The sequence below is a fragment of the Erythrolamprus reginae genome, chromosome 4 (assembly GCF_031021105.1).
Source record: "Erythrolamprus reginae isolate rEryReg1 chromosome 4, rEryReg1.hap1, whole genome shotgun sequence".
NCBI lineage: Eukaryota > Metazoa > Chordata > Lepidosauria > Squamata > Dipsadidae > Erythrolamprus > Erythrolamprus reginae.
In genome coordinates, this window is record NC_091953.1 from 137,367,856 (window position 1) to 137,599,031 (window position 231,176).

Below are 231,176 nucleotides of genomic sequence, written 5' to 3' on the forward strand. Positions count from 1 at the left end.
CGGCCAGGAACTCTGGGAGTTGAAGTCCACAAGTCTTAAAGTGGCCAAGGTTGGAAACCCCTGACCTAGAGGTAGTCCTTAACTTACTAAACCCTTCGTTTAGTTTCAAACTTCATTTGAAGTTACAACGGCACTGAAAAAAGTGACTTATGACCATTTTTTCACACTAACAACTGCTGTAAGTGATCAAAATTCAGCCCCCCAATCTAAAATAGCAATAGTAATAGCATTTACACTAATATACAGCTCCATAGTGCTTTTATAGCCCTCTCTAAACAGTTTACAGAATCAGTCTCTTGCTCCCCCAACAATCTGGGTCCTCATTTGACTCATGGAAGGCTGAGTCAACCTTGAGCCAGTGGTGAGATTTGAACTGCTGAACTACAGCTAACAGGTAGCTGAAGTAGCCTGCAGTGCTGCACTCTAACCACTGAGCCAAACCGGCTCTTAAATGATAAAGACTTCACGAAATGTCAAAAAAATATTTCAACCTTATATATTGGCTTTCCAGATGCCATTAAAAAAAAACCAAGTCAATTTGACAACAGTTTGGTCCAGCAAGAGAGACAAGAGATATGATTTATTTATTTATTTATTTATTTATTTATTTATTTATTATTATTATTATTATTATTATTATTATTATTATTATTATTATTATTATGAAAATGCATATACTGTACCATGGGCAAATACTCCAACAATAAGTGGATTTTAATTTTCACCACAGACATTTTAAAAAATTATTTGCAAATAATGTATGCCGCCCCGAGTTTTCGGAGAGGGGCGGCATACAAATCCAAATAATAATAATAATAATAATAATAATAATAATAATAATAATAATAATAATAATAATATATGAGAGAAAACGTAGCTCTGGGGTGATTGATCTCTCCAGGTTCATCTTGAAAACAAATTGGACAGGCAAGTTTTAAGAGGTATACCTTTAGGTATATAAATTATTTAAGAGGTATACCTTTAGGTATATAAATTATTTTATTGCATATTGTGTTTTATTCAGCGCAATATATCCAGAAAGCCTTCCCTCTAATGAGGCACTGAAAAAGCAAGCTGAAGTATATCTAATCTCTAAAAGCAACTGCAAAAATATAACATTCAAGCCACTCCATAATTACCTCTTAAGGTGTTGCTCCAGATCCCAAAACATTTCTCATGTTGGTCTTGCAAAAAGCTTCTTCCCAGAGGCCTTCTGGTCGCATTTAAATGCCATGTTTCTTCTGACACAAGGCAGAAGGCACCAGGATTAGCAGGGATGCTACTAATTTGCTTTTGCTAAGTATAAACCAACATTTCCAGGGATCTTAGATGGAGGAATAGATCCAAGCAGCATAACCTGGGGCTGGTTATGCTCAACAGAGGAATATTTTTAAAAAAAGAAAAAGCAAGAGGCAACGTCACAGATCACACGTTGTTCTATTATGTAAAGCACTAAAAAGAGATTATAATCTCCCTGGTTGGGATTTCTGAGTTATCGTTCTGAATTACTCATTTGTTTCTCCGAAGCTTAACCGAGGAGTCGGTCTCTGCTTTCCTCAGCTTCCCCTAAAACCTCGGCCAGGAGGACCCAGTGATCCAACCTGTGGAACAGCTACAGACATAAATTGGAGGGTGTTTGCCCAGGTTCGCCTGGTGCACCAGTTGCGGCCCTATTTGGACCGGGAGTCATTGCTCATAGTCGCTCATGCCCTCATCACCTCGAGGTTCGACTACTGCAACGCTCTCTACATGGGGCTACCTTTGAAAAGTGTTCGGAAACTTCAGATTGTGCAGAATGCGGCCGTAAAACTATTGTGGGACTTCCTAGATTTGCCCACGTCTCGTCAACATTTTGCGCCCTGCATTGGTTGCCGATTAGTTTCCGGTCAACAACCGTGTTACTCCCTTAACAACTGCAGCAAGAATGGCCATAAAAAGGGGGCAAAGCTCACTTAACAGCCGTTTTGCTTAGCAGCCAAACTTTGGCCTGAGTTGAGGGATCCCTATGCACTCAAATTGGAGAAATCTGCAGGCTGTCAAGCTTGCCACACTATCTGTAGAAGGCCTGATGCTGATGGGAACTTGGGAGGGGGGATTTTCATGATGCAGGCACAAAGCATCCTTTCGAAGGGTTCAAGGCCATCCTATGCCCACCCACCTGGGCGGAAGCAGAAGGAGGACTGGCCACGCTGGCACAATCTGAGTGGGAAGCATGACAGGTTTGTGGTTGGAGAGACAAGGGATGTGAACTTTCAACTGGGTGGGAAACTCAAGATTCGAGTTTCCCACCGTAGGTGCCAGGATGGCTCTGGAAATAAATTGGGATTTTGAGGAGTACTTTCACTTTCACTTTAAATTTGGATGTGGAACCTGGACAATTAACCTGAATCTGTGCTTCCCACCCAGTTGAAAGTTCCATGAGCCTGGACTCAGCCTTGCTTTGTTGCAAATGTTCAATAAACAAAAAGATTCATTCCAAACCTAAATTTTTATGTCAGCTCAGAAAAAGGAAAAAACGAGGGGAAAGTCCTATTTGAAAGGATGTACAGTAATACCTCGTCTTACGAACTTAATTGGTTCCGGAAGTAGGTTCATAAGGCGAAAAGTTTGTAAGACGAAACATTGTTTCCCATAGGAAACAATGTAAAAGTGATTAATGCGCGCAAAGGGGAAGAAAATTGCAAAATGGTGCTCTGCTGAGCGCCGCCGCCCGGCTGTCACCTTCTGAAACAGCCAGGGGGCTTCTCGACGTTTCGGCTTCCAGGAAGGACGTCTTCGTGACATCAAAGCTCCGCCCATGGAATTCCCTATTGGGATTCCCCACCTCCTTTCCAGCCTCCAGATCGGCCGAAAACGCAGCCGATTGGAAAAACGGCGCTCCGACGGGTGCCGCCGCCCGGCTATAACCTTCTCAAACAGCTGGCCGCTTCTCGGCGGCCTCCAAAACCCAAACCCGAACCCGAAGTTCCGGGTTCGGCGTTTGGGAGAACGCCGAGAAGCCCCCCGGCTGTTTCAGAAGATGACAGCCGGGCGGCGGTGCCCAGTGGAGCACCATTTTGCAATCTCCGGTGGGTTCGTAAGCCGAAAAAAGTTCATAAGAAGAGGCAAAAAATTTCCGAACCCCGGGTTCATAACATGAGGGGTTCGTATCACGAGGTACCACTGTATAGAAACTATAAAGGAATTTTTAATGTTAGCTGTATAAGTATGAATAAGTATTAATGAATATCATGTGAAATGTAAACTGCCTTGCCACGTAATGTCCACTATTTTATTGTTGGATTTTTTTTATTGTTGGATTTGTACCATATTTTGTCTCCGGAGAAGGGCAGCATACAAATTGAATGAATGAATGAATGAATGAATGAATGAATGAATGAATGAATGAATGAATGAATGATTTTTCAATGTTCCTTTGTTTGTCATATGTATTTGTACTTTCCCCCCAAAAATGGCAAAAAGGTTCTAATTAATTAAATGACAGGCTTAAGTCAAAAGGCCAGTAAAGAACCTTTGCAAGATCTCTCTTCACTAAGAGATTGGGCCACACAAAATCTTAATTCTCACTCGCTGCCTGTGCTCGGGAAATGCGGGTAGAGGGCTAAGCAGCTTAAAACGATAATTAAAAGGTCCTATGCGGAAAGACACAGCAGCAGCGGAATTAATAAACGGCAGGAGCGCCTGCTTTGCATGGGGCTTAGAGGTTTTCTGCAAGCTAACACTGAAGATTATAGATTGCAACTACGTCGCCTCCGATCTGACCCAAATGTAGTTCATAAAACCGTATACAAATTGTCCTTCCTGTTAATGACAACTTCACCTTCAACCGCAGCAATACACAAGCACGTAATAGATTCAAACTCAATGTAAACTGCTGCAAACTCGACTGCGGAAAATACGACTTCAGCAACAGAGGGATCAATACCTGGAATGCACTACCGGACTCTGTGGTTTTCTTCGCCAAACCCCAAAAACTTTAACCTTAGACTGTCTCTCGCGGCCGCGTTCTGCAGGATCTGAAGTTTCCGGACACTCTTCAAAGGTTGCCCCATGTACAGAGCATTGCAGTAATCAAACCTCGAGGTGATGAGGGCATGAGTGACTGTGAGCAGTGAAAATAGAGCTGTATGAGATCCTAGCAGAATATTGCAAGCAGAAGACAGTGATGCAAGAAGGGGAAACTCACAAAACAAAACAATGGTGTGTCTGTGTGTCACAGGTCTGGAGTTAGTCAACGCAACTGTGGGAAAGGGGAAGCGCTCCCGGGCAGCTGTTTTCATCATGCTGCTGTCAAACAAAATCCCAAGCACCACACCCATTTGAGAAGCTCGGCACAAAGTCCAACCTTCCTTTGTATGGCAAATAGCTGTCGCGTTATCTGCTCATCATTAGCTGTCAATCAAATACCAACAATACCCCGATTCAAGGAACTACCAAACCCAGACAAACAATCACAAACACACAACTCCCTACGCAAGTGTTCTATCCCGGGCCTACGCAGCTCGAAAACAAAGGAGGAATCCACGCGCTGATATTTCAAATCAACCTTTTTATATAGAAAGCATATACAAGCCATAGTCATGCATGTGAGGCCATCTTGGCAGCTTCTCAGTGAGAGGAATTAAAAGATAACAGTCTAGCGGCTAAGCTGCTGCTGAGGATCGAAGCTAGTTACGAATTCCTTCATGAGAAGTCTCCAGTTTCACAAACTTACTTTTACAACTTCCCATCATCTCCACAGACACGGCACTTTTTCTCCAAGTATTTTAGCAGGGAAATAACAGTTGGCTAACATAACCTGGCTAAAACCTCAAACCAAAACCTCAAACATCAGACCAGGATACCTACGGGACTGCCTTCTGCCGCACGAGTCCCAGCAGCCGATTAGGTCCCACAGAGTTGGCCTTCTCCGGGTCCTGTCGATTAAACAATGCTGTCTGGCGGGACCCAGGGGAAAAGCCTTCTCTGTGGCGGCCCCGGCCCTCTGGAATCAACTCCCCCCAGAGATTCGAATTGCCCCCCACCCTCCCCATCTTCTGCAAGATGTTAAAGACCCACTTATGTCGCCAGGCATGGGGGGACTGATTTCCCCCCCCCATTGCTGATTATAGCACTTGAGAATGGTATGATTGTGTAGTATTGTGGGTTTTTTTAATATTAAGGGATTTTAACTTCAGTTTTACTAATATTAGATTTGTACCACTGTTGTATTTTATTATTGTTGTGAGCCGCTCCGAGTCCTTGGAGAGGGGCGGCATACAAATCTAATAAATTATTATTATTTATTGTAATCCGACTCCACTGCAAAACGTTGAAACTCCACCCCGAATTACCCATACGGCATCCTTAAACACCTATGGGGAGGGGTCAACAATTACCCAGAGTTACCAAACTACAGACTGCTTCCTTTTCCCATACAAGTGTCCTTGTCTTTGTCTTAGTCTTCTAAAGTGGACATCTAGCAAAGTCTCCTGGTCTTCCTCCTCCTCGTCTAAGTCAGAATCTACTGTCATTGGCTTGCTTGCTTGCTTGCTTGCTTGCTTGCTTGCTTGTTTGTTTATTTATTTATTTATTTATTTATTTATTTATTTATTTAATTAATTAGACTTCTATGCCACCCAATCCCGAAGGACTCAGGGGCAGCTTACAGCCATAAAAAGATTACAAAACAGTAAAAAATACTATCTAAACTCTAAAACCCTAATAAGACTTGCATAAAATAGACATGGCAACATGCATACACACCAATTCTTCGCATGTATATATGTGGCTAAGCTCGTTGTTAATATCAGGGCCCCCAGGCCTGCCTGCATAGCCAGGTCTTCGTGGCTTTACAAAGAGCCAGCAGGGTGGGGGCGGTGCGGATGTCGGGGTGGTAGTTGGTCCCATAGAGCCAGGGCAGCCACAGAGAAGGCCCTCCCCCATGGTCCCGCCAACCTGCATTGCTTGGCTGACGGAACCTGGAGGAGGCCGACTCTGTGTGCTCTTATTGGTCTCTGGGAGGGGAGTGGCAGGAGACGGTCCCGTAGATAGTCTGGCCCTGAGCAATGTAGGGCTTTACAGTGTTCCCTCAATTTTCGCGGGTTCGAACTTCGCGAATAGCCTATACCACGGTTTTTTAAAAAATATTAATTAAAAAATACTTCACGGTTTTTTTCCTATACCACGGTTTTTCCCATCCGATGACATCATACATCATTGCCAAACTAATAATTTTTGCAAATAAATAACAAAAAAAATTATTATTGTTAATAAATAATTATGTTTATAAATATCAGGATCACCAAGTGCCTTATTCAGTGGTGAGTACCAGTAATAATGGTGAGTAAATGGTTGCTAAGGGAATGGGAAATGGTAATTTAGAGGTTTAAAGTGTTAATGGAAGGCTTGTGATACTGTTCATAGCCAAAAATGGTGTATTTACTTCCGCATCTCTACTTCGCGGAAATTCAACTTTCGTGGACGGTCTCGGAACGCATCCCCCGCGGAAATCGAGGGAACCCTGTATAGGTGATAACCAACTCCTTGAGTTGTGCCTGGAGACTAATAGGAAGCCAGTGCAGCTTGTGAAGTATAGGTTTTATATGGGTGTTCACAGGTACATCCATAACAGCTCTTGTGGCTGCATTCTGGACTATTTGGAGTCTCCGCACACTCTTCAAGGGTAGCCCCATGTATAGCGTGTTGCAATAATCAAGACGGGAGGTGATGGGAGCCTGAGTGACTCTGCGCAGAGCCTCCTGGTCCAAATAGGGTGGAAGCTTAATGAAGTCCATCTGTCTAGTCTGGAGGACAGAAGGAAAAGGGGGGACATGATCGAAACACTTAAATATGTGAAAGGGTTAAATAAGGTTCAGGAGGGAAGTGTTTTTAATAGGAAAGTGAACACAAGAACAAAGGGACACAATCTGAAGTTAGTTGGGGGAAAGTTCAAAAGCAACATGAGAAAATATTATTTGACTGAAAGAGTAGTAGATCCTTGGAACAAACTTCCAGCAGACGTGGTTGGTAAATCCACAGGAACTGAATTTAAACATGCCTGGGATAAACATAGATCCATCCTAAGATAAAATACAGGAAATAGCATAAGGGCAGACTAGATGGACCATGAGGTCTTTTTCTGCCGTCAGTCTTCTGTGTTTCTATGTTTCTAAACTGGTACACCAGATGAACCTGGGCAAAGGTCCCCCTGGCCACAGTCGAGAGATGGTGGTCAAACCTCAGCTGTGGATCCAGGAGGACACACAAGTTGCGGACCCTTATCTGAGGGGGTTAGAGTCAAGAGGTCCCTTCCAGCTCTATTCTAATTCTAATAATTTGCTCTTCTGTGAATGCACCCAAGATTCTTCCTCCATTGATTACCACACAGGCTTTAATAACTCACTCATCATTGGTATGGAGATACACTGTTGGGAAACATCTGCAAAAGACAAGTAATCTTGTAAGAGCAAAATACAAATTTATTCCTTCCTTCGTTCTGTTTGGAGGTCACTCCACTCTGGGGCAGCTCACCACAATAAATAACATAAAGGCAGCAGAATGCAAAAACAAAAGGCCAAGACAAGGACAAAAATAGCCACCAATTGTGGGAACACCCATAGTTTTGATTTTCCACACCAGAGTACGAGACACTCTGGCTATTAATATATATATATATATAAAGCTGGGTCACTTGAAATAAAAGACCACACAGGAATTCCTTCTCTACAAACTACACCAGGAAGTCCAAAAAATAATAATAATAATTCTAAAAAGAATTGGAAGATCAAACTGTTGCCAAATAGCTGCCAAAAACACTCACTTAGTTGTTAATCAAATTTGTAAGGCCGCCCATCTAGAGCAAAAAAAACATGCCAAAAAAGTCACAGTAATGATTTCAGAGTCTTTTTTCCTTCTTCTTTTTTCCTAGCAAAGCATGCAAGTTAGAGCTACAAAACTTTGGAGCAAAATATTATTGGACGTACTATATTCTTGCAAATAATGTCATTCTAGTGGTGGACGTGGGAAAGGGTGTGGCAAAGTGGATTTCAGTGGCCAAAAAGGAATTGTTTTGTTTTTAATTGACTTGGATTTGAAGGAGGTCATCCCGACATTGAAAATGTGAACAGGCTTCTGCAGCAAAAATGTTTTGCATGCAAGAAATGGGTGCTTTTAATTCCCACAATGGATTGAATGGCTGCAAAAATGAAGAGTTTGCAAAGATGGCTAAATTGACTGATTTAATTAAAGAAAAGACATTAAAGAATGAAAGAAAACTACTTGGTTTTCCTTGATACGACTTACCATCGTTTGTTTCCACTTGGAAACTGCATCAGAATATTGTGTTTGAGGGGGGTCGGAAATAAAATGTTGGGTTTTGCTGATTAGATAGGCTTGTTGTTATAGAAATGGCTAGTATATATTATTATGTAAAAGCAAAAAGTTGAGGTTGTGTGTTATTACCCTATTCTATTGGGCTAGAAAGTGTTAAGTCAATGCCTTTCTTTCTTTTCTTCTTTCCTTTTTTCTTTCTTTCCTTCTCTTTCTTTCCTTCCTTTTCCTTCCTTCCTTCCTTCCATTTTCTTTCTTTCTTTTCTTCTTTCCTTTTCTTCCTTTCCTTCTCTTTCTTTCCTTGCTTTTTTCTTCCTTCCTTCCTTCCATTTTCTTTCTTTCTTTCTTCTTTCCTTTTCTTTCTTCCTTCCTTCCATTTTCTTTCTTTCTTTCTTTTCTTCTTTCCTTCTCTTTCGTTCCTTTCGTTCCTTTTTATTTTTTCCTTGCTTTTTCCTTTTCTTTCTTTCTTCCTTCCTTCCATCCATTTTCTTTCTTTCTCTCCTTTCTTCCCTTTTACTCTACACTTTTTCCCCTCCCATTATTTTCCTCCTTTACGTCCCCTTTATTTTAATTATTTCTTTGCACTTTGTATTTTGATAAAACTAGTACAAAAATTGAATGGAAATTATGAAAAAGTTACCCATGCAAAAGACTAACCAGCCAAGCTAATTGAAACAAAGTGAAGATTTATATTTCTAGGAACCGAAAATTTGTGTTGTTGTGGACTCGCAACAGAGCCTCTACATTCTCTGTGCTTTCCCTTTCACCAAAGGCAAAATTAGGTGTCATTCTACAAACACACCCTGAGTAAAGTTAGGCTGTAAGAAAGAGAAATTTACAGCAATAACAGGTGTGTGTTCTGATAATGGCAAGAGAATCTGGTTTTATCTTCTGGTGTTTCACTTGGGCCAAACCCCAGTTTTCCCAGACAAACTCAGATACTGGAATGAAAAGGGTGGGGGGCAGTGGGGGGTTTTTAAGCAACACAACACAACACAGCACGATAAGAGAGGCAACAGCCTTCAAACAACTCCTTCTCTTTTGCTGCCCAAATTAGACCCGTTCTGCACATCCAAAAGACTAAGAGGTGAAGAAAATGTTTGTCTTTCGTATTTATGTTTGTCTTCTGCTCTTGCAAAACATAACTATATGCCTAGTAATAACAGGAATTGCAGAATGTCTCAATTTTGGAAGCCGTGTGGACTTCAAATCCTGGAATCCCCTTTATTTTTACAAGGTTGCTCTTCAAAATTCTTCAAAATATATCTATTCAGGTGAATAGATATATAGATATATTTGAAAGGCAACTTTGATTTTGGGTTTTATTAATTCGATTGACTTGTTATAGAAATAGCTAATTTGTATTTTTTTTTTTTTTTGGAAAAGCAAAAAATTGAGGTTCAATGTTAATGCTTTATTCTACTACAACAGAGAAAGTCTGGCGGGCCCCAGGGGAAGAGCCTTCTCTGTGGCGGCCCCGGCCCTCTGGAATCAACTCCCCCCAGAGATTAGAACAGCCCCCACCCTCCTTGTCTTTCGCAAATTACTCAAGACCCACCTTTGTCGCCAGGCATGGGGGAGTTGAGATATTCCTTCCCCTAGGCCATTACAAGTGATGCATGGTATGTTTGTGTGTATGTTTGGTTTTTTATAATAAGGGGTTTTAGTTGTTTTATTAAATTGGATTGTTACATGTTGTTTTACCATTGTTGTTAGCCACCCCGAGTCTACGGAGAGAGGCGGCATACAAATCCAATAAATAAATAAATAAATAAATAAATAAAGTCAGAAGTCGATTTCTCTTTCCCTTCCTCGTTTTTTTTTCCCCTTTCTCCTCTCCCCTATTATTTGCTTTTGTATTTTGTATTTTATTCTACAATATAATAATCTTTATTAGTTTAATACATTAAGGAAAAACAAACAAACATCAAAAACAAACAATAGTAAGAAACTAACAAAACATTACACACACATAAACAAAATGGATTGTCAACTGTGCCGTTTAAAATATTATTATTTTTTTAAAAGACTCCTTAAAAAACCTCTGAAATGATAACCTGAAAGTACAATACAGTAGTTGCAATTTTTCAAAAGGCAACTAGACTTTCTGGTGGGGGAAACTACTGGCGAAGTCGGTTTATGAAAACGAAACCGATTCAGGAGAATAGATTCCCACCCTAAAGCAGCTCTCGCATTACAACACGCTACAAAGGGGGAAGAAATAATTGTTCCCATTCAACGCGTTTAGTTTCGTAAAAAAAACAGGCCAAGTATTGCAAAATGAAATCTGACCATAGAAAAACTTAAAGCATGTCAAGTCACTCCACCCTTGCTCCACAGTTTGTGCCAAGCCACATTAGTTTAAACTAGCCGTGGCTCAGTCTGTTTCGTGTAGTTTGCCGACTCTAGAGCGTGCAACATACAATTGTCCATGTGAGAAGCAATCCATGTATCGATCTAAACCACATGCTAGTATTCAAATATAACAACGTGTCAAAATTTCAAATCAATCTGTTTTAGCACTTCCATGTTTTTACCTGTCAAAGGTGTGATATCTATATAATATAATAGTAGGTATATAAAGATTTGTATGCCGCCCCTCTCTTTAGACTCTGTAGAATGCAACGTTGTCTCAACATTTCAAAGCAATCAGTGAAGGTCCTGTGTTTAAGCACCTGTATGTTTTTACCTGTCACAGGAGTGACCACTGACCTCTATATAATATCAGTATATAAAAACACGCGCATATTTGAATGCAATATTGTGACAAAATTTCAAAGCAATCGGTGAAGAATTTTTGGAGATTTAAGATTTTGAACAAACAAACATTTACATTTTTATTTATATAGATTTTGAAAATGAATGGATTTTGGATTTTTAAAATCATCCCAAAAGGCAATTGCATCAAGAGAAGAAAATCACCTTTTAAAAATTAAGGTGTGTCCAACTCTAACAGCTACCTGTATACTTCACAACTCCCAGAATTCCCCAGCAATCTGAATGCACAAGTGTGAAAAACGGTTATAAATCAATTTTTCAGTGCCGTTGCACCTTCAAATGGTCACTAAACAAACTGTTGTAAATCAAGGACTGCCTATTCTGTACGAATATTTTCTTTAAGTGCAGCATTATTATTTTTTCTTTCTGAAAACTATGTGAATTGGATTGCCTTATTTCAAAGAAAATATTCGTACACAGTGGTTAGAGTGCAGCACTGCAGGCTACTTCAGCTAACTGCTAGCTGTAGTTCAGCGGTTACCCACCATCCTTCTATGGTGGGTAAAATGAGGACCCAGATCGTTGGGGGCAAAAGACCGATTCTGTAAACCGCTTAGAGGTGGCTTCCTTCCTTCCTTCCTTCCTTCCTTCCTTCCTTCCTTCCTTCCTTCCTTCCTTCCTTCCTATGTAGGTAAAATGAGGACCCCGATTGTTGGGGGCAAATATGCTGATTCTGTAAACCGCTTACAGAGGGCTGTAAAAAAGCACTAGGAAGCGGTAGATAAGTCTAAATGCAATTAATATTCCTTCCTTCCTTCCTTCCTTCCTTCCTTCCTTCCTAGGTAGGTAAAATGAGGACCCAGATTTGTTGGGGGCAAATGTGCTGATTCTGTAAACCGCTTAGAGATGGCTGTAAAAGCACTAGGAAGCGGTATATAAGTCTAAATACTATTGCTCTGCTATTATTGCCATTTGGTATTTAGTGTTATTAAGAAGCAGCCACATTCTTATGGAATGCAATTTTTAAAAAACCCTGTATCATTCATCTGACAAAACCTTTTGAATCTAAGGAAGCATAGCAGCAGAATTGGAAGCTGCCTTCTGTGTTTAAAAGTCCTGCAAAATTTATCTCCCAAAAGAAAAACATGGAAATATGAGATGTAGCCGAGTGCTGCAGAGTGCTGTGTGGTTATGCTGCCCCCGTGTGGGAGGAAATGAAACTCTCGTATTTCTCCTTCTGCACAGAAAGTTTTTAAGTCCACAATTTCACAACATTCAGGGGATGATTCTTAATAGGTTAATACAGGAAGTCCTTGAGTTGCTACGGATTATTTAGTGGCCACAAAAGTTACAACAGCACCAAAAAAATGTGACTTATGATCTCTTTTTCAGCCGGCTGTTGGTTGGTCATGTGGTCAAAATTCGGACACTTGGCAACTGGATTCTTATTTATTTATTTATTTATTTATTTGTTTGTTTGTTTGTTTGTTTGTTTGTTTGTTTGTTTGTTTATTTATTTATTTATTTATTTATTTATTTATCCCCTTTTGTGACCAGATCACTTAACAACCAGGTTTCTTACTTAACAACTGCAATGCTTCGTTTAACAACTGTGGCAAGAATGGTCGTTAAATGGGACAAAACTCCCTGAACTTTAACAACAGAAATTTTGGGTTCAATTTTGGTCATAAATTGAAAACTACCTGCACAGTTTTCCTGTAAGTCGAGGGTTTGCGTTTTTTTCCTTTGCTAACAGAAGAGAAACCAATAGAGAAATATTGCGATATTATTTTAGAATGCAGTTTCATATCATAAAAGGTTTTTTTTAATATATAGAGGGAGAGAAAAACTATGTAGAGTTAGGCACCTTCTTTCATCCATGGTGGGCCTTTCCCAAAGCGAAGGTTTCCTGGCAGTGAAGGGCTGGAAAAAATTTACTATCACACTGTAGGTGTGGCTTATTTTGTGGGTGTGGCTTGTCGACCATGTGACCAGGCAGGAGTAGCTTGATGATCATGTGACCCAAGGGTGGCTTAAAGGTCATGTGACTGGCTTAAAGGTGGCCAGCTTGATGTCACTCACATCAAGGGTTAGGTTGCCTGGCCTCTCCTCACCACAAAGAGGGACAATTTCTTCATCTATTTACTATTACTGAACATCCAAAATACACTCTTTAATTCTATGTATATATGCCATATCTGTACATACATACTACACACAGGCACACAAAAATATCTACTCTATAAATTGTATGTGTATGTACACACATACACATATATACACACAGCTCTTCTAAAATTATACACATCCAACCTCATTTACTGCGATAGAAGGGGAAAAAAGAAACAAAATAAACATTTTTCTACTGGCACTGCCTACCTGACTGTACCTGTAGGAGCCCATCACTATATCTAGAAAATTATACAAAGATGGATACAAGAAAAATAGGCATGGGACTAGAATTCACTCCTGAATACTTCTTATTAGCAATTGGAAAAAATAATAATCCAAAAGAATCCATTATTTAATAACCCTTATAATATTACTGTACACACAACATTGGAAAAATAATGTAGTACCATCAGAAAACACAGTCATAGATAAAGTCTATGGAGGCTGACCATGGAGATCAAGGGGCTAAACAACTCAGAATATTACGAAACTTGGAATAAATTGTATAATTGGATGGAAAATGAAACAATGTGATATAATGTGAAGGAATGTTTAAAAATTGGAAACATGTAAATATAAATAATATATGTAAATAGAGTGTAAATATGATGAATAGGTATGTGTTATATGAATAGCAACACTAGATTATAGAAATGACATAAGAGATCAGTATTGATCTGTGTAAAATTACTGACATTTTTAAAGAATGAAAAATGCATAAAGCTTTAAAAAAAGAAGAGAAACCAATAGAGAAATTTTGCAATATTATTTTAGAACGCAGTATCATATCATAAAAGTTTTTTTAATATATACAGGGGTAGAAAAACTTTTGACAACGGCTCCAACTTTAGCAAGTATCAAAGTGAGTAGCAGGTTGTGCTAATTCCCATCACCGTGACCTTCCATATGGGTAGCAATTCTGAAATAATAAATTGATTTGAATTTATTATTTGAATGAAAGGAGGTGTAAATATTATGTATGAAGTATTTTAAAATTTGAATGCAATGATATATAAAGAGCAGACGTGTAAATAATAGGTAAACGAGCACAGTTATGTATAAAGTATGGAAACTTGTTAAATGGAAAAAACAATAAAAACCTTGTGTGTAGATAGATAGATAGATAAATAGATAGATAGATAGGTGGGTGGGTGGGTGGGTGGATGGATGGATGGAGAGAGTGTGTGAGGGAGAGAGAGAGAAAGAGAAAGAGAGATGGATATATGGACATAAAGTGAAATAAAGTAAGAAAAACCATCATTCAGTAACTTTAAATTTCTGACCACAATGCTTCACCAAATACACAACAATTAATTTTCCTTTTCTGGATTATACCAGGAAAACTAAAGAAAATTCGGAGGACGATTTCAATTCCTAGATATTTCTTTTGCAAATTAGCTAAAAATATTGCAGGCTACGATTTTTTTTCTTGTAGGCACTGAAAGAGCGGAGAAGGGAACTGTTTTGGAGGGGGGAAATGTGGTCTTAAAAACAAGCAAGATTTAACTTATCCTCTAGGTGGCACTGCTTGATCAATTTATCTAGTGTAGGACATGTGTACGGTGGGGGGGGGAAACCGCACTGGACAGCAGAAATTATCATTATTGTTTCTTCAACAAAGAAACAGTATTTATTGTGTCTTTAAGAGGTTTGGGTCAATGAGAGAAAGAGAGAGAGAGAGTACTTGATAGATAGTAGACAGACAGAGGATAGATAGATAGATAGATAGATAGATAGATAGGTAGGTAGGTAGGTAGGTAGGTAGATAGATAGATAGACAGACAGACAGATAGACAGAGAGATAATAGACAGACAGACAGACAGATGATAGATAGATAGATAGATAGATAGATAGATAGATAGATAGATAGATAGATGATAGATAGACAGACAGACAGACAGATAGATAATAAACAGACAGACAGGCAGACAGATGATAAATGGATAGACAGATAAATAGATGAATAGACGGATGGGTGATGGATAAAAGGTAGGTAGGTAGGTAGATAGACACAGACAGACAGACAGACATAGACAGAGAGAGGGGGGAGATGATAGATGGGTAGATGGACAGACAGATAAATAGATGGATAGATGGATGGGTGACGGATAAAAGGTAGGTAGATGATAGATAGACAGACAGACAGACAGACAGACAGACAGATAAAGATAGAAAGAGATAGAAAGACAGATAGATTGACAGACAGATAAAGATAGAAAGACAGATTGATAGACAAACAGACAGACAAGATAGAAAGACAGACGGACAGATAAAGATAGAAAGACAAGATAGAAAGACAGGCAGACAGATCGGTCGATCAGTGGTTCTCAGTCTAGATAAGATATGATAAGATAAGAATGTGGCTACAAAGCAGTACTGCAGGTTAACTCTGCATTCCCACTGCCAGCAGTTCGATCCTGGCCAAGATGGACTCAGCCTTCCATCCTTCTGAGGTTGGTAAAATGAAGATCCAGATGGTTTTGCGGGGCAAGATGCTGACACTGTAAACCTCCTCTTAAGAGAGGGTTGTGAAGCAACGTGAAGCTGCATATATGTGTTGTTGCAATTTCCCTGTGTTTATTTTCATAGGAGTTTAACCTCTATTGTTTTAGGTGCTTTATCGCTTTAAAAAATCCATGCAGCGCGCCACCGTCTCAGACACCATCTGGATCCCTTTGTCAAGTTGCAAAGACACGGCTGCCACATCACCAAGGACACTACAATCTCTGAGCAGAGAGGGACTGATTTAAATGCATCCGATTAGGTGGATGTGCACTTGGCTCAAAAACAAGGCATGCTTGTCAACCATTCCTTATTGGAGTGGAGTGACATATCAAGCAGGTGCCTCAAGGTTTAGTTATGGACCATCTAACTCAGTGGTTCTCAACCTTTCTAATGCAGCGACACCTTAATATAGTTCCTCCTGTTGTGGTGACCCCCAACCATAAGTCTAGCACCGATGCTCCCAACAGAACTTTAAACTGATTGGCAGGAAGGTCAGAGGGACACCTGCACCAGAATAGGAGCTTTAGTTCCTAACACCCTTTGCCTTTTCCCAGGGTCTTAAGCGACCCCTGTGAAATGGTCCTTTGACCCCCAAAGGGGTCCCGACCCCCCAGGTTGAGAACCACAGATTTAACTCATCAGCATCTGAATTAATGACTTCAACGAAATGGCGGAGGAAACATTGATCAAATCAGGAGAGGACACAAAAGTTGGGCGCAAAAGCTAACACAGCAACTGGGACGAAGTGAGGATGTTAAAACCCGTCTTAGCGGGTTAGAGCAACTGGTGAAGAAAATGGAATAGATTTAAACAGAGAAGAAAGCCAAATTGTTAATATGTCTTATTTATTTATTTTTTTGAACCCTAAAATAAGCCCTTGGCCTTATGGCCATGCACTCAAAAGTCTGATTGGGCTTATTATCAGAGGACGTCTTATTTAGGGGGGAAAGAGGATGGATGGATGGATGGATGGATGGATGGATGGATGGATGGATGGATACATAGATAGATAGATAGATAGATAGATAGATAGATAGATAGATAGATAGATAGATAGATAGATAGATAGATAGATAGATAGTGTTCTGCCTGAGTGCCCCCAGACTTCAACACCAACTGGAAAAAGCAGCCAGACACGCTGGTAAAAGCAAAAGCACTTTATAGTTTGAAAAATAAACACAGAGAAAAACCTGTTCTTCCCAACAGGCAGGTTATGAGACTTCACAGCAGAGTCCTGATGGCCAGACAATACAGCAGACTTCTTGCTGGCACACCCACCACTGTAGAGAATAAGACCAACACCTTTTTCCCCCAAGGTTTCAGTATTCAAAGTCACAAACCAGAATTCCAAGACGCCAAAGATCACAGCCACGTCCCAGGACTCCCAAAGATAATACTCCACAAGCCAGGAAGAGTGGGTCTGCCTTTTCAGCCTTTCCAGAGAGCACCACACCCAAACCCAGCTGTTGCCTCTTTAGTGCTGAAAGTACCTGGCTAATTGTCCCCTTCATTGTGTTGCTCTTCTCTGCCGGAGATCGATTATTGCTTGTGCATTTTCATCTAAGGAATCCAGGCTGCTTGCTGGGGAGAGCTCCCCCTCAGGGGACTCTGGCTGTCCTCCCTCTCCCTCAGCCTGAGATTCCTCCTCCCCGTCTGCCTGAACCTCCTGTTCCTCATCCTCCCCCTCTGAGCAGGAAGCCGGCAGAGGATCAGCCGTTCCCTGAGGGGCCTCAGACGGAATCACAACAGATAGATAGATAGATAGATAGATAGATAGATAGATAGATAGATAGATAGATAGATAGATAGATAGATAGACAGACAGAGACAGACAGACAGACAGACAGACAGATAGACAGACAGACAGACAGACAGACAGAGAGAGAGAGATAGACAGATATAGATAGATAGACAGACAGACGATAGATAGACAGACAGACAGACAGACAGACAGACAGAGATAGATAGATAGATAATAGACAGACAGACAGACAGACAGATAGATAGACAGATATAGATAGACAGACAGATAGATAGATAGATAGATAGATAGATAGATAGATAGATAGATAGATAATAGACAGACAGACAGACAGACAGATAGATAGATAGATAGACAGATATAGATAGACAGACAGATAGATACATAGATAGATAGATAATAGACAGACAGACAGACAGACAGACAGACAGATAGATAGATAGATAGATAGATAGATAGACAGATATAGATAGATAGACAGACAGACAGACAGACAGACAGATAATAGACAGACAGACAGACAGATAGATAGATAGACAGATATAGATAGACAGATAGATAGATAGATAGATAGATAGATAGATAATAGACAGACAGACAGACAGACAGACAGACAGACAGACAGATAGATAGATAGATAGATAGATAGATAGATAGACAGATATAGATAGACAGACAGACAGACAGACAGACAGACAGATAGATAGATAATAGACAGACAGACAGACAGACAGACAGATAGATAGATAGATAGATAGAGATATAGATAGACAGACAGACAGACAGACAGACAGATAGACAGATATAGATAGATAGATAGATAGATAGATAGATAGATAGATAGATAATAGACAGACAGACAGATGATAGACAGATAAATGGATGGATGGATGGATGGATGGATGGATGGATGGATGGAGAGAGAGAAATTTCTGATGTCAATGTGGCATCTCAGCTAAACTATTATTTACAAAACTGCACACAATGGACAATGATTTCCCTTTTTTAATGGCAGGCACCAGTTCTTTGAAGTCGATTAAAATTTGTTTTTCACGCGATGGGCCCTGTGTTTTATGTGTATCTAATTGTTGCCAGAGTGCCTTTAGTTTTCCAAAACGGCTCTAATTTTGACAAAGAGCTGCATTATTTCTGCTCTGGAGAGAAAGACAACAAGAAGCTTGTTGTGTTCTTAAAATGAAAAGAAGTATTATTATTATTTTTTATAGTGACACTCAACTGCAGTCTCCTCCGCCCACTCCCCATTGTTATCGGCGGGTCCTTCCTCCTTGCCTAATCTGAATTCTTTCCCTTCCTTTTTTGTCAAGGCTGCAGTGATATATGGCACCAAACCTGCCTGTGTGAAGCCAAGAGCATTGTTAATATATTTTTTTTTAAAAAGGTGAACGAAGCAAATTTGCAGCCCATCTGCAGAGATGCCACAAATTTCTACAAGCTTCAACCATTAATGAGGCTGTGTTTGAGTTGCTATTTGACAAAAACGAGGGAGAAAAATCTTTCTATACCCACTCAACCAGACGCCAACTGCTTACTCTGGGCCCTACAATTATAGGATTGCTTTCAAAGCTGTGTTGATTCCTGGCAAACATTTTGAAGCATAGGTCAACAATTTTCAAGTATATATGTATTAATCATAAGACTGCAAACATATATATTAACCTCGAGTAAATAAATCCACTCTGAATTCATCCTGTTTATTTTTTTCCCAAGCTTTAGTTGTTTTTGTTTCTAGTTTCAATCAATTCACTGGAGAACAATTTGTAACGCAATTTCTGTTGAGCTTGATTTTGGAGCTTTTTTATAGTTAATTAGGCATGCTAGTTTCAAAACTGTAGTTAGTTTTCTTCTACCACATCATGTTTTTTCCTCTAAACCTTATGAAAAAAACACGATCTAAGTATTGCCCACAAGGTCATGTGCTGCAACGTCCTGCGTGTCAACGACTACTTCAGCTTCAACCGCAACAACACAAGAGCATGCAACAGATTCAAACTTAATATTAACCGCTCCAAACTTGACTGTAAAAAATATGACTTTAGCAATTGAGTTGTCGAAGCGTGGAACTCATTACTGGACTCTGCAGTGTCGACCCCTAACCCCCAACATTTCTCCTTTAGACTATCCACGATTGACCTCTCCAGGTTCCTAAGAGGTCAGTAAGGGGCGTACATAAGTGCACCAGTGTGCCTTCAATCCCCTGTCCAATTGTCTCTCCTTTATCTCATATATCTTTTCTTCCTTTCATATATCTTCTCCTCTATTTTTATATCTTTTCTTCTATCCTTTTCTTTATATATATTACTACTTGTCTATTCTCTTCAATGTGTATTGGACAAAATAAATAAATAAATAAATAAATAAAGAAAGAAAGAAAGAAAGAAAGAAAGAAAGAAAGAAAGAAAGAAAGAGGATATGAATGTGAATAGGGATACCGCCAGGGTCACAAGTTTTTTAAAATTGCCATAAATCACTTTTGAATTTTGATTTTATGGCCATGGGGTCATAAGTTGTTTAAAATGGCCATGTCATTTTTTCCCCAGTGCTGTTATAACTTTGACCAGTCAGTAAGCGAACTGTTGTAAGTCAAGGACTTCTATATGCACAATTTGGATGACTTTTGAGGGTATCCTATAGCTTAAAGTGTTGACGTGATAGACAAAAACTGTGGTTATTTTTGGATCCTGAGGTCAAAAGTTAGTCACAGATTTAACACAACGAAATTGCGGTTCCCCAGTGTTATTAGTTCTGCACTAGTACACTGGGATAACTCTGCTTGTCAGAAGGTCTCAAACTGATTCATGTGACATTATAATTGTCATAAATATGAGTCACTTCCCAGGCTTTTGAATTTTAATCAGAGGCCTGTAGGGATGCTGCAACAGTCATAAATGTGAAAAATTGTCATAAGTTGAAGATTAGTTGTATAGGACCAAAATAAAACTGATGGATTTAAAAACCAAAGAAATGTAACTCAAGTAACAGTTGTTAGCTAAACACCAAGTAGTTGGTAAGGCCTTCTTAAACCATTTGTCAGACGGATGTATTTTCTCTGTACAAATTCCAACATTTTCTCAATCACTAAAAATTCAGGATTATTTTTATTATTACTCCAGCATTATTAGCACTCTGCACATCAAAAGATTTCCTATATTTCTCTCTCTTAATTTACATTCTTCCTCCTAATATTTAGACCAGCCGGTCTGTCTACTATCAATTCTTGGTAATGTCTTAAATTACTAGCAAGGTAAACGAAAGGATGGCAGAAGCCTAAACCTTTTAAAGTGTTTAGACAACAAAGAAATAAAATTCCTTGGGTGTCTTTTCCACGGTTTGGTGTGGCATGCCAAGTACACAACGCACCAGGGCAACAATACACAACAGCATAAGCCACCATCTGTAAAATAAACCCAATTCAGACCGTTTCCTGAATTTTGGTCCCGATTTCAACTAGCAATTTCAACTGGAAAGAACATCTTTTGAAATAAATGGCAATTTTCTTCCCATGGAAGAGGCCACATTAGGGAAGTATATGAACTTTAAAAGCACGTGAAGAAATTCACAGTCTATTTGGCATTAGAGTGGAGACATTCTGTCAGAACACGTTATGTTGTGGTCTCTAAAGCTACTCTTAAGCTGATTAAAATACTACTTCTTTTGGGGATTTTGATTTTAGGTGGACTTAAAAAAACAGTCACATCTATAAGTATGTATTAAATCTATAAGTATGCAGGGAAAATATTGACTGACCCCTCGCATCCTGGACATAAACTGTTTCAACGCCTACCCTCAAAATGTCGCTACAGAGCCCTGCACACCAAGACAACTAGACACAAAAGGAGTTTTTTCCCAAATGCCATCACTCTGCTAAACAAATAATTCCCTCCACACTGTCAAATTATTTACTAAGTCTGCACTACTATTATTAATCATTTATTCTCATCTTTCCTATCACCCATTTCCTCCCACTTAGGACTGTATGATTGTAACTTGTTGCTTATACCCTTAAGATTTTTATTAATATTGCTTCCTCGTTGCTTATTTGAACCCTATGACAATCATTCAGTGTTGTACCTCCTGATTCTTAACAAATGTCTCTTTTCTATGTACAGTACACTGAAAGCTTATGCACCAGGTAGCTGAGGAAGCAAGTTGTTGCCACAGTTATGCTCATTTTTGCTTGACTCTGCCAGGCAACGCGATCTGTTTGTGCGGGGGGGTTTACATTTTTCCCCCCTGACTTTTAAACATTTTAATGCAGTTTGGGATTTTTCCCTGATTTATTCCGTTTTTTTCATGAAATCCCTAATATTTCCCAAAGTGCTGCTTCCCCTGATAATTCCGTTTTCCAGGTTTGCTGGACACCCTGACCATTGCATGCCTTCGAATGGCTAGGTTGATGGCAGGAGCTGTGTTAAAGAATGGGAGCTCACCCCATCACGCAGTGCTGGGGTCTTGAACCCGGGCTGTCAGCTTCCCAGCATCTTCAAAGGCTGAGCCATCCAAAACTCCCGTGAGAACGTAACATGTTCAGAGAACCCCAGATATCTTACCAGCTCTTGTTCTGGTCAGACCGCACCTGGAGTATTGCATCCAGTTCTGGTCACCACACTTCAAAAAAGATATAGAGACTCTAGAGAGGGTGCAGAAAAGAGCAACTAAAATGATAAAGGGACTAGAGACCAGGTCATACGAGGAAAGGTTGCTGGAACTGGGCATGGATAGTCTAGTAAAAAGAAGGGCTAGGGGGGACATGATAGCTGTATACAGGTACTTGAGGGGTTGCCACAGAGAGGAGGGGGACACACTGTTTTCCAGGGCACCAGAGGGCCGGACGAGGAACAACAGTTGGAAACTGACCAAGGAAAGATTCTACCTGGAGATAAGGAAGAATTTCCTGACAGTGAGAGCGATCAACCAGCGGAGGTTGTGGACTCACCAACTTTGGACTCTTTCAAGAGGAGATTGGACTGCCATTTGGCTGAGGTGATGTAGGATTTCCTGCTCAGGCAGGGGGTTGAACTTGATGACCTGTAAGGTCCCTTTCAAGTCTAATAATAAATAAATAAATAAATAAAAATAAAAAATAAATTCAAGCGAATGCTGGCTGGGGAATTCTGGGAGTTGAAGTCCAGATATCTTCAAGTTGCCAAGGTTGGGAAACACTGTCCTAGACAGTTTCTAATTCTTATAAATTGCCAGATTGCTGGCCTTTCAAACAGCACTTAACCCACATCGTTCTACCCAAATTTTCACACAACTGCTGCTACTCGTGTCATTTGAGGCTAAGGGACTGGTAAGCAGAAGACAAATTTCTTTATTATGAAACTTGATCTCTCTAGAGAGCTTCATCACGTGGTAGCTAGTAATTTTTTAAAAAATTGCCTAGATTGTTTATAACCATCTGTTGACTTTGGGGTTTTATTTATGGCTACCGCTCCTGCCTTAATACAGTTTAATTCAGGAGCAGGTCTTAAAAGACTGGGCTTATGCTAACAAGCTGACTTAACAATCAGATACAACAGATTAGATTAGATTTATTGGATTTATATGCCGCCCTCTCCGCAAACTCGGGGCGGCTCACAACAATAATAAAAACAGTGCATAGTAACAAATCCAATTCCCACCAATCTAATTACAATTTTAATTTTAAAAATTCATAAAACAATCCCAATATATATTAAAAACAGGCACACAGTCAATCAATCAAACAGCAAAACAACATGGGCAAGGGGGAGATGTTTTAATTCCCCCATGCTTGACGACAGAGGTGGGTTTTAAGGAGTTTACGAAAGGCAGGGAGGGTGGGGGCAATCCTAATCTCAGGGGGGAGCTGGTTCCAGAGGGTCGGAGCCCCCACAGAGAAGGCTCTTCCCCTGGGTCCCGCCAGACGACATTGTTTAGTCGATGGGACCCGAAGAAGGCCGACTCTGTGGGACCTAACCGGTCGCTGGGATTCGTGTGGCAGAAGGCGGTCCCGAAGATATTCTGGTCCGGTGCCATGAAGGGCTTTATAGGTCATAACCAACACTTTGAATTGTGACCGGAAACTGATCGGCAACCAATGCAGACTGCGGAGTGTTGGAGTAATATGGGCATACCTGGGAAAGCCCATGATTGCTCTAGCAGCTGCATTCTGCACGATCTGAAGTTTCCGAACACTTTCAAAGGTCGCCCCATGTAGAGAGCGTTACAGTAGTCGAGCCTCGAGATGATGAGGGCATGAGTGACTGTGAGTAATGACTCCCGGTCCAAATAGGGCCGCAACTGGCGCACCAGGCGGACCTGGGCAAACACCCACAAAACATGGAAACACTTGACTTCTTGGCATCATAATGTTTGAACACGTTCAAATCAATCAAAACTATTATTATTATATTGGCTGCAGTTGTTGCAGACTGCCACAAGAGGGTGTTATTTCTCTGAGTCACACTCTCTGTTTCTCTTTGGCTACTCAATGGCTACTCTGCAATCTCTCTGTATTGTAGTCGTGTATTACAGCTAAAATGCATTTGGGCTTGATATCTTTGTTTGCTGATTATGACAAAGACAACTGGCAAGAAAGATTTTGTATTTAATAATATTCGGATTGTTATTCTGACTTGTTATGTGCATGACTTTAGACTGTTTATATGTTATTTCTCAAAGTAAACTTTAATTCAAGTTAGTATATCTGTGTGTGGCTGAGTAGTTATTCACAACTAATCTCAATCTAAATGTTTCTGTGTGTGCACAACTTTGGTAAGCAAGGATTACTCTGCTCATAGATTAACACACTTCAACCACAACAGATTATTGAGGGCCTTCGTCTGACTATGGACTTTATTCCTTCACCATTTCTTGACAAGCACTGACCTTGCACTGAATTTTTACAACTGCAACTGTTGCAACCTGGCAGATTGTGTGTGTCATAGCCCAGATCAAAAAGAGATATTTGCAATGTCTGGACAAGATCCAGCAACGTTTTAAAATGTTTTAAAAATGTTTTTAAATTATTAGATTATTTTTTTTGTATTACTAATAATCTCTCCCTTTTCCTTTTGTATAAGTATAGAATATTTTAAAATATAAAGAAATTTAATTGATAAGTTTAATATTATAAATATAGAGTTGAATTCAACAAGAATGTAACTTACATGTGTGGCATTTCTGCTTTGATCTGACTACAGTTAGGTTTTTTATATTTCTGCATTAGTTAGACTTCTACAGCAAGCGGAGCAATGGTAGCTCCTTACATTTTTAGTGTTGTATGTCTTTGTCTGTCTTTTTGAAAATCAATAAAAATATTTTAAATTATTAGATTTGTTGTGAATTGTTCTATTGCGGTTGTGAGCCGCCCTGAGTCTACGGAGATGGGCGGCATACAAATCTAATAAATAAATAAATAAATAAACTACAGTTAACCAGTTAAAACTGGACCCCCATCAAGGGTGACTTAAACGTACTGTATTTGCAATTGTTGTATTCCTCGTGGAGATCTGATGAATTCTGCATCTTGAAGAAGAAGAGGAGAATCCTCCCATGGTATTTACTACAGCTGTCAGCATTCATCCGAAGTAAGTAAAGCTGCCCAAACCTGCCAACCAGGTTTACTGATAAGCGGGCCTTGCTTTCATTTCCCCTCCCCCTCCTTGTTTGTATTATCAAGTTAATCGGTGTTTGATCTTGTGAGCCAGCACAAGCTCAACTGGACTCTTGTGCAAAAAAAGAAAAAAATCTGTTTAGACAAGCAACGATTCCCAAAATATTTCATCTGCACCTATTGGAAAAGATACTACCAGATTTCTGGTTTTTGCCAGCATAAACTAGAAATAGCACTTAGACTTATGTACCGCTTCACAGTGCTTCACAGCCCTCTCTAAGCGGTTTACAGAATCAGCCTCTTGCCCCCAACAATCTGGGTCCTCATTTGACCCATCTCGGAAGGATGGAAGGCTGAGTCCACCTGGAGCCTGGTAAGATTTGAACTGGTGAACTACAGCCAGCAGACAGCAGAAGCAGCTTGCAGTACTGCCCTCTAACCACCCCACGACCAAGGCTCAACTAACAGGTCTCTCCTCTTACAGTGTCCCAACAAAGGAATGGTTCATTTAACTCTGAAATAAGAGATGCCTCTACTATATTTCTACTTCGTTACTCATGGAAATGTCAGAAGAGAAGATATCCTAAGACTGATACATAGAGCATAGAATAAGATAGTTGGAAAGGACCTTGGAGGTCTTCTAGTCCAGTGTTTCCCAACCTTGGCAACTTGGAAGATATTTGGACTTCAACTCTCAGAATTCCCCAGCCAGCAAATGCTGGCTGGGGAATTCTGGGAGTTGAAGTCCAGATATCTTCAAGTTACCAAGGTTGAGAAACACTGTTCTAGTCCAACCCCCTGCTTAGGCAAGAAACCTTACACCACTTCAGATAAATGGTTATCCAACATCTTCTTAAAAACGTCCAGTGTTGGAGCATTCACAACTTGAATGAACATTCAACAACCATGACTTGGATGACTGAGAATCTCCACAACAACCAAAAAAAGACACAAGTTATAATGGCTAAAAATCCTTAGCTAAAAATGCAAACCAGCTAAAGCAGACACGATGGCTAGAAGGGGCAATTTGGTTGTATCTTGCATCAGATGTTTGGCAAAGCTAACCAGAATGAGTTGGATGCTGACAAATCTCCCTGGCACGCTCCAGCTAAAACTCCTAACCCAGAACTTTTTGACTGCCCAACCTTCATTATATTGAATGCCAGTGGTATCGTATTTATATACAACCCGCGAGTCCAAGAGTCAAAGCAAAGTTTAAACAGCTAGAGATCACGTTGACTGAAGAGAGCAATAGATTATCGGTCCAACCTCTGGAAGGGTCAACATATCCTAGTTCTACGAGCCAAGAAAGCAAAATTTAACCTGATATTGTTAATTATTTCTGTGGTTACTAATTCAATTCAATTTATTAGATTTGTATGCCGCCCCTCTCCAAAGACTCGGGGCGGCTCACAACAGTAATAAAAAACAGTATAACAATGGAACAAATCTAATAATAAAAATTATATTAAAAAACCCAACAATTAAAAACCATACAACACATACATACCAAACATAAAATATAAGAAAGCCTGGGGGAGATGTCTTAGTTCCCCCATGCCTTGCGATATAGGTAGGTCTTGAGTAACATGTGAAAGACAAGGAGGGTGGGGGCTGTTCTAATCTCCGGGGGGGAGCTGGTTCCAGAGGGCCGGGGCCGCCACAGAGAAGGCTCTTCCCCTGGGGCCCGCCAAATGACATTGTTTGGTCGACGGGACCCGGAGAAGGCCAACTCTGTGCGACCTTATCGGCCGCTGGGATTCATGCGGTAGAAGGAGGTTCCGGAGGTATTCTGGTCCAACGCCATGAAGGGCTTTAAAGGTCATTACCAACACTTTGAATTGTGACCGGAAACTGATCGGCACCCAGTCCAGGCCACGGAGTGTTGTAGAAACGTGGGCGAATCTAGGAAGCCCCACGATAGCTCTCGCAGCCGCATTCTGCACAATCTGAAGTTTCCGAACACTTTTCAAAGGTAGCCCCATGTAGAGAGCGTTGCAGTAATCGAACCTCGAGGTGATGAGGGAATGAGCGACTGTGAGCAATGACTCCCTGTCCAAATAACCTGGAAACGAGAGTGACCTATTGAATTGTTGGCATAATATCATAGGCAAACTCACTTTGTTTACAAAAAGACTAATCTGACAATGCTGTCATTTCCGCTCCTCTCTGATGGTACTTCTGCCCTGGGTAATTTCCAAAAGTTTCCTTCACTCTTTGCTACTGATGAGATAAATCAGCCAATTTCTATCAGATGATGCTAAAAAATTAACATTATCCAAAGGAAACTCGAGGAAGAAAGATTAACCAATGAAATATCTCTACTCCTTTGTGCTCTCCCCAAAATTTGCAACAGACATGGGCAGAGCTTCCCACCCAAATCCTAATATAGACCCACATACACACACACAAACATACATTACAAATGTACTCATACAATTTATGTAGGAGGTGGAAAATACGAGAACTGGCAATTCTGAGATTCTTTCGTTACTGATTTTGGAGCATTGAGCCCATATTGCAGATTCCTTTTTTTCCTCAGGTATGACCATTTCCAGAAAAAATATAGAAGCCAGCTGCCAGTAACTACAGATAGTCCTCAAATTGTGACATTGGTCTACTAAGTGAACTGTTGTAATTCGAGGACTGCCTGTACTCAAAGTTAGGGTGAGCCCAGTATTCTGCAATATGTGATCCTCCTGTGCAGGGGATAAAATAAAAGATAGCCCTACCTTACTCAAATCTTTAAAAGTCTGAATTGCGAGAGTGAAGAGATCTGTTCTGGTTTAAAATGGAAATGTATGTAATTCTGTGATTTGGTTTCTGAGAGTTTTACAGGACATTTTGACGCTACCCTGTTTCCCCTCAAAATAAGACATCTCCTGATAATAAGCCCAATTGGGCTTTTGAGTGCATGGCAATAAGACCAAGCGCTTATTTCTGGGTTCAAAAAAGTATAAGACAGGGTCTTATTTTTGGAGAAACATGGTATCTATCTATCTATCTATCTATCTATCTATCTATCTATCTATCTATCTATCATCAGCCTATAGCTGTCTGCCTTTATCTATCCCTTCATCTATTTCTCTATCCTTTTATCACCTATTCTATCTCTATCATCAATCCACCCATCCCTATCTTTCATCTATCTATCTATCCATCCATCCATCCATCCTGTTTTCCTCAAAATAAGACATCCCCTGATAATAAACCCAATTGGACTTTTGAGTGCATGGCAATAAGGCCAAATGCTTATTTTTGGGTTCAAAAAAATATATGACAGGGTTTCTGTCTGTCTGTCTGTCTATCACCAACCTATAGCTATCTTTATCTATCCCTCTCATATATTTCTCTATCCCTTTATCACCTATTCTATTTCTATCATCAATCCATCCATCCCTATTTTTCATCTATCTATCTATCTATCTATCTATCTATCTATCTATCTATCTATCTATCTATCTATCTATCTATCTATCTATCCATCTAATCTATCATCTATGGCGTTTCCCCCAAAATAAGACATCCTCTGATAATAAACCCAATTGGGCTTTTGAGTGCATAAGTGCATAAGGTCAACCGCTTATTTCAGGGTTCAAAAAAAATATAAGGCCGGTCTTAATTTCAAGGAAACACAGCCTATGTGGAACAGAACTTAATTGGCTGTAAGTTAAGAATTTCCTGTATGCTTTTATCTCAGAGATTGTTTCAAAGTCTGGGGGAAAGAAACTTGAACTGCTCTATGATCCTTTTTAGAAGGAACGGACGGGGTTTACATTTGCAGATGAATTATTCAACGGCATTAACACCTTAGAAGCAAATGTTTCTCATGCTATTTAAATCATTTCACAGACACATCAGGGGGGAAAAAACTCTATGCTGCATATAGATTCAATCCAAAATTGACAAATCAGTTATTTTTTATTTCTCTAAAATAATGTCAAACCTCTAACTCCCATTTACGTTAAAATAACTGCAGAACCTCCCTTCTGAGGCAAAGCAAACCAAGTGTATTTTAAGTAGTATTTAATTACATTCTCTGAAAAGAAAACTAATTATCTTCCATGGTTAATTTGCAAAATGCAAATGAAGTTCCACAGTTCCACAAGCCAGTCAAAAAGGCGTATTTAGTTTAGCTTCATCAGCTGCACTGCAATTACTTGGTTGAAGGCCTATAGACATTTGCAATGATGACAATATATTAAAGCACTTTCAACATATTCTCAGATCTTATAAAAATGACTTTCATCCACAAAACCAGAAGAATCAATAATTCAAGAAACAAATATAGCCTTCGTTATTGGCAGCCAGCATACGGATATGATTGGAATGACTAAATGACTTTACCTTGCCCATCACAACGGCTCCTTTGGAGATTAAAAACCATGTAATTTATTTTGTGTTCTTAAAAGATTATTTGGTTCTTCAGTTGTGCTTGATATTCTCGCTCTTCTAGCATCCAATGATTCAAGCCCTCCAGGAGATAGCTATTCTTTATTTTTATTTTGAGATAAATAAAGAGAGAAGAGACCACCCTATTCTCCAAAGGCAGAACAAGAAGCAATTCATGGAAAGTAATCAAGGAGAGAAGAAATGTAGAAGAATATCTGTACAGTTAAAACAATTAATCAGGAGATCCGTTTGATTCCAGAAGTTGTTGGTGTTCCAACACTGGATGTTTTTAAGAAGAGACTGGACAGCTACTTTTTAAGTTGGTTAAAAACTTGGTTATGTTGGTTATGACCTATAAAGCCCTTCATGGCACCGGACCAGACTATCGCAGGGACCGCCTTCTGCTGCACGAATCCCAGCAACCACTTAGGTCCCACAGAGTGGGTCTTCTCTGGGTCCCGTCAACCAAACAATGTCGCTTGGCAAGACCCAGGGGAAGAGCCTTCTCTGTGGCAGCCCCAGCCCTCTGGAACCAACTCCCCCCAGAGATTAGAATTGCCCCCACCCTCCTTGCCTTTCGCAAGCTGCTTAAAACCCACCTCTGCCCCCAGGCATGGGGGAACTGAGATACACTTTCCCCCTAGGTCTTTACAATTTTATGCATGGTATGTTTGTATGTATGATTGGTTTTTATATACAATGGGTTTTAACTGTTTTTAGTATTGGATTATACTGTTTTGTTACTGTTGTTAGCCGCCCCGAGTCCGCGGAGAGGGGCGGCATACAAATCCAATAAATAAATAAATACTTGTCAGAAATGGTATAAGGTTCTCCTGCTTGAGTTATTCTATGTTCCATTAGATGTCGAAAATGAGCTTTGTCTCATAGTTCCACTGAAGGCCAAAATATAAGCAAAATTCTATCCAATTATTTTATCTGTGTTCTTCAAATTGAATTCTGCTAATCCTTTTTTAATTTAATTTAATTTAATTTAATAGATTTATAAGCCACCGTTCTCCAAAACTGACTTAGGGCAGTGTGCAATAAAAACAATGTACGATTAGTAAAACCCCAAAATTTAGACATATTCATCCACCAAACCAATCAAGCTTGTCTTTCAATAGAATAACAAATGGTTCCTTGCACAGTAAGCAGCTGTAAAAACACCCATGAACATTTCCCACCATTGCAATTATTCCTCCAGTCTGTAGATGGCACTCACGCTTCCACTTCTACTTTTTATTCTCTATTTTTCCTCAATACTTAAATCAGTTTTGACCCCACCAAAAATATTGTCATAATCGTCTTTACCAGATTCTTTAAAAGTACTTTACAGCCGAAATCCAGGTTCTTAAAGAATGGGTATCAATTATAATTCCATCTCTTTTTTTCCCTTTGTAAAAACTCCATGGTTCCCCGTGGTTCTCGATGCTAGCTAGCTACTTCCTGTAATTTCAATCTTTTCGTTCTCTTTTTAAGTTTTTTTTTTTTAAAAGTATTTCAGGCTTCTATCAACATTCACACATACCAGCGCTAAATTCAACTTCTCCTTCGCTCTGCAGCACTCGATCTTGTATCTTTTTTCCCAGGTGACTTCTCTCTTCAAAAAGAAGCAATCCAGTAGTTTGTATCCGCCGCAGCTAGGTTGACATTTGTCGTCTTCCATCACTACTGGCCGAGAGGACTTTATCGGTTCCCTAGTGTGTTGGCATTGTCCCAGCTTGCCAGCAGATGCCTTACTTTGTCCCCACCTCTACAAGGCGGTTCTGGTCTGGTTCTAATTCAGCTGGACCTCCCAACGGCGAGGATATCAGGATTCCCCAGCGGAGTGCAGGAGAATACCCATCACGCCACAGCATTTGGCCATGCCCCCCTCCTGAATTCTGCCAATTTTTTCTATCTCTACTTCTTTGGATGTTTTCCGAGGTTACTATTCTATGAAGAACTCAAAACAGACCAAGAGAGAGAAGTGCTTCTTCCTTTAACCGTAAGAATTTTTAAAAATGGTATGCAGGGTTGAATAAGAAAAATAAAACAAATTACTATTACCGAAGTATAGAGGTGATACAAATGTGAATTCTTAGAACTGTACAATAGAGATAAGTGCGAATTACATATTGATGTGATTAACATTGTAAGCATTAACGTGCTAAATTTGACCGACGATTTTTAGGATGGATAAGTAATAAGACATAGTACAAGGATAGATTAAATAACAATACATAAAACTACATAAGATTATCAAGAATTTATGCAAAAGATTTGGAAGTTTGGAGAGAAACTGATTATTTCTCGCATTTTTAACCATTTTTAATTTTAAAAAAGCAACTTCAAATATTCATCAAGGCCCCATTAATTTTAGCCAGATGGCACACAACCATGTAAAAGAGAATAATTATCTTAATTAACACCTTAGCAGCCAAGGCACGAAATAAGATTCTTGTGCCGAGTGCAGATTACGTTTTAAAAATGGCACGGTGACACTTCATAAAAGCAAAGCGGAGGTATAATTTGCGAGCAGCAAAAGACTTAATTGGGACATCAGAATCTTCTAAAACTATCCGCACCGGCTTCGTACCATGAGCAAATTAAGCCATGGCTAGACACATCATTCTGAAACAATTAAACGTGGTGTCTCCATGGATATATTAATCCCTCCAAACCACTCAGCTAAAATGATTCTAGCGATCAGACTGCAAGATAAGGAATGTTCTTCTTAAATTGAAAGATTAATCTTTGTAGGCCTTGAAAATTATTTAGAAGTACAGTGGCAACCTCTGCTTACAAACTTAATTCGTTCCATGACCAGGTTCTTCAGTAGAAACGTTTGTAAGAAGAAGCAATTTTTCCCATAGGAATCAATGTAAAATCAAATAATGCCCGCGATTGGGGAAACCACATGGAGGGTGGAGGCCCTGTTTCCTCCCAGGAGATGCCTAGAGAGGCCCCACGGAGGCTTCTCCCTGCCTTTTCCAGACCTGTTTCCTCCCAGGAGATTCCTAGAAAGGCCCCACGGAGGCTTCTCCCCACCTTTTCCATCTGTTTCCTCCCAGAAGATTGCTAGAGAGGTTCCACGGAGGCTTCTCCCCGCCTTTTCCGGCCCTGTTTCCTCCCAGGAGATTGCTAGAGAGGCCCCACAGAGGCTTCTCCCCACTTTTTCTGGTCCTGTTTCCTCCCAGGAAATTCCTAAAGAGGCCCCACAGAGGCTTCTCCCTGCCTTCCTCCCAGGAGATTCCTAGAGTGGCCCCATGGAGGCTTCTCCCTGCCTTACAGTTTCGGAGGCTCAGGTTTGTAAGTGGAAAATGCTTCTTGAGAAGAGGCAAACAAAATCTTGAACACCCGGTTCTTATCTAGAAAAGTTCGTAAGTAGAGGGGTTCTTAGGTAGAGGTACCACTGTACGTCAAGCACTATCTACAGACTTCGCTGGTCAGTAGCTGGGTTGGGAACACAGCAAGAGGCAATCACTCACACACACACACACACACGCAAGCTGCAACCAGTGGCTTTTTGCCAAGTGCCCACATTTTGATCAAAGGACCATAGGAGAATGCTGTGAATGTCGTAAGTGCGGGGAGCGGTTGCAAACCACTTTTTTCAGCGCTGTCGTAACCTGAGCCAATGCTTATAATTCGAGGACTGCCTGTCCACTAGTTCGTATTAAACTTAATACCACCCTCTGCCTTGTGTGCAAAATATTTCAGGAAGCAATTGTGGTGTCCCAAAAAAACGAGAGGTGTGATGGCAGCTTAACAGTTATTCCAACAGATACATTCTAAGTGTTGAGAAATCTTCTGCCTGGTGATCACCTTAATAGTTTATGAGGTCGGAGGTTTCTTTTCTCCCTTCTCCCTGGCAGTCTTAAAGTTGCATCACCTCTCAGAGAATCCTAGGGCTTCAAGAGAACCCCAGAAATTGTGGCTGCTTCACCACTGCAGGGTTCGAATATTAAAAATTAAATCTTTATTACATGTTTTATATTAACCTTAGTTGTAAGCAGCCCTGTGTATAAGGAGAAGGGCGGCATAGAAATCTAATTACCTCGAGGTTCGATTACTGCAACGCTCTCTACGTGGGGCTACCTTTGAAAAGTGTTCGGAAACTTCAGATCGTGCAGAATGCAGCTGCGAGAGCCATCGTGGGGCTTCCAAGATTCGCCCACGTTTCTTCAACACTCCGTGGCTTGCATTGGCTGATCAGTTTCCGGTCACAATTCAAAGTGTTGGTCATGACCTTTAAAGCCCTACATGGCATTGGACCACATTACCTCCGGAACCGCCTGCTACCGCACAAATCCCAGCGACCGTTAAGGTCCCACAGAGTGGGCCTTCTCCGGGTCCCGTCAACTAAACAATGTCGGTTGGCGGGGCCCAGGGGAAGAGCCTTCTCTGTGGCGGCCCCAGCCCTCTGGAACCAATTCCCCCCAGAGATTGCCTTTCGTAAGCTCCTCAAAACCCACCTCTGCCGTCAGGCATGGGGGAACTGAGATATTCTTTCCCCCTAGGCTTCTACAATTTATGCATGGTATGTTTGTATGTATGATTGGTTTTATAACAAGGGTTTTTAGCTGTTTTAATATTGGATTGTTATATGCTGTTTTTATTGCTGTTGTTAGCCGCCCCGAGTCCACGGAGAGGGGCAGCATACAAATCCAATAAATAAATAAATAAATAAATTATTAAAAAAAAAGAAAACTGAGGGATCAAATAAGATCAACGGATCACATTCCACTGTTCAATTGATTCAGACTGACTGAGATCATAACTGTGCTTGAATACTGTTGGAAACAGGTTCAAATTACAAGTTATCATACGGGGTGCGTTCCAAAAAGTAATGCAATAATTTTTTTAAAAGTAATTTATTGAACAGATTTGCACAAACACTTAAAATTCTTCCAAGTACTGTCCTCGGGCCTCTCGCGGACTTGTAACGTGTTGTGGCAAGGTGCGTCTTTATGCATAGGAGAGATCCAATCAGCCGTGACGAAGACTTTGCGAGAGGTCGGCGAAGATGCTTTCCAGGGCACGTACCGGTCATGGCAGAGTCACTGTGAAAAATGTGTAGAGGCCCAAGGACAGTACTTTGAAGAATTTTGTGTTTGTGCAAATCTGTCAAATAAATTTTTAAAAAATAATTGCACTACTTTTGGAACGCACCCTGTAATTTGGTAGCTATATTTTTGACTCCCTTATGCCAAGTATTATCTCCCAAAGGTGCTTTTTCAAGAGGCAACTGCAGTTTCCTTGAAGATGTTTCAATTCTCATCCAAGAAGCCTGAGGAGAAGTGAAACATCAGCAAGAAAACCCAAGAAAGTCCAGTTGTCTCTTGAAAAAGCACCTTTGGGTTAACCATAGCCTTGTATTTTTGCCATTTTCCTGGCATAGATTTCAAAACTGGTTTGCCGTTGCCTCCTTCCTAGGGTTGAGAGTTGAGTGAATGGCTCAAAGTCAGCTGACTTTGTGCGTAAGGTAGGATTAGAACTCAGGATCTCATATATACGTTTTTATTCCGGTACCTTAACCACTACACCAAACCATCTCTCTCTCTCTCTCTCCCTCTCTCTCTCACACATTATTATTATTATTATTATTATTATTATTATTATTATTATTATTATTGTTTATTAGACTCTGTAGACTCGGGGCGGCTCACAACAATAACAAGAACAATGTAAGAACAAATCTAATAATTTAAAAAATGCTAAAACCCCCATTATTAAAAGCAAGACATACACACAAACATACCATGTATAACTGTATAGGCCCGGGGGAGATGTCTCAGTTCCCCCATGCCTGATGGCAGAGATGGGTCTTAAGAACTTTACGAAAGGCAAGGAGGGTGGGGGTATTCTGGTCCAATGCCATGAAGGGCTTTATAGGTCATAACCAACACTTTGAATTGTGACCGGAAATTGATCGGCAACCAATGCAGACTGCGGAGTGTTGGAGTAACATGGGCATATTTAGGGAAGCCCATGACTGCTCTCGCAGCTGCATTCTGCACAATCTGAAGTTTCTGAACATGTAGAAATACTGAAACATTCTATTGTATTAGCTATTTAAAAAGTAACAGAATTCAAACATAGCTGTAGAATTTCTCTCTGAAGATTTATGCTCCAAAGCTTTGCTAAAAAAGAAAGAAAGTACTGTATTAAGAGTTGTAAACTTAATTTTGCAAAGCTTTTTTTCTGGAAACATTGTATTGCTAATTAAAGCTTATAAAACTTACGCTAGATCAGTATTGTTCAGCTATTTGGAATCCCCACTGTATATTTGACATCAGTACAATTGAGCGAATTCAGAAGTATTTCACAAGAAAAGTTTTGCACTCTTCTGCCCCCAATAGAATTCCTCATGCTATTAGGTTTGAAATTCTCAGATTGGATAACTTATAACTGCGTTGCTTGCTCTCAGACCTAGGTATCACATACAAAATTATACACAGTAATGTTTTACCTGCAAATGACTTTTTCTGCTTTAATCATAATAATACGCACACAAATAAACTCAATGTATACTGTTCTAAACTTGACTGTAAAAAATATGAGTTCTGTAAAGCTGCCCCAAGTCCACGGGGAGGGGTGGCATACAAATCCAATTAATAAATAAAATAAATAATGGAGTTGTCACAATCTGGAGTGCCCTTCAGTTGTCTCAGCTACAAATTTTCAGTTTCAGTTACAAATTGGCTTCTAGGGACCTTACTTCATACTTAAGTGGTGAGTAGAGGGGGCGTGCATAAGTGCATGAATGCCCATGTATTTTTATTTTCTTAATTCTTGTGCTTGTTTTTTATTTGACAAGTTCCAATGAACAAATAAAAAATAAACATGGAATAATAAAAAAGAATTTATTATACAAAGCCACTTAAAACCTAGGAAGCCCTTCAATAGAATAGGATTTTTTATGGGCCCAGTGTGATTGGACACACAAGGAATTTGTCTTTGGTGCAGATGCTCTCAGTGAACATAAAAGAAAAGACGCATTTGTCAAGAATCATGAGGTGCAACACTTAATGATTGTCATAGGGGTCAAATAAGCACTCAGGAAATAATCAATATTAATATAAATCTTAAGGATACAAGCAACAGGTTGTAATCAGTCATAAATGGAAGGAAATGGGTGATAGGAAGGATGGGAAAAAACTAGTAGTGATAGTAGTGCAGACTTAGTAAATAGTTTGACAGTGTTGAGGGGATTATTTGTTTAGCAGAGTGATGGCGGTCGGGAAAAAACTGTTCTTGTGTCTAGTTGTCTTGGTGTCAATTGCTCTGCAGTGACGTTTTGAGGGTAGGAGTTGAAACAGTTTATGTCCAGGATGCGAGGGGTCAGCATGGATTACCATGAAATGCTTCATTATAGTTTAGTGGGATAGCTGAATAAATAACTGATTAGTTCCAACCAATGACGGAACTGAAAATTTCAGCAATTATTCCACCTCCATTGCTGAACTTTCAAATGTTGAATGCCTAAAAGTAAACAATTATGCTATAAAACTTTATTTTGTTTACGGTCACACAGCTGATATAATTATCAGTCTTCGGAGAGGGGCGGCATACAAATCTAATCTAATAAATAAATAAATAAATAGTTTCAATTCCATTAGATCCAGCTGTTGTACTTGCTCAGGAACAAGATAACTTAATAGTTTTATTATTTGAATTGTACTAAGATAACTTTGCTCCTGTAATACGCATTAATTATTAAACCTGGATCACAAGCAAGGGAAAAAAATATCATTCTTTGATCTTCAGGGATCTCAATGATTTTTTGACACAAAAAAGGTAGAAAGATAAAACTGAATAAAAAGAGAGATTAAAAGACTATTCAGATGGAGTTAGCCAATGCTCTTTTTAAACATTGTATTAAATGCACGGAGGCCAAGAAAATCCTACAGTGGTTTTGAGCAAAGCCATAGAGGTATATTTCTAAGGTTATGAATGAGTAACTAACCATAACTTGGGAGTTAAAAGCTAAAATATGCATATAAGAAACTGGAAAATCCAGTTTACAACTGCTCCATTCATTACTTCAAGGATGTATAAGTTAATAATTGCTAATAATAATTGTAGTGCACAAAAACACTCAGGCTGTATGTTAAATTGCTTGAAGGACATTTTGGGGAACCAATAAAAACATGACTGCAGCATATTCCATGTTAGGAGTGTACAGAGTAATCTCTGAGTAGTCATATACACAGTCAATAGTTCTCAATACATACACAAGTCTATAAGCCTTTACTTACATAAACCATACATAAGCCATCATTTGAACCCACAGTTCTTACAACAGCAGTCACTGAGACAAAACAGATAGCAGAGAGTAGCTGAGAGAGTGAATTACGCTTTTGGCTGCCCCTTATGGCAGTCTGTAACACTAACTCTTAAAGCAATAGTGTTCTAATACATTTAAGCATACACTGTTGGTTTATTTTATATATTGCCAAACCCAATTAGTTATGTACATAGTACTAACATGTCATCATTAACATGAATTGAGTATTAGGAATTACAACAAAAAGGGATGGGGAAAAGCTTTCTTTCTTTCTTTCTTTCTTTCTTTCTTTCTCTCTCTCTCTCTTTTTCTTTCTTTCTTTGATTTCTATGCCGCACTTCTACTGAGACTCAGGGTGGCTTACAGCAAATTTATGCAAAACACATTAGAAATCTACAATATAATCTACATTAAAATAGAATAGAATAGAATTCTTTATCGGCCCAATGTGATTGGACACACACCATCATAAAACAGGGAGCGTGACCACAAGGCACTACAAAGGTGACCAGGCTGCAGAATGACTGAAGGATGGTCATGTGACTGGGCGGGGAGAGTGTCCCCCAACTGACAGAACTTTGACCATAAATAGCCCCCAGTCTCATTCAATAGGTCAATGGGAACTTTGAATGGGTGTTAAGTGCAGATCAAGGATTGTCTGTATCTCAAAAAAGAGAGTTGGAAAGTGGCAAGAAAAAGGAACAAATACCATATTTTTCGGAGTATAAGATGCACCTTTTCCTCCCTAAAAGAGGCTGATAATTTGGGTGTGTCTTATTCTCAATGCAGCTTTTTTCCGCCAGCCCTAACTAGCTGCTAATTATCTTCCCAGCTCTTTCATTGTTTCTCTCTGTGTAGAATATTTTCCAAGCTCTAAATCTTTGCAAGGTTTTTTCATTGTTCTACTTGCTCCAAATAAGTTTCTTTCCAGCCCTAACCAGAGGCTAGTGATGTTCCCAGGTCTTACCCTCTTGCAAGATCTTTCATTGTTACCCTCTGCAATGAATGTTTTCCAAGCCCTAAATCTTTGCAGGGTTTTTTTCATTGCTCTAACTTGCTCTGAATAGCTTTCTTTCCAGCCCTAACCAGATGCTAACCATATTCCCAGCTCTTACTGGCTTGCAAGCTCTTTCACTGTTACTCTCTCTGAATAAAGTTTTTTAAAAGCCCTAACCAGGGAATAAAATAATGTGCTGAAACTGACCAGACTAAAGACGCTAGCCAGATGAATGCCTGGTGTTGTGGTTAGCTCTGGCCCAGCTCCTGCCCCAAGGACTGTGGATGTGGGGGAGACATCCACGTGCTGCAGGCCTGTTTCCCCCCCCCCCCCCGTGGAATCTGCTGATGAAGGCTCTTCTGACCAAGAAGACATGAGTGACAGGGAGGAGGAGAGTGGGGCAGACAGCTCAGAAGGAGATCAATTATCTGTCTCCTCCTTGGATTCAGAACAAGAGTTAATGATACAGCCACGCATGCGGAGAGCGATGCATAGGCAGCAACAACTGAGAGATTATTGTCAAAGAAAATGAGGCCACCTGTGGTTGGGGGGGCTGTGGTCATTAGTGAGGCTGCTATAAAGAGCAGCCTGTGGGTTTGGCCATTGTGGAGGATTATCTGATCATTGTGTTTCGTGACTGCTTTACTGACTTTGACCTTTTGTGTGCTGATTTTTCCCCGCTTTGAAACTAACCCAGAGCAAAGTGTGTTTCACTTTGTGACAGAAGGACTGTGAATTGCCTCACAGCTGCAAGCTAAGTATCTCAGAACTGATAAGGGACCTGTACAAATTACCAGTTTGTTTGGAGACCAGTGCTCTTTGCTATACCAAAAGAGGACTTGGTTTAAGTGAATTTTCATTATAAAGAACATTGTTTTGAATTTTCAAATGTGTGTGTGTGTCTGAAATTTGTACCTGTGAATTTTTGGGAGAAATCTACCAGAGAGCCCGACAGAACACCTGGGAAGCGAATTCTTTTCCCTATTTTGCTCCCCCAAAACTAAGGTGCGTCTTATACTCTGGAAAATACGGTAATCCAGAAAGCATGAATATTCTTTCCTTCCCCCACCCACTACCGTACCTTCCTCTGCACCTGCTGACTTAATGCTGCCGCATCTTTTACAAAAGGCTCCATTTGCCGGTGAGACATTTCTGAATAATTCAGAAAGAGCACAGATCTCTCTCGCCTACTGTGGCCGCCCTCAGTAACATAAGGCGAACCACCTCTGATAGGGAACTGCCATCTGGCTGATAAGGCACAAGAGTATGAATTTGTATCAAAAGCCAAATAAAAACATTTGCAGAGCTTGGCACTCCAGGACTTTCACATCCGTTTGTCTATTTAAAGCAAGGTCACATCCACTGCTGACACATGTCCTCAGTCGCAGAGGCTTCTGTCCCGCGAATTTGAGCCACCATTTAATTATTCATACCCCAAAGAACCGGCTTGCTCGTATAATCCTTGGGGTATATAGTAAAGAATATGCTGTTGACATTTGTAAAAATTCTTACATTTGGGAAGCCTGGCTGTCTCCCTCAATTCATTGCTTTTCCCCCCAGCGTAAACAATTTTATATGTTACATAGAAACATAGAAGATTGACAGCAAAAAAAGACCTCCTGGTCCATCTAGTCTGCCCTTCTACTCTCCAGAGAGGGGCGGCATACAAATCCAATAAATAAATAAAATAAATAAATTTCCTGTATTTTATCTTAGGATGGATCTATGTTTATCCCAGGCATGTTTCAATTCAATTCCTGGAAGTTTATTCCAAGCATCTACTACTCTTTCAGTAAAATAATATTTTCTCACCTTGCTTCTGATTTCCCCCCCAACTAACCTCAGATTGGGCCCCCTTGTTCTTGTGTTCACTTTCCTATTAAAAACACTTCCCTTCTGAACCTTATTTAACCCTTTAACATATTTCAATGTTTCAATCATGTCCCCCCCTTTTCCTTCTGTCCTCCAGACTCTACAGATTGAGTTCATGAAGTCTTTCCTGATACGTTTGATGCTTAAGACCTTCCACCATTCTTGTAGCCCGTCTTTGGACCCGTTCAATTTGATCCATCTCTTTGTGTAGGTGAGGTCTCCAGAACTGGACACAGTATTATTCCGAATGTGGTCTCACCAGCGCTCTATATAAGGGGATCACAATCTCCCTCTTCCTGCTTGTTATACCTCTAGCTATGCAGCCAAGCATCCTACTCGCTTTTCCTACCACCCGACCGCACTGTTCACCCATTTTGAGACTGTCAGAAATCACGACCCCTAAATCCTTCTCGTCTGAAGTTTTTGCTAACACAGAACTGCCAATACAATATGTTTTTTAAAGCTGCTTGTGGTGAATTCAGTTTCAGGATTCAGCTACTGTTCATTTGGTCACTAAAATGAAAAACAGAAATCTGGAAATGTATCTGAAAATTCTAAGTTTGTAAAAGAGATAAGCAGTGTTCTGGATTCTGTAACTGAAAGGGAACTAAAATCTTTCACATCCATCCTCATTGTATCAAATAAGGAATTTGTTTCAAAATTTGTGTGGAAATCTATGTTACAGAAGTTTGCAGTTTGTCTGAAACAGAGTTACACAGTTTGATACTTGATAACTGTTTGCAAAGACTGGATACACATATTTTTTGTATCATTGACCTGAAGTAACCAAAACTTTCAGGTTATTATTTTTTCCCTTCTTTTTATTCAATTCAAATTAGTTACCTTAATCTACTTGGAAAAGAATCTAATCAACAAACACAAACCACTACAAAACATTATTGTCACGGGATGCATTTTTAATTAAGTCCAATTATTCTCCAAGCATATTTAAGGTGAATTTAGTCATGTGCCAATACTCCTAAATATAATTCAGTTTCTTTTTCCCTTCCCCCTCCAAAGTGGAATTGCCAACTAACACTACAGAAGTAGAAAATCACAAGTAATTAAAAAAATCAAGCCGTATGATGCATGACTATTTTTTTATAATAAGGGTTTTAAACTGTCCTTTTTTAACCGTTAGATTTGTACTATATATAGTTGTTGTAAGCCGCTCTGAGTCTCCGGAGAGGGGTGACATACAAATCTAAATAATAATAATAATAATAATAATAATAATAATAATAATAATAATAATAATAATAATTCATTAGATTTGTATGCCGCCCCTCTCCGAAGAGTTAAAGCAGGAGAATAGTAAAGTTGGAAAAGACCTCAATAGATGCCCATTTGACCTTTTGCAACGTGAAGAACAACCTTGACCCACCCAGCTTCTAAAAGCTTCCAGAGATAAGAGAATCTCAGAATGTCAGGGGGAAAAAATCCAGTTAAAATCGCCAGAGAGCTACGGTAGATTATCTTGCACAAAATGTGCTCCAATTTACAGTTGCTTAAACGGCCCAGTAATTCTAATTTTTTGGGGGAAACCAAATTGGTCAGCAAAACACCTAGAAAAGCAATCAATGTTGTTTGGCGGGACACAGGAGAAGAGCCTTCTCTGTGGCTTCCCCGACCCTCTGGAACCAGCTCCCCCCGGAGATTAGAACTGCCCCCACCCTCCTTGCCTTTCGTAAAGTTCTTAAGACCCATCTCTGCTGTCAGGCATGGGGGAACTGACACATCTCCCCCGGGCCTATACAGTTTATATATGGAATGTTTGTGTGTTTGTTTGCTTTTAATAATGGGGTTTTTAGTGTTTTGAAATTATTAGATTTGTTCTTACATTGTTCTTGTTATTGTTGTGAGCCGCCCCGAGTCAACGGAGAGGGGCAGCATACAAATCTAATAAATAAATAAATAATAAATAAATAAATCCACCTGATAATACCACCGAGGGCTCTTAGTCCACAATCTTTTTAGCATTATCACAGAGAATCAAGTTACGAGCAGCTTGAAAAAAGGTCAAAACATTCGTCCAAATAGCAATAGCATTTGGACTTATATGCCGCTTCATGCTACTTTTACAGCCATCTCCAAGCGGTTTAAGGAATCAGCCTCTTGCCCCCAACATTCTGGATCCTCATTTGACCCACCTCGGAAGGATGGAAGGTTGAGTCAACCTTGAGCCAGTGGTGAGATTTGAACTGCTGAACTACAGCTGGCAGTTAGTTGAAGTAGCTTGCAGTGCTGTGCTCTAACCACTGCACAACCCCGGCTCTTCCCTCCTTCCTTCCTTCCTTCCTTCCTTCCTGCCCTCCCTCCCTCCCCTTCTCTGTCTCTTCTTTCTTTCTTTCCTTCTTTTCTTTTTCTTTCTCTTACCAGCAATAGCATTTAGACTTATATACTGCATCACAGTGCTTTTACAACCCTCTCTAAGCAGTTTACAGACTCAGCCTCTGGCCCCAACAATCAGAGTCCTCATTTGACCCACCTGGGAAGGATGGAAGGCTGAGTCCAGCTTCAGCCGATGGTGAGATTTGAACTGCTGAACTACAGCTAACAGCTGAAGTAGCCTGCAGGGCTGCACTCTAACCATTGTGCCACAATTAATCTTATGAAGCTGTTTTAAAATCTGGGGTTAAGCTGTCTCAAAGGTGATGAAGATAGTAGACCTAGACCAAGAAACATACAGGTTCTGAAGGTTTCTACAGGTAATCCTTGACTTATAACCATTTATTTAGTGACGGTTCAAAATGACGATGCCACTGCAAATCCTGAGCCATGAATATTCTCCTATATTAGTAACACAGAAAATAGTCACTTACGATCGAGCTTCACACTTACGACCGTTAGAGCAGTGTTTCCCAACCTTGGCAACTTGAAGATATTTGGACTTCAACTCCCAGAATTCCCCAGCCAGCATTGAAGTCCAAATATCTTCAAGTTGCCAAGGTTGGGAAACACTGCGTTAGAGGCCATGAGATCCAAATTCAAATACCGTATTTTCTGGAGTATAAGGTGCACTCTAGTTTTGGGGGAAGGAAATAGAGAAAGAATCCGTTTACCAGGTATTCGTCTGGCTAGCATCCTTAGTCTGGTCAGCTTCAGCACATTATTTTATCCCCTGGTTAGGGCTTTGAAAAAACCTTATTCAGAGAGAGTAACAATGAAAGAGCTTGCAAGCCAGTAAGAGCTTGATAGCACCTGGAAAGAAACATTTGGAGCAAGTAAAGCAAAACCTGTAAAGACTTAGGGCTTGGAAAACATTCTTTGCAAAGGGTGACAATGAAACAGTTCGCAAGTCGGTAACAGCTGGGAACATGGTTAGGGCTGGAAAGACAGAGTTTGGAAAACATTCTTGACAGAGAGTAACAATGAGAGAGCTTGTAAGTGGGGAAGAGCTGGGAACACTGTTAGCTGGTTAGGGCTGGAAAGAAACATTTGAAGCAAGTTAGAGCAATGAAAAAACCCTGCAAAAAACCTAGGGCTTGGAAAACATTCTTCGCAAAGAGTAACATAAATAAATATCAATAGAAACAGAATTATAAAGTATTGAGCTAATTCATTTTCTGTTTTTTTTTATATATATCTGAAAGTTTGTCTGCATGTTTGGTTTTGTTTGTTCATTATTAAAATAAAAATAATAAATAAATAAATAAATAAATAAATAAATAAATAAATGCAAATAGCATTTCAGCCACTGTAGTGAAGTCTCGTCTTTTTGATCTACTACCCTTAATCCAAAGCCTTGGATATCACCCACGCAAATTTGCAAACATAGCTTTATCTCATGAAGTACCTTCAAACTTAAGAACCCCAAATTCTGCCTGTGCATCTATCTCAAAAGTACAGATCAAAATCAACCCTGCCCCAAAGCTGGTGGCTTCCCAGAGCCCGTGAGATGGCTCTCCTTAGCCTGAGACGCATAGACAATGCAGGAAACACACCCATGGCCACGTTTCTCGAGCACTTTTTCTGCTTCAAATAGGAAGAGCTGTGCATCTTCCTTTCACATCAAGCTAAGCCCAGAGATTCAATATCATAGCACCATTTAAGATGCTGGATTGGGGAGACTGGGGTTTCTGGGAGCAAACTGGGGTCTCACATTTCTATCAGAGTTTCTTTTTTGGGGTGCAGCCTTAAATTGTCACATACCAACTTACTACATGCCCTTCCGTAGACTCCCACTGGGTATTAGAGAGAGAGATCCTCTCTTGGCCCAGTTAATTACAATTAGGGTGGTTGTTTTAAGAATAAAAGCAAGATTTTTCAGTTAAAAACTCCATTGCGCTCGGAGGAAAAAAGTGGGCGTGTGATACAAATCATAATACGGTAAAGAGGCTTCAGGTCTCCTGGGACGTTGGCTTCTGAGCAGGAGGAAGAGAGTAAGCAAAAACTCAGACACAAATCAACTTTCTAATGTTACAGAATAAGAAGGATCCACCAATGAATGGACCCACCCATTTTGAATGGGTCTGCCACAAGGAAAATGCTGAAATTATCATTAGCTAGGTAGTGAGTGTGTGTTTAAAGTTAGAGATGATAGACGGATGGATGGATGAATGGATGGGAGGGAGGGAAGGAGGGAGGGAGGGAGAGAGGAGTTAGATCTCTCTCTCTCAATATATATATATTGAGAGAGAGAGAGAAAGACAGACAGACAGATAGAAGGAGGAGGAGGAGAATTAAGGATAGAGAGATGTGTGTGTGTGAGAGAGAGAGAAAAGCGAGGCAGGTAGGTAGAGAGGAGAGAGAGAGGAGAAAGGAAGGAGATATTTGTGTGTGAAAGAGGTGATAGATGAGAAAGTAGACTAGACAGATAACGATAATAGATAGGCAAGCAGAAAGATGAGAAGGGAGGAGAGAATGAGAGAGAGAGATGGAGAGAGAGAGAGAGAGAGGAGGAGGAAGAAGGAGGAGGAGGAAGGAGAAGAATTAATGATGGAGAGAGATGTGTGTGAGAGAGAGGGAGAGTAGGCAGGCAGGTAGATAGAGAAAAGAGAGAGATGAGAAGGGTAGGATATGTGTGTGTGAAAGAGATGATAGATGAGAGGAAGTAGGCTAGATAGATAAAGATAATAGATAGGCAAGTAGAGAGAAGGATGAGGGGGAGGAGAGAGAGAATGAAAGAGAGATGGAGAGAAGAAGAAGAAGAAGAAGAAGAAGAAGAAGAAGAAGAAGAAGAAGAAGAAGAAGAATAATGACGGAGAAAGGTGTGTGTGAGAGAGAATGAGTAGGTAGGCAGGTAGGTAGGTAGAGGGAAGAGAGAGAGAGATGAAAAAGGAAGGAGATAGGTCTGTGCGAAAGAGATGATAGATGATAGAGAAAGTCGGCTAGATAGATAAAGACAGCAGATAGGCAAGTAGAAAGAAAGATGAGGAGGGAGAGGATGAAAGAGATGGGGAAACCCCCCTCCCCAGCATCCCCCACCAATCACCACGCGCTTACTAACACCACTGGAAATTGTCTGCATAAAATCAATCCAAAGGTCGCAAAGAACAAGCCCAGCCATTAATTCTCCTGGACTTCTTGCTGACCTGCGTGTTCGATCTCCAAGGACAGAAGTAACCTCCAGGTCCCCCCCATTTATGCCTTGGTTTCTTTGGGGTGTGACCTTAAAATCAGCAACACACAACAATTTCAACTTCAGGCCCCCAAAGCTCCTCTCCCGTCCTTGGGTGTGGAGGGGATTCTGATCCTGAAGGCTTCCCTCCTCCCTCATCTAAATTTCTGCTCTGTAAAAGAATCTCAAGATCCTGGAAATACATGTTGGCTTACGGATACAGGGTTAGTTTATGGATGTAAGGTCGGTCTAACAGTGAGGCTGAATCCAGTTGGAAGCAGAGGGAGGAAATTCCGAATTAAAGAGGGTTGAAGTCTCAGTGCTCCCCCAATTCAATCCCATTCTGCCTTCCACCTCAAATTGGGGGGGAGAATCTCTATAGGAGTGAATACTACTGATGGTTTGTTACCTGGGTCCTAAAAGTGGCATTTACCTGGATCATAAATGTGGCATTTACCTGAATAATAAATGTGGCATTTACCTGGATAATAAATATGGCATTTACCCGGGTCCCAAATATAGCATTAAATTGGACCAACCTGTTCCCAACCATGCACTCCTTAAGCCCCCTGAGCACAAAGAAAAGACCCTCCCAGCCCTCAATTTAAGCGTCTGCAGCTCTTTCCCATAGTCAACCCATTGACACACACACAAACACCCCAGGACCCCCCAACCATGATTTGAAGCCCCCCAAAAGAACCACCCTGCATTTTGGCAGAGGTTCCCTCCGATTCCTCCTTCTTGTGAGTGGGCAAGACGTTCATTAGACAGCTGACCAGGCCTGAGCCAGTCCCTTAAGAGCCCAGCTTACCTTACCTGCCCAATCCAAAGGATCTTACCTGTCTTCCTCGCCATCCAACACGGCCAAGGGAAGTCCCTTCAGGGGGAAGAGAGATGCCACCATGCTTCCATCTGCCAGGGCCGAGGATGTGTTTTCGCCGCCGCCAGAAGGCTGGGTTAAGCCAACCAGGATGGACTCCGCCATAGGGCGCTTGGCCTCTTCAATCCGGCTGGCGATCGACTGAGCCAGGGACTGAGAGGAAGAGGAGGAGAACAATTGGGAAGAGTTGGGGGCTGCCAACGAGACGCCCGTGGAAAGCAAGAGAGGCGGCTGAGAGACGGTTTGCGCCAGGCTCCCGTTCTGCACACTCGACGGCTGGCCGAGGGTCTTGGAAGGAGCCAGGTTGACGGGCGCAGGGGGCATACTGGAAGCCGAGTGGCCCGGCCCTGGAGCGGCACCAACAGACGGGACTGGGCTAACAGGAGGCAACTGGGCCATTCCTTGAACCAGAGGCTCGCCGGCTTGCATGGGCATTAGGTTGCCCGCTTGCGGGATGCCCAAAGTCTGCGGAGCACTTTGGGGGTGGACGACCCCTGTAGGAATTGGCGGGGCAGTTTGGGAGGGCGCAGGAACAGCAGCGCCGGGGGCCAACACAGAAGGAGCCATCTGGTTGGTAACCGAAGGCCGCTGGGCCACGGGAGCAACGCTTCCTGGCTGTCCGACGTTCATCAGGGCCGCTGGAGCACCCACGGGTGGCATGGTGGGCTGGGCCTGAGGAGGTACCATTGGGATGTGCGTCTGGACAGGGAGCTGCATCTTGGGAGGCTGAGCGCTGGGCACAGCCGAGCCACCTCCAATGATCCCCGCCGTCCCAGGCTGCAGCGAAGGAGGCGGGAGCATCTGTGGCGGCTGGATGTACTCGGGCAACGACGTTTGGGCGACGGGCTTGACGTGCTGCCCCTGGGCCATCTGCATAGGCATGGGGGGCAGGGTGGTGGGGTGTGGAGCCTGGCCCTGCCCAAAAGGTAACGGCTGGGGCTGCGGAGCGACTGGGCCGGCCGGGACCAGCGGTGGAGTGAACGGCAGCGTCGGCTGATGGCCGCCAACGACAGTCAACGGAGGAACAGCTGAGGCGGGAGGGGGCGCCCCTGGCTTCTGCAGAGGGTAGCCGACTTCTTGAGGGTGTGGCTGGACTTGGCAGAGCTGGGATTGAGATATACTCTGATGGAGCCCCGTTGCCGACACCACGGGCACTCCGGCGCTGCTGAACTCCATCTGCTGAGGCACCCCTTGGAAGCCTTGCGGCTGTGTCCCAACATGCGCCCCCATCTCCCCACTGCCCACGCTCTCGGTGTAGTGGCTCAGGGTGCTGCTGACCGAGCTCCCGCTGGTGCTTTCTCTTTCGGAGGCCACGTCCAGGAGAGCGTCCACGGTTCTAGCCACGGGGGTGCTGCTTTCAGTCGCTGCTGCCCCAGGGTTCTCCTTGTCGTAGAACTCAGTACAAGTCCACCGGCCTTTCTTAAAGGGCTCCGAACTCGAATCCAACTTGACCACGCGGAAACGGGAGGTAGTGGCACTGCCGGATGGGTGCGGGTGACTCGTCGACGTGGCCCCTGCGGCAGCTGGTTGACTAGCACTCCCAAAGGAGGCATTCAAGGAGGCCCCGGCACCGTTGCCCATCCCAATGGGAAGTGCCACATTCCCTCCAGGCAAGGCCACACCGTTGCCGGCGGTGGCAAGGTTTGGGAGGGTCTTGCCTATCTGACAGGCCCTGCCACTTGCCGTTCCGGTAGCCAGGGCTCCCCCTGTGTGGAAGTGAGCCACGGTGGCACCCGCCAGAGCCACCACGGACGAGGCTCCCGCAAGAGGACCGGGCCTGGCGCCCTCCAAACTCCTTCGGAAAGACGGGCTGGAGGGCGATGGCTGGGGGACGTAGTGTGCGAGGTGGGCGCTGCCATTGGCCAGGCCCCGTCCCTGCTGCTGCTGCTGCTGGTGTTGGTGGGGGGCCGGGCGGGGCTGGTTGGGTGAGACGGCGCCGGGGCTGTCGGCCTCGTGGAAGTTGTTGAGGGTCTCCTCGGAGGAGCTGCGCTCGGGCTGGCCCTCGCCCAAGTCGGCGGCCCGCGAGAGGGAGACGTCCAGGATCTCAGAGGAGGAGAAGTCCTCGGTGTGCGACTCGTCCAGGTCGTCGTAACTCTCGGTGTCCTCGGCGATGCTGTTGTTGTTGGAGCTGAGGCTGGCCGAGAGCTGGGCCGCCGGGGTCACGCTGGTGATCTGGAAGCCGCTCTTCTTCTTCAGCTGGGCGCCCGCCGGACCCACCCCACCTCCCCCGAGCGGCAGGGTCTGCGGAGGGGCGGCCCCCGAGGCCGGGCAGGAGGAAAGCGGCCCCGCGGAGGCTGCTGCGGGGGAAGGCGTCGGAGGAGGCGGCGTCGGCTGGACCAGAAGGCCGGTCGGGTAGTCCTCCAAGCCGGCGCCGCTGCCGCCGCCCCTCCGAGGCAGCATCGCGGGCTGCGCCATCTTCTTCCTCTCGCGCGCTGCCTCCGCCGCTGAGTCAGGCTGCTGCATTGAGGCCGGCGGGGAGGAAGGCGGGCAGGCGGGCGGGCAGGCCCCACGCCGCTGCTGCCGCTGCCGACGACGACGCCTCCCTCAGGCGCCGCCCCGACCGGGCTGCCGGAGGAGGAGGAGGAGGACCAGGCGGCGGAGGAGGAGGAGGTGGCCGCCGCCCCCCGGAGCCTTCTGCCCTCCCGGCCGCCCGCTTTTTCCCCTCAGGAGGGGGAGGCGGAGGGGGAGGAGGGAGCCCCCCTCCACAGACGCCGCCTCAGACGCCCGAGCGCCTTCCCCGCTTCGCCTCAGCCGGACCGCCGCCCCGTCGGAGCCGCCTTGGCGAGGCCCGCGCTCGCTCTGAGAGGAGGGAGGGAGGGAGCGCCGGCAGGGGGGGGGGAGGAGGGAGGCCGGCTTAAAGGCGGCGGGAAGGCGGCCCCCGACGACGGCGCAGGCGCCGCCCCGCCGCAGACAGCAGAGGGCCCAGCGGGACCAGAGGGAGGGGGTTGCGCGTGGCCGAAGGGGCTTGGCGGAAAGTGCCGACGCTAGTCGGAGGGAGGGGGGGAGGTTTCCGAACGCAGTTAAGCCGCAGACATCAAAGGCCCGGCGGAAAGGGACGAAGCTAGTCGGAGGAAGGATGAGGGCGGGGGAAGGTATCCCATCCTCAGACAGTGTATGGCCGAAGGGGTTCGGGAAAGGGACGAAGCGACTGGGAGGAGATAGCAGAGGGCCTGTGGGGGCCAGAGGGGAGGGGGCTTTGTGTGTGGGTGTGTGAGGGGAGGAAGGGGTGTCGGCTATTCTGGCGGAAAGGGACGAAGGTAGCCGGAAGATTGAGGGTCTCCCTCCGAGCGCAAACACAGTACTAAGGCCAGTCAGGACGAGCGGAGATGGAGTGGCCCGAAGGACCTCGGCTCCCGCTGGCGGAAATGGCCGAAGTTAGTCGGGGGAGGGAAGGACAAGCCCCGCCGCAGACATCAAAGGCCCGGCGGGACCAGAGGGTCTGTGTGGAGGGAAGGGAGGGGGGAAGGTATCCGAGCGCAGACACGCTACGAGGGCCTGTCAGGACCAGCGCAGCTGGAAGGGGCCCGAAGGGCTTCGGGTCCCCTTGGCGGAAATGGCCGGAGTTAATCGGAGGTGGGATAGTGTGTGTATAGGGGGGGGGGGAATATCTCCCCGCCTCAGATATCAAAGGCCCGTGGGAAACCTGAGGGGAAGGTCTTTGTGTGTAGGTGTCAGAGAGAGAGGGAGAGAGTGGCCGAAGGGCTTCGGCTACTGTGACGGAAAGGGACGAAGCTAGTCGGAGGAGGGAGGGGGGAAAGGTCTCCGAGCGCAGCCGCCACGCCGCAGACACGCTCGGAGGGCCAGTCAGGTCGAGCTGAGCTGGACGGGCCCGAAGGGCTTCGGCTCCCGTTGGCGGAAATGGCCGAAGCTATTCGGAGGAAGGAGGGGCGGAGCCGCCCCACAGCAGACACTGGGGGCCAGTCAGGACCAGCGGAGCCGGACAGGCTCGAAGGGTTTCAGCCACTGTTGGCGGAGGGACAATAAAAAAAACTATTAAGTATTCAATAAACAGTGCATAAACCTCCTGCCCCCACCGCGTCCCCCCCCCGTGGGAGCAGCAGCCCATTTACTCTGCCTACCTACCTACCGTCTCTTGTCTATCCTCTGTCTATCATCTATCTAATCATCTATGTCATCTATCTACCATCTGTCTATTATTTCTTCTTTATCATCTATTATCTGTGTATCATCTATCTTCTATATCTATGCATCTATGTATCTATCAATCATCTGTCATCTATCAGTGTTGGCAAATACTTCAAAAGAAAAGGATTTAGGGGTAGTGATTTCTGACAGTCTCAAAATGGGTGAACAGTGCAGTCAGGCGGTAGGGAAAGCAAGTAGGATGCTTGGCTGCATAGCTAGAGGTATAACAAGCAGGAAGAGGGAGATTATGATCCCACTACTGTATATAGAATGCTGGTGAGACCACATTTGGAATACTGTGTTCAGTTCTGGAGACCTCACCTACAAAAAGATATTGACAAAATTGAACGGGTCCAAAGACGGGCTACAAGAATGGTGGAAGGTCTTAAGCATAAAACTTATCAGGAAAGACTTAATGAACTCAATCTGTCTAGTCTGGAGGACAGAAGGAAAAGGGGGGACATGATCGAAACATTTAAATATATTAAAGGGTTAAATAAGGTCCAGAAGGGAAGTGTTTTTAATAGGAAAGTGAACACAAGAACAAGGGGACACAATCTGAAGTTAGTTGGGGGAAAGATCAAAAGCAACATGAGAAAATATTATTTTACTGAAAGAGTAGTAGATCCTTGGAACAAACTTCCAGCAGACGTGGTAGATAAATCCACAGTAACTGAATTTAAACATGCCTGGGATAAACATATATCCATCCTAAGATAAAATACAGAAAATAGTATAAGGGCAGACTAGATGGACCATGAGGTCTTTTTCTGCCGTCAGACTTCTATGTTTCTATGTTTCTATGTATCTATCATCTATCTTCTATATCTATCTATCATCTATATATCTTCTATATCCATCCATCCATCATCTGCGTATCATGTCTATCATCTATCTGTCTGTCTATCTATCTATTTATCTATCTGTCTATCATCTATCAATCATGTCTATTATCTATCATCTATCATCTAAGTATATATATATATCATCTCTTTATCTATCATCTATTATCTATCTTCTATATCTATCATATATTTGTCTATCTGTATACTGTATAGTTATCCTCTCCAAGTCTTTGAAGGGCGGCATAAAAATCTAATAAATAAGTAAATAATATAATTATTTATGTGTATTAATATAGGGGTATAAATTTTGATGAACTGATCTTCAACTGTAACAATGACAGGAACTACATTTCCTAACACTTCATGTTTGTAATGTTTTTTGAGTATAAAACAATATAAATAAATAAAAATACTGTAATGGCTTCACCTGGCTAAAATGTTGTTTTTTTTAAATACCACTTGAAATAATAAAGGACAAAGTTAAGATTGGAAAAGCTATTCTGAATCCTTACGGGATAGAAATGCTGTATAGTTGACAATGACTAGAAGAATTAAAATCCACCTTTACCTTTTACTTTAAAAAAAACCCAAGGACATCTATAGATTTAAAATTTTCAAAACTCATGCAAGACCAAGGAAAGATGGAGACAGATGTATTCACGTGGATCAGTCCCTGGTTATCCATCTTCCATTAAAAATGGTTACCACTTCCAAATCTGAGATGTGTCGTCATTTTAATATCCCCATTTTTGGGGTGTGTGGGGGGTAAACATAGGAAGAAATGCAATCCACTGTTTTTCCTTTACTTTATCCATTAAATGCGCATTGAACAGTAACTGAGACATAAGCTGCCTGGGGAAGAGAAATTGGGCAGTTTGTTTCTTTATCTCCTCTGATAGGAAATGCTGGGTTAACACTTTTAAAAAAGAATACAGTGATACCTCGTCTTACAAACGCCTCGTCATACAAACTTTTCGAGATACAAACCTGGGGTTTAAGATTTTTTTGCCTCTTCTTACAAACTATTTTCACCTTACAAACCCACCGCCATCGCTGGGATGCCCCGCCTCCAGACTTCCGTTGCCAGCGAAGCACCCGTTTTTGCGCTGCTGGGATTCCCCCGAGGCTCCCCTCCATGGGAAACCCCACCTCCGGACTTCCGTGTTTTTGTGATGCTGCAGGGGAATCCCAGCAGGGGAATCCAAGCAGAGCAAAAACGGGCGCTTCGCTGGCAACAGAAGTCTGGAGGTGGGGTTTCCCAGCGAGGGGAGCCTCAGTGAAATCGCAGCATCGCAAAAACACAGAAGTCTGGAGATGGGGTTTCCCATGGAGGGGAGCCTCAGGGGAATCCCAGCAGTGCAAAAACGGGCGCTTCGGCTGGCAAAAGGGGTGAATTTTGGGCTTGCACGCATTAATCGCTTTTCCATTGATTCCTATGGGAAACATTGTTTCGTCTTACAAACTTTTCACCTTAAGAACCTCATCCCGGAACCAATTAAGTTTGTAAGACAAGGTATCACTGTACTTTGGAAATCTTGGAGGTTTTTTTTCCCATGACTGACCAGCTGCATGCCCACAAGCAAAGTGGTTCTTACTCTGTTTCTTTAAAAATTATTCATTTTTTTAAAGTTATTGTCCATTCATATAAAGTGGCTCTGAAGTTATAAACCCTTGAAATTTGTTTTTGAGCATTTGAGAGCTGAATTGTTTTAACAAGAAACTTGTACTTTATAACTAATCCGTACGGCGATCTGGATGACTGAACCGTCCCAATTTTCGGAACACAAAGCTGCCTATCGTGTGATATTGACATTATAAACAAAGGCAATCTTAAGTGCTTTGGAAGCAAGTGAGTCACCTTGGACAGATTTGACATCTTCAGAAATGAAACTACAGAATCCAGAGAGAAAAAGTCCTGGCGAGAAACTTGGCCATTGGACTCAAGATATATAGACTTTTCAAAAAATTGTAATATAGAATAATAATTTAATAATAATAATTTATTAGATTTGTATGCTGCCCCTCTCCGAAAACTCGATAATAAATGAATTAAAAATAATAAAACAAAAAGTACCAAACAAAGACTCCAAAGGCTGACTGGATTAGGGCAGTGTTTCCCAATCTTGGCAACTTGAAGATATTTGGACTTCAACTCCCAGAATTCTCCAGCCAGCATTCGTTGGCTGGGGGATTCTGGGAGTTGAAGTCCAAATATCTCCAAGTTGCCAAGGTTGGGAAACACTGGATTAGGGAACCGGAGTGTAAAATTTATAAATTAGGGAACCGGAGCGTAAAACTTGGCCACCCTGGGTCTCTGGAGAGGGGCAGCATACAAGTCTAAATAATAATAATAATAATAATAATAATAATAATAATAATAATAATAATAATAATAATAAAAAACTGGATAAGGGCTGGAATTGGGCATGCCCAGTTTAATGGAAGGAAGGACTAGGAGTGACATTATAGCAGTCTTCCAATTCCTGCTTATAAAGAAGAGAGGGTCAACTTATTCTCTAAACAGCACCTGAGGGTAGGACAAGAAGCAATGGATGGAAACTAAATCAAGGAGAAGCAATCTAGAATTTGTTGTGACCGGTCCACATCAGGCTCAAATGGTCACAGAAGGATGGAAGGCTGAGCAGTGTGGTCGGGCGGTAGGAAAAGCAAGTAGGATGCTTGGCTGCATAGCTAGAGGTATAACAAGCAGGAAGAGGGAGATTGTGATCCCCTTATATAGAGCGCTGGTGAGACCACATTTGGAAGACTGTGTCCAGTTCTGGAGACCTCACCTTCAAAAAGATATTGACAAAATTGAAAGGTCCAAAGACGGGCTACAAGAATGGTGGAAGGTCTGAAGTATAAAACGTATCAGGAAAGACTTCATGAACTCCATCTGTATAGTCTGGAGGACAGAAGGAAAAGGGGGGACATGATTGAAACATTTAAATATGTTAAAGGGTTAAATAAGGTCCAGGAGGGAAGGGTTTTTAATAGGAAAGTGAACACAAGAACAAGGGGACAATCTGAAGTTAGTTGGGGGAAAGATCAAAGGCAACATGAGAAAATATTATTTTACTGAAAGAGTAGTAGATGCTTGGAACAAACTTCCAGCAGACGTGATTGGTAAATCCACAGTAACTGAATTTAAACATGCCTGGGAAAAACATATATCCATTGTAAGATAAAATACAGGAAATAGTATAAGGGCAGACTAGATGGACCATGAGGTCTTTTTCTGCCGTCAGTCTTCTATGTTTCTATGTTTCTAATCTTGAGCCTGGTGAGATTTGAACTGCTGAACTACAGCTAACAGTTAGCTGAAGGAGCCTGCAGTGCTGCACTTTAACTACTGTGCCACCCCGATTCTTCCTTCCTTCCCTCCATCCCTTCCATATATCCATTTGTCAGTTTATCATCTCTCTCTCCCCAACTCTCTTTCCCTTTCTTTCTTTCTTTCTTTCTTTCTTTCTTTCTTTCTTTCTTTCTTTCTTGTTAGGTTGTGTGATTGTTTTATTTTTATAATAAGGGTTTTAAATTGTTTTTAACATTAGATTTGTACATGATGTATTGTTGTTGTGAGCTGCTCTTAGTCCTCGGAGAGGGGCGGCATACAAATTTAAAAAATTATTATTAATAATTATTTATTTATTCTTCTTTCTTTCTCTTTCTAGCAATAACATTTAGACCTATATACCACTTCATTCTACTTTTACAGCCCTCTCTAAACGGTTTACAGAATCAGCATATTTGCCCCCAACAATCTGGGTCCTCATTTGACCCACTTGGGAAGGATGGAAGGCTGAGTCCACTTGGAGCCAGTGGTGAGATTTGAACTGCTGAACTACAGCACTCTAACTACTGCGTCACCACCGGCTCTCAAAGATAACAAAGAAGTCAGCAATATGCACATCATTATTATTATTATTATTATTATTATTATTATTATTATTATTATTATTTGGTTCAAACACAGGATTGCACTTGAGATTTGTTTCCATTTTTCTTCAAAAATCACCAGGAATATTAATCTACAAGCTAAAAATTAATAATTTTATTTGCTGAGCTATGTCCCACTCAGTTTAGACTTGTTTGTGATGTGCCTTTTCAAGGACAAGACTTTTTACATTTGGGATATTCTGGAGATCTTTGTCCAAATATTTACAGGGACCCAAGTTCATTTTTTAATTTTCTTATCCTGTCTTCTCTCATTGCCTGTATTGCAACATTAAAACCAGAGCTTAAAGAGGGTCAAGGAACACTGCTTGATCAACACACTCTAATCTGAGCAGAAAAACACTTAACTGCGTGTTTTGGTTCCCTGATGAAAATTTTCCATCACAGGAACGAGAATAAAGCAACAAGAAAGGATAAAACCCAAACCACTTGCCGACTGTGCTCATTATTTTCAAGCTAAAGTACAGAAAAGTGCTGTATTTTTCGGAGTATAAGACGCACCTTAGTTTTGGGGGAGGAAAATAGGGAAAAGAATCTGCTTACCAGGTATTCCTCTGGCCAGCGTCCTTAGTCTGGTCAGTTTCAGCACATAATTTTATCCCCAGGTTAGGGCTTTAAAAAAAACCTTATTTGGAGAGAGTAACAATGAAAGAGCTTGTAAAAGTTAAGAGCTGGGAATATCATTAGCAGTTGGAAAGAAACATTTGGAGGAAGAAGACCAATGGAAAAAAACCCTGCAAAGGCTTAGGGTTTGGAAAACATTCTTTGCAGAGAGTAACAATGAAAGAGATTCCAAGCTGGTAAAGAGCCGGGAACATGGTTAGCACCTGGTTAGGTCTGGAAAGACATTTATTCAGAGCAAGTTAGAGCAATGAAAACCCCCCTGAAAAGTCTTACGGCTGGGAAAACATTCTTCGCAGAGAGTAACAATGAAATAGCTTGCAAGCCAGAGAGCTGGGAACATTGTTAGCACCTGGTTAGGACTGGAAAGAAACTTATTTGGAACAAGTTACAGTAATGAAAACACCCCTGCAAAGACTTAGCGCTTGGAAAAAAATCTTTGCAGAGAGAAACAATGAAAGAGTTTGCAAGCCAGTAAGAGCTGGAAAGATCAATAGCAGCTAGTTAGGGCTGGGGGGAAAAAAGCTACACCAGAGTATAAGACGCACCCAAATTATCAGCGGTACTTTCCAAAGTCTTTGTCTTGTTTTTTCTTTTTCTTTTAGTAAGTAAATAAGTACTTTTTAGTAAATAAAGCTTGTTGCTGATAAGAGTCCTGCAGGATTGGGCGGTATATAAGTCAATTAAATTAAATTAAATTACATTTTTAGTGTTGCATGAAACTGCTGCTATTTTTGAAGTCACTCATTCTAAAAGCAGGGCAGCAAAGATGTTACGTCGAGGGCGAACGCCCTTAAAATAGAGACAGAGCTTCCATCGTGGCTGCTACTCTTGACTTTTGAGCACAACCTTATGACACGAAAGGTAAACAAAACAGCATTAATATAATTTTTATTTACACTTACAGCGAGTAAAAAAAACGAACCCCTGAAGGACGGTATTGCAAGACCGTAACATCACAAGGCCTAACGGAGATTTAGCTTTTTCCATCCAAAGAGTTAATTTGAAAGTAGGCAAAACCTTTGGATGCGACAAAGAACCTCGACGCCTTTCGGCAAGCATCTGAAGATGGATGAGTGGCGGTTTCCCACGCATAGTTTTTTTTATTTTTAAATTTAAAAAAAGAGATTAGTTGTCTTGAGAAGTCATCTCTGTAGATTCCCAAATATCTTCATCCGCAGCAGGAAATGCAGAGTTGCCCTTGTTTTGAAATGCTCCGTCCGGTTGCGTTGCGTTCGGGTCAAAGTCGAGAGGGTCGGTTAATGGGCAAGGTCCGTCAGCCGCCGGCTTCTGGGCACGCTCAGACGTTGGCTCACTTTCCGACGGAGCGTCCGAGCGGCTTCCCAGGGACCATCCCAGGCCGTCGTTCTGCAGGACATAGCGGATGCACTGCAAGATCACGTTCCTTTCGTGACGTATGTCCTTCGCTAAAAGCTGCGCGGAAGGAAGAGAAAGCAGAGGGCAGGTAGTAAGTCTCACGCCCGCATCACCTCAGGCCTTGACTACTGCAATGCGCTCGACATGGGGCTACCCTTGAAAAGTTTAAGGTTTGATTGGATTTGTATGACGCCCCTCTCCGAGGATACCCGGCGACTCACAACATATACAAAAGAACAATAGTAAATCAATCCAATTAATATACATAAAAAACAATCCTTAAAAATTCTAATTTTAAAAAACTTCCATTTACATTTAATCAACAATCATACGAAAAAACATTCGTTGGTCAGGGGGAAGATCTCACAACCCCAGGCCTGGCGACAAAGATGGGTTTTTACACTCTTTCAGAAGGCAAGGAGCGTGAGGGCAGTGCAAATCTCCAGGGGGAGTTGATTCCAGAGGGCCGGGGCCCCCACAGAGAAGGCTCTTCCCTCCTGAACCTTATTTAACCCTTTAACATATTTAAATGTTTCAATCATGTCCCCCCTTTCCCTTCTGTCCTCCAGACTATGCAGATGGAGTTCATGAAGTCTTTCCTGATAAGTTTTATGCTTAAGACCTTCCACCATTTCTGTAGCAATTTTATCAGTTTATCAGCTGCCGTTGTAACTTGGAAAATGGTCACTAAACGAACTGTTGTAAGTCAAGGGCTGCCTACAATGGTACGACATTCTATCCCATTGTTGTTCAATGGCTCGTTAAAAAATTCTGTATACATTGGTGTTTTTATGACGGTCTTGGGTTGTTTATTTATTTTTTCATGAATTTTAGTCATTGCTTTTCTTTGCCTTTTATTGTTCTGCATGTAATAAACCTGAGTTAAGGCCGTCGGTTGGAAACTTTGCCAATCGAGACACAGCCCGGAACCTTCTGAGGTTTTTTTTTTTTTGAGCAGGCAAGGCCGAAGCAAGCTGGTCACCTGCCTTCCAGCCATAAAAATGGGCAGAAACGTCAACAAGAGATTTCGAGTTTATCAGGTTCCCGCAAAATAGATTTTTGAACTCTTACAGCTAAACTTAAGATATCATGCTCTGAAATAAACACAATGTCCTCAGCCTAATCCAAACAATCAGCCTGAATATACTGGATAAAACCTAACCTGGGTTTTGCAGTATAAAGAACTTAGGGCAAAAGGCTGCCTAAATGAATATTTCCATCAAAGAGACATTTTTATACATCCCATTTTTGGACAACCTGTTAGATGTCAAGGTCCCCTTCAAACACGGTTCTGCCTCTTAATTACACAGATTGCAAATGCTAACCAAGGTCTTTTTTTAACAGCTTCTATTCATAGCATTTTTTTGATCCAAATTATCGAACAATGATCACATTTCCAGTTACGTTCATTAGTTCTCAGCGACTCTGCACTCCAATCTCACTTCTACTTTAATGGCTCGGCTAAAGGCTAAACCATTACTGTCCCAGAGAGATAAAATTCCTCATACATCACGAACACTGACAGCTTTCCCAAACATTCGGATACCTTACCTCTTCTTGGTTCACAGTTCTTTATAACTGGAAGCTGTGATTTCTGAGAAACCTCATCAGAGCACTCCACAAAGGATATATTATTATTATTATTATTATTATTATTATTATTATTATTATTATTATTTATTAGATTTGTATGCCACCCATCTCCGAAGACTCGGGGCGGCTCACAACAGCAAAACAGTACAAATCCAATAGTTTAAAACAATTTACCCAGACTCCCACTCTTATATACCTGCGAGACCGCCTTCTGCCGCACGAATCCCAGCAACCAATCAGGTCCCACAGAGTGGGCCTTCTCCGGGTCCCGTCGACTAAACAATGTCATTTGGCGGGATCCAGGGGAAGAGCCTTCTCTGTGGCGGCCCTGACCCTCTGGAACCAGCTCCCTCCAGAGATTAGAACTGCCCCTACCCTCCTTGCCTTTCGTAAACTCCTCAAAACCCACCTCTGTCGTCAAGCGTGGGGGAACTTAGACATCTCCCCCTGCCTATGTAGTTTTAGTGCATGATATGAATGTATGTATGTTTTTTATATTGGGGTTCCTTGTTTTTAGATTTTTTAAATGTACAATTGCTATTTTAGATTTTAAATTATTAGATTTGTCAATACATATTGTTCTTTATCACTGTTGTGAGCCGCCCCGAGTCTGCGGAGAAGGGCAGCATACAAATCTAATAAATAATAATAATAATAATAATAATAATAATAATAATAATAATAATAATATACCTCTAGTGACAAATTACCAACTCTAGATTTACACATAGTGCAGATTGCTTCCTTTTCGCGTATAATTTTTGCTGTCTGCTCTGTAATCTTCTAAATCTGGGATCTAAGCGAGGTTCGTTTCTCATAAGATCTCTCTCCCCCTCCTCCTTCAAAAGAGTTTGCATCGACACCTCTTCACCCTCGTCTACCTCCCCTTCACTTTCTGCCTCGGGTGTCAAGGCCAAGGGCCCCAGTGTACCCAGAAGGCCCTGGTTCATCCTCTTCCTCACCATCTGACATTATCAAAGTTGATCCAGGCTCACTCGCAACGAACACAATGGACGAACATCGTCAAACGAAATGCTGTCAGTGCAGGATCCTCTATAAAAAAACCATACTGAAACCAACAAGCCTCCTACCATTTCTAGCAAAGTCGGACGGTGGGGCTGCAATGCCGGGAGCCCTTTCCTCTGCCTTTTCTGATTCCTTGTGTTCCTTGCATGGGGTTTTGATCTCCCGAGCGGGCTCCCGTTATGGTGGGCTCCTTGGCGAGTCTCGCGCTCACAGCTTTGGGAGTTTTGGGAAGGCCGAGCGGTCGTTCTGAGAATGGCGTCATGTTCAGTTACCGCCTTTGCTACGGGAGCGGTGGACTCTAAAACAAAGGAGCAAGGAATTAATATGCAAGGACTCAAAATTAAAAAAAAAAACAGCTGTGAAAAGCTAGACAGTTATGAGCAGCATCAGAGGCTCATAATTGCAGAACTGCAGAAAAAACAATTACAGAGATCCCTCGTTTTCCGCGGGGGATGCGTTCCAAGACCACCCGTGAAAAATGAATTTCTGTGAAGTAGAGGAAACATATTTTTTTATGTATTTAACAAGTATTTGGACTTTTAAAACCCACCCTTTGCATGAAACAGTCATTCTATAATGTTTCTCAGCTGGAACTACATGGGATTTCCTACCAGTTTCTTTAATAGAGGACAGTAGGACTGTAGAAGAATTTAACGAATTTTTAGCGGATTTAAATTTTTTAATAGATTTCATGGATTTAAGGCCCCTTTGAAAACCCGTGAAATAGCGAATCCGCAAAAGATGAACCGTGAACTAGCGAGGGATTACTGTACTGCCAACCTGCCTTCCATTGAGGACCTGTAGACTGCACGAGTCAAAAAGAGGGAGGGGAAATATTTACGGACCCCTCACACCCCTCACACAAACTGTTTCAATTCCTACCCTCAAAAAGTCGCTGCAGAGCCCTGCACACCAAGACAACTAGACACAAGAACAGTTTTTTCCCGAACGCCATCACTCTGCTAAACAAAGAATTCCCTCAACACTGTCAGACTTTCTATTAAGTCTGCACTACTATTATTACTAGTTTTTTCTCATCATCCCTATCCAGGGCGGAAGGAAGAGGGCTTACCGTTTCCTTCGCTCTCGCTTTCGGATAAGCTGCCGTAGTTTACCACCAGCGAGCTCAGGGCCGAGGTCAGCTGTTTCGGAACCACAGTAGCTTCCAAAGCTTGGTCTTTCGGAGTCCTCGCCTCTTTGTCGGATTCTGGGAAGAGACAGAGATTATCCACTGATGGCTTGGCAAAAAAAGGCACAAAAGCCTGAGAAGCTGGCCCCAAAAATAAAGAATTAGCAAATGGAAGGGAGCAGCAGGAGAGGAGAGACCAGTGGTTCCAAACCTTTTTTGGGCCATGTCCCACCTAAGCATCTCTAAAATCCGGACACCCCCCCACCCCGGTGACATATACAGTAATACCTCATGATACGAACTTAATTGGTGCAAGGAGGAGGTTCGTAAGTCGAAAGGTTCGTAAGACGAAACATTGTTTCCCATAGGAAACAATGTAAAGTCAATTAATCCGTGCAACCAAACCCCCCCCGCAAAAAAACAGCGTTCGGCGACTGATGGGAAGCCGTGCGGCTGTTTTAAAAGGTGACAGCCGGCCTGGGGGGCTTCCCAGCAACCTCCCGGACCCCGAACCCGGAAGTTCGGCAAAAGTTCGGGGTACGGGGGGGGTGCTGGGAAGCCCCCCAGCCTGGCTGTCACCTTTTAAAACAGCCGCACGGCTTCCCAGCTGTCTCCCGAAGCTGAACGCCAAAGCCGAACTTCCGCGTTCGGCTTCGGGAGACAGCTGGGAAGCCGCACGGCTGTTTTAAAAGGTCACAGCTGGCCTGGGGGGCTTCCCAGCAACCTCCCGAACCGAACCGGCGTTTGGGAGGCTTCTGGGAAGCCCCGCCGCCCGGCTGTCACCTTTTAAAACAGCCGCGCGGCTTCCCAGCAGTCTCCGAACGCCGGTTCGTAACTCGAAAAAAGTTCGTAAGAAGAGGCAAAAATTTTCTGAACCCCGGGTTCGTATCACGAGTTGTTCGTAAGACGAGGGGTTCCTATCTTGAGGTACCACTGTAATTCTTTTTTTATTTTTTTATTTTTTATATATATAAAAATTATTTATTAAATTAATAAAAAAGAAGGGAATATGAACAAAGGGGTGGTACAGAATCAAAAGGGTGTAGGAAATTAGTAAAATTATTGCATAAATTATACATAAAAATTTGTATCTCAATATTCTATTTCTTAAACTATATACATCTTATACATCATCAAAATAGCACCACAAAGAATGTTCTTTCTGCGCCAACTCAGGAAGCTCAAATTGCCCCAGGAGCTGCTGATCCAGTTCTACAGAGGAATCATTGAGTCTGTCATCTGCACCTCTACAAATGTCTGGTTTGGTGCTTCAACCCAAAAAGACCGACACGGACTTCAGAGGAGAATCAGAACTGCAGAAAAAACAATGGCTGCCAACCTGCCTTCTGTTGAGGACCTGTAGACTGCACGAGTCAAAAAGAGGGCGGGGAAAATATTGACTGACCCCTCGCATCCTGGACATCAACTGTTTCAACTCCTACCCTCAAAATATCACTACAGAGCACTGCACACCAAGACAACTAGGCACAAGAACATATTTTTCCTGAATGCCATCACTCAGCTAAACAAGTCATTCCCTCAATACTGTCAAACTTTTTACTAAGTCTGCACTTCTATTTCTACTAGTTTTTCCTCATGGTTCCTATCACCCTTTTCCTCCCACTTATGACTGTAACTTGTTTATTAATATTGATTGTTTCTTCATTGCTTATTTGACCCCTATGACAATCATTAACTGTTGTCCCTCACAATTCTTGACAAATCTATATTTTCTTTTATGTACACTGAGAGCATCTGCACCAAGACAAATTCCTTGTGTGTCCAATCACACTTGGCCCATAAAGAATTCCATTCCATTCCATTCTTCATCCCAATTTATTCTATTCTATTCTATTTCAAAAAGTAACCCCTACTCATGTGGGGCAAACCTAAAAGGCCAATAACTTGGTTTAAACAAGGTACCAACTGCCCTCATTAAAAATCAACACCCCACCCCCACCCCGTCGTGGGGCATGGGCCCCATGTTGGGAACCACTGGTATAGATGCTTTGGGGTTTCTCTGGAAAGGCCCCAGGGCTGGACGTGCTGTGGGGAAAACGCCCTCTGAAATCAGGAACGAAGAGCTTCGAGATACAACCTCTGAGATATTGAAGACTGTGATCAAGGTCACACTTAGAATACGGCATTTAGTTTTGGTCAACAAATGTAAAAAGGATGTTGAGACTCTAGAAAAAGTGCAGAGAAGAGGGTTAGGGGACTGGAGGCTGAAACATATGAACGGTTGCAGGAACTGGGCCTGGCTAGTTGAATGAGAAGGACCAGGGGAGACAGGATAGCAGTCTTCCAATATCTCAGGGGTTGCCACAAGGAAGAGGGAGTCAAGCTATTCTCCAAAGCACCTGAGAGTAGAACAAGAAGCAATGGGTGGAAATTAAACAAAGAGAGAAGCAGCTTAGAACTAAGGAGAAATTTCCTGACAGCTAGAACAGTTAATCCATGGGACTACTTGCCTCCAGAAGTTGTGAATGCTCCAACATTGGAAGTTTTAAAGATGTTGGATAGCCTTCTGCCGCACGAATCCCAGCGACCGGTTAGGTCCCACAGAGTTGGTCTTCTCCAGGTCCCGTCGACTAAGCAATGTCGTTTGGCGGGACCCAGGAGAAGAGCCTTCTCTGTGGCGGCCCCGACCCTCTGGAACCAGCTCCCCCCAGATATCAGAGTTGCCCCCACCCTCCTTGCCTTTCGCAAGCTCCTTAAAACCCACCTCTGTCGTCAGGCATGGGGGAACTGAGATATTTCCTTCCCCCTAGGCTTATTTATTTATTTATTATTTATTACTTAGATTTGTATGCCGCCCCTCTCCGAAGACTCGGGGCGGCTCACAACATGTAAAAAACAAATCATAAGCAATCAGACAGATTTAAAATATTTAAATATTTAAAAAACCCCATATGCTAACAGTCACACACACAGACATACCATGCATAAATTAAACGTGCCCGGGGGAGATGTTTAGTTTCCCCATGCCTGCCGGCAAAGGTGGGTTTTAAGGAGTTTACGGAAGGCAGGAAGAGTAGGGGCAGTTCTAATCTCCGGGGGGAGTTGGTTCCAGAGGGCCGGGGCCGCCACAGAGAAGGCTCTTCCCCTGGGGCCCGCCAACCGACATTGTTTAGTTGACGGGACCCGGAGAAGGCCCACTCTGTGGGACCTAATCGGTCGCTGGGATTCGTGCGGCAGGAGGCGGTCTCGGAGATATTCTGGTCCGATGCCATGAAGGGCTTTAAAGGTCATAACCAACACTTTGAATTGTGACCGGAAATTGATCGGCAACCAATGCAGACTGCGGAGTGATGGTGAAACATGGGCATACCTAGGTAGGCCCATGACTGCTCTCGCAGCTGCATTTTGCACGATCTGAAGTTTCCGAACACTTTTCAAAGGTAGCCCCATGTAGAGAGCATTACAGTAGTCGAACCTCGAGGTGATGAGGGCATGAGTGACTGTGAGCAATGAGTCCCGGTCCAGATAGGGCCGCAACTGGTGCACCAGGCGAACCTGGGCAAACGCCCCCCTCGCCACAGCTGAAAGATGGTTCTCTAATGTGAGCTGTGGATCGAGGAGGACGCCCAAGTTGCGGACCCTCTCTGAGGGGGTCAATAATTCCCCCCCCAGGGTGATGGACGGACAGATGGGATTGTCCTTGGGAGGCAGAACCCACAGCCACTCCGTCTTATCCGGGTTGAGCTTGAGTCTGTTGACACCCATCCAGGCCCCTACAGCCTCCAGGCACCGGCACATCACTTCCACCGCTTCGTTGACTGGGCATGGGGTGGAGATGTAAAGCTGGGTATCATCCGCATATTGATGATACCTCACCCCATGTCCTTGGATGATCTCGCCCAGCGGTTTCATGTAGATGTTGAATAGCAGGGGGGAGAGGACCGACCCCTGAGGCACCCCACAAGGGAGAAACCTAGGAGTCGACCTCTGGCCCCCCACTAACACCGACTGCGACCGGCCAGAGAGGTAGGAGGAGAACCACTGAAGAACAGTGCCTCCCACTCCCAACCCCTCCAGCCGGTGCAGAAGGATACCATGGTCGATGGTATCGAAAGCCGCTGAGAGGTCAAGGAGCACCAGGACAGAGGATAAACCCCTGTCCCGGGCCCGCCAGAGATCATCCATCAACGCGACCAAAGCGGTTTCCGTGCTGTAACCGGCCCTGAAACCCGACTGCTGGGGACCTAGATAATCGGCTTCTTCCAAGGACCGCTGGAGCTGGAGTGCCACCACCTTCTCGACAACCTTCCCCATAAAGGGAAGGTTGGAGACTGGACGATAGTTGTTAAGTACGGCTGGGTCCAGAGAGGGCTTCTTGAGGAGGGGGCGCACAAGCGCTTCTTTATAGAGTGATGGAAAAACTCCCCTCCCCAAGGAAGCGTTGGTAATCTCCTGGGCCCAGCTCCGTGTCACCTCCCTGCTGGCCGAAACCAACCAGGAGGGACACGGATCCAGTAAACAGGTGGCGGAACTCACAGCTCCGATGGCCTTGTCCACTTCATCAGGTTATAGAATTTATACATGGTATGCTTGTCTGTATGAGTGGTTTTTTCTTTTTAAATTGGGGTTTTTTAGGTTGTTTTTAATATTAATATTAGATTTGTTTACATTGTCTTTTTATATTGTTGTTAGCCGCCCCGAGTCTTCGGAGAGGGGCGGCATACAAATCTAATAAAACTAAACTAAACTAAACTGAAGTAGTGTAGGTTCTCCTGCCCAAGCAGAGGGTTGGACTAGAAGACCTCCAAGGTCCCTTCCAACTCTGTTGTTGTTATATTAACTGTAAACAAAAACCCAAATAAGTATCTCACCAGGATCGCTGCTGGCCAGAATACTCAGGGGGTCTTTATCAGTCATGGAGCCTACGCAAGGTTCTCTTCTGGCCTTCTCCTCGGCTTCATGGTTGTTGGAACCGGTCCCAGCCGAAGAGTCCAGTGAGACCCCTTTGCTGTTCCTAGCATTCCTAGATTTATTCCAGCGCCAATTTCTTCTCCGCTGTGTATTTCCTTGCTGCTTCGGACCTTCGTTTGGAGGTTTCCACATTCCCTTCATCTTCCTGAAAGAGAGAAGGTTGGTTCCAGCCCGCGTCTTGGATTCACCGCGAGAGGCGCCAATACCCATCCTTCACAAACTCCCAGATCCCTGACTTTTTTCTAACCAAACCTTTTGAAACATTCACAGTTCTAGGAGAAAGAAACATAAGAACGTGGGAAGAGCCATGCTTCCAAGAAAAAGCTACATTGAGATTATAAGACTGAATTTAGCCTCTTTTAGGGAGGAAAAAGCTACGTCTTAAACTCCAAAAAATACGGTAGATGTTGTTGTACATACTCCTGATCAGTTGGAGGATGATGAAGATATTGAGGACTCAGATTCAGATAGTGTTTATGAAGTAGTGGGGGGCCCGGGGTTACAGGTAGTAGAACAGGTGGGAGGCCAGCCACAGGATGGGGCTATGAGTTCAGGATCTAGCGAGGGAGAATCAGACGCGCGCTGGGTTAATCCTAAATTCTGAAGGATTCAGAAACGTAGAGAGCAAAGGTCTGGAAGAAGATATTAAGGAGAGGAATGGGTTAAATATTGTAGTGAGGTATTTGGCACGTCAGGGGGCTAGTGGAGAAGAAGGGTGGAGTTTCAACCTTGCAGAAAGAAATATGGAGGGGTTTTCGCCATACTAAAGTAATCCAAAGTATTTTGTATTGCATTTAGTCAGTGCTGCTGTCTTTTTATAGCTATGTAGTTAGGAAATAAATCTTGTCTAACTGAAGCAGGAAAAGGAATGTGAGAAATGCAGCTAAGAGAGAGATAACGGACCGAGTGATGTCTGGAATGTGTTGAAGTACAGGAGAGCAGAGAAATAAACAGAGTTCCTTTATTCATGAAATGGTGCATTTAATGAGAGTTATTTGTAATTACAGTGATCCCTCTATTATCGCGAGGGTTCCGTTCCAAGACCCCTCGCGATAATCGATTTTTTGCGATGTAGGGTTGCGGAAGTAAAAACACCATCTGTGCATGCGCACCCTTTTTTTCTATGGCCGCGCATGCGTAGATGGTGGAGTTTGCGTTCCCCGCCGCCCATGCAAAGGGGAAACCCCGATTCGGCTCCTCGCTGCTGCTGCGCTACCGAGCAGATCAGCTGCTGGGCGGCCGAAGGAACCTTCCCTGGGTCTTCCCGGCCGCCCACGCAAAGGGGAAACCCCGGCTCCTCGCTGATGCCCGCCGCTCGCCCGCCCGCCAGCAAGAGGGGGAAGACCCAGGGAAGGTTCCTTCGGCCGCCCAGCAGCTGATCTGCTCGGTGCAGCAGCAGCGAGCAGACGAAGATCGGGGTTTCCCAGCCGCCCACGCAAAGGGGAAACCCCGGCTCCTCGCTGATGCCCCCGCTCGCCCGCCCGCCACCCGCCAGCAAGAGGGGGAGAGATAGAGAAAGAGAGAGAAGGAAAGAAAGAGATGAGAGAGGGAGGAAGAGAGTGTGAGAGAGGAAGAAGCAAGAGAGAGAGAGAGAGAGAGAAAGAAAGATGAGAAAGGAAGGAAGAGGGTGACGTCATCGGTGGAAAAATCGCGATATAGCGTTTCGCGAAGATCGAGATCGCGAAACTCGAGGGATCACTGTACTAAACTTCTACCAGAAACCAGAACAGATATTATGTTTTTTAAATGTTTTATAAATAAAAAACCCTTTTAATAATAATTTTTTAAAAAACCCAATGCTTCCCACATTACCGAGGTTTTGAAAAATAGGCTCCATAAGCTCCAAAAAGGTAAAATGTTGGTTTTTTATGAAAAAAGAGCCAAGAGGTTACAACTTACAAGAAGTCTTACCCAAATTGTAACGTTGTCAGCACTTCTCCTCGACATTCTTTTTCCAACTTTAATGCTTTCTTCTTTTCCATGTTTGCCAATGTTGGGAAATTTCTACATTGTGACGGCAGAGGAGACTGAGTTAGCAACCCATTGAAGGCCAAGGAAGCGCTCGGTAAGTTTGACTATCAGCCTCACCATCAATCAAACACGGCTACATTTTGGGGGTTCAACCTAACCCTAACTGGGTCAGTTCCCCCCTCCATTACAAAGTCCTTGACTTACAACTTATAGGCTATTGTCGATTATTGCAATGATGTGGCAAACCAGTCTTGTCATCTTACTCTTTTGTCTTATTTTTTTTAAATAAATTTTATTAATTTTTAATAAGAGATACACACTCCATAAGAGTCATGCTCCCACCACCCAACATCATCCATTCTGACCCCTCCATCAAAATGAGGGTGTACTTTTTAATATTATTTTAAACCAAGAAACATAGAAACATAGAAGTCTGACGGCAGAAAAAGACCTCATGATCCATCTAGTCTGCCCTTATACTATTTCTTGTATATTTTATCTTAAGATGGATATATGTTTATCCCAGGCATGTTTAACTTCAGTTACTGTGGATTTATCTACCACGTCTGCTGGAAGTTTGTTCCAAGGATCTACTACTCTTTCAGTAAAATAATATTTTCTCATGTTGCTTTTGATCTTTCCCCCAACTAACTTCAGATTGTGTCCCCTTGTTCTTGTGTTCACTTTCCTATTAAAGACACTTCCCTCCTGGAACTTATTTAACCCTTTAGGTGTCTTTTGAGAAAACTGAACAGAAGTAGCTATTGAAAGGGTCAGCGATCTCCTTATTCCCATTAATGCATGTATTATTCCCAGTACTAAGCTTTGTGATGCCGCAGCTTTTCTTCTTCCTATCACTAATATATCTGAAGAAGGTTTTATCCCCCTTCTTTACAATTTCTTCCTCTTTTGAGGCTTTAGCAGCATATATTATCTGTTTCGCCTCCTGTCTCATTTTATACACCTCTCTATCACCTCTCTATTACCATATTTACAAATTATAGAGTGATTCCAGTTTATTCTTTATACATTGGTCTCGAATTCTACTAACCATAAAACCTCTAACCCTTAAATAATTAAAAAAGGTTGTAAAATGGGGCAGAATTCACTTAACAACTGTCTCACTTAGCAACTGGAATTTTGAAATCAATTATGGTTGTAAGCTGAGAAATAGCTTGGGGGGGGGGTGAAATAAATAAATCCTGCAAATTAAACTTTACATCCTGCAAATTTGCAGCGAGGGAAGCGAGCGAAGTTTGAAACAAATGATAGCAACAACCCACCCGCCTTCCTTTCCCGATATTAATAATAAACCAGCATTTGTATCATTACCGACTACTCACTTTTTCCTCTCTTCTCTCCATCTTGCAATTTCATCCGGAGTATCTAATTTGATACACTTGGCACCAGGAGAATGCATCTGACACAAAACAAAGATACCTCATTCACCGATTTTAAAATTACAGTGATACCTTGTCTTACAAACTTAATTGGTTCCGGGATGAGGTTCTTAAGGTGAAAAGTTTGTAAGACGAAACAATGTTTCCCATAGGAATCAATGGAAAAGCGATTAATGCATGCAAGCCCAAAATTAATGCCTTTTGCCAGCCGAAGCGCCCGTTTTTGCACTGCTGGGATTCCCCTGAGGCTCCCCTCCATGGGAAACCCCACCTCTGGACCTCTGTGTTTTTGCGATGCTGCAGGGGAATCCCAGCAGGGGAATCCCAGCATCGCAAAAATGACAGAGGTCCGGAGGTGGGGTTTCCCAGCGAAGGGAGCATCAATGAAATCGCAGCATCGCAAAAACACCAAAGTCCTCGAAACCCCACCTCCGGACCTCTGTGTTTTTCTGATGCTGCGATTTCACTGAGATTCCCCTCGCTGGGAAACCCCACCTCCAGACTTCCGTTGCCAGCAAAGCACCCATTTTTGTGCTGCTGGGATTCCTCTGCAGCATCACAAAAACATGGAAGTCCAGAGGTGGGGTTTCCCATGGAGGGGAGCCTCATGAGAATCCCAGCAACGCAAAAACGAGTGCTCCGCTGGCAACGGAAGTCCAGAGGCAGGGCATCCCAGCGGCGGCAGTAGGTTTGTAAGGTGAAAATAGTTTGTAAGAGGCAAAAAAATCTTAAACCCCGGGTTTGTATCTCGAAAAGTTTGTATGACAAGGCGTTTGTAAGACGAGGTATCACTGTATTTGTTAAAAAAGAAACCTGCATCAAATAAGAAAATAACCCCACTAGCTTTCTGTTTCTACTGTGGTTCTCTCATCCCCTGTGACAGAAGGCAGCTCAATTTCTTATGAAGCCTTGTTGAGGCTAAATAGATATAAAATTGTTGGAGAGAGGACTGATGTATTTAAAACTAAAGAAAAAACCAAACAAACTCAAAAGTGGGGTTTGTCAGTTGATTCCTATTTATGACTGTTCCGACAAGCAAAATCAACGGTTGAAGGCAGATTCACTTAACAACCTTGTAACTAATTTAAGGACTGCAGTGATTCAGTGATTCACTACAGTCAAAGACCGTAAAATGGATCAAAACTCACTTAACAAACCTCTCCCTTAAACGTTGGGCTCAGTTGCAGTCTTAAGTTGAGGACCTTCCTGTATACTATCAGCCTCAAGACCTGACCATACATTTCGCAATACCCACAGCCTTCAAAAAACAGCTCCATAAAAGCATTCTGCTATTTGGAAACATAGAGAAGATGGACGGCAGGAAAAGACCTCCTGGTCCATCTAGTCTGCCCTTATACTATTTCCTGTATTTTATCTTAGGATGGATCTATGTTTATCCCAGGCATGTTTAAATTCAGTTCCTGTGGATTTACCAACCACGTCTGCTGGAAGTTTGTTCCAAGCATCTACTACTCTTTCAATGAAATAACATTTTCTCACGTTGCTTCTGATCTTTCCCCCAACTAACCTCAGATTGTGTCCCCTTGTCCTTGGCTTCACTTTCCTATTAAAAACACTTCCCTCCTGAACCTTATTTAACCCTTTCACATATTTAAATGTTTCGATCATGTCCCCCCTTTCCCTTCTGTCCTCCAGACTCTACAGATGGAGTTCATGAAGTCTTTCCTGATACGTTTTATGCTTAAGACCTTCAGCCTGTCTTTGGACCCATTCAATTTTATCCATCTCTTTTTGTAGGTGAGGTCTCCAGAACTGCACAGTATTATTCCAAATGGGGTCTCACCAGCGCTCTATACAGCAGGATCACAATCTCCCTCTTGCTGCTTGTTATACCTCTAGTTATGCAGCCAAGCTTTCTACTTGCTTTCCCTAGCGCCTGACCACACTGCTCACCCATTTTGAAATCACTACCTCTAAATCCTTCTCTTCTGAGGTTTTTGCTAACACAAAAACTGTATTAACTTTATTGTGTTAGCAAATAAATAACAAACTGTTTGTTTAAACAGTTAATTGAATATATTTATTTGCTTAACTGTTTAAACAAACATTTGCATATCTGCCAGTCAAATTCCAAAAAAACCACACAAAACCTCAAGATGTATAAAATAGAAAACCTCAGAAGAAAATTCTTAGAAAAGAGTTTATCAACCCAAACCAAGCCAAATACCTACATTTCTCCAATGGATCTGAACCAATTTCTCGTGTGCTCTAAAGCTGCAGCCGTCCACCGTGCACTACAAGAAGACAAATCAGTTTAGCAAGCTAAAAAGGCGGCAGTACCACATGTGGAAATTGCAACTGGATTCCTTTCCCTCCCACATTTTATTTAGTTCTCCTTCCCCCCCCCCCCCGAGATAGATTTATTCTCTAATTCCAAGGAAGATTGCTGCCTAGTCCCAGCTTAACTGAGCAATCTGTAACAATCCTCATTCCAAAATCATGGTAATCGAAGACCAGAATCAATTTTAATTTTCAAGCTACGTAAGTGTGGGTCACTTCAGGAATCTCTCTCATATAGCATTAGCATTTAGACTTATATACCGCTTCACAGCTCTCTTTAATTGGTTTACAAAGAGTCAGCCTCTTGCCCCCAACAATCTGGGTCCTCATTTTACCAACGTTGGAAGGATGGAAGGATGAGTCAGCCTTGAGCCTAGTGAGATTTGATCTGCCAAACTGCTGGCAGCTGGTGATAAGCAGAAGTAGCTTGTTGTACTGCACTCTAATCACTGCACCACCATGGCTCTTAAATTTCTAAGAAAGAAACTAAAGAGAGAGAGAGAGAGAGAGAAAGAAAGAAAAAGAAACTAGAGAATGAAAGAGAGAAAGAAAGAAAGAAGGAAGGAAGGAAGGAAAGAAAGAAAGAAAGAAAGATAGATTCGATCTGCCAAACTTCTGGCAGCTAGTGATCAACAGAAGTAGCTTGTTGTACTGCACTCTAACCACTGCACCACCAAGGCACTATGTGTATGTACACTGCTCAAAAAAATATAAAGGGAACACTTAAATAACCCAATATAACTCCAAGTAAATCCAACTTCTGTGAAATCCAACTGTCCACCTAGGAAGCAACACTGACTGACAATCAATTTCACACGCTGTTCTGCACATTGAACAAAGTATTCAATATTTCATCCATTCAGATCTAGGGTGGGTTCTTTGAGGGTTCCCTTTATTTTTTTTGAGCACTGTAGTTGCAATTCTACAGAAACCAGAAGTAACTGACTGAAGGCAGCTGGGACAAAAAAAAAATCTCTTCTATCACCCAAACTGTGGTCGGGCAAACCACGGTTAGAAGAACCTAGCTTGCTTTGCTTTATGTGTGAAACAGGCTTGTGCTTCAAGCTTCCATGCCAGTTTTGAAAGCTTAGACTCCGTGATATTCAATAATTTATGCCACTAATGCTGCCTGCAGCTATTACCGCACGCACCTGCTTGTGCTGAGCTGTATGTTCCTCATATTTCTCTTTGTTTTTAAAGCCACGATCACACGTATCACAGTAATGGGTAAAAACAGGTTCCTTTCTCTTCTTGTTCTATATAAAAGGGGAAAAAGGAGAGGCATTAATGATGAATTGTTGGACTGGCACCACTTCAGAGGCCTTGCAATGAATGAAAGACAACAAGGATCTGAGGCTCCACCGACCTGCCCAAAGAATGAGTTGTACTGAAGTTGAACAAATGTTACCCAGCCATTGTTCTATCCCGGCTCTACGCAGATTGAAATCAAAGGAGGAATCCACGCGCTGATACACTGCTCAAAAAAAATAAAGGGAGCCCTTAAACAACAGAATATAACTCCAAGTCAATACAACTTCTGTGAAATCAAACTGCCCACTTAGGAAGCTGCTATTGTGCAAATGGAGTGTTCATTCATTCAGATCTAGGAGGTGTTATTTGAGCATTCCCTTTATTTTTTGAGCAGTATGTTGTAAATCAACCTTTTTATATAGGAAGCAGCACTTATACAAGCCAAATTCATGCACCTGAGTTCATCACGGCAGCTTCTCAGTGAGAGGAGTGAAGAGATAACAGTCCGGGGTCTAGGCTGCTGCCCACGATCAAAGCCAGTTGCACATTCCTTCATGAGATCAAGATTCTTCAGTTTCACTGACTTGCAGTTACAGCTTCCCAGATTCTCCGCGGATTCTACTCCAAGGATTTTAGCAGGGAAATAACAGTTGGCTAGTGTAACATGGCTGGAACCCCAAAGCTGAACTGACTCCATTGCAAAACGTTGAAACTCCACCCCAAATTTCCCATGAGTCACCCTTAAATATCTATGGAGAGTGGCCAACAATTTTATTTATTTATTTATTTATTTATTTAGTTAGTTAGTTAGTTAGTTAGTTAGTTAGTTAGTTAGTTAGTTAGTCAATTACACAATGAAGGTTATACATATAGTAAATATACATAATGAAGGTTATAGAGGATATACTCATAGAAAAATATATCTAAGAAAGAATAGAAAAGAAGAAATAGGAATAAAATATATAAATGAAAGAATAGAAGAAATATAGGAATGGAAGAAAGGTATAGGAGATATAGGAGAGCAATAGGACAGGGGACGGAAGGCACTCTAGTGCGCTTGTACTCGCCCCTTACTGACCTCTTAGGAATCTGGAGAGGTCAACCGTGGATAGTCTAAGGGTAAAGTGTTGGGGGTTTGGGGATAACGCTATGGAGTCCGGTAATGAGTTCCACGCTTCAACAACTCAGTTACTGAAGTCGTATTTTTTACAGTCAAGTTTGGAGCGGTTAATATTAAGTTTAAATCTGTTGTGAGCTCTTGTGTTGCTGTGGTTGAAGCTGAAGTAGTCGCCGACAGGCAGGATGTTGCAGCATATAATCTTGTGGGCAATACTTAGATCATGTTTAAGATGTCCCAGTTCTAAGCTTTCTAGGCCCAGGGTTGAAAGTCTAGTCTCATAGGGTATTCTGTTAATAAACTACAGACTATTTCCTTTCCCCATACAAGTATTCTTGTCCTTTCCTTAGTCTTCTAAAGTGGACATCTAACAAAGGCTCCTGGTCTTCCTCCTCCTCCTCTAAGTCAGACTCTATTGTCATTGGCATCTCTGCCACCTCTGGTGGTCCCCCAGGTTTATCCAGGTCTGTTTCTCCCCCGCTCTCACTCTCTGCATCAGCTGGCAACAGCACTGGCCCAGGGTACCAAGAATCTATCATTACCAGAGATGGTCAAGGACCAGTCACAACAGACATTAAATGTAATCTTACGGAAATGTTGTTCAGGCAACATGACAAACCGTGTTTTCTTCCAAGATTGAGCCCTATGAAAGAAACCAGAGCAAACCTTTGCAAGAATGGTTGGACAAAATGAAGCCACGACCCTTTGCCAACATGTCTTCGGGGAAGAGAAAGTCCCTACAGAGAGTGGTGAGGACAGTGGAGAAGATTGTAGGAAACTCACTTCCCTTTATTTAGGATACTGCTCGTGCTATGTGCTTAGAGCTCAAAGCATCATTAAGACACCCCTCACATCCACTTTATGGTCTGTTTCTATTGTCTCCCCTGGAAGAAGGTTTCAAAGTGTTTCTAGCAGGACCACAAGATTCTGTAAAAGCTTTGGTAAGCTCACAAGATTATTTATTTATTATTTGTTTATTAATTAGATTTGTATGCTGCCCCCGCTCCGAGGACTCGGGGCGGCTCACATTTTTTAGATTAGTTTTTCTTGCCATTATCATGTATACCTATAAACTAGACTATTATTTTGCTGTGTCAAATAATACATAGAGTAGAGTAGAATAGAATAGAATTCTTTATTAGCCAAGTGTGATTGGACACACAAGGAATTTGTCTTTGGTGTATAAGCTCTCAATGTACATAAAAGAAAAAGAGACATTTAGAAACATAGAAACATAGAAGACTGACGGCAGAAAAAGACCTCATGGTCCATCTAGTCTGCCCTTATACTATTTCCTGTATTTTATCTTACAATAGATCTATGTTTATCCCGGGCATGTTTAAATTCATTTACTGTGGATTGACCAACCACGTCTGCTGGAAGTTTGTTCCAAGAATCTACTATTCTTTCAGTGAAATAATATTTTCTCACGTTGCTTCTCATTCTTTCCCCCAACTAACTTCAGATTGTGTCCCCTTGTTCTTGTGTTCACTTTCCTATTAAAAACACTTCCCTCCTGAACCTTATTTAACCTTTTAACATATTTAAATGTTTCGATCATGTCCCCCCTTTTCCTCTGTCCTCCAGACTAGACAGATTGAGTTCATGAAGTCTTTCCTGATACGGTTTATGCTTAAGACCCTCCACTGTTTTTGTAGCCCATCTTTGGACCCGTTCAATTTTGTCAATATCTTTTTGTAGGTGAGGTCTCCAGAACTGAACACAGGATTCCAAATGTGGTCTCACCAGCGCTCTATATAAGGGGATCACAATCTCCCTCTTCCTACATAGAGTAGAGTAGAGTGGAATATAATAGAGTGAATAGAATTCTTTATTGGCCAAGTGTGATTGGACACACAAGGAATTTGTCTTTGGTGTATAAGCTCTCAATGTACATAAAAGAAAAAGAGTCATTTGTCAAGAATCATGAGGCTTTGGGGACTAGAATTCTCAGTCTCCCATTTTCCAGTCTGTCGCCTTCACCGCTAGACCCAACTGGCTCTCGTCTTTGTTTCCCATTTTGTTTTGCTCACTATTATAATAAAAGTGTCCCCGATATGAACTGTCTTAGCGAAACAAAACAGCTTCCAACGATGACCCGTGAAACTAGTTTGTTTTAAAGGATCCATTGTTAAAATTAAATACGGTTTAGCATTGGGACAAAGTACCTCTCCACACTTAATCAAGGCATAAAGGAATCTGATGGCAGCCATCCTTGAAGGGAAGGGCGTGGGCCCAGGGCAATTTATCCCTTTTACCATGAATAAGCCACTTTATCAAAACAACAAAACGTAAGCACAAATAGTTTAGTCCCAGATGTACAAACAGAATGAGGTTCATTTATATTGTTAGGATTATTCATGCCCATCTTGGAAACCAGGAGGAGAAATAAAGCAAGGGCTGGTTTCACTTATTTATTTGTTAAACTCTTGGTGTTACGTGTGAACCAAGAATCACACTCTGCTAAACAAATAATTCCCTCAACACTGTCAAACTATTCACTAAGGCTGCAGTACTACTAATCTTCTTCATTGTTCCTATCACCCATTTCCACCCATTTATGACTGTAACATGTTGCTTGTATACTTAGGAGTTTTATTAATATTGATCGTTTCCTGATTGCTTATTTGACCCCTATGTCAGTCATGGAGTGTTGCAGTTCATGATTCTTGACAAATGTATCTTTTCTTTCATGCACACTGAGAGCATCTGCACCAAAGACAAATTCCTTGTGTGTCCAATCACACTTGGCCCATAAAGAATTCCATTCCATTCCATTCTTCAATCCAATCTATTCCATTCTATTCCATTCTACTCCATATACTCTCTACATGGGGCTACCTCTGAAAAGTGTTCGGAAACTTCAGATCGTGCAGAACGCAGCCACGAGAGCCATCGTGGGGCTTCCAAGATTCGCTCATGTTTCTTCAACACTCCGTGGCCTGCATTGGCTGCCGATCAGTTTCCGGTCACAATTCAAAGTGTTGGTTATGACCTTTAAAGCCCTTCATGGCATTGGACCAGATTACCTCCGGAACCGCCTGCTACCGCAAGAATCCCAGCGACCGATAAGGTCCCACAGAGTTGGCCTTCTCCGGGCCCCGTCGACCAAACAATGTTGTTTGGCGGGCCCCAGGGGAAGAGCCATCTCTGTGGCAGCCCTGGCCCTCTGGAACCAACTCCCCCCGAAAATTAGAATTGCCCCCACCCTCCCTGTCTTTCGTAAACTACTCAAGACTTATTTATGCCGCCAGGCATGGGGGAGAACTTTCGTCTGCCTTTAAAAACCATTTTTTAAATAAACTTTAATAAATAAACGTAATAATCTAAATGGTTGCTAAGGGAATGAGAAATTTTAATTTAGGGGTTTAAAGTGTTAAGGGGAGGCTGGTGATACTGTTCATAGCCAAAAATAGTGTATTTACTTCCGCATCTCTACTTCGCGGAAATTCGACTTTCGCGGGCAGTCTCGGAACGCATCCCCCGCGAAAATCGAGGGAACACTGTGCCACCAAACATCCTAATAGAAATATCACTTAAGATTTATGTACCACTTCACAGTGGTTTACAGCATTCTCTAAGCCAGTGTTTCCCAACCTTGGCAACTTGAAGATATCTGGGCTTCAATTCCCAGAATTCCCCAGCCAGTGAATGCTGGCTGGGGAATTCTGGGAGTTGAAGTCCAGATATCTTCAAGTTGCCAAGGTTGGGAAACACTGCTCTAAGCAGTTTACAGAATCAGCCTATTTCCGCCAACAATCTGGGTCCTCGTTTTACTGACCCCAGAAGGATAAAAGGCTGAGTCAACCTTGAGCTGGTCAGGATCGAACTTCTAACCACTGCACCCATAGGGCTCTTCCTATCTCAGCACGCTCATGAAAACGTCTTGTGTTCCTTTTGTTGACATCAGTAATACAAACAAAAGCGCCTCCAAACAATTTGCTCTCAACTTGCAATTAAATACCTTCTGTTTGTGATTCCTGCCTTGACAGGCTCCGCCTGGCGGCAATCCACTCCGTTTCACCTGCCAGTCTTCACCAAAATGAGGGTGCCTGCCTTCAATCAGAATTAAGCGTTACAAAATAACTAAAATGGATAAATAAAATGGAAACGTAAATGCAATTCTATTCAGGAAAGCACCATAAACCCTGAGCATAAACTCAATTTTTTCATAAAGGATGTATTGAAATTTGTTTGCTGATCATTCGGTTGCTAGGTTGCTCTGAGGTGCTTGCAACGTTGAAAACAATAAAATCCACATATATAGCCATATATGTGTACATATACATACACACACGCGCACACACACAAATACAGGATAATGTAAAAGATGGGAAGCAGACTGTATGGGGGAGATGGGAAATTGCTATTGGTCATGTGTGTATACACTCACAAAGACAGGATACAGGATATATAATTAGAAGATGGGAAGAAATGAAGGAAGCAGGTGAGAGGCGGGACCTGCTTTCCGCCCAGCAACTATTATTATTGTTCTTCCAGTATCCCATCGTTTTTATCCCAGAGCTATACTCGCACTTAACAACAAACCAAAGGGTCACCATCAGTGAACTGTTGGACTATATTACTCAGTTTGTCATGTAGATGGTTGAGTGGTTCAGGGTGGGAAATTTGTAGTGGGTGAGACATTTATTCTATTTTTTATTCTATTTTTAAATTTACCTATTCTGATTTTACGTATGGTGGGACTGGTCTCTGGGTGTCACACGACCTTCGTTGCCAATGACAATTCATTGTTTTTGGCAATGACAATACATTTATTATTATTATTGATTATTGATTATTGATTATTATTATTATTATTATTATTATTATTATTATTATTATGTATACGTGTATATATACTACATGTAAATATATGCCATATATCTATAGAAGGGAGGGAGGGAGAAGGGGCTGCAGGTCAGAGGCGAGATCTGCTAGAGGCTCCTCAACAACTATTAGCACTCTTATTTACAGTCTCAGGAGCTGCCTATGGATTCGGGTTCCCACTGCGCCGGCTTCCCGTTCATTCCCCTCCGCAGCAACAACCACCCTGCGAGGTAGACCGCTCAGAGCTCTAATGGGGAACGCAAAGCCCGGGGCCTTCCGGGGCTGAGACCCACCTGGGTGTGGCGGAGGAGGCTGGGGGGAGGCCCAGTGCCAGGGCCCGGCGGCGCCCCAGGCTGGAAACGGAGGCGGCGGCGGCGGCGGATAGTGATGATAATACCAACCATCCATATTTATCTTTCTCTTTGCTGGGCGCACACGTGCGACGCCGTCTCCTCAGAAATCGCGTCACTTCCGGCGCACCGACGGGGCGTTTTGGGGAAAGCGCCGGAAGTCGCATTTCTTTGCGACGGAACTTGAATACCTACGCGCCGAAAGTCGTATTTCTATGCGCCGGAAGTCGTATCTCTGCGCGCCGGAAAAGCGCATCCCGCGCAGGCGCGGCAGGGGGGTTCCCTCGCGGGCATCATGGCGTCCCGAGATGTCATCGGGCCGGAGCTGCCACCGCCGCCAGCGGATGCCGACGCCGCTTCGGTGGACTCTGGGTCCGGTGAGAAGAAGGAGGGAAGCCTTCGCTGGCGGGAGTGAGCCAGACCCGCTCCGGAGGGAGAAAGGCTCCCCTCGGGGCTCTTTGCAGCCTCTGGCTGAGCCAATCTGGAAGGAAGGAAATAGAGGCCTTGGTGGCTTTCCTTGCCGCATCCCAAGCAGGCCGGGTTCCCTTGGTAGCTGATTAGTTTAGAATAGAATAGAATTCCTTATTGGCCAAGTGTGATTGGACACACAAGGAATTTGTCTTTGGTACAGATGCTCTCAGTGTACATCAAAGAAGAGACATTTGTCAAGAATCAGGAGGTCCAACACTTAACGATGGGTCACAGGGGTCAAAGAAGCAATGAGGAAACAATCAATATTTATAAAAATCTTAAGGATACGAACAACAAGCTACAGTCATAAGTGGGAGGAAAAGGGTGACAGGAACAAAGAAAAAACTAGTAATAATAGTAGTGCAGACTTAGCAAATAGTTTAACAGTGTTGAGGGTATTATTTGTATAGTAGAGTGATGGCATTCGGGAAAAAGCTCTCCTTGTGTCTAGTTGTCTTGGTGTGCAATGCTCTGCAGCGACTTTTTGACGGTAGGAGTTTGTGTCCAGGATGCGAGGGGTCAGTCAATATTTTCCCATCCCTCTTTTTGACTTGTGCAGTATACATGTCCTCAATGGAAGGCGGGTTGGTAGCAATTGTTTTTTTCTGCAGTTAAATTGGATTACTACTACTAGAGTTGGAAGGGACCTTGGAGGTCATCTATTCCAACCTCCCACCCAAGCACTCAAAAGTCCAATTGGGCTTATTAACAGGGTGGGGGGGTTTTGGGGGGGGAGGAAACATGGTAATGATAGAATAAACTTTAGTTGCAGGACCAGCATTGCCTCCTGGCTTCAAGGAAAACTCTGAAAACTCTGGTTGTGAGCAGAAAGAGGTCTCTGCTCAGATTTCCGAAGAGAGAGATTCTAATTCTGAAGAGGATGAAGGTTCAAGTCCAATTCCCAGGTTAGTGCATTGGCTTGAGAGTATGGAACTCTTTTAAGGGGCAGTCTGCAACCATCCTCTGCTACCACGTCGCGGTTTGTTAGTGATTAAAGTCCGTTAAGACATTAACCCCGCGGAGGCAATGGATAAGAGCCCCAATCATTTGTTCAAAAACAAGAGTTCTTTTATTATTAAAGTAAAAATAAACATTGTCTCGGTGGACAATATAACAAGTATCTTACATAATGGAGTCTAAGGCAGAGAAGAACAATAGAATCTAGAGACACAGCATAAAGAAAGAAATGATGTGGCAGGATATTACATCAAAAATAGGAGGATCTTAATAAGGGCACACAAGTTAACTCTTTAATTACTAAATATCTCTGAGGCTGGCAATATTCAGGGTGACAAGTATGTCAGTGATAGTTAAACTTTCTCTTCTGACTATTGCTCCTGATGCCTTTATGCCTTGGGGAGCGGGACACACTAACATATATAAATATTACATGCTTATGGCATCATCGCCTACAGAAAGAACAGAATAACAGAGTTGGAAGGGACCTTGGAGGTCTTCTAGTCCAACCCAATGGTATAGGATTCCCTGTACCGTTTCAGACAAATGATTGTCCAATCTCTTCTTTAAAACTTCCACTGTTGGAGCATTCACCACTTCTGGAGGCAAGTTGTTCCATTGTCAAACTTCTCCTCCAGGAAGCAAATTCTCCTAACTGTCAGGAAATTTCTTCTTAATTCCAGGTTGCTTCTCTCAATGAATTTCCATCTGTTGCTTCTTGTTCTGCCTTGCGAGTGTTTTGGAAAATAGCTCGACTTCCTCTTCTTTGTGGCAGCCCCTCAAATATTGAAAGACCGTTATCGTGTCATTTCTCATCCTTCTCTTTGTTAGGATAGAATAGAATTCTTCATTGGCTAAGTGTGACTGGAATTTGTCTTTGGTGCATATGCTCTCAACGTACGTAAAGGAAAATATACATTTGAGGTACAACATTTAATGATTGTCATGGGGTCAAATAAGCAATCAGGAAACAATATTAATAGAAATCTTAAAGATACAAGCAGCAAGTTACAGTCATACTGTCCTAAGTGGGAGGAAATGGGTGATAGGAATGATGAGAAAAAACTAGTAGTAATAGTAGTGCAGCCTCAGTGAATAGTTTGACAGTGTTGAGGGGATTATTTGTTTAGTAGAGTGATGGCGTTCCGGGGAAAACTGTTCTTATGTCTAATTGTCTTGATGTGCGGTGCTCTATAGCATCATTTTGAGGGTAGAAGTTTAAACAATTTATGTCCTGGATTCAAAGGGTCAGTCAATATTTTCACTGCCCTCTTTTTGACTCGTGCAGTATCCAGGTCCTCAATGGAAGGTAAGTTGGCAGCAATTGTTTCTTCTGCAGTTCTGATTCGCCTCTGAAGTCTGTGCCGGTCTTGTTGGGTTGCAGCACCAAACCAGACAGTGATAGAGGTGCAGATGACAGACTCATTGATTCCCCTGTAGAACTGGATCAACCGCTCCTTGGGCAGTTTGAGCTTCCTGCGTTGGCGCACAAAGAACATTTTTGTTGTCCTTTGTTATATTTGGCATAACCAGTACCTGCAATCATTCTTTATATGTTTTAGCCTCAAGGCCCCTAATTATTATTGTTGCTCTTCTCCACACACATACGCAGCAACATCTTCATCAGCTGGCCTGCTTCTTAAGCAGTTAAGAAAGTGGAAATTAGGGCCCCTTTTTCTTCCAGCAAAGAAAGTCGAGCTCCCTCAACTTTTCCTTAGTTCATCCCCTCGGCTGGTTCATTGACAGTTAGCACAACCTGAAGGCAGCTTCCTTGAATATTCTTTGCCTAAAAAACTTCCAGTCGTTAAACTGTAATGTTTGAGATGTAAGCAAAATGGCTCTTCTTATTCCTGCCTTCCTTGTGTCTATAAAGGAAACGGAGAAGATCTCAGGAAGAGGATGACAATGGGTTTTTTGGGCCTGCTCTTCCTCCAGGGTTTAAAAAGCAAGAGGAATCGCCAGAAAGGTAATTCACACAAGGAGTTATTTGTTAAGTAGATTTCTATGCCGCTCTTCTCCTGAAACTCAGAGCGGCTTACAACAGAGCAAATACAAATATGGGTTGACTTGATCGAAGGGTATAAAATCAGGCAATGGGATAGAAAAGGTGGAAAGAGAAAAATTCTTTTCTCTTTCACACAATGCTAGGACGAGGGGGCCCTCCCTAAAGCTCATAGATGAGAAAGTGAGGACAAATCAAGGGAAATATTTCTTCACCCAGAGGGTCCTTGGTTGATGGAATTCCCTTCCAGAAGAGGTCGTGACAGCTGTCAGCCTTAATAGCTTCAAGGCAGGATTAGACAGATTCATGGATGCCAAGTGTATCATAGGTGGTGATTGAAACGGAGGTCCATGTGCCGCCTCTATGTTGGTTGAGATAGATGGATAGAGGGATGGGTGATGGATAAAAGATAGGTAGGTAGGTAGGTAGATAGATACTAGAGAGAGAGAGACAGAGAGAAAGAGAGAGAGAGAGAGAGAGATACTATAGATAGATACTATAGATAGATAGATAGATAGATAGATAGATAGATAGATAGATAGATAGATAGATAGATAGATAGATACTATAGATAGATAGATACTATAAATAGATAGATAGATACTATAGATCAGGGGTCAACAAAGTTGTTCAGAATCTAGGAGCCAGCCAAAAAATTTAGGAGCCAGAATTTTTTTTAAGCAAACTTGGTTTTTTGCCGAGTCTCCACCTGACATCGCTTTCACCCCCTCTGTCTCCTCCTTCCTCTCTCATCTCTTTCCTTCCTCTCCCTCCCTTTCTCTCTTTCCTTTCTCTCCCTTTCTGTCTATCCTTTCTATCTCTCACCCCTTCTCCCTCTTTCATTCCCTTTCTCTCCCTCCCTTTCTCTCTCATTCCTTTCTCTCCCTCTTTCCTTCCCCTCTCTCTTTCTTTTTCTCCCTCCTTCATATCTTCTTTCTCTCCCCCTTCCTCCCTCTTTCCTTTCTACTTCTTACTCTTTCTTTCTCTCCCTCCTTCATTCAATTTTCTCTCCCTCCCTTTCTCTCCCTTTCTCTCTCTTTCCTTTCTCTCCCTCCCTTTCTCTTCCTTTTTCTCTATCCTTTCTACTTCTTACTCTTTCTTTCTCTCCCTCCTTCATTCAATTTTCTCTCCCCCCCTTCCTCCCTCTTTCCTTTCTCCCCCTCCCTTTCTCTTCCTTTTTCTCTATCCTTTCTGCTTCTTACTCTTTCTTTCTCTCCCTCCTTCATTCAATTTTCTCTCCCTCCCTTACTCTCTCTTTCCTTTCTCTCCCTCCCTTGTTCTCCCCTGGGGCTGCCTGTGCCTGCCCTGCACCACCCAACACGGACGGACAGCCCCCGGTCGTCGGTTCGTCGCCCCCCACCCCCCCACGGAGGGAGATCAGGCTGGCGAGGGCGGTAGAACTACGTCACCAGCCACTGGAGGGAGATCGGGCTGGCGGGGGCGGCGAATCCACCTCCCCAGCCGCGCGGAGGAAAATCCGGTAGGCGGGCGGGTGGCCGCGGCTCCCTGCGCGCCCCTGGAAAAGCGTACAGGGAACGGTGCCCGGGGCCGCTTTAGCCGCCCCCCCTCCCCCCGCCATCTCCCCCCGACTGCCTGTGCCGCTGCAGCCGCGGCCCCCCCCCCGCTCCCACCGCCAGGAGTATAAATCCTTCGCTCCCACCGCCAGTGCCCTCCCGCCGGGCAACCAAAGGACACTTGCCGTGCCGGTGCCTCCGACCTTCAGCAGGGCGGGCGCTGCCGTGCCGGTGCCTCCGACCTCCCGGTTCCTGCTCGATGCCGCGGTTTCTGGCACTCTCCTGCTGGGCCCCAAAGAAGGAAGGCGGGAAAAAGGCGCGAAGAATGGAGGTCTCCTTCCTGCCTGCCTTCTTTGGGACCCAGCAGGAGAGCGCCAGAAACCGCGGCATCGGGCAGGAGCGGAGAGGTCAGAGGCACCGCAGCGCCCTTCTAGGCGCCAGACAACATTTTCTAGGCGCCACTGGCGACCAGGCGCCTGGGTTTGTCGAACCTTGCTATAGATAGATACTATAGATACGATAGATAGATAGATAGATAGATAGATAGATAGATAGATATGGTAGGTAGGTAGGTAGGTAGATAGATAGATAGATAGATAGATAGATAGATAGATAGATAGATAGATACTATAGATAAATAGATAGATAGATAGATAGATAGATAGATAGATAGATAGATAGATAGATAGATAGATAGATAGATAGATAGATAGATAGATAGATACGGTAGGTAGATAGACAGACAGACAGACAGACAGATGCATGCAATAGATAGACACATGCAATGATAGATGACAGATAGCATTGAGACTTATATACCGCTTCCTAGTGCTTTTCCAGCCCTCTCTCAGCGGTTTACAGAATCAGCCTTTGGCCCCCAACACTCTGGGTCCTCATTTGACCCACCTGGGAAGGAGGGAAGGCTGAGTCAACCTGGAGCCAGTGGTGAGATTTGAACCGCTCAACTACAGCTAGCAGTTAGCGGAGGCAGCCCGCAGTGCTGCACTCTAACCACTGCGCCACCCCAGCTCTTTATGTGCTGCCTAGGGAAATGTTACTAAAGTCTAATTCTATTCTTCAGACCTATTATAGGTCCTGCTTTGCCACCAGGCTTTAAGAAGCCTTCCGAAGATGCTGAAGAGAAACAATGCGACACAAAGCAGGTATGAGAAATAATGCAACAAAACACCACAGAATTCAACAACTGTTTGTGGGATGTAATTGGAGCAAAGTTTTTTTTTGACCCATGTTTCTTTCGGCGATAAACGTTGTTAGCTTTGAAAGAACTCTGGGTGATCAATAGCAATAGAATTTAGACTTCTATACCGCTTCCCAGTGCTTTTCCAGCTCTCTCTAATCGGTTGACAGACTCAGCCTCTGGCCCCAACAATCTGGGTCCTCATTTGACCCACCTGGGAAGGACGGAAGGCTGAGTCCACTTTGAGCCGGTGGTGAGATCTGAACTGCTGAACTACAGCTAGCAGTTAGCTAAAGCAGCCTGCAGTGCTGCACTCTAACCACTGCGCCACCCCCCTGGCTCATTAGAACCAATTAATCAACCAAATGGATTTAGATCTAACTGGTTGTTTGTCAGATGATTTATGTTCTCAGCCCACTGTTGTCTTTATTCTCTGTTGTGCTAAAGGCGAGCGATAATGAGGACGGTGTGTTTGGTCCCCTGCCAGCCAAGGGGTCGGTGGACTCCAACCCAGGTGCCGAGATTGAAGATCGGGCTCGAAGGATGAAGGAGAAACTTCTGGGAGACGCTGATGTGAGTTGGGCATATCATTTGTGCTGCGTTTTCTCAAACCCCGAGCAGTGTTACCAAGGCATTCAGCACTCAGTTCTTCACGGAAGCTAGAAACATAGAAGACTGACGGCAGAAAAAGACCTCCTGGTCCATCTGGTCTGCCCTTCTACTATTTCCTGTATTTTATCTTAGGATGGATATATGTTTATCCCAGGCATGTTTACATTCAGTTACTGTGGATTTTCCAAAGTCTGCTGAAAGTTTGTTCCAAGCATCTACTACTCTTTCAGTCGAATAATATTTTCTCACCTTACATCTAATCTTTCCCCCAACTAACCTAACACTGTGCCTCCTTGTTCTTGGGTTCACTTTCCTATTAAAAACACTTCCCTCCTGAACCTTATTTAACCCTTTAAATGTTTCCATCGTGTCCCCCCTTGTCCTTCTGTCCTCCACACTATACAGATGGTGTTCATTGAGTCTTTCCTGATCAGTTTTATGCTTAAGAGTTTCCACCATTTTTGTAGCCCGTCTTTGGACCCATTCAATTTTATCACTATCTTTTTGTAGGTGAGGTCTCCAGAACTGGACACAGTATTATTCCAAATGGGGTCTCACCAGCGCTCTATACAGCAGGATCACAATCTCTCTCTTCCTGCTTGTTATACCTCTAGCTATGCAGCAAAGATTCTACTTGCTTTTCCTACCGCCTGACTGCACTGTTCACCCATTTTGAGACTGTCAGAAATCACTACCCCTAAATCCTTCTCTTCTGAAGTTTTTGCTAACACAGAACTGCCAATACAATACTCAGAGTGAGGATTCCTTTTCCCCAAGGGCATTATTTCACATTTGGAAACATTAAACTGCAGTTTCCATTGCTTTGACCACTTAACTAGTAAAGCTAAATCATTTGCCATATTACAGACCAGGAATATCCACCCTATTGCACGCTTTAAAGCCATCAGCAAATAGATAAACCTTTCCTACCAAACCTTCCCCTATGTCAATCACAAAAAATGCTTCTCGATTTTTGTTTCTTGTTAAAGGACGGGTCGAAACAAGCCAAAAGGGAATCTTGGATGACCGAACTTCCCCCAGAACTGACAAACTTGGGTTTTGGTCCGCGGACATTCAAAAGAAGAGCCAATGATAATTCCGGAGACAGGTCAATTTGGACGGATACTCCGGCTGAGCGAGAAAAGAAAGCTAAGGTCAGTCTGTATTCCCACGTGGTTTTGTCGGTGAAAATATTCTCCGTTCATATTTGTGGGGTGGCAGATCTGTTACTTATCCAGCCAATAAGTCAACAAGAAGTTTGAAGAGTTTAAAATGCACAATCTTGATGTGGTTTATAGCTTTTCAAACTTTGCCTTGGCTTAGAGAAGGGGTCCCCAATCTTGGCCACTTTGAGACTTGTGGACTTCAACTCCCAGAATTCTCCAGCCAGAAAATTCTGGGAGTTGAAGTCCACAAGTCTTAAAGTTGACAAGTTTGGGGACCCCTGGCTTATAGTTTCTTACTCAGCAGAAATGCTTTTGTAACCTTCAGCCTTCCTCACTCTGAAATGGATAGATTTAGTATGCATCTTTTTATGGCTATGTATTACTGAGTATGACAACTCCCCCCAGAGATTAGAATTGCCCCCACCCTCCTTGCCTTTCGTAAGCTGCTTAAAACCCACCTCTGCCCCCAGGCATGGGAGAATTGAGATACACTTCCCCCTAGGCCTTTACAATTTTATGCATGGTATGTCTGTATGTATGATTGGTTTTATAATAATGGGTTTTTAACTGTTTTAGTATTGGATTATTATTATATGCTGTTTTATTACTGTTGTTAGCCGCCCCGAGTCTGCGGAGAGGGGCGGCATACAAATCCAATAAATAAATAAATAAATTAGCGGTATATAGAATGCATCTTAATATGGGATTTGTTTTTTTAAATTGGGAAAATGTTGTTATGCATACTGTTATATTATTATAATAATAATAACAGAGTTGGAAGGGACCTTGGAGGTCTTCTAGTCCAACCCCCTGCTTAGGCAGGAAACCCTACACTACATCTGACAAATGGTTATCCAACCTCTTCTTAAAAACGTTTCATATTAGAGTATTCACAACTTCTGGAGGCAAGTTGTTCCACTAGTTAATTGTTCTACCTGTCAGGAAATTTCTCCTTATTCTAGGTTGCTTCTCTCCTTGTTTAGTTTCCACCCATTGCTTCTTGTCCTACCCTCAGGTGCTTTGGAGAATAGGTTGACTCCCTCTTCTTTGGGGCAACCCCTGAGATATTGGAAGGCTGCTATCATGTCTCCCCTGGTCCTTCTTTTCATTAAACTACCCATGCCCAGTTCCTGCAACCGTTCTTCATAGGTTTTAGCCTCCAGTCCTCTAATCCTCTTTGTTGCTCTTCTCTGCACTTTTTCTAGAGTCTCCACATCCTTTTTGCATCGTGGCGATCAAAACTGAATGCAAATATTCTAAATGTGGCCTTACCAAAGCCTTATAAAGTGGTATTAACCCTTCATGTGATCTTGATTCTTTCCCTCTGTTGATGCAGCCTAGAACTGTGTGGGCTTTTTTGGCAGGTGCTGCACACGGCTGGCTCCTATTTAAATGGTTGTCCACTAGGACTCCAAGGTCCCTCTCACAGTTACTACTGTTGAGCAAGGTACCACATATGCTGTACCTGTGCATTTGGTTTTTCTTCCCTAAACGTAGAACCTTTATAGGACACCCACGACTTCTGGTGGCAAGCTGTTCCACAGATTAATTGTTCTAACTGTCAGGAAACTTTTTTCACCATTGAACTTCATTTTGTTAGATAGATAGAAAATAGGATTCTTTATTGGCCAAGATAGGAATCTTTCTCTTGGTTCTCGAAACCCGTGACCAGCCGTAACATGCCCCTGCTAACTCCTCTCTTTTTTGTTTCTCCTGGCCTTCAGGAGCAGCAGGAAGGAAAAAAGCCCATCTTGAAGGACAAGGCGGAAGCGTTCACCTCCGAGAGAGACAAAAAACTGGCAGAGAAGATATCGTCTTACAATGTAAGTGCCCCGCCGTCTGTCCTCCCTCCACCATGGCCATGCTGGTTTCCCTGGAGATGTTCCTTCTGCTGAAACCCTGTCGTTTTCAGAAATCTCTCGCTGGTTTTGAAAATACCAAGACTAAACCACAATGTCTTTTTCTGCGTTTCTATGGAAACCTGATCATACACTGCATTCTAGCAAAGTTATTAATTGGGTCTGAAGTCACTAGTGGTATAAACATTGCTTTCACTTTAGGTGGAGAACTGATAGTCTCATGGATTTTCTCTATCTATCTACCTATCTACCTACCTACCTACCTACCTACCTACCTATCTCAATCTATCTGTCTATCTATTTATCTATTTATGTATCTATCTATTTATCTATCTGTCTACCTATCTATCTATCTATCTATTTATCGATCTATCTATTTATTTATCTATCTGTCTACCTACCTACCTACCTACCTACTTACCTACCTATCTCAATCTATCTGTCTATCTACCTACCTATCTATCTATCTATCTATCTATCTATCTATCTATCTATCTAACTATCTCATATCTGTCTGTCTATCTATCTCAATCTGAAACAAAGGTAATTAACAACGGTAAACAATGGTAATTAACAAAATACTGGAATGCAGAGAAATGAGTACGCTTACTCTAGAATTACGTAATGAACAAAAGAAAAATATATATCATATGGGAGAAACTGTATACATGGCTTGAAAAAAGATGTCAAAGTGAATATTAGTAAAATTTTAATAATAACGTAACATGCTTTTTTTTCTTTCTACGTTACTTACATTACTTACATTTTACTAGGGGTTTTTTTCATTTTGTTTTCTTGTTACATGTGTTTATTTTGTTATTATGTATTTTTAAGTATGTTTGTAAAACTTTTGAAAATTCACAATAAAAATATTTTTTTTTAAAAAAAAACGTTCTAAATTCCAGGAGTCTCAGAGATCTGAATCCCTGCTGGACCTCCACCGGAAGAAGCTGAAGAGCAAAACTGATGGCGAAAAGGACAAACCTCAGGAGAGAAGGCCCTTTGACAGGGATCAAGACCTTCAAGTCCACCAGATCGACGAGGCCCGGAAGAAAGCCCTCATCAAACAGTCCAGAGACTTGAACACCAGGTTTTCCCACGGCAAATGCAACTCGTTTTTATAATGGATGCCGCCCAAAATGGCCAAGCGTGTTGGATACAACATTTCCTTCGCACTGTACGACATACACGTGGGGAAAAAACAACAACGTTCCTTTAAAATTGAATGATCTACCACATTCTGTTGCATGGATGGCTGGATTTTGGTTGCATGAGTCTGGCAGTTGGTGGCAGGCAGGAATTTTAATAGTAGGATGGGTAGAATTCTGACTCCCAAAGGGCCTTTTTCCCTCCACTTCACCTGCACAGGCATAGAAATAATAATCGCTGTGCCTCTCCTGGTGGTATTCCTTCCCCATGAATGGCGAAAGTTGTGAGTTGTGAAGAATCCGCCTGTTCTTGGGAAGGTTTCAAAAGGAATCTCACAACATTTCGAAAGGAACCCTTTCCTGGAAAAAGGAATACGCCCATTTAAAATATTTAAAGTTTTAAATAACTCCGTAAATGGATTTTTTTTAAAAAGAAAACAAAAACATTTCTTCAGCTTGGGACTTCAAATGTCAGAATGGTAGGCATGTAACTTGACATTTGGAGTCGAGAGAGAGAGAGAGAAATCAGACAGCTGCTACAAATAGCCTGGAGATCCGATCATAATTATCACTTACAGGAAAGTTTATTAACCTTACCTGGGTTATAAATAAGGCATAATAACCATCTCTTAAAATTGTCCCAATCTGTCTTTTTTCCGCCCCCTCTTGATCTCTCTCTTCTAATTTTCCCAGGTTGATGGACAGGAGCCATTGATAAAACTCAACTGGAATTAATTTAAAAATGGGTTTTGGTTCCAAAGAGTTTCCCCTCAAGGTTTCTTTGAAATCTCCGGCGGGATATATTTATTATTTAGTAGACTTCCAAAAGCATCTCCTATTGCAGAGTATCTTGAAGCAGTTTCCAGTAGAAGTAAGCAGTTTCCATAAGTAAAGTAAAACATTTAAACCAAAACATACTCATTGCAAAAGGGGAACAGGTTAACGGGTAGAAATTCATTCTTAACAGGATGTTTTAGGTAAACAGATTGTAAGGAATATTGTTAGCCAAAACAGTCATTGAGTGAATAAGGTTATTTCTGATGGCCAAAGATAAATGTGGATTTTAACCCCTGGAACTTCAATCCTTATATTGGTTGCAATCTGTACTGTACTGTCAAAAATCTGTATATATGGCTTCGTTCTTGCTGCAATAAAGATCTTCAGCCTTGGGGACTGCAGTCTGTTCTGCCCTTCAATCACATCCCAAATAAGACTTAACATATTTCAGTCGAGTTATCGAAGCATGGAACTCATTACCGGACTCAATTGTGTCAACCCCTAACTCCCAACATTTCTCCCTTAGACTCTCTATGATTGACCTCTCCAGGTTCCTAAGAGGCCAGTAAGGGGCGTACATAAGTGCACTGGAGTGCCTTTCGTCCCCTGTCCAATTGTCTTTCCTTTCTTTCACTTATCATATATAATTTCTTTCTTTCATATATCCTCTCCTCTAAGTTCACGTTACCCTTATATATATATTACTACATGTCTATTTTTCTTCCTATGTATTTGTGTATTGGACAAATGAATAAATAAATAAAAATAAAAATATTTGAATTTAGATTTACAGCCAGGCGGACATGAAGCTTGGCTGAAGTTTTCAGCGGATGCCTAAAGACACCAAAGACATTTGCTGAATTTTAGTGGATGAAGATGAACGGACTTCCATTCCCAGAACTCCCCAGCCAGCTGACTGATATGAGTAATAATTCAGTAACACATTCCAAATACGTTAAGTGTATAAAATATTATTTACGTTGGCAAATATCTTAGCCAAGAACAATCCTAGTCATACACAATTAAATCAGTCAATACATATACAAAACTATAAGCCTTACTTGCTCAGCTTACAAATACACAAACCATCATTTGAACACACAGTTCTTACTAGAGCATAGACACAAAGACAAAAGAGAAATAGCAGAGAATAGCCAAGAGAGAATCATACTTCTGGCTCCTTCTTATGTCAATCCATAATACTATCTCTTAAAGCAATAGTTATTTATTATTTAGTTGTTTGTTTTGTCAAGTACATATTGGTGGTATACAAAGATATAAAATTTATATACCCGATAGTAGTAAAAAATAAACATTAGGACGGGACGGAAGGCACGCTGGTGCACTTATACAAGTCCATTAATAGTGTTCTATAACATGTAAACATACATTTTGGGTTTCTGTTATATATTGCCAAACCCAACTAGTTATGTACATAGTACTAATAGTACTCTAGGTGTGGTCTTGTTAAACTTTTAGAGTGATTATTATTATTTATTAGATTTGTATGCCGCCCCTCTGAAGACTCGGTGATAGTAGTACCTCGTTTGATCTTGATAGTACATAGTACTAATAGTACTCTAGGTGTGGTCTTGTTTAACCTTTATAGAGTGATAGTAGTACCTCACTTGATCTTGATACTATACCTCTATTAATGCAATTTAAGATTGTGTTGGCTTATTTGGCTATTGTTGCACATGGATCATATTTAATCGGTTGCCTACTAAGACTCCAAGATCCCTCTCACTGTTACCGCTATTTATAATCAACTTCTTTTTATTGTTCTGTATCTATTTGTATTTCTATTTATATTATTATTGTAAGCAGCCCTGAGTACTCTGGGATTGGATGGCATAGAAGTCCAATTAATTAGTTAATTAATTTAAGCCTCATTTCATCCGGTCTGTAGAATAGAATAGAATAGAATTATTTTATTGGCCAAGGGTGACTGGACATACAAGGAATTTGTCTTGGTGCAGATGCTCTCAGTGTACATAAAAGAAAATATAGATTTGTCAAGAATCATGTGGTCCATGGGGTCAAATAACCAATGAAGAAACAATATTGATAAAAAGATCTTAAGGATACAAGCAACACGTTACAGCCATGCAGTCATAAGTGGGAGGAAATGGGTGATAGGGATGATGAGAAAAAACTAGTAGTAATAGTAGTGCAAACTTAGTAAATAGTTTGACAGTGTTGAGGGAATTATTTGTTTAGCAGAGTGATGGCATTCAGGGGGGAAACTGTTCTTGTGTCTAGTTGTCTTGGTGTGCAGTGCTCGGGAGCGGTGTTTTGAGGGTAGGAGTTGAAACAGTTTATGTCCAGGATGTGAGTAAATATACGGCTCAAAAAAAAAAAAGTGAAACTCAAAGAACCCATCCTAGATCTGAATGAATGAAATATTCTCATGGAATACTTTGTTCTGCACAAGGTTGAATGTGCACAACAGCAGGTGAAATTGATGGTCAACCAGTGTTGCTTCCTAAGTGGACAGTTTGATTTCATACACGTTTGATTTACATGGAGTTATATTTTATTTTATTTATTTATTTATTTTGTCAAATACACAATGAAGGTTATAGAGGATATAGCAGAGAAGAAATATGAGATATTTCTTCTATAGGACCGGGGTACGGAAGGCACTCTGGTGCACTTATGTACGCCCCTTACTGACCTCTTGGGAATCTGGAGAGGTCAACCGTGGATAGTCTAAGGGTAAAATGTTGGGGGTTAGGGGATGATACTACGGATTCCGGTAATGAATTCCATGCTTCGACATCCCGATTACTGAAGTCATATTTTTTACAGTCAAGTTTGGAGCGGTTCATATTAAGCTTGAATCTGTTGTGTGCTCTTGTGTTGTTCTGGTTGAAGCTGAAGTAGTCTTTGACAGGCAGGACGTTGCAGCATATGATCTTGTGGGCAATATTTAGATCTTGTTTTAGGTGTCTTAGTTCTAGGCTTTCTAGGCCCAGGATTGAAAGTCTAGTCTCGTAGGGTCTTCTGTTTCGAGTGGAGGAGTGAAGGGCTCTTCTGGTGAAGTATCTTTGAACATTTTCAAGGATGTTAATGTCTGAGATGCGATATGGGTTCCAGACAGATGAGCTGTATTCGAGGATGGGTCTGGCGAAAGTTTTTTAAGCTTTGGTAAGCAGTGTGAGATTTCCAGAGCAGAAGCTACGTAGGATTAGGTTTACAACTCTTGAAGCCTTCTTGGCTATGTTGTTGCAGTGGGCTTTGGCACTTAAATCTTTAGTTATTAGTATTCCGAGGTCCTTGACCGAGTGGGGATTATCTGTGATAATTTGTTTATTAAGTTTGTATTTGAAGTTCTGATTCTTTTTGCCGATGTGTAGAAGAGAGCATTTGCTGGTTGTTTAAGTGTTCCCTTTATATTTTCTGAGCAGTGTATTTCCACTGCCCTCAACGGAAGGCAGGTTGACAGCAATTGTTTTTTACTGCAGTGTTCTGCATGTGTTAATCTTGGTTTCTCTTTGCCTAGAAACGGGTTGGGTTGCAATGAAACAGAAAAGAACCGAAGGCCCCGAGGAGAGACACCGCTTTGCTGTGTTGAGCTCTCGTTTCCCGATTAACATACCGAGCACGATCAAGAGTTCAACTCTTTTTCGAAAGTATTGAAGCTTCGGCTGGAATTTCACTCAGCCCGCAGGGAACAAGCAGTCAAGGCTGCCAAAACTTGATGTCAAGCTGTAGGAAATAAGCACACACGGTCGCCCTGGCAACCAGCACCGGCGGAGGGAATTCTTGCTAGCCAAAAGCATCTGGAGAGCTATGAATGCATCAGACTGCACGGGTCAGATGCTACTCCAATTGCTTGCAAGCAATTAAAAAACACAAGAGACGTCGCCTAAAGTGTGGAGGGGTTTATTTTTTTGGGGGGGGACGCCAAAATCAGCATGAAAGGAGAACAGTTGAAAGCAAGTGGGTCACAGACAAGCAATATTCTCAAAATGTTGACAGTCTCCAAATGGGTGGACGGTGCAGTCAGGCGGTAGGGAAAGCAAGCAGAATGCTTGGCTGCTGCTGACTCTAAGGTGTGCAACAGGGTTGATATTCCTGGAGGCGTCTTTAATATGGCAAATGATTTAGCTTTGCTAGATATGTGGTCAAAGCAATGGAAACTGCAGTTTAATGTCTCTAAATGTAAAATAATGCACTTGGGGAAAAAGAGTAATCAGTCTGAGTATTGTATTGGCAGTTCTGCGTTAGCAAAAACTTCAGAAAAGAAGGATTTAGGGGTCGTGATTTCTGACAGTCTCAAAACAGGTGAACAGTGTGGTCAGGCGATAGGGAAAGCGAGTAGAATGCTTGGTTGCATAGCTGGAAATATAACAAGCAGGAAGAGGGAGATTGTGATTCCACTGTATAGAGCGCGGGTGAGACCCCATTTGGAATATACTGTGTCCAGATCTGGAGACCTCACCTACAAAAAGATATGGATAAAATTGAACGGGTCCAAAGACGGGCTACAAAAATTTTCTTTTCTTTTTCTTTTCTCTTTTATTTTAAAGGGCATTTATTATGGAAGAGGGTTTAAAGTATATATGAACATTGACATTTTTGAGAAAATTGAAACATTTTGATCTAATTAATTTGATATGTTTAAGAACAGTAACAGCCCAAAATGTATACAGTTTTTTTAAACTTTTTTTATCATTTGAGGAATTGGAATAATTATTTTTTGGTCCAGATGTTAAATCATAAGGAGGTGGCATTGGTTAATCTGTGTATACCGAAATTGCAAAAATGATACATTGTAAGTTAATTTGAAATTAATGGTATCTTTCTTTCTGTACACGTAATTGGAGAATAATTTTTTTTCAAAAAATTCATCTAAAGAGGGGCTGCAGAAAACGGTGGAAGGTCTTAAGCATAAAACCGATCAGGAAAGACTTCATGAACTCAATCTGTATAATCTGGAGGACAGAAGGGAAAGGGGGGACATGATCGAAACATTTAAATATGTTAAAGGGTTAAATAAGGTTCAGGAGGGAAGTGTTTTTAATAGGAAAGTGAACTCAAGAAAAAGGGGACACAATCTGAGGTTAGTTAGGGGAAATATCTATCTATCTATCTATCTATCTATCTATCTATCTATCTATCTATCTATCTTTCCTTCCACCCACCCACCCACCCACCCATCCATCCATCCATCCATCTATAAACAATTAGAAATATATACCGTATATATATATATATATACAGTATTATATAAATGTACACACAAACACATATATGTGTGCAAAAAAGGGGTGGGCGGGGTTACAGAATGCTCCGGCCCCGCCCTTTCCAGCAACGCGTAGCCTTGGCTCCTCCCCCCCTTTTCCTCGCCCGGGTCTTCCTATTCGTGGCCACGCCTCGTCGAACGCCGAGCAGCCCGGCTAGACAAACGTTCGGGCACCGAAGCTTTGTTTATCAGTTTTTTGACCCCGGCGAGGATCCGTCGGTCCGTCGCCGATTGCCCTCCGGGCGGCTGCCTCGGTTGGCTCTTTTGCGGCCGTTTTTTCTTTTTAAAGAGTCGCGCTCCGCCGCCGCCGCCATGAGCGACAAGGGGGAGCTGGATTTGACCGGTGCCAAGCAGAACACGGGGATGTGGCTGGTCAAGGTGAGCCTCGGGCGGCGTCCCTCCCCGGGGGAAGGAGGCCGGGGACCCTCCCCCTTTCCCCTGGGCAGGTGGGGGGCGGATACGACACTTCGTCTGCGGAACTCCCCGCCACTGGATGCAAATAAAGGTTTCCCCCCCTGCTTCCGCCCAGGAGGAGTATTGGGCTCCTGAAGGCTGACAGGTGGGCCCAGTGGAGCCTCCATGATCTGGAGCAATGTACATAAGTGCACTAGTGTGCCTTTTGTCCCCTGTCCAATTGTCTTTCCTTTATCTCATATCTCATATATATTTTCTTCCTTTCATATATATTCTCCTCTATTTTTATATCTTTTCTTTATATATATCCTCTTCTATATGTATTGTGTGTATTGGACAAAAGAAATAAATAAAAATGTGGGGTGGGGGTGTCCAAGGCTGAAAAACAAGAAGCCTTGGGTACTCCTTGCCTGGACCATTTTTGCCTGGGGTTGCATAAAAGAAAACATACACTTATCAAGAATCCTGAGGTACAACACTTAATGATTGTCATAGGGGTGAAATAAGCAATGAGGAAACAATATTAATACAAATCTTAAGGATACAAGCAACAAGTTACAGTCATAGAGTCATAAGTGGGAGGAGATGGGTGATAGGAAGAATGAGAAAAAAACTACTAGTGACAGTAGTGCAGACTTAGTGAATACTTTGACAGGGTTGAGGGAAATATTTGTTTAGTAGAGTGATGGTGTTTGGGAAAAACCTGTTCTTGTGTCTAGTTGTCTTGGTGTGCAGGGCTCTGTAGCGATGGTTTGAGGGTAGGAGTTGAAACATAAGAACCTAAGAAGAGCTGTGCTGAATCGGGCCAAAGCCCATGGAGTCCAGCCTTCTGTGTCCCGCAATGCCCCCCCCCCCCAATTATCCATGGGGATCTTGAGCAGAAGGAGAAGGCAAGACCCTCCCTTTCCCTTGATCCCCAATATATGGGATCTGAGGGAATCCTGCCCACCTCAACCAACATAGAGGCGGCACATGGACATCCCTTTCAATAATCACTGATACACTTGGCATCCTCCACGAATCTGTCTCATCCTGCCTTGAAGCTCTCCAGGCTGACAGCTGTCACGACCTCTTCTGGAAGGGAATCCCATCAACCAAGGACCCTCTGGGTGAAGAAATATCTCCCTTTATTTGTCCTCACTTTCTTACCTGTAAGTTTTAGGGAGGCCCCCCTCGTCCTAGTATTGTGTGATAAAGAAAAGGATTTTTCTCTATCCACCTTTTCTATCCCATGCATGATTTATAATTCATTAGCTACAGTCCTACATTTTTATGTTTAAAGGCCCTCTGGAATCAACTTTCCCCGGAGATTAGAACGGCCCCCACCCTCCTTGTCTTTTGCAAGTTACCTAAGACCCACCTATATCGCCAGGCATGGGGGAACTAAGACATCTCCCCCAGGCTTATTATATTTCATGTTTGATGTGTATGTGCCGTATGGTTTTTAATTGTTGAGGTTTTTATATATTTTATTATTAGATTTGTTTCATTGTTATACTGTTTTTATTTCTGTTGTGAGCCGCCCCAAGTCTTCGGAGAGGGGCGGCATACAAATCTAATAAATAATAATAATAATAATAATAATTATTATTATTATTATTATTATTATTAATGTAATGTATGGATTAATATTCATAATTATATGCACTAATTAGTATAATGGGTAAATATTTAAGTATTAAGTACAGTGATCCCTCATTTTTCACAGGGGATGTGTTCCAAGACCACCCATGAAAAACAAATTTCCGTGAAGTAGAGGAAAGATATTTTTTATGTATTTAATGAGTATTTGGACTTTTAAAACCCACCCTTGCATTAAACAGTCATTCTGTAATGCTTCTCAGCTGGAACTACATGGGATCTTCTATCGGTTTCTTTAAATAGAGTACAGTAGTACTGTAGAAGGATTTTATGAATTTTTAATGGATTTAAAATTTTCAATGGATTTAATGGATTTAAGCCCCCTTTGAAAACCCATGAAGTAGTGAATCCACAAAAGATGAACTGCGAAGTAGCGAGGGATTACTGTATTTATAACAAATTAGTCTAGAAAACTGGTTTGTGTGTGGTTTGTTTTTTTATGCATTTATTTATTTGGATTTATTCACCGTCTAACTCCCATAGGTCTCTGAGTGGCACATGCACCCAAACAAATCTTTTTTCAGAGTTTCCTCTTTTATTTTTCTTTAAGAGTTGTCCATATAGGGGAAAAAGCAAGCAGAGAGACCTCAATAAAGGTATCATTGTTTGGTTTGTAGGAAAACCAAAGTGTAAATAAAACAGGAAAAAAGCAATATATTGGCCACAAAATATCACATTGAATGTTTGAGGTTTCTGGAGCAAGAGATACAAATTGAATAAGTGGTTGTTTGGGATTCAACACTGGGAAGGATATGTATCTCATGTAGGCAAAATTAAGATTTTTCCTTCTCCCAGGATCAATTTTTTTTTAAAAAATATATTTATTAAATTTTTCCTTTTTTTTTAAAGGACATAATCATATTTACAGATGAATCTACATCGTATATACATTCCTATCGACATTGTCTTCTAATTTCTTTTAGATTTCTTGATGTTTTATTTCAATGCTTCTTTTAAGTTTCTTTTTTTTGTCCATTGGTCCCATTTTGTCCAGGTTTCATAATAGTCCGATTCTTTTCGATTATTAAGTTCCATTGTCAATCTGTCCATCTCTGCACAGTCGTATATTTTCTTGATGATCTCATTGTCTTCAGGTATTTGGCGTATATTCTATTTTTGTATTTGTTATTTGACACAACCAATTATTTATTTTTCCCCCCAGTATTTTCTTGTTTCTGGACAGGATCAATTTTTAAGATGTGGGATTAGAGTTTCTTCGGATTTTTTTCCCCAGGTGCTTTAATCCTATTATAAGATTGTCCTACCTTGTGTGATTCTGGACTGCAAGGCTGAGGAATTGCACGTTAATTCTTAGTAGTTGATGTTCGAAAGAAGACTTTCCTTCAGGACCTTCCAGGCCTCATTGGATTCATCTTGACCTTTATCTTTCAAAAGGATGCCCTTCACTGCTTTCTTCCTCCTCCTTTTTATTTATTTATTTATTCATTTGTCTAATACATAAATACATAGGAAGAAAAATAGACATGTAGTAATACAGTGGTACCTCAAGATACGAACCCCTCGTCTTACGAACAACTCGTGATACGAACCCGGGGTTCAGAAAAATTTTGCCTCTTCTTACGAACTTTTTTCGAGTTACGAACCGGTGTTCGGAGACTGCTGGGAAGCCGCGCGGCTGTTTTAAAAGGTGACAGCCAGGCGGCGGGGCTTCCCAGAAGCCTCCCGAACGCCGGTTCGTAACTCGAACAAAGTTCGCAAGAAGAGGCAAAAATTTTCTGAACCCTGGGTTCGGTTCGGGAGGTTGCTGGGAAGCCCCCCAGCCCGGCTGTCACCTTTTAAAACAGCCATGCCGCTTCCCAGCTGTCTCCCGAAGCCGAACGTGGAAGTTCGGCTTTAGCGTTCGGCTTCAGGAGACAGCTGGGAAGCGGCGCGGCTGTTTTAAAAGGTCGCAGCCAGCCTGGGGGGCTTGCCAGCACCCCCCCGAACCCCAAACCCGGGTTCGGGGGGGGGGTGCTGGGAAGCCCTCCAGGCCGGCTGTCACCTTTTAAAACAGCCGCGCAGCTTCCCAGCAGTCGCCGAAAGCCGTTTTTTTGCGGGGGGTTTTTTGGTTGCACGGATTAATTGACTTTACATTGTTTCCTATGGGAAACAATGTTTCGTCTTACGAACCTTTCGTCTTACGAACCTCCTCCTTGCACCAATTAAGTTCGTATCATGAGGTATTACTGTATATATAAGGGTAAAAGTGAACTTATAGGAGAGGATATATGAAAGGAAGAAAATATATATGATAAGTGAGAGAAAGGAAAGACAATTGGACAGGGGACGAAAGGCACTCCAGTGCACTTATGTACGCCCCTTACTGGCCTCTTAGGAACCTGGAGAGGTCAATCGTGGAGAGTCTAAGGGAGAAATGTTGGGGGTTGGGGGTTGACACAATTGAGTCTGGTAATGAGTTCCATGCTTCGATAACTCAATTGTTGAAATCATATTTTTTACAGTCATGTTTGCAGCGGTTTGTATTAAGTTTGAATCTGTTGCGTGCTCTTGTGTTGTTGCAGTTGAAGCTGAAGTAATCATTGACCGGTAGGACATTGCAGCATATGATCTTGTGGGCAATACTCAAATCGTGTTTTAGGCGCCGTAGTTCTAGGCTTTCTAGGCACAGGATTGTTAGTCTATTTTCGTAGGGTCTTCTGTTTCGAGTGGAGGAGTGAAGGGCTCTTCTGGTGAAATATCTTTGGACATTTTCAAGGGTGTTGATGTCTGAGATGTGGTATGGGTTCCAGACAGATGAGCAGTAGTCTAGGATGGGTCTGGCAAAAGTTTTGAGTATCTTTTACTCAGCAATCAAGAGGAAGGAAGCAAGCATGAAAAAAACTTGCAGCAGAAGATGGCAAATACAGCAGTGAGTAGCCTCTTTGTCTCCACTACCAACCTTGTGTAAAGCTGCTGGATTGAGTTTCTATCATGATATGGTTAACATGGAATGGAATGGAATCAATTAGAATAGTATAGGATAGAATAGAATAGAATAGAATCTTTATTGAGAATAGAATGGGATGGAATGGAATGGAATAGAATTCTTTATTGGCCAAGTGTGATTGGACACACAAGGAATTTGTCTTTCGTTTATATGCTCTCAGTGTACATCAAAGAAAAGAGACATTTGTCAAGAATCATGAGGTGCAACACTTAATGATTGTCATAGGGGTCAAATAAGCAATCAGGAAACAATCAATATTAATAAAAACCTTAAGGATACAAGCAACAAGTTACAGTCATACAGTCACAAGTGGAAGGAGGTGGGTGAGAGGAATGGTGAGAAAAAACTAGAAGTAATAGTAGTATAGATTTAGTGAATAGTTTGACACTGCTGAGGGACTTATTTGTTTAGCAGAGTGAGGGCGTTCAGGAATTAATTGTTCTTTTGTCTAGTTGTCTTGGTGTGCGGTGCTCTACAGTGACGTTTTGAGTGTAGGAGTTGAAACAATGTATTATACTTAATAAAATTTGAACAGGTCAAAATTACAAAGGTCTGAGAATTAGAAGATTGGTTTTTTATGACTGAGATAATCCTTGGAGGCCAACACCTCTTTCTAAGCTCCCAATGTCTTCTTTGGCAAGATGATCTTAGCCTAGGTGGACACGAGTTACCCAAACTGTCATAGCATTGATGATGTTACCTAGTTGGTAATGGAATGTCTACAAGCTCACAGAACACTAAAGACCCCTTTAGTCTGTGGAGAGGGGCGGCATTTAAATCTAATAAATTATTATTATTATTATTATTATTATTATTATTATTATTATTATTATTATTTCAACCTTAAGCTACAAATGTTCTCTTTTATTAGGTGGACATACTACTTGTTATGTTTCTAAGACCACCACCACCAACAACAACAACAACAGAGTTGGAAGGGACTTTGGAGGTCCTCTAGTCTAGTCCAACCCCCTGCTCAAGCAGGAAACCCTACACCCCTTCAGACAACTGGTTATCCAACCTTTTCTTAAAAACTTCCAGTGTTGGGGCATTCACAACTTCTGGAGGCAAACTGTTCCATTGATCAATCATTCTGACTGTCAAGAACTTTCTCCTTAGTTCTAAGTTGCTTCTCTCCTTGCTTAGTTTCCACCCATTGCTTCTTGTTCTACCATCAGGTGCTTTGGAGAATAGCTTGACTCCTTCTTCTTTGTGGCAACCCCTGAGAGATTGGAACACTGTGAACATGTCATCTCTGGTCCTTCTTCTCATTACCCAGTTCCCGCAACCATTCTTCGTATGAATATATTATAGTGTGGCTTGCGATGTGTATTGATTTTATTCAACTATGTTAATTGCAATTTCAGTTTTAATCTTATCAGAGGTGGGGAGGGCTCCACCTATTCCCCAAAGGTCCTTTCAAACTCCATTATTCTTGTTCTAGTCGGATTTTTTTGCTCGGAAGATTTCTCTCCTTTTATCTTCTTCGACTCCTTTTGTTTTCAAGTTGCTTGGGTTTTTTTGATGGATTGTTTGATTGGTTTTGGCAAGCCGTTAATTTATCACCAACTTCTGCACCGGAAAACCTGTTTACGTGTGGTTCTGGACTCCCTGAAGAGCCATGCAGATGAATCATACGGGTGACAGTTTTATAACATTCCGCTTGGTACAATTCAGTTTGAGATTCTGCAACAAGGGAGCTACTAAATTATTATACAGCTGTGTGTTTGTGTGTGGGGGGGAAACAGAAGTTGTTTCTTTTTTCTTTAACAACCATCAAGAGCTTCCTCTCCTGTCAGTTTATAGCAGAAGGTTTTTCTAGTCGATGCTTCCATTCCTTAACTGTTTTTTGTCTCCTCCAAAATATGGGGGAAAAATACCTTATTTTCGTTATTATTACTCTACAGGTAGTATCTGAATTTTGATCAGGTGAGTGCAAGGATGCTGCAATGGTTATAAGTATGGAAAAACGGTCATAAGTCACTTTTTTATTTAATATTTTTATGGATTTTAAAAAAATATGAACACACACAACATAAAACTCGCCCCGAGTCTTTGGAGAGGGGCGGCATGCATCTAATAAATAATAATAATAATAATAATAATAATAATAATAATTATTATTATTATTATTATTATTATGCTGCATGAATTCCAGCGACCGATTAGGTCCCACAGAGTTGGACTTCTCCGGGTCCCGTCGACTAAACAATGTCGTCTGGCGGGTCCCAAGGGAAGAGCCTTCTCTGTGGTGGCCCCAACCCTCTGGAACCAGCTCCCCCCGGAGATTACAATTGTCCCCACCCTCCTTGCCTTCCGTAAACTCCTTAAAACTCACCTCTGCCGTCAGGCATGGGGGAATTGAGGCATTCCCCCTCCCTTCCCCGGGCCTATATAATTTATGTATGGTGTGTCTGTGTGTATGTCTGGTTTAATAATGGTTTTTTAAAAATGTTTTTTACATTTATAGATTTGTTATGAATTGTCTTATTGTATGCTGTGAGCCGCCCCAACTCTATGGAGAGGGACAGCATACAAATCTAAATAATAATAATAATAATAATAATAATAATAATAATAATAATAATAATAATATAAAACAGGTGCTCTGTGAGTAGTGCCCACCACCAGACAAGCATTCACACCCCACCACCAAATTGCAGGTGTTTCTTGTATATACCATTCTAACTCAAGAGCAAAATATCTATTTACATATTATAACGTGATTCCAGTTTATTCCTTGTAGCTTGGTCTCGGATTCTATTAGCCATATATCGTCTTACTTTGTCCCATCGTCCCATCAGTTGTCGCTAGTCACTTTCATTAACCGAATTCATCCTTTTATCCATAATCTCAAAAATTGAATGTGGTCCACCATATACCGGTACCAATTTTGCATTGTCCATTTTGTCGCATCCTTTGAACCCAAGACTATTACCGCCTGAGCGCTTTCTATCGCTTCTTGTTTTATTTCTCTAAATTCTCCCATCGCATTGCTTTTGACTAATACACTATAGTGGAGAATATAAGGAAAACTAAGAATACAAGGGTTAGGGAAATGAGAAGGAAAATACTACATAAGTGGTATTACACACCCGTTCAACTTGCATATTTTCAGCAGAATGTTAAGGGCATTTGTTGGCATGGGTGCCAAGATAAAGGGGTGTTTATGCATATGGTTTGGGAATGCCTGGTAGTGCAGAAGTTTTGGCAAAAGGTGCAAGAGGATATTAATAGGATGTTAAATATACAATGGATAATTACTAAGGAAATGGCAGTACAGTATTTTTCATCTCTTGCACATCTACTTGTATTTCACTCTGCCACCATTTAGTCAATCCTTGGATCACATCCCCATCTGACTGTACTAACATCTTATATATATTACTTGCTTGTGCCTTGGTACCCTCACTTTTTACTCTTATTATTTTCTTCAACTCTATCTCCTCCCTAAATAGTTCTTCTTTCATTCAGATGCCATTGTAACTAAACCAATTGTTGTAAATCGAGTGTAGCAACGTGCTGTTTTGGGGGATCTTGAGTAATGCAGCTAGAGAATTGGATTTGTGCTGTTATTCATTCCATTTTTCTTGCCTGACTTGTGTTAGCAGTCAGCCTCTTGCTATAAAAATTCCTAGTGCAAGAGGAGAGACACTAATACTGCCTTACAAGCAAGAGCAGAAATCAATGATAACTTAATACAGCAGCCAGTCATTCTGCTTTATTTGCCCCAATGAAGACAGCGTGCTTTATAAACTTGCTGGAGAAAAGAGGATCGTGTTAAGAGTGAATTAATCCTATTATTATATTTCACAGCTGCTGTCTGAACTCTTGCCTTCCCTGGCTGGCTACTACCAGGAATCTGATTTCTCTAAAAATGTCTTAGCACCCTGTGGCATTCGGTTAACTTTGTCGAGGCCATGAAGCGAAGCAAGGAAGAGAAACGTGTTGGAAATATTATGGGAATATACATTGCTCCAAAAAAATAAAGGGAGCCCTCAAAGAACCCACCCTAGATCTGAATGAATGAAATATTCTCATTGAATACTTTGTTCTGTGCAAAGTTGAATGTGCACAACAGCAGGTGACATTGACTGTCAATCAGTGTTGCTTCCCAAGTGGACAATTTGATTTACTTGGAGTTATATTGTTTCGTTTAAGTGTTCCTTTTATTTTTATTTTTTTGAGCAGTATATATTTATGGGAATATTATGAATGTTGGAAGTGTAAGAGTAAAGAAGGACATGTGTGGATTCACCTCCCTTTATTTATTTATTTATTTATTTATTTATCTATTTATTTATTTATTTATTTATCTATCTATTTATTTATTTATTAGATTTGTATGCCACCCCTGTCTGTAGACTCGGGACGGCTCACAACACAATTAAACAGTTCATAACAAATCTAATAATTTAAAATTTAAAATATTTTTAAAAACCCATTATTAAGCAGACATACGTACGAATCCCAGCAACCGATTAAGTCATACAGAGTGGGCCTTCTCCGGGTCCCGTCAACTAAACAATGCTGTTTGGCGGGACCCAGGGGAAGAGCCTTCTCTGTGGCGGCCCCGACCCTCTGGAACCAGCTCCCCCCAGAGATTAGAACTGCCCCCACCCTCCTCGCCTTTCGTAAACTCCTTAAAACCCACCTTTGCTGTCAAGCATGGGGGAATTGAAACATCTCCCCCGGGCCTATACAGTTTATGTATGGTATGCTTGTGTGTATGTTTGCTTTTAATAATGGGGCATTTAGTGTTTCTTTTAAATTATTAGATTTGTTATATATTGTTTATTATTGCTGTGAGCCGCCCCGAGTCTATGGAGAGAGGTGGCATACAAATCTAATAAATAAACAAACAAACAAACCATACATAAATTGTATAGGCCCGGGGGAGATATCTCAGTTCCCCCATTACAATATTTGCACAAGAATTGCAGGTCGTCAATGTCTTTATGTATCTTCAGTCAATTATTATTATTATTTATTAGATTTGTATGCCGCCCCTCCCCTCACCAACACTCTCTAGATAGTGAGGTGAATGAACATATTGGTAAAGCAGCTACCACATTCTCCAGACTCAGGAAGAGAGTATGGCTTAATAAGAAGCTGAGCGAATATACAAAGATCCAGGTTTATAGAACCTGTGTCCTGAGCACATTCTTGTATTGCAGCGAGTCTTGGACACTTTATGCATGGCAAGAGAGAAAACACTTAAACACGCACCAGAGAAAGTTACAGGACACCCTAAACGTACAACAGGTTTATTCAAAGTTGCAGCAAAAAGGTACCTTGGGCCATTCTTCACACTTAATATTGTTAGGTAAGTGGGTGAGAGACAGGTATCTCGGTCTCTATATTAAACAAAGGACTCATTGGGAGCCCCATATCAAAATAACTTACCTTATGTTTAGCCAGAATTTGAAAACAACATTTAATACGGCACAATCCGTAAGCAAAATGGTACGGTTGAGATCGGCGTATGGAGGACTCATTGGGGTAGATTGTAAGGGTGACACTGAAATATAATTTTAATTTTATTTATCCATATATTAAATTATTGTATTTTATTCCAATCTCATTTTAAAGTGTGTCCAAGCTAACAATGGAACTGCAAAACAAGGATGAGACAGATTTCTATAAAACATGGGACAAATGGTACCATTGGTTAAAAAAAAAAAATTACTTAAAAATTATACATCAAGAAAAATGTCCAACTAAAACAACGTGTAAAACCAGTAAACAACGACATGAATCATAATACCAAATTGAAACGATAAAATGTCAACATCGATCGACACAAATTTTGAACTACAAAGAAACTGAATGAATAAATTTATAAATCACTGATAAATGATGGCACTAGCAACTACGTCAAATACATATGGATAAAACTTCAGGAAAATCTATACCACCTATATGCTTAAACCACAGGCCGCAAAACATGGAAGCCCCAGCTCCAACGCTGCCCCCCCCCCCCTCTTCTTACTACTCTTTTTTTGCTCTATTTTTCTATTCGTCCTCCTCTTGTATTTCCTTCCCTTCTTTCTAAATCCCTTTCCCTTTCTTTCCCTCTCCTTCCCTAATCACGCATGCTATATAAGTAAACTATAATTGCTAGAATGTACATTATATATATTCCCTTTATTTTTCTGTACCCTGTTTTTAATGTATAGAAACATAGAAGTCTGATGGCAGAAAAAGACCTCCTGGTCCATCTCGTCTGCCCTTATACTATTTCCTGTATTTTATCTTAGGATGGATATATGTTTATCCCAGGCATGTTTACATTCAGTTACTGTGGATTTACCAACCACGTCTGCTGGAAGTTTGTTCCAAGGATCTACTACTCTTTCAGTGAAATCATATTTTCTCATGTTGCTTTTGATCTTTCCCCCAACTAACTTCAGATTGTGGCCCCTTGTTCTTGTGTTCACTTTCCTATTAAAAACACTTCCCTCCTGGACCTTATTTAATCCTTTAATATATTTAAATGTTTCGATCATGTCCCCCCCCTTTTTAAAATATGTTTATAACCAATAAACATATTAAAAAAATAAATAAAGTGTGTCCCACTTTCATTTTCAATTGTATTTTATTCCAATTTCATTTGAAATTGTATTTTATTGGATTTTTAGGAATAATTTGTGTCTGAGATCCTGCACTTTGATTGGGCCCATGGGCTAATCAATACAGTAAACTAACTAACTCTGACATTAAATAGCTTTTATTGCAGGCCTTTCACCTCCCAAGGCTGCTTTTAAAATTCCGAAATGGCATAACGTGTGTGCTAGCAAATACTAGATTGCCCTGCTTTGAAAATTATTTATTTTTCTGTTAGCGACGAGACCTTGAGATGCTCATGGATTGATAGTATCCCATCCACTCATCTTCAACTCTTAGTGATCGCGTGGAAATAGTTTTCCCCATTTTTTTTTCAGGTCTCCATCCAGGATGGGTGTGAACAGACTCAAACTCAACCCGCATAAGACGGAGTGGCTGTGGGTTTTGCCTCCCAAGGACAATTCCATCTGTCCGTCCATCACCCGGGGGGGGGGAATTATTGACCCCCTCAGAGAGGGTCCGCAACTTGGGCGTCCTCCTCGATCCACAGCTCACATTGGAGAACCACCTTTCAGCTGGGGCGAGGGGGGCGTTTGCCCAGGTTCGCCTGGTGCACCAGTTGTGGCCCTATTTGGACCGGGAGTCACTGCTCACAGTCACTCATGCCCTCCTCACCTCTAGGTTCGACTACTGTAATGCTCTCTACATGGGGCTACCTTTGAAAAGTGTTAGGAAACTTCAGATCGTGCAGAATGCAGCTGCGAGAGCTATCATGGGCTTTCCTAAATATGCCCATGTCACACCAACACTCCGCAGTCTGCATTGGTTGCCGATCAATTTCCGGGCACAATTCAAAGTGTTGGTTATGACCTATAAAGCCCTTCATTGCATTGGACCAGAATATCTCCGAGACCGCCTTCTGCTGCACGAATCCCAGCGACCGATTAGGTCCCACAGAGTCGGCCTTCTCCGGGTCCTGTCAACTAAACAATGTCGGTTGGCGGGCCCCAGGAGAAGAGCCTTCTCTGTGGCGGCCCCGACTCTCTGGAACCAGCTCCCCCCAGAGATTAGAACTGCCCCTACCCTCCTAGCCTTTCGTAAACTTCTCAAAACCCACCTTTGTTGTCAGGCATGGGGGAATTGAAACATCTCCCCCGGGCCTATATAATTTATGTACGGTATGTTTGTAGGTATGTCTGCTTAAAAATGGGTTTTTTTAACTATTTTAAATTTTAAATTGTATATTATTAGATTTGTTATGAATTGTTTTATTATGTTGTGAGCCGCCCCGAGTCCATGGAAAGGGGCGGCATACAAATCTAATAAATAAATAAAATATCGATCACCATTGTAACTGTGTTGGTTTATTGCCAATGTATTGCCACTTGTTGCAGGTTTTTCCTGATCGTTTGTTCCCCCCCCCCCCCAATCTCTATTTCTTTTAGGTCCCCAAATACCTGTCTCAGCAATGGAACAAAGCTTTGGGAAGAGGAGAAGTAGGAAAGCTGAAGATTGCCAAGTAAGAAAGTTTATATTTTTACATATTTCAGCCTCTAAGGGGCTCTTTGGCCAAGGGAGTCCCAGAATTGTAAGGCTCGAAATGCTAGTTATTCGGCTGCAAAATTTAAGGCATCTGTTTTGTTTCACAACTTAGCAAAGCAAATCACAATAACATGAAGAGAGGTGAATCTCTTTTACAAAAAGATATTGACAAAATTGAACGGGTCCAAAGAATGGTGGAAGGTCTTAAGCATAAAACATATCAGGAAAGACTTCATGAACTCCATCTGTCTAGTCTGGAGGACAATAGAAAAAGGGGGGACATGATCGAAACATTTAAATATATTAAAGAGTTAAATAAGGTTCAGGAGGGAAGTGTTTTTAATAGGAAAGTGAACACAAGAACAAGGGGACACAATCTGAAGTTAGTTGGGAGAAAGATCAGTAGCAACGTGAGAAAATATTATTTGACTGAAAGAGTAGTAGATCCTTGGAACAAACTTCCAGCAGACGTGGTTGGTAAATCCACAGGAACTGAATTGAAACATGCCTGGGATAAACATAGATCCATCCTAAGATAAAACACAGGAAATAGTATAAGGGCAGACTAGATGGACCATGAGGTCTTTTTCTGCTGTCAGTCTTCTATGTTTCTATAAATTTATTTGCAGCCCAAATAGCTGGTCCTCCCATCAAATTGCAGAGAAATTGAAATAACTTTTGGGAATGCATTCCTTGTTTTGTTGCTACTAGGGGAAAAAATTAGCCTTAAAATAATCTTTTTCTTTTCTTTTACAGAAACCAAGGAAGAACAGAAGTAAGTAACCGATGAATGACTATTTTTATGCATGCCTGTATTTTGATATAGAGTTATGCTGAATCATTTACAGGCTTTCTTCTTAGAAATTTATTTATTTATTCATTCATTCATTCATTCATTCATTCATTCATTCATTCATTCATTCATTTATTTTGTCCAATACACAATACATATTGAAGAGGATAGACATGAAGTATTATATATAAAGAAAAGATATAAAAGTAGAGGAGAAGATATATGAAAGGAAGAAAAGATATATGAGATATGAGATAAGGAGAGACAATTGGACAGGGGACGAAAGGCAGGCTAGTGCACTTATGTACGCCCCTTGTTTGTTTTTTTCTTAGCTTCTTAGCGGTCTCTCTCTCTCTCTCTCATATAAATCCGGGCCCATTCGAGATATGTCATGTTTTGAACCCAGAACTTTCATCAAACGCATTTTAACAATGCACAAAGCGAACTGGGGAAAAAAAAGACGAAAGCCAATTTTCTAAACGTTGGAAGCAAAATAAAGAAGCCCATATTTTGGAATAGCAATTGAGTTATCATATGCTGTCTTGTTGGACATTGTAATTTGATTGGGGATGGGCTAGAAATCGTGCTCAGAAATCATGTCCAGAAAGAGAAATATCTGCTTCTACCTAGGATTGAACCCACAGCCTCCTGACTGCAAGGTGAGAGCTTCACCTCTAGGCCACCGCACCACTCTGGAGGGGATGGGCTAGAAAAAGTCTTTGCAAAATAGTAAACAGAATAAAATGAAGATTTCAATTGAGTCCTTATTTTATTTTATTTCCTGGCTAGGGAAATGGAGGGAAAGGAAGAGCTGAGAAAAATAACGATTAAAACAATAATTTCCAAGCCAATGTTTAATTCAGGAGTGGGATGTAAAGGCTAATAGGGCCGAGAGACCAAATGGTCACGCAGACTCAAGAGAAACTGAGTTTCCATGCATATTAACTCCGACCCGATGGGCCCTCTCGGATCTGCCATTCTCAACTGAAATAAATCAGAAGGAATTACACAGTAATCAAATTCTGTGCTTCTCCTTTGCAGCAATAGTGTAACGATATATTAAATACACATATATATATCTCACTTGCATTTTTCCGGCCTTGTTTTGTCAAGTGAAGGCATACAGCCCTCCTTCAGTGGGTCGACCTCTAGGGAGGCACTGGATGCCATGATTGCCACATCAGAATGAAGTGACAGAGAGAAAGTTTTCTCAATGAGACGACCTCGGTTAAATCAAGATCGCTCCTTTTATTGTATTTCACTTGTCCTGACATGTGGAACAGAATAACCAATCCGCGAACGCCACATACATTAAGCCATCCTCCAACTACTATTCACTCATGCACCATATAAGGCTTCCCTTGTGGCTTCCCTATAGGTAATTAACGGAAGCTCCATTCTTTGCCTTTTCTTGGATTGTGTGTTTAAAGGAATGAGAGTAAGGCATATATTTCCTTATATGGAAGTTAGCTATAGGTTTTCTTCATGTTGTATTTCCACATGGTCATGGATCCTGCAGCTTCCTTACTCAGCCTGGACTCTTGCTTCCTTTCAATAGAGGAAGAATTAAGGTTTTATACAGCACCCATTAGGCTTAAAACATCACCCTCCAGTAATATTCCATTCCTAAATTTCAGTGCCTATAAACCTATGATTACAACAGTCAAGCATCCAAATTTTGATTCTGTGACCATGGAAGATTTCGGAACAGTTCATAAGTTTGAAAAACGTTTGCTAAATGGTTGGTAAACCTACAGTAACTGAATGTAAACATGCCTGCGATAAACATAGATCCATCCTGAGATGAAATACAGGAAATAGGATAAGGGCGGGCTAGATGGACCACGAGGTCTTTTTCTGCTGTCAGTCTTCTATGTTTTCTACGTTTCTAAATCGCTTCGTCCAGTGCCAATGTAACTTTGAGTGGTCACTGAATGAATGGTTGTCACTCAAGGACTTAGCAGTATCGCAAGGTGGCCCTAATCTGTTTGCACCCACAAGTTGATTGGGTGAAATGCCATCAAGATTTGGATTCTCCTTTGGGGGGAAACGGCAAAAATTGTCTCCCACTCACCACCAAATCATGCCGTCAACTCCACATCAGACGTTTTCTTGGTCCTCAATATTAAGTGTTGTTTCTGGTTCGCACCAGGTCTCTTTCACCTTGAACGAAGATCTTGCCAACATCGACGATATCGGGGGGAAGGCCACGAACATCAGCGCCCCCAGAGACCACCCCTTCCTTTTGCAAAACGTAGGAGGGCAGACCCTCACCGTCTTCACCGAGAGCTCTGGAGGTAAGTGGGACGGCTTCAACTATTATTATTACTATTACTATTATTATTATTATTATTATTATTATTATTATTAGTAGTAGTAGTAGTAGTAGTAGTAGTAGTAGTATATTAGTATTAATATTAGTAGTATTAGTATTATTAGCATTATTAGTATTATTGTTTTGTTGTTTGTTGTTGTTGTTGTTGTTATTATTATTATTATTATTATTATTATTATTATTATTATTATTTATTAGACTTCTTTGCCGCCCATCTCCGGAGACCCAGGGCAGCTCACAACATACAATACAAAACACTATATGTACAAATCTAATAATAAAAACTATGACTAAAATCCCATTATCTTAAAACACAATCAATATTCCACAATCATATCCATACATAACACTTAATGTTTAACTCCTAGCTTTTGAGATGATCTTCGCTGTGTTCGGGTTAATTTGATGCTGTGGACAGGTTTCAAGCATCCTGTGCTGGAGGATCTCAGTTAAAGGTGAACAAGCCCCCGAGCTTACTGGACGATCATTTAAATCTGAGCCAGCTGTGTGCAGCAGCTGCCAAAAAAGCCAACACAGTTCTAGGCTGCATCAACAGAGGGAGAGAATCAAGATCACGTGAAGGGTTAATACCACTTTATAAGGCCTTGGTAAGGCCACACTTGGAATATGGCATTCAGTTTTGGTCGCCACGATGCAAAAAGGATGTTGAGACTCTAGAAAAAGTGCAGAGAAGAGCAACAAACATATTTAGGGGACCGGAGGCTAAAACATATAAAGAATGGTTGCAGGAACTGGGCATGGCTAGTTTAATGAAAAGAAGGACCAGGGGAGACAGGATAGCAGCCTTCCAATCTCTCAGGGGTTGCCCCAAAGAAGAGGGAATCAGGCTATTCTCCAAAGCACCTGAGGGTAGGACAAGAAGCAATGGGTGGAAACTAAACAAGGAGAGAAGCAACTTAGAACTAAGGAGAAAATTCCTGACAGTGAGAAAAGTTAATCGGTAGAATGGCTAAGTTTTTTAAATGAGATTGGATAACCATTTGTCTGGAATGGTATTTCTCCTGCTTGAGCAGGGGGTTGGATTAGAAAGACCTCTAGGGTTTCTTCCAATTCTATTCTGTTCTGTTTCTATTGTTTCTATTCCTACCATTTCTGTTTCTGTTTCTCTATTTCTACTTCTTTCTATTTCTAATTCATTCTATTCTGTTCTGTTCTGTTCTCTGTTCATAGAAACATAGAAGATTGACGGCAGAAAAAGACCTCCTGGTCCATCTAGTCTGCCCTTATACTATTTCCTGTATTTTATCTTAGGATGGATATATGTTTATCCCAGGCATGTATAAATTCAGTGACTGCGGATTTTCCAACCACGTCTGCTGGAAGTTTGTTCCAATCATCTACTCCTCTTTCAGTAAAATAATATTTTCTCCTGTTGCTTCTGATCTTTCCCCCAACTAACTTCAGCTTGTGTCCCCTTGTTCTTGTGTTCACTTTCCTGTTAAAAACACTTCCCTCCTGAACCTTATTTAACCCTTTAACATATTTAAATGTTTCGATCCTGTCCCCCCTTTTCCTTCTGTCCTCCAGACTATACAGATGGAGTTCATGAAGTCTTTCCTGATAAGTTTTATACTTAAGACCTTCCACCATTCTTGTAGCCCGTCTTTGGACCCGTTCAATTTTGTCAATATCTTTTTGTAGGTGAGGTCTCCAGAACTGAACACAGTATTCCAAATGTAGAATAGAATAGAATAGTATAGAATAGTAGAGTAGAGTAGAGTAGAGAAGAGAAGAGAAGAGAATTCTTTATTGGCCAAGTGTCATGTGTCTTTGGTGCAGATGCTCTCAGTGTATATGAAAGAAAATATACATGTGTCAAGAATCATGAAGTGCAACACTTGATGATACATTAAATGTTGCCTCTGATGAGTCTTGATAAATGTATATTTGTCATAAGGTACAAAGTAACAATCCAACCATATTAGGAAACAACAGCTTAACTTCGTTTCTCTTAAGCAGTCACCTTGTCTCTTGGAAGAATAGAATAGAATAGAATAATAGAATTATTTATTGACCAGGTGTGACTGGACACACAAGGAATTTGTCTTTGGTGCAGATACTCTCAGTGTACATAAAAGACAAGCTTTTATTTATCAAGAATCATTTCTTTAGAGACTTAACTTCATTTTATTTTTTATAGATTTAATTTTATTTTGATTTTATCCTTTTTTATGTTTAATTTTTTATATAAAGCAATTAGTAATTAGGTTGGTAATTGGATTGATTAGGCAATATTTGGTGATATTATTGGGTTTATTTTTCCCCCTTTGACTATGCTGCCGTAAGAATTTTTCAAATGTTTTTTTAAGGCTATTTTATTAACAGGCGTTAACCATTTGTAAAGGGTATTGATTATATATGAAAATTGATATGGAAGAGATTAGGAGAGATGTGAAACATTTCAGCCTATTCAATGCGAGATACTAGAATTTGGAACAGCTCAAATGGGGTCTTAGCTAATAGTATATTTCTATGGCATTAAAAAATTGGGCAGCTATTTTTATTCAGATGTCACAAGTGAAGGTGGTAGCATTGTATTTTATAACTTCCTGAAATTGATTTATTGTAAAACAATTTGATGTTGTTGTTATAATTTTTATTGTACTGTGATTGGAGAGAAAAAAGAATCACGAGGTACAACACTTAATGATTGTCACAGGGTACAAATAAGCAGTGAGGAAACAATCAATATTAATATTAATAATGCACTTGGGGAAAAGGAATCCTCAATCTGAGTATTGCATTGGCAGTTCTGTGTTAGCAAAAACTTCAGAAGAGAAGGATTTAGGGGTAGTGATTTCTGACAGTCTCAAAATGGGTGAGCAGTGCAGTCAGCGGTAGGGAAAGCAAGTAGGATGCTTGGCTGCATAGCTAGAGATATAACAAGCAGGAAGAGGGAGATTGTGATCTCCTTATATAGAGCGCTGGTGAGACCCCATTTGGAATACTGTGTTCAGTTCTGGAGACCTCACCTACAAAAAGATATTGACAAAATTGAACGGGTCCAAAGACGGGCTACAAGAATGGTGGAAGGTCTTAAGCATAAAACGTATCAGGAAAGACTTCATGAACTCAACCTGTAGAGTCTGGAGGACAGAAGGAAAAGGGGGGACATGATCGAAACATTTGAACATGTTAAAGGCTTAAATAAGGTTCAGGAGGGAAGTGTTTTCAATAGGAAAGTGAACCCAAGAACAAGGGGCCACAATGTGAAGTTAGTTGGGGGAAAGATCAAAAGCAACATGAGAAAATATTATTTCACTGAAAGAGTAGTAGATGCTTGGAACAAACTTCCAGCAGACATGGTTGGTAAACCCACAGTGACTGAATTTAAACATGCCTGGGATAAACATATATCCATCCTAAGATGAAATACCGGAAATAGTATAAGGGCAGACTAGATGGACCATGAGGTCTTTTTCTGTCGTCAGTCTTCTATGTTTCTACGTTTCTATATATATTGGGTGGCTTCCAGTAAATTATAAGGGTACAAGCCACAAGTTACAGTCATGCAGTCAGTCATAAGTGGGAGGATGTGGGTGATAGGAATGATGAGAAGACTAATAGTAATAGTAATACAGCCTTAGTGAATAGTTTGACAGTGGTGAGGGAATTATGTGTTTAGCAGAGTGATGATGTTCGGGGGGAAAACCGTCTTCGTGTCTAGTTGTCTTGGTGGTCTGTAGTTGGGACAGGTTTCTCAATATGTAAAGTGTTCCCCAAAAAAATTATGAAGCAGTTTAATATTTTAATGCCGGAATGGAACTCTTTTCCAGAGAGTTGGCTGGTTGAAAGAGAGAGACCCGGTTATTATCTTTGCAAGGCTATTTGCTTGTTTATGCATGAAATATAAGCCGTGTTTTTGTTCTGTGAAAATCACCATATGTACATCACTGGTTGCCATGCAACGGTGCAATTTTGGCTACCCGTTATTTTGCCTTTAAGGGCTGCTCCACTTCTACGTTTTGGGGAATAATATTTCTATATTAACCAAACACCCTGGTCAAATTGTGCATTCCTCCTCCTCCCATGGAGAGTTTAATAATCTGACATTTAACCTGTCAAAGCTCTACTTTAAGTTCATTATTCATTAGCCATTAGCAAATTAAATCCAACTTCAGGTGAATTCAGTTGATCCTTTTTTAAAAAAAAGTTTTGTTTATTGAGTTTTACAAAATAATGAATAAAAGATGCTGTATACTCCACAAAATCTTTCTTTGTTTACAGATCTAACCCATTTCATCATGTTTCTTACATCTACATTTTTACATAATATATATTTACATTTCTATTTCTATCACTTTATGTTTACCTTTACAAATGGTTTATTACATTGCATAGGTTTATCTGTTTTTGTATGCTGTTACACATTATATCCCTTTACATTATATCATGAGATCAGTTGATCCTTATCCAACTCCAAAGCGGGTGCTAACCATTAGCTGGGAAGAGTCCTAGGCATGGAAGTGATGTGCCGGTGCCTGGAGGCTGTTGGGGCCTGGATGGGTGTCAACGGGCTCAAACTCAACCCTGATAAGACGGAGTGGCTGTGGGTTCTGCCTCCCAAGGACAATCCCATCTGTCCGTCCATCACCCTGGGGGGGGGAGTTATTGACCCCCTCAGAGAGGGTCCGCAACTTGGGCGTCCTCCTCGATCCACAGCTCACATTAGAGAAACATCTTTCAGCTGTGGCAAGGGGGGCGTTTGCCCAGGTTCGCCTGGTGCACCAGTTGTGACCCTATGTGGACCGGGAGTCACTGCTCACAGTCCCTCATGCCCTCATCACCTCGAGGCTTGACTACCGTAATGCTCTCTACATGGGGCTACCTTTGAAGAGTGTTCGGAAACTTCAGATCGTGCAAAATGCAGCTGCGAGAGCAATCATGGGCTTTTCCAAATATGCCCATGTTACACCAACACTCCGCAGTCTGCATTGGTTGCCGATCAGTTTCCGGTTACAATTCAAAGTGTTGGTTATGACCTATAAAGCCCTTCATGGCACCGGACCAGAATATCTCCGGGACTGCCTTCTGCCGCACGAATCCCAGTGACCAGTTAGGTCCCACAGAGTGGGCCTTCTCCAGGTCCCGTCAACTAAACAATGTCGTTTGGCAGGACCCAGGGGAAGAGCCTTCTCTGCGGCAGCCCCGGCCCTTTGGAACCAACTCCCCCCAGGCTTCTTAAAACCCACCTCTGCCGTCAGGCATGGGGGAACTGAGATATTCTTTCCCCCTAGGCCTTTACAATTTACACATTATGTTTGGTTTTATAATAAGGGTTTTTAGTTGTTTTAGTATTGGATTGTTACATGCTGGTTTTTATTACTGTTGTTAGCTGCCCCGAGTCTGCGGAGAGGGCCGGCATACAAATCAAATCAAATCAAATCAAATCAAATCAAGAAAGAAAGAAAGAAAGAAAGAAAGAAAGAAAGAAAGAAAGAAAGAAAGAAAGAAAGAAAGAAAGAAAGAAAGAAAGAAAGAATTGATGGTGATTGAAACGGATGTCCAAGTGCCGCCTCTATGTTGGTTGAGGCAGGCAGGATTCTCTTGGGTCCCATTTGTTGGGGGTCAAGGGAAAGGGAGGGTCTCCTGTTCAAGATCCCCATGGATAATTGGGGGACCACTGCGGGACACATAACAATGGACTTGATGGGCTTTGGCCCAATTCAGCCTGGCTCTTCTTATGTTCTTATGTTCAAAACCACATTCGCTGCTTCCCTACTGCATTAGCCCCAGAGATTGAAACCTTCAAGAAAAAATATACACCTACTACATGTTTAAAAATAACACAGCCACAACCTCTGGCTTGTTGCCCACAGCACCTCCTCACTGTGAAGCAAGCGAACATGCGTTGAAAAATGTGTCCTCTCCTACTGGCATTCCTTCCACCCGCCACCTCTGCACCGCCTCCCTCTCGGTTGGCTCACCTTTGGGGGTTGACAACACACAGTCATCGCCCGTCCATGTGTGGCTGTGCTGTTGCCCAGTTCTTCCCACAACAGTTGTTGGAACAAAACTGGGGAATTGTACGTTTCTTCTTTCTCTTCTCTTTTTTATTTTCCCCCTTCCCAAGAGAGGTGGGGAAGGGGAAAACATTTCTACGGTATTTATTTACATAAGAACCTAAGAAGAGCCCTGCTGAATGGGGCCAAAGCCCATCGAGTCCAGCCTTCTGTGTCCCACAGTGGCCCCCCAATTGTCCATGGGGATCTTGAACAGAAGGAGAAGGCAAGACCCTCCCTTTCCCTGGACCCCCCCAACAAATGGGACCCCAGGGAACCCTGCCTGCCTCCACCAACATAGGAAAACATTTATAAACCCCATCATTAAAACCATACATAAAACTATATAAGTCTGGGGGAGATGTCTCAATTCCCCCATGCCTGATGACAGAGGTGGGTTTTAAGGAGCTTGCGAAAGGCAAGGAGGGTGGGGGCAGTTCTAATCTCAGGGGGGAAGCTGGTTCCAGAGGGTCGGGGCCGCCACAGAGAAGGCTCTTCCCCTGGGTCCCGCCAGACGACATTGTTTAGTCGACGGGACCCAGAGAAGGCCAACTCTGTGGGACCTAACCAGTCGCTGGGATTTGTGCGGCAGAAGGCGGTCCCGGAGGTATTCTGGTCTGATGCCATGAAGGGCTTGAGTCGGTTGACACCCATCCAGACCCCAACAGCCTCCAAGCACCGGCACATTTTATATTGCGCTGTGTTGTTGGTCTCCTGCACAATATCTTCCCGCGGAGGGCAAAATGGCCACGGCTTTCCTCCTTCTACGTAAATAAGTGAAGAAGATGGGGCACAAGCCAAGGGATTCAGTTCATGTTATGGTGGAGTGGTGGGATGTCTTTGTAGCCGAGGCGCGTTCTTAATTTCAGTAAATGTCTTTCTAAATGCCACGGCACGATTCCCCTGACTTTTAAAAGATAAGCTAGCGGAGGATTCCAAAAGCGGTTGCAGAGGTAATTAGCTTCCAAGAGAACTTGAATATAATGGGACTTGTTAAACCCGTTAAGATATTTCCTTTCGCGAGACAGCTGTTCTCCTTTCGTACTTAAAAAGGAAATGGTGCATCCTTTTGTCAGATAAAGACCCGGGCGATGAATAGATCTGTTTAGGAAGAAAATGCTGCGTGCAGCCAGTGTTTGGGAGAGGTGACACTCAAAATGTTCCCCGTGAAAGATCTTTACAGAAAGTCTTGTAATACCTCCTCCTTTTGATTTAAACCACAGGGTTAAATGCAGGTTTTTCATCTTTTCATCATTCCTTTCTCAACACAACTCTTGCGTTCCTCTCCAATTCAAAATATAATTTAGAACAGATTAACAATAGTTGGAAGGGACCTTGGAGGTCTTCTAGTCCAACCCTCTGCTTAGGCAGGAAACCCTACACTACTTCAGACAGATGGTTATCCAACCTCTGCTTTAAAACTTCCAGTGTTGGAGCATTCACAACTTCTGGAGGCAAGCTGTTCCACAGATTAATTGTTCTCACTGTCAGGAACTTTCTCCTTAGTTCCAAGTTGCTTCTCTCCTTGTTTAGTTTCCACCCAATGCTTCTTGTTCTACCCTCAGTGGACACTTTGATTTCACAGAAGTTTGATATTTTTCCCAATCCATTAGGTGTATATTATGTCTCTGAATTTTGATCACGTAGCCAGTCATGTGGCAAAAGTTGTAATTGTGAAAAAAAGGGACATAATAACTCACTTTTTTTAAGTGCCGTTGTAACTTTCAACAGTCACTCACTGAACTGTTATAAATCAAGGACTTCCTGCACCAATAACGACAACAATAACAGAGAAAATGTTGTTATTATTACAGTAAATAATTTCCATAGACTAGAAATCCAGTGATAAGCCTCCAGTTTTTAAAATGACGTGTTTTTTTGCAAAGCGATGACGTTCTGCCTTTTACACAAGGTCTTTATTACCGTTTCAGCCTTCCAAAATTTAACGGGAATGCAATTCTCTATTTTTTTGTAATTAAACCAGCGACTCCAAATTTTTAATCCCAACTGGATCCTGCTGGGTTGGAGAAGGCAGATTTTTTTAACCAAATAGACTGACCAATGCCCAAAGGCTTGTCCGGGCATAACAGTGTATAAAATCCAATATGTTGATTAAAACAATTGATCATCTGACTTGAGACATTTTTGGCGATCAAATTTCCTTGGGTTTTTTTGGGCTGTCGTGGCTTTTTTGTTTAAGCGATCTATCCTCTGAAATGTATTTTTTTCAAAGTCTAAAGAAGCTGCGATGGAAAATCCTGTGACTTTAGGAAGCAAATGCTATTGGTGCCCCAATTTTATAAAAAGAAAAGAAGAAGAAAAAATCCCCATATATATTACAAAACCTGCAGGACCAGATTTATCACTTTTATTCGTTTTTCCACTCTTATTTTGTACTTTATAATATCTTGCAGTTTGTTAAGGTTTTATTTATTTATTTATTTATTTATTTATTTATTATTTTGTCCAATACAAAATGAGGGTTTTAGTGGGTATATATCTATATACACATAGTAAAATACACGATGAAGGTTATAGAGGAGATACTCATAGTAAAATATATCTAAGAAATAATAGAAAAGAAGGTATAGTAATAGAACATATCAATGAAAGAATAGAAGAAGAGATATAGGAATAGAAGAAAGGTAGAGGAGATATAGGAGAGTAATAGGACAGGGGACAGAAGGCACTCTAGTGCACTTGTACTCGCCCCTTACTGACCTCTTAGGAATCTGTAGAGGTCAACCGTAGATAATCTAAGGGTAAAGTGTTGGGGGTTTGGGGATGACACTATAGAGTCCGGTAATGAGTTCCACGCTTTGAAAACTCGGTTACTGAAGTCATATTTTTTACAGTCAAGTTTGAAGTGGTTAATATTAAGTTTAAATCTGTTGTGTGCTCTTGTGTTGTTGTGGTTGAAGCTGAAGTAGTCTTTGACAGGCAGGACGTTGCAGTATATGATCTTGTGGGCAATACTTAGATCTTGTTTAAGGCGTCTTAGTTCTAGACTTTTGAGGCCCAGGATTGAAAGTCTAGTCTCGTAAGGTCTTCTGTTTCAAGTGGAGGAGTGAAGGGCTCTTCTGGTGAAGTATCTTTGGACATTTTCAAGGATGTTAATGTCTGAGATGCGATAGGGGTTCCAAACAGATGAGCTGTATTTGAGGATGGGTCTTGCAAAAGTTTTGTAAGCTCTGGTAAGTAGTGTGAGATTGCCAGAGCAGAAGCTACGTAGGATTATTCTCACTTTGTAAGTATGTCATTAAATCTCTTTCCAACCTCAGTTATTTTCCATGCTGTGACCCCCTTATTTTTTTTTCTAGTTGTTTTTAAGCCATCAGCCCTTTTCCTCTTATCATGTCATTCTGTGACAACATTTTGAACAACCTGTTGTCCATTCTTTATATAGTACAGGAAGAGAATTATCACAGACTTCAAGAGACATTGAATTGGCTGAAGAAAGACAGGAAATTGACTTTCTATCGTTGCTACTGAGACATGATTAGCTAACAGCCCATGTGTAGTATAGGCTTAGAGTAAAGATAATTGCAGTTTTAATAGTGATGATGCTACCTAGTTTAGTAACAAAACATCTGCAAGAAAACCCCCAAGCTATTTACATATATTTACATGTAATTTCCATCTGCAACGGCCCAACTGTGTTGGATTGGTGTGCATGTTGGTTTGATTGCACTGCTTTGCTATGTGGGTTTTATAACGGGTTTTTAAAAATTGTTTTATTATATTTAATATTTGATTTCTTTTTATTACGTATTGTATTTTTATATTGTTGTCAGCCTCACTGTGTCCCGTTGGGATTGGGCGGCATAGAAGTCGAGTCAAATAAATAAATAAATAAGATCCGAGAGCACCAAGGATCCAGAATCCTTCTCCTCTTCCTCCTCCTCCTCCTCCTCTTCCTCTTCTTCTACTTCCTCTTTTTCCCTCTTCTTCTTCCTCCTCTTCCTCCTCCTCCTCTTCCTCTTCTTCCTCCTCCTCCTCTTCTTCCTCTTCCTCTTTCCCCCTCTTCTTCTTCCTCCTCTTCCTCCTCTTCTTCCTCCTCCTCCTCTTCTTCCGCTTCCTCTTTTTCCCCTCTTCTTCTTCCTCCTCTTCCTCCTCCTCCTCTTCCTCTTCTTCCTCCTCCTCCTCTTCTTCCTCTTCCTCTTTCCCCCTCTTCTTCTTCCTCCTCTTCCTCCTCTTCTTCCTCCTCCTCTTCCTCTTCTTCTACTTCCTCTTTTTCCCTCTTCTTCTTCCTCCTCTTCCTCCTCCTCCTCTTCCTCTTCTTCCTCCTCCTCCTCTTCTTCCTCTTCCTCTTTCCCCCTCTTCTTCTTCCTCCTCTTCCTCCTCTTCTTCCTCCTCCTCCTCCTCTTCTTCCGCTTCCTCTTTTTCCCCTCTTCTTTTTCCTCCTCTTCCTCTTCTTCCTCCTCCTCCTCTTCTTCCTCTTCCTCTTTTCCCCTCTTCTTCTTCTTCTTCTTCCACTTCCTCTTTTTCCCTCTTCTTCTTCCACCTCTTCCTCTTCTTCCTCCTCCTCCTCTTCCTCTTCCTCTTTCCCCCTCTTCTTCCTCTTCCTCTTTCCCCCTCTTCTTCCTCCTCTTCCTCCTCCTCTTCCTCTTCTTCCTCCTCCTCCTCCTCTTCTTCCTCTTCCTCTTTTTCCTTCTTCTTCTTCCTCCTCTTCCTCCTCCTCTTCCTCTTCTTCCTCCTCCTCCTCCTCTTCTTCCTCTTCCTCTTTTTCCCTCTTCTTCTTCCTCCTCTTCCTCCTCCTCTTCCTCTTCTTCCTCCTCCTCCTCCTCTTCTTCCTCTTCCTCTTTTTCCCTCTTCTTCCTCCTCTTCCTCCTCCTCTTCCTCTTCTTCCTCCTCCTCCTCCTCTTCTTCCTCTTCCTCTTTTTCCCTCTTCTTCTTCCTCCTCTTCCTCCTCCTCTTCCTCTTCTTCCTCCTCCTCCTCTTCTTCCTCTTCCTCTTTTCCCCTCTTCTTCCTCCTCCGCCTCTTCCTCCTCCTTTTCCTCTTCCCCCCCCCTCATCCTCCCTCCTCCCAAAAATGCCTTCTCCCTTCTAGCACTGATGATGTTACCTGGTTAGGTAATTAAACGCCTGCAAAACAGCACCGAAAGACCAGAAAGCATCAAGGGCCCCATAGCTAGAGGCTGTAAGGCGAAATTACTTTATAATAATGCTAACGGCAAAATAATAATGATAATGATAATAATAATAATAATCCTCACTCTTGCTTTATCGTTCTTTCCAGAGAGCCAGACAGATGAAAAACCAGACAGCAGCAATAACGGTAAGCCTTGCCTGCAGCCTCTTGATTACGAGGCTAATAATATTCATAACGCCCCTTCGTTTTTAAGGCTTGCGTTAGGCCGCCTCTTAAAGCTTTGTCCAGAGTGACACGAGAACCCGCTGGGCTGAGAGCATGGATTCAAATGCCTCCGTTGCTCTAAATTGCTCTTCAATTGTTCCAAAAGGGAGAATACTTACGCGGCGTCTTTTAAACGGTTTATGAAATTTAAAGAAATCTTAGGCCAAGTGTCTCTGTTGCCTTTTAAAAGGCACTGGAAGAAAATGTTCTTTGTTGCTTTCATTTCCATCCCTAATAAGCCGTTTGGGAAAAGTTAGGATAAGTCAAGAGACAACAGTGTTTAATTCTCATTTTGCAAACCAAATACCTCATTTTGCAAACCAGTGGTACCTCTACCTACAAACGCCTCTACTTACAAACTTTTCTAGATAAGAACCGGAAAAGGCAGGGAGAAGCCTCTGTGGGACCTCTCTAGGAATCTCCTGGGAGGAAACAGGGCCAGAAAAGGCGGGGAGAAGCCTCCGTGGGACCTCTCTAGGAATCTCCTGGGAGGAAACAGGGCCGGAAAAGTTTGGGAGAAGCCTCCGTGGGGCCTCTCTATGAATCTCCTGGGAGGGAACAGGGCTGGAAAAGGAAGAGAGAAGCCTCTGTGGGGCGTCTCTAGGAATCTCCTGGGAGGAAACAGGGCCGGAAAAGGTGAGGAAAATCCTTCGTGGGGCGTCTCTAGGAATCTCCTGGGAGGAAACAGGGCCGGAAAAGGCGGACAGAAGCCTCCGTGTGGCCTCTCTAGGAATCTCCTGGGAGGAAACAGGGTCGGAAAAGGCGGACAGAAGCCTCCGTGTGGCCTCTCTAGGAATCTCCTGGGAGGAAACAGGGCCAGAAAAGGAGGGGAGAAACAAGGGCAGTTGGCGTGGAGCTGCTACACCAGTTTGTTTATTTGTTTGTTTCTTTATTCATTCATTCAATTTCTATGTCTCCTTTGTCCTGAGACTCAGGGCGGCTTACAACAAATGTAATATAAACACTTTGGAAATCGAAATAAAATTACATTCTAAAAATCCCCATAGTTAAAAATTAGACAAACAGATTCATACATCATATGTTGATTCATTGGGCAGGGCAAGATATTAAAATTTCAATGGCCCCAACCCTGCTGGCAGAGGTGGGTCCTTAAAACTTTACAGAATGCAGGGAGAATGGGAGTAGAAACATAGAAACATAGAAACATAGAAGACTGACGGCAGAAAAAGACCCCATGGTCCATCTAGTCTGCCCTTATACTATTTCCTGTATTTTATCTTACAATGGATATATGTTTATCCCAGGCAGGTTTAAATTCGGTTACTGTGGATTTACCAACCACGTCTGCTGGAAGTTTGTTCCAAGGATCTACTACTCTTTCAGTAAAATAATATTTTTTCATGTTGCTTCTGATCTTTCCCCCAACTAACCTCAGATTGTGTCCCCTTATTCTTGTGTTCACTTTCCTATTGAAAACACTTCCCTCCTGGACCTTATTTAACCCTTTAACGTATTTAAATGTTTCGATCATGTCCCCCCTTTTCCTTCTGTCCTCCAGACTATACAGATTGAGTTCATGAAGTCTTTCCTGATACGTTTGATGCTTAAGACCTTCCACCATTCTTGTAGCCCGTCTTTGGACCCGTTCAATTTTGTCAATATCTTTTTGTAGGTGAGGTCTCCAGAACTGAACACAGTACTCCAAATGTGGTCTCACCAGCGCTCTATATAAGTAGTACGGATCTCCAAGGGGAGCTCGTTTCAGAGGGCCGGGGCCCCCACAGAGAAGGCTCTTCCCCAAGCAACACTGTCTAGTTGACGGGACCTGGAGAAGACTGACTCTGTGGGACCTGACCGATCACTGGGATTCATGTGGCAGGAGGCAGTCCCATAAGTAATCTGATCCCATGCCATGTAGGGCTTTATAGGTCATCACCAACACTTTGAATTGAGTCTGGAAACCAATCGGCAGAGTGTTGAAGAGATGTGGACATAAGAACATGAGAACCTAAGAAGAGTCCTGCTGAATTGGGCCAAAGTCCAGCATTCTGTGTCCCACAGTGGCCCCCCAATTGTCCATGGAGATCTTGAGCAGAAAGAGAAGGCAAGACCCTCCCTTTCCCCAGACCCCCAACAAATGGGACCCAAGGGAACCCTGCCTGCTTCAACCAACATAGAGGCAGCACATGGACATCCGTTTCAATAACCACCGATACACTTGGCATCCATGAATCTGTCGCATCCTGCCTTGAAGCTATCCAGGCTGACAGCTGTCATGACCTCTTCTGGAAGTGAATTCCATAAACCAAGAACCCTCTGGGTGAAGAAATATCTCCCTTTATTTGTCCTCAACTTCTCACCTGTGAGCTTTAGGGAGGGCCCCCTCGTCCTAGTGTTGTGTGATAGAGGAAAGAATTTTTCTCTATCCACCTTTTCCATCCCATGCGTGATTTTATACACTTGATCAAGTCCCCCCTTAAACGCCGTCTTTCAAGGCTGAAGAGACCAAGGCCTTGCAACCGGGTTTCATAAGGGAGGGGCTCCATTTCCTTGATCCTTCTTATTGCCCTTTTTTGCACCTTTCCCAGTTCCATTCTATCCTTCTTGAGGTGAGGTGACCAGAACTGTACACAGGACTCCAAGTGTGGTCTCACTATCGTCTGGACATGTCTGGATAGTCCCGTGACTGCTCACGTGGCTGCTTTCTGCACAATTTGTAGTTTCCACTCTTCAAAATTAACCCCATGTAGATATCATTGCAGTAGTCGAACCTCGAGGTGATGAGGGCATGAGTGACCGTGAGCAGTGAGTCCCGGTCCAGGTAGGGCCACAACTGGTGCACCAGGCGAACCTGGGCAAATGCCCCCCTCGCCACAGCCAACAGATCTGGTCCCATGCCACGTAGGGCTTTGTAGGTCATAACCAACACTTTGAATTATGTTGGAAGACTAATCGGCAGCCACTGCATTCAAGTTGGCTTGAATGCTGGCAAGATGTTCCTTTCAAATGTCAGGAGCTTCCTTGCAGAACTGAGCAAGCTGTCCTTGGCTGGCCGTCTTCTTCTTCAGCCAGAGGTCCTCCCAGGACCATTAATTACCCTCCTTCTTCGTTGACACCTCCTGTTTTTCAGCACTAACAGATGCTTTTTGGAATTGCGGTATACTGTATTGTTTTTCTGAGTATTTGTTTTTTTTGCTCCAAACGAGACAGCTTTGCCACCTTCTGGAAACCAGACCGAAGGGGTTTTTTTTATACTTGACAGGTTGAGCCACGGCGTAACCATCTTGCAAAGGTTTGATTGGCGTGGCAGATGAAGCCTCCTTCTGAGGATATACCCAAACCAGGCGGACAGCCGCTCGATTTGAGGAAGGAGAGAGCTCCACAGTTGGCTTGAAATGAATAATGACAAACAACAAAGGTTGCTTTTTCTGAAGGGCTCAGTGTTTTTCAATTCTGGTTATTTGTGCTTTTCTAAAATCGGGAGTGCCCAGATATTCCAATTGGTCTTACTGTTGGTTACCGAGGTCCTTCCATCAGGTTATCCATCCAATATGGCTATCTCAATATCTCAGTCTGAGTATTGTGTTGGCAGTTCTGTGCTAGCAAAGACTTCAGAAGAGAAGGATTTAGGGATCGTGATTTCTGACAGTCTCAAAATGGGTGAGCAGTGTGGGCGGGCGGTAGGAAAAGCAAGTAGGATGCTTGGCTGCATAGCTAGAGGTATAACAAGCAGGAAGAGGGAGATTGTGATCCCCTTATATAGAGCGCTGGTGAGACCCCATTTGGAATACTGTGTTCAGTTCTGGAGACCTCACCTACAAAAAGATATGGATAAAATTGAACGGGTCCAAAGACGGGCTACAAAAATGGTGGAGGGTCTTAAGCATAAAACGTATCAGGAAAGACTCAATGAACTCCATCTGTAGAGTCTGGAGGACAGAAGGAAAAGGGGGGGACAAGATCAAAACATTTAAATATGTTATAGGGTTAAATAAGGTTCAGGAGGGAAGTGTTTTTAACAGGAAAGTGAACCCAAGAACAAGGGGCCACAATCTGAGGTTAGTTGGGGGGAAAGATCAGAAGCAAGGTGAGAAAATATGATTTGACTGAAAGAGTAGTAGATGCTTGGAACAAACTTCCAGCAGACGTGGTTGGTAAATCCACAGGAACTGAATTTAAACGTGCCTGGGATAAACATGTATCCATCCTAAGATAAAATACAGGAAATGGTATAAGGGCAGACTAGATGGACCAGGAGGTCTTTTTCTGCCCTCAATCTTCTATGTTTCTATGTTAATGGTTTCTTGCTTTAAATCCTGGATTTTTCCAAGCCCGAGAATAGATTCGGTCAAAAGCCATCAGTCTGGAGTCTTTTTCTGAAGCTGCATTGAGACAGTTTCCTCAATGTGTTCGAGAGAGCTTAATTTACTGGAGATAATGACATGTGCCTCTCTTATTCGAGTCATCCAAAAGAGCTTTGCAAGGCATTTTGTTGAACAGGGAAATACGCTTAATGTCAGATGAACATGCCTGACTTTCTCTCTCCTAAAGTGCTGGGCTGAACAGATTTAATGTGACATTTTCATAAATGAGTTATTTCCCAAGTCAACCTAAAGGTGAAAATGCTTTTTTAGAAATGTTAGCGGGTTTCGGAAGAATAATTCTGTTCAGTACATTTGATGGATAGTAATTGCCTTCTGTTAGACAATCCTGCATTTTCCTTCCAATGTTTTTTAACCAATCTTCCTATCAACACAGTCTGATGAAGATTCTGCTTCAGATAAAATAGCTATTATTATTATTATTATTATTATTATTATTATTATTATTATTAATTGGATTTGTATGCCGCCCCACTCCGTAGGCTCGGGGCGGCTAACAATAGACTTACATACCACTTAACAGTGCTTTGACAGCCCTCTCTAAGCAGTTGACAGACTCAGCCTCTTGCCCCCAACAATCTGGGTCCACATTTGACCCACCTGGGAAGGAGGGAAGGCTGAGAAAACCTGGAGCCTGGTGAGATTTGAACTGCCGAACTACAGCTAGCAGTCAGCTAAAGGACCCTGCAGTGCTGCACTCTAACCACTGTGCTACCTCCATGGGAAACCCCACCTCTGGACCTCTGTGTTTTTGCGATGCTGCAGGGGAATCCTAGCAGGATAATCCCAGCATCACAAAAACAAGCACTTCACTGGCAATGGAAGTCCGGGGGTGGGGTTTCACAGCGAGGGGAGTATCAATGAAATCGCAGCATCGCAAACACACCAAAGTCCTCGAAACCCCACCTCCAGACCTCTGTGTTTCTGCGGTGCTGCGATTTCACTGAGGCTCCCCTCGCTGGGAAACCCCACCTCTGGACTTCCGTTGCCAGTGAAGTGCCTGTTTTTGCGCTGCTGGGATTCCCATGCTGGGATTCCCTGCAGCATCACAAAAACACGGAAGTCCGGAGGTGGGGTTTCCCATGGAGGGGAGCCTCGGGGGGAATCCCAGCAGCGCAAAAACGGGCGCTTCGCTGGCAATGGAAGTCCAGACGTGGGGCATCCCAGCGGTGGTGGTGGGTTTGTAAGGTGAAAATAGTTTGTAAGAAGAGGCAAAAAAATCTTAAACCCCGGGTTTGTATCTCGAAAAGTTTGTATGACGAGGCGTTTGTAAGACGAGGTATCACTGTACCTGAATTCAGCAGGTGAAAGTTGGGTAGATGGCATCGCGTTGTCTTGGCAGGGGATGTTTGTCTTTTTCTGGAGAGACACAGCCGTTGTGCTGTCTCCCTGCCCTCAATTTGCCACAATTGTGCATTTTCCCTCCGCTAATTACAGACTTGAGTAATTATTGTCAAATAACCCTCAATCCCTCCCCTTCTTTCCTAACACAATTTCCCTCTGCAACGGCTTCTCTATGACAACTGTAATTGGCCTCAAATTAAAAAAAAAATACCCAAAGTATCCACTGATTTCAGATTCTGTTATTTTGTAGGAAGAGTTAAGCATATTTCTCTATTTGGATGCCTTGGCATGTTATTTCTAATGCCAGATGGGACTCAAAAGCCCATTCATCCTTCTTCAAGCCACTGTATTCAGGATATTCAGGCGAGCCACTAACCCCATTGAGGTATGATCCTAAAAGGAGGGGAGGATAGGATGAGAAGAGAAAAGGAGAGAAAATTAGAGTGTAGAGTAGAATAGAACAATAGAACAGAACAGGACAGAGAGCAAAGGAGAGAAGAGAAGAAGTCTGGAGGACAGAAGGGAAAGGGGGGACAGGATCGAAACATTTAAATATGTTCAAGGGTTAAATAAGGTTCAGGAGGGTTTAAGTCAATTTCTGGTCACAATTCAAAGTGTTGGTTATGACCTTTAAAGCCCTTCATGGCACTGGACCAGAATATCTCCGAGACCGCCTCCTGCCGCACGAATCCCAGCGACCGATTAGGTCCCACAGAGTGGGCCTTCTCCGGGTCCCATCAACTAAACAATGTCGGTTGGCGGGCCCCAGGGGAAGAGCCTTCTCTGTGGCGGCACCGACTCTCTGGAACCAACTCCCCCCCAGAGATTAGAACTGCCCCTACTCTCCCTGCCTTCCGTAAACTCCTTAACACCCACCTTTGCCGTCAGGCATGGGGGAACTGAAACACCTCCCCCGGGCATGTTCAATTTATGCATGGTATGTTTGTGTGTGGGGGGTTCTTTTAAATCTTGTATAAATTTTAAAGTTTTCTGATTATTTATGATTTGTTCTATCTTGTTGTGAGCCGCCCCGAGTCTTCGGAGAGGGGCGGCATACAAATCTAAATAATAAAATAAATAAATAAATAAATAAATAAATAAATAAATAAATAAATAAATAAGTGTTTTTAATAGGAAAGTGAACCCAAGAACAAGGGGACACAATCTGAAGTTAGTTGGGGGAAAGATCAAAAGCAACATGAGAAAATATTATTTCACTGAAAGAGTAGTAGATCCTTGGAACAAACTTCCAGCAGACGTGGTAAATAAATCCACAGTAACTGAATTTACTGGGATAAACATAGATCCATTGTAAGATAAAATACAGGAAATAGTATAAGGGCAGACTAGATGGACCATGAGCTCTTTTTCTGCCGTCAGTCTTCTATGTTTCTAGGTTTCTAATTTTCAGCCTCCTTTTTCTCTTCTTGATTTCTCATCTGCCGTCGCTCCATCGAAGCCTGAATATAAACCAAGATCGAGAGGGTTTACAAAGATAGGTGAACATATCATTGCGTTGGGGGCTCTTGGAAAGATTAATTAACACATCGATAAATTAATTAATGATTTAATTAATAAATACCATCGTGTTTGGGGGGGGGGTGTCTTGGAGAGCCGTATGTTATGCCGAGATCGAGTTCTCTCTCGTGACAATTAATCCCAGATTCCCGTCGCATTGGAAGTAGGATGAATAATAAGAGGTGATAACAGATGGTGAACAAAAGTTTTTTTCTTCCTTTTTTTGTAAATTTTAAAAAAAATTGGTTTTTAAAAAAAAAAAACACATTGACACACTATTCATTTCTTGAATCAGGAAATTACCAACCGGGGAAAAATGCAATCCTGTTAATTACAAAGCCTTTTGTTTTTCTCTATTGCTCTTTACATAACACCACTTTCTCCGCCGCGTGTGGTCTCCAAACCAGAAATCAGCTTTGGCGATGGATGCTTGCTTCCTTCTCTGGGATAAAATGCGTAGCTGGCTTTAACGGTGGCCCAGACGGTGTACATTTGCCAAACCATAATTTAAGGGCTGTGTTCTCTAGGTCAGCCTCTGGCTGCACGCAACGGGGTTTTGCAGAAGGTGCCAACATCGCATTTTGGACACATCTTAAAACTTTTGAGACATGTTCTTTTTTTAAAAAAAAATTCTCGTGATGGACATCAGAGTGTTGCATGTTAAATTTGTTCCAGAGGTAGAAGTAGGACTACTCCATCGCCTTCAGGCACCTGGACTGAAGCAAGTGACAGAAACGTGGCAATTTTTAAATAAACTGTAGTGGATCCCTTTTCTCTACCTCAACCCTTGTCTTCTTTTGATATTTATCTGTCTGTCTGTCTATCATCTGTCTGTCTGTCTATCTGTCTGTCTGTCTATCATCTGTCTGTCTGTCTATCTATCATCTGTCTGTCTGTCTATCATCTGTCTGTCTGCCCGTCCATCCATCCATCCATCTATCTATCCATCTATTGGGGCAGCTGACAACATTTAAAAAGAAAATAGAATGCAATAGCTATATCCAATTAATTAAAACTAAACATAGAAACGTAGATTGAGGGCAGAAAAATACCTCCTGGTCCATCTAGTGTTCCCTTATACTATTTCCTCTATTTTATCTTAGGATGGATCTATATTTATCCCAGGCATGTTTACATTCAGTGACTGTGGATTTACCAACCACGTCTGCTGTGAGTTTGTTCCAAGAGTCTACTACTCTTTCAATCAAATAATATTTTGTCACATTGCTTCTGATCTTTCTCCCAACTAACCTCAGATTGTGCCCCCTTGTTCTTTCTTTCCTATTAAAAACACTTCTCTCCTGAACCTTATTGAACCCTTGACCATATTTAAATGTTTCAATCGTGTCCCCCCTTTCCCTTCGGTCCTCCAGACTAGACAGATGGAGTTCATGAAGTCTTTCCTGATCAGTTTGATGCTTAAGACCTTCCACCATTCTTGTTGCCCGTCTTTGGACCCCTTCAATTTTATCCATCTCTTTTTGTAGGTGAGGTCTCCAGAACTGGACACAATACAGTATTCCAAAAGGGGTCAATCTAAAATCCCTATTTATGTTAAAAATCAGCCATACCCATTCAAACAGCAGCCATAGAAACATTTAGTTGGCCAGGGGGCTGAGATCTAAATGCTCCAAGCCTGGCGGCATAAATGTCTTGATACTCTTGCGGAAGGCGAGGAGAGTGGGGGGGCAGTGTGAATCTCTGGAGGAAGTTTATTCCAGAGGGCTGGGGCCCCCACAGAGAAGGCTCTTCCCCCAGGCCCCATCAAGCGACATTTGACGGTTGATGGGACCTGTAGAAAGCTGATTCTGTGTGACCTCACCGGTTGCTGAGACTCACCCTAACCCTAACCCTTCAGAATGGAAGAGAAATGGAGAAATGAATAGATTGACAATGAAGCTGAAAGATAAGGAAGATTTGGAATATTATAATGTACGGGTCAAATTTTATGAATGGATAGAAAAGGAATATAGATAAGAGATTAAACTCATGATTAAAGGAAAAAGAGAATAGAATAGAAAAGAAATGAAGGTAACCTAGATGACAGAATGAGATTAAGGAGGTAGCATTAGATTAATAACATATACCTAAAATAAAGAGTAACAGGATAGATACGATATTAAAAAAATATGAAGTATAAAAGTGACACCAACAAATTAAATCATGGGAAAATGTTATCAGTGTGCTAAATATAATGTGCATTAGAATTAAAACCACTCAGGGAAGAGTTTAGAAGGAGGGAGAGGAAGGAAGGAAGGAAGGAAGGAAGGAAGGAAGGAAGGAGAGGAAGGTAGTAAGGGGGAGAGAAGGAGTAAGAAGGTAGGGAGAGGAGATGGAGATAGAGAGAGGGGAGTATGGAGAAAAGGGGGGGAAACTGACTGACTTTTTTAATTAAAAAGTTTTTTTATTTATAATACATTTAAAAAACATCACATATACATAACAATGTAACACAATAGAGGCAGATAACAAAAAGAAAAGATAGGTGATGACAGTCTAATCATTATATACACTGGTTATTCCCTTTTTCCCCCCTATTAATTTTCCAATTTAAATTTGAATTGCTTTACAACTTCTCCATCGTACTTTCTAGCTTTGAATCTTGGTTTTCCTCTCTATCCAGTTATATAATTTATTCCAGGTTTCAAAATAATCTGTATCCGATTTGTCCTTTAAATCTAGTTTGTCCATCTCTGTGCATGTTAGAATTTTGAATAAGATTTCTTCTTCTGTAGGGGTTTTTTTATTTTTTCATTTCTGAGCATAGGCTATTCTTCCTGCAGTTAAAATATGTCACTTTATTTTTCTCATATTTGTCGATGGTTTTTCCCAATAATCCCTATAATTTTTTCCCAATAATCCCTTGCTTTGGGGCCTTTCCACCACATGTGACAATATGTTCCAATAGTCTTTTTGCGTTTCCAGCATGTTCCTGATATGTTTTGATTCATTTTAGCCAATCTTACTGGTTTTCTTTATAAGGAGTAGCCAGTGTTCATTTTCTGTTCCTATGCCACAAATCTTGCCAATTATCTAAATTAATGTTCAGAATTAAAATCAATTGATTAATAAAAGCAAGGCTAATCTGGGTCTACGGAGAAGGGCAGCCTAGAAATCTATAATAATAAAATAAATAATTAAAAATAGGTTATTGAATTCTGATTGATTGGGAAATGTCTATGCTATTGATCTATTCTTAAAGTACATGTAAAAAAAATTAAAAAGAGGTGAGGATTGTAGCAAGAGGAAGCAGGTGAGAAAATAATGTAGAACTTGCATCTCTCCCCCCCCATCCTATGTTTTTCTTAAAAAATCCAAATGTTTTTAACTTGCTAATAGGGCGAGAGGATTAATATTATCAGCAGATTACTCTTAAAATTATTATTATTATTTATTGGATTTGTATGCCGCCCCTCTCCGTAGGCTCGGGGCGACTAACAACAGTAGTACAAAACAGCATGTAAATCCAATACTAAAATAGTTAAAAACCCTTATTTGTAAAACCAAACATACATACAAACAAACATACCATGCATAAATTGTAAAGGCCTAGGGGGAAAGAAAATGCCCTGGAGTGAGTTCCACTCCAGAAAGAATGGATTAGTCCTGGCAAATGGAAAGCAACAGACTTCCTGACAGTAAAGTTTGGACAGAAAACCTTGAATGTTTAAACAAGGGAATGAATTTGTGTTGGAAAAGCAAACTCGTCCACACCTTCTTATCATCCCCCCAAGGCAACGGTGTAATTAAGATGATGATAGTGTTGAGGTGTGATAAGCACCTCACAATTTACTATAGGTAGCTCTCTCCTCTGCGGGGCTAACTAGATTATCTCTCTCCCACCCATCCACCCGGTTTATCTTGGCACAAATGTGTATTTTCGAAAAGGGGTTTTCAAAATGTAAAAAGACAACGGATATTGAAGTCTTCTTTTCTGGAACTCTGAACAGTTTTGTCTTGGTGTGTCAATTGTTCTCTAAAACAGTCTTTCCCAACCTTGGCAACTTGAAGATATCTGGACTTCAACTCCCAGAATTCCCCAGCCAGCATTTGCTGGGCAGGGGAATTCTGGAAGTTGAAGTCTAAATATCTTCAAGTTGCCAAGGTTGGGAAAGACTGCTCTAAAAGACCAAAATTAATAAGAGATTAGATTTCTCCCTTTCCTCCTGTCGTTTCGATAGTTAAAATATGACATCCAAAAGATTTTATTTCTTCGATTTTTATGCCACTCTTCTTCTCCTTAGACTCAGGACAGCTTACAACATGTTAGCAACAGCACTTTTTAACACAGCCCGCCAATTGCCCCCACAATCCGGGTCCTCATTTGACCCACCTCGGAAGGATGGAAGGCTGAGTCAACCTTGAGCCGGTGATGAGATTTGAACCGCTGACTTACAGATCTACAGTCAGCTTCAGTGGCCTGCAGTACAGCACTCTACCTGCTGCGCCACCCCGGCTCATTGAAACTCTGGAAAATATTGAATATTGAATTGGATATTGAAACTCTAGAAAAAGTACAGAAGAAACCAAAACATACAAGCAAAGGTTGCAGGAACTGGGCATGGATAGTCTAGAGCAGTGTTTCCCAACCGTGGCAACTTGAAGATATTTGGACTTCAACTCCCAGAATTCCCCAGCCAGCAAATGCTGGCTGGGGAATTCTGGGAGTTGATGTCCAAATATCTTCAACTTGCCAAGGTTGGGAAACACTGCTCTAGAGAAGAGGGGGACTTGTGGGGGGGGCATGATAGCAGTATACAGATATTTAACTAGGGTCTTCGGTCTTCGGAGAAGGGCGGCATATGAGTCTAAGAATAATAATAATAATAATAATAATAATAATAATAATAATAATAATAATAATAATAATAATAATAAATAAATAATAATAATAAATAAATAATAATAATAAATAAATAATAATAATAATATTTGAGAGGTTGCCACAAAGAGGAGGGGGTCACCCTTTTTTCTAAAGCCCCCAAAGGCCAGACCAAGAGCAACAGATGGAAGCTGACCAAGGAGAGATTCAACCTGGAAATAAGGAAGAACTTCCTGACGGTGAAAGCGATCAACCGGTGGAATGTCCTGCCCACGGAGGTTGTGAATGCCCCAACACAGGAGACTGGCCTGCCATAGGTCTGGGATGCTATAGGGTAGAAGATCTACAGGGTCCCTTCCAACGCAAACTTTAAATAAAATGACATCCTCAACTATACACGATGTGGCAACTTCTATACTGCTTGTTAAATTGGATGTCTGTCTACAAACTTAAATCCCATCGTGTTTGAGATCTTGCAGAATGATTTACTGGAAGCTGAAACTGCCCATGGAGCTGCTGGTCCAGTTGTACAGAGGAAACATCGAGTCTGTCATCTGCACCTCTGTAACTGTCTGGTTTGGTTCTGCAACGCAACAAGACGGACACAGACTTCAGAGGAAAATCAGAACGGCAGAACAAAACAATTGCTACCCACCTGCCTTCCATTGAGGACCTGTAGACTGCACGGGTCAAAAAGAGGATCGAGAAAATATCTACGGACCCCTCGCATGCTGGACATCAACTGTTTCAACTCTCACCCTCAAAACGTCGCTACAGAGCTCTGCACGCCAAGACAACTAGACACAAGAAGAGTTTTTCCCCGAATGCTGTCACTCTACTAAACAAATAATTCCCTCAACACTGTCAGACTTTCTACTAAATCTGCACTTCTGTTCTACTAGGTTTTTCTCATCCTTCCTATCATCTTTTTCTTCCCACTTAGGACTGTATGACTGTAACTTGTTGCTAGTATCCTAAGATTTTTTATTAATATTGATTGTTTCTTCATTGCTTATTTGACCCATATGATTATCATTAAGTGTTGGACCTTCTGATTCTTGACAAATGTATCTTTTATTTGATGTACTCTGAGAGCATCTGCACCAAAGACAAATTCCTTGTGTGTCCAATCACACTTGGCCAATAAAATTCTATTCTATTCTATTCTATTCTAAATTGGATGCCTGTCTACAATCTTAAATCCCATCGTGTTTGAGATCTTGCACATGATTTACAGAATGACAGAGTCGGAAGGGACCTTGGAGGTCTTCTAGTCCAACCCCCTGCTTAGGCAGGAAACCCTACACCACTTCAGACAGACGGTTATCCAATATCTCCTTAAAAACATCCAGTTTTGGAGCATTCACAACTTCTGGTGGCAAGTCGTTCCACTGTTTAATTGTTCTCACTGTCGGGAAATTTCTCCTTGGTTCTAAGTTGCTTCTCTCCTTGGTTAGTTTCCACCCATTGCTAAAGTGTCCTGCCCTCAGGTGCTTTGGAGAATAGTTTGACTCCCTCTTTGTGGCAGCCCGTCAAATATTGGAAGACTGTCCTCACTTCACCTCCACTGGTCCTTCTTTTTCACCAGACTGGCCAAACCCAATTCAATTCAATTCAATTCAATTTATTAGATTTGTATGCCGCCCCTCTCTGATGATTCCTGCAACCACTCTGCAAATTGTAACATTTCAACCAATGCAAAGCCCGAACCCATTTTTTTCCTCTCTTGAACCAGCAACCAAGCCAGGGAGATAGAAGAACAAGTCCGAAAGAAAACACATTTTTATCATTCTTGAGCAAGCAGACACACATTCTGGACACCCTAAAATGCAGACCAGCCTGTTCTATCGCTGGGCTCCGGAGTGATAAAAGCAAGCAAACAACAAGGGAGGCAGCCCCAGCTTCGATTTCCATCACATAGAAACATAGAAACATAGAAGACTGACGGCAGAAAAAGACCTCATGGTCCATCTAGTCTGCCCTTATACTATTTCCTGTGTTTTATCTTACAATGGATATATGTTTATCCCAGGCATGTTTAAATTCAGTCCCTGTGGATTTGCTGGAAGTTTGTTCCAAGCATCGACTACTCTTTCAGTAAAATAATATTTTCTTATGTTGCCTTTGATCTTTCCCCCAACTAACTTCAGATTGTGGCCCCTTGTCATTGGGTTCACTTTCCTATTAAAAACACTTCCCTCCTGGACCTTATTTAACCCTTTAACATATTTAAACGTTTCGATCCTGTCCCCCCTTTCCCTTCTGTCCTCCAGACTATACAGTCTGAGTTCATGAAGTCTTTCCTGATACGTTTTATGCTTAAGACCTTCCACCATTCTTGTAGCCCGTCTTTGGACCCCTTCAATTTTGTCAATATCTTTTTGTAGGTGAGGTCTCCAGAACTGAACACAGTACTCCAAATGTGGTCTCACATCTAATAAACACCATTATTATTATTATTATTATTATTATTATTATTATTATTATTATTATTATTATTATTATAATTACGCTGGTTGCGATTCAAAAACGGACACAACGAACTCACAGGTGGGTTGTTATTATTATTATTATTTGGTTTACAATTTTACATACCATAGTAAGTTCTTAACGAAGTCATTAGCAGCAATGCTCTGGGAAGAGCCCAAGAAACTGTTGGGGTTTTTTTGCGACGTTTGGAAGTTGGAACAAGACCGAGAGGCAGCATGCTGGGGCCCATTTACGTCCGGGTTGGAGAGGAAGAGTAATTCATTACTTGATGAAGTGGAGGGCGTCGCTGTGCACGATGGACCCTTTCGAACAATCCAGGCTGGTCAGCAGGCGGAAGCCGCACTTGAGCGCCATCATGATGGCTTCGAACTTGAGCGTCTCCAAAGTGCAGACAAAGGTGTTGTCTTCCTTCAAAACCAGCCGCGTCCCGTTCTCCGACTTGATGAAGTATTTGAACTGGATGACGTTGGAAGAGACGGTGAACTCTTCGGGGAAACCGTCCAGCCGGCTTTTCGAAACCAAGACGATGCGGGATTTGATCTTGGCGATGAAATCGGGCGCGTTGCAAAAAATCCGCAGGCCCTGGGCACGGTCGTGGCTGTCGGTGATCTCCAGAAAGGTGGCTTCCCTGGATGCCAGCTGTTCCTTCTCCCACCTGGATTTCACCGCCTCCCCCAAGGGGTGAAGCTGGAAGAATTCGGCCTCTTGGGCCAGAAGTTGGTTCTCTTTGAAACCCTCCGGGAGCAGCAGTTCCCCGTTGCGGAGGAAGTTCAAGACGTGCCGGAATAAGAGACCATCCCTGTCGATGAAGAAATTGCCTTCCGCGTCCAACGGGCAGAGCATCTTCCCGGTCACCACTCTTTCCAGAAAAGAGTCTGTGTATTTGGTGAGCGTTTGCCTCTGGGTAACGTAGAGGTAGCCCCCTACGTTGAGAGTCACCGGAGACATGATGCTCCGATGTTTGCTTTGGTCCCTGCCTTCCGACCACGAAGACACGCTGCCTTTTTTCTCGCTCTCCATCTCCCCAACCCCCGGTGGGTTTTCCTCCTTGGGTCGCTCCTAGGACGGGGCCCACCTGTCGCTCGCTACTCGGCTTGGCGCAAGGAGGAGGAGGACAGGCGCCTTTCCCCAAAGCCCCTCGGAGCACGTTCGGGAAAGGAGCCGCATGAGCTTTGCCAGCGCAGTTTTGCAGTAGGTGGCGTAGGAACTGTGTGTGCTAGCAAGGAGCAGGTCTGGGGAAATCTCAATTTGCATTTAACTGTGTGAGGGGAAGAGGAGGCTTCCTGGTTTTGGGAGGTGGGGGGAGAGAAAGGAAGGAAGGGGGGGGAGAGGAAAAAGTGGGCTTTTCTTTGCCTCTTTGAAGTCCCCGGAATTTATCTTATAAAGGATAATGTTTCTGCCATGGAAAGAAAGTGGATTTGCCCACAATGCCACCTTAAGGCTGAAACCCAGATTTTGGGGGGCGGTGGAATTAAAGAGCTCGCCTTCAGCTCTCCAAGATACCTTTTTAAGGGGTTCGTAAACATTCCGAACAACAGCAGCAACAAAACAGCAACCCTGCTCCGCTCAAGTCTCATTTTTTTCCATAGCTTTTGCATCCCTATTGTTGTCGGGTCCATCGCTCTACACAAAGGCAGCCGTGAAAATATTGACTTGCTTTGAAACCCGATTTGCTGAGAACAGTGGAGCCTCTGAGGGTGTTATTTACGATAGAAACCCACCACACTTTGCCTGCAAATTGCAACGGTGGGAGGGGATAAAGGACTTTACTGCAAAATTTGATTTACAGGGAGAGGTTTGAAGGATGGGGTTTGTCTTCAGCCCAAATGGGTTTGCTCTTTCTGTGGATAAATACAATAGAATAGAATTCTTTATTGGCCAAGTGTGACTGGACACACAAGGGATTTGTCTTTGGTGTATCTGCTCTCAGTGTATATAAAAAAAATATAGATTTGTCAAGAATCAGGAGGCCCAACACTTAATGATTGTCATAGGGGTCAAATAAGCAATGAAGAAACAATCAATATTGATAAAAATCTAAGCAACAAGTTGCAGTCATACAGTCCTAAGTGGACACATAAAGAGACATATAGAAACATAGAAGATTGACAGCAGAAAAAGACCTCCTGGTCCCTCTAGTCTGCCCTTATACTATTTCCTGTATTTTATCCTAGGATGGTTCTATGTTTATCCCAGGCATGTTTACATTCAGTGACTATGGATTTACCAACCATGTCGGCTGGAAGTTTGTTCCAAGCATCTACTAATAAGCATCTACAGACAAATAATGTTTTCTCGCGTTGCTTCTGATCTTTCCCCCAACTAATCTCAGGTTGTGCCCCCTTGTTCTTCTGTTCTTGTGACACTTTACCAACACTTTAGGTTAGGAGAAAGGTGAGAGAAAGACGGGTTAGCTGCCGTGGCTTTAAAGGTTGACTTTTCTTTCAAAAATGTAAAACATTTGCACCAAGTTGTAAGGCAGAGGGGAAAAAATCGATGGCTGATATCTCTTTAAGAGGAGGTGAGAATATATGCCAGACTTCCACAGCACAAATAGTCAATAAACATCCGCAGCTTTCTATTACAAGAATGAGCCTTTAAAACGAAGGGAGCTCGTGGCTTATTTGCCAGAATGAAGGACCAGGAATCAAACTTGGGAGAGGGGCTCTTCCAGCTACAGGTGGTCCTCGACTTCGATCGCTAAGCGAGACTCTTGTTAAGGTGGTTTCGCTCCATTTTATCACCTTTCTTGACCCAGTTGTGGAAGTTGGACACACACTGGCCAGCCGAAGACCTTCGAGACCCCTCGGAGGTGTAGATAAAATCAGAAGGAGCCCAGACACACCCCGACAGATGGATCGGTTTTGTTAAAAAGCACACTCTTTCTTTTCTCTCTCTCTTTGTCTCTCTCCTGCTTTCCCTCTCTCTTTTCTTTCTCTTTTTCTGTCTTTCTCTCAGTCTGTATGCCTCTCCCCCACCCTCTTCTTTCTCTCTCCCTATCTCTCCTTCCTTCCTTCCCTCTGCCTCTCTCTCCCACCCTCTTTTTCTGTTCCTCCTTTCTTTTTCCCTGTCTTTCTATCTTTCTGTGTGTCTTCATCACCCTTTCTTTCTCCCTATCTCCTTCCTTCCTTCCCTTTTCTTTCCTTTCTCTTTCTTTCATTCATTGTTTTCCTTCCTTCCTTCCTTCCTTCCTTCCTCTTGTTTCTCTCCCCTCACCCTTCTCCTTCCCACACCCCCCCCCCAACCCACTGCAACCTGAAACCTTTGCTGAGGATCATGGACCAGTTCTATTGAGAGCTCATAATTAATGCCATGGATTTTATTCATTAGCTCAGCACAAGAAAGCTAACGTGCAAAGTACAATAGAATAGAATAGAATTTTATTGGCCAAGTGTGATTGCACACACGAGGAATTTGTCTTTGGTGCATATGCTCTCAATGTCCATAAAAGAAAAAGATGCATTTGTCCAGAATCATGAGGTACAACACTTAATGATTGTCACAGGGGTCAAATAAGCAATCAGGAAACAATATTAATAAAAATCTTAAGGATATAAGCAACAAGTTACAGTCATATAGTCCTAAATGGAAGGAAATGAGTGATAGGAATGATGAGAAAAAATTAGTAGTAATAGTAGTGCAGACTTAGTAAATAGTTTGACAGTGTTGAGGGAATTCTTTGTTTAGCAGAGTGAGGGTGTTTGGGAAAAACTGTTCTTGTGTCTACTTGTCTTGGTATGTAGTGACGTTTTGAGGGTAGAAACTGAAACAGTTTATGTCCAGGATGAGAAGGGTCAGTCAATATTTTCACGACCCTCTTTTTGACTTGTGCAGTATACGTTTTTTCTGCAGTTCTGATTATTCTTATTAGCAGATTTAAAAAATGTATATTCCTTGCCCTGCAAATCGTATTCAGATCCCTTATAAACAGCGGCTCTATTAACAACGAAATCCTTTCTGTGAATTATGCTACCTCGCCCTGTTTTCCTGGTGGAACCAAGCCATGTGCTGGCATCCCTTTCATGAAAACACCGAATTTCTAGTTTTGTGCACCTGTATTGCACGAGAAAAGCAGATTGATTCTTTTTATAACGTTGGGGAATGTCTCCTCTATTTATAATCGGGATTTATTTCATCAGAATTCTTGAATAAACCGGTTCCCTATCAACCCAAAAAGAAGAATCCTGCAAAATCTTGAAGAAGAGTCTTTTGGGAGACATCCAATTTTAAAAAATACAATTTAAAACCCTTATAATAAAATAATCACACAATCCAATCAACCCATACACCAACCTTGACAATTGGTGTGTGTGTTAATTTCCCCATGCCTGGCGGCAAAGATGAGTTTTTAATAACTTACAATAGGTAGGTAGGTAGGTAGGTAGATAAATAAATAGATAGATAGATAGATAGATAGATAGATAGATAGATAGATAGATAGATAGATAGATAGATAGATAGATAGATAGGTTACATACATACATACAAACAAATCGGTCGATGCCACAACATGCAGTATGAAAAGTGGTGAAAAATGGTCATAAAACACTTTTTTTTCCAGTGCGGTCATAACTACAAACTGTTGTAAATTGAGGACTTCCTGTATTTAACACGCCCCCCCCCCCCCCCTAGATCTCATCCAGGAGTCGGGTGGCCTATCAGTATGTTTAATAAATAAATCTTGGTGCTAATTCGGGTCTCCTTCCATTGCAGAAAAACTGTCCCTGGAAGGAATTGTGGTCCAGCGGGCGGAATGCCGGCCTGCAGCCAACGAGAGTTACATGAAGCTGAAAAGGTAAGGGAGCTTTCTTCTCGAGACTCTCTGCAAAGGAAATCCTCAAATTACGACTACAACTGAGCCCCACAACTTATTGCTGTGGCTAAAGTGAAAAGGTTTGTAAAGTGGGTTTCCTTGACCGTGAAAATTTATGGAAACAAATACAGTGATACCTCGTCTTACAAACCCCTCGTCATACAAAGTTTTCGAGATACAAACCAAGGGTTTAAGATTTTTTTGCATTTTCACCTTACAAACCCAAACCACCGCCACTGGGATGCCCCACCTCCGGACTTCTGTTGCCAGCGAAGCGCCCATTTTTGCGCTGCTGGGATTGCCCTGAGGTTCCCCTCCATGGGAAACCCCACCTCCGGACTTCCATGGTTTTGCGATGCTGCAGGGGAATCCCAATGGGCGCTTCGCTGCCAACGGAAGTCCAGAGGTGGGGTTTCCCAGCGAGAGGAGCCTCAGCGAAATCACAGCATCACAAAAACACGGAGGTCCAGAGGTGGGGTTTCGAGGACTTCTGTGTTTTTGCGATGCTGCAATTTCGCTGAGGCTCCCCTCGCTGGGAAACCCCACCTTCAGACTTCCGTTGCCAGCAAAGCACCCATTTTTGTGCTGCTGGGATTCCCCTGCAGCATCACAAAAACACGGAAGTCCGGAGGTGGGGTTTCCCATGGAGGGGAGCCTCAGGGAAATCCCAGCAGCGCAAAAACAGGCGCTTCGGCTGGCAAAAGGGGTGAGTTTTGGGCTTGCACGCATTAATCGTTTTTCCATTGATTCCTATGGGAAACATTGTTTCGTCTTACAAACCTTTCACCTTACAAACCTCGTCCCGGAACCAATTTAGTTCGTAAGACAAGGTATCACTGTATATAATATTTATAATAGAAACATAGACATATAGAGAGATAGAAAGGGAGAGAGAAAGCGAGACAGAGACAGAGATATTTCCATTTAAAAGTTACATTTTTCAAGAACAAAGGTCTGAAAATTAAAGGCTGGGCACGCTTTGTAGTTGAGTGGCGCGAGCTTCATTAGTCCTCTTTCCAAGCGGCCCCTCTACCTGGAACCGCTCACTTCAAAGTTCTCCTTGAGATAAAGACCGTTTCATCTGGGCTTGAAAGAAAAATCAAAAAACGGAGGAGACTCATTTGAACAGATTTCTCTACTTGAACTTAGAGCTGCTGCAAATTTAAATCCCATTCAAATTAAAGCACCTTGGAGTGAAAGGTCATTTAAATCCCATTCAAATTAAAGCACCTTGGAGTGACAGCCAGGATTGCAGAGATGAAATTTAATTTGTGACCCAGGAACATTCCTGTTTTCTTCTCCAATCTGCAACCACCGATATTCCTTCAGAAATCGAACTCGGAGCCCTGGGCCTCTTGTTAGAGGAGCGTTTTGCCGAAGATGTATAGCCCGACCAGCCAGCTACAGACCAAGATTGGAGTTTTGAATAAATACAACGTAGCAGGAGTTCTTGAGAAAACATTTTACTTCTTCCTGGCAAAAGCTATTCTATCTGTTTACACTATAACTACCGTATTTTTCAGAATATAAGTTGCACCGGAATTTAAGACTTTAGTTTTGGGGGAGGAAAACAAAGAATCTGCTTACCAGGTATTCATCTGGCTAGCGTCCTTAGTCTGGTCAGCTCCAGCACATTATTTTATCCCCTGGTTAGGGCTTTAAAAAACTTTATTCTGAGGGAGTAACAATGAAAGAGCTGGCAAGCCAGTAAGAGCTGGGAACATCATTAGCACCTGGAAAGAAACATTTGGAGCAAGTAACAGCATTGAAAAAAAAAACCTGCAAAGAGGGCTTGGAAAACATTCTTTGCAGAGAGTAACAATGAAAGAGCTTGCAAGCCGGTAAAAGCTGGGAATATTGTTAGCACCTGGTTAGGGCTGGAAAGAAACTTATTTGGAGCAAGTTAGAGTAATAAAAAAACCCTGCAAAGACATAGAGCTTGGAAAACATCCTTCTTTGCAGAGAGCAGCAATGAAAGAGCCTGCAAGCCGGTAAAAGCTGGGAAAATTGTTAGCACCTAGTTAGGGCTGGAAAGAAACATTTGGAGTAAATAGAGAATGAAAAAAAAAAATCAAAGACAGGGTTTGGAAAACATTCTTTGCAGAGAGTAACAATGAAAGAGCTTGCAAGTGGGTAAAAGCTGGGAACATCGTTAGCACCCGGTTAGGGCTGGAAAGAAACTTATTTGGAACAAGTTAGAGCAATGAAAAACCCCCTCCAAAGACTTAGGGCTTGGAAAACATTGTTCGTAGAGAGTAACAATGAAAGAGCATGCAAGGTGAGAGCTGGGAAGATCGTTAGCAGCTAGTTAGGGCTGAAAAAAAAAGCTACATTCAGACTATAAGACATAGCCAAATTATCAGCCTCTTTTAGAGAGGCAAAACGTGCATCTTATACACTGCAAAATACGGCATCTTACTAGCACAATACAGACAACAAGCCATCTACAATTCACAACAAGCCACCTACAACAAACCACCCACCACAAGCTGCAGCTATGCAAAGGTGCATTACATTTTATACATTTATCCACCAATCAGGTTGCAGCACGTTCTGTAGATTCACGGTGACTCAGCATTCTTTACTTGTTACAATCATGATATTAATTACAATCCTTCTTCCTGCATTGCGATATTACGTCAGGTCAGTACTAATCCTGACACCTCTCGGTTGAGGATGGGGCTGCCATCTGTCCATATTATCTGCAATTGTCCCAAAGATGCTTTTTTGAGAGGCAACTGGACTTTTGGGGATTTTTTTTCCGTGAAGGCGTTTTGCTTCTCATCTAGGAAGCTTCCTCAGTTCTGGCTCAATGAGTGGGGAATGGAAGGATTGATACTCCTTGCAATCATCTGGTCGTCAGCGCTCTTTCAGGGAGTCCCTTTAGCCACTTGGAGGTTCCTCTTGTGCCCTCAGGGTCACGTGAAGAGTGCAAAGGGATGAGTGGAACCATTTTGGAACTGCTGAAGAACCGAGGAAGCTTCTTAGATGAGAAGTGAAACGTCTTCAAGAAAAAACAGATTCCAAGATGTCTTTTGAAAAAAGCACCTTGGGGACAACCGTCTTTCTCTCTCTCTCTCTTTTATAGAAGTCTGTCTTTTTCTCCCTCCCTCCCTTCCCTTTTTCCTTCCTTCCTTCCTTCCTTCCTTCCATCCATCCATCCATCTCTGGTCTTCTCTTCTTCTCCCCTCCCTCTCCTTCCTTCCTTCCCTCCTTCTCCCCCTTCTTTCCTTAATTTTTCTCTACTTCCCTCCTTCCTTCCTTTCTTCTCTTCTTCCTCCTATTCCTTCTTTCTTTCTTCCCTCCTTCCCTCCCTCTTTCCTTTCTTCTCTCCCTTCCCTCTCTGCATTCCTTCCTTTGTTCTTGCCTCCTTCCCTCCCTCCTTCTCTCCATCTGTATTCCTTCTTTCTTCCCTCCTTCCTTCTCTCCCTCTCCTTCTCCCTATCCCTTCCTTCCTTCTTCCCTCCTTCCTTTCTCCCTCCCTCCTTCTCTCCATCTCCCCATTCCTCCCTCTCCCCCTCCCTTCCTCCTTCTCCCCCTCCCTCCCTTCTCTCTTTCTTTCTTCCCTCCCTCCTTCCTTCTCTCCCTCTCCCTATTCTTTCTTTCTTCCCTCCTTCCTCTCCCTCCTTTCTTCTCTCCCTTTATCCCTTCCTTCCTTCTTCCCTCCCTCCCTCCTTCCTTCCCTCCCTCCATCCTAGGAACCCGGCCGCCCTCCCCCTGTCTGTCCTGTGGGGAGGGATTTAGGGACATCCCCCCACCCCCACCCGAGTGGTGAGAAAACGTAACGCCTTCTTCCCAAACCCTGTGCAGTGTCTGTGCAGACAGTTTCCAGCTGGGAATAAATTTGAGCGTCTGGGAGCCAAAGGGAGGGAGACCAAGCAGGGAGAGTGGCAGATGGCTGTGGGTTGCATGGGGAGGGGTTGGGGGCGGTTTTGCACGGGGAGGGGGGCTTGGTTGATGCTTCCCGCCTGAAATGTTCAGCCGCCCGTAGCAGCAGTGAAGACGGATTTGAGGAAGGATGCTCATAAACAAGTCAATCACGGCCGAAACCGCATTGTTTTAATTCTTATCCCTATTGGACATCAAACACTTTGCAGACGTATGTTTATGGCAGTATTTACCGTATACAGGATTACCTCTACCTACGAACGCCTCTACTTACGAACCTTTCTAGATAAGAATCGGGTGCTCAAGATGTTTTTGCCTCTTCTCAAGAACCATTTTCCACTTACAAAGCCGAGCCTCCGAAACTGTAACCCGAAAAAGTGGGGAGAAGCCTCCGTGGGGCCTCTCTAGGAATCTCCTGGGAGGAAAGAGGGCTGGAAAAGGCGGGGAGAAGCTTCCGTGGGGCCTCTCTAGGAATCTCCTGGGAGGAAAGAGGGCTGGAAAAGGCGGGGAGAAGCTTCCGTGGGGTCTCTCTAGGAATCTCCTGGGAGGAAAGAGGGCTGGAAAAGGCGGGGAGAAGCTTCCGTGGGGCCTCTCTAGGAATCTCCTGGGAGGAAACAGGGCCGGAAAAAGCGGGGAGAAGCCTCCGTGAGGCCTCTCTAGGAATCTCTTGGGAGGAAACAGGGCCGGAAAAGGCGGGGAGAAGCCTCCGTGGGGCCTCTCTTGGAATCTCCTGGGAGGACACAGGGCTGGAAAAGGGGGGAGAAGCCTCTGTGGGGCCTCTCTTAGAATCTCATAGGAGGAAACAGGGCCGGAAAAGACGGGGCTAAGCCTCCATGGGTCCTCTCTAGGAATCTCTTGGGAGGAAACAGGGCCGGAAAAGGCGGGGAGAAGGCTCTGTGGGGCCTCTCTAGGAATCTCCTGGGGGGAAACAGGGCCAGAAAAGCCTCCGTGGGGCCTCTCTAGGAATCTCCTGGGAGGAAACAGGGCCAGAAAAGCCTCCTTGGGGCCTCTCTAGGAATCTCCTGGGAGGAAACAGGGCCAGAAAAGCCTCCATGGGGCCTCTCTAGGAATCTCCTGGGAGGAAACAGGGCCAGAAAAGCCTCCGTGGGGCCTCTCTAGAAATCTCCTGGGAGGAAACAGGGCCAGAAAAGGTGGGAAGAAGCCTCCGTGGGGCCTCTCTAGGAATCTCCTGGGAGGAAACAGGGCCAGAAAAGCCTCCTTGGGGCCTCTCTAGGAATCTCCTGGGAGGAAACAGGGCCAGAAAAGCCTCCATGGGGCCTCTCTAGGAATCTCCTGGGAGGAAACAGGGCCAGAAAAGCCTCCGTGGGGCCTCTCTAGAAATCTCCTGGGAGGAAACAGGGCCAGAAAAGGTGGGAAGAAGCCTCCGTGGGGCCTCTCTAGGAATCTCCTGGGAGGAAACAGGGCCAGAAAAGCCTCTGTGGAGCTTCTCTAGAAATCTCCTGGGAGGAAACAGGGCCTTCACCCTCCCTGTGGTTTCCCAGGGTTTGCTGGGTGGGCTGCCTTCTTCTAAGGCCAGATTGGACAAAGAAGCCCAGGCAACATTTTATTTTGTTTTATTTTTATTCATTTGCATTTCTATGCCGCCCGTCCTGAAACATAAAACTCGTGCTAAAACCCCAACATTGTTTAAAATGTTATTTATTCTGCTCCCCCCAAACAGGTATTTCTCACCCATAGCCTTAACTGGTGGAATGCCGTGAGATTTATAGCCTCTGAATTAAAAGCCTTCGTCTGCCTGTAGCCGATGCAACGGTTTTATCCCCCACGCCTCTATTTTTACATCCGCTAATATCAATACGTAATCTTATTTTTTCCCCACTTTTTTGTTTTTTTAGAGAAATGCTGTTGCTAATTCCCAGTACAAAATTAGGTGTTCTTCGAGGTTTTTCAAGAGGGGGGGTTGACTTAATTGATGCCCCCCTCTGTTCCCTGCCAACATGTCCCCCCCTCCCTCCTCCAATGCATTCCTGGCCTTGTTCGATCCCATTCCAGCTTGGATGTGTCACTAGCAGATGCCTATTATCCTGATATAATAAAAGTCGGGAAAAATAGGAGCCGTTTGGATGAGTCACTGCCTCAATCTGGACTGTGCAGGAGACGTTTAGCTTGGGAAAAGCTCCCCGGGCTGTTTCAAAGGGCGTTGTGGTTAATAATAACAACAACAACAACAACAACAACAACAACAACAACAATAATAATAACAACAACGGAGAGGGGTGGCATACAAATCCAATAAATAAATAAATAAATAAATAAAATAACAATATAACAATAATAATAGTAGTAGTAATAACAACAACAACAGAGTTGGAAGGGACCTTGGAGGTCTTCTAGTCCAACCCCCTGCTTAGGCAGGAAACCCTACACTCCTTCAGACAGATGGTTATCCAACACCTTCTTTAAAACTTCCAGTGTTGAGGCATTCACACCTTCTGGTGGCAAGCTGTTCCACGGGTTAACTGTTCTGACTGTCAGGAATGTTCTCCTTAGTTCCAAGTGGCTTCTCTCCTTGTTTAGTTGCCACCCATTGCTTCTTGTTCTGCCCTAAGGGGCTTTGGAGAATAGTTTGACTCCTTCTTCTTTGTGACAACCCCTGAGATATAGATAGATAGATAGATAGAGAGAGAGAGAGAGACAGAGACAGAGACAGAGACAGAGAGACAGACAGATAGACAGATAGATAGAATTTCTCCTTAGTTCTAGGTTGCTTCTCTACTTGTTTAGTTCCCACCCATTGCTTCTTGTTCTACCCTCAGGTGCATTGGAGAATAGCTTGACTCCCTCTTCTTTGTGGCAACCCTTGAGATATTGCAACACTGCTATCATGTCTCCCCTGGTCCTTCTTTTCATTAAATTAGCCATGCCCAGTTCCTGCATATGTCCCCTCATCCTCTTTGTTGCTCTTCTCTGCACTCTTTCCAGAGTCTCAGCATCCTTCTTGCATTGTGGTGACCAAAACTGAATGCAGGATTCCAAGTGTGGCCTTACCAAGGCCTTATAAAGTGGTATTAACCTTTCACGTGACCTTGATTCTCTCTCTCTGTTGATGCAGCCGAGAACTGTGTGGGCTTTTTTGGCAGCTGCTGCACACGGCTGGCTCCTATTTAAATGATAGTCCACTCGGACTCCAAGGTCCCTCTCACGGTTACTACTGTTGAGCAATGCACCCCATATGCTGTACCTGTGGGTTTTGTTTTGTTTTGTTTGAAGCATTGTGCTTTTGGAAATCCTAAACCCGTGATGGCAAACCTCAGATTGTGTCCCCCCTTGTTCTTGTGTTCACTTTCCTATTAACCCCAATAATATATCTGACCTCAAATCATATGAGATCTGCTCTGTTCCACATCACACTGACTTCCCCCCAGGGGATTTCTTCCCCCCCCTTTCCCAGCTACAGTAGATAAACCTGTAGCAGCAATTAATAATGGCAATTAAGGCCATTGTATATTGAATTTCTCAGCTCCCGCATTGGTGACCGCGATAGCAGAGATGCCTAATGCGAAGTTTTGCCGGTTGTTTTGGCAAAGATCAAGGAAATGGAGCCCCTCCCTTACGAAACCAGGTTGCAATGCCTTGGTCTCTTCAGCCTTGAAAGACGGCGTTTAAGGGGGGACTTGATCGAAGGGTATAAAATCAGGCATGCAATAGAAAAGGTGGATAGAGAAAAAATTCTTTTCTCTATCACACAATTACTAGGACAAGGGGGCCCTCCCTAAACTCATGGGTAAGAAAGTGAGAACAAATCAAGGGAAATATCGCTTCACCGAGAGGGTCCTTGGTTGATGGAATTCCCTTCCAGAAGAGGTCGTGACAGCTGTCAGCCTGGAGAGCTTCAAGGCAGGATTAGACAGATTCATGGATGCGAAGTGTGTCATAGGTGGTGATTGAAAGGGATGTCCATGTGCCGCCTCTATATTTTAATCTGCCAATTTTAATCTGCCAACTAATGTAATTTTGGGAGTGATGACGCTATGATAGTTTAAATGAAAATAGAAACTTAAGATAAGAAAATTTTATAAATGTATACTGTTAGGCCTGATCCGAAGTTGACCCTGGACAAATTTCCTCTTTGCGGTTCGAACGACCATTTTACAGGGGTTGCCTAAGACCATGGAAAAAAACAAATTTCCCATGGTGTTAGGACGTAATGCTTTTATTTATTTATTTACTTACTCATTCATTCATTCATTCATTCATTCATTCATTCATTCATTCATTCATTCATTCGATTTTTATGCCGCCCTTCTTCTTATACTCAGGGCAGCTTACAACATGTTAGCAATAGCACTTTTTTAACAGAGCCAGCCTCTTGCCCCCACAATCCGGGTCCTCATTTGACCCACCTCGGAAGGATGGAAGGCTGAGTCAACTTTGAGCCGGTGATGAGATTTGAACCGCTGACCTCCAGATCCACAGTCAGCTTCAGTAGCCTGCAGTACAGCGCTCTACCTGCTGTGCCACCCCGACTCTATTCTGGCATGTTGATACATATCTTTGCAATCCGACCAATCAGGCATTTACAGTGGGGGTCCTTCTGATTTTCCTGCCAATCACTTTAAAGCTCCGTTAGGAAAATGGGCGCTAGACTTATGGTTGGGGGTCACCACAACATGAGGAACTGTATTAAGGGGTGGCGGCATTAGAAAGGTTGAGACCCACTGTTTTAGACAATCCGAAGGATGCGGCTGCCGTCTCTGCCTTCTCTGATTTTGCCCTTTCTTCCTTCAGGCTGCAGATAGAAGAATCCTCTAAGCCGGTGAGCTGGACAATGCAGCTGGACAAGGCCGTCACCACCAATTACAAGCCGGTCTCTAATCATCAATACAACGTGAGTGGCTCCGAACCCTTGCTGCTGCTCCTCCGACGGGCGCTCGATGCCTTCGACGGGTGTGGAAAGCGGACAATGGTCACTGGTTTTCTTAGGGCCGTTGTCACGTTGAACAGTCGCTAAATGAACTGGTGTCTTTTGGAGAGGATTTGATTTGATAGGATAGGAAGAGGAATGAAGAATGAAATAGAACAGAATGGAAAATATTGGAATGGAGAATAGAAATAGAATAGAACAGAACAGAAGGAATGAAGAATAAAATAGAATAGAATGGAAAATATTGGAATGAAGAATAGAATAAAATAAGAATAGGAATAAGAATAAAATAAGAGGAATGAAGAATAAAATAGAATAGAAAACATTGGAATGAAGAATAGGAATAGAATAGAATAGAATAGGAATAAGAATAGACAGGAATGAAGAATAAAATAGAATAGAATAGAAAATATTGGAATGAGGAATAGAATAGAATAGGAATAGAATAAGAGAAATGAAGAATAAAATAGAATAGAAAACATTGGAATGAAGAACAGAATTTCATTTCATTTCATTTCATTTCATTTATTGGATTTATATGCCGCCCCTCTCCGAAAAGAATAAGAATTGAATAGAATCAAATGGAATAGAATAGAAAGAGGATATAATAGAATAATGGAATGAGAACAGAAAAGAAAAGAAAAGAAAAAGAAAGGAGAATAGAAATAGAAGACAGAAGACATGATAGAAATAATAGAAATAGTAGAACAGAACAGAACAGAATAACAGAGTTGGAAGGGACCTTGGAGGTCTTCTAGTCCAACCTCCTGCTTAGACAGGAAACCCTACACTGCTTCAGACAGAGGGTTATCCAACATCTTCTTAAAAACTTCCAGTGTTGGGGCCTTCACACCTTCTGGAGGCAACTTCTGTTCCACTGGTTGATTGTTCTGACTGTCAGGAAATTTCTCTTTAGTTCCTTTTGTTAAGACTAAGTGAAAGCCCTTGCATGCTGAAAGGAGACTTTAGGTGCCATTGGAAGCTTTTGCCCAGCTACGGCAGGACCCACGCAGCTCTGCCCTGCTTCGCTTGGCTGCCCTCTCTTCCGGCCTCGAAGCAGAGTGCAACTGGGAAACCAAAAATATCCCCAAATCCCTCTTTGTGCGACCATAAAACAGGAGGGAGTTTGATTATTTCGGTTGTTGTGGTTAAGCAATGTTCCCGACCCAGGTTGAAAATAGTATGTTTTTTCTCTTTCTCCTTCTTCCTCTTCTTCCTCTCCTTCTTCTCCTTCTCCTTCTTCTTCTTCCTCCTCCTCTTCTTCTTTTCCTCCTCTTCTTCCTCCTCCTCTTCTTCTTTTTCCTCCTCTTCTCTTTCTCTTTCCTCCTCTTCCTCCTCCTCTTCTTCCTTCTTCTTCTCCTCGTCTTCTTCCTTCTTCTTCTCCCTCCTCCTCCTCCTCTTCTTCTTCTTTTTCCTCCTCCTCCTCCTTTTCTTCTTTCTCCTTCTTCTTCTCCTCCTCCTCTTCTTCTTTTTCCTCCCCCTCTTCTCCTCCTCCTCCTCCTCTTCCTCTTCTTCTTTTTCCCCCTTTCCCCCCTCATCCTCTTTCTTCTTTTTCCTCCTCTTCTTCTTCTCCTCCTCTTCCTCTTCTTTTTCTCCTTTTCCCCCTCATCCTCTTCTTCTTTTTCCTCCTCCTCTTCTTCCCCCTCCTCCTCTTCTCCTTCTCTTTCCTCCTTTTCCTCCTCTTCTTCCTCCTCCTCCTCCTCTTCTCCTTCTCCTTCCTCCTCCTCCTCTTCCTCCTCCTCCTTCTTCCTCCTCCCCCTTCTCCTTCTCCTTCCTCCTCCTCCTCTTCCTCCTCCTCCTTCTTCCTCTTCTTCCTCCTCCTCCCCCTTCTCCTTCTCCTTCTGTTATTTCAATATCCATAGATTGAGTACGACAGGAAGAAAAAAGAAGATGGCAAACGAGCCCGGGCTGAAAAGCAGCAAGTGCTGGACATGCTGTTTTCTGCTTTTGAGAAACACCAGTATTACAACATCAAAGACTTGGTGGATATAACCAAACAGCCCGTGGTAAGTAAACGCTAAAAATAAACGCATGAGCCGAGACTACAAATAGCCTTATTGGGTGCAATCCCAGAAAACACAAATGAAAAATATCACAGTTTACTAAAGGATAAGCTGACAGTTGCAAGAACGTTGTACAGCGTCGGAAAAGAGGAATCATAGAATTATATAGAAGCCCATACTAGCAGATTCTTTTCCCTATTTTCCTCCCCAAAAACTAAGGTGTTTCTTATATAGTGACATAGGGAAGGTTTGGTAGGGAAGGTTTGCCTATTTGCCGATGACTCTAAAGTGTGCAATAGGGTTGATATTCCTGGAGGCATCTGTAATAGGGCAAATGATTTAGCTTTACTAGATAAGTGGTCAAAGCAATGGAAACTGCAGTTTAATGTTTCCAAATGTAAAATAATGCACTTGGGGAAAAGGAATCCTCAATCTGAGTATTGTGTTGGCAGTTCTGTGTTAGCAAAAACTTCAGAAGAGAAGGATTTAGGGGTAGTGATTTCTGACAGTCTCAAAATGGGTGAGAAGTGTGGTTGGGCGGTAGGAAAAGCAAGTAGGATGCTTGGCTGCATAGCTAGAGGTATAACAAGCAGGAAGAGGGAGATTGTGATCCCGCTGTATAGAGCGCTGGTGAGACCACATTTGGAATACTGTGTTCAGTTCTGGAGACCTCACCTACAAAAAAATATTGACAAAATTGAACGGGTCCAAAGACAGGCTACAAGAATGGTGGAAGATCTTAAGCATAAAACGTATCAGGAAAGACTTCATGAACTCAATCTGTATAGTCTGGAGGACAGAAGGAAAAGGGGGGACAGGATCGAAACATTTAAATATGTGAAAGGGTTCAATAAGGTTCAGCAGGGAAGTGTTTTTAATAGGAAAGTGAACCCAAGAACAAGGGGACACAATCTGAGGTTAGTTGGGGGAAAGATCAGAAGCAACATAAGAAAATATTATTTGACTGAAAGAGTAGTAGATGCTTGGAACAAACTTCCAGCAGACGTGGCTGGTAACTCCACAGTAACTAAATTTAAACATGCCTGGGATAAACATATATCCATTGTAAGATAAAATACAGGAAATAGTATAAGGGCAGACTAGATGGACCATGAGGTCTTTTTCTGCCGTCAGTCTTCTATGTTTCTATGTACTCTGAAAAATATGGTAATTCGAAAACATCTGTAGATGATCCTTCTCCATATGGTCTGCCGGTGGAAAGTTCACCACCACAACTGAACACTCGGCAAAGAGGTCTCTACAGGGGATCCCTTCTGTAATTCTCTCCAGGGACATTGGCTTAAAGATCTAGACAAGCTTGAACAATGGACTGATACGAACAGAAGGGTATTTAACAGAGAGAAATGCAGGATTCTACATCTGGGCAAAAATAACGAAAACAGCACATATAGAATGGGAGGAATAAGTCTGAGCAGCAGCACAGGTGAGAAGGATCTCACCTCCTCATCACCTCGAGGCTCGACTACTGTAACGCTCTCTACATGGGGGCTACCTTTGAAGGGTGTTCGGAAACTTCAGATCGTGCAGAATGTGGCCGCGAGAGCTATCGTGGGGTTACCTAGATTTGCCCACATCTCTTCAACACTACGCGGTCTGCATTGGCTCCCGATCAGTTTCCGGTCACAATTCAAAGTGTTGGTTATGACCTATAAAGCTCTAGATGGCATCGGACCAGAATACCTTCGGAACCGCCTTCTGCCACACGAATCCCAGCGATCAATTAGGTCCCACAGAGTTGGCCTTCTCCGGGTCCCGTCGACTAAACAATGCCGTCTGGTGGGCCCCAGGAGAAGAGCCTTCTCTGTGGCAGCCCCAGCCCTTTGGAATCAACTCCCCCCAGAGATTAGAACCGCCCCTACCCTCCTTGCCTTTCGTAAATTGCTAAAGATCCACCTATGTCGCCAGGAATGCGGGAATTAAGATACGCCCAAGCATATATAGTTTATGCATAGAATTATTGGGTTGCATGGTTTTAATGTTGGGGTTTTAAATGTTTTTTTAATATTAGGTTTGTTATACTGTATTATTTTGTTGTGAACCACTCTGAGTCCACGGAGAGGGGCGGCATACAAATCTAATTAATAATAATAATAATAATAATAATAATAATAATAATAATAATGTGCCAAAGGATCTCAGCGGACATCTGAAAACCATCGGAATTGACATAATCTCCATCTGTCAATTGCAAAAGGCTGCTTTACTGGGATCGGCAAACATAATTCGCCGCTACATCACACAGTCTTAGGTGCTTGGGAAGGGCGCGACTGGTGATGAAATACGAAATCCAGCATAGTGATCTCGTTTGCTGTGTTGTACTGAAATAATAATAATAATAATAATAATAATAATAATAATAATAATAATAATAATAATAATAATAATATCTGGGTATATTGGTAGATCGCAGATTAAACATGAGTCAAGAGCGTGAAACAGCTGCAAAAAAGGCCAACCCAATCCTGGGATGCATCAAGAGGCGCATAGAATCTCGCTCACATTTAGTAATTATTCCTCTCTATGGTACTTTGGTACAACCACACTTGCAATGCTGTGTTCAGTTCTGGGGGGCCCAATTTAAAAAGGACATTGATAAACTAGAGCAAGTTCAGAGGAGAGTTACAAGGATGGTGAGGAACGGTGAAAGGATCTCGGGAGGTTTAGTCCGCAAAGGAGAAGACTGAGAGGAGACTTGACAGCTGTCTACCAATATCCGAAGGGCTGTCACAGAGCAGAGAGATCAGCATTGTTCTCATTAGCCCACAGAAGGACTAGAAACAATGGAATGAAACTGCAAGAGAGGAGATTTAGATGAGATATCAGAATTTTTTTTCTAACAAGCCGGTGGAACAGTTTGCCACAGGAAGTGGTGGGCTCACCTTCACTGGACGTCTTCAAACAGAGACTGGACAGTCATCTTTCTGGGTTTAATGAATCCTGCATTTTATTTATTTATTTTGTCCAATACACAATACATATTGAAGAGAATAGACATGTAGTAATATATATAAAGAAAAGGATAGGACAAAAGATATAAAAATAGAGGAGAAGATATATGAAAGGAAGAAAAGATATATGAGATAAAGGAAAGACAATTGGACAGGGGACTGAAGGCACACTGGTGCACTTATGTACGCCCCTTACTGACCTCTTAGGAACCTGGAGAGGTCAATCATGGATAGTCTAAGGGAAAAATGTTGGGGGTTAGGGACTGACACTACTGAGGTTCCACACTTCTACAACTCGATAGTTAAAGTCATATTTTTTACAGTCAAGTTTGGAGCGGTTAACATTAAGTTTGAATCTGTTGCGTGCTCTTGTGTTGTTGCAGTTGAAGCTGAAGTAGTCATTGACAGGCAGGACGTTGCAGCATATGATCTTGTGGGCAGTACTTAGAGCAGGGGGTTGGACCCGACTACTCCAACTGTATGATTCTATGGTTCTAACGTTACACCGTGTAGTTTGCCTCAATCCACTTGCCTCCTCTGCATCGAAGGAGTAGCTGTTTAGGACTCACTGCTCACAGTCACTCATGCCCTCATCACCTCGAGATTCGACTACTGTAACACTCTCTACATGGGGTTACCTTTGAAAAGTGTTCGGAAACTTCAGATCGTGCAGAATTTATTATTTATTTATTACTTAGATTTGTATGCCGCCCCTCTCCGAAGACTCGGGGCGGCTCACAACACGTGGAACAAATCATAAATAATCTGACAAATTTAAAATATTAAAGATTTAAAAAAGACCCCATATACTAACAGACATACACACAAGCATACCATATATAAATTAAACATGCCCAGGGGGAGATGTTTCAGTTCCCCCATGCCTGACGGCAAAGGTGGGTTTTGAGAAGTTTACGGAAGGCAGGAAGAGTAGGGGCAGTTCTAATCTCCGGGGGGAGTTGGTTCCAGAGGGCCGGTGCCGCCACAGAGAAGGCTCTTCCCCTGGGGCCCGCCAACTGACATTGTTTAGTTGACGGGACCCGGAGAAGGCCCACTCTGTGGGACCTAATTGGTCGCTGGGATTCATGCGGCAGGAGCCGGTCTCGGAGATATTCTGGTCCAGTGCCATGAAGGGCTTTAAAGGTCATAACCAACACTTTGAATTGTGACCGGAAACTGATCGGCAGCCAATGCAGACTGCGGAGTGATGGTGAAACATGGGCATACCTGGGTAAGCCCATGACTGCTCTCGCAGCTGCATTCTGCACGATCTGAAGTTTCCGAACACTTTTCAAAGGTAGCCCCATGTAGAGAGCATTACAGTAGTCGAACCTCGAGGTGATGAGGGCATGAGTGACTGTGAGCAGTGAGTCCCGGTCCAGATAGGGCCGCAACTGGTGCACCAGGCGAACCTGGGCAAACGCCCCCCTCGTCACAGCTGAGAGATGTTTTTCTAATGTGAGCTGTGGATCGAGGAGGACGCCCAAGTTGCGGACCCTCTCTGAGGGGGTCAATAATTCCCCCCTCAGGGTAATGGACGGACAGATGGGATTGTCCTTGGGAGGCAAAACCCACAGCCACTCCGTCTTATCCGGGTTGAGCTTGAGTCTGTTGACACCCATCCAGGCCCCAACAGCCTCCAGGCACCGGCACATCACTTCCGCCGCTTCGTTGACTGGGCATGGGGTGGAGATGTAAAGCTGCGAGAGCAGTCATGGGCTTACCTAGGTATGCCCATGTTTCACCATCACTCCGCAGTCTGCATTGGCTGCCGATCAATTTCTGGTCACAATTCAAAGTGTTGGTTATGACCTTTAAAGCCCTTCATGGCACTGGACCAGAATATCTCCGAGACCGCCTTCTGCCGCACGAATCCCAGCAACCGATTAGGTCCCACAGAGTCGGCCTTCTCCGGGTCCCATCGACTAAACAATGTTGTCTGGTGGGAGCCAGGGGAACAGCCTTCTCTGTGGCGGCCCCGACTCTCTGGAACCAACTCCCCCAGAGATTAGAACTGCCCCTACTCTCCCTGCCTTCCGTAAACTCCTTAACACCCACCTTTGCCGTCAGGCATGGGGGAACTGAAACACCTCCCCCGGGCATGTACAATTTATGCATGGTATGTTTGTGTGTGTGTTTGCTAGTAAATGGGGTTTTTTAAATATTTTTAAATATTTTAAATTTATTTGGATTTGTCATGAATTGCTGTATCTTGCTGTGAGCCGCCCCGAGTCTGCGGAGAGGGGCGGCATACAAATCTAAATAATAAATAAATAAATAAATAAATCTGTCGCTTATATATTGAAATACAGTATTCCTCCCGCCGCTGCGATCTGTTGCTCTGCAGAAATCAAAACCGTAGATATTTATCTTATTTCCAGACACCGAACAGCTTTGGCTCTCAGCCTCCCCTCCAGCAACCCCTGTTCAAACTCCTTCGCCTCCTACAAACTGAGAGGCTACTAATTGTGCTGTTTCTCTGTGACAGATGTTGGTTTTGCTCCTCTCTGTAGGAATGGCAAGAAAAGAGGAGAACGTTGGTGCAGAAGCCGGTGGGTTGGTGTGGGAGGGGGTTTGACTGGGTAGAGCAAATTTTAATGGATTTTAATTTTTAGTGGATTATTAGAGGGATGGAACGTTAACTTTTCGAAGGAGAAGCAGAGACAAAGACTAATGAAGTCTACCATATTCTGAGGTCTCCATAGTTCCCACCTCTCTCTTTCTCTCTCTGACTCATTGGAAGGAGACAAGCCGTGTGTTTGCGGTTTGTGAATTTTACGCATTGTGTAAGTCACCGGTTTTAGTGCCGTTGTAACTTTGGACGGTCAGTAAAGGAACTGTTGTTAAGTCAAGGGCTAGGACTACCTGTATGTAGTATCCACAGAACGTCTTCAGAAGTTCTTAGGGTTCACACTTTATGGTTGTGGCTGTCGCTTTTTGGCAACACTTGATGTTTTCCACTGGGTTTTGTAAGACAGGCCGAGCTTTTAGTGAAGCGAGACCTTCTCTGGAACCGCCTGCTACCGCACGAATCCCAGCGACCGATAAGGTCCCACAGAGTTGGCCTTCTCCGGGTCCCGTCGACTAAACAATGTCGTTTGGCGGGCCCCAGGGGAAGAGCCTTCTCTGTGGCGGCCCCGGCCCTCTGGAACCAACTCCCCCTGGAGATTAGAACGGCCCCCACCCTCCCTGTCTTTCGTAAACTACTCAAGACTCATTTATAGCGCCAGGCATGGGGGAGTTGAGATAGCTCTTCCCCCTAGGCCATTACAAGTTATGCATGGTATGTTTGTGTGTATGTTTGGTTTTATAATAGGGGTTTTTAGTTGTTTTATTATTGGATTGTACATGTTGTGTTTATTATTGTTGTTAGCCACCCCGAGTCTGCGGAGAGGGGCGGCATACAAATCCAATAAATTATTATTACTATTATTATTAATTCTTGAGGCTAAAATTGTGCCCGTGGAACTACTGACCACTGGAAATAAGTAGCTCTTTCCTGCTAAAACTTTCCAAAAGGCAGGCTAGATGAGGGCAAGAGTGACCGCTGGAAAAATTGTATTGCTGGTGTCTAGCCATGGCTTGTTGGGCCTGTCCATGATCATGGACAGGATCGAGAGACGGGGTGGGTTGGTATGCTAGGCCAGTGTACTTGGCACCTGAGTCTGATAGCGGGGAGGTCGGAGAGGATGTGGGGTCAGAGGCACAGGGCCAACCAGGGCCTGCTGCACCTCCAGAGGTGTCCATGAGTAACTCAGGAGAAGCGGAAGATCCTCTTCTTGATGCTAGGGTACGCAGAGTTGCCAGAAGACACGAGTGGCTGAGCAAGAGGAGGTCTCTGCATGAGCAGATCTCTAGAATACTTCACCATATGCCTTTTGGATATTTAAGAGTGAGTCTTATGACGCGCAAGTGGAGAAGTCAACTTTCTAATATGAGTGATGGCTGATCGGATCTGGATGTTAGACTATTTAGTTTATTATGATGAATTATCAACTGATCCTCTTCCTTCCTCCACCACCTCCTCCTCCTCCTCCTTTTCTCACAACTGCAAGTGATCCTGTTTTTTTCTAAATCAACTTGAGTGTGGATCCATTAGTTGTGACTGGGACATAAATCTAGGCAAGTGATAAATACAAGTCTACTTATTAAGTATATGTTTTACTCAAGCCGCACAGTTGCAGCTCCAACATCTTTCAATTGGAAGGTTCCTCCTCTAGAAAGTACATTTTCTTCTAGCCCTAATTTTTTCCCTGCTTGGCGAGGCCAGACAATTGAAATGCCCTTTAATTAAACTGTTCCTCTTAATTACTGGTTTCATGGCATTGTTTCTGTCTTTCCCTTTCTTTGATAATGGTGGAAGCCTGTTTGACTACAGAAGAAAACAGAAGTAGAGGAAACCAGTCATTAGGGAGGGAGAAAGGGAGGGGGAGAGAGGGGGGGAAGAAAAGAGAGAGAGATAAAGAGCCAGACAAAGAGGGAGAGAAAGAGAAAGAGACAGAATGACAATGAGAGAAAGATAGAAGGAGAAGAAAGGAGGGAGAGAGAAAGAAAAAGAAAGAAAAGAGAGAGAGACAGACACAGAAAAAGAGAGAGAGAAAAGAAAGAAAAGAGAGAGAAAGCACCAAACAGAGAGAGCGGGATAAAGAGAGAGAGAGACAGAATGACAATGAGAGAAAGATAGAAGGAGAAGAAGGGAGGGAGAGAGAGAGAAAGAAAAGAAAGAAAAAAGAGAGCCAGACACAGAAAAAGGGAGAAAGAGAAAAGAAAGAAAAGAGAGAGAAAGCACCAAACAGAGAGAGAAGGAGAAAGAGAGAGAGAGACAGAATGACAATGAGAGAAAGATAGAAGGAGAAGAAGGGGGGGAGAGAGAGAGAAAGAAAAAGAAAGAAAAGAGAGAGAGACAGACACAGAAAAAGGGAGAAAGAGAAAAGAAAGAAAAGAGAGAGAAAGCACCAAACAGAGAGAGAGGGAGAAAGAGAGAGAGAGAGACAGAAAGACTGTGAGAGAAAGATAGAGGGAAAGGAAGGGAGGGAAGGAAAGAGAAAAAAGGGAAAAAGAAAAGAGAGAGAGAGCCAGACAGACAAAGAGAGAGAGAGAGGCAGAAAGACAGTGAGGGAAAGAGGGAGAGGAAGGAAGGGAGAGAGAGAGAGAGAAAAAGAACAATGAGAAAGACAGAGAAAGAGAGAGAGACTGAGACTATTTGAATGACAGGGATGTATGAAAATCAGTAATTCCCAACCTAGCTGAAAGTAGAACCAACAGAATTGGAAGGCACTTTGGAGATCTTCTGGTCAAAGAGAGACAATTTCCTCCTCTATTTACTATGACTGAACATCCAAAATATATTCTTTAATTCTAGGTATATATCCCATATGTGTACATATTACACACAGACACACAAAAATATACATTATATCTACTTTATAAAGTGTATGTACACACACACACACACAGCGCTTCTAAAATTATACACATTCAACCTCATTTACTGTGATAGGAAAAACATACCCAGAGTCAATAATAATAATAATAATAATAATTATTATTATTATTATTATTATTATTATTATTATTATTATTATTATTATTATTATTATGTTGCCCCTCTCCGAGGACTCGGAGTGAAGGGGGAAAAAATCAAATTTTTCCTACCGGTTCTGCGTACCTAGACGTACCTGTAGGAGCCCATCACTGGTGTGGTCCTACTAAGCCTTTACAGAGTGGTATTAGTCACCTCCCTTGATCTCAATGGTCTGGTTTCCTCATTGAGAAGATCCCTTTCTGATTTTGCACACCAACTTTTTCATTTTGGACTCGGCTGGTCAATTGCTGCCCCCTCGTGGGGTTGTTGCAATACTGTGTGAACAAATATTTGGAGATTGCATCAGCCTTTCAACCGCTTTGTTAAAAGGAGACTCTTCTTAACTGCTTTAAAATATTTGGAGAGCTGGCATCCTGAGACACACAGAATTCACACATCTTCAGCGCTTGCTGCTTTGGATCTGCAACTGTTCTGCAAATGGGCAGAGCAAGTGATTAGGAAGCTCAAACTGCCCCAGGAGCTGCTGATCCAGTTCTTCAGAGGAATCAATGAGTCTGTCATCTGCACCTCCACAACTGTCTGGTTGGGTTCTGCAACCCAACAAGACCGACACAGACTTCAGAGGAGAATCAGAACTGCAGAACAAAACAGTGGCTGCCAACCTGCCTTCCATTGAGGACCTGTAGACTGCACGAGTCAAAAAGAGGGCGGTGGAAATATTTACTGCCCCCCTCGCTTCCTGGACATCAACTGTTTCAACTCCGACCCTCAAAACGTGGCTACAGAGCACTGCACACCAAGACAACGAAACACAAGAACAGTGTTCGGAAACTTCAGATCGTGCAGAATGCAGCTGCGAGAGCAATCATGGGCTTTCCCAAATATGCCCAAGTCACACCAACACTCCGCAGTCTGCATTGGTTGCCGATCAATTTCCGGTCACAATTCAAAGTGTTGGTCTTGACCTATAAAGCCCTTCATGGAATCGGACCAGAATATCTCCGGGACTGCCTTCTGCTGCACAAATCCCAGCGACCGGTTAGGTCCCACAGAGTTGGCCTTCTCCAGGTCCTGTCGACTAAACAATGTCGTTTGGCGGGTCCCAGGGGAAGAGCCTTCTCTGTGGCAGCCCCGACCCTCTGGAACCAGCTCCCCCCTGAGATTAGAACTGCCCCCACCCTCCTGGCCTTCTGCAAACTCCTTAAAACCCACCTCTGCCATCAGGCATGGGGGAACTGAGATATCTTCCCCAGGCCTATACTGTTTATGTATGGTATGTTGTGTGCATGTTTTTTAACTTATGGGTTTTTAGCTTTCTAATTATTGAATTTGTATTATATATTGTTTTCTGTTGCTGTTGTGAGCCGCCCCGAGTCTGCGGAGAGGGGCGGCATACAAATTAAATAAATGAATAAATGAATGAATAAATGAATGAATAAATAAATAAATAATAAAGTTGTTTCCCGAACGCCATCACTCTGCTAAACAAAGAATTCCCTCAACACTGTCAAACTATTTACTTAGTCTGCATTACTATTTCTACTAGTTTTTTCTCATTGTTCCTATCACTCATCTCCTCCCATTTAGGATTGTATGACTGTAACCTGTTGCTTGTATCCAAAGATTTTTATTAATATTGTTTCCTAATTGCTTATTTGACCCCATGAGAATCATTAAGTGTTGCACCTCCTGATTCTTGACAAATGTCTCTTTTCTTTTATGGACACTGAGAGCATCTGCACCAAAGGCAAATTCCTTGTGTGTCCAATCACATTTGGCCAAGAAAGAATTCTATTCTATTACAAATGTCTTCTATTAAAACCAGATGTTATATTTATATCTGGCGTCCTCATCCGTACATTCAACTTGGTGTAAATGTCTGTCTTTTAAGGGAGATTGTCTTTGGGTCTGGATTAAGGGATATTGATTAACAAATATATCAAATTTATTTATCAAATATATTGGACTCAACGTAACATGTCCTGCTTTATGTACTATGTTCAAGTCAACCTCTCTTGCTCTCTTTCAGATCTACCTAAAGGAAATTTTGAGAGAAATCGGCATCTACAATTTCAAAGGGGCGCATAAAAGTACATGGGAACTCAAGCCAGAATACAGGCATTATCAAAATGAAGATAAAAGCGATTAGCAGCCAGGAAGCTGTCAATCTTGAAAGCAGGGGAACAAAATAATACCCTCACCATTAAAAGAGTAAGCTTTTCTAATCAGCCCTCTTCCGTTGCTTTTTAAAAAAATCTTTTTTTCTGCAGTGCTTCCTAATTTTTTGGGGGGGGGGGTGTATGTTTTATTGCATACAAATTATTTATAGAATAAACTTGTACTTGGGTTTTTAACGCGTGGCCTCTTCTTGTAACTTGTTGCATTTTATAAAAATATAAATCATGTTGATAAATCGAGTAGAAGTTTTATTTTATTCCCAGGCTGAATTTTTCCTATTTATCCCACTAGCCTCTTGAATCAGCCCCTACATTGAACAATGGAGGAATCTGACAATACTTTTAAAGACAAATGAATGCATTTATTTGCATTTATTCTACAAATGGTTGATCTTTTAGCGCTCCAGGTTATACTTGTGTTTTTGTTTGTTTAATTAATTGATTAATTCAATTCAACTCCCTAGGGACTCTTGATTCTATCTGTTAATGCAGCCAATGTTGGCCTTTTGATGATGAATTTAAGCAAGTAGAAAGCTTGGCTGCATAGTTAAAGGTATAACAAGCAGGAAGAGGGCGATTTTGATCCCGCTGGTGAGACCCCATTTGAAATAATGCTGTGTCCAGTTCTGGAGACCTCACCTACAAAAAGATATGGATCAAATTGAAGGGGTCCAAAGACGGGCTACAAGAATGGTGGAAGGTCTTAAGCATAAAACGTATCAGGAAAGACTTCATGAACTCAATCTGTATAGTCTGGAAGACAGAAGGGAAAGGGGGGACATGATCAAAACATTTAAATACATGAAAGGGTTAAATAAGGTTCAGGAGGGAAGTGTTTTTAATAGGAAAGTGAACCCAAGAACAAGGGGACACAATCTGAAGTCAGTCAGGGGAAAGATCAGAAGCAACGGGAGAAAAAATTATTTTACTGAGAGTCGTAGATGCTTGGAACAAACTTCCAGCAGAAGTGGTTAGTAAATCCGCAGGAACTGAATGTAAACATGCCTGAGATAAACATAGATCCATCCTAAGATAAAATACAGGAAATAGTCTAAGGGCAGACTAGATGGACCAGGGGGTCTTTTTCTGCCGTCAATCTTGTTTCTATGTACGCCAGTTAGAGACATAAATCTCCCCTAATGAAATGTCTCTGGTATTTTTTCACTTATTCAATGTTCAGGGCTTCACCAGCTCCTGTAAAAGCAGGAATTGAAATCCATGGCATCCGAAGCAGTCTCTCAAGGCACCGTCTTAATGTTGAACATTGCTTTCCACACCCCTTTTTCCCATCAGCATTTTTTAATATACCATATTTTAGAGCATAACACACCCCTTTTTCCTCCCCAAGAATGATAATTTTGGTGCCTCTTATACTCTGAATGTAGCTTCCCCCCCCCCAGCCCTAAGTAGGTGCTAACAATCTTCCCAGCTCTGACCTTGCAGGCTCTTTCATTCTTTCTCTCTGCGAAGAATGTTTTCCAAGCCCTAAGTCTTTGCAGGGTTTTTTAAATTGCTCTAACTTGCTCTGAGTAAGTTTCTTTCCAGCCCTAACCAGGTACTAACAATGTTCCCAGCTCTTACTGGCTTGCAAGCTCTTTCATTGTTACTCTCTGTAAAGAATGTTTTCCAAGCCCTAAGTCTTTGCAGGTATTTTCATTGCTCTAACTTACTTGGAATAAGTTTCTTTCCAGCCCTAACCAGGTACTTACAGTGTTTCCAGCTCTTACCAGCTTGCAAGCTCTTTCATTGTTACTCTCTGCGAAGAATGTTTCCCAAGCCCTAAGTCTTTGCCAGATTTTTACCATTGTTCTACTTGCTCCAAATGTTTCTTTCCAGGTGCTAATGATCCCAGCTCTTACTGGCTTGCCAGCTCTTTCATTGTTACTCTCTTCAAATAAAGTTTTTTAAAGCCCTAACCAGGGGATAAAATAATGTGCTGAAGCTGACCAGACTAAGGACGCTAGCCAGATGAATCCCTGGTAAGAAGATTCTTTCCCCCCTATTTTCCTTCCCCAAAACTAAGGTGCGTCGTATACTCCAAAAACTACGGTACCTCCCAAGGTGTGGCCAAATGTCCCATAGATCTAATCAACGCCAAGAACCCCTTCTTGAGAGATATTCATTCCTGGATCTCATCCTCCTCACTCTTGCATCTAACAGGGGGTCCTGATCCTCCAAGTCCCCATCGTCCTCCGAATCCAACAATACCTAACGGGGTACTACGGTCTCTGGTGGTTCCTCAGTCCTTAACTCTGCCTCACTCTCACATGGCAAGAACACGGGCCTGCGATGCCAGTACTCATCCATCTCTTGGTCCTCAAAATCCGCAACCAGCTGAGCTGGACGTGGACCACTCACAACAAATCCGTCTCTTCTTGGACATTTGGACAGGTCCTATTACCACACTGCAACTCCTTCTCAACGGAAACCTGGCCCGTTAAGAGTTCTGTGGACCCCCTTACAGGACATACCAGCTCTTCCAGGCCCAACCTCATGTTTTGGGACAAGCACTGACGGTATGATTCATAGATCTTACACTGGTACTTTTTCTTCTATTTATCTTGTCGTTTACAACTAGCAATTCATCTTACAATGCAAAAAATATTTTTTTAAATAACATGGCTTGCATATTTAATAGATTTAAATAGGGATGCATCCATCCATCTATCAATCATCAATATGTCCTCTATCCAATCAATCCTAATATTTCTCTATCTTTAATTTATCCACCTGCCAGCCAATAGTTAAGTTTTATAGAAAAAAACATGCTATGTCCAAAGTAAAATTGACTCAACCATCAACTCAAAACTGCTGTTCCCTATCATAGTTCCCTCTAAGCTGAGCAGTGAGCAATCGCTCACTTAAAAATCATCATCAACTCAGAGTTTTCCAAACCTGCCCAGAAGCCGAGAGGGAAAGAGTGAGAGGGAAGGAGAGAGAGAGGAAGAGAGGAAGAGAGAGAAACAGATAGAAAAAAGAGAGGAAGGAAAAGAGAAAGAAAAAGAATGGCAGAAAGGAAGAGAGAAAGAAAATCAAAATCTAGTTTGAAACTAGCTCAACTATTTAAGTGGCATTTTGATATTGATAGAGTTGCCCTATTATGAGCTCACTGTTATAGACACACAGTACAGTATTTTATTTTGAAATTCTCTGAGGCAAAACAGGGTGGGTTTTTTATTTGTTTGTTTGTTTGTTTATTTATTTATTATTTCTGTGCCGCCCAGTCCCGAAAGGACTGCCGCTCAGACACTATACTTTTCCGCCCACCCCAAAAAAAAATTAGAGGGAACACTGTTCCCTATAACGAGGCAACTTCCGGTTACAAAATGATTTTTTAAAATCACATCTGTCTTGATCTAGAATTCTCCTGGATGCACAGAATCCACAGCAACTTGGTCATTTCCTAAACCTGTGCAATGTTTTGCCAGGGGTGCAGAGCTAAAACCGCTCTCTGGTTAGTCGGGTTGAAAGAGAATCTAACCTAGCCTCGTTTTCTATTTACCCGAGACACATTTGGATGGAACCGAAACATTTTGAGGGGTTTTGGAGCATTTCTTTCTGTTTGACAGAAGCACCGGGCAGAAGTTCTTCATGTAACTGAGTTTACTAAATTGCAAGTCCTGTTATGGGCAGCACATCGGGCTCCTTTCCCTATGCCTCATGTTGAAAATCCTTTTTGTTGTGGATTTCCTAGTTTGTCACCTGAAGAATGTTTCATCTCCATTGTCTTACTTTCTATTATTATCTACACTCCAGAACACATAGAATTACGTAGATTGCCCAGAACTCTGGTCTAATAAACAAGGTCTAATAATTCCCAATTACCGTGATATGGATCCCAACTCCCCAATTACAAGTTAACTACTTGGGAGTGAAAAATTAACACAATTCCAGTAGTGTTCCCTCACTTTTCGCGGGTTCGAACTTCGCGAATAGCCTATACTACGGTTTTTCAAAAAATATTAATTAAAAAATACTTCGCGGGTTTTTTTTCTATACTGTACCATGGTTTTTCCCCACCCGATGACGTCATACGTCATCACCAAACTAATAAATTTTGCAAATAACAAAAAAAATGATTATTGTTAATAAATAATTATGTTTATAAATATCAGGATCACTTAGTGTCTTATTCAATGGTGCGTACCAGTAATAATGGTGAGTAAATGGTTGTTAAGGGAATGGGAAATGGTAATTTAGGGGTTTAAAGTGTTAAGGGAAGGCTTGTGATACTGTCCATAGCCAAAAATGGTGTATTTACTTCTGCATCTCTACTTCGCGGAAATTCAACTTTCGCGGGCGGTCTCGGAACGTATCCCCCGCGGAAATTGAGGGAACACTGTATTTCAAACATCTTGTACAATTCGAATAAGAAGCCCACTACATAAAGCCATATTCCCCCTGTGATCCGTGCTGAAGGAGTTTACTAAAACTACAACTAGCATTGAGCATCTAGACTTATATGCTGTTTCAGTGGTTTACAGTCCTAAGCAGTTTACAGAGTCAGCCTCTTGCCCCCCAACAATCTGGGTCCACATTTGACCCACCTCGGAAGGACGGAAGGTTGAGTCCACCTTGAGCCTACTGAGATTCGATCTGCCAAACTGCTGGCAGCTGGGGATCAGAAGCAGCTTGTACTAACCAGTTGTGGCCCTATTTGGATAGGGAGTCACTCATAGTCACTCATGCCCTCACACCTTGGGGTTCGACTACTGTAGTGCTCTCTACATGGGGCTACCTTTGAAGAGTGTTCGGAAACTTCAGATCGTGCAGAATGCAGCCATGCGAGCAGTCATGGGTCTACCCAGATATTGTCATGTTTCTCCATCATTCCACGGACTGCACTGGTTGTCGATTGGTTTCCGGACACAATTCAAAGTGTGGGTGATGACCTACAAAGCCGTACATGGCATCGGAGCGGATTATTTACGGGACCGCCTTCTGCCGCACAAATCCCAGCGACCAGTGAGGTCCCATAGAGTTGGCCTTCTCCAGGTCCCGTCAACTAAACAATGTCGTTTGGTGGAGCCTAGGGAGCCTTCTCTGTGGCGGCCCCGGCCCTCTGGAATCAGCTCCCAACAGATTCATACTGCCCCCACCCTCCTCGCCTTCCACAAGAGTCTCAAGACCCATCTATGTTGCCAGGCTTGGGGCAATTAGACCTTGCCCCTCTGACCAATAAATGTGATGTATGGTGTGGCTGGACTTAGAAACATAGAAGACTGACGGCAGAAAAAGACCTCATGGTCCATCTAGTCTGCCCTTATACTATTTCCTGTATTTTATCTTAGGATGGATCTATGTTTATCCCAGGCATGTTTACATTCAGTGACTGTGGATTTACCAACCATGCCTGCTGGAAGTTTGTTCCAAGGATCTATGACTCTTTCAGTCAAATCATATTTTGTCTCGTTGCTTCTGATCTTTCCCCCAACTCACTTCCCCTTGTTCTTGTGTTCACCTTCCTATTAAAAACATTTCCCTCCTGGACCTTATTTAACCCTTTCACATATTTAAATGTTTTGATCCTGTCCCCCCTTTTCCTTCTGCCCTCCAGACTATACAGATGGAGTTCATTAAGTCTTTCCTCATTCGTTTTATTCTTAAGACCTTCCACCATTCTTGTAGCCCGTCTTTGGACCCCTTCAATTTTATCCATATCTTTTTGTAGGTGAGGTCTCCAGAATTGAACACAGTGTTATTCCAAATGGGGTCTCACCAGCGCTCTATATAAGGGGATCACAATCTCCCTCTTCCTGCTCGTTATACCTCTAGCTATGCAGCCAAGCATCCTACTTGCTTTTCCTACTGCCCGACCACACTGCTCACCCATTTTGAGACTGTCAGAAATCACTACCCCTAAATCACGACTTTATGACTGCGTATCACCCTAGGGCTTTTAGCTGTATTTTAAATTATTAGATTTGTGCTACATGCTTATTATGTTTTTATCTATTCTGTGAGCCTCCTGGAGTGTACGGAGAGGGGCGGCATACAAATCGAATACATAATAATAATAATAATAATAATAATAATAATAATAATAATAACCACTGCACCACTGAAGCTCAACTAAGGGCTCCAGGCTGGAATGGATAACACACAGCACAGTTAGCAGCCTGCAATTCAATTGGTTATTATACTCATGTATTTAAATTACAGTTATTCAGTGTTACAGCACATAAAGCAATGCCTCGCGAATGTGTCGGTCGTTTTGCTCAATACTCTCGTTTCCGCGGCCGAGAATTCTCTTTCCCGCTTTCTGCTCCATCGGCACGACGTGTTTGTCAAAAAAAACCCGCCGCCATCTCTCCTTCGCTGGTGAAACACTCGGGGATTATTAGCGTGCAAAGCCACACCCCACATCCAGGCCTCTCCCGGGTTGTCGTCCGAGTAGTTATTGTGAGTTGTTAAAAAGATGTCAAGTCCGCTTCAGAAACTCAGGCTTCTCTCTTAGATTTCTTTCCCCCCGATGAGTGTCTAGAATCAGCAGTTCAGGAGTGGCCAACCGAACTTCCAGTTTCAAAGGTCCCGGTAATCTGGAGACACCACCACTAAGGCCACACTGCTACGAGAAGCCCGCTCTCAACACATTAAACCAAGAGGCATTACCTATGCTGGGTTTTTAAATGGAGTTTGTTTGTTTTTGTTTTTATTTTAGACAGCCTACAAGACAAGTTTGGTTTTTTTCTCTTTTAAAAAAACAAAACCAAAAAAAACCAAAAACCCCAATGCCTCTCCACGCTTCAATTATAATTCAGAGGTGGGGGGGAAGGGGGGGGCAAAATAAATCAAATTAAAGCTCAAGATGAGATCAATCAGTCCAGTTTTTTTTTCAGACATTGTTGAGTCATGATGTTTTTTTTGTTGATGAATAAAGAGCAGCAGCCAATTATGACGACGAATGATTCCGAATGATTGGATGTCTTGTTACTGTCGAGAAATGAAGGAAAGTTTAGAGTAGACACACCAGAGTTTTCATGTTCTCCCTCCCCACTTTCTTATAACACTGGTCAACCCACACACACACAAAAAACCATCAGGAAAGGTAATACACTGCTCCAAAAAAACAAAGGGAACACTTAAACAACAGAGCATAAGTCCAAGTCAATCCAACTTCTGTGAAATCAAACTGTCCCCTTAGGAAGCAACACTGACACTCAATTTCACACGCTGTTGTGCCAATGGAATAGTTGTGCCAATGATATATTCAATGAGAATATTTCATTCCTTCAGATCTAGAATGTGTTGAGTGTTCCTTTATTTTTTTGAGCAGTATATGTCTCCTATGGAGTCTGATGTTCTGATTCCAAAAGTTTTTGATAGAGAAGCATTTTTGCTATTACGTCGTTTCTACATTTTGAACGTACCATATTTTTCCAAGTATAAGACGTATATTTTTCCTCCCTAAGAGGCTGAAAATTCAGGTGAATCTTATATTCTAAGAGCAGGTTTTTTCCAAAGCTTTTTTTTCTCCAGCCCTAACTAGGTGCTAACTATCATCCCAGCTCTTATCTTGCAGGTTCTTTCATTGTTATTCACTGCTAAGAATGTTTTCCAAGTCCTAAGTCTTTGCAGTTCTTTTTTCATTGCTCTAACTTGCTCCAAATGTTTCTTTCCAGCCCTAATCAGGTGCTAACAATGTTCCCAGCTCTTACAGGCCTGCAAGCTTTCATTGTTACTCTCTGTAAATAATGTTTTCCAAGCCCTAAGTCTTTGCAGGTTCCCCCCCCCCCTTGTTCTACTTGTTCCAAATGTTTCTTTCCAGCCCTAACCAGGTGCTAACAATGTCCCCAGCTCTTACTGGCTAGCAAGCTCTTTCATTGTTACTCTCTCCAAATAAGGTTTTTGTAAAGCCCTAACCAGGGGATAAAATAATGTACTGTAACTGACCAGACTAAGGATGCTAGCCAGATAAATATCTAGTAAGCAGATTATTTTCCCTATATTCCTCCCAAACAACCTAAGGTTATACACTTATACCCTGAAAAATATGGTATATGGTAATTACTGTTTTCTTAAATGTTGCCAGTACATTTAAGAATGCTCCGTGGAAAGGTTCTCAGTGGTTCTCAACTTTTCTATTGCCACGACACCTTAATACAGTTCCTCATGTTGTGGTGGCCCCCCAAACATAGGTCTAGCACCATTTCTCCCAACAGCTGATTGGCAGGAAGGTCAGAGGGACGGTCCCACTGTAAACGCCTGATTGGTCAGACTGTAAAAATATGTTCCAAGCTGGCAGAATAGATGCTTTATTTGACATCAAGGAAAAATTGTCTTTTCCCAGGGTTTTAAGCAACCCTTGTGAAACAGTCGTTCGACTCCTGAAGGGGTCCCAACTCCCAGGTTGAGAACCACTGTGTTACAGAAAAAACTATACAGTGTTCACTCAATTTTCGCGGGGGGTGCGTTCCGAGACCGCCCGCGAAAGTTGAATTTCCGCGAAGTAGAGATGCGGAAGTAAATACACTATTTTTGGCTATGAACAGGATCACAAGCCTTCCCTTAACACTTTAAACCCCTAAATTGCAATTTCCCATTCCCTTAGCAACCATTTAGATTACTCACCCTGTTTATTAAAGTTTATTCAAAAAAATATTTATTAAAGGCAAACAAAAGTTTGGCAATGACATATGACGTCATCGGGCGGAAAAAAACGTGGTATAGGGAAAAAACCCATGGAGTATTTTTTAATTAATATTTTTGAAAAACCGTGGTAGAGACTTTTCGCGAAGTTTGAACCCACGAAAATTGAGGGAACACTGTATACATTTTTGAAACCAGAACAAAAAAACTGATTTGGAAAAGTACAAGGTCAACTGCGATGGTTACCTCCCAAAATATTTTTTTTGGTAGACCTGGGTAATGTGCTCCCTTATTCAATCTGAACTGCTACGGAATTTGGTGCAGGCAGAAAGCGCAGGGAAATGTCACTGTTGCATCTTAATGCAAGCCAGGGAGGAAATGCGATCGCTCCCGGCCTATCAGGCGATGCTTAGCATATACACTGCTCCAAAAAATAAAGGGAACACTTAAACGACACAATATAACTCCAGGTCAATCAAACTTCTGTGAAGTCAAACTGTCCACTTAGGAAGCAACACTGATGGACAATCCATTTCACCTGCTGTTGTGCACATTCAACTTTGTACAGAGCAAAGTATTCAGGGAGAATATTTCATTCATTCAGATGTAGGATGGGTTCTTTGAAGGGTCCCTTTCTTTTTTTTGAGCGGTATGTATAAAATCTCCTGATCTGCTAACACCATAAAATTCCCTAGCTCTATATAACATATAGCAAAACACATGAGCCTTTATATAATTAAACTTTTTAAATATTGAGCTTGTTTATGTGTAATACAAGATTTTTCTTCATTATGTACCCCCTCTTCCTTTTCTCCCTTTTCCCACCCTCCTTCCCTACCCCTTTTTAAACATTTAAATTCAATAAACTATTTTGAATATAAACATCTTAAATCTTTGTTATACAGTGATCCCCCGCTCGTTGCGAGGGTTCCGTTCCAGGACCCCCCGCAACGAGCGGGTTTTCGCGAAGTAGCGCTGCGGAAGTAAAAACACCATCTGCGCATGTGCAGATGGTGTTTTAAACTTCCGCAGCGCTAGCGAGGAGCCGAAGATTGGGGGGCGGCGCGGCGAGCGAGCGAAGCCAAGCCGGCAGCAATGTCGCCGCCACTGCAGCCAACGCGCGCTACGATCTTCCGGGCCAGCCAGGCTCCGTCACGGAAGGCAGCCGCTTGGCCCCGGATGATGGGCCGAGAGGAGCCGGGCTTGATCCGCTGAGCCTGGCTGGCCCGGAAGATCGTAGCGCGCGTTGGCTGCAGCGGCGGCGACATTGCTGCCGGCTTGGCTTCGCTCGCTCGCTGCGCCGCCCCCCAATCTTCGGCTCCTCAGCGGCGAGCGAGCGAAGCCAAACCGGCAGCAATGTCGCCGCCGCTGCAGCCAACGCGCGCTACGATCTTCCGGGCCAGTCAGGCTCAGTCACGGAAGGCAGCTGCTTGGCCCGGGATGCTGGGCCGAAAGGAGCCGGGCTTGAAGATCGCAGCGCGCGTTGGCTGCGGTGGCGAGGGCTTGCGATGGAGGGTGGAGGAAGCGGCCATGGGAGGGCGAGCTGCCTCAGGGAGGAGGATCGGGCGGGACCAGGTGGGGGCTGGAATTTCTCCGCCAGGGCGAAGGGCGGGCAAGCGGCGAAGGGCGGGCGAGCGGGTGCTGGGGAGGGCTTCTCGCCCTCCCGCCAGCAAGAGGGGGAGCGAACGGCGTGGGCAGGCGAAGGGCGGGCGAGCGGCAGCGAGGAGTTTGCGTGGGCGGTGGGGAAACTCCTCGCTGATGCCAGCAAGAGGGGGAAGACCCAGGGAAGCCGCCCAGCAGCTGATCTCCCGGTTGCCATCTACGCATGCGTGCCCATAGAAAAAAAAGGGCACGCATGCGTAGATGGTATTTTGACTTCCGGGTTGAAAAATCGCAAATTACCCTGTTCGCAATGGTCGGGGACGCAATAACCGGGGGATCACTGTATTGTTATCTAGAGCTACCACCATTTCCTTTTTTTCTTCATATGGGTCTCAGCTAATCTCTAACTCTCATATATCACTTCAAAAACAATTTAATGTTAATATTAGTTTCTGATTTCTATTCATGGTTTTAGCATACTAAGTTAAGTTTAAATAGTGGAGAATTGAGGGTAAGGTTGTTTAAATGGAAAATGAAATTTATGATGCTCCTTAAAAAGTTTTATATTATATGAGAAGCAAATGGGGCACAATCTGTGATTCCGAAGTACTGATGTTGTGTTTTTGTTATCTATGTGTGTTTTATTGTTCTGCCGCACGAATCCCAGCGACCAGTTAGGTCCCACAGAGTGGGTCTTCTCCGGGTCCCGTCAACCAAACAATGTCACTTGGCGGGACCCAGGGGAAGAGCCTTCTCTGTGGCGGCCCCGGCCCTCTGGAACCAACTCCCCCCAGAGATTAGAATTGCCCCCACCCTCCTCGCCTTTCGTAAGCTGCTTAAAACCCACCTCTGCCGCCAGGCATGGGGGAACTAAAATATTCTTTCCCCCTAGGCTTCTACAATTTATGTATGGTATGTTTGTATGTATGATTGGTTTTAATATAATGGGTTTTTAACTGTTTTTTTTTTAGTATTGGATTTTGTTGTACTATTTTACTGCTGTTGTTAGTCGCCCCGAGTCTGCGGAGAGGGGCGGCATACAAATCCAATAAATAATAATTGTATGGTGGAGAAAATTACAAGGGACTTAATGTCTCTTTTCACCACTGCAGCATTCCCACAATCCCCTGATCAAAATCCAGACTTTTGGCAATTGACGTGTGTATATATTTTTGACAATGGCCTCCCCATTGAAGCCAGACTCAATTAATAATAACCCTGGTCATTAACTTAACAGTAGCAGTGGTTCACAGCCAAGAAAGGTCGTAAAACGGGGCGGAAATTCGTTTAATGACTGTCTCACACCGCAACAGAAATGGTGGGCTCAATTGCGATTGCATGTTGAGGACTACCAGCATTACTGAAAATCATTAAATGGGAGAATACCACAGCAGTAGAACTGGGATGGGTCAGAATTACTCTGAAGTTTGAAGTGAACGTTACAAAGACGGAGTTAATTCTCCATCTAGTTAGACCATCCAATACCAGCCATGAAGAAATGAATGTTTGGTTGAATGGCTGCTTTATTTTTGGGGTTTTAACTGTTCTTACATTGTTTTTATGAGTCCGACACAAGTTGGGCAGCTTATAAAATTTAATAAATTAAATTAAAGTCTTGTTCCTCCGCTTGTTATCAACTTCAAAAGCTGCCTGTGGTTAGAACTGAGCTACTCTCTCCTGTTGTTAATAGCTTTGACCCTGCTGTTTCCCGCCTGCATTCTACCCATCGCCTTGTCAACCCAATACTTACACATTTTTCCATCTCTAATCCATCCTTAAAGAAAATCATATAGGGGGTCACGCCATCTTCGCGGAAGTCCAGTAGCCCCACCATGCCATCTGGATTCATATTCTCGCCTACAAAAAACTAGAGGAAGAAATATCATCCCGTTAAAATACAAGCTTGGCTCTTGGATCTAATCAATCTATCAATTCAATCAATCAATCTATCTATCTACTATCTATCTATCTTTCATCTATCTATCTTTCATCTATCTATCTATCTATCTATCTATCTATCTATCTATCTATCTATCTATCTAAATACATTTTAAAAAAATTTTTATTGCTTTAAAAAAACCACATAAACATACAGCATCATTAGTGTCCTTACAAATATATATATAATCATTTCAAAAGGTAACAGAAAAAGATATACACAGTTAAATACAAGAGAGATATTCTTGTTCTCTCTTCACTATCTTATTCTTACTAATATCTTGCTATGTTTTATGCAGTTATCCATACTGTATCGCATATATATTTGCGATCTTAACAGTTTTGGTGTATTGTGATTTGATCATCTTCATAGAAATTCTTAATTTTAAGTAATTTATGTTATAACTGGTATAGTTCACCTTTATAAATTAGCCCATCCATAATTTTAATCTTTTCTGTCTATCCACTCTTTATTCTGCATTAGAATATCTACTGTCTTTGTATATTTTATGATCTATCATGCCCAGTAGGAATATGCCTGGTGTTAGTTCTAAATCAATTTGTGCAACATTTTTCAGCCATTTTTGGATTTTCTTCCAATAAGTCCTCTTGGCATATCCACCACATTAATAAAAATATGCATCTCTTTCAGTATCACTCGTGGCCAGATCTGGGTAGTATCTCATTAGATCAGTGGCCCCCAGGCCTACCAAAAGAGCCAGGTCTCTACAGCTTTACAGAAGGCCAATAGATGAGGAGGGTGCAGATCTCGAGGCAGCTGGTTCCAGAGAGCTGGAGCCACCACAGAGAAGGCCCTCCCCCTCAGCCCTGCCAGTCGACATTGGCTGACGGGACCCAAGGAAGGCCAGCCCCATAGGCCCTTATCGGTCGCACAAGGTGGTCCTATGCCATGTAGGGCTTTATAGGTGATAACCAACAGCTTCATGTTGGCTTGCTCTACTTCTAAACAAGAGATTCCCCCGATAGAGAAATAAATCTCCCGACACATTTAATATTTTAGGCATGGAATGGCCAGATTTGTATGTGGTCCCCAGAACAATAAATTTTGTTGATCCTTAGAATCTAGAGAATCTTGTCTCTTTGGTCAGACTCGGGAGTTGAAAAAAGCTGCCTCACCCAAACCCATTTTAAAATAAAATCCAGATATTTGAGAAAAAGCTGTTTCAAGCCTGTAGCAAGTTACAGTAACGCCAGGTAGAATTGATCCTATTTTGGGAGGGGAAACCAGAGACCCTTTGAACCCACCTGATAATTTTTGAAGTTCCCAAGAATGTGCTTCACTTGCTCAGCTGCTCCGGTCATAAAAGGCTTCACCCTCTCGGGTTTAGTTTCCTCGAGTCTGGCTTTGATCCTGGAGAAAGAAAACAATTCCTCAACACTCGCATATAGATATATGTACCCTTTCTCCTCCCCAAGGATATCACCTAGACAGAAAGGTTACAAACAGATGCTATACTAAAGCGGCATTAGTGGAGTTGACAGTACAAATAGTTTTACGACAGTGGCAAATATCTACTTAATGTGCCGTGCACAGCCCTCAGAGTGAACCCACCTGCTCAAAAAAGCCCCTTATTTTCATTGTAAGATCAAACTTGATTGTTAAAAGGACACACAGCGAAAGCAGATTTGAACAGCAAGGGGAAAGGGCTTTTTTTCATTGCTTCTTTCCAACCCCAACCAGGTGCTATTAATGTTCCCAGCTCTTATCCACTTGCAAGCTCTTTCCTTGTTACTCTCTGCAAAGAGGAATGTTTTCCAAGCCCATAGGCTTCGCAGAGGTTTTTCCATAGCTTTACTTGCTCCGAATGTTTCTTTCCAGATGCTAATAATGTCCCCAGCTCTAACTGGCTTGCAAGCTCTTTCATTATTACTCTCTGCAAAGAATGTTTTCCAAACCCTGTCTTTGATTATTTTTTTCCCCCCCATTCTCTATTTATTCCAAATGTTTCTTTCCAGCCCTAACCAGGTGCTAACAATGTTTCCAGGTCTTACTGGCTTGCAAGCTCTTTCATTGTTACTCTCTGCAAAGAAGAAAGTTTTCCAAGCCCTAAGTCTTTGCAGGGTTCTTTTCATTGCTCTAACTTGCTCCGAATAAGTTTCTTTCCAGCCCTAGCCAGGTGCTAATAATGTTCTCAGCTCTTACTGGCTTCAAAGCTCTTTCATTGTTGCTCTCTTAGAAAAACAAAACCCCTTTAAACTCTTAACCAGGGGATAAAATAATGTGCTGAAGCTGACCAGACTAAGGGCGCTAGCCAGAGGAATATCTGGTAAGCAGTTTCTTTTCCCTATTTTCCTCCCCCAAAAGCTAAAGTCTTATACTCCGAAAAATACATGTACAGTATTGGACAGACGGAAAAGGGGGGACATGATCGAAACATTTAAATATATTAAAGGGTTAAATAAGGTCCAGGAGGGAAGTGTTTTTAATAGGAAAGTGAACACAAGAACAAGGGGACACAATCTGAAGTTAGTTGGGGGAAAGATCAAAAGCAACATGAGAAAATATTATTTTACTGAAAGAGTAGTAGATCCTTGGAACAAACTTCCAGCAGATGTGGTAGATAAATCCACAGTAACTGAATTTAAACATGCCTGGGATAAACATATATCCATCCTAAGATAAAATACAGAAAATAGTATAAGGGCAGACTAGATGGACCAGGAGGTCTTTTTCTGCCGTCAGACTTCTATGTTTCTATGGTACCTCAAGATACGAACCCCTCGTCTTACGAACAACTCGTGATACGAACCCGGGGTTCAGAAAAATTTTTGCCTCTTCTTACGAACTTTTTTCGAGTTACGAACCGGCGTTCGGAGACTGCTGGGAAGCCGCGCGGCTGTTTTAAAAGGTGACAGCCAGGCGGTGGGGCTTCCCAGAAGCCTCCCGAACGCCGGTTCGTAACTCGAACAAAGTTTGTAAGAAGAGGCAAAATTTTGCTGAACCCCGGGTTCGGTTCGGGAGGTTGCTGGGAAGCCCCCCAGCCCGGCTGTCACCTTTTAAAACAGCCGCGCCGCTTCCCAGCTGTCTCCCGAAGCCGAACGCTAAAGCCGAACTTCCGCGTTCGGCTTCGGGAGACAGCTAGGAAACGGCACGGCTGTTTTAAAAGGCTCTGCCGGCCTGGGGGGCTTGCCAGCACCCCCCCCGAACCCCGAACTTTTGCCGAACTTCCGGGTTCGGGGGGGTGCTGGGAAGCCCCCCAGCCCGGCTGTCACCTTTTAAAACAGCCGCGCCGCTTCCCAGCAGTCGCCGAAAGCCGTTTTTTTGCGGGGGGTTTTTTGGTTGCACGGATTAATTGACTTTACATTGTTTCCTATGGGAAACAATGTTTCGTCTTACGAACCTTTCGTCTTACGAACCTCCTCCTTGCACCAATTAAGTTCGTATCATGAGGTATTACTGTATGTATCCTTCCCCATCTATCCAGAACTGAAGCAGCTTCTGCAATGAGAAACAAAACCTCTTCAAAGAAAGTCCAGCTGCCTTCCTGAAAACGCACCATTGGCACGAGGCTTTCCCAAAAGGTCTTGTGGCCCAAACCCAGGCAATACCTCCGGGACCGCCTTCTGCCGCACGAATCTCAGTGACCGGTTAGGTCCCACAGAGTCGGCCTTCTCCGGGTCCCATCGACTAAGCAATGTCGCCTGGTGGGACCCAGGGGAAGAGCCCTCTCTGTTGTGGCCCCAACCCTCTGGAACCAGCTCCCCCCCAGAGATCAGAATTGCCCCCACCCTCCTCGCCTTTCGTAAGCTCCTTAAAACCCACCTCTGCCGTCAGGCATGGGGGAACTGAGATCCTCTTTCCCCCTAGGCCTCTACAATTTATGCATGGTATGTATGTATGTATGTCTGGTTTTTATATTAATGGGTTTTTAATCGTTTTTAGTATTAGATTACTAATACTAGTAATAGTATTAGTATTACTGTTTTATTGTTGCTGTTAGCCGCCCCGAGTCTCCGGAGAGGGGCGGCATACAAATCCAATAAATAAATAATAATAAATAATAAACTGAGATATTCCCTTCCCTCCCAGGCCTATACAATTTATGCATGGTGTGTTTGTGTGCATGTTTGGTTTTTAATAAGGGTTTATTAGTTATTTTAAACATTAGATTTGTCATATGCTGTTTTTTATTATTGTTGTGAGCCGCCCCGAGTCTACGGAGAGGGGCGGCATAGAAATCTTAATAAATAAATAAAATAAAATAAATAAACCGTCGCTTGGCCAGCGAGGAGGCCCACTTACGACTTCATGTATTCCTTGATGTACTTCTTGTAAGACTCCTTGGTGAAAGAGGTCTCCTGGAGGTGGTGGTTCATGACGATGTCAACGCCGGTGACGACTGTGGCTTCTGTGCAGTCCCCTTCGGGCCCTTCGGCGGAGGCATTCCCGCCAATCAAGGCCTCGTCAATTTCACCCTCTTTCCTGCTGACCATCTGGGACGGGGAAGCAAACCAAGAAGCCAACGGTCACAAGTGAGATAATTGGAAGCGGCAGAGATGAATAGGTCACCTTAACTATGAATAGGTGAACTCAGACCTTGGTGGAAGGTTTTAAGAATAAAACTGACCAGGAAAGACTTCATGAGCTCCATCTGTAGAGTCTGGAGCAGTGTTTCCCAACCTTGGCCACTTGAAGAGATCTGGACTTCAACTCCCAGAATTCTCCAGCCAGCGAATGCTGGGAGTTGAAGTCCAGATCTCTTCAAGTGGCCAAGGTTGGGAAACACTGGTCTGGAGGACAGAAGGGAAGGGGGGAGACATGATTGAAATATTTAAATACGTTAAAGGGTTAAATAAGGTTCAGGAGGGAAGTGTTTTTAATAGGAAAGTGAACCCAAGGACAAGGGGACACAATCTGAGGTTAGTTGGAGGAAAGATGAGAAGCCAGTTGAGAAAATATTATTTGATTGAAAGAGTCATAGATGCTTGGAACAAACTTCCAGCAGAAGTGGTTGGTCAATCCGCAGTCACTGAATGTAAACACGCCTGGGATAAACATAGATCCATCCCAAGATAAAATACAGGAAATAGTATAAGGGCAGACCAGGTGGACCAGGAGGTCTTTTTCTGCCCTCAATCTTCTATGTTTCTATGCCAATGAAGGAGAGGGGAAGAAAGCTAGATTTCTATGAAATCTGGGGAAAATGGTACGATTGGTTGGACGAGAAAAATAAAATAAATTAAGGTAAGTAGTGTAGAGGTAATAGAAATGAGAATTTGTAGACAATGGTAACATTTTGGAAAAAAGAGTGAATAACAAAAAGTGAAGGGGGGATTAGACTTGATAATTGATAATATAAGTGATAATATAAGTGCCTAATACACCTTAGCTAATTTATAGACCTCACAGCTTATGGATTGTAATTTCAATAGTATTGACAATGCATAATTGATAGCCTGGATTTTATCATGGATTTAATCTGTTATTTATCATTTTATCCTACAACTTTTGATTGTGTATTTGTTTTGGTCTATGACTGTAATAATAAATTTAAAGTTTGAACTCCAATTAAATCAAACGTCTGTGAAATCAAACGTCCACTTAGGAAGCAAATTAGTGATGGACAAGTTGTCTTTTCCCAGGGTCTTAGGCGACCCCAGTGAAACACTCATTCGACCCCCAAAGGGGTCCCAACCCCTAGGTCGAGAACCACTAGGCTACAGAAAACAACTACAGTGATACCTCGTCTCACAAACGCCTCGTCATACAAACTTTTCAAGATACAAACCCGGGGTTTAAGATTTTCACCTTACAAAACATTGTTTCGTCTTACAAACTTTTCACCTTAAGAATCTCGTCCCGGAAACAATTAAGTTTGTAAGACAAGGTATCACTGTATATACATTTTTGAAATCAGAACAAAAAAAAAACCGATTTGGAAAAGTGCAAGGTCAACTGTGACAATTACAAAAACAATAATTTTTTTTGTAGACCTGGGTAATGTTCTCCCTTATTCAATCTGAACTGCTACGGAATTCGGTGCAGGCAGAAAGCGCAGGGAAATGTCACTGTTGCATCTTAATGCAAGCCAGGGAGGAAATGCGATCGCTCCCGGCCTATCAGGCGATGCTTAGCATGAAAGGAAATATATACACTGCTCCAAAAAAATAAAATAAAGGGAACACTTAAATGACACAATATAACTCCAAAACTTCTGTGAAATCCAACTGTCCACTTGGGAAGCAACACTGATGGACATTCCATTTCACCTGCTGCTGTGAACATTCAACTTTGTACAGAGCAAAGTGTTCAATGAGAATATTTCATTCATTCAGATCTAGGATGGGTTCTTTGAGTGCTCCCTTTATTTTTTTGAGCAGTGTACATATGTTGATTTTTTTCTTTTCATTTTTTGTCTTTTGTATGTATTGCTTTTGTTTTTGTATATGCCAATTTGCTTTTTAAAATTCTCAATATTTTTTTTAAAAGAAATAACCAAGAAGCAGCTCCAGTAAAGCAGATATATAGGAAGGATCACAGCAGGCGACCCGTTAGAAACACCAATGTGCTTTTCTCCTTAATTCAAACAAATGTATTTCAAAGTCAGAAAACATAGAATCCTGAATAATTCTGGCAATAAAGGCTGTTTATCCCTCTCCACTTCAAAATTAAAAATTTAGGCTATTGTCGATTATTGCCAACGATATGGCAAACCTATCTTCTCAATAAAATGTCCTTGGAGAAAGACGCTATAAAAGTCGAATAAATAAATAAATAAATAACAAAAAGCATCTCATTATTCTGCCTTATTTAAATCTAAAAGTTATACTCTCTGGGTAACTAGGGAAAAGAATAAAATGTGGATTAACAATCCATATCTATAAGAATATGGAATGCCCTCTGTGGATATGATAGGATTAAACCTACTGCCTGGATTAATTTAAGGAAATAAATACCCGCTTAAGCTTCTGTTTACCTAAGGCAATTAAAACCCTTTTGTCTATGATAAAAAACTAATTAGCTACTCTTCTGTTTATTTTAGCCATCCTACCTTGACAGGATTTCATTTGTATACTATGTGTTACATATTAACCATTTATATTGTAACTAAGTTAAGTAGAGAATTAATAGTTTTATTTACAGTTACAGTTTTTAATTATTAGATTTGTATCTGTATTGTTCTATTGTTGTGAGCCGCCCCGAGTCTTCAGAGAGGGGCGGTATACAAGTCTAATAAATTATTATTATTATTATTATTACTTTATATTTGCACACAAGAAACTGGTGATAAATAAGTTATCACAAAGCTGCTCGCTCAGAGATTTTCTATTACTGTTGTGAGCCGCCCCGAGTCTAGAGAGGGGCGGCAAACAAATTAAATAAATTAAATAAATAAATAAATAAATTTCCCACCCTGGACAAGCCTTGTCAAAGAAATCATGTCTCCCTGTCTGCGATTTCTACAAAAAACAGAATTTGGCTTCATTGCTTCTATTATTCTATCTTCTATTATTTAAAATATATTAAGAGTCGATGGTAATTAGAGATAGCCCTCCACTAACCAGGGTTTGTTTGGGGACCATCCAAAGTTGCAACACTGAAAAACGGGACTTATGACCACGTCCCAGTTATGACAGTTGCGCTACCCCCCATGCTCACACGATCAATCTTCAAATTCTCAGCAACTAACTCGTGTTGCTTATGATGGTTGCAGTTGATCCCTTTTGATCAGCCAGATTCCCTCAACAGATAACAACCAGATGACTAATTTAACAACTGCAGTGATTCATCTAACTGAGTCAAGAAAGGATGTTGAGATGGGGCAAAATGCTCCTCACTGCTTTCTCACTTAATTTATTGAACAGATTTGCACAAACACTTAAAATTCTTCAAAGTTCTGTCCTTGGGCCTCTACACATTTTTTCCAGCGACTCTGCCGTGACCGGTACGCACCCTGGAAGGCATCTTCGGGGACCTTTTGCAAGGTCTTCGTCATGGCTGTTTGGATCTTTTCTATGGGCGAAAAACGTGCCACAGGTCCGCGGGTTCCTGGCCAAACACCAGGTGCCAACGCTGCCCACCCCCTAGTCCTGATGTCACCCCAGTATATTTCATTTTGTTCCCAGCCATGAAAGGAACCTGTTTTTCGTCCATAGAAGAGATCCAATCAGCCGTGACGAAAACCTTGCGAGAGGTCTCCGAAGACACCTTCAAGGGCACGTACCAGTCACGGCAGAGTCACTGGAAAAAATGTGTAGAGGCCCAAGGACAGTACCTTGAAGAATTTTAAGTGTTTGTGCAAACCTGTTCAATAAATTACTTTTTAAAAAATTGCATTACTTTTTGAACGCACCCTGTATAAGTTGAGGATTTAGCTGTACCCCACACCTCTTCTTCCATCCCCCTGCCCGGCGCTCACCTACCTTCCCTTCCACTTCCAGGCAGAGCCCGTTGGCAACTTCTGCGATTTTGTAGATATCCGAGAACATCTCATCTTCTGCAAGAGAAGAAAGGAGAGAAAAAAAAAGCTTTTTCCCACTGCACTTGAAACCTCGTACCCCCTCTCTGCTCTTCCCCTATAAGGAGTGCCCTGGTTCCTACCACATGGGTCAGGGAGTCCCCGGCAGGCCGAAGACCTGCCTTACTCTCAGGTTATTTCACTTCTGCAGCTTCCAAGAAAGCCTGCAAGGAGAGGCTTGAAAGCCTGCAGGGTGCAAATAGGAAGCCTTCAAGCCAGGCGGACCAGTTCCCATAAGCAAGCTTGGCACTGAGTCAAAGGGAGGCCACCATTATTATTCCAGGGCGCCAAACTGGGAGCCAGACATCATTCCAAAAGCAGCCGTTCCATTAATCCCACAGCCCAGATAAGGAGAAACATAGAACAATAGGCTTGGAAGGATCCTTATTTTATTCTCTTAATTTTTTCTCCCAAGCTTCCATATATACCTCTATGCATACACCATGAATCATATGGAGACATAATTATACATTCCTATCTGACCTCTCATCAATCAGAAAGCCTGCAAGGAGAGGCTTGAAAGTAGCCCATTTTGCCCACTATTTATATATTTCTATATTACTTAGATTTCTATTTATCAGACACCGCCCAAAAGCAGCCCTCCTCCAAATCCCACAGCCCAGGTGGGGAGAAATATAGAACAATAGACCTGGAAGGGTCCTTATTTTATTTTATTTTTAAGTTTTTCCATATATACATCCATGCATGTACCATAAATCATATGGAAACATAATTATACATTCCTATCTGACCTGTCATAAATCAATATCCTATTTTGCACCTACTTATACCGTTATTTATCAATCTTTGTCAGATAAATACTGTTATTTATCAGTTTGATAAATAATACTGATATTGATCAGTACTACTTTTCTACTGACGAATAACCTAGAATAATAGAGTGTTATTCTATTACACTCCCCCTCCCTCTTCTACCTTCTTTCTCCTTCTCTCCCTCTTCCTACTCCCCCCTCCTCTCCTTCTCAGGGTTGCAAGGGTCCCTTAGAGGTCTTCTAGTCCAACCACCTAGCTCAGAGGTAGGCAAAGGTGGCTCTCCTATGACCTGTGGACTTCAAAGAGCCAGCTTTGCCTACCCCTGCCCCAGACCCCACCTTTGCCATCAGTAAAATTGGACTCCTGTAATTCCAAGAAAGCTTGCAAGGAGAGGGGCAGGAAGCACATAAGGGTTGCAAGCAGGACGCTTCCAGCCAGGTAAGGCCACACCTGGAGGAGCAGCAACAGCTGTTTCCCCTAAGGGTGGTGTAAGGTCTCCTGCTTGAGCAGGGGGTTGGACTAGATGACCTCCAAGGTCCCTTTCAGCTCTAATAAATAAGCAAATAACCTCAATAGGCTGTAAGTGGAAGGGAGGGCAGGGCCCCAACCTGGGCAGCCCCCAAAAGCAGCCCTTCCCCAACGCCCAGATGGAGGAGAAACATGGAGCAAAAGGCTGGGAAGGGTCCTTAGAGGTCATCTAGCCCAGCCCCCTGCTTTAAACACCCTTTGCAGGCAAACATATAAAGCATATTTGGCATATAAACCAATAAATAAATGGTTGTCCAATCTCTTCTTTAAAAAAAAATCTCCCAAGATGGAGAAGAAAAATATATATCCCTCAAACCAGCCTGCAATACCCCGCACCGCCAACAGGGGGAGAGACTCTTCCTTTTTTTTCAAAGCTCTTTGCCGCCCTTTAGAGGCGGCCGGCGGCTTCGACTCATCCATTCCCATTCCCCCCCCCACCCCGGCCAATTGCGCAAGCGCAGGGCGGCCGGCGAGAGATAGGCAGGGCGGCCCGGCGCCTTGGCGACACACATGCGCAGATAATGGAGCGCCCTGGGCGTGGGGGCGGGGGGGAATAAGGGAGGACGGCAGTCGACACCGCGCTGCCTCCCCCCACCTCCTTTTGAGGAAGACGGAGGAGCGCAGGCGCAGTTCCGAGGGTGAGTCCGGCGCGCGCTCTCTCCCCCGGCTTTGGAATGCCAGGCCGCGCAGGCGCAGTCGGCATCCCTTCCTTTTTTTCCTCCCCCTTCCCCCACCCTCCCGTAAGATTCAGAGCAGGGGGGGGAAGAAGGGGGGGCTGAAGCTCACGGCTGATGCAGTCCCGGTAGATGATCATGGCTGAGGCGGCGGGCGGGCAGGCGGCGGCGGCAGGCCGGGTGGAACAGAGCGCTAGTGGCGGCAGCCCCCGGCGCGAGCGAAGAGCGAGGCGGAAAAAGGCCGAGGACGCGCCTCCGCCGAGCTCATATAGCCAGCAGGGCACGTCCCTGCCATCCGTGCGTCGCCAATCCGCGCGCTCCTCGTGACGCACGAAACTGTGACGTAGACACGCACGCACGCCGCGACCCGCCCTCCTTTTCCGTGGCTCTAGAACCAGGGGGAGGCGAAGTTGACTTGGGGACTTCAACTCCCACAATTCCTGAGCCAATCACTCTAGCTCAGGAATTCTGGGAGTTGAAGTCCACATGTCATAGAAGAGCCAACTTCGCCTACCCTTGCTCTAGAAGCAAGAAAAATTAGAGTCGGCCAGGCAAGGGACGTGCAGTTCCCGGGTTCGCTTGTCAGGATTGGAGCCTACCACGAAGCCCGTCGTCCTCTGCCATGGTTTATGTAGTCCCACAAAATTAAGGTTGTATATGATCTATCTTTGTCTCGCGTAGGGGCCCTTTACGAATCTCGGAGTGGATTTGCAAATGTCTTAAATACTTGTTTCTTTTTCAATATGGTCAGGCTGTAGAGAAATTTAAATAAATTCTTAAATTTAATTTTAAATGAATTAAATTATTTCTCAAGGTGGAAAAAAACCCAGTCCAGTTGCCTTTTTGAAAAAGCACCTTAGATATTTTATATTTATATCAATATTTTTATATTTATATTGTACTACTGTATATTGTATTGTATTATACAATTTTATTATGTTGTATTATATTATATTATATTACAGTATATCATATCATATATCACATCACATTACATTTCTCAAAAAAAATAAAGGAGGATATTCATTCAGATCTAGGATGCGTTATTTGTTCCCTTTATTTTTTTGAGCATTATATTATTATATTATATTATATTATATTAATTATATTATATTATTATATTATATTTATACTAACCTACCCAGATTTCATGCTCTGGGACAGGGGCAGGCAAAGTGGGCTCTTCTATGACTTGTGGACTTCAACTCCCAGAATTCCTGGGCCAATCATGCTAGCTCAGGAATTCTGGGAGTTGAAGTCCATATGTCATAGAAGAGCCAATTCTGCCTTCCCCTGCTCTGGGAAATCCAGAGCCTGATACCATGGTCTTTCGAGACTGAAGGATGCCAATGCAAATAAATATCTTTTTAAAGCTTTATTCGATTATTTTCAGTTTTAATTTTGCACAGATCAAAGCTGACCTCTTAAATTATGTTGGTTCTATTGCTTATTGTCATTATTTAAGTTTGTATTATTGACCCAGTGTTTACATAGTTCCAGTGTTTGTAAATATAAATAATAGGAACAGTCTGTGTAAATAAGATTTAAATTGTAGGTGCTTTCACATTATATCATGGTTTAATTGATTTTTTTCCCCCTACCCTATTTAATATTTTATTATAAAGTATGAATTTGCATGGATATTTTAATTGGATTGTCTGCTTGTTGGGCAAATCCTCAAGGCCCCACTTGCAATGGAACTCTTTCAGGAGGGCAAATTAGAAGCCAATAACGTCCCTTGACTCTGGACCATAATGGAGCTCAAAAACTTATGTTGCTAAGTGAGACAGTCATGGAGTGGACTTTGCCTCACAATTACGACCTTTCTTGGTTGCCCCTCTTTTTTTGCTTGCTTTTTCTTTCTTTTTCACTTTCTCTTTTTTCCTTTTCTTTTCTTTCTCTCTTTTACTTTCTCTTTTTTCTTCCTCTCTTCACTTTCTCTTTGTTTCTGCCTCCCTCACTCCCTCTTCCTTCCTTCCTTCCTTTCTCTCTCTCTCTCTCTCTCTCTCTGTGGCTCTCTTTTTTCCTCTTTCTTTCCCCCTATCCCTCCCTTTCTCTCTTTTTTGTTTCTGTGTCTTTCTGTTTGTCTTTTTTCCTTTCTGTATCTCTGTCTCTTTTTCTTTCCCTTTCTCTACTTTTTTCCACTTTCTCTTTTTGTTTTTCTTTCTCTTTCGATCTTTTTCCTCTTCCTGTCCCTCTTTTTCTTGCTTGCTCTTATTTCTATTTCATTTTCTCTTTGTTTCTTTTCTCCCCCCCTCTCTCTGTCTTTTTCACTTTCTGTTTGTTTCTTTTCTTTCTCTCTTTCACTTTCTTTTTTCTTTCTCTGTCTTCCCACCCCACACATGCACACACACCACAAGCTCTCTTTCCCTTGGGACGCCTTCCTTTGCCTTCCCTTCCTCCCTCCTTTCCTTCCTTCCTTCCTTTCCTTCCTTCCTTCCTCCCTCCCTTCTCTCCTTCCTCCCTCCCTCCCTCTCTCCTTTCTCTCCTCCCTCCCTCCCTTCTCTCCTTCCTCCCTCCCTCCTCCTTTCCTTCCTTTCCTTCCTTCCTCCCTCCTATCGTCCTTCCTTCCTCCCTCCCTTTCCTTCCTTCTCTCCTTCCTTCCTCCTTCCCTTCCTTCTCTCCTTCCTTCCTTCCTCCTTCCCTTCCTTCCCTGGCTGGCCGGTAAGTGAGCCGGTGGGGGATTTTTGGTGTGTGTGTGTGTGTGTGTGTGTGTGTGTGTGTGTGTGTGTGCCGAGCCTTCCCCACCCGGGGGCTCTTTTGCAAAAGGTGCAGCTTGCAAAGCCTCCAGCCCACTTGTCCGGCGGCGGGCGCTCCCCTCGGCCGGCTCCTCCTCCGCCTCCGCCTCCGCCTCCGCCCGCCCAGACCCGGCGTCCGCACTCGGGAGAGCCGCATGCACGGGAGGCGCAGCCGGCTCCTCTTCGCCCGCATCGCCCGCAAGGCGCCCCGTGCTGCGTCACACCTGGCGGCTGGAGTGGCTGGTGGGGAAGGTGAGAGGGACGGGAGACCACGCGGAAAGCCCTGGGAAGGTTCCCTCCCAAGCCTTCCCGAGGGAGGGAGGGAGGAGGCAGAGAGGAAGGGAGGAAAGAAGGGAGGAAGAAAGGGAAGAAGGAGGCGGAAGGAAAAGAGGGAGGGAAGGAGAGAGGGAGGGGGGAACGAAAGAGGCAGAGAGGAAGGAAAGAAGGAAGGGAGGAAGGCAGGAAAGAAGGAAGAGGGAGGGAGGAATTTACTGCTCCTCCTCCTCCTCTTCTTCCTCCTTCCCAGCCCCAGCGGAAAGGTGATCAAGTTGGACGGGGGACCACAAAGAAAGCCCGGGGAAGTCCCCCTCCAAGCCTCCCAGGACCCCCCCAGCTCTCCTCTTCCAACCATTCAAGGTTACAAACATTCCTGGGGGAAAAGTGACAGGATGGGTTGCATTCCCACGGTCACATGACCCCAGTTTCAGAGGCTTGGCAACTGATATGGACGTATGACAGTTTGCAGCTGTCCTGGGCTCCTGCAGTTTCCCCCTTTATTTATTCATTATTGATTATTTGGTATCTATATGCTGCCCAACTCTGGGCGGCTTTGGGGACCTTTCAAGTAGTAACTAGCAAGTTTGCTTAACGACCGCGGGACAAACGTAATGATGGCAAGGAATTCACTTAACAACATTAGTAAGGTCTGTCTCGGTGGTGCTGTGGTTAGAGGGCAGTACTGCCAGCTACTTCTGCTGATCACCGACTGCCTGCAGTTTGGCAGATCGAACCTTCCTTCCTTGCTTGCTTCCTTCATTCCTTCCCTCCCTCCCTCCCTTCCCTCCTTCCTTCCTTCATTCCTTCATTCCTTCCTTCCTTCATTCCTTCCCTCTCTCCCTCCTTCCTTCCTTCATTCCCTCCCTCCCTCCCTCCTTCCTTCCCTCCTTCTTTCCCTCCCTCCTTCCTTCCATCCTTCCCTCCTTCCTTCCTTCCACCCTTCCTTCCCTCCCTCCTTCCTTCCTTCCCTCCCTCCTTCCTTCCCTCCTTCCTTCCACCCTCCCTCTCTCCCTCCCTCCTTCCTTCCATCCCTCCCTCTCTCCCTCCCTCCCTCCCTCCTTCCTTCCTTTCTCTCTCTCTCTCTGTCTTTCTCTCTCACACACACACAAACAAATAGCCTTCCGTCCTTCTGAGGTCGGTAAAAGGAGGACTGAGATTTTGGGGGGCAATAGGCTGACTTGGTAAACGTCTTAGAGAGGGCTGTAAAAGCATCGTGAAGCGGTATATAAGTCTAAATGCTAACGCTAACTGGGGGAAAAGCCGCTTATAACAACCATCTTGCTTAGCAGCTGAACCACTGGGCTCAATTGGGGTTGTAAATTGAGGGAGACCACCCAGTAACCCAGTTTGATTGAACAAGGTTTGCTTTCCTATCCCTGCTCCCATAGGTTTTGCGCCATGCCATGAATATTCAGTTTGTTTTATTTTATTTTAAAAGGGAGGTTTAATCACCGCTCCAAAAGAAACCCAGATGAGCTTGCTTCTTTTGACCCACTAAGCCTCTAAAGAACTAAACCAGGCTTCACCTTAAGGGGGTTTAAGGTCTGATGGCTTTAAGTCTTCTACCGATATGGTTAAGCTCGTTGTCAGGCACATGCTAGGATAAAAATAGCTCTCTAGTGGTACTTAACATTCTGAAATGGTCCATGAAATATCCTGGAAAATTCCACATTTGCAATGCTCTGTTCAGTTCTGGAGACCTCGCCTACAAAAAGAGATGGATCAAATTGAACCGGTCCAAAGACGGGCTGCAAAAATGGTGGAAGGTCTGAAGCATAAAACTGACCATGAAAGACCTCATGAACTCCATCTGTCTATTGCAGTGTTTCCCAACCTTGGTAACTTGAAGATATTTTGACTTCAACTCCCAGAATTCCACAGCCAACGAATGCTGGCTGGGGAATTCTGGGAGTTGAAGTCCAGATATCTTCAAGTTGCCAAGGTTGGGAAACACTGGTCTAGAGGACAGAAGGGAAAGGGGGGGACAGGATCAAAAAATTTAAATTTGTGAAAGGGTTCAATAAGGTTCAAGAGGGAAGTGTTTTTAATAGGAAAGTGAACACAAGAACAAGGGGGCACAATGTGAGGTCAGTTGGGGGAAAGATCAGAAGCAACGGGAGAAAATATTATTTGACTGAAAGAGTAGTAGATGCTTGGAACAAGCCTCCAGCAGACGTGGTTGGTCAATCCACAGTCACTGAATTGAAACATGCCTGAGATAAACATAGATCCATCCTAAGGTAAAATACACAGGAAATAGTATAAGGGCAGACTAGATGGACCAGGAAGTCTTTTTCTGCCGTCAATCTTCTATGTTTCTATGAAAAGAACATTAGGTAAAGTTTGAAGACAACAAATGTAATCCTGGAGGCATTTTATGCTCCGTAGGATGTTTTCTACAAAGACCATATTATTGTATGTATGTTGTATATAATATACAATATATTTATTTATTATATTTGCAATATATTTGCAATATATTCGTTTGTTTATTTATTGTATAATAATGTTTTCTGAAAGGTACAGTGACCATACTGCATAGAAACATAGAAGACTGACGGCAGAAAAAGACCTCATGGTCCATCTAGTCTGCCCTTATACTATTTCCTGTATTTTATCTTAAAATGGATATATGTTTATCCCAGGCATGTTTAAATTCAGTTACTGTGGATTTACCAACCACGTCTGCTGGAAGTTTGTTCCAAGGATCTACTACTCTTTCAGTAAAATAATATTTTCTCACGTTGCTTTTGATCTTTCCCCCAGCTAATTTCAGATAATAAAAGACAAATCTGAAAAGAGATTCCACAAGGATAAAGGAATAAAGCAAGAACGACAATTGCTTGTATCGATAACTTTGCCTTTAAAACGAAAATAGAATTCTTTATTGGCCAAGTTTGATTGGAACACAAAGAATTTGTCTTTGGTCCATGTGCTTTCAGTGTACATAAAAGAAAATTGAAGAGGAAAACCAAGAAAAACTTCACAGATGGGCCCATCCTACCACTAATATCCAAAGTCAAAAGAGCACATGTAAATTTATGTAAACAATGGTAATTCTGTTTCCATATTTTTTAAAGGAATGTGAAAAAACCTGTGCCTTAAAGTGTTGTCGCTGCTCAAGTTAAATGACAAAAATCAAGAACCAAAGAGAGGTTTTTGAAAACAAAATACATCTCAAGGACAAGTTTTGGTTTGAAAATAAACTAAAATTAAAGGGTTTGTCCTTTATAATAAAGGATTGTGGGGTCAACTTGTAATCTTGAACCAAGCGTGTAAAAATTGAAAGCTTTTCTATCTTTTACGAAGATAAGATATTGGGCACGAGTGAAGATTGGGCGACTGCTTTGAAAACAAGATACGGCAAAGATACAATTTGATGTTGAATACCGTATTAAATGCAAGCAAATGTGGATTTTTTTATTGGATAAGGGTTTTTAGTTATCAGGAAAGCAAATAAGGATGAGATGGAGGCATTGCGGCTTAGGGTTAAGAAGCTGGAGATCTTTTATTTAGCAGGGGAAGGAAACATTAACAGTAAATTTAATTGGAAGATAATATGTCTTTATCTGGATGACAAAATGAGAAAAGGAGGTAGCAAAAGTTAGGCAATGTTTACCAAGGGTAAGATATAATAGGATGGATATGGGATTCTTTTTTCTTTATTAAAAAAAAAGTATTCAAGAAGATATACGTTTAAGCTGTATTTAAGGTATATGTATTTGTATCTATTTGTTTTGTCAAGTACGTATTGGTGGTATACAAAGATATAACAATATTTATGTACATGCTACTAGTAAGAAAGTCTATGGAGAGGGGCAGCATACAAATCTAATACTGTAAATGAATAAATGAATGAAAGAAAGAAAGAGAAAGAAAGAAAGAAACAACAAACATTAGGACAGGGGGCGGAAGGCACACTGGTGCACTTATGCACGCCCCTTACTGACCTCTTAGAATCGGGCGAGGTCAACAGTGGAGAGTCTAAGGGGAAAGTTTGGGGGGGGTTAGGTGATGATACTACAGAGTCTGGTAGTAAGTTCCATGCATTAACTACTCAGTTACTAAAGTTATATTTCCTGCAGTCGAGTTTGGAGCGGTTTACTTTGCGTTTATATCTGTTGTGTGCTCGAATGTTTCCACTTGCATTTATTAGAATGAAAATAGAATGGAATGGAATAGAATTGTTTTATTGGCCAAGTGTGATTGGACACACACGAAATTTGTCTTTGGTGCAGATGCTCTCAGTGAACATAAAAGAAAATACAGATTTGTCCATCATGTGTTACAACACTTAATGATGGCCATAGGGGTCAAATAGAAACATAGAAACATAGAAGTCTGACGGCAGAAAAAGACCCCATGGTCCATCTAGTCTGCCCTTATACTATTTTCTGTATTTTATCTTAGGATGGATATATGTTTATCCCAGGCATGTTTAAATTCAGTTACTGTGGATTTATCTACCACATCCGCTGGAAGTTTGTTCCAAGGATCTACTACTCTTTCAGTAAAATAATATTTTCTCATGTTGCTTTTGATCTTTCCCCCAACTAACTTCAGATTGTGTCCCCTTGTTCTTGTGTTCACTTTCCTATTAAAAACACTTCCCTCCTGGACCTTATTTAACCCTTTAATATATTTAAATGTTTCGATCATGTCCCCCCTTTTCCTTCTGTCCTCCAGACTATACAGATTGAGTTCATGAAGTCTTTCCTGATACGTTTTATGCTTAAGACCTTCCACCATTCTTGTAGCCCGTCTTTGGACCCGTTCAATTTTCTCAATATCTTTTTGTAGGTGAGGTCTCCAGAACTGAACACAGTATTCCAAATGTGGTCTCACCAGCATTCTATATAGTGGGATCATAATCTCCCTCTTCCTGCTTGTTATACCTCTAGCTATGCAGCCAAGCATCCTACTTGCTTTCCCTACCGCCTGACTGCACTGTTCACCCATTTTGAGACTGTCAGAAATCACTACCCCTAAATCCTTTTCTTTTGAAGTATTTGCCAACACTGAACTGCCTATACAATACTCAGATTGAGGATTCCTTTTCCCCAAGTGCATTATTTTACATTTGGAAACATTAAACTGCAGTTTCCATTGCTTAGACCATTTATCTAGTAAAGCTAAATCATTTACCATATTACAGACGCCTCCAGGAATATCAACCCTATTGCACACAAATAAGCAATGAAGAAACACTATTAATCAAAATCTTAAGGATACAAGCAACATGTTACAGTCATTCAGTCATAAGTGGGAGGAGATGGGTAGGAAGGAAGGATGAGAAAGTTTGTGTCTGTTGTGTGCTCGTGTGTTGTGGTTGAAGCTCAAGTAGTTGTTGACAGGAAGGACGTTGTAGCAGACGTTTTGATGGGCTATGCTTAGCTCCTGTTTATATGATGTTAGGAGCATGTAATTTATCATGGAGAGAAAAAATTTAAAAGCTTTTGAAAACAAACTATATGGCTAGGAAGCGGGAATGTGGGTTGTTTAGTTTGCACTGCCTGTTGTGTAAACCCTTCTAGGCTCCTTGCAAAGAATTTCACCTAGGGGCAATGACAAATGCAGATGTCGGAGGGCTGACTTCTCCTTTGACTTGGGTTTTGTAAGTGGGGGCGGGGCAGAGAAAGGAATTGCAGCCATTGAGAAAGTGGGTGGAAGTGAATGGGCGACAATGAGGAGGAGGAGGATGAAAATTCGGAGAGAGGGAGAGAGAAAGCCAGGTGAAGGGCGCGTGATCAAAACCTGTCAGAGGACAGGCTAAAGTTCACATCCTGATTTTTGAAATGAGCTAACCTGAAATTGTTGAGCCTAGAAAACTTTCCCAGGATAGGTTTTAGGCATCGTAATAAAAGAGAGAGAGAGAGAGAATACAGAATACAAAATACAATGCAGAATAAGAAGAGTTGGGAGGGACCTTAGAGATCTTCTAGTCCAGCCCTTCTGCTTAAGCAGGAGATCCTACACAATTTCATACAAAAAAGGCTTCAAGAGTTGTTAACCTAATCCTACATAGCTTCTGCTCCGGTAATCTCACACTACTAACCAGAGCATATAATGGCATCGGACCAGAATACTTCCGAGACCGCCTTGTGCCGCACGAATCCCAGCGGCTGATTAGGTCCCACAGAGTTGTCCTTCTCCGGGTCCCATCGACTAAGCAATGTTGTCTGGTGGGACCTAGGGGAAGAACCTTCTCTGTGGCGGCCCCAGCCCTCTGGAACCAACTCCCCCCGGAGATCAGAACTGCCCCTCCTCGCCTCTTGGAAGTTGTTGAAAACTCACCTTTGCTGCCAGGCATAGGGAAATTGACACCTCCCCTAACTACTTGGCTTATGTATGGTTTGATTGGATTGTGTGATTATTTTATTATAAGGGTTTTTAAATTGTGTTTTTAAATATTGGATCTGTACATTGTTTATTATTGTTGTAAGCCTCCCCGAGTTCTCGGAGAGGGGCGGCATACAAATCTAATAAATTATTATTAAATTATTATGATATAAAACTTTCACCAGACCACTCCTTGAATACAGCTTATCTGTCTGGAACCCACACTGCATTTCGGACATAAACACATAAATGTCCAGAGATATTTTACGAGAAGAGCCCTCCACTCCTCCACTCGCAACAGAATCCCCTACGCAAACAGACTCACAATCCTAGGTTTAGAAAGCTTGGAACTACGTCGCCTTAAACACGACCTAAGCATAACCGCCTTAAACACAACCTAAACATAGCCCATAAAATCACCTGCTACAACGTCCTTCCCATCAAGGACGACTTCAGCTTCAACTACAACAACTTGCGAGCACACAACAGACACAAACTCGAAGTAAACCTGTCTAAACTTGACTGCGGGAAATACGACTTTAGTAACCAAGTAGTTGATGCATGGAGCTCACTCTGTAGTATCATCACCAAACCCCGAAAACTTTACCCTTGGACCTCTCCCGATTCCTAAGAGGTTAGTAAGGGGCGTGCATAAGTGCACCAGCGTGCCTTCCATCCCCTGTCCTAATGTTTCTTGTTGTATCCTGGAATGGCTACCTTGTAACGCTGTAAATAGTTTGTTCCTCTTTTCCAGCGCTGTCTGAGCCCAAGCAGGAAGTCGCTCCTGATTGGCTCAGACGCGGCCGGCTCTCGCTTTGGCGGGAACCGCAAAAGTATAAAAGAAGCGGTTTCTCCCTGCAGAGCCAGTCGGTACTCGCTGAACTGTCACTTTACCTTGCTGAGCTGTCACTTGTTCTCTGAGCTGAATAAAAGTACCGATTGCTCAAAACCCTGTCTCTGGGTCTACTTCACTGGCGACGAACGAACGAAAGAACTTCGCGTGCAACATGGACAAAATCCAGATCGGCCAGGCTCCAGAACTCTTCGATTCCGAGAAAATGACATGGGACGAGTACATGGCCACCTTCGAGATATTCCTCGAGGCGGCGGGAATGCAGGACGCCGGAGCCGATCGCAGACGGGCTATTTTTCTCAACTACTGCGGCGCAGAGATCCGTAGACTTGCCCAAACTCTCACCGAGCCAGAACAAGCAAGAGCCACAGCGTGGGACGTCCTTCAACAGAAACTAGCGAGCCATTTTAAACCAACCAGACCAGCCATGGTTTACCGGCATCAATTTCACATGATGGCTCAGAGAGAAACCGAGTCAATCAGCCAATTCACAACGCGGCTTCGAACGGTACTTGCTCAATGCAAGTTTCAAGACCCGGAAGCTCGCCTTACCGACGCCTTGGTTTTCGGCATGAAGAGCAACTCGGTGAGAAACAAACTCCTCACCGAAGAAGAGCCGACGCTACAAACCGTAATTAAATTAGCACAAACCGCGGAAGCAGCCGACGCAGCGGCAAGAGAATTAAAGGAGCACGGAAGGCGAGAAATCATTGCCAAAATCAACGCCGAGTCTCCCAGCGCCGAGGGAACAGACGACCTCAGCCAGCCGACTAGAAACGGGGACAACTGCCTCCTCCTGCAAGACCAGCCGAGACATCCTAGAGCTACTCACCCAGCCCCCTGCGCGGGCTGCCGGGGAAATCACCAGCGCCATCGATGCCCCTTCCGAGACGCTACTTGCCACCGTTGCAACCGGAGAGGCCACATCGCCATCGCATGCAGAGCAACGGCACCAGAAGAAACGTTTGCCACACAACAATACCAGCGACCTCAAAACCAACCCCCCCAATCGCGAGAAAGGAGACCGTTCCGCAGCTCGGGTCAAAGGAACTACTCAAGCGCTAACCGCGACTACAATAGAGGTAACTCTAAATTTTCCGTGAATAACACGGCAACCAAAAAGGGGGCTAAAATTGTTATCTCATTGTTACTAAATAACCAGCCTTGCTCAATGGAGCTGGATACGGGCTCGAGATATACCATCATGCCCTGGGAAAAATTTAAACTATACATGCCTAATGTGTCTAAGGCTGACTTAACTCAAACCTCATTGGTGATCAGAGACTTCCAAGGGGGGGTAATCTCGGTCCTGGGAACAGCAAATGTACCTATTGCCTTTAAGAATGTGAAATGTACCCTTCCCATGCTTATTGTGACGGGGGCCAAACACTCCCTGCTGGGTCTAGCGTGGATGGAACCGTTGGGGATCGAAATTTCGGGTGTGTGTAATGTAAACTGTGATAATATGCCTAACTTTGTGAAAGAGTTCCCTGAAGTGTTCAGCCCCACCTTGGGATTGTATAAGGGACCCCCTATATCTTTCTCTATCGACCCAAAGGTCCCACCGGTCAGACTGAAACCTCGCAGGGTTCCCCTTCCGCTTCTCCCCAAGCTGGACATGCAGCTGGACAAACTCATTAGTCAAGGTATTTTGGTCCCTGTGGAACAGGGGCCATGGGAAACTCCCATAGTGACACCATTGAAGCCAGATGGCTCTTTAAGAGTTTGCGCTGATTACAAATCAACCTTGAATAAGGCACTCCAACACCACCCCTACCCCATCCCGGTCGTGCAACAACTCTTACACTCCCTGGGGGAGGGAAAAAGGTTCGCAAAGATCGACCTGGCCCAGGCTTACCAGCAGCTTCCGGTCGATGAACAAACAGCAAACGCCCAAACGATTGTAACACACAGGGGGGCTTTCAAATGCACGAGGTTACAGTTTGGGGTAAGCATAGCCCCAGGAATATTCCAGAGCATCATGGAACGCCTATTGTCAGGGGTAAATGGGGCAATTCCATATTTTGATGACATCTTAATTGCAGGGGAAAACCAGGGGCAAGTGAACAAAAGAATAAGGGAAGTACTTAAGAGGCTACAGGACAAAGGGTTACGAATCAAGCCTGATAAATGTGTCTGGGGAACTGACAGTGTTGAATTCCTTGGGTATAAAATAGATAAGGAAGGTATCCACCCCACAACAGAGAAGCTGAGAGCAATTAGAGAAGCCCCAGAGCCACAAGATAAGAATGAGTTGCAGGCATTTTTGGGCCTCCTTAATTTTTATTCCGTTTTTTTAAAGCAGAAGGCAACAGTAGCAGAGCCTCTCCATCGTTTACTCCAGAAGGAAGCCCGCTGGACATGGGGGAAAACTGAACGTGAAGCTTTTTCTCAAATAAAAAATTTAATAACTTCTCAAAGTGTAGTAGTCCAATATAGTGCTTCACTACCCATTAGGCTCACGTGCGACGCTTCGCCGTACGGCATAGGAGGAGTCTTAGCTCACGTTCTACCGAATAAGACAGAGGCCCCAATAGCATTCTTTTCAAGAACCATGACCAGCACAGAGAGGAATTATAGCCAGTTAGACAAGGAGGCTCTAGCATTAGTGGCAGGGGTAAAGAAGTTTCACAATTACATTTTTGGGAGAAGCTTTGAGCTAGTCACTGACCACAAACCCCTACTAGGCCTGCTAGCCCCCAACAAGCCCACTCCACCTTTTATGTCTCCAAGACTAATCAGATGGGCCCTTTTCCTCTCAGGGTATCAGTATGAGCTCACCCACAAGGGGGGGAAGGAAATCAATCATGCAGACGGCCTCAGCAGATGCCCCATAGCAGACTTGGTAGAAGACCCTGTTCCTGCCACAGATGTGCTAATGATAGAACTCGAGGAAAACCCACTAACCACAGCAAAAGAGGTAGCTGCACACACGCAGCAAGACCAAATCCTTAAACAAGTGGTGAACTGTGTTCTAAAGGGATGGCAAAATGATATTGTTAAACCTGAATTGTGTGATTTTAAGAACAAAAGGCTTGAATTATCATATGTAAAAGGTTGTTTGCTGTGGGGGGATAGAGTGATCATCCCCAAACGCCTAAGGGAAAAGGTACTCAAAATGTTACACGTGGGCCATCCTGGGATTGTCAGGATGAAGAGCCTAGCAAGGGGGCATTTATGGTGGCCAGGGCTTGATGCTGATATTGAAAGTTGGGTTTCAAAGTGTGACCCGTGCCAAGAGTCTAGGCCCAGTCCCCCCAAAACAACTCCGGCTGAGTGGGAACAGCCTGCTGGCCCTTGGTCTAGGATCCACATTGATTTTGCTGGCCCAGTGGGGTCTCAGTACTTCCTAATAGTGGTTGATGCTTTCTCCAAATGGTTGGAAATAATAGCAATGAACAACATAACCACAAGTGCCACTATCAAGGTATTGAGCAGACTGTTTGCATCCCATGGTTGCCCTGATCTATTAGTGTCTGACAATGGACCACAACTAACAGCCAGGCAATTCGAATTATTCCTAGATGGCCTAGGGGTCAGACATGCCCTCATCTCGCCTTACTCGCCCTGGGCTAACGGGTTGGCAGAACGTTACGTAAGGGTGGCAAAGGAGGCATTGCACAGGTCAGGCCCTGGAGATGTGCAACAGAACTTGGACCAATTCTTATTAACCCAGCACATTACCCCTAACTCGCACACACATGTAAGCCCTGCAGAGTTATTGATGGGGAGAAAGTTGAGGTCACCATTAGACAGGTTAAACCCAAGGTTCTGTGTGAATAATAACCAAATGTGCATGAAACCAGAAAGAGAAATGTATTTGGGTCAAACTGTATATGTAAAATGCTTTGATGGAAATGTAAACTGGATGAAGGGAATTATTGTTAAGCAAAACGCACCCAAGACTTATGTTGTTAAACTGGAGGATGGTCGTTTGTGGAAACGACACATAGACCACATTCGGAAACGAACTGAAAACCAATTGCAACAACCCGCTGACTCGGACTCTCCCCCTTCAACAGACTTTTGTACATTGCCCGAACTAAGAAACACGCAAAGAGACTTATCGGGCCAGGGGGAACCATCCAGCGACGCCGAGCCATCCTCGTCCTCCGAGGCCTTCGTGGGGCCCGCCAGGCCAAGTCCGCCGCACCGGGAGAGCAGCGGCGAGCCATCCTCCACAGTCAGTGGCGAAGGAGAAAATGGACTGCGCAGGTCAGCGCGAGAGCCTCGAAGGCCTCACCGATTGGACGACTTCGTCACGTGGCTTTCTTGATGGATGAGTCCAACTATGAGGGGAGGGGTGTTGTATCCTGGAATGGCTACCTTGTAACGCTGTAAATAGTTTGTTCCTCTTTTCCAGCGCTGTCTGAGCCCAAGCAGGAAGTCGCTCCTGATTGGCTCAGACGCGGCCGGCTCTCGCTTTGGCGGGAACCGCAAAAGTATAAAAGAAGCGGTTTCTCCCTGCAGAGCCAGTCGGTACTCGCTGAACTGTCACTTTACCTTGCTGAGCTGTCACTTGTTCTCTGAGCTGAATAAAAGTACCGATTGCTCAAAACCCTGTCTCTGGGTCTACTTCATTTCTCTCCCTCACTAATTCAATTCCGTTCAATTTATTAGATTTGTATGCCGCCCTTCTCCGAAAAGTCAGGGCGGCTCACTAATATCATTTATATAAACATTGTTATACCTTTGTATACATAGTTGACAAAATGAATGAGTGAGTGAGTGAGTGAGTGAGTGAGTGAGTGAGTGAGTGAGTGAGTGAATGGTTGTCCGGTGTCTTCTTGAAAACCTCCAGCAATGGAACACCCACAATATCTGGAGGCTGGTTGTTCCACCGATTAACATAATCTATGTAAATAAAAATGTACATATACATTCATTCATGATCTAAAGTCTCCGAAAGTTCTTCACCGATTGCTTTGAAATTAGGTTTGGCTACAAGCCATGAGGTTTGCCTCCTAAGTAGAGCATATTTGGTTGGAACCTAGAACCCTGCGAGGTAGACTGGTTTTATCTTTTTTGCAGATGGGTCGGGGGGGCTCTCAAAGCAGGGGGGGACAAGGAGGGGGAGAAAGAGGGAGAGGTGTCCAAATGTCACCCAGCTCCCTAATGTTAATCCCGTCCAACTCTGTTTTTCTGAACAAATTGAGCAAGGGGTTGGACTATAAGACCTCTAAGGTCCCTTCCAATTCTTATTCTGAATAAAACATATGGTTTCTCTCCTCTTCCTCTTCTTCTTTCTAGCCTCTTCTGCTATAACATATAATAATAATAATAATAATAATAATAATAATAATAATAATAATAAAGAAGACTCGGACACTCACCAAACTACTATAAGTCAAAGACACTAGTATCATTTATATAAACATTGTTATACCTTTGTATACATACTTGACAAAATGAATGAATGAATGAAGTCAAGGACCTACTTTGGGACCCTTCAAAGGAGCTGGGGCTGGAGGGCTGTACACGGACGAATCCCTGCCCTACCAGGAAGATGTTTTTAAGTTGTTAAGTGTGTTGTGTCATTGTGTTGTCTTGCAGAGGGAAGAGACGCGCAGAAGCATGGCGGCTTTGAACTGGAAACCATTTGTGTACGGAGGATTGGCGTCCATCACTGCAGAATGTGGTGGGTATTTGAACTCTGAAACAACCAGGCGGGAGATTGCTGCTGATTTAGAAAACTGCCCAGTGCAGTTGTTGAATTAACTTGGAACTGGATGCCAACGTGCCCTGGCACTAAATATCTGTGCAAGTTCGCATGCCGTAACTAACGTGGGCCCTGCAAGAGGGGGGCCATCGTCTGATATAATGCTTTTGCAACTTGCTCATTTTTTTTTTAACAATCACAATTTGTTTGTTAGATTTGAGCCCAAAATTTGAGCCCAAAACAATCTGAGATGAGTTGGGGGAAAGATCAGAAGCAACGTGAGAAAATATTATTTGACTGAAAGAGTAGTAGAGGCTTGGAACAAAATTCCAGCAGACGTGGTTGGTAAATACACAGAAACGGAATTTCAACATGCCTGGGATAAACATAGATCCATCCTAAGATAAAATACAGGCTGCAGTCGTAATGTGTAATATTAAGGGGTTTCCCCCCCCCTTTACTGTACTCCTTTTTGAATATTCCCAATAAGAACAATTCAGGTTAGAATTCTATCTTTCTTTGTATCATCTCTTGTAACCATTCGTGGATTTTCATCCAGAGAATAACCACCACATGGGGAAGAAGGTGCCGTTATTTTTTTTTACACTGCCAGCAATTTGGGCTCTGTTTTGGAGATACAGTATATGTATGTATGTATGTATGTATGTATGTATGTATGTATGTATGTAGGTAGGTAGGTAGGTAGGTAGGTAGGTCTGTGTGTGCGTGCGTGTTTTCGTAGATTTTCACAGGTACAGGTATGAAGGTCTTGGCATATTCGGGGTTCTTCCCATGTAAGTTTCAGAGATTCCTGGTGACGTCTCGACGAGGTCCCATGCGTCATCTTCAGGCTGGTGCTTTCATCCTTAGCACAAGGACGAAAGCACCTGCCTGAAGATGACATCAGATGCACCTTTTTTCTCCCTAAAAGAGGCTAAAAATGCAGCTTTTTTCGAAGCTTTCCCCCCCCCCAGCCCTTACCTTGCAGGTTCTTTCATTGTTACTCTCTGCAGAGAATGTTTTCCAAGCCCCTAAGTCTTTGCAGAGTTTTTTTCGTTACTCTAACTTGCTCCAAATAAGTTTCTTTCCTGCGCTAACCAGGTGCTAACGATGTTCCCAGCTCTTACCCGCTTGCAAGCTCTCATTGTTACTCTCTGCTAAGAATGATTTTCCAGCCCTAAGTCTGTGCAGTTTTTTTCAGTGCTCTAACTTGCTCCAGGTAAGTTTCTTTCCAGCCCTAACCAGGTGCTAACGATGTTCCCAGCTCTTACCCTCTTGCAAGCTCTTTCACTGTTACTCTCTGCAAAGAATGTTTTCCAAACCCTGCCTTTGTAGGGTTTTTTCATTGCTCTACTCGCTCAGAATGTTTCTTTCCAGCCCTAATCAGGTTCTAACAATGTTCCAAGCTCCTACTGGCTTGCAAGCTCTTTCATTGTTACTCTCTCCAAACAAGGTTTTTTTTTAAAGCCCTAACCATGGGGATAAAATAATGTGCTGAAACTGCCCAGACTAAGGATGATGAATACCTGGTAAGCAGATTCTTTTCCCTATTTTCCTCCCCCAAAACTAAGTGAATATTGATCATGTCACTGTGGGGAAGCTGTTAATGGTCATTAAGTGTCAAAACAGTCATAAGTCACTATTTTCAGTGGTGTAACTTCGAACGGCCACTAAGCCAAACTGTTGTAAGCCAAGGACCACCTGCATTGTACCCATATCCCTATTTTTTAAAAAAACAGATGGCATTTTTGAATTTAGCAGAATATCCAAAAGAGGTAGAGGAAGTTGGTAGTTTGTTTGCAAACCATTAATGTTTTTTTTAAGTTGGGTAGTGAAACGTGGCCTTAATTGTTATTAAGGTTTCTTGGAGATAAACCATTATTTTGAAAACATAATTAGGGGGAGCTCAATTATATTGCAGCAGAAATGCATATGTATTCATTTGTTTTATTTATTAATTAGGCTTCTATGCTGCCCTTCTCGTAGCAACTCAGGGCGGTGTGCAACATAATAATTACAAACAATATATGTGTAGAAATCTAATTATTTTAAAAGAAATATACAAAATTAGCTAAATTCTAAAAACCCTATACACAGTCACCCACATCCATCCAATTCAATTGTTCACGTATCCGTCCTTTTCAAACAATGGGAAATTTGATTCTGCTTGAAACAGCTGAGCAATTAATTTTGAATTTAAAAAAAAGGAATTTTAAAAGAAAGACTTAGTATATTTCTGCGGGGGAAAGGGAATTTTAACTTCTTTAAAACTAAGCTTCTTTCGAAGTAGATCTACATTGTGATCGAATTTTGATACGGTATAAACTAAGGAAAGGGAAAAGTGAGTAAGTATCCAGTTTTGGGGGTTTTTTTCTATAAAAGGCAAGTAAATTTATACCTTAGCACAAAAACAAAACTTCTAAGCCTCCAGCCTAGCTAAATGTTTGCAAAAGCGGTCGGAATATTTTTGTAATCTTGTTAGGAATGTTGTCTAACTATTCTCTAAAACTTGCTCCCAGCCCGTGGAGTGCAATTATTTCTCCTATTTTTCTTTCAAGAATATTTGAACCTGTACTCTATTGTATTCTTAATACTGTAGTTCATTTTGTGTGTGTGTGTTTCACACTGCAATTATTCATTGTGCCTTGAACAAAACTGGCATATATACAATAACAACAATAGCCTGATATTCTAATAGAGACAGCAGAATGGGGAATAGCACATTAAAATATGGATTATATACAGTACATCATTTGAAGGGTTGGATAAAAAATACATTTTTATTTTTAATGAAATTAGCCATTTCAATAAAAATATAAGGCCTCTCTCCACCTTGGCTTTGCATGTTATTTAAACAGGTACACAAACAGACAAATAACACAAACACAAATGTATATTCTGTCCAATTTATGTCATAGAAACATAGAAGATTGACAGCAGAAAAAGACCTCTTGGTCCATCTAGTCTGCCCTTATACTTAGGATGGATCTACGTTTATCCCAGGCATGTTTCAATTCACTGACTGTGGATTTACCTATCACTTCTGCTGGACGTTTGTTCCAAGCATCTACTACTCTTTCGGTCAAATAATATTTTCTCACGTCGCTTCTGGTCTTTCCCCCAACTGACCTCAGATTGTGCCCCCTTGTTCTTGTGAGGAAAAAGCTGAAGTCAGGAGAGCAGTCGAATAGCAATAACAATGTTCTTGTGTTCACTTTCCTATTAAAAACATGTCGGAAACTAAGTTTCATTTTGGAATGTATTGTAAGTTCTGTAAATCTATCATTCATGGACTAACCCGTTTTCTCTTGGGCGTGAAGGTACTTTCCCAATAGATCTGACAAAAACGAGGCTGCAAGTACAAGGCCAGAAAAATGATGCCAAGCACAAAGACATCCGTTACCGCGGAATGCTTCACGCGTTGGTCAAAATATTCAGGGAGGAAGGATTGAAGGCGTTGTACTCTGGGTAATATCTCTCACCTTGTCTGTTTTGCTTTTGTTGAAATGTGCAAATGTGTCTCTATGTATAGTTGAGTGACAAACATGTGTAAAGCATGCTATATTTTTATTTTCCGTCCGTTTAATCGTAACCGGTACTTGGAAACAGCCTGGACAAATCTTTGCAGTTTTCTTTGCAGAGTTTTCCAGAAATGGTTCATCATTGCTTCCTTTTAGAGCTTGTTAGAAAAATTCCCCAGAGAATAAAAGCAAAAATCTTTATTAACAACAAAATATACAATACAGTGATACCTTGTCTTATGAACTTAATTGGTTCCGGGACGAGGTTAGTAAGACAAAACAATATTTCCCATAGGAATCAATGGAAAAGCGATTAATGCGTGCAAGCCCAAAACTCACCCTTTTGCCAGCCGAAGCGCCCGTTTTTGCACTGCTGGGATTTCCTTGAGGCTCCCGTCCATGGGAAACCCCAGCTCCGGACTTCCATGTTTTTGCAATGCTGCAATTTTGCTGAGGCTCCCCTCGCTGGGAAACCCCACCTCCGGACTCCCGTTGCCAGTCAAGCGCCCGTTTTTGTGATGCTGGGATTCCCCTGCTGGGATTCCCCTGCAGCATCGCAAAAACGCGGAAGTCTGGAGGTAGGGTTTCCCGAATCCCAACAGTGCAAAAACGGGTGCTTCGGCTGGCAACAGAAGTCCGGAGGTGGGGTTTCCCAGGGAGGGGAGCCTCAAGGGAATGCCAGCAGCGCACAAATGGGCGCTTCGCTGGCAACAGAAGTCCGGAGGTGGGATTTCCCAGCAAGGGGAACCTTCGACTGGCAACGGAAGTCCGGAGGTGGGGTATCCCAGCGGCGGCAGCTTGGGTTCGTAAGATGAAAATTGTTCGGAAGAAGAGGCAAAAAAATCTTAAACCCCGGGTTCGTATCTCAAAAAGTTCATATGACGAGGGGTTCGTAAGATGAGATATCACTGTATATTATATTTATTATTTCTATATCTATAATTGAAGACTTATTATGCATTATCACGCTGGTGCACTTATGCACGCCCCTTACTGACCTCTTAGGAATTGGGAGAGTTTAACAGTGGGGAGTTTAAGGGTAAAGTTTTGGGGGTTAGGTGATGATGCTACAGACTTTGGTAGTGAGTTCCATGCATCAACTCCTCGGCTACTAAAGTCGTATTTCCTGCAGTCGAGTTTGGAGCGGCTTACTTTAACTTTGTATCTGTTGTGTGCTCGTGTGTTGTTGTGGTTGAAGCTGAAGGAGTCGTTGACAGGAAGGACGTTGTAGTTTATATCTGTTTACTTTGAGTTTGTATCTGTTGTGTGCTCGAATGTTTCCACTTGTGTTTCCCTCTTGCAGAATTGCCCCGGCTATGTTACGCCAAGCCTCTTACGGGACCATAAAAATAGGCACTTACCAGAGCTTGAAAAGGATATTTGTTGAACGTCCAGAAGGTAAGCGATATATTTATTTTTTCCAGATCCGAGCTGCATTTCTTAGTTCAAGGGTAAAGCGCAGAGCAGAGAATGTAGGAAGCTACATTCCTATGAGAGGGACTTTGGAGTCTGTTGTACATACTCCTGATCGGTTGAAGGATGATGAAGATATTGAGGACTCGGATTCAGATAGTGTTCATGAAGTAGTGGGGGGCCCGGGGTTACAGGTAGTAGAACAGGTGGGAGGCCAGCCACAGGATGGGGCTATGAGTTCAGGATCTAGTGAGGGAGAATCAGACGCTCGCTGGGTTAATCCTAAATTCAGAAGGATGCAGAATCGTAGAGAGCAAAGGTCTGGAAGAAGATATTAAGGAGAGAAATGGGTTAAATATTGCAGTGAGGTATTTGGCACGAAGGGTGGAGTTTCAACCTTGCTGAAAAGAAATATGGAGGGGCTTTGGCCATGCTAAAGTAAGCCAAGGTATTTTGTATTGCATTTAGTCAGTGTTGCTGTTTTTTCAAAGTTATGTAGTTAGGAAAATAAATCTTGTCTAAGTGGAGGAGGAAAAGGAATGTGAGAAATGCGGCTAGAGAGAGATAACGGACCGAGTGACGTATGGAATGTGTTGAAGTATAGGAGAGCAGAGAAATAAACAGAGTTGCTTTATTCATGAAATGATGCATTTAATGAGAGTTATTTGTAGTTACTAAACTTCTACCAGAAACAGAACAGAGTCCTAGTGGACAACCATTGAAATAGGAGCCAGCCGTGTGCAGCAGCTGCCAAAAAAGCCAACACAGTTCTAGGCTGCATCAGTAGAGGAATGGAATCACGTGAACGGTTAATATCACTTTATAAGGCCTTGTTAAGGCCATACTTGGAATATTTGCATTCAGTTTTGATCAACACAATGCAAAAAGGATGTTGAGACTCTAGAAAAAGTGCAGAGAAGAGTAACCAAGATGATTAGGAGACTGGAGGCTAAAACATATGATGATGAAAAGAAGGACCAGGGGAGACACGATAGCAGTCTTCCGATATCTCAGGGGTTGCCCCAAAGAAGGTGCATCTTATACACTGAAAAATGCGGTATTTCCAGCTGTATTAAGACACTTAAAAAAATAAACTCCGGTGCCAAGAAAACTTCAGAGTCCAATCAAAGAAAGTTTGAATACCCAACTATAAACATTGAGTGTTTTTGTGCTTTTTGTTTCCCTACAACAGACGAAACCCTGGCTGTCAATGTGTTGTGTGGGATTCTGTCGGGGGTCGTTTCCTCATCCATTGCTAACCCCACAGATGTGCTGAAGGTAAGTTCTTAAGCCTCTATTTCATCTTGCATCAAAAGGAACCTTTCCGTATAATTTTTAAGATAATTTTTCTCCACCTTCAAAGCATATGTACATAACAACACCTATATCCTCAATGACTAACAATGTGTTGGCAAGACTTCTTTTGTAAAGATTGTAAATCACATTACAAATTATCAATTCAATTCAATTTGTTAGATTTGTATGCCGCCCCTCTCCAAAGACTCGGGGCGGCTCACAACAACAATAAAAACAGTATAACAATGGAACAAATCTAATAATAAAATTACATTAAAAAACCCCAACAATTTAAAAACCATGCAACACATACATACCAAACATAAAATATAAGAAAGCCTGGGGGAGATGTCTTAATTCCCCCATGCCTGGCGATATAGGTGGGTCTTGAGTAACTTGCGAAAGACAAGGAGAGTGGGGACCGTTCTAATCTCCGGGAGGAGTTGATTCCAGAGGGTCGGGGCCGCCACAGAGAAGGCTCTTCCTCTGGGGCCCGCCAAACGACATTGTTTGGTCGACGGGGCCCGGAGAAGGCCAACTCTGTGGGACCTTATCGGCCGCTGGGATTCGTGCGGTAGAAGGCAGTTCCGGAGGTACCACTAATTATTCAGCCTGCCTAAAAAAGAAAGAACACAAACTAGAAAAAAAAGGAACTTGATAGAAGAAAGATGAGGTATAGTTTCAATAGCTCATATTAATCTAAATAGCGACAGACTAAACAAAATTTTTTCATTTTCCTTTCAGTAGAGGTTTTAGAGGCTGAAAAAAGCCTCTCACATGGAGGTTTTGGAGGATGAAAATTAGCCTCTCAAACGGAGGTTTCAGGGGATAAAAAATCCTCTCAAACGGAGGAACCTTAACCAGAGTTTTTACAAAGTGGAAAAACCAGGCGCAGAGCTCACAACCAAGAACCCTGTTGCTAAAGTTCACCTCTGCAAACAGCTGTTTGAGGGGGGAATCCCAGGAGGCTGATTCACCCACCAATTAACTTTTTTCCTATTTCCCTCCCCAAAAACTAAGGTGCATCTTATATAGTTCTTAAATTTGTATATGGTTCTTAAATTGCTGTAAATTGCCCAGAGTCTCTAAGGAGTTGGGAGGCCTAAACATTAAATAAATATGAATATAAATATAAATATAAATATAAATATAAATATAAATATAAATATAAATATAAATATAAATATAAATATAAATATAAATATAAATATAAATATAAATATAAATATAAATATAAATATAAATATAAATATAAATATAAATATAAATATAAATAATATAAATATAAATATAAATATAAATAATAACAATTAATAATAACAATTAATAATTAATAATTTATTAGATTTGTATGCCGCCCCTCTCCGAAGATTTATATAAATGTAAATATAAATATAAATATAAATAATAACAATTAATAATAACAATTAATAATTTATTAGATTTGTATGCCGCCCCTCTCCGAAGATTTATATAAATATAAATGTAAATATAAATATAAATATAAATAATAACAATTAATAATAACAATTAATAATTAATAATTTATTAGATTTGTATACCGCCCCTCTCCGAAGATTTATATAAATGTAAATATAAATATAAATATAAATAATAACAATTAAGAATAACAATTAAGAATTAAGAATTTATTAGATTTGTATACCGCCCCTCTCCGAAGATTTATATAAATATAAATGTAAATATAAATATAAATATAAATAATAACAATTAATAATAACAATTAATAATTAATAATTTATTAGATTTGTATACCGCCCCTCTCCGAAGAGTTATATAAATGGAAATGTAAATGTAAATATAAATAATAACAATTAAGAATAACAATTAAGAATTAAGAATTTATTAGATTTGTATGCTGCCCCTCTCCAAAGATTTATGTAAATGTAAATGTAAATATAAATATAAATATAAATATATGATATACACCGATGCATCTTATAGACCGTAAAATTTAGGTCAACAGATGTAAATAAATGACATTGATGGTTTTCGTAACGCAGACATGTTCAGCCTGTCTCTAAAGCCCCGTTTAGAGCAAAAACTAATTAGCTTTCAATCTTCGTTCCATGTGGTTCTCAGGAACCTGACAAGGGACAGGCAGCTAAGCGAGTTCTTACATTTCACCATCTGGGGATCAGGTATCATTAGCCCTTGGAACTCTATGAGTCCCCTCCCTGGAAGGAGAGTTCAGAGCTTCCAAAAATGCCCCAGGTCTTTGACCGAGGAGTAAGAGGAGGGGGCTGAGGGATGCGGCCGGGTTTTAATCTCTTCTCCAAGTCAGGGGGGAAACATCGCTTCCTATATATAGAAGACAAATAAATTAAATTGAATTAAAGTATTAAAGTGTAAATCTGCTCTGTTATTGGAGATTTACAGACTTGCTTGCTGTAGTGCTTAAGTGAATAACTGCAGTCATTAATAATAATGATAATAATGATAATAATAATAATAATAATAACAACAACAACAACAACAACAACTCTGGCATAAGCCAGTGAAAGTGGTCCCTGTGGTACTTGGCATGCTGGGCGCAGGGCCAAAGGATCTCAGCGGACATTTGAAAACCATCGGAATTGACAAAATCTCCATCTGTCAATTGCAAAAGGCCGCTTTCCTGGGATCGGCACACATAATTCGCCGCTACATAATACGAAATCCAGCATAGTGATCTCGTTTGCTGTGTTGTACTGACATAATAATAATAATAATAATAATAATAATAATAATAATATAATTTATTAGATTTGTATGCCGCCCCTCTCCGTAGACTCGGGGCGGCTCACAGCAAAATAGTGACAGTGTAACAAATTTAATATTAAAAACATTCTAAAACCCAACATTGGAACCATACAACACAATCATACCATGCATAAACTCTAAGTTAGTCAGTTCCATGAACCGCTCCGGTTCCCTCAACATATATTGACGAACGTTTATTTTCTTTTATGTACTGCACACTTGAGAGCATCTGCACCAAGACAAATTCCTTGTGTGTCCAATCACCCTTGGCCAATAAAATTCTATTCTGTTCTGTTCTGTTCTGCTAACACTGAAATTGAGAAATAAAGAAGACTCTGGGTATTATAAAGTTTGGAACTCATTTTATAACTGGTTTAAAAAAAGGAAGGAAAACTAAATGTATAATATAATAGTGTATGAATTACAAACATCCAGAAATTTAAGAATATTAAAATATCATTTTTTTTCTTAAATTATATACTAAATTTGATTATTTTAATTACATGAATTCTTGTATTAACAATTAAGATAAGGCGGTAGGAATGATAACAGATGTATATATTTAGGTAAATTAATAACCAAAATATTTTTTTTACCAAGTGTATTTGCCAAAACAAGAAAACAAAAGAATATAAGGAAGGTGTTTGATATAATGCTCTTGTAAATGTATTTATTGTTATGCGTGTGTGTGTGTATGTATTTGTTTAGTTTCTCTTATGTTTTCCTTTTTGTATTTTGTCTTTTTGTATGTTTATATTTTCTTTTAAATTTTAAATTTCAATAAAAACTTTTTTAAAAAAAAAAGAGAGATCATGTGACTCCAGGACAATGCAACCGTCATGAGTGCATGCCAGTTGCCCTGCCTTTGAAATTTATTTGTTTGCTTGTTTGTTTATTGAAAATGAATGTTTTTTAAAGTTTGTCTAATGAAAATGAATGTTTTTAACAATTAGAATTTTAAGAACTTTTTAGTACTGTATATTAATTGGATAACTGTACTGTTGTGTTTTGCTATATGTTGTGAGCCGCCCCAAGTCCACAGAGAGAGGCGGAATACAAATCCAATCAATCAATCAATCAATCAATATTATTTGGATTTCTAGGCTGTCCCAACTTCTTACGGACACTGGGCACCGAACTGCAATAGAAAAGCAGTAAACAGTTTTGTTTTATTTTTGCATGCGTGGAGGTTTGTTCACGTGGGATTCCGCTGGTTTTCTTCTGCGCATCCGTGGGAACCTAAAAATCACTGAAATCTCACGCCTGCGCATCCCCTCGCGAGGTTTCAGCGCATTTTTGCTTCCTGTGTGTGTGTGGAGAATCATTTGCTAACATCAAATCTCTCCTTTTTTTTTACACTCTTAAGAGAGCATTTCTCTTCTCTCTTCTCTTGCATTGCTCGTAGATTGGGGTCATGGTTAGAGTAGGGAAAAGCCCTTTCATCTGTCCCGCAGCCGGTCACGAGAAGGAAATGGTTGAGCATGTTAGTCGTATCTAATTTAAGACCGAGGGGACGGTCTCTCATTCCTCTCCATTTAAATGGACTTCCCCTGCTGGGAGGTCAAGGCATTTCTTAAAGGGGCCCCTTAAAGCAGGCGGAATGTAGAGTTATTTATTCCAAGGGGACTAATCATTGTTCTGAGACTAATTCCATGATTCCTTGGGCGTGCATAAGCGCACCACCGTGCCTACCCCCCTTGTCCTATTGACTAAGTTACCTGTATTTACCTTGCTAATGTTTATGTTTCTACCAATACCTACTACCTTGTACATGTTTGATAAATAACATAAATAAATTTTGGGAGGACTTTGGCAAGACCCTAAGCACAATCTACTGTTTTTTCTAGCCATCTGTTATTTAAGGAGGTGGAAAGAGAGAAGTGTGAGGTGATGGGGGGAAAGCAGACAGACAGACAGACAGATAGATAGGTACATACGTAGGTAGGTAGGTAGGTAGATGATAGATAGATAGATAGATAGATAGATAGGTACATACGTAGGTAGGTAGGTAGGGAGATGATAGATAGATAGATAGATAGATAGATAGATAGATAGATAAATAGATAGGTACATACGTAGGTAGGTAGGTAGGGAGATGATAGATAGATAGATAGATAGATAGATAGGTACATACGTAGGTAGGTAGGTAGGTAGATGATAGATAGACAGACAGAGACAGAGATGATAGATGAATGGATGGATAGATTAGATAGACTTATAGATGGATAGATGGACAGATAGAGATGATAGATAGATAGATGGATGGATGGATAGACGGATAGAGATAGATGGAGATGATGGATGGATGGACGGATGGATGGATGGATAGAGATAGATGGAGATGATAGATAGATAGATAGATTAGATAGATAGATAGATAGATAGATAGATAGATAGATAGATGGAGATGATAGATAGACAGACAGACAGACAGACAGACAGACAGATGGATAGAGATAGATGGAGATAGATAGATAGGTGGGTGGGTGGATGGATGGATGGATGGATGGACACAGACAGACAGACTTCTAGTGTCATTAGCTTCCGATTTATGCTCATTTTTAAGCGTTTTACATTTTTGGAGAAGAATCTTCCCTGTCCTATTTTGTTCAACATTCCCCTTGGGCTCCTTTTGATAGACCCAGCAGTCTCTTTGTACTGGGTTTTCCTTTTCGAAGCCAATGAGAACAGTGGTTCCCTCCCCCAACTTGGGTGTAAAACCCGTGATCTAGACGAGATAACTTTTCTTCTGCCAAGAACTTTAATCTCCCTTGCTCACATTTTAAATACGAGCGATGCAAGGAGTCAGTTGAGCCACAGCCCAAAAGGGGAAAGAGATCTCATATTCTTGAAATAATAGAAAATACTTGGAGCTCGGCTTTTGAAAACGAGCTTGGAAAGCAAACCACTACCAATATCAGGTTCTTTCCCTATTTCTCTTCCTGGGTGCATTTTTCTTCTCTCTCTCTCTCTTCCCCCTCCCCCCACCAAAGGGCAAGGGACCTCAAATGACCTCTGAAATTTAGCCGCCCACTCCTGGTTTAGAGTTGCAGGGGAGCCCGAGGGATGCCAGCAAGCTGTTTTGATTGACAGCCCCACAGATGATGAAAAGATGCCTTTTCCTTTCACTGGGCAAAGGCTGCAGGGCAATTAAAATATGACACCTTTTATCAATGGCATTTTGCTCCTGCCGGACTGGCTAAAATCTACCCGAACATAAACCCTTTATGCTGGAAATGCAAAAAAGAGAATATGGGACATACTACCACCTATGGTTGCCATGTCGAATAGAATAGAATAGAATATTGGAATGAAGAATAGAACAGAATAGAAATGAATATAGAATAGAATAGAATAGAATAGAATATTGGAATGAAGAATAGAATAGAATATTGGAATGAAGAATAGAACAGAAATGAATAGAGTAGAATAGAATGGAATAGAATGGAGTAAGTAGAATAGAATAGAATTCTTTATTGACCAAGTGTGATTGGACACACAAGGAATTTGTCTTTCGTTTATATGCTCTCAGTGTACATAAAAGAAAAGAGACATTTGTCAAGAATCATGAGGTGCAACACTTAAGGATTGTCATACCGGTCAAATAAGCAATCAGGAAACAATCAATATTAATAGATATCATAAGTATACAAGCAACAAGTTAGAGTCATACAGTCCTAAATGGGAGGAAATGGGTGATAGGAACAACTAATAGTAATAGTAATGCAGCCTTAATTAATAGTTTGACAGTGTTGAGGGAATTATTTGTTTAGCAGAGTGATGGCCTTGGGGACAAAACTCTTCTTGTGCCTAGTTGTCTTGGTGTGCAGGGCTCTGTAGCGACGTTTTGAGGGTGGGAGTTGAAACAGTTTGTGTCCAGGATGCGAGGGGTCAGTCAATATTTTCCCCGCCCTCTTTTTGACTCATGCAGTCTACAGGTCCTCAGTGGAAGGCAGGTGGGCAGCCATTGTTTTCTCTGCAGTTCTGATTCTCCTCTGAAGTCCGTGTCGGTCTTGTCAGGTTGCAGAACCAAAGCAGACAGTGATGGAGGTTGCAGATGACAAAACTTACTGGATCAAAATCGAGACCTGGTTAAATGAAACGACACATTGTGACATAGAATTAAGAAACTGAGACCTATCTATTAGGAATTATTAAAGGGATCTACACCAAACCAAATTGTCATTCACATATCAACTGCAGCAAACTTAGTGTTTGTACAAAATTGGAAGGATGGAAATCTCCCATCAGGAAAAATGATCAATAACAAATTGACTGACTGTGCCGAAAAGACTAAGTTCACATATAAAATTACAAAATAGACAGGAATGAAACTTTTTTACCGTAAGGGATAACTTATAGAAGTTATCCCTTTGGGTAAAAAACTCTCTTTCTTGTCTATTTTCTATTTCCACCAAATGGCTAGAAAACAAAAGAAATAAACAAAGAAACTGAGAAATAATTGGCAATTGTTAATAAAGAATTCAATGAAATTAACTGATAATTTAGTAGCTGCAGTAGTAAGGCAAAGATACTCTTCTCTTCTTTTTGAATGATCAGAAATGTAAAATAAGAAGACGAGGGTTTGTTATGTGACTATTTTTTGATATGTCTGTACTGTACAGTTGTGGCTTTGTATGGATTTTCTTTTTCTTTTCTGTTTTTAAGTTTGTGTTTCTGTATTTTTAAATTGCAATTATTATTATTATTATTATTTTTAAATGACACCTTTTCTGTTTTCTGTGTTTTTGCCTTCTTTCCCATCCTGGACAAATCCTAGATCAGGATGCAGGCCCAAGGAAGTCTGATCGAAGGGGGCATGTTTGGGAACTTCATGAATATTTATCAGAACGAAGGCACCCGAGGCTTGTGGAAGGCAAGTTATTCGATGCATTTCGGAAACGGGCCACGTTCTTCTGTTGCAGCTGAGAAAAGGTCACAGGCCAGGCAAATGAGGACTCAGATAGTTGGGGGCAATAGGGAGAGGGTCCACTACTTGGGCGTCCTCCTGGATCCACAGCTAACATTAGAGAACTATCTTTCGGCTGTGGCGAGGGGGGCATTTGCCCAGGTTCGCCTGGTGCACCAGTTGAGGCCCTATTTGGACAGGGAGTCTCTGCTCACAGTCACTCATGCCCTCATCTCCTCGAGGTTCGACTACTGCAACACTCTATACATGGGGCTGCCTCTGAATAGTGTTTGGAAATTTCAGATCATGCAGAATGCGGCCGCGAGAGCAATCATGGGCTTTCCCAGATATGCCCATGTCTCGTCAACACTCCGCAGCCTTCACTGGTTGCCAATTAATTTCCGGACACAATTCAAAGTGTTGGTAATGGCCTATAAAGCCCTACATGGCATTGGACCGGAATACCTAGGGGACTGTCTTCTGTCGCACAAATCCCAGCGACCAGTTAGGTCCCACTAACTGTTAAACCACTGTGAAGCGGTATATAAGATTTTTAAGGATTTGGGGTTTTAGATTAATTAGATTAATTTTACATTTGGACTTAGGATGTTTTCTATTGTTCTTGTATATGTTGCAAGTTACCCCGGGGTTGCAAGTTACCCCGAGTCTTCGGAGAGGGGCAACATATAAGTCCAAATAATAAACAAACAAACCAACCAGTAAATAAGTAAGTCTAAATGCTATTGCAAAACTTGTGTTTTGGATTTAAAAGTTGAAATGAATAATATTGTATAAATTGTAGTTTATAGATCTGTAGAAAAAATCATATTAGTGGTCCATTGGAACTTAAAATGATGACCTTGGTGGTCCCTGAGGTCAAAGTCTTTCTTACCAGTTGTCTTTGTCATAATCAGTAAACAAAGATATCAAGCTTAAAAACATTTTAGCTGTAATACGTGACTATAATGCAGAGAGATTGCAGAGCAAACCTAACAGTGAGTAACCAGACAAAGAGAAACAGAGAGGTAACTCAGAGAATTAAGATATGAACTCTAGCTCCCTCTTGTGGCAGCCTGCAATATCTGCAGCCAATATGTTGGCAACCCAACAGTTATGGACAGAGTCCTAACAATCCGACTTCTCTTTTTCCGAAATATTTAGGAGAAACATTTGCACTTTGGGTGGGGAATTTCGGGTATTTGACTTCACCACAATTGACAGGTTCTGCTTTTGAGGGAGAGGGCAGAAATAAAAACAATTCAGATTCTTTCAAGAGTGACTTATAAAAGTTTCTAATCTTGTATTTTCAGACTTCCTGTAAGGATTATTTATCCCAGAGTAGAATAGTTGGGCGGCATATAAATTAGATGAAGGAAGGAAGGAAGGAAGGAAGGAAGGAAGGAAGGAAGGAAGGAAGGAAGGAAGGAAGGAAGGATAAATAAATAAATTCTTAAAGGAGACATTTATTTTACCAACCAGTCCTCCTCTTTTTTCTTTGCAGGGGGTGTCTCTCACTGCCCAGAGAGCCGCGGTGGTGGTTGGGGTGGAGCTGCCCATCTACGATCTCACCAAGAAGCACATCATCCTCAGCGGGTTCATGGGAGACACAGTGTACACTCACTTCCTGTAAGTCTGGAAAGAAAGATGGTGGCATCTCTTCCCATCTTCCAGAATCCATCCATCTTTCACCAGGAGGGAGAGCTTGAGACGTTGGACGGGGAGAGTTCAACTCCCAGAACTTCTCAGCCAACCATATTGGGGTGGTTTTCCTCCTCCTCCTCTTTTCTTCTTCTTCTTCTCCTTCTCCCTCTCCTTCTACTTCTCCTCCTCCTCCTCCTCCTTCTCCTTCTCCGTCTTCATCTTCTTCTTCTTTGTCCTCCTCCTCCTCCTCTTCTTTCTCTTCTTCCGCTTCCTCCCTCCCTCCTCTCCTTCCTTCCACCTCTTCTTCCTTCCTCCTTCTCCTCTTTCTCCTCTCCCTCTCCTTCCCCCTCCTCTCCCTTTCCTTCCTTTCTCTCTCTCTCTCTCCTTTCCTCCCTTCTCCGCCTCCCTCCTCCTTCTCAACCATCTCCACTTTCTCCCCTTTGTTTCCTTCTGCCCTTTCCCACCCCTCTCCTTTCCTCGTCTTCCTCTTTCCTTTTCCCCTCTGTCTCCTCCTCCTCCTGTTTTTTCCCCCCTTCCCTTCCATTGGGAAGGGAATTGGTCCTTGGTTTATGCAATTCCCTTCCAGAAGAGACCGTGACAGCTGTCAGCCTTGATAGCTTCAAGGCAGGATTAGACAGATTCATGGATGCCAAGTGTATCATAGGTGGTTATTGAAACGGATGTCCATGTGCTGCCTCTATGTGGGTTGAGGCAGGCAGGATTCCCTTGGGTCCCATTTGTTGGAGGTCAAGGGAAAGGGAGGGTCTTGCCTTCTCTTTCTGCTCAAGATCCCCATGGACAATTGGGGGGCCACTGTGGGACACAGAATGCTGGACTCGTTGGGCTTTGGCCTGATTCAGCAGGGCTCTTCTGAGGTTCTTATGTTCTTCCTCCTCCTGCTCCTCTTCATCAAAGTCATCAAGTTTGGGAAATGGTGTCCTATGACATTCTTGGCAAACAAACAAACCAGTCACCACTTGCCTTTGCGTTTTCTTGTTTCCCGAGAAGGTGGTTTGGATAAAGACTCTTGACTCCCCTCCCTCCTTCCCTCCCTCCCTCTCTTTGTCTTTCAGAGCAAGTTTCACGTGTGGCTTGGCGGGGGCGCTGGCATCCAACCCCATCGATGTGGTGAGGACACGGATGATGAATCAGAGAACGTTCCGGACGGGCCCCCAGCATGGCTACAAGGGGACTCTAGACTGCTTGCTTCAGGTCAGTAGGTGTCCTTCAGGGTCAAGGAGAGCGTTAGATAGAAGACAGTGCCCTGAACATACAGCGGGGTGGACAAAAAAATGGAAACACTTTGCAGCTCTTCCGTGGAATCCAGATTGGTGAAGCTCCCTCTGAACAGTTTTTGTGGGAACGGGGTTCTGTATGTGTCTATTGAGTTCTGCAGTGATTTTAGGAGCTGCAGTCTTGCGATCCGCTCTAACCATTTGCTTTAGAGTCCGACGGTCTCTCTCAGACCACTTCGACTTTCAACTAGACTTGTGCTTGTCTGAGGACGTTTTCCCTTCTCTTTCAAAAGCAGTCATGACTTTTGAGACATGACCTCTTGAAACGCCAAACATTCGGGCACTCTCTGTTACAGGAGCGCCTGCCATTCGAGCACCAACCATTTGGCCTCTTTGAAAGTCTGAGAGGTTATAACCAATTTCCTTAAATTTCTGTTTTAAAAAAAGGTAGCTTTAAAAAACATATCAAATAACAGAATTAAAAAACAAACAAACATTAAAATATGTCAAGTTTTGATTGATTTGAACATGTTCAAACATTATGATGCCAAAAAGTCAAGTGTTTCCATTTCTTTGTCCACCCCCTGTAGTTTGCAGGGTCCCATGTTACAGAATAAGGGAGGCTATGTTGCACTGTGATTGAAATCATAGTTTGTTAAGGAGTGTACAGAGTGATCTCTGAGTTGTCAAAGATACACATACACAGAGGAAACATGGAGTTCTAGAAGATATCCAGACAATAGCCCAGAGATATGAGTAATATTTCAGCAATACAACCCAGATATATTAAGTGTATAAAATATTATTTACTTTGGCAAATATCTTAGTCAAGAACAGTCCCAGTCATACACAGATAAATAAGTCAATAACTATACATTAGCAATACTATAAGCCTTACTTGTTCAGCTTACAAATACATAAACCATCATTTGAACGCACAGTTCTTACTACAGCAACCACACAGAATATAATAGAAATAGCAGAGAGAGAGAGAATCACGTTTCTGGCTCCCTCTTGTGGCCATCCGTCAGACTAACTCTTAAAGCAATAGTGTTCCAATACATTTAAGCATGCATTGTTGGTTTCTTTTATATATTGCCAAACCCAACCAATACTGAACATAGTACTAACATGGTTCAACCATCACGTGTCCCAGTGAGGCAAGGGATGATGTGGTTCCAAAACATTTGTTGGTTAGTTATTATAAACTGGCCTTTAGACTCCCTTTGCCTCCATTCTTGGTGCATTCAAGGGAAGGGGAAGTCTCATAGAATAGAATACAATAGAATAGAATAGAATAGTCATATAAATTAGCTATGGCAGATAGAGAACAGAAATGGTGTCTCCTCTGTTGAACATGGATTATATGGAATATTCATATATGTTTTTCCCCTTATTTTTTATAGACCTGGAAGAACGAAGGTTTTTTTGCGTTGTACAAAGGATTCTGGCCGAACTGGTTAAGGCTCGGGCCTTGGAATATAATTGTATCCTTTTTCCATGTGTTTTATTTATTTATTATTTATATCCCGCCTTTTCTACTTGTGCAAATATCTCAAGGCAGCGAACCTATGCAAACACACTTTCCTCCTTCACTTTTTCCCATAACAGCAACCTTGTGAGGTGGGCTGGCCTGAGAGGAAGGGACAGGTCCAAAGTCATTCACTTGGCTTACATGGCTAAGCCAAGAACTTGCCGTCTCCTGGCGATTGGTCCAAAGTCAATCAACTGGCTTTCATGGCTAAGGCGGGACTAGAACTCCCAGTTTCCTGGTGATTGGCCCAAAGTCAGTCAAGTGGTTTTCGTGGCTAAGGCGGGACTAGAACTCCCAGTCTCCTGGTGATTGGCCCAAAGTCACCCAGTTGACTTTCATGGCTAAGGCGGGACTAGAACTCTCAGTCTCCTGCTGATTGGCCCAAAGTCAATTAACTGGCTTTCATGGCTAAGGCGGGACTAGAACTCCCAGTCTCCTGGTGATTGGCCCAAATTCACCCAGTTGACTTTCATGGCTAAGGCGGGACTAGAACCCCCACTCTCCTGCTGATTGGTCCAAAGTCAATTAACTGGCTTTCATGGCTAAGGCGGGACTAGAACTCCCAGTCTGCTGGTGATTGGCCCAAGTCACCCGGTTGACTTTCATGGCTAAGGCGGGACCAGAACCCATTGCTTTGTAGCTTTGGCAGCTTAACTAGCACTATATTTTCAGATGTTTACATAAAATATGAAATTAAAACAAAAATTTAATATCCGGCTATGCCAAGCAAACACATCTACTTTGCTTTCTTCTCCATCTTAAAATCTTTCTGCCAGTTTTCAATTTGTTGCAGGGTTTTTACACTTCGAAATAAGGGTCTTTTAGTTGACAATAAGCATCTTGCACGGAGGAATAATCCTATGGGAGCAGTTGCTTCCCGGATTTTCATTTCCTCAAAATTCATTCATTTTTCTCTCCTGGTAACAGCGAGACCGGAATAGCAAGTATATTCCAATTTTTATTTACAATGTTATTTTTTTTATCCCTTGCTAATTTGTACCATTTTTGTTGTTTGCTGGAGAGATTGAAAATACTTTGTTGCACATAGAAACATAGAAGTCTGACGGCAGAAAAAGACCTCATGGTCCACCTAGTCTGCCCTTCTGCTATTTCCTGTATTTTATCTTAGGATGGATCTATGTTTATCCCAGGCAGGTTTAAATTCAGTTACTGTGGATTTACCAACCACATCTGCTGGAAGTTTGTTCCAAGGATCTACTACTCTTTCAGTAAAATAATATTTTCTCACGTTGCTTCTGATCTTTTCCCCCAACTAACTTCAGATGGTGTCCCCTTGTTCTTGTGTTCACTTTCCTATTAAAAACACTTCCCTCCTGGACCTCATTTAACCCTTTAACATATTGAAATGTTTCGATCCTGTCCCCCCTTTTCCTTCTGTCCTCCAGACGATACAGATTGAGTTCATGAAGTCTTTCCTGATATGTTTTATGCTTAAGACCTTCCACCATTCTTGTAGCCCGTCTTTGGACCCGTTCAATTTTGTCAATATCTTTTTGTAGGTGAGGTCTCCAGAACTGGACACAGTATTATTCCAAATGGGGTCTCACCAGCACTCTCTCTAGCGGGATCACAATCTCCCTCTTCCTGCTTGTTATACCTCTAGCTATTCTATTTGTCTTGTAAGAAATGTGATGTATCTTATACTTTTTAAGACACATTGCCCTGACTTCCTTATTCTGAATTACCTGGAACGAATGAGTTGACTTTGAAAATTATACATTTTGAAATCTTGTGACTTACACACATTTTCCGTCTTCTCATAAGAACATAAAAACCTATGGATATTGCTTAGTTCTTAATTTTGCTTTTCTCTCTCTCTCTATTCTACTCTTGATCACCTTAGGTGATGGCACAAGAGTTAAACCAAATAAAAACACTTTACAAACCCTATTAAAATATTACATAAAATAATAGCAGGCAATAAAGCTTACTGAATAGATATAGGAGCAAGACAGTAATTATACAGATCAAAATGTTACCACCAGTAGGAAATAAATTAGAGGCTTTTAAATGCGGACATAAGATCCAGAGTCAAAATCTTTGCACATATATACCCCATTTCCCTGAAAATGAAACCCTTATATTTTTGAATCGTTATATTTTTTGTTAAAGACCCTTATATTTTTTTTGCACATATATACCCCATTTCTCTGAAAATAATACCCTTTTTTTGAACCCTTATTTTTTTGCATAACCCTTATATTTTTTTGTACATATATACCCCATTTCCCTGAAAATAAGATCCTGTCTTATATTTTTTTGAACCCTGAAATAAGTGCTTGGCCTTATTGCCATGCACTCAAAAGCCCGATTGGGCTTATTATCAGGGGATGCCTTATTTTGGGGGAAAGCAGGGTATCAGAGCAAGCAAAGATTTCAGTAATCCCTTAATCTTCACTCATAAAAAGTCTGGGTGGGGTTTTAAAAAAGATGTACAGTATATTGCAGTTACTGGTATAAACAGGAAGCTCAACAAAGCTACCTGTTGAGAAACTGCAAGGCAGATTATTTTAAAAACAAGAAGGAAGCAAACAGTAAAATACATCATAAAACTGAACCAAAATTCTATAAATATACTTCACAAAGCTACTTGGTTGAGACACCTGCAAGAAGAATGAGCGGATTTGTTGGAAAAACTGGAGGAATAGCAACTAAATGCAACCGTAGACCATTTTTCATTTAGTAATAAGATTCAACACTTTCCTTTTTTTTCCCCCTTAACAAGAAGCACTAGTTCTTTTTGACTTATGAACAGCTGAAGAAATTGGATTTCTGACAGCCTGGAAATTGAAGAGGATGATTCTTCCATTGGTGGCTTTAGCTCTTCAACTGCTCTTTTGGGTATCCAAGCTTGCAAAATTGGTGAAATTAAATTATTATTGCAAAGAAAGTTGAAGGTCTCAAGCATTGGAGAACAGACTATAACTTGAGACTGAAACAGATCTTAGTTCTGAATTTCAATTTTCGTAAATGTAACAAACATTTTGCTATCGACAGGTCTGAATGGGAGCAAGTGAATTTTTCTTTCAGCCTTCGTTCATTTAAAAACAAGCTCTTTTCCAACAGCCTATAATTAGTGCGTTCACAACCTCAAGAATCTTTATTTTATACCAAAGACTAGAATGACTAAAGCATATTTTATGAAGCATCCTATCGTACAGAACAGCATTGCATGAATAATGTGCAAAACACTATTTGCAAAACAGTGTTGAAAAATCCTTTTCCCCTTGAAACATACCTCAGTGGCATTTCTTTCATTTTTTTAAATTAGCATTACACTAGTGCTGAATTAAATTCATCACCATGAGGTTTCGGCAGTGTCTTAAAATATTTTGCCCCCATCTGACGATTTGAATAGACTTAATCTCAAATGTTTTTATTTTAAAAAAGATTCCATTGTGGACAATAGATGAACTCTTGCATAAATATTACTTGATGGTGCTTTCTGAGAAAGTATTAAATCGCTGCCCTTCTCAATGTTTGGGACAATAATATCAATCGGTACAAGCGATATTGAGATTATGAAGGCTGGATTCGTATATGCCAATTTATGAAAGATATATACAAGAAATATCTCTTGTATCTCCCGAATAGACCTGATTTTTCTCTCATTTTCCTGGATTGCATCCAGAGAATCCAATAACATCTTAAGCACAGACAATTATTAGTGGTTGTTAAAAAGAAAACATAAAATCTTCACTTCCTAAAAACTGCTGCCTTGTATTTAAGCGAGTCTTTCATCCCCAAAATATTTAGAAATAAAATTGCCACAGGTGTGGGCCTACTTGGGGCCACCATTTGGGGAAAAGATTCTCTCCATCTCGGTTTCAGCACATGGATACACGGAATTGTACCAACCAAATAGGAATTTTATTAATGTTTTCAGTTCCGAATCAAAGTGATTTTCATATGGGATTGTATGAATCTTTTGAGCTGGAGGTCATTGAAATCTGAATGCTGACTAGATCAAACTTATTGAAAGCAAAATTAATAATGTGTTTTCTATGTTATGTTTTTAGATTCTGAGAGTATCTTTGTAGAATATGAATATAATAACAGTTTGTAAGTCGTAGAAACAAATATTTAAGTATTTATATGGAAGTGGCTGAAATAATTTGTAAATTCAAGCAACGCACAGTTTAAGGCATGTTGGTTTTCTATGCAGTGTTGAAGGTGCACAACACATGTGTATATATACATATGTATATGTATTTGTACACACACACACAAGTGTCTTCCCTTATAGGATTTTAAAGGTTAAAATTACAGATTTTAGTCACTTTCTTAGGAACATATGTCAAACGGGTACAATATTTTTTGTTTGAATTGCAAACTAAGTCAAGGTTTAATCCATGATGATTGTCCATGGATTTTGAATTCTAAGATTCAGATTTTACATGGTTAAGATGTTTTCCGTAAATTGTTCTGCATTATGTATCGAGGCAAAACTAGAACAGATTTTTTAAAATTAGAAAACAAGAGCTAGCTTTATTACTAACAAATCTATATCGAATTTATATTCCATCTTCAAGGGCACAAACAGCTTGAATGCAGTTGCAGGTTCACGTATACTTCATTCTTGTTTTACCAGCAAAGAAAAATGTCACATATTTATGAATAAATAGATCTACAGTAGATGTGTGGGAGAGGTCACATATGTTAGCCCTCCTTCCTTAGCAAACTTCCTTGATGGCAGCTTGGCATCTGTGTTTCCATACCAAAATGTAATCTGTGTTTTCCAAAACAATATCTGGGTTTTTTTCCATGGTTCAGCTCTACCTTTCCACCCAGATCATAAAGAATGATTTACTGGAGGGACGTTCAGTTTTGGCATCTTTTAAGACCTGAATTCTGAGAGTTGGTCCACAGGTCTTAAAGTTAAGTTAAAGTTGCCAAGGTTGCACAGCCCAGGTTTATGGACTGATAAAATGTTTGGCCGTACTGTACTTAAAACCTTCACAATAAATGTCCAAGGGATTGTGTAAATTTCACATGCTAGTTAATTCTTGGATCAACATTCCAGCAACAGCAATAGTGTGTTTAGCAATGTCCTTCATGCAAAACTTGCCATACACCCATCAAAAAACCCCCAAGGAGATGTAAAATCCAAAATACGGAGGAATGTAGGTTATGTAGACCTCTTCTGGAAATACAGGCCAGCAAGATTAAAACTGTAATGATTACCAAAGAAATGACCAAGTGAGTTTAGCTGTTCAGAAATGTTTACCAGAACTACTTTGGAGTGATTTGTACCTGTAAAGGGGCTGTGTTTTAAACCACATTCTTGCTAAATTAAAACGTTAATTCCTTCTCTTGCTGCTCCATTGAATTCTTAGAATGGCTCATTAAAATGAAAGCAGTGGTTCAGTGTCAACTTCTTCAAAATCTTTAACAGCTATTATTCTGTTAATGTCCATTTTAACTGTTTACTTGCCTGGCTGTTACAGTGGTAGTATTTATTTGTGTACATCCTTGTTAATATGCTGTCATTCTTTTGAATGTTCATACTTTTGTTTCAGTGAGAAGAAGAAAATTCTAGATATTTTGTGATCTACATATTTTTTTTTTGTGTATATATATATATATATATATATATATATATATATACATATATATATATATATATATATATATAAGATCATACAGAACAGTGAAATTGCTGCCATGTTTGTTAATGCCTTCCTATCAGAGAAGTTTTGACTTGCAAGAATAAACCTCATTATTTTGTTTTACTTGTGTGTGTCTGATTGTTGTGTGTTAGATTCATCTGCTGAGACATATTTTTGCCTATGCAACCAGACAAAACCAAAAATAAAAATAAAAAATTGAAACAAATTATACAATATATTATTTTTAGTGTAACATTTGGTGTAGTGATTAGACTTAGAATAATAATGACAAATTTCCCATGATGGGAAGTAAATCTTCTATTCTGGCTCCTTGGAACATATTTTTACAATCCGACCAATCAGGTGTTTAAAGACCTTACTGCCAATCAGCCTAAAGCTCTGTTGGGAGCATTGGTGCTAGACTTATGGTTGGGGGTCACCACAACACGAGGAACTGCATTAAGGGGTCACGGCATTAAAAAACGTTGAGAACCACTGCGGCTAGATGAACATGACAAAATAAATAATTACAAAAGTATGCATGTACTCACATACATGACACAGAGAAACAGCACAGTCTAGTTCGGACCTACATGGTGAGAAATACGAATCGTGCAAGTTTACCAGACGGATGGATGGCCGAGGGAACAAAGTTGTTGCAGAATCGGGTAGTCCTGCTGGAAATACTTCGAAATCCCCTCCCAGTGAGGAGCAACAGAAACAGGCCATAAACTGGGTGTGTAGGGTCTTTAACAATTCTATGAGCGCTAAGCACATAGTGCTTATAAGCAGCTATTATAACAACAAGCTACTTATAATCTCTACTGTCTTTACCACTCTCTGTAGGGACTTTCTATCTGAGGCACTGCCACCACCAAACAAAACAGGTGTGGTTTGTTAAAAGGCTCCCAATGGTAGCCAGGACAGAAAGATGTGCTCTTCTCATCCGACACAGGAAATGCACCCTTCACTAAGGAGGATGGTGTGGAGAGACCAGTTCAGATGGTTAGTAATCTGCACTTAAAACTATCTGAAAATGATCTCTCCACAATTCATCCTTTTCTTGCTTCAGGGGTTTTCCAGATGTTTGGAGGAGTTTTTGGGGTGGCCACAGGACAATCCCTTCCTCTTAAGGATGGCTGTGGGAATAAAATGGTGTCCAGGCTCATTTGTACCACCTAGAACTCTTTCTCAGAGAGGGTCCGCAACTTGGGCATCCTCCTCGATCCATAGCTCACATTAGAGAAACATCTTTCAGCTGTGGCGAGGGGGGCGTTTGCCCAGGTTTGCCTGGTGCACCAGTTGCGGCCCTATCTGGATCGGGACTCACTGCTCACAGTCACTCATGCCCTCATCATCTCGAGGCTCGACTACTGTAACGCTCTCTACATGGGGCTACCTTTGAAAAGTGTTCGGAAACTTCAGATCGTGCAGAATGCAGCTGCGAGAGCAATCATGGGCTTTTCCAAATATGCCCATGTTACACCAACACTCCACAGTCTGCATTGGTTGCCGATCAGTTTCCGGTCACAATTCAAAGTGTTGGTTATGACCTATAAAGCCCTTCATGGCATTGGACCAGGATATCTCCGGGACTGCCTTCTGCCACACGAATCCCAGTGACCGGTTAGGTCCCACAGAGTTGGCCTTCTCCGGGTCCTGTCGACTAAACAATGTCGTCTGGCGGGACCCAGGGAAGAGCCTTCTCTGTGGTGGCTCCGACCCTCTGGAACTTGCTCCCCCCAGAGATTAGGATTGCCACCACCCTCCTTGCCTTTCGTAAACTCCTTAAAACCCACCTCTGCCATCAGGCATGGGGGAATTGAAACATCTCCCCCTTGCCCCTGTAGTTTTTGTGTATGATTCGATTGTGTGCTTGTTTTTTATATATTGTGGCTCTTTTGGATTTTTTAACTTAAAACTGTAATTTAGATTGCAAAATATTAGATTTGTTACTATGTTTTGTTTACCATTGTTGTGAGCCGCCCGAGTCTACGGAGAGGGGCAGCATATAAATCCAATAAATCTAATCTAATCTAATCTAAGGCAATTTTGGTTTTAATTCTAAGGCATTGGACTAGTTGACCGGCAACATCTCTTCCAACTCTGTTAACCTCTTAACACCAGAGAGAGCGCTAAAGATTATAATTTAAAAAGTTGTTAAAAACAGTTCCTGACTTACAATCAAAGTTATAACAGCACTGAAAAAAATGAACGTTTCTCACACTTAACAATGATTTACAGCACACACACCATGGTTGTGTGATTTACATGACAAACTGACTCAGATTTATGACAGTTGCCGCATCCCCGGTCATGCGACCCACTGTTATGACCTCCTGACCAGCAAACTCAATGGGGAAGCCAGCATTCACTTAACAACAGCGTTACTAACTTCACCACTGCATTGAGTTCCTTAACAAGGGGGGGGCAAGGAAGGTCACAAAATGGGGCAAAACTAATACAGTAAACCAATTCCCTGCTTAGCAACAGAAATTCTGGGCTCCATTGGTGGTCCTCAGCTGAGGGCCTACAGCTGTATAACCTCCAGGTTCAAGATTTAATTTACAAATGCAGTTTAAAAAAAAGGGGGGCAATTTTTTTTCAAATAAATTGGTAGATATCCCAGATGACAAAATTAGATCTATTTCTTTTTTTAGAAGCAAAATTTAATTTTAATTTAATTTAATTTAATTTAATTTAATTTAATTTAATTTAATTTAATTTAATTTAATTTAATTTAATTTAATTTAATTTAATTTAATTTAATTTAATTTAATTTAATTTAATTTAATTTAATTTAATTTAATTTAATTTAATTTAATTTAATTTAATTTAATTTAATTTAATTTAATTTAATTTAATTTAATTTAATTTAATTTAATTTAATTTAATTTAATTTAATTTAATTTAATTTAATTTAATTTAATTTAATTTAATTTAATTTAATTTAATTTAATTTAATTTAATTTAATTTAATTTAATTTAATTTAATTTAATTTAATTTAATTTAATTTAATTTAATTTAATTTAATTTAAATGTTGCCCAATCCCATGGGACTAAATATATCTGGAATAAATTGTCTTATATATGATGATGTTCGTCCATTGTGTTTGAGGAGGACCTCTGTCTGTCTGTCTGTCTGTCTGTCTGTCTAGAATAGAATAGAATAGAATAGAATAGAATAGAATAGAATAGAATAGAATATAGAATTCTTTATTGGCCAAGTGTTATTGGATACATGAGGAATTTGTGTTTGGTGCATAAACTGACTGTAACTTGTTGCTTATATCCTAAATTTTTTATTAATATTGCTTCTTCATTGCTTATTTGACCCCTGTGACAATCAGTAAGTGTTGTACCACATGATTCTTGACAAATGTATATTTTATTTTATGTACCCTGAGAGCATATGCACTAAGACAAATTCCTTGTGTGTCCAATCACACTTGGCCAATAAAATTCTATTCTATTCTGTTCTATTCTATTCTATAAACTCACAGAGTCCATAAAAGAAAAGCTACATTTG

At 42.2% G+C, this 231,176-nt stretch overlaps 7 protein-coding genes and 2 non-coding genes across 12 annotated transcripts in view; 3 read left to right on the forward strand and 6 right to left on the reverse strand.

Annotated features, from left to right (window-relative positions):
- Positions 1-49,839, reverse strand: part of TSC22D1 (TSC22 domain family member 1) — a 60,646-nt gene extending 10,807 nt beyond the window's left edge. The window contains exon 1 of the mRNA XM_070751408.1: positions 46,998-49,839. Coding sequence (XP_070607509.1) covers positions 46,998-49,501 — 2,504 coding nt within the window. The 5' untranslated portion in view covers positions 49,502-49,839. The remainder of the gene's footprint in view (positions 1-46,997) is intronic.
- A 7,642-nt stretch (positions 49,840-57,481) lies between these two features.
- Positions 57,482-80,146, reverse strand: NUFIP1 (nuclear FMR1 interacting protein 1). The gene is made up of 10 exons (XM_070751414.1): positions 79,828-80,146; positions 78,669-78,760; positions 73,488-73,592; positions 72,228-72,290; positions 69,979-70,055; positions 68,576-68,668; positions 66,565-66,809; positions 61,676-61,810; positions 60,669-60,901; positions 57,482-58,041 (listed from the first exon to the last, which is right to left on the reverse strand). The coding sequence occupies exons 1-10, from the start codon at positions 79,940-79,942 to the stop codon at positions 57,736-57,738; spliced, it is 1,464 nt and encodes a 487-aa protein (XP_070607515.1). The 5' UTR covers positions 79,943-80,146; the 3' UTR covers positions 57,482-57,735.
- GPALPP1 (GPALPP motifs containing 1) lies at positions 80,016-91,982 on the forward strand. 2 transcript variants are annotated; one of them, XM_070751415.1, is made up of 8 exons: positions 80,016-80,261; positions 81,122-81,260; positions 83,186-83,278; positions 85,910-85,991; positions 86,474-86,599; positions 87,628-87,792; positions 89,529-89,627; positions 90,569-91,982. In XM_070751415.1, exons 1-8 carry the CDS (start codon positions 80,180-80,182, stop codon positions 90,785-90,787), a joined length of 1,005 nt encoding a protein of 334 aa, XP_070607516.1. In that variant the 5' UTR covers positions 80,016-80,179; the 3' UTR covers positions 90,788-91,982. The 2 variants fall into 2 exon arrangements, with proteins under 2 accessions (XP_070607516.1, XP_070607517.1); XM_070751416.1 differs by having other exon boundaries at positions 80,021-80,261; positions 81,128-81,260.
- Positions 91,983-96,978: 4,996 nt separating this feature from the next.
- Positions 96,979-165,490, forward strand: GTF2F2 (general transcription factor IIF subunit 2). The gene is made up of 9 exons (XM_070751399.1): positions 96,979-97,217; positions 109,854-109,927; positions 110,707-110,725; positions 112,896-113,040; positions 124,341-124,379; positions 143,688-143,769; positions 152,425-152,524; positions 154,423-154,566; positions 165,107-165,490. The coding sequence occupies exons 1-9, from the start codon at positions 97,152-97,154 to the stop codon at positions 165,224-165,226; spliced, it is 789 nt and encodes a 262-aa protein (XP_070607500.1). The 5' UTR covers positions 96,979-97,151; the 3' UTR covers positions 165,227-165,490.
- On the reverse strand, positions 139,236-142,301 carry KCTD4 (potassium channel tetramerization domain containing 4). Its single transcript, XM_070751494.1, has 2 exons — positions 142,224-142,301; positions 139,236-140,033 (listed from the first exon to the last, which is right to left on the reverse strand). Exons 1-2 carry the CDS (start codon positions 142,299-142,301, stop codon positions 139,236-139,238), a joined length of 876 nt encoding a protein of 291 aa, XP_070607595.1.
- Positions 165,491-171,384: 5,894 nt separating the features above from the next.
- TPT1 (tumor protein, translationally-controlled 1) lies at positions 171,385-188,195 on the reverse strand. The gene is made up of 6 exons (XM_070751401.1): positions 187,952-188,195; positions 185,769-185,842; positions 181,648-181,838; positions 178,650-178,755; positions 177,196-177,312; positions 171,385-172,187 (listed from the first exon to the last, which is right to left on the reverse strand). The coding sequence occupies exons 1-6, from the start codon at positions 187,977-187,979 to the stop codon at positions 172,185-172,187; spliced, it is 519 nt and encodes a 172-aa protein (XP_070607502.1). The 5' UTR covers positions 187,980-188,195; the 3' UTR covers positions 171,385-172,184.
- LOC139167426 (small nucleolar RNA SNORA31) lies at positions 174,121-174,254 on the reverse strand. Its single transcript, XR_011559137.1, has one exon. It is a non-coding gene; the product is annotated as a small nucleolar RNA SNORA31 (small nucleolar RNA).
- LOC139167425 (small nucleolar RNA SNORA31) lies at positions 183,344-183,477 on the reverse strand. The gene has a single exon (XR_011559136.1). It is a non-coding gene; the product is annotated as a small nucleolar RNA SNORA31 (small nucleolar RNA).
- Positions 188,196-188,466: 271 nt separating the features above from the next.
- SLC25A30 (solute carrier family 25 member 30) lies at positions 188,467-227,769 on the forward strand. 3 transcript variants are annotated; one of them, XM_070751403.1, is made up of 10 exons: positions 188,467-188,489; positions 203,599-203,683; positions 207,025-207,172; positions 208,529-208,623; positions 209,831-209,916; positions 217,478-217,573; positions 219,108-219,232; positions 220,321-220,459; positions 221,889-221,969; positions 224,772-227,769. In XM_070751403.1, exons 2-10 carry the CDS (start codon positions 203,620-203,622, stop codon positions 224,811-224,813), a joined length of 876 nt encoding a protein of 291 aa, XP_070607504.1. In that variant the 5' UTR covers positions 188,467-188,489; positions 203,599-203,619; the 3' UTR covers positions 224,814-227,769. The 3 variants fall into 3 exon arrangements, with proteins under 3 accessions (XP_070607504.1, XP_070607503.1, XP_070607505.1); XM_070751402.1 differs by lacking the exon at positions 188,467-188,489 and adding an exon at positions 190,445-190,503; XM_070751404.1 differs by lacking the exon at positions 188,467-188,489 and adding an exon at positions 190,562-190,829.
- Positions 227,770-231,176: the final 3,407 nt, after the last annotated feature.

Bases quoted from the DNA above. Each gene is read 5' to 3' on its own strand.
- TPT1 (XM_070751401.1), bottom strand. From the start codon at position 187,979: ATGATCATCTACCGGGACTGCATCAGCC. The intron at 185,843-187,951 runs GTGAGCTTCAGC...CTTCTCTTGCAG, and splicing joins CTACCGGGACTGCATCAGCC to AAGATGAGATGTTCTCGGAT. The intron at 181,839-185,768 runs GTAGGTGAGCGC...TCCCCGTCCCAG, and splicing joins GCCTGGAAGTGGAAGGGAAG to ATGGTCAGCAGGAAAGAGGG.
- KCTD4 (XM_070751494.1), bottom strand. From the start codon at position 142,301: ATGAATAAAATCCATGGCATTAATTATGAGCTCTCAATAGAACTGGTC. The intron at 140,034-142,223 runs GTGGGTTGGGGG...GCCCCGTCCTAG, and splicing joins AGCAAAGGTTTCAGGTTGCA to GAGCGACCCAAGGAGGAAAA.
- GPALPP1 (XM_070751415.1), top strand. From the start codon at position 80,180: ATGGCGTCCCGAGATGTCATCGGGCCGGAGCTGCCACCGCCGCCAGCG. The intron at 81,261-83,185 runs GTTAGTGCATTG...GTGTCTATAAAG, and splicing joins GGTTCAAGTCCAATTCCCAG to GAAACGGAGAAGATCTCAGG. The intron at 83,279-85,909 runs GTAATTCACACA...TCTATTCTTCAG, and splicing joins CAAGAGGAATCGCCAGAAAG to ACCTATTATAGGTCCTGCTT.
- NUFIP1 (XM_070751414.1), bottom strand. From the start codon at position 79,942: ATGGATGGTTGGTATTATCATCACTATCCGCCGCCGCCGCCGCCTCCG. The intron at 73,593-78,668 runs GTATTTAATTGC...CCTTTTATATAG, and splicing joins GCAGGAATCACAAACAGAAG to AACAAGAAGAGAAAGGAACC. The intron at 61,811-66,564 runs GTGAGATACTTA...GTCTCTTCCCAG, and splicing joins TCTGGCCAGCAGCGATCCTG to AATCCGACAAAGAGGCGAGG.
- GTF2F2 (XM_070751399.1), top strand. From the start codon at position 97,152: ATGAGCGACAAGGGGGAGCTGGATTTGACCGGTGCCAAGCAGAACACG. The intron at 113,041-124,340 runs GTAAGTGGGACG...CGTTCTTTCCAG, and splicing joins CTTCACCGAGAGCTCTGGAG to AGAGCCAGACAGATGAAAAA. The intron at 143,770-152,424 runs GTAAGGGAGCTT...TTCTTCCTTCAG, and splicing joins AGTTACATGAAGCTGAAAAG to GCTGCAGATAGAAGAATCCT.
- SLC25A30 (XM_070751403.1), top strand. From the start codon at position 203,620: ATGGCGGCTTTGAACTGGAAACCATTTGTGTACGGAGGATTGGCGTCC. The intron at 209,917-217,477 runs GTAAGTTCTTAA...GACAAATCCTAG, and splicing joins ACCCCACAGATGTGCTGAAG to ATCAGGATGCAGGCCCAAGG. The intron at 219,233-220,320 runs GTAAGTCTGGAA...TTTGTCTTTCAG, and splicing joins ACAGTGTACACTCACTTCCT to AGCAAGTTTCACGTGTGGCT.